Genomic DNA, 251,299 nt, shown 5'->3' with positions numbered 1-251,299 from the left:
AGGGACATATGGAAGGGGTGTCAAGGACACAACAACAGTCAGGGACATATGGAACGGGTGTCAAGGACACAACAACAGTCAGGGACATATGGAACGGGTGTCAAGGACACAACAACAGTCAGGGACATATGGAACGGGTGTCAAGGACACAACAACAGTCAGGGACATATGGAACGGGTGTTAAGGAGACACCAACAGTCAGGGACATATGGAACGGGTGTCAAGGAGACACCAACAGTCAGGGACATATGGAACGGTTGTTAAGGAGACACCAACAGTCAGTGACATATGAAATGGGTGTTAAGGAGACATCCATGGTGTCCATTATAAGATGCTTTATTACGTTTGAGTTGTATGTTACACATGTTTATCCTTCATCCCCTTCACAACTGATATGTCACGTGATAAAATTCCTAGCCTACTTCCTTTCCTACTTTTATTACTATCACTTATTGTTTTTGTTGTCGTCTGTCGTTCTAAACATCAACATGGCCACATGTGAATATACGGAGGTCAAGTCTGGCATGTCTTGATGAGAGGGGTGTCATCATATGAAAATGTCGATAATTTTTTGGTTCGAGTCGTACGAAGTAGAATTTGATGGTAAAAACGAGTGTTAATTGATATGTTGTGAACCTCGTATTGAAGGACATACTCAAGGAAGTTCTTTCCAAGTTCTGCTATTATCTGACTCTATATGGTCGTGTAACCAAGGACTGGTCTCATTTGGTTAGGTTATATCGACGAGGTAGCACTCTAAACAAGACAAACGTCTATTGCAAAATAAACAAACTCGGTCAGGGTTAGGGTTAAAGAGTCTGTCATTGCCATGGCTGCCATTCACGATTGTGTGGCTTTAAATTGATTGAGCATTCGCCTTATTCACCTGATCTCACTCCATCAGACTTTCATCTATTTCCAAAACAGCTATTTCAGGCACCCTTACCCTAACCCTAGCCCTAAAATGCAGTGGATGACTTTCTGAACAGCCAAGCAAAGGAGTTTTATAAAAGTGGCATCGAGGCCCTTAAACATCACTGGTTAAAGTGTTAAGATTTTGAAGGGGATTATGTTGAAAAATAATACAATATGTCCGGCAAACTTCAAAGCTTTCAATATGAGGCTTACACCTTATCAATCAGCCCTCGTAGCCTACTCAAGGAAGTGACATATCGCATAATCATGGCGAAAAACTTTAAAAAAAAAAAAAAAGACCCCCCCCCCCCCCCCCCCCCCCCCCACACACACACACATACAAACCCATCAAGCCCACCCACCCCACATATTAATATCACTATAAACATGATAACATACTTACAGGAAGATTAGCTGTTATGATTGGCTTCGCGATGGCATCTTTAAATATTTGATCGGAGTCATTTAAAGAAGTGTTCTATTGATAAAAACACAAACACAATGCTTGTCATACTAATATTTAACATTGTAACATTACATATTTTACAAATATATTACTATATTCATTAACCTGTAATAAGTTGGCGCGAAGTTATGGGATAAACATGTTCCCCCACGAATAACTGTTATTTAACATGTTTACCTAACTCTCGTTAGTTAATTTTCAAACAGAAAAGAGAATCGCTAAAATAAACTAACTCGACTTAAATATTATAAACAACCACCGCTTGATGGGAAACCTCTATAGAACTAGCGTCAATCTGATAGAGTTTTCGGGGAAACATCCGTCATAGAGTAACAATGGTTAGTTTTACAAAATCAGTTAAAGTAAATGTTTTTTATTTGTTTGTTCGTTGTTGTTGCTTTTTTCTCGTTTGTTTTTGTCAAAATGAATATAAATTCTAAGCATACCACATACGTACACATCTTTGACTCAAACTCGTATTGCCCATGCTACAACTCTTCGACAATGCCTCAATTACGAGGGCTCATTGGTAAGCTGTGAGACTCGTATTTTTTGCCGGACATATTGTATTATGTTTCAACATAATCCCCTTCAGTATCCATACACGTTTGCCATTGGCGTTTATGGGTCTCAATGCCATTTCTATAGAACTCCTTTTCTTGGCTGTTCAGAAAATCATCCACTGCATGCTAGGGTTAGGGTTTGGGTGCCTGAAATAGCTGTTTTCAGTTTTGGAAATAGATGAAAGTCTGATGGAGCCGGATCAGGTGAATAAGGCGGATGCTCAATCAATATAAGCCACAACCGTGAATGGCAGCCATGGCTATGACAGACTCTTTCACCCTAACCCTAACCGATTTTGTCTATGTTGTCTTGTTTACTTTAGAGTGCTACCTCGTCGATATAAACTAACCAAATGAGACCAGTCTTTGAGTACATTGCCCTATATAGTCAGAGAATAATAGGACTTAAAAAGAACATCCTTGGGTACATCCTTCAATACGAGGCTCACAACATATCAATCATCCCTCGTATGTTGCCTAGTTATCCCAAAGAGTTGTTCAACAATGTCCAAAAATATTTGGGACGATCATTCACCACATGCAGTTTGCACCGTTACCATACTGTCCCAAAATTCTTCTGCTGAACTGATTCTAATATCGTCCAAAACATACGCACGTATTGAAATCCAGGCCCTAGTTGTTTATAAGATGAGTAGGCTAATTAAGTTTCGAATTATTGATCAATCAATTCATTTATGATAAATCTAGCTTGACAGTATTCTACAGTCTCTTCCTAACTGTCTATCTTAAGAAACACACAAACACAGGTTTTGCAGTAAAGGGGGAATGAAAGTTTAACTAATCAAGTGATTAAGCTTATCAGATTTTGAACAGCTTGGTCCATATGTAAAACTGTTACGTAAAGTATTAGTTAGTAAGTTACCAATTTACTACCTACATGACTTGGGCTAATGCTTTGATCCAGTGGGATCTTGTTGATCAGAGTGGCAATGAATGTACGAAGGGAAATAACTCTCGCATCGTAGAATTACCTCAAGATTCGCCACAATACGAACCTGCTCTGAAGTACATATTTCGCTTCATCTATGAATATTCACTCTTTCCTTTTATCGATCTAAGTGTTTTCAACAAGCATGTGTACTTACAGTTTTTATCAAAATCGAAACCACAAGGGGTACCATTACCTCGGCGTGGAATGAAATGTTGGCGGCCTAATTCGCTCTTAAAAACATTTATTTTCTTCGGGCTCAAAACTGGACCTCATTGGTATTGACCAAGCTTCTGGAGGTGGTCGCGAATATGTCGACAATACCATCATGCTCCGTTTCATCAGGAATATTATCCCGTTAAGGATACTCGTTTGCTCCTGAAACTCTTCTTCGAGACAACCATTTAGGTAGGGCGATCAAATTATACCTGGTGCCCCCTTTGCATGATTCACTAGAACGTCTAAATTTTAGGATGTTATCTTTTCTCTTCTTTTAAAACAATTTTCTTTTTCCTAATGTCTCCTTCCTGAGGAAGGTTTTGGGTTCTGTCCTCTGGCCTTTAGTTGAGTGTTCGCCTCTTGTGAGGAAGGTTTTGGGTTCTGTCCCCTGGCCTTTAGTTGAGTGTTCGCCCCTTTGAGGAAGGTTTTGGGCTCTGTCCCCTGGCCTTTAGTTGAGTGTTCGCCCCTTGTGAGGAAGGTTTTGGGTTCTGTCCCCTGGCCTTTAGTTGAGTGTTCGCCCCTGTGAGGAAGGTTTTGGGTTCTGTCCCCTAGCCTTTAGTTGAGTGTTCGCCCCTGTGAGGAAGGTTTTGGGCTATGTCCCCTAGCTTTTAGTTGAGTGTTCGCCCCTGTGGGGAAGGTTTTGGGCTCTGTCCCCTGGCCTTTAGTTGAGTGTTCGCCCCTTGTGAGGAAGGTTTTTGGTTCTGTCCCCTGGCCTTTAGTTGAGTGTTCGCCCCTGTGAGGAAGGTTTTGGGTTCTGTCCCCTAGCCTTAAGTTGAGTGTTCGCCCCTTTGAGGAAGGTTTTGGGTTCTGTCCCCTAGCCTTTAGTTGAGTGTTCGCCCCTGTGAGGAAGGTTTTGGGCTATGTCCCCTAGCTTTTAGTTGAGTGTTCGCCCCTGTGGGGGAGGTTTTGGGCTCTGTCCCCTGGCCTTTAGTTGAGTGTTCGCCCCTGTGAGGAAGGTTTTGGGTTCTGTCCCCTGGCCTTAAGTTGAGTGTTCGCCCCTTGTGAGGAAGGTTTTGGGTTCTGTCCCCTGGCCTTAAGTTGAGTGTTCGCCCCTTTGAGGAAGGTTTTGGGTTCTGTCCCCTAGCCTTTAGTTGAGTGTTCGCCCCTGTGAAGAAGGTTTTAGGCTATGTCCCCTAGCCTTTAGTTGAGTGTTCGCCCCTTTGAGGAAGGTTTTGGGCTATGTCCCCTAGCCTTTTGTTGAGTGTTCGCCCCCGTGATGAAGGTTTTGGGTTATGTCACTTGACCAAAACATGTCAGAGTCTATAAACTTGAAGTTATTACTCCAACTTAGCCCTCAGTATTTTGGAAGTGGGACTACTGATTTGCCCATTGTCAGTATAACGGTCGAGGTGTCTTCGGCTGTTTGCTTTAGTTACCGACATCAGTTTCGCGTTATCACAGGGAGACAAACATGAACATCCGCATCCACCCAAAACCAAAAGACATACACTACACTACACACATATATCTCGCATATAGGAGATGTCGCCCTTAAATGGCCGTAACTGTTGATGGGATGTTTAACAATGCCGAAACAAACGACGATGGAGGAAACCGAACTGCCGCCTCTAAAGATTTTTGTGTCATAGAATCTAGTCCAATACGGTTCAGTACATTGTCCTCCTAACAACGCAGATGTTTTTGAGTTCAATACATTCTCCTTTTAACAACGCAGATGTTTTTGAGTTCAGTACATTGTCCTCCTAACAACGCAGATATTTTTGAGTTCAGTACATTGTCCTCCTAACAACGCAGATATTTTTGAGTTCAGTACATTGTCCTCCTAACAGCGCAGATGTTTTTGAGTTCAATACATTCTCCTTTTAACAACGCAGATATTTTTGAGTTCAGTACATTGTCCTCCTAACAACGCAGATATTTTTGAGTTCAGTACATTGTCCTCCTAACAGCGCAGATGTTTTTGAGTTCAATACATTCTCCTTTTAACAACGCAGATATTTTTGAGTTCAGTACATTGTCCTCCTAACAACGTAGATGTTTTTGGGTTCAGTACATTGTCCTCCTAACAACGTAGATGTTTTTGGGTTCAGTACATTGTCCTCCTAACAACGCAGATGTTTTTGGGTTCAGTACATTGTCCTTTTAACAACATGGATGATTTTGAAGGCCAGAGGATCTGTTTCTGTCCTTCAGAACTCACGGTCCAGTTGCATTCGTTTCAAATATTTCTGGTATATCATAACTCTATGGTGGATGTGGTTCCTCTCGGCAGAACTCTCCAAATGTTTCTGCTTTTCAACTTAGTTCTTTCTAAGAAAGAGTGTCCTCATTCACGAATTGACTTTTGGCATTATACCCTTTCCTTATTGATTGACATTTCGTTCTAGTTTAATATTACAGAATGTTGTGTTATTTTACCATAAAAAACTTCACTGTAAAGTTTATATGTATCAGCCTCAGCAGAGAATGTTAATCTGCTTAATGCCATAGGATATTACTCACGCTAGTCAATGACTTGTGTTAGGATCACATTCCTGACATGAAAATAGCATGTCTATTTGATCAGAAATCACAATTTTGTTACTAAATATCATGTATCTCAGTCATGTCAAATTCTATAGTATACCATACTTAATCTTCATAATATTTTTGGACGGAACTCAGCATTTCAAAATTTTATCAATATAAATCAATATCTTTACTGAAATGTGTAATTACTTTCAATATAAATCAGTATTAGCGAAATCAATGTGTCTAAATTTCTAAATATCAAGCGTGTGGTGCTACAAACATGTATCCACATAGAAGCACGGTACAGCTGTAGGATGTCCCTAACATCACTGACGAGTCCTATAAGATGAAACAGCTGTAGGATGTCCCTAACATCACTGACGAGTCCTAGAAAGATGATACGGCTGGACGGTGTCCCTAACATCACTGACGAGTCCTAGAAATACGACACAGCTGTATGATGTCCCTAACATCACTGACGAGTAATAGAAAGACGACACGGCTGTATGATGTCCCTAACATCACTGACGAGTAATAGAAAGACGATACGGCTGTATGATGTCCCTAACATCACTGACGAGTCCTAGAAAGACGACACAGCTGTATGGCGTGCCTAACATCACAGACGAGTCCTAGAAGGACGAAACAGCTGTATGGCGTCCCTAACATCACTGACGAGACCTAGAAGGGTGAAACAGATGTATGATGTCCCTAACATCACTGACGAGTCCTAGAAGGACGACACATCTGTATGATGTCTGTAACATCACTGACGAGTCATAGAAGGACGAAACAGCTGTATGGCGTCCCTAACATCACTGACGAGACCTAGAAGGGTGAAACAGCTGTATGATGTCCCTAACATCACTGACGAGTAATAGAAAGACGATACGGCTGTATGATGTCCCTAACTACACTGACGAGTAATAGAAAGACGATACGGCTGTATGATGTCCCTAACATCACTGACGAGTCCTAGAAAGGACGACACAGCTGTATGATGTCCCTAACATCACTGACGAGTAATAGAAAGACGATACGGCTGTATGATGTCCCTAACATCACTGACGAGTCCTAGAAAGGACGACACAGCTGTATGATGTCCCTAACATCACTGACGAGTAATAGAAAGACGATACGGCTGGACGGTGTCCCTAACATCACTGACGAGTACTAGAAAGACGACACAGCTGTATGATGTCCCTAACTACACTGACGAGTAATAGAAAGACGATACGGCTGGACGGTGTCTCTAATATCAATGACAAGTTCTAAAACGACGATACAGCTGTATGGCATTATCTGTATCATTTGCTACATTTATCCTTTGAGGTTGTTGGTTGTCAAACTGATGGATTATAAATCCCGGATGTTCAACACCTGCCATAGAAAAACAAAGTCAAATCAAATTGATGCAACGTCCCGAAACTGAGAAACGGGTCATTGGCAAATGACTAATACTTTATTTCTTTAATATATAGACTATATATGTATATATTTACCATTGTATGGCACTGCCACTATATAACCCTACCAATTCAGTTGCGAGTTCACCAGCTTATGAGCTGCAAACTGAAATTTGAATTTGAAAATTTCAAAAAAAATCGCACGACAAATAAAAAATCACAGATGGTAAATATAAGCATTGAACGGCTTTCAGTTGGCATTCATAGTCAATATGAATGCCAACTAGACAGAGGCAAATTCCATGAAGCGCACTAGCGCTTCATGTTGAATTTGCCTCTGTCCAGTTGGCATTCATATTGACTATGAATGCCAACTGAAAGCCGTTCAATGCTTAAATATATATTGAAAATAGTAAAAACCGACACAGACACAAATTATCGGTTTCGATCCATCATGGGAGCTCATCAGACTGTTTATATATTATGCAATGCATTGTAACCAATACGTCATTCAGCGTAATGATCGCCACAGAATACCACTTTGTTAGCTATGCAGGATAAATTGATGTTTATAACAAGTGAATATACTACCTAACCTGAAATGGCACACCCATGCAGTGTCAGTTGATGATTTATAAATGAGTAAATGGTTCCATTGTCATGACTCCTATAGGACATGATAATATATATCAACTATCGCGTCGTCTAGTATTGTGGAACATTTATACTCGTCTTCAACATCAGCTACACGGATTGAACACTGCTTAATGATACACAAAGTTACCTCTACTTGTTGATACACGGATTTCACTCTACTTGTTGATACACGGATTTCACTCTACTTGTTGATACACGGATTTCACTCTACTTGTTGATACACGGATTTCACTCTACTTGTTGATACACGGATTTCACTCTTCTTGTTGATAAACGGATTTCACTCTTCTTGTTGATACGCGGATTTCACTCTACTTGTTGTTACGCGGATTTCACTCTACTTGTTGTTACAAGGATTTCACTCTACTTGTTGTTACAAGGATTTCACTCTACTTGTTGTTACAAGGATTTCACTCTACTTGTTGTTACAAGGATTTCACTCTACTTGTTGATACACGGATTTCACTCTACTTGTTGATACATGGATTTCACTCTACTTGTTGATACACGGATTTCACTCTTCTTGTTGATAAACGGATTTCACTCTTCTTGTTGATACGCGGATTTCATTCTACTTGTTGATACACGGATTTCACTCTACTTGTTGATACACAGATTTCACTCTACTTGTTGATACATGGATTTCACTCTTCTTGTTGATACAAGGATTTCACTCTACTTGTTGATACACGGATTTCACTCTTCTTGTTGATAAACGGATTTCACTCTTCTTGTTGATAAACGGATTTCACTCTTCTTGTTGACACACGGATTTCACTCTACTTGTTGACACACGGATTTCACTCTACTTGTTGATACACGGATTTCACTCTACTTGTTGATACACGGATTTCACTCTTCTTGTTGATACGCGGATTTCACTCTTCTTGTTGATACGCGGATTTCACTCTACTTGTTGACACACGGATTTCACTCTACTTGTTGACACACGGATTTCACTCTACTTGTTGACACACGGATTTCACTCTACTTGTTGACACACGGATTTCACTCTACTTGTTGACACACGGATTTCACTCTACTTGTTGATACACGGATTTCACTCTACTTGTTGATACACGGATTTCACTCTACTTGTTGATACACGGATTTCACTCTACTTGTTGACACACGGATTTCACTCTACTTGTTGATACGCGGATTTCACTCTACTTGTTGATACACGGATTTTACTTTACCTGTTGATACACGGATTTCACTCTACTTGTTGACACACGGATTTTACTCTATTTTTTGCTAATACTGATACTGGATCATTACAAAAGATCGTGCGAAAAATTGGTTTGATATCTACTTCCGTTAATCATGAACTTGATCAATAACGTCTCGGATACCTGGAATGTTTCAATTAGCGGAGAAGACAAGAACACTTCTGATACAGTCGTACCTGTGGCAACATTTCTCGGTACATTTATGTTCCATATATACGGAACAATCATCCCAATTGTGGCAATTATTGGGTATGTAGGGAACATTTTGACCGCCATTGTTCTTTGGAGTAAAAAGATGGCATCCTCAACAAATCTGATCCTTCGTGCTTTGGTGGTTTCTGACATCTTACTTATAACTAGTGCGTTACTATTGACACCTGGGCTGATATTGGTTGATAACGAATCAAATGCTATCTGGCCTCAAGGAGTTACACCAGCTAAATTCCTAATGTTGTCGTCACAAATGTTCAATGTCTATATCATTGTATTCGTGACGGTAGAGAGATATATAGCGATTTGCCACCCATTCAGATATACGTACCTTCATAACAGAAAAAAGGTGTTGGTATTCATTTGCATGAACGCCTTGTTTTCAGTGATATACAATATACCCCATCTCTTTGCCACCAAACTTCCTCAGTCCTCGTGTTACGATCTGAATTTAGATGACCATTGTTTCGCATTGTCATGGACGGTGTTTGGAAAAAGTGTTTTCTACCGTGACATATACTCAGTGTGGATGTATGCTGTGATCTATTTTGCAATCCCACTGACTTTATTAGTGTCATTAAATATCTTGATTGGTAGAGAACTCAAAAGGATGAATATTCGTCGTGAGGATATGGGTATAGAAATGAGCGAAAAAATCAATATCACCAAAACCATTAGTTCTCATCGTTGCCGTATTTACATTTGTACAAACTCTTGGATTTATAAATAGCCTCTTCTATCTTATTGATATTTGCAATGAATATATGATAAGTGTCGTAAATTGTTTGTATGTAGTTAACTCCAGCACTAACTTTCTTATATATGTTGTAGTAGGGAGGAAGTTCAGAGAGAATTGTTTGTCTATGTTTTCGAAATGTTTTTGTTAATGTCAGACTTTTTGTTGTGACTAAGATGTATCAAATATTATATTATACAGTTAAAGTATGTGGTTGAGGGATATAGCATGTTTCTGGTGTCCCGAGACCATGTCTATTTCCCCGAGGCGAAGCCGAGAGAAATAGGCATGGTCAAGGGACACCAGAAACTTGCTTTATCACTCAACCACAAACTTTAACCATTTTATTATACCGATACAAACTGGAGGAATTATTTTAGCAGATTTTTTTTTTAATCATAATCTGTGAAACAAGCTTCCATGTGATTGTCCCAGCCACCATTTTGATACACTGTAGCAAATGGGCCAAGTGATAATATGTCCTTTTTTCATTCAAAGCAGGGAACATGATATCAAATATTTCCCATAACAAAACTAATTTTTCATTGGGGTAGCCATCAGCTGCTACATGGGACATATCACCTGAAATTCAGCGTAAAATTTTCTTAACAGCTGATTGCATTCGGCAGACTGACAACTGTCAATCTTCTCAATTGTTTTGTCCCTTACCTCCAAATAATGCACCAACACTGCCACAGAGGCCTTCACTGTTTTCCTAGTGCTTTTAGAATCCCTTCAAGTAGGGACTTCAAATCACTTTCTCTAGCTCCGAAAATCTTGACAGCGCCATTTCAGTTGACCGGTCGTCTGCAAGAAGGCGGCGCGTTCAGTAGCAAGCTCCGCCCACTTGGCTACGCTAGTAACTAACCTCATCTTCGGAAACAAGCTCCGCCCACCTCGTGTCTGATTGGCTCGGCGGAAATATCCGAAGATGGAGGTGTGTGTTAGCTGAGGGGTGTGCTAGTTCTCAAGACTAACGCACAGGACTAGCGCACAGCAAAGCGAGGTTAAACAAAAAGGAGGGAAGAAGTCTATTTAACCAGTTAACTTTTATATAGAGTAAATAAAGAAGAGGTATGATAAATAACATTAACTACAATAGTGCATCTACTACATTTATTAGTACGGAGTCTCATGGGAATACATTGCATGTGTATGCTTCTCAATGAAATACACAGGACATATATGCTTTCCCGTGTTGATTTAAAAGGTCCGGTGCTTTGCATTCCACATTTCAAGTTCATACAAAAGCTGTTGGAGAACAGCATAGCTCGTCTCGCAAATGTTTGTTAATAAATAATTAAAATATATTAATTGGAATGGTTTCGCAAATTGCATTAATAATATTTATATTGTTTACTTGATCAGATTATGTTTTGTGAATTCATGCAATTTTCAAAACCATACCAATTTATATATATATAAATTATTCATTGACAAACATTCGGGAGACAAGCTATACTGTTGTAGTTTAAATGAAGATATTAAATACAAATTTAATTGCTTTTGGACAGATTTCTTAAATTTTTTGACAACATATTATCCTAATGAGAGTTGTCTCCCTTGAAAAAAGTGGACCGGTATAAATTGTCTATTGTGACGTTTTCATATTGTTTTATATTCAGTTTCACACCAAGAAGGGATAGTGTAACTCCATAGGGACTCTTTTACCTAATACCAGCACCCTAGTACAATCATAAAGTGATGTGTTAAATAGCTTTCAACATTTGCACAAAATATTTTTAAAAATGTGTTTTTTCCCCAAAAAATATTTCAGTTTAACTGGGGCAAGGGATAGTTTAACCCCCACAGGGAACCTAATACCATGTATAACTATGCCTTTCAACACTCACAATATAAACTTAAAACAAAGTCCAAAGATTTAAAAACAAAAACAAAAAAAAACAAAAATTTAAAAAGAAAAAATCCAAAAAGTTTTACTCAAGGAAGGGATTGTCTTACTCCAAAGGGACTCTATTACCAATTATCATCACCCTAGTACAATTATAAAGTGATGTATTAATACCTTTCAACACTTGCACCAAAACCTTAACGCAGAAATATTCTAAGTCCAAAAATTTGAAAATTCTGGATTTTTCCCAAAATCTTTTAGTTCAACTCTGGCAGGGGATAGTTTAACCCCAGAGGGACTCTATTACCAACTATCAGCACCCTAGTACAATTATAAAGTGATGTATTAATACCTTTCAACACTTGCACCAAAAACTTAACGCAGAAATATTCTAAGTCCAAAAATTTGAAAATTCTGGTTTTTTCCCAAAAAAATCTTTTAGTTTAACTCTGGCAGGGGATAGTTTAACCCCAGAGGGACTCTATTACCAATTATCAGCACCCTAGTACAATTATAAAGTGATGTATTAATACCTTTCAACACTTGCACCAAAAACTTAACGCAGAAATATTCCAAGTCCAAAAATTTGAAAATTCTGGTTTTTTCCCAAAAAAATCTTTTAGTTTAACTCTGGCAGGGGATAGTTTAACCCCAGAGGGACTCTATTACCAAATATCAGCACCCTACGGTACAATTATAAAGTGATGTATTAATGCCTTTCAACACTTGCACCAAAAACTTAACGCAAAAATTTTCAAAAATCTGTTGTTTTTTCCCAAAAAATCTTTTAGTTTAACTCCGGCAGGGGATAGCTTGGCCTCCAAAGGAACCAGATTACCATAAATTACTATGCCTTTCAACACTTGCACCAAAAATTTAACGTTTGGAAAACCAACGCCGACGCCGACGCCGGAGTGACAACATAAGCTCTCACTCTTCTTCGAAGAGACGAGCTAATAAATGGTAGGATTGGTTAGAAAAAATAGCTAATATCAAAAACCTGCAATCTTTGTTAAACCATGTATTACTGCGCCTTACTTCCAGCATGTAATTGTTCTGGATATTCACATTTTTGTTCCCAGCATCGCTGACTAGTCATAGCCCTGGTTTAATCCCTTAACTTAAAAATGATTTTCTGCAGAAAAGCACTACAGAATTAAAGGAAAGTTTCTTAACTAAGATTACCCTTTTAAATTCAGTTTATGCTTTCCTTTGGAGATTGTGTGTAAGGAACGTTGATAAAACCAGGAACAGCTACATGATGTAAGTGTAGTCAGGATTTATCAATGTTTGCATCTGTCACTGAATCACTAGATATAAAGGTATTGTTTAATTGTTTGTCCTTTATTAAATCTCACTATCCGTTTATTTATCCGGATTTTAAATGTATCCTAGAAAGGAAAAATATTACAAACCGTATTATTTTAAAATAATATTTTTCACACTTTGTGATTGGCGGAAAAGTGTCACGTGATTCACGATAAAAAGTGACATTGACCGGCCCTGCAAAAAACAAAAGTTGGTAAAACATGCAGGTTAACTGAGTGTTTCTAAAAATAGACGAATTAGATGAATTATTACCCTTAGTATTGTCCAACAATGTAAAATACTTTGCACGTTTTTGAAACATGACAAGAAATAACGTTGTTGTTAGAACAACAAATTATAGTAAGAATTAAGAATTCAATGCATTTCAATGTATTAATTCATGTTAGATTGTGTATAGTGTTAGATATTATGAAACATTTACAAATGCTTCACAAATCAGTCTCTATCATTATATGTACAAGTGTTACTTTGCATTATCATCAAAAATCTAAACAGTCATTTTATGATAAAACTACATGTGTTATAGCCTTTTGATTTTGGGAAATACGTGGATTTGTTTATCCTAAAAAATATCAACTTAGGACTTTGTCCTCGGTTGACATTTTTTTCAGGTTAATAAAATTGTGTTGTATGATATTACATATGGTCCATTTTGCCTCTATCCTCATTGGCTAGAACATGGTCACGTGGAAGTTAATGTTTTGAGATATTGAGCTGATGTTTCCAATTTTAGAAACGTCGTGTCAATATTGCGTTTATAACGTTATGACCATTACAATGCCTGAATGTAAATTTCCTGTTATCAAGATAGATATAATGCAATTCCACCGTTTCGGAAACAAGTTTCTTATCTAATATATCAAATAAAGCCCTTTGGTTCGGTCAATATGGTGTAATACCAACCTGATAAAATCTAAAATATTGGCATCAGGCTGCGCCTCCTGTCAATATTTGATTCTTCCAGGTTAGTTTAATACAATATTGACCTCACCAAATGTCCATTATTGATGAATACAAAATGGTACAAAAAGACCTTTATTGTATAAACTGTATTTTATATCATGTAATGACAATATAAATTATTTCAAACAATAAAAAGTGTAAAACAAGTTGTGATTTGGAGTGAGAATTACAACGGATTTTACATGGTTTTCTACTCCGTTTTTGGTTTCAGGAATTCTATTTACTTTAACTAGATTGAATCGAGAAATATCCTTTGTAATTGTTCGAAATTTGTTGGATTGTGTCTGTATTATTTACATCAGTACAGGAATGAAACTGTCGCCCATTACATTCGTTGTCAATATATCATATTATGAATTCTTCAGAAACCATATGGAATATCTGTCTTTCTGGCCATCGACCATTCTTTGTCTATCCTTCCTTGTCCCGGCCAGCTATTGTTAGTTCTACAATTTTGGAAAAACTTTCGTTGACCGGTTGGAAGCATGCAAGTGTTTCTTTCTCGGGGAGGAAACCGGAATGCGGAATACGGATAAAAACTCATCTGGTCCAGAAGGTCACCACCGTAATGTCCATTCACACCTAAGCAAATTACCAATTCACCGTCTCGACACCATTCATTTGTGTAGAGAAGACATTATATTGAGAGGGTTAGAATGAGGTTCAGCATTGTTTAATGCCCTATTAACACTACGGTCACTTAAAGACTCGGGTATGTTTCTGCTAGGGGACATAACCAAAGGACTTCCTCAAAGGGAGACGCTCAATTTGAGGCAGTGTTATTGACAGCAAAATTATTGTTTTATGTATCAAACATCCTTTTGGTTACAGGGTCTCCTTTCAAGATATCATCATGTGTACATGGAATCCATCTGTGTATGACATCATTTTGTGTCGTCCCACTCCTAATGTGTATAACATTGTTGTTTACATGCCATCTTTTGTGTGTATGACATTGTTGTGTACATGACATACTTTGTGAATGACATCATTTTGTGTGTATGACATCGTTTTGTGTCGTCCCACTCCTAATAATGTGTATAACATTGTTGTTTACATGACATCCTGTGTGTGCATGACATTGCTGTGTATACGACAACCTTTCTGTGTATGACATTGCTGTGTACATTACATACTTTGAGAATGACATCATTTTGTGTACATAACATTATCTTGTGTATGACATTTCTTTTACGTAAAACATGATTTTTGTGTAAATGACATCATTTTACGTATGACACCATTTGTGTACATGGCATCCGTTTACATATAAGACATCGTGAGAACATGGCGTCCTTTTTGTATTGAATCATTTTGTTTACATGACATCCTTTCTGAGTATGACGACTTTTGTGTAGAAGACATCCTATGTGTACGCCATTGTTGTGTACACGACATCCTTCGAGTGTATGACATTGTTGTGTATATGACATCCTTTGTGTACGCCATTGTTGTGTACACGACATCCTTCGAGTGTATGACATTGTTGTGTACACGGCATCCTGTTTACATGACATCGTTTTGTGTAAATGACATCCTTTCTGTGTATGACATTGTTGTGTACATGACATCCTTTCTGTATATGACATTGTTGTGTACACATCCTTTGTGTGTATGACATTGTTGTGTACACATCCTTTGTATATGACATTTTTTGTAATGACATAATTTGTGTGTATGACATTGGTGTGTATATATGACATCGTTTTTTGTACATGACATCCTTTGTGTGTATGACATCGTTTTGTAAATGACATCCTTTGTCTGACATTGTTGTGCACATGAAATTCTTGAGTTTGACATTTTTGTGTACATGACATCCTTTTTGTGTATGACATTGCTGTTTAAATGACATCCTTTTTGTGTATGACATTGTTGTGTACATGATATTTAATGGGTATGACATTGTTGTGTACACGTCATCTTTTGAGTATATGACATTGTGTACATGAAATTCTTGAGTTTGACATTTTTGTGTACATGACATCCTTTTTATGTATGACATTGTTGTGTACATGACATCCTTTTTGTGTATGACATTGCTGTTTAAATGACATCATTTTTGTGTATGACATTGTGTAAATGACATCTTTAGTGTATGACATTGTTGTGTATATGACATCCTTTTTGTGTATTACATTGTTGTGTAAATGACATCTTTTTTGTGTATGACATTGTTGTGTAAATGACATCCTTTTTGTGTATGACATTGTGTAAATGACATCTTTAGTGTATGACATTGTTGTGTACATGACATCTTTTTTGTGTATGACATTGTTGTGTAAATGACATCCTTTTTGTGTATGACATTGTGTAAATGACATCTTAAGTGTATGACATTGTTGTGTACATGACATCCTTTTTGTGTATGACATTGTTGTGTAAATGACATCCTTTTTGTGTATGACATTGTGTAAATGACATCTTTTGTGTATGACATTGTTGTGTAAATGACATCTTTGTTTATAACATTGTGTAAATGACATCCTTTGTGTATGACATCGAGTACATGACATCCTGTGTGTATGACATTGTTGTGTACATTACATCCTTTTTGTGTATGACATTGTTGTGTAAATGACATCTTTTGTGTATGACATTGTTGTGTATATGACATCCTTTTTGTGTATGACATTGTTGTGTAAATGACATCCTTTTTGTGTATGACATTGCTGTGTACATGACATCCTTTGTGTGTATGACATTGTTGTGTACATGACATCCTTTTTGTGTATGACATTGTGTAAATGACATCCTTTGTGTGTATGACATTGTTGTGTACATGACATCCTGTGTATATGCCATTTTTATGTAGGCGACACCTTTGTTTATAACATTGTGTAAATGACATCCTTTGTGTATGACATTGAGTACATGACATCCTGTGTGTTTATGACATTGTTGTGTACATGACATCCTTTTTGTGTATGACATTGTTGTGTAAATGACATCTTTTGTGTATGACATTGTTGTGTATATGACATCCTTTTTGTGTATGGCATTGTTGTGTAAATGACATCCTTTTTGTGTATGACATTGTTGTGTAAATGACATCTTTGTTTATAACATTGTGTAAATGACATCTTTGTTTATAACATTGTGTAAATGACATCCTTTGTGTATGACATTGTTGTGTACATTACATCATTTGTGTGTATGACATTGCTGTGTACACGACATCCTGTGTATATGACATTTTTGTGTAGGTGACACCTTTGTTTATAACATTGTGTAAATGACATCATTTGTGTATGACATTGAGTACATGACATCCTGTGTGCTTATGACATTGTTGTGTAAATGACATCTTTTGTGTATGACATTTTTGTGTATATGACATCCTTTTTGTGTATGACATTGTTGTGTACATGACATCCTTTTCTGTATGACATTGTTGTGTACATGACATCCTTTTCTGTATGACATTGTTGTGTATATGACATCCTTTTTGTGTATGACATTGTTGTGTAAATGACATCCTTTTTGTGTATGACATTGTTGTGTAAATGACCTTTGTTTATAACATTGTGTAAATGACATCCTTTGTGTATGACATTGAGTACATGACATCCTGTGTGCTTATGACATTGTTGTGTACATGACATCCTTTTTGTGTATGACATTGTTGTGTATATGACATCCTTTTTGTGTATGACATTGTTGTGTAAATGACATCTTTTTTGTGTATGACATTGTTGTATACATGACATCCTTTTTGTGTATGACATTGTTGTGTACATGACATCATTTGTGTGTATGACATTGCTGTGTACATGACATCTTTTGTGTATGACATTGTTGTGTATATGACATCCTGTGTATATGACACCTTTGTTTATAACATTGTGTAAATGACATCATTTGTGTATGACATTGAGTACATGACATCCTGTGTGTGTATGACATTACTGTGTACATGACATCTTTTGAGTTTGACTTTTTGTGTACATGGCATCCTTTGTGTACATGGCATCCTTTGTGTGTATGACATTGTGTAAATGAAATATTTCTAGATACGACATCTTTTTTGTAGTTGATTTTGTGTACATGACATCCTTTTGTGAGAACATGACATCCTGTTTTTGCATACATGACATATTATTTTTGTGTAAATGGCAAACTATACACATCCAGCAGCATTTTGTAGTGAAATTCATTTGTTGAACGAGACGGTTATAAAACCATTAAGGTAGTTTTCTCTGTTGTAGTGTTTACAACAATAGGTTTGATATCTTACGTAGGATATTTAGTCAGCAGTATGTTTTAAGATTTTTCTGTTTACAGAGGTGCCAGTTTATATAGTTTGGCAGATTTAGGAATATGGAACTTGTGTAAAATCTGTATGCAAACATCTATGATATTATCCAAAGATAAATATCTTGATTATTGAAACATTTATTTGCTGCAAATTTGATTTTGTAGGCTATTATTTGAGAAGACAAATTTGGGGCTTGATTGATTTCAGAAGTTGTACACATCTAGGATGAATATAAAACCATCAGGCTTTTGGAATAGATGAGGTCCAGGTTAGCCAAGTCACACCATACATTTGTATACACTTATTCCCATTTTCCCCTTTACTGATGTGACCAATACAAACATTGACAGAAAATGAAAGACAGATATAAATTAAATAATCCAAATCTTTATTAATATTTTCTCATGAGTTTGGCAACACTTTTATACAGCTTGTACAAGATTTACTGTCGCCATGGCGTTACAGAGATTTACTGTCGCTATGGCGACACAGACTATATATCCAACACTCATGCTCCACTCCTTGTGGCCTGCAACAGTTCCTGATGACCTGTCACCCCTACCAGTGATAATAGACTAGTCTCTTCATTGTTTAGTTCATACCATTCCAAACATCAGGGGTGAGAGGCTATCAAAAATATTATAATAAATGTATATATTTAAATTACAACCATCATATTTATTTAAGTGACGATAGTGAAAAGAAAAAAATCTTTTTAAACTTTCCATTGTCAACAAATCAATCAATTATACAATACAATTGTATGACAAAAAACCCTCAAAATTAAATATAAAATATGATAAGAAAACAACTAGTGCCAAGTCTAGGCAAAATGAGTCGCTCTGGACATGGAAATGGAGAAACATTTCATGACGAATCAGGACACTAGATCTGGTATGTAACAAGAAAGTTTTCGGTATTCATATCGTAATTTTTATAATTGTTTAGATGCCATTGTTACAATCAATTTTCTATTTCCGCACAATAAGTAATATGAGTATGTGTTCAAACACTAATTTGTCGGGAGGCTTCTCCTTTGAATATGTTTCTCCAAAGACATCTCCATGACGATGACAAACCTTTATCAGATGATACAGAGCTTTTTTGAGACATTGATACAACAATGTACTTCCAAAACAGCACTACAAGTACACTCTAACGTCCATAAATAGCTCCTACCTATATCTGTCAGATCCGGTGAGAAAAAGAATGAATCTCTAAATATGCTATGCTAAGCATTGTCACCACTGGTGTCGGTACAATATCTACACCCAGTGTGGAGTCGGTATGATATCTACGCCCAGTGTGGAGTCAGTACGATATCTACACCCAGTGTGGAGTCGGTACCATATCTACACCCAGTGTGGAGTCAATACGATATCTACACCCAGTGTGGAGTTCGTACGATATCTACACCCAGTGTGGTGTCAGTACGATATCTACACCCAGTGTGGTGTCAGTACGATATCTACACTCAGTGTGGTGTCAGTACGATATCTACACCCAGTGTGGTGTCAGTACGATATCTACACCAAGTGTGGAGTCAGTACGATATCTGTACCCAGTGTGGAGATGATGTACGAATGCTTTATCATTCTGTCGACAGGTTACATGAAACAAACAAACAATCACTCCTTGCCCACTATGGTTTTACATATCTACGTTGAAGACCTGTATCATCTGACAAAGAATACATACTTATTGTCGTGTATGACTAAATCACAATGATCTCAGTCCATCAGGAACTTGCCTCAACAAGTTAATCAATTTAAAGAATGCCACAAATGCAAAACATTTCTGTGACTATGATGTCTCAAACACAAACGCACATGTGATCATGAATGAAGTCATAATATGAAATTAAAAGTTTGCACTTCGCCAATCACATACTGAGACACACTCTGAATATGTGGACAGCACAACAATACAACAATTTTCTCAAACTTGTTTTTTTTTTTTTTTTTTTACATCCCTCATGAGTTATAACAATAACAAAAAACGAAAGTAATATGCTGTACCGATTGCTTACAAAAGTATTACTGAACACGTTCATCATCATCTCAACAGCAAAATTACGTCTCTTCATTGTCCTAAGAACTGTATATAGGTGCACTGCCACTCTGTCACTGATATGTATATTGTGTATTCAAAGATCACAGTGGGGCTCCACGCAGGGCTTTATATAAAAACTCAAAACAATAAGATCTTCCAAATGCCAAAAATTACCTCTGCTAAACTAATCTATAATTCATCATTTTTTTTTTTTTTTTTTCAACGAAAAATGCATCTAAATTTACCAAGTGACAATGAATTGTCTCCCTTTGCTAGAGCCCCTGTACGAGTATTTTTATCATAGTATTTTTTTGGCAGGAAATCATACAAAATGTGTGTTAAACCTAACATAACAAATATACTTAAAAGACATATATAAATATTTTGGCTTAATAAATCTGATGAGGTCAAAACCTGGAGAATAAGCGACAAGTATTTTTAAGATAACGAGTCTGACGCTGCTTTTATACTACTTTAAGTAAGAGAATTAGTGCATATGACAAAAATAAAAAAATATTCAAAGATATTCGTAGCTACCTTTATGAACGTTTCAAATATAGACTCATATTGACACTGACCATCATGACCACTTAAGCATTATTAACAGATTTTCCCTACTTAGCACCCTTTGGAATCAAGATGTGAAAAAAATGAAAGAAAAAGAATTTCAATAATAGTTATCATAAAAAAGAAGAGAAAGAATAATGTATGTGTACCTGCAGTTGGAACAAACGAACCATAACAACTTTTACCCTGAGCTTATACCCTTATGTCGGTCATGCCTCACCGAGATGTACAAATTTGGGTTGTGCACAACTTATCCTTTTGCCTGGGAATATGCAAATGAGATCACCTGGTTTAGAAATTAACCAATGAAATTTGGCTTGATCATGTATACAGGAAATTGGCTCTAGATGGAAGATTTGGTTTGCGTAGATGCCCTAACTGAAGTTTACCATTAGGCGATTAAATACCATAGGAACACATTTTAACAGGAACTGTTTTTTTTACCACAAATAACATATCTAAGGCTAAGAACTGCAAACAATTTAAGGTGAATTTGTTGGCACGCCACATTCAGCCATATAAGTATTTACAGGATCAAAGATTGACAGTGGAAGGTGGATTACAAATCTGTCTATAGATGACACATATGTCCAGTGTGTTCGAGGGTAACATCGCTACGATTCAACATCTAAATAGCAGGTTACTGGTATAAATTGACAAACTATCATTATCATGGAATATTGTGGATGTAAAAAAAAAAGTCTTCTATATGACGAAATATTCTATCATCTGTTTTTCCTCTCTTGATATCTTTGATATAGCAATATGCAGATATCACAGTGAAGATAACAAGAAATGACCAAATAATATAAGTAATTAAAGCACAGAGGTTAAACACTTAGTTAGGAATTGTTTTTCCATCACTTTCTCTCTCGCTCTCCAAATATTTACATATGTAGCTATAGGCAATACCAGAAAAAAAAGGTAATTCTAAATTGCAGTATATACTGTGAAATAAATTGCCAATTATGATGGTGGTAGTTAATTTCAGGATATCATAAAATAGTGCTGACAATAACATCAGATTTTTAATAATAAATAAACTATATAGGCCCGCATTAACTTAAAGTGAATGTAACGTAAATTGTTTAACAAGTGAAAGTCTAATTAAGTTTGGTTGAGCTGAATGGAAGTAAAAATAAAACTTTTTGGCAAGAATTATAAATTATCTATTGTGATAAAAAATATATGATGACAATACAATAATATTGAGCATGATGATAAAGCTAATGGAGAAAAAAAAAAAGAGTGGTAATACAAGGGAGACGATCCTGGTATTTATCTGAAAGTGTTCCCAGCGAACCTTGACTAGAATTCTGAGGTATTTCCAGTGTGACTGTACAAGCTATGTGTGATAATGTGATGTAGGGCATGCATAGATCATAACTAAAACAACCCAAGCATTAGTTCCATCACATAGGCAAGAATAGGGGAGGGGTAGGCTTGAGGACCCTATGACTGAACAGGACAGTTACCAGATGGAAGACAAACCTCCAAACCACAATGGTTATTTATCCTTCAAAAGTTCCAAGGAATAATATTATTAAAACACTAGATAAAAACATTAATAGATATCTAAAAATATCTGACCAAGAATGAGGGACTAGATCCTTAGTTTACATATTTAGCTTCCATAGGGGACCAGTAATAGGAGTTGTCACAATTAGTTGTAAATCCTAGACTAAGAAAGGGCTATCCTACAGAGGTGAATCTGCAGCTAAAAGAATATGCATGGATAATGACACACGATATGACAGCAGGTCACAAACAATCCGACAAGTTCACTTCACACTGTAGCTAGCTTTTATATATATAAATATAGTAAAAACACACAGTATATATATCAGAAGCTCAGATAAAAATGAATAGCTTTAGTGTATACATGATCAAACCCTGATGCTACAAGTGCTATTAAAACAGTGTCATATAGAGAGTTCTTCGTGATGTCACATGACCTATGATATCACTTCCTGTTTCTATAGCCAAATATTTTGTGAAAATTACTTCATATCAAATCTAGCAAAGATCATTAGGTGCATTTATTTGCAATTAGAACATAGTAATATTCATATAATAGCACTGTTCTAATGATTATCAGTTTTTTTTTAGTATAATATAATCAAATGATTCTATAAATTATCAAAATAAATATTTACACCACGTTAAAATAAAGTTGTTTATACTGACAAATACACATAGATACATGGAAGTTGTTTCATACTTGATTTGACCACTAGATGACGGAGGTCAAAGGTCACTGCACCAAGGTCACAGAGAACTCTCTATAATGTAGTGATACGGTAGAGCCGTGTTTGATGTTCAATATCACGTTAACATGGTCCTCATAGCACATTCTAGCGAATTCCCAATCCACACATCTCCGTCGTGATCCTAAAAAGTAACGAAGTGGGGAGATAACTCATTAGTAACGGTGTCAAGTGCATGACCGATTTTCTATGAACAATATCTGAGTGGAAAAACAATAAAAAAAAAATTCTTGACAGCATATTAGCAAAGGTCGAAAATTACAAAAGCATACCTGGTATACCCTTCATAGAACTTGCTTGTATCTTTTAAAGGTGATTGAGTGAGTACACAACTTAATTTCAATAGAGAATATTCACAATAAATGAGACAGCATATTCTATGACAAAAATCAAAGAGGAATTTAAAGGTGAAAATATATCAGCATAAGAAACTTGGTAAGTATTAGGGCAAACACAAATGTCAAAACCTCGCATTACTTTCTTACACAATATATAGGCAAAAAATTAACACCGCACATTCATCAAAATTGTAATATTGCAAACTTATCTATATTGCAAAACATAAATTATGCAAATGAGGACTATGATTGTAAAGGATTATAACTATATTTAAAATCATTTCATTTTTAGAGGTATGATCTTCAAGGAACAATTCAAATAGTATCATATATATATATTATATCTATATACTGTATATAATTTCTATATATATACATACACATATTTTCCATGGAAAAAATAAAAATAAAAACAGATTACGAGGGCGATATATATTGCAATCTAGTGATACGGGACCTTAATAACTACGAATGTACACCAACACACTATGGATACACGTATATATATATATGTAAGTATACAGACATGCCAAATGGTGGGATTAAGTCAAAGCTGCCGTCGGAGGCATTCAGTCTTTCGTTTGTTAGCATTCCTAGCCACACCTCACAACAGGAAACACAAACTCTATGGAATCAAAAACCTTTTACAACATACAAAATATTAATTTAGATTGAGAGGCATTTCTTCTGACTTGTTTTAGTTTAAGTTCCATTTTGGAGAAACTTGCAAAACAAGGGTTAATAAATTTCCTTAGAAAATATCCGTAACTATAACACAAAAGTTTTCAGATAAGATTTTTTTTCGAATATATGTATATCTTTTTATCAATAAATGGAAAATTTCAGTTAAGATTAATAAATGAAAGGCAGGATGCCTCCCAGCAGACACGGTTTTGACTCTATAATCCCCCACAAGACAATTCTTGGCAAAAACAGTTTATCTAGAAACAGTACAAGCTTCTAAAGAGCTACGTACCCTGTAAAGACAATTATGGGGGGATGGGAGATATTAAATCGATATGTACTCGGAATGTCATCACATGGGCTATACTAGAAAATTATACATTGACAATTTAGTTGATATCTCCAGAATCATGTTATCAACAAATGTAGCCTTTTTTTCATTTACACAATACTTATCAATTACTCATTGATTACAATAAACTCACTTAGGATACCATAACTGCACCATACTGTAACTATCATATAAATTATCAACGGTAATAATACACCAAATTAATACTGCAAAATATCTATAAAATCTGCTAGACACAGAATTAAAAAAAAACACTACTTAAAGTGATGATATAGTGAACGAATTAACACATATCCTTAACAATAAAAGCGGTTAAGTTCACTCTCAAGTATCATCACTGTGAACTTCTCTTTGGCTCAAAAAATACAGACTACCTCAGTGGAGTTTTCACAACTTCAATAACATTTCACAAAAAAAAAAGAAAAAAAAGAAAAAGAAATGACGAAAAAAATTGTTTTAGGATAAATCATGTTATAAGTCATTCAAATTTTGAATAATTTCTGAACAACAAACATTAAACAATTAAGATACAAATAATCTTTTCAACAATTTATGATCATATAGAATTTCTAAGTACATGTACCTTTCCCGGCAGAAAGTCCATATTGTAGTCACCACAGATGCCAAGGGCAGGGGAATATGTAAGAGGAGATCCTATTGGTTGATATGTCATAGTCGTCCTGACTGGATATATTTTTTTATTTGAAAAAATCTTTTTACAAAAACATGTAGCCATCATACTCTCTGAATGATGAGATAAAAGTGATGTGATATCTGATTGGATATAAACATGTACACTTACAAGAATATTAACTTTAAAAAGAACTTCACAAATTATTATCTTGCATACAAAATGCTTTAGATGTTAAAATATTTCTCTATAAAACCAAAAATCATATCCAATATGAAAAAGGAGAACAAAATTGCACAATTACAAAAATCTGTTTATATAAAATATGATAAAAGCTTGATACTTTTATATTTTGTTTCCTGAAAATTAGAGAATTTCATGAGGAATGATATTAGCAGTGGCTAAATAAACTGTATGCCTCCTCCTAAAAAAAAACATGATTTGTCCATATCACAGTTTGGGAATAGTCCATTGTGAAAATGGGAGTGTGTGATAACTAAACACTGATGGTGCGGGACCTTGGGATAGGTTAAAATACAACATATCAAAACGAAAAAAAAAAAAAAAAAAAAAAAGGTGTGAGAGAAAATTGAGCTGGACTTGGAACTATGACAGTGGTCCACCTCCAACCATTTCTTTGACAATGAGACAGTAGCTGGGATGTTATGGCAGTAGGACTACTACATGGACTTTCCTTGGAGTAAAAATATGACGCGCCGACTCCGAAAACCACAGCCGTATCTGTGTAAGTTATATACACCGAGCTGTTGCTATGGTAACTGCCACTGAGACATGTCAAGATATATATTTATATATATATAAATATTTCTACAGCATCACAAATGATGGTATTCATATTCGGTCACGACATTTTGGTGGCTGGCCAGACAATGATTCCAAGCCATACTTTAAATTATGGCTGGACACTCTAAGGTGCAACACCAAGTTTAACTATTTGAGGTTAGTAAGGAGCGAATTTCATTCGGTCACCCCTCAGAGCATTGGTGGCGACCCCAACCCTCATTTTGGCTGTGAAATTTTTCTGACTTGCAGCAGCTGCCGCAGCAGCAGAGTCCATCATCCCAATGTTTAGTCCGAGTAAAGGCATCGGCTTCATGGCTAGCTGATTCAGCGGAATTGCCAAGGGAGCATGATGGGACTGAACAGAGGTCAAGGTTGCAGAAGATGTAGGGGTCGAGGTTGTCGGGTCAAGGGTCAAATTCTTATGCATTTCCATGCTGCAGAGAAAAAAAAAGGGAGGGAAAAAGTATTAGATTTGGAATTAACAATCCACATACCAGGCAAATAATGTTTCTACGCTGGTAACATAGGCACAGTCAACAAATGTTGGAAACAAGAAACACCGTAGTCATGCAACATCTGTCAACATGCATTCTGGGTTAGGTTTGGAGGGGATGAAAAGGTCACAGGAAAATATCCAAAAAGGGATTTTAAAAAAAATAAAAAAAAAAAAAATATGAATTTTTCAAAAAAAGTATGTTTTTTCGTTTTTTGTCAATTCTGGTTCTAAAAATTTCTGAAAACAATTTTCAAGGTAAGATTAAAAGGTTAAAGGGAAAATAATGGGAAATTGCTTTGAAAATATCTTTTTATTCCTTTTAAGAAATTGTATGCATGCTTTGGTGTTTCTTGCTTAACCCATTTTACATCGTTAGTTAATGCCAAAATTATATTGTACATAACAAGTGTTAAAATATATATTGGTTTGTTGAACATAAATAAAATGTTTGAGGAATACACCTATGATATTGTATATATCAAGTGATGTTGGAGAAAAAAAAACGAATACAACATATATAAGCATCTAATAGGACGAAGTGACTACGCCATTCTGAAAAACAACAGACAGAAAAAGGACAGTAACGAAACACACTGATATAAGAGTTGATCATAAATTGTGTGTGAATGATGGTGAAGTGACATTTGTGAAAAGTGAGGAAATGTGCAGAAAAAAACACTAGAAAATGAAGGGTCTTTGTGAACTGTTGAACTGCGGGCAGATGTGAAGTTCCAAGGTTAGTGTTAATAATCTCTGACCCCATATACAGCACGGTGATTTTAAAAGCGATTGGTTTTATTAGCTGAAGCATACAAGCAGTAATTGTTAGACAAAGAGTCCTCATTCATTACTGATGTGTATCGGTTTATATTCAAAATTTTACCATAGCAGGTATTGAAATAAATACAGAACTTAAGGAAAAAAAAAAAAAAAAAAAAACTAAGTTCACTAAGATAGTAAAATGTCTTGGGTAATACTGTAACCAGAAAAAGAATTTCACCTGTTTAGTATTTAAGATGGAAATACTGATGAAAAGACAAAATGAATGATGAAAAAAGATGATTTTCAAAATGAAAGAATAAAAGAAGAATTCAAGTCATTGCTTAATTGTTTTTATTTAATTCATCCAATTCTCTGTTCACACAAAAACAGTCTGAAAATAAGATAACAAAAAGCATACAACTTATTAATCTGATAGGCAGAAAATATTTATTTATCCACTGAATGTTATTGACCTCATTTATTAGTGCAATGGAAGTAGGATTAGATAGCATGAGACAGGGAAATTGCTAAGCATGAAAAGAAATCAAGCAAGATAGGAGAGGGCTGTGAAAGGGGGGTAACTCCACTGGAATCCTTCTACCCCATGTCTATCTGGAAATCTCCCAATAAGTTGTCTAATTTCTTAATGATTTAAGTGCAGTTATGGTTCCTTTTCAGTTCATTTTAAAATGAGATGGAAGTGACTTTTTGGGTTTAATACTTTGTCATTTTGATAGCTTGCTGGAACAAGAACATATATTTAGGCATCACATGTATCTTGATTAGTTATAAAGTAAATAAACCAACAAAAAGTCACAAAAATGAAAGCCAGTCAAAGATACAATGCTATTTATAAAATCACATTTCAGACAATTCCTTGATTGCTCAAATGCAGCAACACTGCTCTGTGACAAAGATCTAAATACTTGATAATTGCCTCCTTATCTAATTATAAGATGTCCAAAAAAGTGTCAAATGACATTGCATCTTTGATAGAACAGAAAAATAATAGAAAAAGTTAACATTTATTAGAATAAAAAAAAAGATACATTCAGTTCTTAATTATATATATGTTTTTTTTATAAATGAGCAAAATTAGAAAGTATGGTATGTAGAACGTTCCTCTGATGTTAGAAAGAAGGGTATATAGTGTTTCTCTGAATGTTCAATAAGCTTAAAGTGAATGTGATGACATTCTCTGTGATAAAAAAAATTATCCCAAATTTCAGAGGTTCTGAGGACGTTCAACTCTGAATTCAAAGCTTTACTTATCAACTCATATGACAGGCTGACTTCTAAGTGACAGATATCCTCAAATCAACTCATATGACAGGCTGACTTCTAAGTGACAGATATCCTCAAATCAACTCATATGACAGGCTGACTTCTAAGTGACAGATATCCTCAAATCAACTCATATGACAGGCTGACTTCTAAGTGACAGATATCCTCAAATCAACTCATATGACAGGCTGACTTATAAGTGACAGATATCCTCAAATCAACTCATATGACAGGCTGACTTCTAAGTGACAGATATCCTCAAATCAGACAAGTCACACAAGATAATTCATTATTGGAGTTATGGTTGTTTCATTTTTCCTTAGAAAGAATTTGTCCTTTGTGTACAATTGCCAAAAAAAGTCCTTGTGAGTTAATCAAGAGTTTGTTTTTAAAATATGCAAACACAAAGCATTGATATGGAAACCAATAAAAGCCAGAAATGCTTTAATTAAGCAATGCAATGCTATTCCCAGGAAAAAAAAACCTCTTTATATTACAATTTAAAAAGGCAACCCATCCATACTGACCTACCCGATAAGTCTAGATCATTACATACATATATATATATACACGAATTCAAATGTAAAACAGAAGATGTGATAGAAATGTAAAGCACTATAAATCATCCTAAATATGCCCTCAACAGATTATTTCTACCAGTAGACCGCCTACAGGTCGAAAAGTTTTATAAGAATCTTTAGTAGTAACTGTTTATTAAAGATATGAATAAACTTAAACAATACACACACATTCGTCCATCGTCAGAAAGTGTGGAAACTATATCAGCATATCAGAGAGAATTGATTTGGTCATGACCTTACACATTTTCGATTGACTGATTTCTCCAACTTAATTTAGTTTCGTGGATAAAATTATAATGAAACTACAGAATGGAAGCAAAGTTATTGACAGTTACATGGACCGAAGATTAAAAAAAAATGCATTCTAATTTTTATCATTTAATTTCAACCACAACCAAGAGTGTTTATTGCGCCTTGTGAGGCACTTCAGGACATCAGGTGTTTATTGTCTACCAAACGACATCAATAAATAAATTGTAAGTACTTGATTAATATATAGATACACTACCAAGTAAATTATCAATAAGTTATTATACATTATGTTACATTAGATTGAGAGATATTATACGCAATGTTACATTAGCCGGAGAGATATTATACATAATGTTACATTAGCTTGAGAGATATTATATATAATGTTACATTAGCTGCAGAGATATTATACGTAATGTTACATTAGCTTGAGAGATATTATATATAATGTTACATTAGCTTGAGATATTATACGTAATGTTACATTAGCTTGAGAGATATTATATATAATGTTACATTAGCTGCAGAGATATTATACGTAATGTTACATTAACTGGAGAGTTATTATATATAATGTTACATTAGCTTGAGAGATATTATATATAATGTTACATTAGCTTGAGAGATATTATACATAATGTTACATTAGCTTGAGATATTATACGTAATGTTACATTAGCTTGAGAGATATTATATATAATGTTACATTAGCTTGAGAGATATTATACATAATGTTACATTAGCTTGAGAGTTATTATATATAATGTTACATTAGCTTGAGAGTTATTATACATAATGTTACATTAGCTTGAGAGATATTATACGTAATGTTACATTAGCTGGAAGTTCAACTTTTTAGTTAAATATCAATTTTTGTCCTTTTCACATCAAACTTGTAATCATTAGCATAATAACACATATATGAGATTGTTTTAGTCAACAACTGAAGACAACAAAATGCATAGATTTTAAACAACAGAAATGGCCAATTCTGGATTATCACATGCATGAAAATATGTGTAATTTTGATTGCTCCTCTACCTCGGTCTCAAATTCATGAAAAAGTTTTGAGGTCTCAAATTCATGAAAAAGTTTTGATTTTGGTTTAATCAACTCTTTTATTGAGGCACTCAATGATAATGTGCGTAAATAAGGAAATGTACAAACTTGTACAAAGACATCCTACAATTTTTTTTAAATATGACATTACATGTTGTTCAAGTATAGACAAATCATGATGTGTACAAAAACAAAAACTGACTCTGATTTTGCTCATTTTCTTTTCTTTTTTTTTTTTTTAAATGAAATTATCATATATTTTAGAAATTATTCACAAAGATTGGCCCCTGAATACAACGCAGACAAGTCCATTTCAGGGAAAGGCATATTTCTAAATGATTAATTAGGAGTTTAAAAACTTCATATTTGCGAGAAGGAACTTTTGGAAGAAGATTTGCATAAGCAGAATAGTGTTATTTACAATTTGAACCAATATTTTTGCATCCCGGAAACAAATTAGATACGGAAGATAAATAAATAATATTGAATACTGACCGACTTGATCACATGACACACGAGACATATGTGCGAGTTACAATGTATGGGTAAGTGTGTATAATATCAGGATATACATATGTGGAATGATGAACAAGTGAAAAAGGGAAAATGTGTAGGGATATATCACGGCGAGACACATGTGTGTGAGGATTAGTTACAGGAAAGAGTGAGAGATCTATATTATTATGGAGAGAGACGTTGGTGAAATGTTTGAGGAAGAATTACATAAAGAAAAACATGCATGATCATGAATTACATGTGAAGGGTATGCGTGGGGATAGATTAGACAATGGGAGATTAAAGTGAGAGACACATGTGTTGATGAACTATAAAGAAGACACATGTGCACATTAATAACAAGTGAGGACTGAGAGGTAGAGAGACAAGAAAAGCAATGTACGGGGAAAGTTAACCATCAATTAGTAAAATAAAAAAACAAATATTTCTTCTAATTCTACAATTATATAATTTAATTGTTGTTAAAAGACAAAAGAAAATACAGAAAAAAATAACTGTATTAATAAACACTGGTGGCACAAAATGTACAATAACGGCGTTAATGTGACAGCCGCGGCATTACGACCATGCTACATTAGGCAGGCCGCCGATCTCCGGCGGAGTCAGTAGTAAAGCTGGTGCTGTTGTACTTGCTGATGATATACACACCTGGTGTTTATGAGGTACTGAGCCAGGCCGATTGTCTCTGGGGTACCCGTGATTGTCACCTTCCTGTCCGCGGCACCATCTTCTGCATTCGAGATCTTGATAATAGCTCCTGACATTTGTCTAGGGAAAAAAGATGACATAACAATTTAGGTAATAATGATTTTCTCTATAATGAAGATGTCTGCTTATGAGTGATATGGCATGTCCCAATTACCAAAACATCATCAATGCTGAATTGCACTCTAGCTATTCTCCTCAACTAAGATACGTTGCCGCAACACAATATTCTTGCAAGTAGCCTAGAAGTATGGAACTTTTAACTGATATCATCTTTGTTAAGAGGAGTACTCATGACATTTCCCAACAAAAATTAAACAGAATGTAGGACTGGAACAATCAGTGTAAACAAGAGATTATACAATTTTGGTATCTGTACTTATTTCTTTAGATTTTTAATAAATTCCCATTGGAGTTCCGCACAGCTCTCCAGTTTTTAGTCTTATTACTTTCGAGTAAAGCTTTATTGAAATTCGTTTGAGTGAAATGGCTATAACTCTGAAAAAAAAAATTAAATTGATCATAACCAAATCAGAACTCTACCTGCATATTATCATTATGTATATGTACATATACAATGTACCAAATTACGATTCTATATTTGAATCTGTTAAAAGAGTACGAGCAGAACATGAAATTATGATGAAATGGCGAGGCAAAAAGTACATACATACAGCACGCCTTCCTCAAACTGTTCACAAGAGCATACAAGTTAGCTACCAAATGTGTTCATTTTGTCCTACCTGATTTCATTAATCTTCTGTCCACCTCGGCCAATTATACAACCAATCAGGTCGTTTGGAATTGCCATCTCATGTGACTGTTGCTGATGGTGGCTGTTTGGAATGGCCGTGTTGTTTGGTCGCTGATACGCCATCGCTGGAATACCTGGCGCCGTCATGGCGGGTATCATACGGTGATCTATTTATGACATAGATTTGTGTTATACATATCAGAGATCATGACAGTTCCATTAGTAACAGGGCATACCACCATCAATGTTAACAAGTTTATTAAAAGTATTTTATTCAATAGGTTCACAACATATAAAATTACAACTATTTCAGCCTATATTTGATGCCGAGTTTTGGTATTCTATTACAGTTACCTGTGATTGATTTTCCCCATGACATGGGTGTGCTCTTACATTTTATCATAGATGACTTGAAATGGAGATGCTCCAATTTTTTTTTCTGTATTTAAGGGGGACAAATGGAGGTGGAATGTTTCCACTAGGGATATTACGAGGAATGGCTGGAGATGGGACAGTCCAGTTTGTCTCTATGGACGATAAGAGGAATGACAGGGAGATGGGACGGTCCAGTTTGTCTCTATGGACGATAAGGGGATGACTATAGAGATGGTATGTCCCAGTTATGTCTCTATGGATGATAAGAGGGATGATTGGAGATGGGAGAGTCCAGTTTGTCTTGATCTATGGACGATAAGAGGGACGATTTGAGATGGGAAGTGCTTTATTACTGTATGGGAAACCATTACGTACCTGGCAGTATCGTTTGAGACTGTGGAATTAATGGGATGGCCTGACCTAGAGACAGCTGGTGTAGTTTTGACAGCTGTAAATAAGTAAAAAATACATTAGTAAAATGTAAACAAAGGATTAACCAAGAAAAACTTCCAAAAATGTCCAAGTCACATTTAATAAATTATACTTTATTATTTCAGGTACAATAAAACCTCCATTTTAAAGTGGTGAAAATTTGAAAATATAAATTTTGTATATGGAACTTGTTGTGGTTCTCTTAATAACCAAAAAAAAAATCTTATTTATTTTACAATAATTTTTTTTCTAAATCTGCACAAAGTTTAAATCTATTAGATGCATCAATAATAGTAAGCATTCAATGTTACAAGTTGTCACAGAATTTAATACCTACATTAATTGATACTTAAATGAATGATCAGATTATATCAACTGGCTAACCTTACAAAAGCAGCATGCAATATTACCATGCAAACATTCCCCACTACTCAACCTATAATTGTTGTTTAGTTCACAGAAATACAGTGCTCATTAAAAATACCTATTCTGAGATACAAACTTCTAAAGCAATACTTGGGTATGTGATCACCTATATAGCATCTATCAGAAAGGTTCATTTGTCTGTTACCATTTCAGATTCCAGGCTAGCTAAAACAGTTTAAATTTCTCCATGAAAACTCGCGGCTTTTTCTCAGAAGCTCTGATAGAAATAGAAAAAATGTGAATTTTCCTAGAGAATATTGGATTTACTCTGAAGTTGCAGTAATGGACAACATAAAAGTCAATCGAGATCACGAATTAGAGATTCTACTCTATTCAATGATGTCCAATTAGTCAGAGACATATCTGAAGTAATATATCATCGAACTTCAACTGTGACCACTAGAACTTAAAGGTCATCTAACATTTCCTACAGTACATGTACTTCAACAGAGTCCTGCCTTGTCACATCATAAAATGGCACATACTAAAGTCATATTAGTTAGGGTGAAAAAGTAAAAGCTACATGAAATTTCCCACCAAATGGTCCCACAAGGATACTTCCTTTTCGCCATTTAACAGTAAAAACCTTTAATGAGTTCTCCACAACTTAATCTTAGATGGGGTTGGCTAATACCTGAGATTTAATCAGTCATTTATTTTTTACTGATAAGTGCATAACCTTTTGCCAGATAAATTTTTTGTCAACTCGCTGAGAGGGTACCATTTAAGTGCAAATTCCTAAGACAAATTACATCATACTGAAAGTGTATGTTCTTCAAATGTCTTGGGTACGCTTATCAACAGGCAACTTTCAGATTTATACAAATTTTTTTTCACATTGACATATGAAATTCAATCCACTGTTCAAACATGCTTTCCCTATCCTGGTAACTCACACCATATAGTCAAATATTACAGAGAAGAACGGTTAGTGGGGATGGTCTTAAACCACACTTCATAACAATTAACATAATCCATAAACTTCTGGAAACTGTTTAACAGAATGTGATAGCATTGGCTATTATAAAGGTCTAAAAGTAAAATCTGGAGATTAAAGAATGATTTCTTTTTTAAGAAAGATTATAAAATTGTAAGATAGTGAAATAAATTGATTAATACAAAAAAGTTTTGAAGGGTGCATTTTGTCTACTGTAAAAAATCTGAAATAAGTTTTGAAGGGTGCATTTTGTCTACTGTAAAAAATCTGAAATAAAAAGTATTACGAGGAAAAAATTGATATATAAACCATATATCAAAATGAAAAAAGAGAAAGTGCATATCTAGATAATATCGGTATAATATTAACATATCCTGTTGTTAATAGCATGCATGATATGATGATATGTGCTGAGTATAGGATTTAAATTGTGAATAAGACACTACGGTACATACTCTATGGCATAGGGCCTCCAGCGTCTAAGAACAGTCAGGATATTTTTTTTAAATAGGAAAATAATTTCAATGATAATTTAGAGAAAAAAAGCAGACAGCCTTGTTGACCAAAGGGAGGGAACTCAACTAAGAGACTAGGTTCATAGGTTGTTTTCTTTTCAACAAGACAAATATCAAAATTAGATGCAGGAGCAAAGGGAGATAGCACAAGAACAGAAAATTGGAACAACTTCTGTCGATAAAAATTAGGAAATATACACAAGAGTTAAATATGTATCGGGTTGATATAAACGTGTTCAAAAACGCTAATTTACAGCATCTAACAAACAGATATTCACAAAAAGGTTCAAAAGGTCGTGATAAATATGGATTGAAGTATATTTGAGACGGAAATACAAGAAGAAAATTTGGAGAAAGTTGGAGAAGAAATCATTCCAAAAGCAAGCTTTCACTGGAAGACCTTTACCATACAGTTATGATCCTGAAGCCCCCAAACCTGTGTGGGAACAAGCAGAAGATGCAATCATCAGAAGAGTCGGATAAATGTAAAGGACCCAGTCAATCATCGATTCTCTAATGCCAATCAATCAATGCCTAGATCAATGCTAAATATCACCTCAGGAATCTACTTCATGCTGTCAATGTTTAGTATTTTTCCCACCATCCCCAAAATAGTCAAAACAACAGTAGAGATTTTCTATCCCCAAATAAGTAATGTAGAGATTTTCTATCACCAATTATGTAATGTAGAGATTTTCTATCACCAATTAAGTAATGTAGAGATTTTCTATCCCCAATTAAGTAATGTAGAGATTTTCTATCACCAATTAAGTAATGTAGAGATTTTCTATCACCAAATAAGTAATGTAGAGATTTTCTATCCCAAAATAAGTAAAGTAGAGATTTTTATCCCCAAACTTTCAATGCATAAAACATGAGATTTGAGCTTCAAACAGAGCAGTCAAGCTTGATATATGTGAAGGTACCCTCTGTAAGGTTGGAAAACAGCTTTTGATACTAAGTGTTTAAACAATGAAATGTGCAGATACATAAGTTAAGCTGGAGAGTAACATGTGTAGACAAAGAAAAACTGTTTATGTGTAAATTTTATACAAATTACTAAAATTACAAAAATACTTTTAAAATACCTTATTATTCGATTTTCCATGCCTATGTTATACATTTTAATAACAATTATAGAAATTATATGATGATACTTCTTAGGAAGGTATACTTTTGTCTCTTTTTGGGAAGATTTTGGTACCGGGTAATAGGGAAGAAAATTTTGAGGAGGTAACAGCATTTTTTGGAGAATCTGGCTGAAGCTGAAATATTTGATTATTGGCCCCAAAAACCCAGACAAACCCTGATGGTAATAACTTACCATTAACATGAATTGATTATATATCTATATTGAACCTTGTCAGGTCTAACACTCTATGGGATTCAAATAACTCCTTAACTAAGATAAGGTTTTGTAAATGTTTTTTTTATTTGGCAGCTGTCTATGTTATCACAGATATGTGGATTATATGTAATAACACCATCGGTCAGATTAGACAGGATGTCAGAACATCCATAAGGTCAGATTAGACAGGACGTCAGAACATCCATAAGGTCAGATTAGACAGGACGTCAGAACATCCATAAGGTCAGATTAGACAGGACGTCAGAACATCCATAAGGTCAGATTAGACAGGACGTCAGAACATCCATAAGGTCAGATTAGACAGGACGTCAAAACATCCATAAGGTCAGATTAGACAGGATGTCAGAACATCCATAAGGTCAGATTAGACAGGATGTCAGAACATCCATAAGGTCAGATTAGACAGGATGTCAGAACATCCATAAGGTCAGATTAGACAGGACGTCAGAACATCCATAAGGTCAGATTAGACACGATGTCAGAACATCCATAAGGTCAGATTAGACACGATGTCAGAACATCCATAAGGTCAGATTAGACAGGATGTCAGAACATCCATAAGGTCAGATTAGACAGGATGTCAGAACATCCATAAGGTCAGATTAGACAGGACGTCAGAACATCCATAAGGTCAGATTAGACAGGATGTCAGAACATCCATAAGGTCAGATTAGACAGGATGTCAGAACATCCATAAGGTCAGATTAGACAGGACGTCAGAACATTCATAAGGTCAGATTAGACAGGATGTCAGAACATCCATAAGGTCAGATTAGACAGGACGTCAGAACATCCATAAGGTCAGATTAGACACGATGTCAGAACATCCATAAGGTCAGATTAGACAGGATGTCAGAACATCCATAAGGTCAGATTAGACACGATGTCAGAACATCCATAAGGATCATATTAGACAGGACGTCAGAACATCCATAAGGTCAGATTAGACAGGATGTCAGAACATCCATAAGGTCAGATTAGACAGGATGTCAGAACATCCATAAGGTCAGATTAGACAGGACGTCAGAACATCCATAAGGTCAGATTAGACAGGACGTCAGAACATCCATAAGGTCAGATTAGACAGGACGTCAGAACATCCATAAGGTCAGATAAGACAGGATGTCAGAACATCCATAAGGATCATATTAGACATGTTAACATACACATTTAAATCTATAATTCTGATCTATATACAAATCTGATACAGCAAGTTTCATAATTAAGATGATTGTCATGAAATTTTAACAGTACCGTATTTATCCTCAAATAAGCCCCTGTCGGCAAATAAGCTCCCTTCTTCATTTTTGCCGAATCATTTCAAACAATAAGTGGTTCACAAATAAGCACTTCCCAAACTTTATAAAGTTTTGAACCAGTGAAGGGGGGGGGGCTTACTTGAGGATAAATACGGTATAACATCAGTATGTGATTTGTTTGATATTAACAATAGTTTAGTCTCCACATGCACAATGCTTAACAAAGCTGTAGTCCACCTAGTGACCAACGAGATAGAGACACACGCATGCAGGGTTAGTGATTAATATATGGTCAGTACTGTATGTAGAATGGCCACCATCATAACTGACCAATTGTCCTTGACCAATCAAGTTTTAATTAATTCATTTTAAGATCTGATCATGGGTTTCCAAATGAATTAATGTTTAAATGGCAGGAGAATTTCAAAATAACGACTAGGAGACTTTAAAAAAATCATTAAGAAGTCAATGTGGATTTGCCTGATAATGAAAATTCCATGTGTTCCAAAAATGATTTTACAAAGATAGAGGAAGTAGAGAAAAATTACTTTATCTCGCAGGAGAAAACTGTTGCGATCCAAGTACGAGGCAATGGTTGTTAGCTAATTGGATGAACAGATGGAAACTTGATGTTTTGTATATAAAATTTTCTTATCGATACTGTATCAAAATCCTAACTGAAGATATCTTGTGCATACTTAAAGCATCTGTCTTTACTGTTGTACGTCACAATCATGTACATGAAGGTTTTTTTTTGTGGCTAGATCTTCTTTACAAATACCTCCGTTCATAATATATGGCAATCAGATGGGTTGTATACAGCCTGTGGAAGTTATGGCTGAAATTTTACACAATTTGCTTAATTAAAAAAAAAAGATTCCAATATTTGGACTTTTGGAAGAAAGTTTCTAAATTGTGAAACTACTGAATTGGTAAATAAGATCTAATTAACTTCAGGATTACTACGGAATGCTTAAAAATCTCAATTGGAACAAGGTGTGGACTTTGTAGGCCATTATATAATTAGGAGGTGACTGGATATATCTATGGATACACTGATATACATACAATATCTACACAGGAGTATATATATACACTGGAATTTACCTTATTATACTGAGATTGCGGAGTAATCTAAAAGGAAAATTTGTAACATAATGAAATCAAAAGGATACATTACCAGATAAAATCATTGAATATCATTAAACTGATCCACTTCACAACTTTTCTTTGTCAATATTTAAAAAACATTTTTTGGGACTACAGTTTGATTTAAGGGAAATAACTCTTATTTTTTGTAACATTTGTTTATTTATCTTCCAGAACAGTTAAATCAAAGAAAAATAACGGCTTGCTTTTCTCTCAGAATTCACGTGGTCTAATAACAATAATGTGTTACATAAGCGTGTACATTCCTTAATGATTTCAACACTAATCAGGTATATGAAGTTTAGCCAAATCTCAGTTTTCTCCTATAACAACAGGTTAATAATTAGAATGTGGTTATAACTGGGTGCAGGATAAGATGTCTACCAAAAGAGTTTTCGGCTCTGCAGACAACTCTCGGTATGGTTAGTAAAGAAAACTACATTGTTATGAAAGAAAGGAAGAGTGCTCCAAAAGCCTAACAGAGAAAGTCTCCTCAAACAGAAACAAGAAGCTGAGAGGCTACATAACACCTGTACTCCCAGCTAACGAGTTAACAGGTAGGCTACATAACACCTGTACTCCCAGCTAACGAGTTAACAGGTAGAGTAGCATTAGGTAATGCTTGTTATAGAAAATTGTCTGGCAACTTATATTACCTGACTGTGTGACTCTGCGTTTTCAGGAACTGGCCGAAACTATTAAGAAGAAGACGGATTTAAGAAATTTGGACTTTCAAGGTATATACTTTCTTTACTTTCTTACTTTTTTAAAGTTCAATGTTTTGGACTAAAGCTTCATTTCAAAACTCTGAAGATTTGGTTGGAATTTACGGATAAATTTCTTTCCCAAGCAAATTAACATAGTAATACTGCCACGTTCAAATCAAAGTAGCAATGATTAGCTGTCTCCAGTACGTAGAGACAACCAGGGAGCCAAATCAAACATGACGGGAAAAGAAACAGAAAATATATACAATATGAATGATGATAATGTGTTAAAGAGGCTTCATTTGTACAAACATTAACACAAATATGTCATTGTTTCTGCTCATAAAACAACAAACTAGCCTCTTTAACACAGATGATATGAGTTTGATATAGTTTGATATTCTATTTCTCAAAGTTAACGTCAATGAAACAAAGGAAGATTGTCTGCTGTGAAATGTCAAACAATATGATAAATGAATTTTCATGTTAAAACAGTACCTGTTACATTAATCTTATAAATCACAAATCCAGTTTACACCGGAATCAAAATCAAACAGATAATCAATATCATCGTAATGTTTGAGACTGAGGATCATATTTTACTAAAATACACACCACTCCGATCATCCAGTTATTAAGTGATTAATTCAAAATTGGTTTAACTCAAAATACATGCATGGAAATTGACTGGATATTAAAACTATTTCATCCTAATTGTTGAGTTCAAAATTTTCAACCTAAATTAACACACACTCAATATTTAGAATTCGTTAATAATTTCCTATAGAATTCCACGATATTCATAATCATTTATGAGAATTCCCCACTTTGTCTCTGCCAGGGGAAGATAACTCCTCTTCGTGTCATGCTGGTTACAGCTCCTGTAAGCCGTGGACAGATTATCCTTTGTAGGATTGATACCAGCTTCACCTTCATTTGGGATTACAATATACCTCAACAAAAAGCACACCATGGGGGAACTGGATGAAACAGGCCAAAAATGTGAAGAAAATAATTGATGTCAAAGATCATTAAATACAAACTGCAAATAGTCATGCAGTTATTATTTATGATTAAAACTGACATTATATACTTCTTATTTTTGTAATTAATAAATCTCTCTTTTTTTTATTTATTATTTTGTTTCAATAAAATCTTTTAAGATATAGCCAGAAATTAAGGCTTGAGGTATTGGCCTGGTTCTTGAGGGGGTGGAGGTAAGACAAAACAGGATCAAAGACAGGTATACAAGACAATTTCCTCTGTTTTTAGACTTAAAATATTGATTTATCTTCGTAAAAAATATTTTCTTAAAGACACACACACACAATGCTATATGTATAGCTGGTGTGTATTTTCATCTTCATTGACTACATCCCTCCCTACCATAATTATTCAGGTGAAATTGTTTTGATTGCAGGCAGCATTTTTTTTGTTTTTTTGTTTTTTTTTTTAAATCTGATGGTTTTTTCTTTTCTTTTCATACATGAGGAAACTGTCCTGTCATAAAACGCACACGCCACCACAAAACATCACAAAACAAATAAACATAAATAAAACAAGAGTTACATAAGGGGAAGTAACTAGGGTTTGCCCTAGACCTTACCTCTGGCGCTGGTAGTCCGATCTGGCCTTGTTGAACTGTGTATGCCTGACCCCCCGCGAAGATTACCGGAGGGACAACAGGTTTTGGACGGTATTGGATGGTAGCTCCCTTAGGGGGGGACTGTTGAGGAAGAGGATGGAAAATACCAAAGGTTAAAGGTCACATAGACAGGAAGTATGGCTACAGTACTAGTAGATGTCAAGGACAAAAGCAGTAACCATGGAGACAATGGGAGACAGGCATAATTATTTGGTCCTCTGTATGTCGTCTGGAAAATTTGGAAAATTGAGAAATTTAAGTGAAAATCAATGTCTTGTGAGTAAGATATATATAGAAGTTTCAGAACAATGGGGTGTACATATATCGGGTGCATATATATGTGTGGGTGTACACTATACAGACAAAATGGGTTTTCTTGCCAAGTGTGTGTAACTGAAATTTTGAAGCAGTCCAGAAGATATTGTTTGACGCAATAATAACAATGCTTTATTTGAATGAATGTCTATAAGAACAAAATGGAGTCTTACATGGTGACTTTTCTCATTGACAACACTGTGTTTGTCCTATATAAACTCCACTATACTCTCCCCATCCATATTTCCTTGCATCCTTCCTTTCACATAACCTTTCCTTTTACATTTACTAGTACCAAAGAGTACTTTATCAAGTTGTATAGGGTGCTGACGGTTATATTCAATCAGAAATGATCAGTTACAGCACCTGAAGGTTTTCTTCAACATTTACACTTTGGAAGACATAATAAATTAATTTCTATAAATAGTGACAAAATAAAGCAATACATATTCACAGATTTATATATATTCATAACAATGAAAATAGTTCAAGTCTTAATTCATTATCTTGTATCTCAAATATACCAATTATAAACATTTGTGCAGACATAAACCTACCTCCAACATGATATTACAAATATTTCTTATGCACTGTGTTATGGCGTCTGCAGTGCCGGACACTGTCACGGCACGTTCTGTTGAGTTAGGTAACATCTCTGAAGCAACCTGTATAGAAGCACCTGTTGTCTGAAAATAACAAAGGAAAAGTACACATGTATTACCATAGAGAAGTGGCATATAGCAACAAGGAGAAGTGGCATATAGCAACAAGGAGAAGTGGCATATAGCAACAAGGAGAAGTGGCATACATAGTAACATAGTGAAGTGGCATACATAGCAACAAGGAGAAGTGGCATACATAGTAACATAGTGAAGTGGCATACGTAGTAACAAGGAGAAGTGGCATATGTAGTAACAAAGACAAGTGGCATAATTCTTTATGCAGTGAAATTTTAAGAAATCAAATAGAATATATAGCACCTCCAATAATTCTATGGAATGATGTTTATCAAAGAGAAGAAAAGAGCTGATGAGTAGGTAGAGCATTCGTGTGTGTCACAGTATGGTGCCCCTGGTCGACAAACTAAACCATACATCAAAATATTATTGTAATGCTACCTTTCAAAATGAATTATCTCTGCTTTGAAATATGGCAATACAGGCAGCCAGACAGTCTTAATGTTCCTGGTTATCTACCTGGACCGAAGTGGTGGAGTCAATTTGTAAATACACTTGTCTGTTTATACTAAATAGCAGTGGATGGTTTAAATAAGTTAACTGATGTTCAGTTGCATATTTGTGAATCCCAGACTTGCTCTCTGCTAATACTTTTATGATGGAGAAGCAAACATGTCATGGAAAATACATAAACATTCTAATTAATGAAAAATCCTACTAAAAATTTCAGGAGTTGTATCGCTGTTCTGTATCTTAATGACAGTCGATCTAGAGAACACAACTCCAGCATGATAGCACAGAATTTGCACTTTTTCCCTTTTGGCTTTTTAAGCATCATGAAAACAGTTTTTAAATGTTGGATGGAACTCAGCACTATCTTTTTCAAGACAAATGAACATAAGATGTTTGTAGACTTGTGTACTGCTACCTATCTAGCTGGGTTAGATATAGGGCCATGTCTATTCCTCAAACATACAGGTATATGATGTTCCCCGACTTACTCTTCCCTCGGGACCAACTGTCAACAGTACGCCCAAGAAAGGGGCAAACATTCTGCTGCATTAGATTAGATAGGAAATTATGTAACCAAGCATGGTTATGAAATTCACACGGGGAAAAGAAAGTAGATATTGTGTGACAGACTGCCAAATAAACAGACACAAGGTAATAAACTAGTACTTAACAGCCTAAAGGGGCAGATGATCCAGTTAGACGTCTGAATGTACAAAACCCCACTATAGGTCATAGTCCAATATGCTCCAACCTAAAGTCATAACACTCTTATGTATCTCTGAAACAATGTACCCTTACTTACATAACTAATAGTACAATATCTACTTTAAAACACTGACAAGTATCTGTATCATGGACCCACATCAATATCACATCTTGTCTCGATGCCTACAAAAAAGACTTTCTAACTAAATATATCTAAAAAAAAAATTTTTTTTTTTTAATATTTTCACTTACCTCTCTGATTTCCTTGATTTTGGAGCCGCCTTTTCCAATAAGGGATCCGCATTGACTTGCGGGCACAACCAATCGTAATGTAACAGGGGGTTTAGGCACAGTAGGTGTGTTTTGAAGATCCTGGAAAATTATCCATTTGTCACATAAATATTACAGTTTGATTCTGATAAACATCATCCAAGAACATTTAGCAGAAATAATTAATGGAAAAAAAAAAAAAAAAAATATTCAGATTTAAAATACATGCCAAACACAAGCACTCAGGCAGCATCAACAGGTCTTTTAACAATCAATTAATTTGAACTTGGCATTAGTTATAGCTTTTCATGTGAAAATAAAAAGAAATGCAACAGAATCTGTAAATCATTATATAAATCTTGTTAAAATAATTCCTGATAACTCATTATTTTATTTTTCTTCAAAATATTCCTTGTTAAAATAATTTTTGATAACTCATTATTTTCTTTTTCTTCAAAATATTTATTCAATTTGCATATAACATAGATTTACAAAACACAATGATATTCTGACCGTGAAAATTTCTTTCCAAAAACATTTTTTGCTTTTCATTTGCATATTTTTCAGTCTGTAAAAGTCAAACTTGTTATTAAACAAGGCAGTTGTACACACCCTAACACATCTACTATGATCAGTAGGTTTTGTTTCTGAGTATTGATGGAATAATCACCGTTAACATTTTTACAGTATTTTCATGTAAAATAATAAACTCCCTATCACATTAAAAAAGTCTGTGAAGTCGGTCTCTTTTAGCCATATTCTTCACATACAGGGTTATTATTTCTCATGCACATGCTTAAGTGAAAGTAGTTTATTCAATTCTGACTGTTCAAAAGATTTTGGGAAGAAAAAAACTGGGCCATGTAAAAAAGAATAGGATGTTAGCTGCTCTACACAAACAAACATAAAACCAGTATTGTTTTATCTGACTTCTGCACAGAAAGGACTTCATTTTATAGATTATGGAATTAATTTTTACCATGAAATATGCTTAGTTACAAGTTTAAAGATATGAAACATTTTGCAAAATACCCTGCAAGATTTATTGAGATAATTGATTTTGATATGTTTTTCCAACATTAAAATGGAAATCATGCTAAGGGAAGCAACTCATACATCACAGACAATTTAGATCAATCACAGAGCATTTGAGGAGGGACAATTTATTAGGGATTTCCATTACGGATGGAAAACCCTATTCTTTAAATGATTTAGTAAGGGAAAAATCACACAAATTATTTAATTCTACATTTCAAAAAAAAAAAAATTCACATATAGTGCCAATTTCACTTGTTAAATTGGACTGGTAGTAAAAATTAGAATGGTCAACAACTCATACTGTCATGTCTTCAAAATTCAAACATTTTCCAAACATTTTTTTTTAACATTTGTACCAAAGGTACAACTGTTTGACAATGGTTCCAGAAATATCATTGTGTAAAGTAAAAACATGTTTTGTAAGAAGGGTAAGAAAACTGATAACATACTTGATACGGGCCCCCGCTCACCTCTTCGAATTTTTTACAGATCATTGTGAATGCTTTGTGAATGCACTCTGTGGATCCAGTAATTGTAACAATGCGTTCGGGACATGACCCGTCCGATATGTTAATTTTAGCACCACTCTGAAACAACAAAAACAAAGAATTAATATATAAATAATATAAGTTAATAAAGATTTTAAATAGAAAAAATAACTCACTTATTACTTCAGATTATAAATTAACTTGAACTTGATTCATTATGATTAAAAAATTACGAGTATGACAATATGTAAATATATGTATGTTAATACATGTACTGTACGTACATTTCTATGATGTTTACAGTAAAATGTGCAGTTAATCTCTAGGTAAAGAATCAAAATAACCTTTTAAATATATAATTTTATAAAATAAACTTCCAAACTTACATCCTCCCTGAACTTCTTAATATTATCTCCTTTCTGAAAATTGATAAGATTGATGAGAAAAATAAAGCAAAATATATGAAAGCCAACTGTCATTAACATATCTTTATAAATATCCTTTCTTTTGACAAATTGAAAATGTTTGAAATCAACTTGCATCAATGTTTCATTCACAATCAATAACTATATTTCGAATCACATCATATCTTTAATGCTATGAAAACATTAAATTCTCAAAGACATGAAATTACATGTAATTCCAACAGCATCGAAATTTGCAATATATTGCCTGTCATCCGATAATTTTCAGACATACCAGTAAAAATATGTCTTCTATATCACAATTAAGAATACAGAAACCTATTAAAAATATTTCTGATTGGTAGGTTTGATACACAGTTTACAATTTTATTAGATGGTTAAACAATATTCATATATCCATGAACAGTCAAGATAAGAGCAATCCAGATAAAGATACATTTTGTGGCGAACTATTATGTTCTAAGGGAGATAACTCTGAAACAAATTACAGAACAACTGAAAGCCTGGGTTCATTTATCTATAAAGACTCAAGGTGCTGTTCACTTTGTAGGTAATACTCACCTTTCCTATGATACTGCCTACTTCCTGAAATGATAAAACAAGAAAAACATTAATTTGAAATTCTAATAATGTATATTTTATTCAATTGCTATTAAAAAATATCTCTAATGGATAAAAAAAGGAATATTATATCAAATTGTACAGAAAAAAAGTTGATTTATACGAATCTATTTTCACATAAAAATATCACAGAAGAGTATATGAGGTCCATGCATATCAAACTTTAAAATAGATTACAGATTGTACATAACACAATGTCAGATTCTACAGGTTTCCATAATCCAAATGTCAGATTCTACAGGTTTCCGTAACCCAAATATCAGATTCTACAGGTTTCCATAATCCAAATGTCAGATTCTATAGGTTTCCGTAATCCAAATGTCAGATTCTACAGGTTTCCATAACCCAAATGTCAGATTATACAGGTTTCCATTATCCAAATGTCAGATTCTAAAGTCTAAATCATCTAATAAGTTCCAACTTTTGGAATGAGGAAAGTGATATTTCAGTGAAATAAATCAACACTGACAGCATATAGTGTTTTTTTTTTTTAAATATTGAATCTAATATAGCCTACACAGTCATAGAACTTACTGACAAACTGAACACATCGTACAAATTTGATAGGACAAAGAGTTGCTGATCAAATAAATATTTACCACTAACTATGTAAAACCATATGACTAGTGTAATAGGCCCCTGGAATCACATAGCTACGGTGTCACAGGCCCCTGAACCCATATGACTACAGTGTAAAAAAAAAATAAGGCCCCTGAAATCACATGATTACTGTATCACAGGCCCCTGAATTGAATGATTACTGTACCACAGGCCCCTGAAATCATGATTACTGTGTCATCAGCCCCCTCCAAAAGGTCTGAGGGGTATTTCATGGTAAACAGACCAGGATCAGTGAACTATACCATACCCCTGCAACTGAACCAACATGGACCTGACCTTCCAGAGCAGTTATGATAATACTTGTTTTGTCCCTACGGCAGTAAAAAACAGAACGAGAAAAAAATCATGGTAGGACACATAATTACCTACGAGGCATATACAATGAGTTTACTCTCGAAACCCCAGAGGTCAAAATTGGTCCAAAATTAATCAAGAAATACAATAAGCCTAATTGGCTCATTTTTTCTTCATCTTGAGGAAATGTTTGATATTTTTTGGCTGTAAATCTGTTCAATTCCCAGGAGGATATTAATGAAGATGGCTGGAGTGAATTGGCAAATCTATAATGCTTGGATGGTTAAGGGGAGAGAGGGGCTCATCACTGTAATGATTCAGGGCTGTGGTGGAACTCAATCTATATACACCCTTAGTCAGAAACGCATTCCAAGATCCAGAAATCTTCCCTAATTAATCACAATGGACGGATCAATTCCAAGCTCAAACAGATGCTCAGATGGCTAAGGCCAGACCTACTGGCTTTTCTTTCTGCTAATTCCAAGTTCTTTGACAGAGTAATATCAAATATAGATCTCAATGTATACAAGCTGATTTCAACCCAATCCATATACAATGTTAACATCCCAGTTCATCAGAGAACATATTTATGATACTGATCCAGAGTTTTTGAGTTGTAACCCGGTTACTTTCAGACAGCAGGCGTAAATGTCACCAATGTAGGTGAACTGAGTGACATCTCTCAGATAATACATTTATATAGTGTAACAAAACTCACACCAGCTGGGTACGGTTTGGACAATAAAATGACAGATGTTTCTTTACTTCCAGTATTTCTTGAGGAATTTATAAGAAAATAATGCAATTTTCTTTATCACAATATGGTAGAAAAAAAAACCAAAAAACAAAAGCAGGCACACTTTTTCAATAAACTCTTGCTGCTGTTGAATATCAAATTTACTAAAGTGAATTCCCTCACTTAATAAATCAAAATATTGGTGGGTGGCGGATGAACAACATCATTAAAAAAGCCCTCACATGACACATAAAAATCGTTTCCATCCCCTGTAGTTAATTATACCTGTAGGCAAAATAAGGATTACATTGTATAATCTCAAGCTTTAAATCTTATACAACAATTGTCTTCTCAACCAGCAATCACTACAATTTCCGTTCGTTCTAGGTAAATCATTCCTGTTCAAAACACTCAAGGTCTTTTTTTCCTTCTATGAACCCGATGTTGATGGTGCTTATCCATATATAACAATCAGACAAAATCTGGTGTGCTGTGAAACTCATCATTATTTTTCATACAATAAATACAGATTTTTCTTTGTTTATGGCATCAGAGTGTTTCCTACACAATGACTTGCCTGTAAACTGTTTAAAATCGTTCCTAATTTAACAACTTCTGAAGAGTGGTTGAACAAACTCTTAAATAAAATTTTTGTTTCACTTGTGTTCAATATAAATTTTGACTTACTTCTTGTTTCGAATATGGTTTTGAATATTTTTTCATTGAAGATGATTAAAACTGACAACAATAAACAAATGACCTTGTTTCAATAATAAATCTTCACAAAGTGACCTTAATTCAATAATAAATCTTCACAAAGTGACCTTAATTCAATAATAAATCTTCGCAAAGTAACTTTGAGTCAATAATAAATCTTCACAAAATGACCTTGAGTCAATTATAAATCTTCATAAAGTGACCTTGAGTCAATAATAAATCTTCACAAAGTGACCTTGAGTCAATAATAAATCTTCACAAAATGACCTTGAGTCAATAATAAATCTTCACAAAGTAACTTTGAGTCAATTATAAATCGAGTCAATTACAAATCTTCACAAAGTGACCTGGAATCAATAATAAATCTTCACAAGAATCGTAATAATGTAACAGAGCGCATGATAAATTAAATTTAAATCACTGCCTCCGCTAGGGATCGAACCCGGGACCTCTGGCTTACTAGTCTTACGCTCAACCGATTAAGCTAAAGAGAAGATCTCTCTAGCCGAGCGGTATATTGCGGCTAGTATTTACCATGGTTACATGTATTCTCTCTAGCCGAGCGGTATATTGCGGCTAGTATTTACCAGGGTTACAAGAAAGGAAACAATATCAGACTGATTTGAGAATTTCCTTCTGGAAAATTTCAATATTTTTCTTAATGTATTGATTTACAAAATGTATATCATCTCAAAACGTAAATAATGATTGTTATCAATGAATTGCAATCTCACAAGGCAGACATACACTACCGAAAATAAACTTTTTTAATAGTGTACAAAAACCTGTTTTGACTTACTGGTGGAAATAATCAAGTCTACAAAAACAATCGTCTCTCAAGATTTTTTTTTCATCAGAAATTACGTTGCCTTCCCTCTGGTATATATTTCATCGCTGTTGATCTCTAACAATTGACTTATGAAATTTGGAAAGAAGAAAAAAGAGAAACACCTTTCTTGCCAAATTGTTTTTGTTTGAGTATTTATAGGTAGATTTTGTCATAAAATTGGGAACGAGAAGAATACAAGTATTTTTCATCTTAGAAAATCATGTTTGTTCTGACATAATGTAGTAAAGGTAATATAAATCCTCTGGTCCAGGATAGGTTATAAATCAGCCCACATACCTGTATACTTTGTTTTACTTTACCTACTCAGCTTTCACAAACCCTGAATTTTTCAATATATCCTCATTTAACTCTTCTGTATACAATTTTTATTGAAAGACTTTATTCTAATTATTTTCTGAGGAAAGAAAAAAGATAGAAACTGCAGACACTCATGATTAACTCCCATAATGCAATACTGCTCCTTCCATCAATACCTATATGATGTTTACAACACTTCCAAATCTTTGACCCCACATTACACCCACCTAAACCAAGCTACCTCTGATTGGGAAAACTTTTCTGATTTGAACAGGTTTTGTTTTTCCCAGCCTTACACTTGTGTAACATAAACAGTACTCTGTAAACTTGATTTTGCCAGAGAGACACGCGATAATGACCTCTATAAATAGCTTGCTCAGAAAACATGATTGGTTCACATTTATTTTTTTTTCCAAAAAAATAAAAAAATAATTCAGAATAAAACATTCCACACTAGAGAAACTGTCCAATCAATTAAAAGCCATTTTAACGATCTAAATCCACTTTCGTACTTTTTCTTTTCAAAAAATGTTCCAAGCAAATGACATCACATTGTAATTCTGGTAATAAGTTTTAATAATATTGATATTGAATAATTCCTGTAGTGTATAGGACCAGTGAAACACCTGTATTCTGAAGCTCGTATATCCTGATTGGCTGAGAAGCATTGCACTATGTCAGGGATTCCTATGATTGACAGCAGTGTTCAACAGAAATCTAGATAATATGACATTCTCAGACAAGTTACAGGACAGATTTTGGATTCTATGCCAAACTAACTGCCATACAACATAACATCTCTGTCTTATCTGCCTCTCCTCATTAGCTCCTCTGTTACAGTCCCTTCCTCCACTTCTATCATCCTTCCCTCAACTGTTAAAGTCCCTTCCCCTCCCTCCACTCCTATCATCCTCACCCTCCAAGTCCCCTCCCCCCTCCACTGTTAAAGTCCCCTCCCCCTCCCTCCACTCCTATCATCCTCACCCTCCAAGTCCCCCCCTCCACTGTTAAAGTCCCCTCCCCCTCCACTGTTAAAGTCCCTTCCCCTCCCTCCACTCCTATCATCCTCACCCTCCAAGTCCCCTCCCCCTCCACTGTTAAAGTCCCCTCCCCCTCCCTCTACTCCTATCATCCTCACCCTCCAAGTCCCCTCCCCCTCCACTGTTAAAGTCCCTTCCCCTCCCTCCACTCCTATCATCCTCACCCTCCTCCACTGTTAAAGTCCCCCCCCTCCACTGTTAAAGTCCCCCCCCTCCACTGTTAAAGTCCCCCTCTTCCACTGTTAAGTCCCCCCCCCTCCACTGTTAAAGTCCCCCCTCCACTGTTAAAGTCCCCCCCTTCCACTGTTAAAGTCCCCCCCTCCACTGTTAAAGTCCCCCCCCTCCACTGTTAAGTCCCCCCCCTCCACTGTTAAAGTCCCCCCCTCCACTGTTAAAGTCCCCCCCTCCACTGTTAAAGTCCCCCCCTCCACTGTTAAGTCTCCCCCCTCCACTGTTAAAGTCCCCCCCTCCACTGTTAGAGTCCCCCCCCCCCTCCACTGTTAAAGTCCCCCCTCCACTATTAAAGTCCCCCCCTCCACTGTTAAAGTCCCTCCATCCACTGTTAAAGTCCCCCTTCCACTGTTAAAGTCCCCCCCTCCACTGTTAAAGTCCCTCCATCCACTGTTAAAGTCCCCCCTCCACTGTTAAAGTCCCTCCATCCACTGTTAAAGTCCTCCCTCCACTGTTAAAGTCCCCCCTCCACTGTTAAAGTCCCCCCCTCCACTGTTAAAGTTCCCCCCTCCACTGTTAAAGTCCCCCCCCTCCACTGTTAAAGTCCCCCTCCACAGTTAAAGTCCCCCCCTCCACTGTTAAAGTCCCCCCCCTCCACTGTTAAAGTCCCCCCCTCCACTATTAAAGTCCCCCCCCTCCACTGTTAAAGTCCCTCCATCTACTGTTAAAGTCCCTCCATCCACTGTTAAAGTCCCCCCCCTCCACTGTTAAAGTCCCTCCATCCACTGTTAAAGTCCCTTTCCCTCCCTCTACTCCTACCACCCTACCACAATTATCAGCATTTTCAGTGCATGTACTCTCAAATCTCAAATACTCTTAAAGTTAAACTAAATGTCAATTTAACAGGCTAAATTTACAAACTGTAATTTCATTTTTGAGTCTTTCAAAATGTATTTGGTCTTAAATGCTTCTTCTATAAATCAATTGCATTTTATAAAATTTTATTCATTTTCCAGAAACATAAAAATTAACAAGCTGTTGCCATCATTTTCAGGATTGAACATGGATATAGTTGATGTACTTAAAGTTGTACACCACAAAATCATTCAACTGTATAAACTTTTAAATCTTATTACAAAGTTAATCATTCTCCCTGTGACTTTGCTAAAGACTTAATCCATAGATATTATGACTATGTAATATTACGCATTTGATAAAGATTATAATCCTAATACTAGGAGCTTTGGATTAGTATACTTTTTCCCAACATGCATATTAAGTAGATGTCCATCATATACACAGATATTTTTTTTCCCCCAAACTAAATACAAATTATTTCTTTCCTAGGTTAGACAATGAGAATTATTGACTAGCAAAAAATCCCTATCAAAATATCAGGGAAACATGATTTAAAAGTTTTGTGTTGTGTTTAAAAAAAAAAAAAAAAATCAATTACTCACCAACCATGTATCTTTATTTAAATTTTCTGACGATATCTGGACTATTTTTCACATTCTTTGGAGATTTCTACTGCAAGTGTCCAATACTCATGGGATACTTACACCACATTTTAACAGATTCTCTAACAAGAACTGACATATGCTGGCTTGAGCATAAGGAAGTCTGGCTTCTTTCTCAGTAACTCTGTGATGAGTCTTAAGTAAAATTAGCTTACACATCCTCAATATATCAGTAGACATCAGAAGTCCGGACGAAGGAGGAAACACTATATCGAAAGATCAGATTATACTAAAATTTTATTTCTTTATTGAAGACATGAAATACAAAACAGCTGACATATTTATCGGTGATTTTCCTCCTTTTATTTAAAAAATAATATCATTACGCAGAAATAATTCAACCTTTGTATTGTTTTTAAAACTAAAACTGTTGTGATTTGTATATTGGGCTTATCACTCATTGAAAAGCCAGGGTCATTTTGAGGCAGGGTCTCCTTGTAGTAGTTGGTGACTATCTCACTGAACAATATAAGGGAGGCCCGTTGCATGTGATCCAGAACAATTAGGGACAAGGGTTATACCAAAGGAGACAACCATGACAACTAACACAGGTAGGGAGCTCCGAACCATGTACCCAAGATTGTCGCCAGAAGTTACATGGCAGGCACTCTAACCGACTAAGCTATCTCAACCCCTTTTGTATATGTTGACAGTCTGTGGCATGTAGGTGGTAAACCAGTAGCTAACTGACAGCCTCTGTAGATTTTTTTTAGACATTTCAACTGATGTATCCCTACATTTAAGTCATAAGTATAATAACTGTGAAATAGTCCCTCGGACACGGAATCTGTTTTGTTCCTTTCCGTAAGACTACCCAGTGTATTGTAACAGACTGACGCGAGTCTAAATTCCAGCTAAGAGGATCAAGGGTTTTACACAATACATGATTACCATCTGAAATATGTGAATATCTCAAATCTTTTCTATTCATTTCACAATACTGCTAATCGACAAATCAATTAATAGCTTTTCCTTTAAGTCCTACTCAATGTTGAAAAACCCCACCGTAGTTCGATAAAACAGCTATAAAGTATCAGTCAACAGCTGGCCAGCTTACTTTATAAAGATGTTTCTAATAAATTCATTATTGTGTGTCAGAGAAAGTGTGAAGAAATACAGTGTATATAGAAATGAAAAGGAAATGGGGTATTAACAAAATCTGTTACCAGTTGATATTGGAGTTGAGAAGTTGTCCAATGAACTGTTTAACTGAAACATGACTCAGATTTGGGTAAGAGTTTATAGTATAGAAGGAAAAGGTGAAGGCGTTAGATGTTGAAGGTGATTGTTAAGAGTTTTAACCACAAACTGAAGTAGAATCAATACAGGGAGAAACAACTCGGAATAAAACCTTACAATAAATCCAGCATGCCAACTTGATGACACTTGATTCTTCCTGAAAAAGATTCTACCTGAAAAATCACTGAAACCTTAATCTGTATAATTACTGGTTTTAAATCATCGTCCATTGGTTTTTGTAAACAAATCAGTCTAAACTCACTCTATACAAACTGCCAAAACAATTTGTAGTAGCCTTTAAAGATTTTCTTTTAATCAGTTCTATTTTCTGAACTCTGTTTGAATACCTTCTAATTCCTAACATAAACAAGAGATTTTAATCCTTATTTTCAATTTAATCTGTTTTAAGGAAATGCTCAGCTTTAATCTAAACAAACAAAAGACTTGAGTTTATGTTAAACTTGACCTAACTAAAGGACAGATTCCGGAAGTGGTTGACTTTTATGATCTAGATGTATGGACAATATACTTTCCGATGTTAAAATTAGTATCTCATTTTTTCCATCATAAAGACAATGATGTAGGTATTGTTTTATGTTTACCAATACACATCCCATAATGATCCACTTGCCCCTTTCGTAAGATATCTTCTAAACTAACATATCTTCTAACCTAAGATATCTCCTAAACTAAGACATCTCCTAAACTAAGACATCTCGTAAACTAAGATATCTCCTAAACTAAGACATCTCCTAAACTAAGACATCTCCTAAACTAACACATCTCCTAAACTAAGATATCTCATAAACTAAGACATCTCGTAAACTAAGATCTCTCATAAATTAAGATATCTCCTAAACTAAGATATCTCCTAAACTAAGATATCTCCTAACCTAAGATATCTCCTCAACTAAGATATCTCTTAACCTAAGATATCTCATAAACTAAGACATCTCCTAAATTAAGATATCTCGTAAACTAAGACATCTCGTAAACTAAGATATCTCCTAAATTAAGATATCTCCTAAACTAAGATATCTCCTAAACTAAGATATCTCCTAACCTAAGATATCTCCTCAACTAAGATATCTCTTAACCTAAGATATCTCCTAAACTAAGATATCTCCTAAACTAAGACATCTCCTAAACTAAGATATCGCCTAACCTAAGATATCGCCTAAATTAAGATATCTCCTAAACTAAGATATCTCCTAAACTAAGATATCTTTTTAGTTACACTGATTCTACAAAGACAGTGTAGCTTTTTGACATTGTTTCTATTTATAGTTTATTGTATGATAATTCTTCTCCAATTGTGTAGCTATACTTGTGTCCTAAAAATAATTCTCAATATGATTTTGAAAATTCAGTATTACCCATATAATGGTAATGGTTTTTTCTTTGTTAAAATATTTTCGAAAATTTTCAGCTCTGGTAACATCAGTTCTACCTAAAATGGAGAAAAAGCTCAATGATAACCTCTTTTCTACTGAAATCGACACAGCCTCGCACATATAGAAATTAACCTGAATTAACCCACAGTGATGTCCCCGAAGTGTCCAACTTGAACTGATTATGACGATCAATCTGACCATATCTATCCCTAACAGGAGAAAGCGGCCATTATGGGCAGGTGACAATGTGTACAACAGGGAAACAATTCACATCCAATTAAGATGAGTGGCCTTGATGGCGACTTACAAACTGAAATAAATCTTTTGATGTTTTCCTAGAATATACTGAAACAGGGGGAAAAAAAACAATGCAAACATTTTTTAGCCCAATTCAATTTTTTAATTTACATTCATGTAATTAATTTTGAAGCCAAATTCTCATATTTTTGTTCAGAGGAACTTTTTTTTTTCATTTATACATGAAACCTTAAAAGTCGCCTTGTTTATTTTTATAAATTGGAATTGTTAATAAGCCCAGCCCTCCATTTTCTTCTTGAAAGAACCTGTTTTAAGCCAAATTTTCATTAATTACTTTTTCAAATACATTCAAATCAAAATCTGAAACATGCAACTCAAGTAAAGACGACTCTACACTTGAAAATTTAAGCAAATTACTTCAGTTGATAGAAAGCTAGATTGAGCAATTAAAAAAAAGGTGATGAGGAAGTCACAATGTTAAATGTCAAGGTTACCAGTGACAATGAAGTTATCCTTGAACTGTCAAGTCTCCAAAAATGACTGGTGTGAAGAGCAAGTAAAACACCTACAGTGATCCAAGTACCGGGCAAATTGGGAGTATCAGTAAATACATAAAACAAATAACAACGTGAAATTTCATAGAAAGACGGAGGGTAGTTGTCGGAAAATGTGCCGAACAGACGTTGTAAAACACCAAATAACTCAAGTTACAAGCATCTAGGAGACATTGACATTCTGCGTGTAATCCTAGGCATCTCCCGGAGGGGAAATTTGATGCAATCGAGGTCACTACCAACAAGTAGCACAGTCTCGGTTATCTAAGGATAGCCATTTTGGATTGCCAAATAAATAACGGTGATGTGCTTCCCAAGGTAGCCAAGAGCAATGGTCACAAATGCCAGTATGGCTGTGACAAATTCCCAAGTGAATCCCTGAAAAACAGGGATGTGACAAACGTCAAGACAGGATGTGACAACTGTCACCAAACCATATAAAAAAAAATTGAGGTCTGTCACTGAGGTATAAGATAACGAACCACACAGGTTAGCCATCCTGGTCCATTATAACAGGAACACATTTCTGGTATGACTACTGGCAACCTGAATTCTTTTAAAATTCCACAGCAATAGAATGATTCTTTGTTCATATCCTATCATTGTTGAATATGTAAAAGTGGGATGTATAGGTCACCAAACTAGTTTAATTACGCCAGCAGGAATGTTTGCTTTGAGAGAGAGAGGTTGCTATTTCAAGCGCCAGCATTACATATACCTTTAAAATGCAGTTGTCTTTAAAAATGTACATGTGACTTCCAAACTCATTTGTTCAAATTCAGTTGAAATGAAAATGAGGAAAGAACAAAATTCTTTTGCATCCTAATTTGAAGTAATGCCTTAAATTGATGGATACAACATGTTATCCAAGGTACAAGAGCTTTCTGAACAGATCTAGAGGTCTCTTACCAACAAAAACAAATCCATGACATTCTACTGACGTGAAATAATTAGATTGTGAAAAAATAATCAGTATCGGTTCTATCACTATAGTGCTTTTACATTTATCTTCATTAATTTTGAAAACACCACTACTGGCTGGAGAGTTATTCTGATTCCTCTACCGGGAATCCAGTCATTTATGATCAACTCACAAAGAACCACCAATATGATATTGATCTTCGTGTACTCTTCATTCAGATACCAGTACTCGGTTGACACTAGGGGGTGCTGTTCTGCCGCAACTTCTCAAGGGCTAGCGTGGTCTTTTAATTACCTGCCGACGATGCTGGTGTGGTGTGTCACATGACTTTTTTCTGTCATACAGGCAAGCAACACTTCAAAAGACTGCTAGCTGCCTAATTATACTGATTACAACTACCTGTAATGCACTTCTCATGTTACTGCCCTTTAATAGAACTCTCCTGTGATAAAGGTAACTATGTCTACACATTCGATTCGTTTGGTCATCATACTAATTCCACAGCCATGCACGGTCATTCAAATGTAAAGACTAAATGGTGGTGTCAAAATATTGATCAAACACAGAAGGAATTTGTAAATTGGATCACTTTATCAAAGATTCTAATGAACTCTTGTCAGACAGAAATCTAGTAGAGTATACAATTACAACTGTGATACAACAGTCTACACCCAGTAGAGGACTAGAGAGGAAAAATACTGAGAATACAGTGGAAATTTACACCTACAAAAAGAAAAGAAAGTGATTTGGTAGCACATAGTCTCCAATCTGCTAACAAATGGCATATCTCTTGGACAAATGGTTTCAAAAGCCAAGGCCATAAGCCAAATATAGGTCACCTCAACCTAATTTGACATTCATCACACTGTCATCTCCATTAACATAATGGCATGCAAAACTTGTAAATTTCATATAAAAAAGGGTGTAAACAATCTGCTTCCATGTTGGGAAATGGAAGGGAGGACAGAATAGAGATGAAGGAAATGCAAATTTTAGTCCTGTTCAGTGGCACTGGTAGGGAACTAATTAGATAATTACACAAACCAAAAACACAATGTACTTCATCAGAGGACATTCATTGATAAATTGTGTACGATTTCCTATAACATTTCACAAAAGGCAAGAAGGGCCTGTTGTATTTTTACCACTATGAATGGATTTTGCCTGATAATTCATTTAGTTGATCCAATAAATTTTCTGTCAATATTAACAGAATGAATGGATTGTTTTTTTTGTTTTGTTTTGTTTTTTAACATGATAAAACGAGTTTGCAGTCTAATTAGACAGATAGTGTAAAAGCATTAGAGCAATTACCCTTATTTGCATAATTACGCCTGGCTACGTTAATTACAGTAAGGATAATGAGCCCTCCCCATGTTCAATTACAACAAAGATAATTACCCCTCCCTGAAGTAAATTATACCCGCTCAATTAATTTTGTTTGGTTTTGAAAAAAATTACCAGGCATCTAAACTTAGATGTATCATAGTCATCACATAATGTTGGGAAACTTTTCCATCGATTTTTGTTATAGATAAAGTCAAACAAAAACTTACCTTTCATGTGATTCAATATAGATGACTCTCCTCCCATACATAAATCTAATCCTTATAAAGTTGTATCATTTAGATTTTTCATTAAATAATTAACCTAGATAATTATATCATATCACAAATGTGATAAGATAATTGGTTCTGAAGTCCCTGGAATAGCAGATAAATTAATTAGGATCAGCTGTTACTATAATTAGTGTCAGATATGATGTGATAAGGGACAGAATATTTCCAGGGTGTGACTTACTCCATCATTACATTATAATCTGCATTTGTTTTCAATCAACACCTTTTCAGCAAGATATCTGTTCAGAACTATAATACTGTATAATACATGTTAAGTATATAATTAGGAACTGTGGAGTGATAATATTGGACCCCCCTCTGGGGTGTTAAATATCTGGACTATGGAGGCCCTCTCCATACCCATATCAATATCCCTGTGTAATTAGTGACTGGCCCCTAGCTGTCAGGGCTGGCCCTAATAGGGTTCATTAGGGCACAAAACATTGTATTACATGACATGTATGTCACACTTTCAGAATATCAAGTTACAAAAATAATCCTGGTAATGAGGTGGTATACTCAGGCCCAGAATGACCTATGGTCTGAACTGGCTGACCAGGCTTCAATCTTATAAATACCAAGTTTACAGCAAAGCTTACAACCCATCAAAATTGTCCTGTTGTACTGACATATACCTGAACAAAAGCAATACAACAGTTACTTTCATGAATCAAAACCTGATGAGAAGTGGTGGAAAAGTGTATGGACAAAGTCCAAATCAGAGCACCCATCATTATCACTAACATGGTCGTTGGGGCTCAAATTGTGTGTAGTTGGTCGAGATGTAGGAGTGTTTTTAAGGACTCTTGAGTACAGAAGTAGTTTGTTGTTCGGTAAAATGACAGAGAGAAAAAAAAGCCAAGATTCTGGCACATATTCCAAGTGGATACTATTACACTGCCAGGGGACTTGGGCTGGGCTGGAGCCTCTACAGTAGTGTGTTTCAGTAGCTTTGGCAATTACACTAGGAAATAGGAAATTGTCATGAGAGGAAAATCTCAGCTTAAAGTATGACAATACTTTCTTCATTATATTTCCAATTGTAAATTAACCTCATAAAAATAAAGTTCTTGTCCCTTATGTTGAGTAAAGCCATACAATAAAGCGACATCTGTATCCAACATCAACCAATCCTAATTAGTGGACATCATACACTAAACTAGAGATGTCATACCAGTATTTCTCTTTTAGTAACAATACAGTATATATATCCATTTCTTCTCTTCTCCATCATAATATATATTGTAAGTAAAGACACCTACATCCTACTGTTCAATACCTATGTTCTGTGTAATCCAACATAAATCATCAGAAATATTTGGTAGAGTCCAACATACCCTGTACAATCTGACAACCCCTGTGTACACAGCTTGATGTACACTGTATCAATTGACATACCCTGTATAATCTGACATACCCTTATAATCTTGACATACCCTGTATAATCTGACATACCCTGTGTAATCTGACATACCCTGTGTAATCTGACATCCCCTGTACAATCTGACATCCCCTGTACAATCTGACATACCCTGTATAATCTGACATCCCCTGTATAATCTTGACATACCCTGTATAATCTGACATACCCTGTACAATCTGACATACCCTGTATAATCTGACATACCCTGTACAGTCTGACATACCCTGTATAATCTGACATCCCCTGTATAATCTGACATAACCTTATAATCTCACATACATGTGGATACAGTTTCTTCGTTTTATCTTGAAGATTGAAAAGTTGACATGCATTATAACAGTTTAAGCTGGACATGACATAGTGGTGACTTACCTTTCCCTGCATGATCATGCGTACTGTTAGCATTGTGGTGGGTGTCGTTTCTGTCTGCACCATTGTTTTATCTGTTGCCATGTCACGTATACCAATACAAAAAGGACCGTGTTTTCACACGTCAAGGGTTGGTGTGGAGGGGGGTGTCTACGGGACTACTACGGGAGTCCGGGCCTTCAGGCCTTTGTAGGGTATACACTGGGGTGTCTACAGTCTGTTAATCCTCCTGGAAAATATCAAAAAGAGGCAAAAATTAGTAAAATAACATACAGACAGATTTCAAGATAATAATTCGTAAAATTATTAAACAATTGTGCAAGGGTTTCAATTACACAATTTTCCAAACTTAAATTAACTTAAAAGTGAAAATTTAAATTCAGAGAAGCCAAGCCCAGGTTTTTAGTGTCATATACTGCAACTGTAAAGATTGATAATTAATACATTAATCTCGCGATAACCAAGTTATACTGATGATTCATCAGGAGGGTGTCAGTCTCGGTACCTTAGGTGAAATCTCTGGAAACGGTTGTTAATTAAACACCAAATTAATGGGGAATAAAATAACAAAAACAAAAAGAAATTTTAGAAAAGGTTCAAATAAACTTGTGGAGAAACCAAGACACTTCCAATACTTTCAAAATTACTACAGAAATCCCATTCAACTTGTATAGGCAATATTAAATACTTTCTATCTGTGCCGTGGCAGTCCCACACTGTGAATGAGGTACTAATGCCAACACCACAATAAAGGTTAATATAAAGTCAGGAACAGGCCAAAAATTCCTCACAAATTCAAGCCCTGCACAAGCACATGGTGACAAGTCTCCCTAGCATAGATTCTCCAAGTGCCAATCTGGCTTTGATTACGGTGCTCAACCAGGCCTTGGCTAACCTCAAACACAAAGTCACCACATGGCACAGCGTGACTTTCTCAACCACAAGCTCTGATACACAAGATTTCTATAAATCTTGGTTCAACAAATCAGAAATAAATGTTCTCTTCATAAAGAAGTATTCATATTCCAGCATCACATCAGATAATATGTATTTATCATCATCATTTCAGATTATATAATTGATCAATTAACTTAATGTATTATCTTATAAGCATTTTATACAGGGGTCCGATATCCAACCATCACAATGCAAAAAGTGCACAGTTCTAATTTTAAAAAGATATCATAATAAAGATTTAATCTTCCATCAAGTGGAGATGTCCTCTTATAAGCATACATTATATTTTTTGAAATAAGAGTAATATATTCCAACTTAAGAACTTGTCCACATCATATATGCAGATCGACCTGTTGTCAATTATTCAATAGAAATAAACTCACCAGTACCATAACACAGGAGTTGAATAACTTATAATCCAAAAATAAAAACTAACGTCTCAGCACAACATGTTTCTCCTGGTCGCCTACACACCAACATCAAAGTCTACAAGATTACACTGAGAGAAAGTCTAGGTAAAAAGTCCTTTACCTAACCAACACTAACGCCTGTGTCTCTCTTTGTAGGTGTATGCTGAAATGTCGCCACAATGAGCCATCGAGGGAATCCAGAGCAGCAACATCTGTTACAGTTACCAAGTCACCACATGCGTGTCCCCTCCCCCCCCTCCTCCACAGAAGTGTCCTCCCCCTCCTCCACAGAAGTGCCCCCCCCCCCCCTCCACGGGAGTAAGTGTATTTTGTGTGTGATATGAGATATCCCTACAACTTGTCAGTATATTATACCCTGTTTTCATCATACGGCATCAATCCCCATGACGACATGCCAAATAGCACACGTTAATATGTTGCTATTTTCTATCAACATTCTCCATTGAGCAATGTTAAAGTCTGCAGTCCTTTGGTGTATCTGTCATAACGTACACATTGCTGTAACACACTACAAATTAACATATGTCCTCCCATTACACTGTCCTTCTTTCTCCATTTTCTTACCTTTCTTAATTTTCCAGCTGTTCACTAAAAGATTTCTCTTTTCTCCTGGTCTGATTTTACAACAGGATTAAAATTTTCATTACATTTCCTTCATATTGTCATAAAACTCTTCGATATCTACTTAAAAATTTTGTTCAGTAAAAATTGGCGACGTAACCGACAAAGAATTTTAAAAAAAAATCTAAATTCACCCCCCCCCCCCTCCCCATTTTAAACAAAAATATAATATTTGTTTTATCAAATTCTAGATTGTTGTTGTATACTGTATATAATCACTAGTCCCTAATGTACCCATCCCCATCAGTCCCCTCTCCCACTGACCATAATACCCTGACCTGACCCACAATCTCAAACTGTCCTCTGTAAACAAATCACGATATTTCATGATCTTCTTCATGATTGGCTTGAGTAATTGACAAATCTCAATGACTCTCGTAGCTGGACGCACATTTCCCTTGGCATTTCTTTCTTCTACAAATAACACACAAGAAATCCATACATGTTTGTTGACCTGTCCAGTATTCCCAAACTTCTCACAAACATCATTACGATGAAAAGTACCCATGGTCAAATTTTTCTATATGAATTTTTACATGAAACATTAAATTTAATATCTATCTTTTAAATGTTACTTTAGTAATTCTCTAGGCTTGTAAATTGTGTGACCTTGAAATTATTTAGACAGTTTTAAAATCGTAACCGAATCGGAATTGTCCGCAATTAGAAAGCTCGTTGCGTGTCGACACGGCTACAAATCACACAAGGTCATTTCAATTTCTTCCCATTTCTAAACTCTCACAGTTAAGTTGTTCACAGCATCCTCATGTTTAAAGGCACTTGTGAGAAAATGGAAGATTTCACTTTTTACAGCTTAATTTCAGCAATTATATTTCTGTGATTAATTCTCCAGAGTAACAGTCTTTCAAAAGCTTTGTTTTTAATTTCAAACAATACTGAAAATTTTTCTTTTCTAAGTCGTTAGCAAAAATATGGCTGCTGTCACTCAAACTCAAGATGCCCCTAGGACATTAATTCTAGAATTTATAGCCCAATTCCATGTGACAATTTCTCATAATAGTGGTAACATCAGTATTAGAGACTAAAATTTAGGGTTATTCACCAAAATTCAACCTTCAAATTCATTCAACTCCATACATATTTTGAGTAACAAATATAGTTTTTAATTAATTAAACAACATCCTACTTATATTATTTATTTAATTAAGCAGAATTACAAAATTATGTAAAATTTTATTTTCAAATAAAAGAAGTCTAAATACATTGTATAATGAAATTATCTCCCTTGGAGTAAGTGACACTTTGTTGGTTGAATCTTTCTGTTTTCTTAGTTTTTTTGTTTGCTACATTTTGTACTTTTCTTTGGCTCATTGTTTTAAATTGAATACAAATTATTTGATAACAATTTACTACTGTTAAGCTGTCAATGGGATGATAAAAATATTGTATGTTTTTGATAAAACGGAAAATTTGAATGTTTGACAGAAAAGAGAATGAAATACACATAAATTATTGGCCTTGTTTAAGAAATAATATAGACTATATATTAAATAGAAGTTACAAGAAAACATGTTTGAAAATGATAGGTAAGGAAAACACAGGACGTGACTAATTGAGACACGGACATGATAATTTTATAACAGGACACTATATATAAACATACATTTTTTATCAGTTGTGTATCCCTGGACAGTCATATCTCCATGTACCCAGGAATAAACTTGTCTAGTACCTGATGATGTGGGTGGTTACATAGCTTCTGTACAGACACATTTTACAATGTCAACTCCTAATGTAAACTGACAGCCTTGTAACACTATCCTCATAGGCCTGTTACACTGTTGTATCTCTTAATGTCAACAAATAAAATTAATTAGCTACAGCAGTTTGTTGTCATTAACCTTAAATCCAGAATATCAAATCAGGTTTGAGTACAATAGATAGATAAATTATCTCTATCTTTGTGACATGGATACTCGATATAACAAAATGTCAACTATTAACCTAACAAACATAAACTGGTAAAACCTAATTATCTGTTATAACACAATACCAATTCCAGGTTTTTTTTTTATATCTGTTTGAAATAGATTAAAATCTTTGCTCTGTAGATTTCTGTGGGCATAAAAATGTCCCCACTCATCTTCAAACACATTCTATCTTTCAAATTTGTACTAAATTGATCTTGACTTTATACCTGGATTATACTGACCAGTGACTTACAATACTATACCAGGTTTATACTGACAGTGACTTACAATATTATACCTGGATTATACTGACCAGTGACTTACAATATTATACCAGATTTATACTGACAGTGACTTACAATATTATACCAGGTTTATACTGACCAGTGACTTACAATATTATACCAGGTTTATACTGACCAGTGACTTACAATATTATACCTGGATTATACTGACCAGTGACTTACAATATTATACCTGGATTATACTGACCAGTGACTTACAATCTAAGCATGTACCACTGGACACCCGACCCCAACAGAATGAAATCTTGATATAATCCTTCTGTACTATGTAATCCTGTTCATCCAGAGCCGATACTTGACCCCTGACACAGCCACCTACATGAGCTGTGATTCCTTTCTAATCGATAGATAAACCAGGACATTAATTAAGTATTCACAGCAACTTCACATACAATCATCAATATCTATATATCTGCTGTACAACTGGGAGCAGTCAGCTGATCTGTCCAGCTTTTCATCACCAATGATCCAGCCATACCTAATATACCAGTAAGTCATTAGACAGCTGTGTGGGGAGATGATGCAGTGTCACATTAAACTCAATTCAATGTGAGAAGCCAATTATCACCAGGGAAATTCTGATAAAATACAATCAAAGAACATGTACCACTCACCTGTTCTGCGGAGTAGACCTGAACAACAAGCTCTCCATCATGGATATATACCTGATGTACCTACCCCACTATCTACATCCACTGACTGATCGCCGACTACAATTACTGTCACCATCTGATCAATACTAACATTGAACAGCTCTGACTGGATCAATACCGTGTAACCATACTCCCATTCTCATAATCAATCTCTGTCATGTACAATTATGAGCAGTTGTTTTTACACACAGTAAAAATATTTATCTGAAATAATGATTCCATATGACAAATATTTCATCTGCAATTGTAATCATACATAACCACATACAGCCATACGGCCGTGTAGAAGCAGTTTGTTGACAAATCTGTTTTAAGATATAAGACAATGTTTGATGGATTGACTATCAAAATCTCTAACTCATAGGTAAATGTTTTTTCTACAGAACTATACCGAAAGTTTGACCATCACACTTTGATGGTCACATAAGAACAATATGTTCCTTCTGTTGGACTGAACATTTGGCCTTCACACACCCTTACCATTGTAGACTACACGTTTTCACTGACTAGAAAATATTATTCTTCCACTGTGTCAATACATAAGCAGAGTTGGGTATTTCAGCGTGAAAAACCTTCCAGAAGCAGTTCTCCATGAATGGACAGATGCTGACTGATCTTGTAGGGATATGGTGAGGAGAATTCCAATGCTACCTGCTGTCAAGAGCCAGTATTGGACCAAGCCTAGTCTGGTAGTGATTTAGGAAAAATTCCTTTGGCCAATCACTGTCAGCACTGGGCTATAGGGGCGGACATGTGTTCTATGGGAATCTGTAGTAAACATTCTACGATTCAGCTGACCCATTATTGGTATCATTTTAAGATCATCTGCAGTTTTTGCTGTGAAATAAGCCAACTGCCATTGGCAGAAATTGATTCTTTTAATTAATCTTGAAAATCCAAAACAAAAATAGATTAATACTAATTACCATAAATTCCATACAAGTTTTAAATAACACAAATTTAACAATCAAAATACTTATTAGAACAGTAAGTTAACTTGTAAAGAAATATACTTACATAGTACAGTGCAACTTCCGAAAACCGAACCTTCTAAAAACCGAACACCTCTGAATACCGAACGAATTGTCATTGTACGGAATTGGTCCTTCTTTATTACAGTATTAAAAAACTTCCAAATACCGATCCCTCTGAATTCCGAACACCGAACTGATTTTGTGTCCGGTTCCTGTTAAAATATACCAAAAATTACTTCTGAAAACCGGCCTTACCTGGGCGATTATGACACGAGGTCAGGCCAGTCAACCGTGAAACAACAACTGTGACGGGTATTGTGTGAAGCCTTATTGTCTCGGGACCTACGTAGGTGATTTGTACAGGTATCCAATATATACCCCAAGGGGGCATTATGACGGAAAGCCTAGTGTATAATCAACACGACAATTATGAAACAATGCCACACTTCATTGAAGCGCGTCGGTTCGTTTATCTTCTCAATGCAAGTAGAGCTAGAAGCCTGAGTTTCGCATTTAATTTAAATGAGGCCCAAAAGGGGTTGTTTTCGTAAAGAAGCCCGTGATGTTTTTTTTAGACAACAGCGATGTCAGAAATACGACCAGTATCATCTGATCAATTGTAATTGATATTGAAACAAAACATCTTCACACCCTTTAATATTATTTGATGTGTAAAATATTCTGTATCGGACTATTGGCCCCATCCACATGACGAGGCTTCACCGGATGTAACAAAATGTAGGCCGATCATAAAGTGTAGTTGTACATGTGAAAATACTGTTTAAAACTATTGTTATAGTCATTTGCCTTTCTTATATATTCTGCAATATAAACATCGATTAACTTTCATAATATGCATATTATTCAGAAAATCCAAATTGTCTAAGTATGTACGTGCCGTTTTGGAATCGGGTGCATTCTAATAAAACATCGTCCAACCAATTATATCCGGAATTTGACCGGTCATTTTTCGATCAACTTCTCCAAACCGAACCCTCCATAAACCGAACAAATAGTCATGTCCCATGCATGTTCGGTTTATAGAGGTTCCACTGTATATTGATACTTTGACATCAAATCTTTGTTATATTTTGCTTTTGTTTAATTTGGTTCAATTAACAATATTTCATCAACTGAAAGGATATTTACCACACTAAGATCCTCAATTATCTCTCCCCATCACTGACATCCATACTACAATACATCTCGCACAGATCCAATTAATTAGTGACAGATTTCTTTTTTATTTCTCTTCAGGCTGCATTTGCCTTTTCCAACCTTGCACCATGCAAACTCCCAATAAAGCTAACACTGATCACAGAAAGAAGTGTACAATTGGGTACAGGACAATCTGTTACACGTCCCCACACGAGTCCCCACACGAGATGTACCAATAGATATCATACATCATCACATGTACAGTGAGAGTTGATCAGTTAAAGTTAACAACAAAGTATGTCACCAAATCTTATAAAACGACAGATGATGCCCTCGTTAGGCAGGTGACAAACTTGCAGAAAGACAATCATAAATGTTGGTTGATCAAAAAGGTATTTCTGCTCATTATCAGGTTAGGGAAAATATATTACACCTGATTACATTTATATAAATACGTACCCTTTTTTAATTAGTTATTGTGTCGTGTCCAAAGATCAGTTTTGACCTTTTGACTTTGATGAATGTAATGTGTGAAATTTTTACCTTACACAGATTCTGGATAGGTAAAATATAGTGATGGATATAATGCTAACATACATTGTAGACTTAAAGTTCCAGTCCAAAATTATGTCATTATCAATCAGTAACCTACAGGTATAGTATAAAGAATTCAATATACCAAATCTGTTTTTCACAGGTAGGAGATTTCCGTCAAGTATATGCAACAGGTACAAATACTACAAATACCAATCGGAAGTAAATCCTTGGTTTTGTTAGAACTGAATACTAAGACGGTAATCTGACGGTAGAATCTGACTTTAGTTGACGTGTTGGGATTAAGATGTGGCCAAATCAATGAAATAAACAAGCTTAGTTTCTCCAACAAAGGAAGTTTCTCCATACAGATTATAACTAGAAATCTCGACTCTAATCCACTAACGAAACATTTCAACCTGTTTTCATCAGAATCAATCAACTGGCAACAATCTACAGCCAAATATTTTCTAGACCAGAAAACAGACTATGACTGATCAGTGCGTGCTTAATTTAGGTGATCTGTTTATACAAATTACAAATCAAAAGTTAAACAATGCATTACCAAACCAAATGACACTTCTTTCTTCTGATACAGGATTTATAATGGACACATATTTATTTCTTAAATTACACATATTCATTTGTTCTAAGATTCTATAAGATGAATTATTGAAAAAATATTCTAGTATGAACAAATATCTTACAGATTTATCATCCTTGTAAAAATAAACATCATATAGCCTGGATTGAACACTGTTTTTATTGCGATTACTGTGATATGAACGCAATGGGATACAGAAATATTCTATTTCGCGCGTAAGATAAGACTTAATTCTTTAACAACAAAACCAGAGAAATGATCAGCTGTTGACAAGCATTATTAGGTACCTACAATATGTTATGGATTTTGTCATCATATTAAACAGAACCCTTCTTTACCGCTTCACAAGAAAGATAATTTGAAGTTCCTCCATAATCACCGATTTAACGACTAAATATGGATTTTGCTGTACTTTCCTCATAGAATCAATATATTGTATGATTATCCCTTTCTTACTTACAAACTTGACATTTAGAAAGTTCATTATATCATTTGGGAATGAGACATTTTATCCAATACAAATTTTATAGATAATGAAGATTAAATATTCAAGAAGTATTATGAGTATACAATATACGTTATTTATACACATATTCTTGACCAAAATAGTCCTTTCAAGGACCATATACCAATTAAACTTCTTGTAGAAATTATATACAAGGCATAGAAATATTTCTTCATTGACAAACTTATGAGTTACTAGTGTCAATCTTGTAAGAGTGTTCTCTTTTCCAGTTAACCTCCATTGTCAATGAAAAAGCTGATCAACATTCATTAAAAACTAGAATAATCAACTCTCATAAAAGATATAAATGTTATACTGATAGTTTTTTTGTATGATTTCAGACCAACTTTCACTTACAGCTGGAAGTATTAACTCTCATAAAAGATATAAATGTTATACTGATAGTTTTTTTTGTATGATTTCAGACCAACTTTCACTTATAGCTGGAAGTATAAACTCTCATAAAAAGATATAAATGTTAAAATACTGTTTGTTTTCTTCTATAACTTTAAAAACATGTATCATTTTAACGAGAAAATCCTTCCCTTTTTATGGTAAAATTTTGACAACTAATGCTTTTCACATGAAATTTCATCAATTTTGCCAGATTTTGTCAGATGTTTTTTTTTTAATTCAAACTAGTTCAAGTGTCAGGGATAGTCATCATAACTGTGTCAGATATACATTATTTACCGTCCAGAAGAGTTAGTTATCACAAACACCTGGAGGTGCTAAGTAACATTTAAGAATGAGAATACTTTACTATAGAAACAGATATACAATATCTGTGGATCAGCTCATCAATTACATGTTGTATTATTTTTGGAAGAGGTCCTTATATATATAGTCTTACTGAACACAAGTTACCAAACCAACTGGCATACACCAGACACAATCATTTTTATATGGATAACACAAGATTGTGTTTTGCAAAAGAATTTCAAGAAATATACAAACCTGTTTACAGTGAAATGTGGTCATCATTATCTATATATACATTTATCTACTGAATGATAAACAAGTCCTTACCTATCTCTACAGCTGGTGGCCCTTCATATGACAGGAAACGCTTGGTGACTGACCACTCTGCTTAGATTCTACATTTGACCAGTCCAGATATAACTGACCAACACAGCAGGGGGATTATCAACACCTCACTAGGGTGTTATAGCCTCTCTGGACAACCCTACTGGACTAATGAACTCACCCTAAGACAGAGCTGACCAAATCAATAGAGATAATTTGGGGGGAGGGAAGGTAGGCACTGCAGGTGTGTCTCACCTGGATAGTGTCAGCTGTATAATACACAGCCTCTGTAACAGGAACTCTTAACTCTCAATGATTTCAAATACCAGACTATAATGTGTCAAAACTTGCATGTCATATGGATATCTATAATCAGGAGAAGCTTGATTTAAATTCACTCATTATTTGTTTCTTTTTTGTTTCTTTTTTTTTTTCAAAAATAAACATCAAGACTTTCTCTAATATCAAAACAACAACTTCATAGGTGTATATTTCTTACCTTAGCAGCCAAGGTTTAAGTTATTTTTTAACAGTCTCCATCATCTAAATTCAAAAATCTTTTTGAATTCTTTTTATTCCTCAACCTTGCACCAATGCAGTGGTTAAATTTAAAAGCAATATTGTACTGTTTTTTTCCTACTAGTAAGGACTATATGAAAGTTTGAAGAATATGGCAATTTTTTTTATGGACTTTCTATTCCATTTATTCAAACTTCAGTATTAGTATTATTTGATAACATGTCATAGAAAACGGACATGTATTTTTTCAGGGATTAAGCTGAGAACATGTCTATACAGGCTAGTGTCAATATAACAAATACCCCAATTATATGCCTTCCACTTAATTACTTATCATTAACTTGAACTCTGACCCTGACCTACCTGACCAGTTTACCTGTATATTAACGTTCACCTTGATCCTTGACCTACCTGTGGTGACCCTATAGATTGTATGTGGCTATTTTTAGTTCTTCCATATAAAAGTGTTAACCAATAGTTCCATATTCATTTTGAGTAAATGATTAATTACATATTGGTGTGTGTTAAAATAAATATGAAATATGTGTAAGGCTTATACCAGAGGATGTCATAATATTTGGCGCTGAATTGGGGAAAAAAGTTCACAATATACTGTTAAAAAGTCATTGAGAATTTACATCTGAATTCTCGCATATTATATATATATATCTCACAATAATTTGTAATTGATTTTCCTGCATTTTTAATATGGAATCATTTTAAAAGTATAGGTGATGCTAATTCATCTTTTAAAATAAATTTAGACCATATATTTGCAAATTCTGATTTTTTCTGAAAATCAATTTCCATATTTGAATTTTTTTTTTTCATCAAGAAGATAAAGATTCTAAAACAGAGTATGGTTCTATCGGTGCAAAAGGAAAATATTGACAGCCTTTTGTGGTGTTTTGTGTACCATTCCAAGACTAGGGTAGCCTCAATATAGCTAACATTGAATATCCTTCACAGCTCTTAGGTTAGCTCTGGGACCAGTGTGTCTAAATCAGAGAGAGACCATCGACATAAAACTGTCCCAGCAGTCGGTCCAAGTCAGGTATACCAGTGATTATGGGGACAGGGAACAATTACAGCCGGCTCTGGCTGTTACAGCGCAGTCACTAATGGTAGTTATTCCTGTAAAGCCTGTATATACAGCCCCCAGTCCACCCTAGGCCACACAGAATATCCCCCTCACCACTAACAACTTTACACTAAAAAGTCTCAAAGTGTCAAGTAGCTGTAATTATCTGGGTTTAGTCTGAACTCTATGTGCAAATAGTGCTACCAACCTGCAGTGATCAAATTTCTGGTCATAGCCATTTTGAATCGAGGATGAATGGTGGTTTAATGGGCCACCAAGTAAATAAGTCTTATAATCAAATTTATTGGGCAGTTACTGTTAACCAACAGCAAGGATACTAAACCTAAGGGTGACAATTCTAGGACTTCACAGCCCAATATACCAACCATTATATGATGCTGTTTTATTGTCTCTCACCAACGTGTACATCGAGATACAGTGTAACATTGAGCAGAGCCTCGATCATCACTCTTCTTTTTAAACCTGGTACCTATGACCTCATCTCAGGCCGCTAAGACAAATTAACTTATGATGCAATTTGATGTCCTGGCAGAAACTGTCTACCAGTCGCAGTGTGGTACGTTCCCTTCCATCGGGATGGCACACAGTGTTTCTAAATTGTCCTGTTTTACAATAATACTAAAACAAGACTACCATACAGGTAAAGGTTCGTCTGACCCAACAAACTGATGAATACAGCCTGTATATGGGTGGTGATCACCTTGTCAAAAACTAACACTGGTGGCGAATTTCAATTTCCCTGTTTGGTTCTAAAATCTAAAATGTAGTACACCACAGATACAACTGTTTTGTGGTATTCACCGGTACTACTATATATTATATACCTACATCTATTCTGTTGCTGATTGAACTGTGACATACAATAATCAAATATAATTTTTACATACAGTATAAATTACAGTATATAGATGCTGGGACTTCTGGAACAAGATGTTTAATCAGGGCCTTATATATTTCAAAATTCAAATTTTGCTGTAATATGAAAGATGTGTATGTTGCCTTCAAATGGTAATGTCATGATATAATTGAACATTTCCATTATCCCCTCCCCTGATACATATGCCCAGGTTTGAGCCATCCAATTATCACTTTCTAAATTGAATTGTCAAACATTCCTACAATCCATTACATTAATAAGAACATTTGTTCATTTATAAAACTACACAACAGTTACCATGATAACCTCAGGCAATGCAACCTTTGACCTGGAGATAAGTTCCGAGATAATGGCCAAGGTGATTATTGATTGGACGGTGGTTTATTGTTTCGGTGTGATGCTGGAGATGATGTAGGTACCTGTTCGTAATTGCGCTATTTCCTGTCTTGACAGAAAGCGACCATTTTCCTCAACTGATATTGGACAATTACAGGAAATTGGATCGTTACCTGGTAAGGAAATCATTAAATTCAATTTCTTGGTAGATCAAATGATGACTAATGGTTGGTCATGTTGTCTTTGTCTACTGCCTTCCTCAGCAAATTCAGCAGCTTCATTAACGAGGGGACATTTGACATGAGAGAATATGGATGCATCTTGTAATGTTTACAACCGCACAGCGGCTGCATCTCCAGCACACCAGTTTTAGTATCTAGTGCATATCTTGATGAGAGACAAGAACCCGTAATACTTGTGAAGTAACACAACAATCTACTTGTATAAATACTTGGCTATACCTTCTGGGGTTATAACAATACGGAGAGCATTTGGAGAGCATTTACGTGGTGATGTACCTGCATAACACTAAGAATATGGCACATGTGTTCAGTACTGAATGTTTATAGTCAGTCATTGGAGGAAATTAAAGCAAGAACTCTTGTATGACTGTTGGTATTGTAATGCTAACAGGAAAACATTTACATACTTGTACTAGTAATTCTATGCAAAAAACATTTCTGAGTTTAGTAACAGGTTTATTACTAAATTGCAAAAACTCTGTTATTTTTTTCAATATTTGTTATCTAATAAAGAAATTTTTGAGTATCAGAAAATGAAGTAAGGTTTAAAATTCAATAAACATGAAATCACTGGCAAGTTTTAATTGAACATATATAATTATGAAAATTATCTAACCCAAAGAAATTTTTACGAAAGCCTTTAATTATGTTGTAAATAAGGTAAATTATCATTATGATTCTGTACTAATGACTTTATCACAGAAGACTGTCAGGAATAAAGGTCCTATAACCACAATTATTTGGATGTGAGGTTGCATCTAATTGGCAGAAAATGGTCTAAACATGATGTGACAGAGCCTGTCATTGGCTGATAAGACCACCATCAGTTATGTATATAGGAATATGCACAGACATGAGGTATCCATTGGTTTTACTCTGGGCAGAACATTTTCCTTGGCACACACCCATCCTAATAAATCACGCCATAGATCACTGTACACAGAAATCAAAATGTCTGTGTCCCAGGACATCAGGATGATATCAAGTATAAGTCAAACGAATATTTGTTGTCTATAGACTATTGACAATTTAAGTTATTTTAATCCAAAGGATTTTTGGGATAGCCTAAAATATGGGATAGCCTAAAGTTAATTATGCTGTAAATAAGGTAAAATTATCTATTAATTTTACTTGGGGCTCCCAACCCTGGTAAGCTCCAACCCTGGTATTTCTCAAATAATGCTGGAGGATTAAAAATAATTTTGTTAAAAAAAGAGAGAGTGAAAGTTAACTAGATCAAAATATTCTGACTAATTACAATCCAATATATTTACTTGATTGCCATGCAGTGTAGATTTTCTACATATGATAAGGGGTGTGAATTCATAACTAAAATTTCTGGACGAGAAAAGATTTTTTCCCCTACTTGACAATAAAAGACATTACATATTATCTAGATACTGATTAGATGCAATAATTCACACATTTTGTTCAATAGATTTCAGTCCGATCTTGCGTGCCATATTCAAGTATCATGCGTACAGAGTTTCTGCTGAAGGAGATTGCCCACACTAGAACGAGTTGTAACAATTATGTCAATTGATTTTATCCAAGATTGTGAAAGCAATCTTCTAATCCAATCCCAGCCTGTTGCCTCTGATCTGTTGATTTTCTAAATTTTATCATAAGCTGCTGAAACTATTTAGGCCTTTTTTATCCGGATTTTCCCTTCGATCTATCCAGTGGCAATAATACTCAACTTTCCTGATAGAATATATTATTATTCTTTCTAAGTATTGGCCTCGTCAGTAACATTATCACACATTTTTGCAGTCTTTAGGTTTGTTTGTTTATAAGTACAATCCTACGAAATCTGATATTAAGTGTCCAGCTGTTGTACTGACTTATCAAGAAGCTTTAGGTGTGGCCAGTTGTTGTCAATACAACAACTTTCCTCGGTCTCCATTGTGTTTGAATTGAATGTAAAACAACTTGACTGTGAGTTTTCCCATTTTCCTCTCCTGTTAGTTATTCACAATGTTGCAGTCAGACACAGAAATCAAAGGCCAATAAGATGGTTTTTATGAATCATCAGAAAAAAGTCATAATGCAATTTTTGATAGCAACATCTATTTTCTTGATTTTCTTGAAAAACAGTTTCATGACTTTAAAACATTACCGGGGTATGTACAACCCCCGTAATCAAAGCACACATATCTGGATCATGTCATTTTTACAATGTATTTTTATCAAAAAATAAAAAATAACTTTTCACCACATGCAATGTAAATCTGTATAACAATGATAAACGGTAGAATACCTACATCACACCAATCTGTCAGTGTACTGGTCCCCGAGGCAGGGTATCTCATCCTAATCTGATAAAGAGCATTATCTGGCAACTAAACACACACAACTGAGGAGAACTGATTGTGAACAAGCATAGCACCAGACAATGTAGCATCTCGACAAGTCGTGTTACAGATAACCTAAAACAATATAATGTCAGACCCACATGCTAATGTAATACATGTTTTACAAATGTCCTAAGCTCACCCTCAACAACATCTACATGTAGTTGATGCCTCAAGGAATTTTTTTAGGGGACCCCATACATGTTGCCCTGAATTACAACTGCTCCAATCTAATCAAAACCCTTGGGTGGTCATGTAGCGCATTGGTAACTCACATCTATCATCAAGACACCCAGGGTTACTTTGATTCCCCGATCAGACATGAAAAGGTACGGGGTTATACCTGTCTGACCACGTGGGTTTCTCTGGGTATAATCCAGTTTCCTCTCATCACAAGACCAATTGCAAGCTTCCATTGGGGCCAAAAAACCTGATTAATTTCAGTTGATAAACTGGCTTCAAAATTATTGTAATATCAATTCAGTTTATAGTTTAACCTAACCCTTACAACTTCAGACCTTTAAATATGTTTAAAAATTAGACCCACCATTAGGGACTGCTGAACAGGAAGATCAGAAACTACAAGTTCCTTTTTATCCTATTTCAGAGAACAATATCTGAACATTTTCCAAAATGTATATTTGTATGCCATGATGTCATAGCAAAACAGCTTCTGGGATGTGATACACTTACTCACTATATAGTGAAGATATATGTATGTACATAGATGTATGTACTGTTGTTATAAGTGTATTACAGCAGCAAACAAAACAGTGATAAGACAGTCAACAATCATTCCTATTGTTACAATTTCCAGGTAAAATAATTGTTTAGAATATACTCCAAAATGTTCATGCTCAGTTATATATTATAACTTTACATTACAAATTGTGTTATCTCTAACATACAAGACAGGAAGGAATTCTAACCTGAATGTTATAACTAAAGTCCAGTCAGTCTTGATCAAGGTACATCCAGATACTCCTTCAGTCCAAAGTTGTATGACCAGCTGAACAGGGGAAAGCCAGATTGGTTAGGAAGCCATGGGGAGTCAGAGTTACAATGAGGCCAGAGTAATGTAGTCACAGGGGGAAGGAAGGGACAGAGTGGTCCCTACAAGGGTCATTATCTAATCATGCTGCTTGATGGCTATCTGGAGAGGATGATACCCCTATGTGATGGACACTGTTATACCATAAACACATTGAACTCTGACCCTCTCTGATATCATACTGTGAGGAAGGCAGACAGGACAAGATATTCTGACCTGCTTTTTATACTTTGTCTTACACTGTCAATTTACCTCACGAGTCACTCATGGAGTCACTTATACCTCACGAGTCACTTATACCTCACAGAGTCACTATACCTTATTGAGAGGCAAGCAATGTACCTCACGAGTCACTCACAGAGTCACTTATACCTCACAGAGTCACTATACCTCATGAGTCACTCACAGAGTCACTTACACCTCACGAGTCACTCACAGAGTCACTATACCTCCCCGAGAGGCAAGCACTGTACCTAACAGAAAGGCAAACATTATTCCTCATGAGTCACTCACAGAGTAACTTATACCTCACATTGTAAGTATACCTCATTGAGTCAATAACCTCACAGGGTCGCTTACCAACCTGAGGCCACTCCTACACATTTCCCATTGTGTTCTATATCCCCTACAGTGACATACTTATTATACAGTAATAATAATAACAACTTTATATATACCAGGTAATCTATCAGTACCTCTACTTCATAATCATATAATACATAACACAACTTATACCTACCCAATCAGTTTACTCCTGTGTCTTAACCAAAACCTGCAGATACTGTGTTGGTGTCACCGATTGGTTAATTAAGGAAGCTAGACACTGTCTCCATGTCACTGATTGGCTAATTAGTGAAGCGTGATGGATTAGGAAGCTATCCCTGAGAGGATTTCTCCCTAGTTGCAGCCATTTATTATCATTAAGGTATAACCCAATGCTCTTAGATCCAGGGTAGAAATCCTTTTCAAATTCTTCAATGATAAATGGTACCTGAAACTTTCCTGCTTATTCGATGTACTACAAATGCTGTTTGTCACAAATATAAATATGACTTGAAAAATAATATAAAAAAAATTGAATAATTTTGATTCATTTTGTATTTTCTTTGTTCGAATTTATTTTAAATGATTTATATCTTTTCTTTGTTTAAATTTACATGTTCAGTACAGAAACATTTATTTTTCCAAAGCTCTAGGTATAAGTCTTTGAGCATACAAAGCTTTAAAGTTGTGTAAATAAATCTTTAATTTCAAGAAATTTCAAATGGAAACTGATACATTGGACAAAATCTATTTACCATAATTTTCATATTGGCACCACAAATTAAGATATTTACCTGAATTCACAAACCCTTTCAATAGATTGATATCCACAAACTTTGGAAAAATCATCTTCAAAGACAGCATCATATCACTATATGTATTTAATTATGTTTAATTCTGGTACTTTTCATCAAAAATAAAAATGAACAGATGTCAAAATGGAATCAATTCTAATGAATGAAAATTGAAAAATGCCTTTAATTTACATAAGGGGACTGAATGAAAGCTTGCAAAATCAAATTTTGATAACAACAAAATAAATATTTACAGGTACCAAAATTCAGCAGCATTATCTTCATCTGGAACTTCCTTAGATTTACCACAAGTTTGGCCACTTGGTAATAATAAGTCTGATTCCAAACCATCTGTTCTGGGATTATTTATGTTTATAAGACACTAACATCCAGAAAGAATTTGAGACAAGAAAAATAACAGACATCCTCGTCCCTCCCATCTGTTGTAGGACAATACATTAGTCCATCATCAAATTAAATATTAAAAAAAAAAGGTTTACTACATTTCATTTGGAAATTTCAAAATTGTGCATTTCTTTCTTAAAATATAATAACCTGATCTTGATTCCTTATGCAGAAAAAAAGTAGAATTTCATGTACATTTGTATATCGGAATTGTAAGAACCACACAAGACTTAATTGATATTCAAGCATTTTTTATACACAAGGATTTCCATGTAAGTTACATCTAAAACCAATCAATATCTAAAATCTAATACTATTTTATCTTCGACTTAACCAATTAATATAATGACTGTTGATATATATATATCAACCCTGATGAAAGTGATATCTAAATCATTTTTGCACAGGGCAGATTTCACAATTTTTCAAAACATGAATGAATATTGGCTTTTGTCATACTAAAAAAAAATCAATATGTGGTACATCAATCGTAAACATTTTCCAGCTTAACCAGCATCATTATAGTACATTTTTATATAACATGAAGACCCATTTTGAAAGATATTCTAATTGAAAAATGTCAACATGGGAACCAGACGAAACCTTTGTATGATAGTGGGGTTAACTGTAATTAGTGTTAATTACAAAGGGTTATTTAAGGTAGCTGGCATGGATGGAATAGGAGCTTGGGGACCAACAGGAAATTAGGATCAGGTATAAGAAGGTTATTTTCTACAGGAAATGACTACAGTGTAATGAGGACTCAGAGTGTGGACCTGAAAGCCATCAGATAATATTTCGAAAAAGATCACGGTGAACTGTTAATTGGCAAAAGTCATCTAACTATCAAAGAGGCCCTACTTGTCATAAAACACAGCTAAATGACCTTCAGCAGAGGATAGCATCAGATGCCTTGTTTGTCAGTAAAGAGGTCAGACAAAACCCAAGTACATCATTATAATTCTATGTCTTTGTTCAAAGATATATACACAACATGGACACATTTTTGCAGCCTCCTACCATTTTCCTTTGATTTTCCAGATATTCTCTCCTATTCCAAGAAGGAAAATGGCAGTACACCCAGCAAAGCATGCTTTATTAAAATTGTACCTGGATGTGCTGTGACAATACCTGAAAGGTTAAGCTTTGTGTAAACAATGATATGGCTTCGTCATACAGTACAAGTACTCACATGATCTGCCTGTATCATCCTCCAAAGATTTAACAGATTAAAAACATCAGAAAATTGTCCTCCTACAAGACATCGTCATTAAAAAAAAAAAAAAAAAAAAAACATCTTTTTTGGGTCACAGTGTCCCAAGTTAGTGACCTACTTAATTTTTAGGTCATACTGTCCTAGGTTACAGATATGGAAATTAATATTTTAGGTACACTGACCCAGAAGATTTATTAACAGCCTATTTGCATTAATTCTCCTGAACAATGAACCTCTTTCATCTGTGTTATATTAGTTTAATGACAATCAAGGCATATTCTGCAACATGTAGCCTATTTTCTTCAGTTCATAGAAAAATCCTAACAAGCTTGTCTCCCAATCTATATCATATTTCACTCTAAATTGATGGGAATCTTGCAAAGGAGGACCAGACTGAAAAACAAAAGACTGAAGACGGCACATCCCAAATTTTAGTATTCAAAGACATTGCTTGCCTTCAGAGAAACTGTTGTCTGATGGCTACCAACACCAGTCGTTTGATGTGTCCGTTATGTCATGTAATGAGGAGGAACTGCTCAATGTCAAAGGACCTCCACCATATTAATTGTGGAGAGGAGTTGAAACAGCACATGGCAAGGAGTTGACGAAGGAAACAACTATTCCATACCTCAAGTTAAAAGCTAATCATCACAGAAAGATTTCCTGGGTATAAAAACAATGGACCCAACCTCTGTATGTCATCCTCAGGTTATAGGCCATGGTTATTAGGGTAACTTCAAATCAATTAATCAATGTGTGTATATAATATGTTCATTAGGATAAGATATCAGTAAATAGTGTGTGTAATAGTATACAAATCTTGGCCACATAGTTAAAGAGGTACCGACACCATGCTCCACAACTCTCCAATGTAACATGTCAGCTTTACTGAGTTCACATACACGTAAAGATAGTTTTTCGAGGATATTATAGAATTGAGAAAAAAAGACACCTTGAGTCTGTTTCACATTTTTCACAAAAAATTTTTTTTTCTTACTTTACACCCTTTTTGCTTTTAATGTTTATTAAAACCACAAAAATTTCAACCACTGACAAAGAAGGCCAACTTTGCAGATTTCCTCATAGAATCTACATCAAATAATGGAAAACATCAAACAATAATGGCAAGAATATTTACAAAATAAGATTCTTTTATCTAATTCTATCAACAAACTTCAGACCCATCACAGATCACCTTCCTACCAACATGATCACTGTCATAAACAATATCTGATAGGAATATTTTGTTGTCTTGTCAGACTCCTTCTCCAAATGAAACAAAAGTGGAGTTTTAGCACTCTAATGAGACAATTTTTATGAGTGGAAGAGGTACATTTTATGGAGACTAATTTCTCAGTACCCATGTTCGACAGAGGAGGGAGGGAACACCATGGCTAATGGGCATCAATTTTTGATGATAGCCTGGACCATTACACTGTCCTCCCTGCTGGTAACTAGGAGGACAAATCAATGTGTCAGGTTTAGATCTGGGGTAGGACGCTTCAGGTCTTATGTCTGGACTACATCTCTCATACAGAGCTAGCCATTTCATAATTCCTTGTATTATGATCCGTTAGTCTTAATATAAGTTTATACTGACTACTAATCTTAAATGTGATTTATGGAAAACTGTAGAACAGTTTTAAAAGTCCTTAAATCCAACTGAAAAAAATTGTATGCAGATGGACTCTCAGGCACAGTTATTTTTCATTTTCAACAAATTGATTTCTTATGGAAACTTAGACATGTTTCCCATAAGAAATTTATTTGTTGAACATAAAAAATAAATAATAATTGATACCTGAGAATCCATCCATCTGCATACAATTTTTAAACTTTAGTGAATATAGCCATGATAAGGTGCTAACCAATGTGTATTTTTTATACATGGGGAGAGTGGGGTGGGGGGGGGAGAGAAGTTCCTGGGTGGGGTGGTGTGGTGGTGTCACCAGGGGAGATGTTTGTGTGTGTATGTAGGGAGAAGGGGGGGTCTTCCTCTGTCTGCTGTAATCCCTATATATGTTACACATTTATGTAAATCCTAGTGCTGCACCAGGATGCCCTGTTGGGTGTATCTCTAACACTACACTGATAGCTTGTTAATTAGTGTAACCTCCATGCTCTCCTTTTCTCCCCCTACATCAACACTGCTGAGGAAAACAGTCCTTACCATCTGTTTCTGTGGATAAACACCCTGTTATCAGCATGGAATCTGTGTGGACAGATGATTTTTGTGTTTTCAGTATGAAATCATTCTTAAAATATTAACAGCTATATTTAACAACCAATATGACGGTTTTTGCACTTTACTTCTCAAATGAAATAAATAGATATATCATATATGCATGTCTTAGCCACGGTGTGCTGTATACATTAATGGTATTTAAATGACTGTTATTTAAGTTTGAATGTGGTAAAGGGGACTGCTTTGTCCTCATCAATTTCTTTCTACTCAAACTTAATTGAATCTATAGATTTATGTCCAAGGTTAATAATATCAAACTCCCTATTCCCCTATCCCTTATATCTTGGCCTTGAGACACGAGAAGAATGCCACTTATTCACAAATGTATGTAATGTATCTTTGCAGAGACAGCCCACACAGATTGTTCCTAAATACAAATTAAGCAAGCTTGTTTGTCAATACAAATACGTATATCAATCTACATGATGTACTGGAGTTAATCAAGACACCATGTGAAAAGCTTAGGTTGTCTTCAGTTTCAAATCAAACATTGAAATACATTTCACATACGATGCATGAACAATGACAATATTTGGGGTCAAATTTAAGATAAATTCAATTAACACATTAATTAGATTAACTCATTAAAAAAAATTATCAAATAATTTACACCTACATAATGTAAAACAGTAACCAAATCATACATTTTTATCTCAATCTGGTCTTGAACCAATTTACTTTAACACACACATATCAAAGCCTAAAACATAAGATGAAGTGTTGAACAGATTATGTATAATTTGCTAGGAAAGATAAAATTTGAAAGTGATTCCTTGTATGGAATAAGCTGTCAGAACCAGACAAGATGTTGACATGATGTTAGTGTCGTGTCCTGCTGCCTGACACACTTCTCAGAGATCAATATACATTTCACAAGTAATTATAACACACACTTGGCTGTCATGATCCTCCTAATCCAAACAGTTTTGGTGTCTTTGTCTCCCTAGGGGTCCCTTCCCCTACCCCAGGGGACCTATAGGTATAAAGTATGGTTGGGTAGGTGGCAGATCATTGGAATTTCACATCAACGGGTCACACAGCTGAAAAGGAAGGACTGAAGGGGTGCCCATCTGACAGCAGAGTAACATCTTAATATCTCAACATATGTTGAAAGTCCCCTGGGCAGTAATAATGGGGATCAGGTTTCTTTTAGGTGTAAAGGAACCCTACCATTTACAGTCAAACCAGGTACCCTCCCCTAAGGAGCTATCCTGGTATGTTACTTTGACATTTATGTTAATGAACAACTCCTGTACCCTTAACCCCTAAGCCCTCCCCCCCCCCCCCTCCTCTACTAGCACTGTTTCAGAAACACCCCTGGTAATAAAACTTGCTAATTAGGACCTCCTATTGTTAGTTCCATGTTAGTTTGAACCTCCCCTCCTGTGTCCTGTCTCTGTAGTTTGACTCTCTAAGTTAGACATGTGTCCCTCCCATTCAGTCCCTCATTTGTCCGGTCTCTGTAGTTAAACTCTCTACTTTAGACATGTGTCACTCCCATTCAGCCCCTCACCTGTATCAGGTCTCTGTAGTTATGACTCTCTATTTTCCCTCCTGTATGTGTTCCGTCTCTGGAGTTTGACTCTCTAAGTTAGACATGTGTCACTCCCATTCAGCCCCTCACCTGTATCAGGTCTCTGTAGTTATGACTCTCTATTTTCCCTCCTGTATGTGTTCCGTCTCTGGAGTTTGACTCTCTAAGTTAGACATGTGTCACTCCCATTCAGCCCCTCACCTGTATCAGGTCTCTGTAGTTATGACTCTCTATTTTCCCTCCTGTATGTGTTCCGTCTCTGGAGTTTGACTCTCTAAGTTAGACATGTGTCTCTCCCATTCAGCCCCTCACCTGTATCAGGTCTCTGTAGTTATGACTCTCTATTTTCCCTCCTGTATGTGTTCCGTCTCTGGAGTTTGACTCTCTAAGTTAGACATGTGTCCCTCCCATTCAGCCCCTCCCCTCATTTGTCCGGTCTCTGTAGTTAAACTCTCTATTTTAGACATGTGTCTCTCCCATTTAGCCCCTCTCCTCCTGTGTCCTGTCTCTGTAGTTAAACTCTCTATTTTAGACATGTGTCCCTCCCATTCAGTCCCTCATTTGTCCGGTTTCTGTAGTTAAACTCTCTATTTTAGACATGTGTCCCTCCCATTCAGCCCCTCCCCTCATTTGTCCGGTCTCTGTAGTTAAACTCTCTATTTTAGACATGTGTCCCTCCCATTCAGCCCCTCCCCTCCTGTGTCCCGTCTCTGGAGTTTGACTCTCTAAGTTAGACATGTGTCTTTCTCATTCAGCCCCTCATTTGTCCAGTCTCTGGAGTTTTACTCTCTATTTTAGACATGTGTCCCTCCCATTCAGCCCCTCCTTTTGTCCAGTAACTTGGATTTACTGGCCCCCACTAAATAAGTACATACATTACCAGCTCTTTAATCTGCCAAACTTGATAAAAAAAATCTATAGTGATGTCATTGAATCTTAACAAATTTCATAATCAGAAACGATTTGATTTATGAAGATATTAATCATAGTAGTACTGAAAAGGCAGGGTTAAAAATAGTTTAAAAAGAGGCCGAATCTGTCAACACGATCCTGTCATGTTTCCCAGTTAAGTGACCTCTCAAAGTGACTTCCTGTAGGTAATTATGAGAGAAAGGAAGTGAGACAATGACCAGTCCACTTGGAACGAACCTCAACATCAAATTCAAACCACTAACAAGCTTATCCAATGACTTCTGTATATCTAAGGCGTCAAAAACCTTTAACTGTCTACAGCGTATAGGGTCTTACAGAACTAGAATTTTTTACTTTATTAAACAACATAACTCTTATTTTGATGTAGCTTCTTTCCAATTTTCCTTAGAGACAAAAATCAGAAGCTGTTCCATAATACATCAGGTTTCAAAAACAAAATATGCCACAAAATTTGAAAAACTCACTTGACATTTTACAAGATTTCACAATAAAAACAATTGAGGCCAAGACTCATTAGGGACCAGAAGAGCTTATGGAAGCACTTGACAGCCTAAGATTAATTGGTGAGTAACAACCAGTGCAAGATCTTATGTGCAAAATTGTGTTAATTGAACATTTCATCCTCCATCACCCTCCGTGGGGATAAAAGTTGAGATAAACTGTAACTTAAGTCACACAAATCAGATACACTCCTTGAAAACTAAATGATATTGACGGATGCTAGCAATCAGCAGCAGATTTTAAATCTAAATATAGTGAAATTTAACAGTTGGCTTAGCATAAATTCTCTTTCTATTCCTATATGCCTAAAAATCAATATATATTTCCCTCGAGTTATTCTTTCTCCATCCATTCTCATTTAAACATCAACCTTCTAGAAGACAGAAATTTAATAATTCGATATATTAAATTTACATTAAGACTTGATCAAAGTACAATAACTTGATGTCTGCCATGACCAATTTCATACCAATTTTATTTTGTGAGACTATTTTGTAAAATGATAGCCAAATATACAATCTTCATCTTCTTAAATATAGTACAGTGAAGGACCTATCGGTGGATATTCATCCAGTTGTATTTGTTAGAGTTCATCTCCCAACACTTACCACAATAATAAACACATATGAGAATATGTTTAGCTTATCTATGAATTTATCAATATTTGTGACCTTGATAAATATTGGTCTCTTTTATATCTCTGATTTCTCCTGCACATCACATGTTAGACATATGTAGTCTATTACAATCCTGGAATCAAAGGTAAAGGCGAATATTGAAGAATATCAGATGAAAATGTACGGTTAAACAAATACTACAGAAAATTCAGCAAAGGTCAGGGGTCATATACCAATACTTACTGCTTTACAACTAGCCAACTGACTGCTTGAAATTAGCAGAGAAATATCCAGAGACATTCCTTACAAGAACTAGATACAGATGCTGGATGATGATTTGAATGTGATATTTAAGACAATTTTTATCATTCAAATATTACAGGTGTTCTAAGTAGTAATTATATTCACAATACTAAACAAGAGGAAATTTCAAACACCACTACTTATCTTGAAAAGTATAGAAGCATTATTTACATACAGGTAAATGCCTCTTGTGCACAGATAAACTTGAAGTTGAACTTTGAGCTTGGTATCACATACAGGCATATACTGTGTGACAGGTAAATCACAATTACATACAGGTTGTGACAGGTAAATCACAATTACATACAGGTAAATATGTTGTGACATGTAAATTACCATCACAATCTCCTCCAGCATGTGAATCACTTAAGGAATTGAGATTTATTGTTATACACGTGGAGGTAAAGATCTTTTCGCAAAGTTGACTTGGCAGGTAGAAATACACCAAAGTATAAGGTAGAGCTGCAACTCCTTATAACTATTATCATATATAACTTCTTATGACATAGTGAATACAAAAAGTTAAAAGACCATTTTATATAGACAGGTAATATTTCTTTGACAAATACCTTTTAAGGTGAAAATTTCACAATTTATAAATGTAATTTTTAATGTAATTTAGCTAATATTGATTAGAGTATAGTGTCATACGAAGTTAAAATGTGTATGGTAAAGGACCTACCTAAAACTATAACGCTGCTGTCACGTGCCTGCTGGTGGTGTAAACCTGTGCTGATATTTGTCTCACTATACAACCCACTGTAGCATTATAGTAATCCTCAAAGTGTTCACACTCTCACATGTCAGTGCAGCCACACAATATGATGATACCTCTGTCCACTGCTAGTTCCCTCCCACACCACCAGGCGGTGTTCCAAATGCAGTAAGGCCAGATGGGATACATTACCTAATCGACCAATCAGGGCACCTCCTTTATTAACGAGCAGTTGTCATAATGACATTAGAAGAAAGGTCCCCACCAAGGTACTCTTGTCATTACCACCATAAAAAATCAATCCTGTCTAGATATACATAGCCATTATCATTGTTAGATGGCACAGCATCAAAGCTAAGTTATTACAGCAACATCTAACAATCACGGACACTTTAACTCTTCATGAGGTCTATCATATAACTACCCGATTTTAATGCCTGGTTCATGTACTAATTCTACATGACCTGGGTATTACCTACATATTTATGTCAATGTTTTGTTCATAACCTGTTGATCACCTAGCTGATATTCATATTAATGCTTGGTTCATGACCTTTTATCACCAAGTTGCAATTCATAAATGCGTGGTTCATGACTTTTTATCACCTAGTTGTACCTTATATAAATGTTCAGATCATGGCCTGTTTATCACCTAGCTGCAAATGCTTCAAGTGGTTCATGACATGTTAATCACCGCTAGTTGTGCCAAACATTAAGATTTGGTTCCGACCCGATTAATACCTAGTTGTGCCTGACATTAAGATTTTGTTTCCGACCCGATTATCACCTAGTTGTGCCTGATATTAAGATCTGGATCCTGACCCGATTAACACCTAGTTGTGCCTGATATTAAGATCTGGATCCCGACCCGATTATCACCTAGTTGTGCCTGACATTAAGATTTGGTTCCTGACCCGATTATCGCCTAGTTGCACCTTATACGTTTTCTTGGACAATACATAAATTAATGCTTCACAACCTGTTTATTCATTACATACATATCTGTCAACAAGTTCATGCCTTTAATATTAATCCATGTCCATTGTGATTCAGTGACAATGCTAATAAATGTTAATCTTCATTGTCCTGCAATAAGCCTTTCCTTATTTCTAATTTTTTTTAGATTTGACAGGTTGGCCCCAGATCTGACTTTGTTACAGAATGAATGTGGCGGCTTCCAAATAGTCAGGTTTGGTTGCACTTACCTTATAGTTTACAAAACCTGACTCCAGCCAATATGCTTCCATCCATAAGAAATGCAATGAGCAGATTTTCATCAAATATGTGTTGCTTGGATCTAAAATTAAGTTTTTGGGTCAAGTTTCCCAAATCTATTGCAAGAATTCTATCAAAGATAAAACAACACCAGCTAATCTCTGAAGATCTAAGACAGAAATCTATAGAATCAAACTGCCTTCATATTGTTTGTAAGTACAGATTATAGTTAGGGAACATGAGCCGTAGATGATGCTCTATACCAACAAACAATGTCCCAAAAAACTCTGTTGAATGTCTACTAGATCCCTCCATGGATCAGCTTTGTGTAGGATTTCATAATCTAGAATTTCAATCTTGTATATGGTAACTATGGACAACCACAAGTAAGCCCGTTTGGAGGCACATACTTAGTTCCTGTGGTACACATAGCTTCAATATGTACACATTTTACTTCATATTCTTGGATGAAGATTATAACTTCAATCTCTATGCATCGTATACCCTTAGGGTAAAACTGGCTGATATCAATTTTTTTCAGAAACCCAACCCATTATCATAAACATTGTACAAAATCTCTTCTGATCATTTCCTAATTTGACTTTAAAAAACCAAGACCCTTGTAAATTTGCAGTTGAAAATTATATATATTTCTTGAGGAGATTTTGAAATTTTCTACTCAGCAGAACTGAAATTAAATTAATACTTATGGAAATGAAATTAAGCAAACTGACTGTAATTTTCTATATAATTTAAAGATGCAATCGCTGGGGAGAGTTAAATATTTTAATAAAAACTGAAAAATACTGTCAATAAGATTCTATTTTGAGACCTTATGATGATGCTCTAATTACACTCGGCGGTAATGAAGATAACAGACGGTAAACAAATATGGAAAAAGTTTCTAGGATATCATTTATTACAGTATGGTGGTTGAATTATGTTAAAAAAATTCAAGGCAGTGTCTTTAATGATATAGAAACTATCTCATCAGTTTTATCTTTTCTTTTTTTTTCTAAACTCTGAAATGGTTCCCTCCATTTATTTTTTCAATTTGAAAATTGCTTTCTTAACAATATGATAAATCTTCAGAATTTTCAAAAGAATGTTGACATTTACATGAGGAATATATGTGTTTCACTCTGTTCTGACAGTCTAGGAAAGATATTGGGAGTCCAAGGACATGGGAAGTGAGTTGTCAGGTGTCAGGGGACCGAATGTGATTGGAGGCCAGCAACGCTGGGGAATTTCTTACAGCTAATAAGGTCATCTGCGTTACGATTGCTGTCCTTTCCTATTACAACAGTTTCCTACAACTTTTCTGCGTAAAATATGTGGTAAAGATAGGTTCTGACATATACTTGTGATAAAACGCTGCTGGTTTTGTCCATAAAATCAGAAAGTCTTTATATGGTCATCGTAAAAAGACCCCTATAATAGGAAATGTCAGCTGGAGCGCTCTTATACAATTTCTGTTGATTGGGTCAGCATACCCAGCTGTACACAGAGGTACCAGCACCATCTGGGAAGTAAAAATCGGGAAATCTGACTCCTATTCAAACAATGCTGGCGTAGACAAAACAAAAGAATTGTTCATTCATAGAATATAAACTGTACAAGAGAGTATTCGGTATATCTATAGTGTAGAAACATACAAGCATCGTATAGCAGCAGTTCTGACATTATAACTGTCAAGAGACAGAACCATTTTAAGACATTTCCAGAAATCTCAAGATTTCTGCTTTTACAGCCTATCAGGAGTAATACAGATAAAAAATCAAGTCCTTCTTGATATGGCTCGGAACATTGCTTCTTATTTGGCTTGGAGTATTGCTGTTTGTACATCACTAAGACTTTTTTTCAACAAGAATCCACTTCAGTCTGGTTGTACCCATCCCATTTGGTTCAATATATAAATACACCTGCCGGAGCAGATAATATAAGTCAACTGCCGTCTGCTTTCCAAATTGGTGACGTCAGCATGCTCATTACGAAGAGGATCATGTCTATGCAAGATTACAGGAAATAGCAGAAACTACTCAGTATATTATAACTCTACCACTAATCAATATCTTCGTCAAATCATTATACCCTTGATTAATTTCCATTTTGTACTTTAATGTTTTGGCTCTGTTTCCTGTATATGTATAGTACTGGTGTTCTCCGGAAGGTTTTAAACATACACGAAATATAAACAAACAAACTGCCTACCGATATGATGGAGTTAGTATGCATGTAATTGAGTAATATAAACAAAGAATGTGCTCACCAGATTTTGTTTTTTTTAATCTTTACACAGAAACACGAAAAACACATTACAAGCCTTAAACTTACCTGTTTATCTCTCGTGTAAAGTTTCACATTTAAAATGTCAATAGTTTCACTCAAAATTTTGCATGTCTGACTGTCTGTTACAGGGATAAAATAACTAGTTTGGTCCTACTAAAACCCTAAGTTGTCCAAAAATAAAATTGATAAATCTCAAAATCAGATCTGCTTAAGGATTGAAATGAATCAGACGGTTTTGTTATATGCATGAAGCTCAGATTAAAATCTACATAAACAAAATACTTGTTGAAATCCTACAGACCATTTCTTTTGTTTTTATGATTTCCTATTTTGTTAAAGAGTTTGCATTTAAATTACATCTTTTATTTCAAGATGGTGTACTTTGAAATTGACTATATAATTCTTTGATTTTAGGATGGTGTAGTTTGAAATTGACAATATAATTATACAATGTAGCTAAACCCAGCAACCAAAGGTTGATGGAAGAACCAGGATAGACTCTAAACACCACAGGACCCAGTGGTAATGAATCTAGACGGGGACTGACAGGTTTTCCGATTCCCCATCATCCACACCTTGCACCAATATCCTGATCCGTCGACAGACTTACTCGATAAAGGATGACTCGACTGGCGGAGAGGATCAGCCTCAAAACCACACTGACTGACCAACAATTTTTCTCCCAACATTTCACCTCAGTGTTTGCTCAAAAGCCAAGAAAACTTATTATGGTAGTCATTATAATTCTTGGTGACAACATATTTGCAATTTGTAGTTAAAAACAATGAAACATTCTAATGTTTAATATCTTAACATGATCAATGATATATTGGAACGACCTTTTATATTCATATTTAATCGTCATGTATTTTATACAAAATGTCAAAATTAAACGGGACCAAATTTTTTCATTAATCTTACGAAAATAAAATCAAGCTTGATGTCTTTCCTTGGAAATCATTTTGAATATGTATGTATTTATCTATGATAATAAAACAATTAAAAGATTCAGATGAAAAAAAAAAAGAGAAAAAGAAAATAGAGCGAATTTTGTTGTCACAAATGCTACTAACCACCATGACAATCCAGATTTTAGAATTAAGCACACACATATTATATATATGGGAGGCTGGGGAAAATCCGCAGAATACATTTATTGACAATTTAATTACATGGGGGTTTCTAGGGTGATAGTTTAACTGTCTTGGTGTGTTGGGAATGGTGAGATAGCAACATGATGGGTTTGTCAGACCTGTCCCTGACAATATATCCTCAAAACCAAAGTTTTTCTTGATCTGCCAAATTGGATTTGTTGGCATATGTCAGTACCAGTTATTCATTGTCAAGCTCAGTCGATCTCCAACATATATAAATCTACTTCTTAAAACTAGTCCATTTTAAACTGAAACTAGCTAGCACACCTTAAATCAGACCTTGAAGGAATTGGCAGAAAATCATCATTGTGGCATCGTCATGGAAACCTAGCTGTCAGATAATCCTAAAGCATAATTGTCTCTGTTCTAGGTAGGTAATTAGGAAGAGCTAGGAATTATCACACCCAACGAACAGTGAGTAAATTGACTAATGTTTCATATAGTCACATACAGCTAGAATTAACAGTCCACATTAATGTCATATAATATAGGTACAATTATATAGTCAATGTAAAGGCTGAAGTAAGAAGCTAGATAAATGTGACAACAAGAGATCCCAGAGGGATCTTGGCGCCCACCATTGAATGATCTTTATAGGTTCCATGTCAGATTGATCTTTTCTCTACTTTTCCCTTCCTCTAAGTCTTACTAATCTGTGTAAATTCAGAAACAGCCCTCTAGTACTTTTAAAACAAGGGAAACCTATATATAAAATTTAAGATTTAGCGATAATGGCTGTCTGTCGGCCATGTTGTTTTCGGATTGGTCCCAAAATGCAACACCAGGGACCAAGGGGAACCTACATATGAAATTTGAGAAAGATCCCTTCAGTACCTTCTGTAAAATAGCGATAACAAACTTCAATTGTCAAAATACAAGATGGCTGCCTGTCGGCCATGTTATTTTCCGTTTGGTCTCAAAATGCAATATGCATAACTAGGCACCAAGGGGAGCCTATATATGAAATTTGAGAAAGATCTCTTCAGTACATTCTGAGAAATAGTGATAACAAACTTCAATTGTCAAAATCCAAGATGGCTGCCTGTCGGCCATGTTGTTTTCCAATAGGTCTCAAAATGCTTTATGCATAACTAGGCACCAAGGGAAACATACATATGAAATTTGAGAAAGATCTCTTCAGTACATTCTGAGAAATAGCGATAACAAACTTCAATTGTCAAAATCCAAGATGGCTGCCTGTCGGCCATGTTGTTTTGCGATTGGTCTCAAAATGCAACATGCATAACTTGGTACCAAGGGGAACCTACATATGAAATTTGAGAAAGATCCCTTCAGTACTTTCTGAGAAATAGCAATAACAAACTTCAATTGTCAAAATCCAAGATGGCTGCCTGTCGGCCATGTTGTTTTCCGATTGGTCCCAAAATGCAATATGCATAACTAGGCACCAAGGGGATGCTACATATGAAATGTGAGAAAGATCTCGACAGTGCATTCTGAGAAATAGCGATAACAAACTTCAATTGTCAAAATCCAAGATGGCTGCCTGTTGGCCATGTTGTTTTTTTGATTGGTCTCAAAATGCAATATGCATAACTTGGTACCAAGGGGAACCTACATATGAAATTTGAGAAAGATCCCTTCAGTACTTTCTGAGAAATAGCAATAACAAACTTCAATTGTCAAAATCCAAGATGGCTGCCTGTCGGCCATGTTGTTTTCCGATTGGTCTCAAAATGCAATATGCATAACTAGGCACCAAGGGGATGCTACATATGAAATGTGAGAAAGATCTCGTCAGTGCATTCTGAGAAATAGCGATAACAAACTAAAATTGTCAAAATCCAAGATGGCTGCCTGTCGGCCATGTTGTTTTTTTGATTGGTCTCAAAATGCAATATGCATAAATTGGTACCAAGGGGAACCTACATATGAAATTTGAGAAAGATCCCTTCAGTACTTTCTGAGAAATAGCAATAACAAACTTCAATTGTCAAAATCCAAGATGGCTGCCTGTCGGCCATGTTGTTTTCCGATAGGTCTCAAAATGCGATATGCATAACTAGGTACCAAGGGGAACCTACATATGAAATTTGAGAAAGATCCCTTCAGCACTTTCTGAGAAATAGCGATAACAAGAATTGTTTACGGACGGACGGACGGACGGACGGAGGGACGGACGGACGGACGACGGACCACGGACGCAGGGCGATTTGAATAGCCCACCATCTGATGATGGTGGGCTAAAAAACTGAGGTACCGTATCCTCAGATAAACCTCCTCTTCAAGTGTAAAAGTTTGATATTAGAGTTTTGGGTGGGCTTATTTGTGAACCTCTATTTGATTACTATTTTAAAATTGATGATTCTGCAAAAATTAAGAAGGTAGCTTATTTTGAAAAATACTGTAATTTGAAATCACACAAGCTGAATGTCATCTTTAGATGTGAATAATGTACTGGATCTGCCAAATTAACAAGCATGCTGGGTAAAGTATGGCATGTCCCCTACCTGCCCAGCTAAAAATAGTAACAGTGACCTTGAACGGTTTCATCGGTGGGGGACTAATAAATAGAATACATGTAAACATCTGTAGGGATGTCTATATACTCCCACACAAATGATATACCTAATATAGTAGTCAAATCATCACCATTATTGTATGTTTCCTTTATGTAATATTTATTTAATCTTTTCAGAAATCTTTCTTTAACCTTAAAATACTCCTTGATTGTAAACATTTTTATGCGACTCTCTTTTTTTCTTTATAGATTGGATTCAACATATGTTCAAATTTCTTTTCATTAAATTAGATTAATACTTCAATTATGTACATATCCACAAAAAACCAAAAACAAACAAAATACTGTAAATCCATTGAATAAACTTATGTATATTTACTACAGAAGCACAAGAAATCCCAAAATATGCCATAATGAATACGTCACTGATATCGGTTCATTTTTTTCCCTCATCACTAGTAAGTGATCATTTTAATTTTTATCATGTTGCCTGATTGAGTCTGAAACCATAATGTCATTAGATTTACAGAGGTAGAAATATCTGCCAATTTAATTTCATTACGAAGCCTGCTAGTCAGATAGCATCTGTACACTCGAGAGTTGTCTGCCCATTGGAAGCTGAATTTTGAAGCACCGTCAGATTGTCAATTCTGCTTTACACATTAGTTTTGAATAAAAAAAACTATGTAAAATTCAAAATAAAACATTTATTAAACAGCTGCTAGACAGCTTCACTAACATATGAAAAAAAAATTCTGGAACCCCCGCCCCAAAAATCCTTGAACAAAAATAAATTATTAATTCATTAAGCTGAGAAAGAACGCCAACTTGTACTGTGCACCCACACTGGAATGATCCAGGAGATACCATATGCTTTTGATACATTAAACACAGGTATTTTTTTCAAGTGATTTCATGTGTAGGAAAGTAATTAAAATGAGCTTGGTTGAATTCTCAGCTCATCATAACAGGTACTATTTTTTAAAAGCATGCACAACATCCTGATGCAGTGTGACTGCGTACACTTGATACCTTTAGGCCTAACAGATAAACATGCATTTTCACTATTAAAACAAACTCCTAGCATTTTATTACAGCTCATTATTGTATCATCACAACCTCTGGCACAAGTCTCTATAATGATTTTCTCATCTTTTTTAAGGTAGTATCAATTCATTTTATACAAATCTTGATTGTGTACTAATATAGCTGTTGTATGGTCATATTTGCTAATTTGCGCTATCATTTTTTGTTTATTTCTTTGTCTTTTTTCATTTTAATTTGGCATTTTGTTTTTTATTTTCATTGTAATTTTGCTCTTTTGTTTTGTTTTCACTGTAATTTTTTTAATCTATATCACATTGTAATTTTACACTTTTGTTATATTTTATTGTGGCCATGCACTCTTTTTTTCACTATCATTGTAATTTTGTTCTTTTGTTATATTTCATTGTGACTTGGTTCTTATCTTATTTTTTCTTTTGTTGTATTTTGTCATTTTGTTCTTGTTATTTTTTTTTTTGTAAGTTTTTTTGTAATTTTTACCCTTTGTTATTTTTCATTGCGATTTCTTCATTTTTATCTTTTGTTACTTTTCATGTGATAATTTTTGATAGTTGTGAGATAAATATACTTAAATACTACTAATTTAAAGAGAGAATTGATCTTCAGAAAGTGATAGAGTAATTTTATTATTTTCTTTCTAAAGTTACTGATATTCACGTTAAGACCAAATGCTGAAATCAGTAAAGGTCAGCAAGTCAAGAAGCATATTGCATGTTACCCACGCCATTTGTAGTCAACTTTCAAAGCGTCAAGTGTGGGTGATTTTTTTTTTATGTGTGTAACAAAACACCATAAAAAAGACTAGACTGATAATAAAAGATTACATAACACTTGGTTAATGTTATCATTTGATAGTTCACTAAATACCAATTTTCATGCCCTGTGTGAAAATGTCAATAAGAGATGGACAAAAGGTAAAACGAGTCTTAGGTGTACAATTAAAGGCATTATTAGCTGGATTTTTCATTGACTGTGCTTTAAAATCGACAAACAAAAGTACAGTTTTTATTGGAAAAAGATCCATTCGGTACCTTATGAAAAACTGCATCTTAATTCAAAATGGCTGCCTGTCGGCCATTTTGTTTTCTGATCAGCACAACAGCACAGTTGATCGTACTTGCTTTGGTTAGTGAGATATTCCTTTTAGGGAATGAGAGGCTGCTAGTCACTCCCATATTTCTTTACTCATTTCTATTTTCCTTAAACATGACAGAAACATGTTGCACTACCATGTAGTCCAATTGGAGGCCACTGGAGAAACGTCATGCTCTCCTATATTGTGTTTGGTAAGCCATGCCAGGTGTTTTCCATATAAAGACAGTTGCGTCTAAAGACATTCTAGTATAATCAGGATGAAAGTTACTCTCAAAATCTCAACATATCTCACGCTGACACTTACCCAGTTTTATGTTTTTGATCTCAAGGATGTGGAGAATACATGACTTAATGAATGGCTATGGATGTCCCCCATTCCTTCTCCAAGTAGGCACTCCTGACCAAATCACTTTGATCTATTACATGACCTGTCCCCTATGTTAGCTCTCATGGCATAACATGGTAGATTTCCAACATTACTGAACTTATTACAATGTAATGTTAGCAAATTGTGACGACCTCATTGACTCCTAGTCGCAACTTTTTAGTGTTGTGTGGTCCCCCCATCACAGACCAATATTGTATCTTCAGTCCTGTGATGTTTGTATGATAATGTTACATCAGTCTGCTTACTAAGGTATTATCACTCTTCACATTTCAACTGTCAACTCAGTAATTTAACACTCGTAAAAGTTCAATCACATATCAATTTAAATAATTACAAAAATATCAATATATCAACGAAAATCTATAGGTACAAGCAAAAACATTGCTGAACATTACTACAAAAATCTATAAGTTGTATCACTTTCACTCTAACAATTTATAATTTGAATAATAAAAGCCAGTGTTGGAAAAAATCATTCTGGCCTTCAAAATGCTAGTCTATTTATAGCATCAACAGAAGGTTCCAATTGGCCATGTCCAATCTAACCACATTGTTGGCAGCTGTATGTGGGCCTGACAGCTTGACATACACCAAGGTCTCTCCAACAACTTAGCATTTCTATCATCTTTATTTTACTCATGTGTGAAATTACACTAAAAGCAATGTCCTTCCATTATAGAACTCCAAAGACCCAACCCAAAGTAACTTTCATAGCCCCACCCCACAGAACCCTCCGAAACCACATGTCCTCAACCCATAGAAACCTCCAAAGCCTCATGTCCTTAACCCATAGAAACCTCCAAAGCCTCATGTCCTCAACCCATAGAAACCTCCAAAGCCTCATGTCCTCAACCCATAGAAATCTCCAAAGCCTCATGTCCTTAACCCATAGAAACCTCCAAAGCCACATGTCCTCAACCCATAGAAACCTCCAAAGCCTCATGTCCTTAACCCATAGAAACCTCCAAAGCCTCATGTCCTCAACCCATAGAAACCTCCAAAGCCTCATGTCCTCAACCCATAGAAACCTCCAAAGCCTCATGTCCTTAACCCATAGAAACCTCCAAAGCCTCATGTCTTTAACCCATAGAAACCTCCAAAGCCTCATGTCCTCACCCCATAGAAATCTCCAAAGCCTCATGTCCTCAACCCATAGAAACCTCCAATGCCTCATGTCTTTAACCCATAGAAACCTCCAAAGCCTCATGTCCTCACCCCATAGAAACCTCCAAAGCCTCATGTCCTCAACCCATAGAAACCTCTGTAGTTCTACCCTTTAGAAACCTCCATAGTCCCACCCTTTAGAAACCTCTGTAGCCCCACCCCATAGAAACCTTCTTATTTCTACCCCACAGAAACAGAGGGTTCCAGGCATGTTCCAGTGTAATGAAATTTTGGGTAAGATTTTGTCAAAATGTAAGAGAACTTTCTTCAGAAATGCAGGAAATTTAAAATCATTCCATCACACAGTTCACAATACAGGAGTGCATATAAACCTGTCATATTCAGAATCTTTCGTATGTAAGGATACAGTTATGTTTAATCAACTGATAGTGGCTTATCCAACACAATTGGAACAAAACCTCATTTTTGTATATATTTACTATATACTGGAGTTTTCATTTCACCACTCCTTGTATTATCATAGCATGCACTGTAAGAGTTCACAGATATTTGCTAATTTCAATGAAACCTATGAACTAACAGGAAAACAGACAGGGAGAAGGAGAGAAATTGTCCATCTGACAGCAGTTACAGAAATGATAACAGATGTCTATACATAAACCAATTCTTGGTCCAACACAATCTCCGAATCTACTTGAACCCATAAAGACAGGCTTTAAACCTATGAAGAAAATTGACACCAATATAATCCAGTATTTTGTGTGTAAATATTGTATTTGGCATGCACTTAGAGCTGGTGTGGGGGTGTGGGTATTAAGGGTAACTAAAAATCTCAATGGGAAGGGGAGGTAACTTGATCGCTGCTTTCTTTTCTGGTAAAAAAAATTATAGGTGGGCAAAGGTTTTCAGAGCAGCATAATCACCCATAATGTTTGTTAATTAGTATCACCTGGCCTGGATAGCATCTCACCTCCAGTTTATCTGGCCTGGTGATTTGAGTGAAAGGAGAGCTGGAGGATAGATAATGATGGAAGGTAGAATGTAGAAAGTCAAAGATGAGACGGAGGACATGTGTAAAGAATTAAATGCCCACCTCCAGAACCAAGTCAACCAATGTGCATTCCAACAGCTTTACAAACATGTATGTGATGCCAAAACAGCCATTTTTGCCAGAGACAGAACTGCTGTGGTAGTACAGGTAACCAAAGATGTCTATCACAGGTTGTAGGTATTAAGAGGGGGGTAGGGGGGGGGGGGGGGGGGGGGGGGGGGGGGGGGTGGGGGGAGGGGAGATCAACCGATGATATTGGCAGCATAACAACTATTAAGGCACATGGGATAGATGGTCTTCAGGAAAAAGATGATCAGGTCCCAATGAGAAGACCTCATAATCTCCCAAGACTGTTATTCTTATTATTTGTCCCATCAACCACCTTACAGGGTTTTAATCCTCACCAACTTGTCAGGCACACATTTGAACTAAAAAGTATTGCTGACTCTTAAGGGTTGTCAGGATTACACCAATGACCAGTATAAATCATTATGGTCAACCCTGGAGACTAATGATGTTGGCCAATTGTGATTTTCCCTTTTTGTACATCCCAAAGCCTCGTTTCAATCATTAAGTTGCACCTTCTCATGCTCTCAGTACACTACACAAACAAAAATCATTCAACTACAGAAGTGCATCTCACCTATACTAAATATCTCCATTTAATCAAAAGGTACAAAACCTCTCACTGCCCCCTGTAATCACATGTCCACCGAGACCCATATTTACCCTAAACCAGTGGCGCCTAGAGATCATCCATTCTAACACTAGATTATAGATCAACCCCAGGCTTCATGATCACCACCTCATCTCACAAAGCTCTGAAACACAAGTTTACTTCACACAACAACGCGTTTGTCTTCAGTTGTAGCCAGGTTATCCTTTTATAGCATGGCCATACAAATCTAATGGCTAAGTGTAGGGCTTCCTGTAAGTTAAATCAGCCATGGATTTAATACAACATAGACAATATGCTTTAATATACTTCCTTGAATTTTAATAATCTAAGGACACCTCACCTTGTAAAATACATTACAATGACTACTCAAAAATCATTCCTGGTCTTTCATCATATTTTACAGCAATTCTCGCATACTATCACGGGGAGTATGGAATTTTCATACAGGATTTTAGCAACGTAAAATGAATATTAACACAAGATCTTGGTGAAGTAGTGAATTTTCATACAGGATTGTTGCAATGTAAGATGAATATTCACACAAGATCATGGAAAGGCAGTGAATTTTCATACAGGATTGTAGCAATGTAAAATAAATATTCACACAATGATGTACTGTGAATTGACTGAGAACACATTTTACAGTGAAAAAAAAGACAAGAAGATAAGAAGAGAACAAGGTTTATGAGTGGTTTTGTTTCTAAATGATGCCAGGGATAGTATGCACAAAATAAAGAATAGCAAATGAAATGGAAAGTTTCCAGGCTGATAAGTGAACAATGTCAAGAGAAAACATCTGTCCACTTGTGGAAACAGGCAGCAAACTTGTGTGCATACATTTATGTGTTGTTGCAGGCCCTCTAACTGAGGGTCAGTAGCAATAAACAGTAGCATAGCGCCAACATATCTGTCATCTCCCAGAGTCGTAAGAGTCTAGGTATATTCACCCTAAATAACAGCAGTTTTTAACCTGTCTCACACCCCTTTAACATGACAGTATTCATATATCAATGATATTATGTGAAACAGCTGATATTTTCAATGGAGACACTTTTGTGACCCATGGATAGTACCGATTCTGTGATTACAAATTCAGAACAAGGGGAGATAACCAAGTCAACTGTACTTCAGTGATGTTAAGACTTCTAGTCCCTATAGCATCACTTAGGAGTCAAAGTGGGATGAAACAGCTTTAGGATGGAGTACTATATTACTCACTATAATTACAGGTATTAATTACTTTATACTATGGTGGTCGGGTGGTACTGTGGTAACACAATCACCTTTCACCATCCCAGCCAACAAGTGCCATTAAATAATGTTGGTATAGCTTGTTCTGCAATTGTTGTAAAATAATTAACAGTTTTTATTTACAATTATTGACTTCATACTTAAAGGTCCTATTCACTTTGGTGTCCGTTGTACGATCCTTGACATGCCTTTAAAAACAGGGGAGATAAAACCAATCATCATATTCACTTCAAAGTTTATTTCATGACAATTGAATCAAGCTAAGTTGGATTCTATCAATCACTCCTGTGACCAGGATGGAAGTGTACTGGGGGTTTGAAGGAGGAAAATGGAGTACCTGAAGGAAACCAACGTGACCAAGCATGTGACATTCAAACTAAATTATGTCGTACTAGGATTTGAACCCTAGTTGCTTTGTTGAAAAGCAAATGCTCTTTTCACTGAGCTGTCAAAGCAAACCTAAATCACTGATGTTAAGACAGGACAAGGGCAGACAACTCAAGATTTACCTAGGGAAAGAGGAGAAAATTGTGTCATATATTATACCACAAAGAGCAAATCCAAGCTATACACCATGAAAATCTTAATAAAAATATTAAACTTAAAGAATAAAGAAATGTTTCCATCATAAAATATTTTATCTGTCTCAAAGGAAATCACAAAGCTACTGAATTTCTGTACTGACAAAATGGCTATTCTTACTTTTTTGGTAAATGTCTAACCGGTTCAGACAACCACAGCTAACATCACCAGAACACCACAGTTCAAGTGATCCTTAGAGAACAGTTAGATATGTACTACACCATGAATGTCACATCTGCTGTCTCCGAGCTGCATTATATATAAATTGATAGAGAAGCAATATGGCGAAAAAGTATAAAGAAAATTCACTATACATAAATATGCAGTATCGAGAAGCTTTTAGTAAAATTCTCCATACCAAACAGAATTGTATTGTTTTTGTGTTATATATTATCAATGAGCTGTTAATTAACTTTAATTAACTATCCCCCACACAGGTATATCTAATTGTTCTACTGTTTTATAAATTGTTTAAGTGCCAAGTGTTTTCTGTGAACAAATTGTGATCCTCTGATATATGGTATAAGTGAAATCAGAAGACTTGGAGTGATGGAAAAAGATGGAACTATGCCAAGATAAAATAATACAACTATGCCAAGATGGAAATTTCCAAAAATGGTCTTAGAGAGGGAACAAGATTGGAATACTCTGAGAGAGATTAAGTTTGGAGAAATGCTATCGGGGAAAAAAAGTCCTCAAGGATTTTATCCTTCAAGCTCTGTGAACTATTTATTCTTCACAGACATATCTTACACAGGGTCCAAAGCATTAATGATGAATACCAACTGGAACATATGACCTGATGGCCACTTAATAGGACAAACAAAGTTAATTGGTGTACCTATGGCAGTTATTTACAAAATAAAACAAAGGAAGCACTGGTAAGTGGATCCTATTAAATGTTATGTTGGTGGGCCTAGCTAATGAAGGGGTCAGCACATTATTCTCATTAGCTAGAAACTCCCAGGGGAGAGACACCAAGGGAATGAGGGGAACATCATTATAACACCATCTCCCTTCTGTGTCAATATCAGTACATTCCTGGCACAAGAGTTTCAATAAAGGGAGACAACTCAAACATGATAAAAAGATAAAGATCCCAGGTACATTTCACCAATTAATGGATTATTTGGATTTACTTCTATTAGAAATTACAACTTGAAAAAAAAAAAAAAAAAAAGAAATTACACATGGAAAAAATTAACACTTCAGAGTGATATGGTTGCTCAAATGTAGATTTTTAAAGTTGCACCAGCAGACAAACTCCACAAACATTTCTATTTATTTTACAAAGAATATTTCTTCTAAAAAAAACTTTCAAACATCACTTCCTTGCTCAGAGAAAAACTGCAAACCAGAGGTTGTTAAACCAAATCACATAAAAATACTTGTTACTCAATATTTGACTTTCTAACAAAGAATATATGAGGCCGACTTTATAGAGTATTTATGACTGATGGGTAACACTATCAGACAATATTATCAAAATGAGACTTTGATTGAGAGGAACAGACACACTAAATCATTGGTACTGGTTTTCCCTACACTTTTAATGTTAGCTGTTACACCACGAAACACTTGAGCCGTAAATCTGGGTAAATCTACTGGTTATCTTGCCTTCAGGTCTAAGTTGGTGTTCTGAAGGAATGTTGTTTTGAAATCAATTAATATCAAAAAAAAAGAAAAGTACAAATATTAACATGTATAAATAGAGACCAAACGCATATATTCATTTTTGCAAAATTACCAAAAGAAAAAGTATTCAGATTCATGATTTAACTTTCTCAAGCAGTCCATCACAGCTAGAGAAGAATTCTCAAGTAAAACCAGATGGAGTCTATGATAGAGTCTATAACTAACTCTGAATTGGAAGTTTATCAACCCTCTCAAACTTGTCTTTGATAACAGTGACTAGTTAACACCTCATATACCATGATAAAAACCCAGTAAAACCAGGCAAAATACACATCCCCTTATCATCAGGTAATCCCGACAAATTGGACGGAGAAAAAAACATTCTGGTGTACATCGACCACCACACATACATGATCATGTGGGGATCATGCAAAACCATGCATGACCTATCACGGAAAAACAAGAATTTGTAAAAGCATTTATAGTCATTATGCCATGACATTTCTAGTCCTGCATGACCACAAATAAAGATAAAATCTTGTTCGAAAGTGCATCTTTACATGCGTATTTGCAGAAGAAATGCATGACCTATTGGGGAAAAGCAAGAATTTTTAAAATCATTTATAGTCATTATGACATGACATTTCTAGTCCTGCATGACCAAAGATAAAAGCTTGTTTGAAAATTCAATGAAAACAAACTTGTACTCGTGAATCTTTAAAGAAGAAAATCAAAATGATCTGAAGAAAAGGATGTTTTAGAGAATGGATTATCACGTGAAGAGGACAAAACAAAGATGAGAAAAATGATAAAATGTTAACTTACATCAACATGGGTTCTGGAGTTCTCAACTCTGTGGGCGTCCTTGTACAGTGCGTGGACCTGGAAATGAGATGAAATCAAAGTTAGTCCTTATCCCCACCAGTAACCTTATACATTAAACTAAATCTAGTAATATATTCATGGGTTCACACCAACGATAAAACAACCCAATGCATAAACAGATGGTCTTTCACACAAGTATGGCTAATATATTTTATAATCGACTATGAATTGTCTCCCTTCACTGTGCAAGATCTCTGAAGAGAAACTGTTGGTAAAAAAGCCAATTCTGTATACATTCACAACAAATAATTTTTCAGGTGTATTTAAAATGTATCTGTTAAATATCTTCCATCAATTTTCTAGAGTTGTGGCCATTGATGAATATTTCCTAATGTATCAAAATGAACCATACACTCGAAATCTAAAGATAGGAATCATTATAGAAGTATTATATCATACTCAGAAATTTCATCGAGATCAGTACTTTTCTTCATCCACCTTATGTAAATATTAAAATTCTTCACAAAATGCACGACAAAAACATGAGGAAATTTGAAAAAATAAAACTATGTATAACTCTTGCTGAATCTTCACTCAACAAATACTACGTGAATATTTCTCCTTACATAAATCATTAACCTAAAGATTTAATGATAGATATGTTGTCTTTCAACCACAGCGAAATGTACATATATCATCTAAATATTGGCCAGACACAAGTTAAAGAAGAAGGGGGATGGAAAACAACTAATTTCAAATCTCTGGATTCATTTATGATCAAAGACTTTAAGTATCATTGAGGCACATAGGGGGTAATTATAACACCCTGCAATACATGTTTTATTGCCATATGCTAGCTAGCTGGTTCCTAAATACAAATACCAGTCATACTGCTTTCCTAAAAGAATCCCTCCTTTTGATTTTCACTGCTTCAAGGTATCTTAAAATTTGATTTCACAGTGGGGATTCCTCAAGCTTTTCAAGATATTCACTTCAATGATCTTATATCTTGCATGACTTTCCTAAGAAAATCATTATCTCTAAACAACAGGTCCTCTGTCATTAATTCCGCTATAACTAATTAACTTTAAGGAAGTGTGCTCTAGTAATTATCTCCCTTTGGCGAGAGTTTTACGGAGAGAAATATTATTTACATTATTGTATGTATCATTTGTTTTCAGTTTCTCATAACAAATGTCACAGACAAGGAATCATATCTACAAGCAAAATAAACTAGATGAAAGAAAAACATTACTTTAAGCATAATATTAATGAATTATTTTATCATATGATGAGATCATAGGGTGGTGAAAAGAATGGGTTTACTTAAGCATGTACAGGTGTGACGACAATGCAGACTGTGAAAACCATCAGCTAATGCAAACTTCACTCCCACATAAAAGAGTTCCAAATCAAGATCACAGAGGTAGAGCTCTCATCCACTTTATCAGTGTTCGGAAAATTAAACATATTTTCTCTGGAGTATTTGTTTGATTCCTCCATCTTTCCTTGTTTAATTATCTGCATTAAAAGGAAATACCTAAGACAATACATAACTCTCATTGTAAGTGAAGAAAAAATAATACAGCAAAAATGTTGAATACCTGGTCAATATCCAAAAACCATGACAGAAACTGATATATTTATCTATACAAGATGGGGGACTAGTACGTGTTACCAAAAACCATGACAGAAACTGATATATTTATCTATACAAGATGGGGGACTAGTACGTGTTACCAAAAACCATGACAGAAACTGATATATTTATCTATACAAGATGGGGGACTAGTACGTGTTACCAAAAACCATGACAGAAACTGATATATTTATCTATACAAGATGGGGGACTAGTACGTGTTACCAAAAACCAGAAACTGATATATTTATCTATACAAGATGGGGGACTAGTACGTGTTACCAAAAACCATGACAGAAACTGATATATTTATCTATACAAGATGGGGGACTAGTACGTGTTACCAAAAACCATGACAGAAACTGATATATTTATCTATACAAGATGGGGGACTAGTACGTGTTACCAAAAACCATGACAGAAACTGATATATTTATCTATACAAGATGGGGGACTAGTACGTGTTACCAAAAACCATGACAGAAACTGATATATTTATCTATACAAGATGGGGGACTAGTACGTGTTACCAAAAACCATGACAGAAACTGATATATTTATCTATACAAGATGGGGGACTAGTACGTGTTACCAAAAACCATGACAGAAACTGATATATTTATCTATACAAGATGGGGGACTAGTACGTGTTACCAAAAACCATGACAGAAACTGATATATTTATCTATACAAGATGGGGGACTAGTACGTGTTACCAAAAACCATGACAGAAACTGATATATTTATCTATACAAGATGGGGGACTAGTACGTGTTACCAAAAACCATGACAGAAACTGATATATTTATCTATACAAGATGGGGGACTAGTACGTGTTACCAAAAACCATGACAGAAACTGATATATTTATCTATACAAGATGGGGGACTAGTACGTGTTACCAAAAACCATGACAGAAACTGATATATTTATCTATACAAGATGGGGGACTAGTACGTGTTACCAAAAACCACTGACAGAAACTGATATATTTATCTATACAAGATGGGGGACTAGTACGTGTTACCAAAAACCATGACAGAAACTGATATATTTATCTATACAAGATGGGGGACTAGTACGTGTTACCAAAAACCATGACAGAAACTGATATATTTATCTATACAAGATGGGGGACTAGTACGTGTTACCAAAAACCATGACAGAAACTGATATATTTATCTATACAAGATGGGGGACTAGTACGTGTTACCTGCAAACCTTACATTAACTTAAAGCATTCAATTGTATAGCAAGTATTGAAGCAGAGTGTTAAATAACTTTTTTCACCATTTAATCCTACACTATATTACAAAACACTCAATTCTCACTTGGGCCTCTTTAAACTCTAAAGGCTTTTTGAAATCCATTACAACCAATTTTGAAAGCTCTAGGGGGAAATTTCTCTTCACCATCATACCCAGATAGAGAACAGGATTGACAGATAAGAAAAGAGACAATTCCTTAGCTGTCCTTTATGCCAATGTGATTTACTGGCCGCTGTTGTAGTTGTGCAGTCTATAGATGGCAGAATCCGTCTGTAATTCTCTCTCCTCTAATTCCATTCTTCTAACAGCCTTTTTATTTTGCCTCCTTTGACAACTCAAATGCAGATTTCTAGATTACAACATGCACTTTTATAGGAATGATGCAGGGCCTACACAATCCCTGTGACGAATTACCACAACTACACTGAGTTATAGCAAGTGGAAATTCAGATATGGGAAGGTGATTTTTTTTTCAAAGCATAAAGCCTTTTGTATGCTATATCTTGTGGTTGACCAAAATGTATCTAGTATATTTAAACAAGAGGGCCATGGCCCAGAACAGTCATCTGACAATTGAACCATTATGTATAGAGGATCTAACACAAGTGTCCAAGTGACAAAGACGGACGAAGACGATTGCTATATCACAAAAAATTCTTTTCCATATGAAATCCATAAAAAAATTGACATGAGCTTAAATGTTTTTCATTAAATACTAAGCCTCTGGTGACCACACTTATATGTATGTGAAGAATTTGTAATGATTGTAGATTATCACACAATCAAGATTTGCTGCAAATATTCATGCAAAAAAGATTATTCTACCTCAAATTCTAAAATATGTCTTTATTTTCTCTCTCAAAAGCATCAGAGCAACCTTGACCCTCACCAACACCATTAGGGTAACCTTGACCCTTACCAACACCATTAGAGCAACCTTGACCCTTATCAACACCAGTATGGTAAACTTGACCCTAATTACAATAAGAAGATAACATTGAAACTAAAACAATTCAAAGAATCAATCAAACATTTACGCTTGCAATCATGGTTTTATTCAAAATTTGATTCAGACTATCAATCAGTATTTCTGCCAAAATCAGATCTTCTAGGAAAAGAGGCACAAAGCTAATTAAGATCACCTTTTGCTGAGGGTAAAACACATAGAGTTTCTTTCACAAGGTTTTGGCTACAAGACCAATTGTGAAGACAAAGGTGGACAGTACACTAGGCTTACTGATTTGCTGTGTGCAGCTGTTTCTTGTTTGTGCACATGGTGTTTCCAAGTTGTCTTTCTAACCTACACGATTCCCAAAATTTTCGGTAGAGAAACTCTTCAAACATTGATTAAAGCTAGCAGCCAAATTTCCTCCATGATTTGAAATATTTACATTACCAGGGAAGGCACATGGTCTACAGAAGACTATATTACAAATTACGCAATATATCCTCATCAATTTTTCATAATTAGGTCTTGCAATGACCAGTAAGAAGACATTGGGGCCCCTTCTAAAAGACCTGTATGTCAAAGGTTTGCCTTATCATGGCAAAGTACATGTAGTCGGTTGGAGGTGGTGTAAATCTTCACATGAATTCTTTCAAATTTCACTTCGCAGAAAGTCAAGGCCTTCTGAACCCTTGGTCTGCCATTGGCTCCAACACAATAATTTAACTTTAATATGTACAACTCATCAAAATTTCCATCCAACATTTTTACACACAGATAACCTTTATGTTCAAATTCCATGATTTTGATTCATTTCAACCTTGAAAGCAGGGGGTGAAGGCCTTTGTGTCGATATGAAGTCAGACGTAATCGATACTAGGTGATATGTCTGGTAGTTCCATTGTCAACACACTAGTTCTCATTTTGAGAATTTGATTAATGCTGGATTTGACCTAGAATCTGTATGGCAAGTGTCGTCCTTGAAGCAGAAGATGCTTACTCTTCTGGAACACCTGGTCTTATTCTCCTTGTACTTTTTCAGGGATCTCTGTGTGAATCTATACTTTGTTCATATTTTGCCCTCGTTTTATAAATTTTGAGTTGGAATTGTGGTTTTGTTATTATGTTGGTATTCTTCGTTGTTTTTGAAATATTGCCAATGGCTTACAACCTCAACATTTTAAGTAATACTGAATTTGATATTATAAAACATTCTAATGATATCTAGGATTTACATCTGATAACTAAGAAGCTTTTCATTAATTTGTGAGCTATACATTCGCTTCCACAATATTATGTAATATGTGTTACATTTATTTAAGAACCTTGGTAATTTGTAAAACAGTTATCTCCCTTACTTTATTGAGTAACCTCCCTTTAATACACAGTTTAATCATATCTTACCATTTATCTGCTATGTATTAATGAGCCATTCCTCAAATATTGCACTTGTCTTTTAAGTGCAAGATTTATTTTGGAAAGAAAATAGCTTCAACATAGTGACAAAATGTTTTTAAAGTGGCACTGATATTGTGGCAAGAGAGTATTCGTTTGTTTTCTTATCACTGAAAATAGCCAGTAGACCTGCTGTCTATAGAGACACAGAGCACATGCTGTATGGTCTTAAGTACATTGCACTTACTACAATCTCAACAACCCCAATATTAAGTTATACAAACAACAAAATTATATTTCCCATCCAGAAATTGTTGCATTCAAGTTTTCAAAATTTCAAAGTATTTCGTCTAAACCTCAATCACACCATTGAGTTAAAATAATCCAATTATACTGGTTCACCTTCTCCTTACTTCTTGCCTCAGTTACACACTCAATGTAATGTATTAGTGAATCTTGTTAATCTTCCAATATGTAATGAATCATTCAAAAATGTTGTATCTGATACATTTCAAATGATAAACATTTCTTTTTCTTAGATTTGAATCCTCTCCTTCTATACAAAATCAGTATGAGAAAAATGGTTGAATATAACAAAGGTAACTGTATTGCTTTATTGGTCTGTGTCTACAGAAGACCAAATCAACCTTGTGTGCTGATAACTACTATCTGGAGATACTTTTATTGATTGGCTCACCCTTAAAACTGTCAAAATCCTTCATTCAATCATCTTATTTTATGAGAGCGGTGCTAGGTAGGGATAATACAAAGTTTCCTTTTTTTTTTATCATCTGGAACCTGGGATTAAACTAGCTTGATGGGTCATTTCTATTTTTTTTTCTTTTTAGAGAGTATATTTGGTAAAACAAAACTTTCATATCTTTTCAAACAAAACCAAATATCTATACAACTACTATTCTTTGTCACTGCAGTAGGAGATTATAAATCACAATTATATTTATAAAAAAAATGCTGTTTATATCAAATGAATAGTAAGGACGTTATGTTAAGCAATACAATTCCATTGCCACTTTATGGCCCTGTCCCTCGGCTCCCTGGGAGGTCAGCCCAGGCACCAATTTTGAATCCACAGCATCTAGGGATGCTTCCAGACAATTTAATTAAGTTCTAATCAGTAGTTATGACGAAGTCATTTGAAGGAATTGTTGACATACAGATGCAACAGTGTGGCATAAGCTCACCTAGGTTCTTTCGAGTAGGTGAGACAACAATGCATGTAATAAAACAGACTAGATAGAAAATGTCTGTAAGACATAAATGCCCCCGCTGCCACTTGACACCCTAAAACATCAGCAGATCCTAAGATTAGCTAAGAAAATCATCCGTGTATTTTCAAATATAACTAGTGTTAACTTAGCATTATGATTATTTACTTGTGACTGGACATCTCTTAATTATTGCCAATCAAGGTATTACCTGAAAACCTGCGACCTCACGCTAGGTAAGCAGGCCACGCGAGGTGTCGCTTGCGGTAAAGTTGAAAGGATCGGCAACACGGTCGTGCTGAGTGATGGATAATTTTGCAGGTATCAAATATGTTTGGTAGATAATCATAATTATCGCAAAATGAAGAACGTTAAACGATCAATTAAAATTGAATTAAATAAAACATTATCATCTTACTTATTTATAAATGTGCCATTGTTCAGACCGCCGTTGTTACGTATCAGATTTAAGATGGATGTTTTTGTGTCTCTGCCGTGATTTTCGCCGATATCGGATTGGATAGTTCGAACTCGCGCTTATTTTCTGAAGCATAATTTCGAATAAATCAAACAGGTTCGTCAATACTTAATTAATTTTGTTTGAACTAACCGGAGGTTTACTGTAGTTACATTGCATTGGGACAGGACGGACATGTGTAACACTATATGCCCCCAATTTCATGGCTGGGTCAAAAGTAATATGAACTGGATACTGCATTTGCTGCTTTTTTGGTATCTACCAAATTTATCCTCATCCTCAAGTAATTCTTCAAATGTAAAAGTTTAGTACTTAAGTTTGGGAATGGCTTATTTTTGAACCACTTTTAGCTTACCATTTTAAAATTGATTCTACAAAATGTAAAATTGGAAGGATACATAACTTCAGTGACACTCATGAAACTCTCTCAAATGACATGTAGACTTGTTTCCTTCTGTCATAGCGTTTAAACTGTAACAGGCCTATTCTCTTATGTAATATGGTTATGTCACAGAAACATTGTAAATCTAAGGTTGTGGTCCCATGTTCACTGAAGGAGGAAAATAGCTGTACAAATCTGGAAAAGATTTAAGGACTAAGTAAGAAAAAAATCAAAATATCAACTGCCCCATAAGGTGTAGAATTTCCTAGAAATCAGTTTTCAATTTTGTAAAACCATACACAATATGTTCCTTGTATGCAATTTTTAGGATAATTCGTATCAATTAACAACTCAGAAAGTTTAGCCAACTTGAAAGACAAAATTGTTGGGTGCTGCTGGGACCAGGAGAATAGTGTTAGGGTTATTTGTAAGTCAAAGGACCAATACTGAAATGTCAAGTTTCACCCCAAGCAGACCACATACAGCAACATTACAATACAAACCATGTAAATCAAAAACTTTAAAAGATTTCTTTCAAAAAAAAAACCACCATAAAATCTGAACAGTTTTATTTTGTTACTATTCTTTGAAGTATACCATGCTTTAATAAGATGGCACAGTTGGAATTCATTTAATGGCCATACAATCATTCACTGGTTGTGTTTTAGAAGTTTTTTTGAGAGTTTTGCCAGCTTTTATCACCGTCTAACACTGTATGAGCCTATAAACCCACTACAACTCACAGACCTTGTGTTATTGGTGTAACACAAGGGTTTTGTGTGTGTTAATTGTCTCCCCCACGCAACAACAAGTCAAATATATGGCTAAGAGCAAAGTTGGATAATTTTGGTAATCATATCAGATAGGATATTTTACCATTTCCAGTGCTGTACCAAAGTGAGGTAACATGACGTTAACTTCATGTATCGGCGGGAAAGTCTGGACTTACATAAACCAAAAAACTTAAAAGTATAACAATTTTACAATGCAATCCAATACTACAAAGAAATAAGAGCACCCAACTGATGAAATGAAAAATTACTTTTCTTAATCCCCTCTTATGATTATGAACCTATTCAGATAGCAAAAAGAAAATGTCAAGAGAAATCTTTTTTTTTCGTAAATCCAATCTCAGTTCAATATTGCAGGAGAACGTCAAATGTTCGTCAGAGTAATACAATTCAGCCGAAGGCCATTACATTACATTATCATAATTAACTCAATATATCATGTAGCATTTTTTTTCTCGTCAATGAAACATCAGACTTGTAATAGAATTAGCTCCCCCTGGCTGGCGTATCATTATCCAATTGTCTTCCACATAAACGAACCAAACTAGATGACACGTTATAAAACGGTCCGCAACATTTTATGTAAACCCGCGACATTCGGTAAATGTTAAGACCTGATCTTTAAGTTAATAGCAGAACACTTTATGTTGCTCCATAGACAATACAGAGAAGGACAGGGCCAGAGGATAATTTTTTCGTTGTCACATGACGGGTAAATGAAACAAGACAAGCTCACCTCCGGGATGGTTAAAACTTCATTATTTCCTTTAAGTCTGTAATTGTATCAGCCATGCCATTGCAAAGTTTTCTGAGCTCAAGAGAGAAGTGAAACATATTTATGATCTTTGATCTAATTTTGGCCTGATGCTGTCACAAAACAGAGAACTGGTGTGAGCAACCAGCACAGAGGTTCACTAAAAATTCTAAAATTATTGATAATCAATCCATCATTTGAGGTCATCAAGTGTCAAAAAACATTAAGGAATGAAAATAAATAACCTACCTTTATAGAAATTTCTTGATATCAAACAGCTGATCCACTCAAGTGATTTGTGAGAAATGTTCAAAATCCAAAATCAAAAACCTTTATTGGTTAAATTATTAACGAAGTTGATAAATAAATGCAGACACCAAGTCTTAGAACAATTATAGCAACATGTACAGATGTCAACAAACCATAAATAGAGTCCTTTATCACTTGAACGTTTATTTACCTCCACAGCTTAAAGAGTTCCAAAAGGGAGATAAATAGTCCTTTGGTGATGTTTGAGTTAACCAAGTACAAGGTGTTTTCGCTGAGATGTGGTACAGGAGTCCTATGAATGGTAGCCAGTAACTGAAGGTATTCTGAGCAACAACAATGTGGATCCAATTTAGTCTTGTGTCAAGTGATGGAGACTTTTGGAGCAATTCAACACACAAGGCATGGTGCTTAATGGTTAATCAAAATGGCTGGCAGACATGTGTAATGGGGAGGACACACACATACACACTGGAACATATGTGTCGGGTATGCTGAACGGAGGAGTTCTCCGCTCTGTACACATACCAGCATTTCCACTTTATAGACAACATGTGGACCCAACCATCAACTGTACCCCAGCCCTGAGAACTGAGGAACCCCATCAGAACTGCTGGCGATGGTACTGCACAGCTGATGAGAAAATTTCAGAATTACTACAGAAAATTACAGCACTTTTAAATACCAACCAGTGTACTGCAAGCTTGGAAAATATCAATCCTACCAAACACTTGTCAATCAACAATGAAAATTCAACTTAAACAGTACATCACTTTCATACCGCTTCCAAACAACTTCACCAAATTGCAAAGTATTCCGAATTTTATAACAACTTGACCTTTCTTTACTTTTGTGATGTACCTTATCCTACTTTACATTGCTACTAACAATTACAGTGATGTATCAACCCCTACATATTTTAACCATGCAAAATTCTTCCAGGAGGATGTAATTACATTTGAGCCAGAAGTTAAATTTACCAAACTAAAAAGTTCTGTGTTACCACAAAAATACAAGGGAGCACCATTTTTTTTTTTTTTTTTTTCAGATCAAGTCTCAACTCACCTTATATAATCCCCACATTCAACAGAAAATCTGATTTCTGATTTGTTTTCAACAATTTTCAAAATGGTAGATTTGCATAGGTTTCAGATTGTTAATTTTCAACTGTTAAAAATCTATACCTATATAATTATAAATATGAATTTTTTGTTTTGTTTTGTTTTCGAGGATACGAATTAAGAAAAAGGAACTGCACCTTCCTAAAATGCTTGTGCCAGTTCAAAGTAATTAGTAAGAATATTCTTGCATGCAATTGCTTTACAATTCCACCTCCAAGTACAGTTTGACAATTTTGTACCTACATGATGTGGTAGTATGGTATATACTGAAAAAATACAATTTATCTATCGCCAAAATCTAAAAGTTTTCTGTTAGACCTTTGAAGACAATGATAATTCAGCAGCAAAAGCAAGAGCATTAGAGATTTAGATCAAAATTTGGAGACTACATCAACAACTCCGGTATACAGTACTACAGTGCTGGCCAAGGTTTTCTTGACCTTTGCTCTAACACCTGAACATGATTTGCAGGTCTTTAATACAGACAAACAGCTACCGAGTCTGTCAAAACAAGAAATCAGGCAGGAAGTTTGTGTTTATTGTAGTAAGACCGTTTTACTGTTGCCCATTCTGGCTCAAAGCTCCTTAACAGCAGGTCATGGGGTAGGTCTGTCGGAAACCTTTACAATGTACAACTTTTCAAACATTTTTATGTCTCCTGGACTTTTCCTTACAATCTGAAACTTACACATACAATTTAAAATGGAACAAGCATATGTGGTTATTGCTAAAACAATAAAGGTCCCCAACTGGCCCCTGCTAAGAAACAGTGACCTTGCTAGAGTGCTGACAATCTTTGACGACATTATGTACGTACAAATGTACAAGAAGGGCAGAGAGGAAACCCATTAAGCCCTCCCCCCCCTGGTTTCACTGGTAGGGGACTAAAATGTTGAAACAACAGCTGGTATGTTTTTTGCAATCAAAATTGTATCATACGTAAGATTTTTTTTCAGAAACCAACAGTCAGTGAGAAAATCAAGTCCATGTCGAGTAAAATCAAGTAAGACAAAACAACTTGCGATAAAAATCAAGTTTTCTTTTATGTATATACAATAGAATCAACACATCGTGAGCTTTTTGTTTTGATTTAGAAATGCTTGACAATGATAAACACTTTATAAAAAATCATAGACTTCATATTGCTGGCAAGTGTTCTAACAGAAACCTGCTGTTGGAGAATACAATAAAACACATCACATCTGTCTATATAATCTGCTATACATATAAACTAGTTTACACTCCATTTTTACAAAATTTCAGTTTTTGCGCAGGTCATTATTTCTATTTATAGAAAAAATTAATATCTTACCGATATCGGGGTGTTGTAAATAAGATTTGTAAGATGTCTAACGAACTAACCGGAAAGCAAACAAACTTATTTACTTTAATATTTGACTTTCAGGGATGTTGAACTTTGCAGACTTGCAAGTGCAAAAAAGTTGTCAATTGTAATGACCAAAAGAAACCTTCATTTGACTTTCTGGAAAGCATCACTTCCAAAGCTTGCTAGTGCGAAGTAGTTGTCAATGAAAACAAACTATACCCAGGTAATAAAATGTGAAGTACATTTCTTTCCACCATGTTTGATGTCTCCAAGGCCCCTTAGTACACAACGGCACTGGCTTAGTTCGGAGTACTTAGTATACCTAAATTTACAAATGCTCATTTTAACTGAATTTTTGCCTTCACAGTAATCATAGCAAGACTACTCGAGCTTTATCACACAATCTAACATTACAGACATGGGATTACTACAATGTGTTGTTCCTCGTACATCAGTCGTCAAATACTTTGTTTTCTGTGGAAAACCAAGGAAAACATCAGTAACCATGGTAACCATCTAACATAACATTAAATAATCCTGTAAAATTCACGGCAGTGTTTACTTTACTCATTACCTGAATCCTAGAGAATTACTTCAGTAATTGGTCTAGCATATAATACATTTGAAGCAGTGTTTGATTTCAATGCAAGTAAAATATATTTCTTAACATTCGAGGATGTAATTCAATGATGGTTTACTGTGGTAATGCATTGTAATTTTTAAGAATTTTGCTTCAATAAATATGTCAAGCTTTGATGACTTTTTATAACCATTTCAAAAGGTTAATCTCTGCAATTGTAAACAATTGTACTGCATTTAATCTTCATGTATCTCTAAAAATGTATTACCAATTCTTGTTTTCTTTATATTTCAAAGAATTAAAAATGGCATATATTCTAAAAAAAAAAATTCATACAGCGAAGCAGAGCAAACAAGAAAAGAGAAAAAAAAGTGAACAATTTTTCAACAAGTCATGTCAGGGGATACAAATCCCCTTGCTCTTCAACATTGACCAATACGCAACAAAATATGGTGATTAAAGAAATGTCTAATCACAATGTTGCTCAGGAAAACACAACTTAGTATCACCACAAGAGATAATAGTAGAGTTTGAAGAAACAGACCTATAGTATTATAGGAAACACTGGATGGATAGCTTTAATGAATTATATCCAGTTTTGGAAACAGTATGATCCTATTCAAGCAATTAAAGAACAAAGCTAAGAATAATGGCTTAACCTTCTCATTTTACATCAGAATTACAAACTAGACGATGATATATCAAAAGTCATATGATGATCCTTAAAAGATGTAGATACTGACCTTTGAACATCAAGCCTTTTTTTCTTTTATTAAAAAAGATAATATTGCTATTTAGAAGGAATGGACTTTGATAAGGTTATATATAGTTATTTCAATGTATATCATATTGTAGGCCCAGATATGGATAAAAGCAAGAGAGGTTTTAACTGTGGGTGGAAACCAGATTACACAGAGAAAACCCAGGTAATGATCAAGGCATGAGACCACCACACCTTGTCCAATCAGGACGTCACAGACATGTGACCACCACACCTTGTCCAATCAGGACATCACAGAAAGGTGACCACCACACCTTGTCCAATCAGGATTTCACAGACAGGTGACAACCACACCTTGTCCAATCAGGACATCACAGACAGGTGACCACCACACCTTGTCCAATCAGGACATCACAGACAGATGACCACCACACCTTGTCCAATCAGGACATCACAGACATGTGACCACCACACCTTGTCCAATCAGGACATCAGACATGAGACCACCACACCTTGTCCAATCAGGACATCACAGACAGGTGACCACCACACCTTGTCCAATCAGGACATCACAGACAGGTGACCACCACACCTTGTCCAATCAGGACATCAGACATGAGACCACCACACCTTGTCCAATCAGGACATCACAGACAGGTGACCACCACACCTTGTCCAATCAGGACATCACAGACAGATGACCACCACACCTTGTCCAATCAGGACATCACAGACAGGTGACCATCACACCTTGTCCAATCAGGACATCAGAGACAGGTGACCATCACACCTTGTCCAATCAGGACATCACATACAGAAAAAGGCTTAAACAAACCTGATTAAATCTATTATATTTTGAATGAAATTCATTATCAGCATTATTGAACAATTTTAGAGTCAGCTTTGATTTAAGATAAAGGGTATGGCTGCATCATCAGAAATATTCATTCAAGAAAATTCTAATGGAACTTTGCAATATTATCATAATACAATGAGCCAATTTTTCTACCAAGATCTACACACTATAAATATGTATGCATACAGTTACTGGCAGTAAGCCTGCAATGATCTGGCATTACGCTACAAAATGGAAGACTAGAAAATTTATCGTCATGTATCCTTTGGGAAAGGTTAAACTCACTCACATTTGAAAACCTTTTCTCATTTTATTGTATACAAAAGTCTTCCTTTCCTTCTTGGAATAATAGGCAAGGCAATTTAAAAGATATAGTAAGTACTGAGATGTGTAAAACAAATACGGTAGAGACAAGGATGGGCAAGGGTAAAGTCCTCACCTCTCACTGTGTCACAATTAATGCATTGGCTTGGCAAGAATTTTCCCGCTGGTTCTGGAGTACCAGTGCTGGTACGAGAGAGGGTTTCAGCGGCTGATTTCAGTACTTGTGCCCTGGGTGGACATATAGAACTCAATATACCAATGTGTACCCTAGGCACAACGCACAGCATGCAACTGCACGTGATCTACATAAACTTGACATCAGCAGGACTCCCGTATCAGACAAGGTCGATTTCAAACTCTCAGATCTAAATTCAGATTTTCAATAAAAACATAATTTAAAACTATTTTGTTGCATTACACCAGCAGATATTAATCATTCTACTGCTGATCTCGATTTGCAGCATGTTGAACGTCGGGGAATACTAGCCATCTAAACACAATTTAATGCTATTAAATTATCAATGAGGTTTTTTTTTAAAGTCTTTGGAAAGAGACCATGAAGTTATCTAGAAAATTTAGATTTTTTTTTTACAAATTTTCTAGTGATAACCTGATGTTTTTGCCTGGCATCAGAACATAAATCATAGCTATGCGACTACTATTCAGATTCTTGTGAAATCTCTAGTCATTACATCGCGGTATGCTCTCATCCTGTTTTCTGAACCATGTGCAGCTCAGTGAGGGATTTCCTACAAGTCTTGTACACACTCCACAATGGCAGACGTCCCATAGATTCGGTACAGTTATGTGCAGTGAACTTTTCTACACAAAGTGTAGCCAATCAGATATTAGTAGTATCTAAGTACACAGTTACCAAAATTTTACTTCTAATTCCCTCCAAAAATCAGTGAGGTAAGTGTAACAGATATGTTTATCTGTGCAAATTTTAAAAATAAAATTGCCACATTTGTTAAACTCAATTGGTGGGTGATCATTAAATGCCATGTTGGAACAACACCGGTTTCAGCATAATAGTTTACTTAAATTGACTGATCGAAGTGTATCTTTGTCATATTTCTGTTCTATCCATTTATACTTAATTTTAGCGGGGTAAATTTTAGGCATATCACTTAAAACAAGTTTTCAAGGTTTCAAGAATCACAAAGCCAAAGAAGACGTTTCACTCGTCACGAATCCCCCAAAATTTCGGACAATTATTTTCACTTTGAGTATTCTTTTAAGAAATGACCCATTTCAATAATTACCATAAATTTACGCAGAAAATCAAATGGCAAATTAATGTCATCTAGCAACATAGGTCTTACTGGGCAACTATATCATGTTTATGTAACCAGGTCGTCGACTGGTGATATCAGACAATCACCGCTGAGCATCGACCAATCATGTACGACTTTAGATGTGTTGGACGGCTAGTGGGTATTAGCCGATAACCACAATTTACTGGTCGGCCACCTGATACATTGGACATGGGTCTAATGAAAACAGATGAACCATGCTGGATTAGGAAAAGGAAAATTTGGTACGTCTGCTATCTGTCTTCTCTAGACTGGCCTGGTGACAATTTGGAAGCCTGCTTTTAGATTCAGTAACTGCGACATCCCCACCGTTAGACTGGTGTGTTACGAAGCCAGTATTGTCAGTGTGACAGTGGTTATAAATCCAAGTGGAGAAAGACCTTGTGAGTGAGCGAGCCGCAGGTTTTACTACACATTTAAGTCTTGTCTACATGAGATTCCACGGGTGGTCCCAGGAGACAAGCGACGCTGACCTGCTGTTTCACAAGGACAAGTTGTTTTTGATATTCAGTCTATGTTTTACACCATATTTTGTGTAAAACAACCTAAAACTATTTTTCTCTTTTTCCGATGCTATAGATCTGCTTTATGATCATTGACCTCTTTCCGTTCCTATGGACACAAAATTATGTCATATACATAATTAAAAAAAATGTATATACTTGTAGTTCTATATTTTTCTTCAAACATGATTTTAGACAAGTAATAGGATACCCTTATCTAACACCACATATTGTGAATCAAAGAGCGGGGCTGCGGTGGTGGAGTGGTTAAGGTGTCTGGACACTTTATCACTAGCCCTTCACCTCTGGGTCGCGAGTTCGAAACCCACTTCGGGCAGTTGCCTGGTAATAACCATAAGGTCGGTGGTTTTTCTTGGTTACTCCGGCTTTCCTTCACCTCCAAAACCCACAATGTCCTTATATAACTCTAGCTGTTCATAGGACATTAAACAAAATAAACAAAACCTTCAGAGAGGGAAATGAAGCCATTGATAACCTTGATGGCCATATTTTACAGGACCTGGTCAGGAATCACACCCTTGATACATGTACACAATGCATTTCGGCATCACAGTGTACATAGGATTCCGAAAACAGTACATACGGTTAAACTTAACAAGGCAGAACTATTCGAATATATTTGGCACATTTTCCTCTTCCTAATGCTTCGATATAGATTCCAATCAGACTTGTTAGGATTTTAATTCGGAAGTTTCAAAATAAATCTTAATTGAACCTGTTAGCATTTTCGACAATCTATTGTAAGCATTAAGCACTTAAGTTTTTTGTATTATACAAGTTACATTACATCGTTTATTCTCCGACATCTATGTAAACATGTTTTGTAGGAAAGGTTAAAATGGAACTGTGCTTCTTACTCCATTATGGAGTAAGTGCTTTTTCATTAAAAAAAAAGTGCATGTTTTTTACCTTAGCATTAGAGAAAATGTGTCTTTCACTGCAGAGAAAGGTCTCGCGAACACATCCATTTTTCTGCTTGCGTTCTAATGACAGATCTTAGTCAGTAAAAGGTTTATTGTCATTTCAGCAGTATTGGGAGTATACCAGAACTTTGACTATATCAAGGGTGTTTTATTTCGATTCGCTCTATTAAGAAATTATTTACGTTTCCACAGGGTACTTTAAGTCAGTTTTTCACCCAAAAGAAAATGATGAATGAAGAGTACAAGACAACTCATCTAAGACCAACTGGTCCTTTAATGGCTCAAAAGGTCAGTCTACTACAGGGACATAATACCAAAAAATTACACAAGCTTTCCAAATAGGATAGGTAGTCGGTAGTTACCTCCCTTTATTTTGGTAAAAATAGCTTAGCGTTTTATAGATCATTAATATCAATATTCAGTAGTTCAGTGGTATTTTAGTTCCCAGAAAATGTTAACATCTCTCTCTAACTTTACAATTTCGTTGTCCAGACCATTAGGTAAATGTAAGAAAGATCTTTTAACAAAATTGTGAATTTAACTAACTTTTCAAGAAGCATGCCTGCTTTTAAGCCCAGCTAATAAAGCAGTATTTTTTTTTTATCTATTTATTATTTCCATGATTTGTTTGCTGTCTTTTATATATATCTCTTCCTTATATAATAACTACATTTGTATTAGAATAAACCAATACTGATAAAATATTAAAAAAAAAAAATAAAATTATTAACATGTTTGTGCAACATGAATGCTTTTGTTCTCCACCTCATTTCCACCCACACAAATGACCTAAAAAAAAATTCTAAAAATCTTAAACCCATATTGCAAGTGGATAGACAGACCGACAGAAGTACCAACGGACGGATGGAATCAGGGTGAAACAGTATGTCATACAGGGCTTAAAAACCTATGGCCTTTAATCTGTTAATTGCAATATCTAAGAAAATGACAGTCATACCTAAATCCATATTTCAATGATTGTTGTATCAACTTCACTCCAATTGGAGGCAATAGTTCATGTGTGACATGAAGGACTTTCATATGACAACATCAATGTATAAGGTCCACGATAACCCTGTCATATGCTTCATAAATCAGTTATGCAGTCAAATTTGTCAGGTTACACACGCCTCCACAAAACAAATCATTTATCAATATTTTGCTGTGTTCGCAATATTATGAAGCTAACAAAAATTTGAACATATCATGGTTGTTTTTGCATCCTTAATGGTCACTTCCGTATAAATCACGAACATAAAAAGCCATCATGAAACCCAATAATTGAGGAGTCGAGGATATAAACACTTTGTAACCGCAGATTTCGTGTTGCTTAACTCCAATCTGATCGTTGGCCTCTGATTGGATCAGATGGTTGGCCTAACAGCTATTAATGATTTCCTATCATATGACCTATGATGGACATACGGAAAAGCAAGTTGATTGAATCTTAAACACATGATACATTATCCAAATTACCCTATATATGACACTGGGTTCTACCCTGACTTTATCAATCTCTAGATTTCATCATCTTGAATTTGAACACTAGTTCTGCAAAAAGCGTAATTGCAACAGAAGTCCCTATGCTGGTCCTAGATAATTTTTTATAACAACACAAAGCATGAGACTTAAATGTCTACAAAAATAATTATTTAAGTTTACAATGATTTTGTTTATTTCATGGACATTTTTTCTATTGCTAGGTCTGAATCTCAAAAGTATATGTAACTGACACTAAAATATTTTCCCTCCAGTTTGTGCTATTTCCTTATGATCTCTTGAAATACCATTGTCTACTATGGTTTTTCTTTTAGTAATGAATTTGTGACAGTGCTAGACAAAGAATGTTGTGAAAGCTACATGTAGGTTATATACGAAGCAATCATCATTTGACATCAGTGGCGACTAATTAGTATCGGTGGTATGGTTTGGTGGTATAATACAGATTATGAAATATTGTACAACCAATTGAGACTTATTGATTTTATGTGACAATGCACTTACAGAATTTCAAATTCTGGTTTGCTAGATTAAAAATAACTGCAATTGCTCTGGTGATTCCCTTTCACATGTTGTCAATTTTGTAATTAGAACATCCAAATCAGTGGTATATTTGTAACATCCCATTGAAAGGTCTTAAAGGACTTTGATTGTAAGCATTTACAACAAGAGTACTGCAGGTCGAGTAATAAGGCCTTCCGATGCCAAAATAACAAGGAGTCTTCTATCAAAATATTAAGAATCTATGGTATCATAATTCATGATTACAGAAGATTTCAGGATAAGCTTGATATGCTGAAATAAGCAAAGGGCAATAAATCTTTCAAAAATTGTCAAATCAAATTGTCACAGGAATATAATGACATGCATAAAGCCTTCGAAGGTTCAAAGAAATAAGTTAAAATATATACATAGGCAACATATTAATTACATTATATTATATTAATTAATTACAAAGGGCAATAACTCTATAAAAATGTTGAATCAAAATGCTGCTACATATCATGACAATAAAAGGAGATCTGTTGAAAACAGAAAGAGGGAATTTCAGGACAAACAAAATTTGAATGGCCAGAAAAAAAAGTTCTTTTTCATCAAATTTTGTGGAACATATCGAAATTTAATATGAATACAAAAAAAAAACAAAAACAAAAAATAAGAAAAAAATAAGAAAAAAATAAGATAAGAGTAATATGAAGAAAACAGTGAATTAGTGAATAAATGTATGATCCATTTCCGGAGCTAGCAACCACAATGCTGACAAGTTGTTCTGGAGGATGCATTTCAGCTCCTACTGCATATTCCTTGAATACCAATGACCTTGCTTAGTTTGTCTCTGAACTCTTAACATCAGAAAACCCTGGAGCCTGCATAGCAATATCACTGTTATCATGAGTGCAAAAGTAGATTTCTCAATTGAAACAATGACACTTGTCAAAATGATGTTGGTTTGTGTCTCCTTTAGATTTTGTTGAGAAATGTTAAGAAACAAATCATTGTATAACTTGCAAGTAATCAAGCTGAATCACACAACCCCCTCCCCCTCTACAAAAAATAAATATATAAAAGGTATCAGAAATTAACAAAAGGCAATATAGTGAGAGCAAACACAGGATTTCTAGAATAATGCACTTCACCATTCCAACAGATATTCATATTCTCCTATACAAAATTTAGAGATCAATGATGAGTAAACTTGATAAGCCTCTGACAATGTTGTAATTCTGGAACAAACGGCTGTAACTCTGAACAAGAGGCTTAAGGGCCTTAACGGTCATCTGACTCTAAATTAAAGACCCTTATACTATTGTAGTATATATTCTCTGTAGCAGGTATAGTGGCACTGTGGGCCATGGTGGCCATCTTGGATTTCTGACCGACCTGAAAAATAACAACACTTGGTCAGGACCATCTCAGGATCATTTCTGGCAAGTTAGAGCTGAATCCCACTGGTGGAATTTGAGGAGAAGTTTGAGATAGGTGTTGTTCAGGACAACCATGATTGCGCAATCATGTTACAAAATGGCCGCCGTGGCTGCCATGTCAAAGTTTTTACGAAGCCGAAAAATAACAACACTTTGTTGGCTCTCCTTCCTTAAGATCCTCACCAAATTCCAGCTCAATGGCACTTGTGGAACTCGAGAAGAAGTTTCAAATGTGTTTTCAAAATGGCGGCTGTGGCGGCCATCTTGGATTTCAGACTGACCCGAAAAATAACAACACTTGGTCAGGACCATCCCAGTATCATTTCAGGCAAGTTTCAGCTCAATCCCACTGGTGGAACTTGAGAAGAAGTTTGAAATGTGAAAAGTTTACGCACGGCTGACGGCGGGCGGTGCACGACATATGAAATCAGGCTGGAAGCTAGCTTTATAAAGATTGCTGATGTCACAAACCTCACCAACATCCCTGGGGATGTATCAGGTCAAAGGTCAGGTCTATGTTCTATCTGGAATAGTATTATCTAATATTTTGATATCACAAGCAAATAATGTTATCTATGTTACGGTTAGTATCTTAACTATCAAATTAATTCCTAATATTATCAAAATTTGAATTCCCATGGCTAACACTTTGCAGTGTAATTACACTGACTCTATCCGCAAGGACACATCTTGTAGAGAGGTTTGGTCTCATATTCGATAATTGGTTGTATTACCGACATAATGTTACCCTCTAGATAGTAACGGGTCCTATAATTTAGTGTGTTTTGTCTGCTAACATTCTGACCCGACTTGTACCTGCCATATATTTGTCTGATGGCTTCTGAATATTATAGTGAATTCATGGGATCGAAAAAATCCACATAAGGAAAGATTTTATCTTGAGAATTTTCCTCAGAATGAAAAATATTTGATTAATTAAGAGATTTACATAGAATCAACATACATAAAATTTTAGACAGTTTTCAGAAACATTGGATATCTTTAACTTGTCAGTAACATTACTGAAAGCTGACCTGATAATGATGATTTTAGGAATCCTGAATTAGATCTAAAATCTGCCTGGTAGAAAATTGATCCATTAGAAAAAGATCCACATACACCATCAAAACAAATTGTGCCATGAATACACCAATATACCAAATTAACAAAATATGACATTACCTTAATCTCAAACAATTCAAAGGCACCAAACTTCAACCAATCAGAAGCCACTAATTTCGATCAATCGAAAGACTTTAACTTTAACCAATCAGCAGGCACTAATCTTGACCAATCAGAAGCCACTCCATTAGCTATTTTGTTCAATCAGAAGACAGGAGTTTGTAGTGTCACCTACATACCACATTAGATTGAAATGTAAGATAAAAGTCATTTTCTGTTTGAAACCTTTCCACAACTCAGCCCCTGCAAGATGATATTCATGAGTTCATGAATGTTCATGAATCATTCATGAACTTTCAAGAATACTGTAAGTTTTTGATTCATGAAAAAATGTTCATGAATATTCATCAAATACCTCTCATGAACTCTTCATGAACTTTTATGAATAATTTTACAAATTCATTAAGATTCATGATAGTTCATCATATGTGATTATGAACTATTCATGAACTTTCATGCATAGATGATATTCATTAAAATTCATCAAAATGAATGAAATAGTAAGAACAGTTGATAATGAATTTTGAAGAACTTTAATGAATGAGAATATTATGTGATTATGAACTATTCATGAATTTTCATGCATTGATGATATTCATGAAAATTCATCAAAATGAATAAAATAGTAATGAATTTTGAAGAACTTTAATGAATGAGAATTTGACCTTAAAATTGAACATTTTCTTGAATAAAAAAATACCTTACATTTTAAATTGAATAACAAACTTAATATCTAAAAAGTTTTAAATTTAATTCCATGTCTATATTACAATTTTGATGTTGGCTTAAAGAAGAATAAGGAAACAATAAGAAAACTTCAAATTTCCCGCCAAATTTTCCCGCCAAATTTTTCCCGCCCAAAAACTTCTAGCAGGAGAGTTCCAATACATGGCAGCCATGAGGCTCTTCTCACAGAGATGAATAACATGTTATTTTACAAATGAAGGCAAGTATTTATCTTTCATACCTGTTTCATGATCAATACAACACTACCAGGAAATGAAATATTCAACTCTGGAAATATGTCAACCTGTTTATAGGTAAGAATTAACTTTAAATCAATCACCATGCATGTGACCTAAATTTACATAGTGCACATAATATTCAAATAGCTTTGGCATTTCTTAAATTGCATTGCCCATTTAACTAAATTGTTCAAACACACATCATATGTGCAATGAGAATTAATGCAATAATGAAAATAAATCACTCTTATCTGAAGAATATTAAAAGGATTTTCCATCCAAATGATTGTGTAAATATACTCATTTCAAGCAGTTATGAATTTTGAAACAAGTGATGGATCCATTTGAATGCAATTTTTAATGGAAGGACTACAAGGATATTGTCAAACATGCATAGTGATACAGTTCATGACAAACTTTGATGAAATTAAGTGGTAAAATGCATGCAAATTCATTTTCTAAATAAGTTCATAACTCATGAATTAATCATGAATTATCATGAATAGAATAGTTCATGAATATTCATGAAACATGATGATTTTATGAATGAAAATCTTGATTTCAGGATTAATGAATGTTCATGAAATATTTCATGCATGAACATTCATCATAGTTTTAAGTTCATGAATATTCATGAAGGGTTCATGAATGTTCATGAATATTTCATTCATGAGTATTCATCATAGTTTTAAGTTCATGAATATTCATGAAGGGTTCATGAATGTTCATGAATATTTCATTCATGAGTATTCATCATAGTTTTAAGTTCATGAATATTCATGAAGGGTTCATGAATGTTCATGAATATTTCATTCATGAGTATTCATCATAGTTTTAAGTTCATGAATATTCATGAAGGGTTCATGAATGTTCATGAATATTTCATTCATGAGTATTCATCATATTTTTAAGTTCATGAATATTCATGAAGGATTCATGAATTATCATGTATGGAAATGTTCATGAACATTCATGAACTATGATGATTTCATGAATCCAAAACTTTTTGATATAATTCATGAATGTTCATGAACATAATTTCAAAAAAATATTCATGAAGTTTTAAGTTCATGAATTTCATGAAAATGTTCATGAACAAATCAAGAATATTCATGAACTAAGTTCATGAATAATTCATGAACTATTCATGAATGTTCATGAATTATTCATAATCGTTTCGCAGGGGCTGGTATCTGTGCAGTAGCAGGTGCATCACTGACATAGAGACAACAGGTCCTCAATATTGCCTGATGTATTGTATATTAAAGCATCTAAAACTCAGTTGACCTGTAGTGCTTTGTACTAATGCAGCTAAGAAATACTATGAGTGGAAAAGAAATAAAAGAAACACTTTTAAAGTCTCAAACAATTAAAAATGATTTTATTCAGATTCCTTAACCTGAAACTCTAAAATATATCTTTGTGTATTTGTCTGAAAGGTTAAAATTCTCATTTCTTGAATAACATTTGTGTGAGATCTAGCAAGCGAGTCATAATCATGATCGTTTCTAAAATAAACGATGACATACAATTGGGTTTACCTTGTTATTGCTCACTGCTATACCTTTAATACGTTTTGGATGGCAGATGTTTTATGATGTTGAAGACAATTCAGCATTTTAAGGAGAATGCCATGACCTCAGAGCTCAGTGGAATTACAACAGCAGTTTGCAGATGAACCAATAGAAAGATGATTTTATGTCTTCCAAGATATTCAGCATTTTTACAGCTGTACAATAAAGATGGGACTTGAACACTTCAGTGACAGAAACCAATATTTTTGTGAAATTTAGGTCACGTTTTACTTGGGGAGTCTGGAAAAATAAGGTTAGAGTTGTTTTCTGACAACTAGCACCTGTTATGTTCCCAGCAGTCTACAGATTACACCTCTATGGTTAGCAACACTTGGAGACATTGAATTCCTGTGGTAATTATTTTCTGCAGTTTTTCTCAGAGCCTAACAATAGCATTTCCCAACACAATACAAAATTCAGACCAGTTCTATGGTTGCTATATTCAAGGGAGAATATCAAAAGTGTTATCATAACAATGATAGACCAAGCAGGAAGTGCTAAATTATACCCTAGTCCACGATTAAACATTTTCATTGGGTCTATAATGTAAAATGCTTTTGTAATAAACCAACATTCTCACCTAAATGGCTTTACAGTAGTGTCAGCTATTTTCTGTAGAAAAAACTTCTATGTAGAAGTGACTTACCTCATTCTTGAGTTTCTTTGTTTAAATTTTCAAAAGAATTTGTTTGTATACAATGATGTTACTTGTAACTTGCTTTTTTAATTGAGGTTTGTATGCAAAGATGTAATTGGGTAGGTTTCTATACAAAGTTTAATATTGGTTTAGTTTGTATGTAATGATGTATTTGAACAGGTCTCTATACAAATCTTAATTGGTAAACTTTGTATGCAATGATGTAGTTGAGTAGGCCTCTATACAAAGTTTAATTGGTTAATGGCTGAGTTTATATGCAAAGATGTAACTTGCTTTTTAAATTAAGTAAATTTATATGCAAAGATGTAACTTGTAGAAATGTCTTATTTAATGAGTTGGTTTGTATATTACTGACTTTATTTAACTAAGCAGGTTTATATTTGGTGACTTATTTAATGAGTTGGTTTGTATATTACTGACTTTATTTAACTGAGCAGGTCTATATTTGGTGACTTATTTAATGAGTTGGTTTGTATATTACTGACTTTATTTAACTGAGCAGGTCTATATTTGGTGACTTATTTAATGAGTTGGTTTGTATATTACTGACTTTATTTAACTGAGCAGGTTTATATTCAGTGACTTATTTAATGAGTTGGTTTGTATATTACTGACTTTATTTAACTGAGCAGGTTTATATTTGGTGACTTATTTAATGAGTTGGTTTGTATATTACTGACTTTATTTAACTGAGCAGGTCTACATTTGGTGACTTATTTAATGAGTTGGTTTGTATATTACTGACTTTATTTAACTGAGCAGGTCTACATTTGGTGACTTATTTAATGAGTTGGTTTGTATATTACTGACTTTATTTAACTGAGCAGGTTTATATTTGGTGACTTATTTAATGAGTTGGTTTGTATATTACTGACTTTATTTAACTGAGCAGGTCTACATTTGGTGACTTATTTAATGAGTTGGTTTGTATATTACTGACTTTATTTAACTGAGCAGGTCTACATTTGGTGACTTATTTAATGAGTTGGTTTGTATATTACTGACTTTATTTAACTGAGCAGGTTTATATTTGGTGACTTATTTAATGAGTTGGTTTGTATATTACTGACTTTATTTAACTGAGCAGGTTTATATTTGGTGACTTATTTAATGAGTTGGTATTGATGACTTTGACCTTGATGATCTTGATGACCTTGATGAGTTTGTGCTGAAGGTGTGTTTTATGATGTACATACAACTTACCTTATTTTAAAAGTGTCACAGTTGGGATAGTTTGGCACTGAAGGACAAACTGACTAGGTGGTGCTTCGTATCCATCTGGACATGGTCGTGTGAAAGGAGGTCAAGGTCAAAAGTCAATCGATGGGGCTGCAACACACAAAATGGAAACAAATTCAGTGAAGGCAATTCTAAATGGATATATAATATCTTTGTACCTTTTAATAATGGCTGTATGGCTAATTAACAAGTCCAATTTCATGTGTCCATAATCTATGACCTTGACCTTTGAAGAAAGGAAATCCGGGATCAATATCATGACACATATTTGGGTTTGGTGTTTTATATGGCACAGCCACAAAAGAACAAAGGTTTGTTTTGTTTGTTTAAACCTCTATTTTACATGGTCAATAATCTTCATCTTAAAGATACGACCTTGGGTTAGACTTGTGACACCGTGGAGTCACGGGAAAAGAGTTGTTAAATGTAATCAGGATTGATTAAAGATGGTATAGAATTATGGACCACAAATCACACAGGAAAATTCTAGTACAGTACAAATCAGTGACACTAAAATACAATAGATTTTAAAGGACAACACGAAGTTGTTGAGAGGGTAGGGGTGTCATGTATACTGGTCATCACTAGAGAAGATTTGTAGGATCACATATCAAAATGATTTCAATTCATGATACTGTATTACACACAAGATTTGGTGGTTGCAATGGAACCACACATATAAATACAACAAATATTATTGCATGTGGTGTTATATTTGCATGGGATAACCATGAATGATTTCACAAGCAAAATAATTTGAAAGCTCCAAACCATGAAAGAAAGTGTCACGAATATTTCATGTTATACAGTAGGATATGAATTCAATTTTCTACGATCTTATAACAATTGGTCCAGCGTTATTCACTCATTTCTCTATATGACAATGTACAGGGTTTCACTAAACGATTATGTACAGGGTTTCACTTAAGCATTGATGTCATTTTTTTTTAGTTCCATCGGGGTATGAAACAAATTTTGTTTGCAAACAAAATTTGTTTCATACCCCAATGAAACTAAAAAAAAATGACATCAATGCTTAAGTGAAACCCTGTACATAATCGTTTAGTGAAACCCTGTACATTGCCATTCTCGGAATATCTTTCATAGAAGAATGAAAAGAATTTTTCGACCAATCACATTTGAGTATTTACCATGAAAACAAAGAAAAATTAATTATTATATGATAATGTACAGGGTTTCACTATACGATAATGTACAGGGTAACTGATATAGCCTTAGCCAGATTACATTTGTAAACAGAGTCAATAATACTTGTACAGCTGATACATTAACTAGACTCAGAACATCAAAATAATTACAATCTGTTTCTACCTTATCAACAAGCATCATTGTTGATCTATGGAAACTGTTTCAGATTAGCAGCATAAGCACCACCTCCCCCTGGGGCCACATACTTTCCTATACTAATACTGCTATGTTAATGAGGTAAGCATGTGGGCTATTTCTAGTCATTATCTATGTCCAGATGTCACCCTGTCCTTATAGCTGATATGTCCATTTTGAAGCATTCTCATACAGACAGTCATTCTTTTATATAAAAAAGAATCCCTCGTATATAACTCATGTATTTCTATGGTTCTCCATATGGCTAATATAACTTGATAACTTGATTCAACTCACTGCACAAAGAAAAACTTCGAGTAACTTGTAAAAAAATTCCTCACATCAATATTTAATCAAAATCACTCTCATATGTATAATGTCCAAAGGAATTGATTCAATATATATGATATTGACTAATGAGGTAAGCATACAAAAAGTTTGCACCAAATGCCAACACAGAAGTTTATTTTCAGACTCTAAAGACTCTACAGAATATCTGTTTCTACTCATCAATCAGTTTACATAGCCAGTTTGGCAGAAAATACTGTAATATGCTAACTAGCTAAAAGATATTTGATACTATCTTCAATGATGACAAATATATCAAGAGTTGCTGATTTTTGGTATCTTTTCAGATGAGCTACATGTATGACATTTGTCGAAAATTCTTTGAAAAAAGTATTTTTCATGAATGGTAGATTGTATCTTGATTTGTGCTGTGTTTTTTTCATTGTTGTTCAGCTGTTAAAGTTATCTTTAATTGTAGAGAAAAACATCAATTTCTTTTCATTTCACTAGTAAAATTTTAATGTATGAAATTTAAACTGGTTCATGCCATTGACCTTTAACAATAGATGGTCTATGACAATTTTCCACCACTTTTGAATAGCAACTTCTGGCCTACCTTTTGATTTCTGAAGTGCTAGAACAACCTAGAACAACCTAGAACAACTTAGAACAACCAAGAACAATGTAGAACAACCTAGAACAACGTAGAACGTAGAACAACGTAGAACAATGTAGAACAAGGTAGAACAAGGTAGAACAACCTAGAACAATGTAGAAGAAGGTAGAACAACGTAGAACAAGGTAGAACAACCTAGAGCAACGTAGAACAACCTAGAACAATGTAGAACAACGTAGAACAAGGTAGAACAAGGTAGAACAACCTAGAGCAACGTAGAACAACGTAGAACAACCTAGAACGACGTAGAACAACCTAGAACAATGTAGAAGAAGGTAGAACAACCTAGAACAATGTAGAAGAAGGTAGAACAAGGTAGAACAAGGTAGAACAACCTAGAGCAACGTAGAACAACGTAGAACAACCTAGAACGACGTAGAACAACCTAGAACAATGTAGAAGAAGGTAGAACAATGTAGAACAAGGTAGAACAATGTAGAACAAGGTAGAACAACCTAGAGCAACGTAGAACAACGTAGAACAACCTAGAACGACGTAGAACAACCTAGAACAATGTAGAAGATTGTAGAACAATGTAGAACAAGGTAGAACAATGTAGAACAATGTAGAACAACGTAGAACAACGTAGAACAGCATTTGACCTCTAATTAATGTGCTTGAACAGTCTTTGGGCTATATTGCTAGAACTTTGCCCTCTTGTCCTTGAAAGACTTTTCACCTCTAGCACTGGAGAGCCTATGGCCTATATTGCTATTGCTAACTTTTGAGGTCTGATGCAAGAACAGCCTTTGGTCTATATTTCTAAAACTTTGCCCTCTTGTACGTGAAAGACTTTTGACATCTAATGATAGAACAGCCTTTGACCTATATTGCCAGAACAACTTTTGACCTACTGTGCTCAAACGACGTTTCACACCTAGATCTGCTAGACATTATAATTATCTTTATTATGATCACAAAACCAGTTGACCTTTATTTTATAGTATGTAATATTTGTTATGAAATTCATTACCTTCCATCAAGCTCCAGTTACTATACCGAAATCTTATATGGAATCATGACTAATTTGAAGCATGTCTATACAAAATACTGTCTTTCACCGAGATAACACATGGTGACCTCTTCTGTTATTGTCACAAACAAAACATGAATTCTTTAAACCTAGATGATATTTCCAATTAGCGGGGTATAAATCTATTTATCTGGTGAACACAAGCATCATTCATTAAATCTCCTTTGGTAGAATGCTGAATATTACAGGCAGGCAGTCATACAGGTACAAGTGCAGCAGACCTGCTATCAAAATCCAAGAAGCTATTAAGTGGTAATTATGATAGACATTTCAGTGGGCAAGAGATACTAGGGGAGCATTCATTACCAAAGGGAGCATTCATTAACTGAAATTATGGACTAGAAAATGCCATGTCAAGTATGAGGTAGCAATTTTTTTTTTAATATTTTGGACTTTTATGAAAACCAATAAAGAGTCATGAGTGTACTATTAGTCACCATATTGGTCAGACATACTGAAGCATTGTCCACAATAAGCTTGTCTGTATGGAGAAATGGGAAGGAAAAAAACAAGAATTCCACAGAAATGGATGCGTCGCCTGTGCAGAAAGATTGTTGATTACAAGAGTTATTTCATGGAAACAGATTTTCTGTTTTTAGTAACAGTGACCTTGACCTTTGACCTTCGGACCTGGAAAGCAATCCCATGCAAGCACTTGTAGTAAGGTAGACCTGCATGAAGTTTGAGTTCAATCCATCCAAGGGAATTGAGTTATCACACGGGGGGTTTATCACACGGAAAACCCTGTTTAAGGCTGCCGACACACTGACGTGACTACCAACGTTGACATAGTGATATATCTATATGTTGTCTGCTTTTTGCAGGTGGCACAAAAACAGAGGAAATACCAATAAAATATGTGCAAAAGTAAAAAATATAGACAGAAATAAATTACAAATGAAATTATAAAGATATAAGAAAAATTCTCTGTTTACGGGAATGTTACAAATGATAGATATATGAAAAACAAATCATGAAAACACCCCCAGATATGCTAAAAAATATGATGTATTCAATGACAATTCATTTAATTCATTGTAATACAGTGTAAGCTACAGGGTTAACATTTTTTACACTGTTCAAGAAGTCACCTGTGCTGAGAGACCAGCAAAGTAAGAGACCATATATGATAAATGATCACACATGCTGTACAAAGAGACCACCACTGGAGATTACCTGTGACAAGAGACCACCACTGGAGACTACCTGTGACAAGAGACCACCACTGGAGACTACCTGTGATAAGAGACCACCACTGGAGACTACCTGTGATAAGAGACCACCACTGGAGACTACATGTGACAAGAGACAACCACTGGAGACTACCTGTGGCAAGAGACCATCACTGGAGACTACCTGTGACAAGAGGCCACCACAGGAGACTACATGTGATAAGAGACCACCACTGGAGACTACCTGTGGCAAGAGACCACCACTGGAGACTACATGTGACAAGAGACCACCACTGGAGACTACATGTGATAAGAGACCATCACTGGAGACTACATGTGATAAGAGACCACCACTGGAGACTACCTGTGACAAGAGACCACCACTGGAGACTACCTGTGACAAGAGACCACCACTGGAGACTACCTGTGATAAGAGACCATCACTGGAGACTACATGTGACAAGAGACCACCACTGGAGACTACATGTGACAAGAGACCACCACTGGAGACTACATGTGACAAGAGACAACCACTGGAGACTACCTGTGACAAGAGACCACCACTGGAGACTACATGTGACAAGAGACCACCACTGGAGACTACCTGTGATAAGAGACCACCACTGGAGACTACCTGTGACAAGAGAAAACCACTGAAGACTACATGTGACAAGAAACCACCACTGGAGACTACATGTGACAAGAGACCACCACTGGAGACTACCTGTGACAAGAGATCACCACTGGAGACTACCTGTGACAAGAGACAACCACTGGAGACTACATGTGATAAGAGACCACCACTGGAGACTACCTGTGATAAGAGACCACCACTGGAGACTACATGTGATAAGAGACCACCACTGGAGACTACCTGTGACAAGATACCACCACTGGAGACTACATGTGATAAGAGACTACCACTGGAGACTACCTGTGGCAAGAGACCACCACTGGAGACTACCTGTGATAAGAGACCACCACTGGAGACTACCTGTGACAAGAGACCACCACTGGAGACTACATGTGATAAGAGACCACCACTGGAGACTACCTGTGATAAGAGACCACCACTGGAGACTACATGTGACAAGAGACAACCACTGGAGACTACCTGTGGCAAGAGACCACCACTGGAGACTACCTGTGGCAAGAGACCACCACTGGAGACTACCTGTGACAAGAGGCCACCACAGGAGACTACATGTGATAAGAGACCACCACTGGAGACTACCTGTGATAAGAGACCACCACTGGAGACTACATGTGGCAAGAGACCACCACTGGAGACTACCTGTGGCAAGAGACCACCACTGGAGACAACCTGTGACAAGAGACCATCACTGGAGACTACCTGTGATAAGAGACCGCCTTTATCTATTAAGAGACCATTAAGAGACCCCTTATAATAAGAAATCATCTATATTAATGTATAACTGTATTAAGATCACCCATACATAGAGACCACCTCTTTAAGGAGATTCCCTGTACAAAGAGAATGCATGTATCAAATGAATGCAGTTTTGTTAAGGACATAATGCTGACATAAGAATTTATCAATTATTTTGGGTACATAAGCCACGAACTGACTACAATAAGTTAAGAAACTTCTACAAGGGATTAAAAGTACTTCAAGGTAAGCCAGCCCCATCCTTTGTTTGGTGTAGGAAAATTAGTTGCAACAGATAAGAATTTCATTTTCTGTTTGGGGAGCATTCTGAGATCAGGGTCTTATAAAGCCTGTATGACCCGTATGATAACAGTATCCCAAGGGAGACATTCCATGCTTTCAATACCTACCCATATTGGAGTGTACTTCATTTAAAGACTGCACTCTATGACCTTGATTTCTGAACTGTTCAAGCAATGTGGTGATTGTTGGAGATCAGAGATAAAAAAAAAGCTTTTAAACAAATTACAAGATGTGATTTTTATTGATACTATAATGAAGGAAATCTTGTCAATTTGAATTGCATGTTGAAGCATATATTTGTACGAGAGCTAATTTAGCGAGTATATTTTTAATCAGAGAAAATTGACTGAAAGACTTTGCTGATTGGCGATACTAGATATATATCAGGATGACTTTTCCTATCGGTGATTTCACCCTGATCAATGCAGGATCATAAATAGAGCTGAACCATTCACTTCGTATGTCTCCTGACACATCCTGCAATGTGACCCACAATGTGACATTCAGCTTGGTCTCAGATCATTGGTTAACTCAAGATCAAAGGGTTAGAAGTTCTCAAAGCAGTTCTGATAGAATCTGTGCTCAATTGGTCATGAAAAATACTAGACAAGAAAACAAATCTGTGCTCAATTGGTCATGAAAAATACTAGACAAGAAAACAATGATAAAATTCTTGAATTTGGATTTTTTTTTTTAAATTTTGAACAAGTGATTTTGTATCATTTTCAATACTGTAGTAAAATACGAAAGAGGAAAAATTCTACATAAAAAAACCAACATTTTATTTAACTTTTTTTGGAAAAATGAAAGCAGCTTCAACATCAAAGAACTTCATTAAGAAATGATAATTAAACACAGTGTTTGGTCAGACCAAAACCCCAAAATGTCCAAAGGATACTTAAGAAAGTGGCCAATGGTATACCAGGGAGAGAAGTAGGATATAAGATCAAGGTCATTTATGACATAATTCTCTGTCCAAGGTTGGTAAACAAGGGGCATTTTATTATATACCTACTAACCACTAATTACATAGCTGGTTTTGATCAGCTCCAGGAATGATGATTGGCTAGCTAAATACTCTGACAATGTGTAATGGTCATTGTACTAATGGAGGTATGATATGGGGTATTAGTAATTAACATTTTTCTAACCCCTAACCCTACCACACCCCACCATGTACCCACTCACAACAAAAACATTGAATTCACTACACTATTTACAAATGTATATTTGTTTAGTGTGTTATTTGCAAATATATATTTTTCTTGTTGCAATCATTTCAACAAGCCAAATTAGAAACTTCTTGGGTGCTTTTTTCCCACTCAAGAGAGTAATTTCAAGCATGTCTGGTATAGACTGGTTCTAGGACAAGTCCCTTTTAAAGGCCCCAGAGAGAGCATTTCTTACAACAATTCCATATGAGAGGCCCCATTCACTTATCTATTATACTAGTATGTATAGAACTATGTCACTCATTACCCAGCAGTCATTGGATAATATACCACAAAGTCTCGAGTACATTATTACTTGCTCTGTTTACCTACCCCACATTTTACCCCTTACCCCCTCCTACTCCCCATATCAACTTTTACCTTGTTTACCATTGTGACAAAGACAATGAACATTGTTGGTTCTCCTCTCTAACACTCTCTACACTGCTAATGTTGGGGATGGCATTGTGCCAAATTTTTGCATCAAGTCACCATTCCAGACAATAATATAATACCATATGATTATTTATATTGTGTACTGATTGAATGCACATGGTGCACCAGGTCAGCTAAAGTGGGCGGAGCCTTCTAAGGGATGCTAAGACAGAAATCAGTCAAATTGACAGTGAAGATAATTAACACAGGGCAGGGGAGATAACTAACACAGGAGAGGGGAGATAACTCACACCGGGCAGGGGAGATAATTAAAACAGGACAAGCAAGATAACTATATACAAGACAGAGAGATAGGAGTTTTATTAACCTTAAGAAAACATCTTTAACAAGAATTATGATTTTTTTTAGCTGAATAAATGTATGATTTTGTTCACCACATAACGGGAGATATTCCTATGATATGAAATCTAAAATGGTCACAAGTGGTCAAAACATAATTTATGTTATGATCCAGTGTTCTATGAAAAATTCATATTTAAACAATATCCCCAAAGAAAACTTAAAAATACTACAATAGATAGTGTTAACCATTGTTTTCAATTAGTTCTACACCACTTGATATAATGAAAAGGTTTTTTTTGAACAGAAAATGATTGAAACTAGCTCAAAGTCTGTTATTTGGCAGAAAAGTCACAAAATACTTGCCATGAACCTAGGTATGAGAAATAAACTAAGTGACAGGGTCTCTTCAATCACATTATCACTGAATTCCTAAGCTTTATTTTTGTAGATGTCATTTCCATGAAGAAACTTTTTCTTGGCACCCGCATATGTTCCACATCCATCAGATGTAATGATAATGGACTGTTTTGTCACTAATGCTACAGATTAGGTGTAATGGGAAAAATATGGGTGTGTACTAAACTCCCTCAATGTCACTGCAAAGGGAGGATCATACCCGATGTTTTAATTCTGCTGGGCTCTGAAGAAACATTTACCTCTATTTACTCACAAGGACATTCCTTTCATTAATCACGGCTCCAATCAGTTTTTTTCTTTCTTTGTCGCCGAGAACTACTTTGTATTAACAGCACTAACAAGAAAACAGTTTTACGGAAATTTACAGATGAGGACATTTATACTTCGCAATTTCAGAACTTTTTTTCTCACTGATATTTCTTCACAATCAGATGACTTTTCTTTCTACACTTAACTTTTTTTTTATCCTCTTAGCATATTTTTCTTGTTTATTTACAATGTGCATTTTTCTGAAAGGGTTGTACATATCCACCATATGGAAATATTTTTTCCATCAGTGATACCAGTCAAGACCTGTGTCTGCTGTAATTATGGAGTATATTTTTGAGGGCGATATACACAGATCTATATTGTATATAACAGTACACACGAACTCCATATTTATTAGTCTAGTATGATCCACTAATAGAATTTCGAAAAAAACATCAAATGACAACCGACACTTTCATTCTTTACCTCTCTCCATCATTTTTATTTCTAACACCAGACTCGACAATTCCTTTAGAATGTGTTATATATCCTAACAATCTTCATTGTATAGTCCCCAAAAAATAATCTTCTCCCCAAAGCCAGCATACACGCGTAATAATCACCATGCGGACTGATAATTAGGTGTATGAACTAAGAATCTGTACCGAGGTAATCCCAATATCAGACCATATCATACACTGTTCTTCTGAAACAGCAAATCACTTTCATATGTTCAATAATCACCAAGCATAAATAAATCTATGGAAAAAACATGGTACAATCATTGGCACCATTTCTTGCCAGATCTTACTCAAATGAAAATAAATCGCTTCTACCCGAGCATTAGGGGCCATCTATAGGAAGGTCTTGAATACACCTAGAAATATGATTATATACAATTCACATGGTGAACAAAGCAACATAGATACATGTATCAAAAACATCTATGTTTATTACTTATATAATCAATTCATCTTTACTCTCTCCCCTCCCCCCTCCCCCCCCCCCCCCCAGCCCCACCCCAAACACACACACCCAAATAACATGCTCTGTTTGATATGTTACTTGATAAACTACCAAGACATGTGCACAAATCTTCTATGTAGAACCATTCTCCGATGATCAAATCAATCGTTCTCTGATGTCAGCCCCGCCACTGTCCCTTAATAGATTTTGTCCCTATGTCCAAATCTTCTCCCCAACACTCCTCCCCCATCAACCACAGCCGTCCCTCCCCCATCAACCACAGCCGTCCCATGTGATTCTGATTAGCCACGATGTGGCACTTATCATTGCGATTATAAAGGCAAAAAGACTGTTGATGAAATGTAAATAACCTCCCTTAGCGTATCCATAGCTCTGCCTCGAAAATATGACATTCCAGACAGTATTACATATGGCCGATCTGAACAGACAGACCTATAGAGTGATTGGAGGTATTCTGTCCTGGCTGGGTTTGATTAAACCCAAGCCACAGAAAAATTTACTGCATCTACATTGATATTTGTCGGCATTGCTTGTGACAGTGGAAAGATTTGAACCTGTATCCATGGTAACCAAGGCATAACACATAATTATGTGAGGTCATCACACTATCGTATTGTATTTTCATTATTGTTTACTAGATATATACATCAACAATCCTTACCAATCTGTGCATTGAATACAATAGATCTTTTTATGAACATAATGTCATATGAGTAAATATAAGTTAAGTGAATCTTGATTTACTTTTCGAACATAAATCTCTCATGAACAAAGTACAATTAATTTGTGGCAAAATGCCTTTCAAATTACATTCATCCATTTATCCTCGTCATCAGTTTTAGTTGAATTGGTTTACAGGAATACTTCATCATACTTTTTATTTTTGAATTTTAGACAATTTTACCAATGTATTTAAAATTTGCTACTTTCATTGTAAATTCTGAAGTGCCTATTTATTAAAACATTCTATCTGAGATATACCAGTATTCCATTATATCAGTAAATAATGTATAAAATCAACTCATATGACAACACTTATCATCCAAAATACATCAATTAAATTTTCGATGAAAAACAGAAATTCATATTTCAATTTAGCACTATTTTAAGCTTCCATATCTAGATCACCTCTGATAAAAGAAATCAAAGCTGAAATGATATTTTTATCTTGCATTAAAATAAGAGAAATGTGTCAGAAACATACTGAATCTGACAGAGAAATAATTTCTTAAAATTACTTTGTGAAATTATGTAAGAAAACACCAATTCAGAGTGGTAAATCATGAAATTTAATTTAGCATTGATAATATGAATTCTACTTCCTCAGATTCCTGACAGAAACTGAACATTGATTTGCAGGTAAATTTTATTCATTCCCTTCCATTCTATATATTCCATGGCTATATATATTGCAATCTGTAACAAGTCCTAACCTCGGTAACACAGGTTATAAAGATACCTATCAGTGGCCTTACACCTTTGCATCAATGAAGTTACACCAAGGAAATGGATGATTATCAGTAAATGAAATCTCGCACAACTTCATGCTACAAAGTGAGACTTTACCATAATGCTCCATTTCATGTTCCATTTCAATTGATTGACGATGGAAGGATTAGACTAAATTCTAATTTACATACATGTGAGATTGAAAATATGATATTCCTCACATTGAAACAGATATTTGTTTTCTTTTTGTTTCCTTTTTTTTCTGCCCTTTTGTTTCTGTCTTTAAAGATTAAACTCATCAAACAGACAATGGAAATTTATATAAACCAAAATATCTGTGTTTTGAACTGAACCTATGCTCAAAAAACAATCAAAATCAAATCAAATGCAGAGGTTTTCACAACATGAAATTTACACAGAGGACAGGTGTGAACTTTGAACTCTAAAAATGTGGTGACCTCTAACCTATGACCTGTTGTACCACTATGTCTAATTGTTAAGTGCGTTGACTCTAATCCTAATTACGTCATTTTGTAAATATTACTGGTAAGCCAGTAGATCATGTCAAGTCTCGGAAGCTTATGCAATATATCTTTCGGTACAGGTGATTACAGTCCCAGCATGCTCTGGTGTAGGTGGTGGGTTTAGGATTTTTCGCAGATATCTACTGTAATTTGTAACAGATCTTGTAGATACATCACAGTAAATCTGTAGCACTTCAGTTGCCTGCCATCAAAATGTCTCTCCGAATTCTGGGAGATGTTGTAAGAATATCTTTTACCTAAACAGAGCCAAATGTGTATTAACATCTTACTGCTTCTGCTTAAGTGGAGATCAAACGAAGGGTGGAAAATGGTCGCCTGTCTTGTCATAACAGTAATCAGGTTATCTTCTGAACGATAGTCGGTGAGCATCAAGGAATATCACAAATTTTACCTCAGGCCTGTACCTTTATGAAACTGATAGCCATATCTACATCGAAAGCAATATCACTTGAGCTCCAGTGTGTGTAATGCACATGCATGGATCCATAATCATTGTAGACAGACAATGTGCGATACTCCAGCATGCTTTTGACAGCAGGCGACAGCCATTGCCAATTTTAGTCAGTGTCTTAACATTGAGCAGCACAATCTGTGTCAAAGAACGGCACATCAGACTGCATGCTGTTTGTGTAAGTAAATTAAGAGCACATTTTTGGGTGCAATTATTTTTCTGCATGACGACCCAAATCAAAAGAAACAGCTGGAGCCTGCAAAAAACGAGTGCCCCTTGTCACCAGTTGCACAATGGGAAAGACGTCCTGAAAGATCTATAGGCAGCCATCATAACAATACCAATCATACGACAATGACACACATACATTTAAACAAATGGTAACATCACTGGTTCCTATTACATGTAATGCTCATAAGATCTGTCAGTCACTCAGGTAATAGTTAGTCACACAGGTAATAATCAGTCACTCAGGTAATAGTTAGTCACACTGGTAATAGTTAGTCACACAGGTGATAGTCAGTCACACAGGTAATAGTTAGTCACACAGGTTATAATCAGTCACACAGATAATAGTCAGTCACACAGGTAATAGTCAGTCACTCAGGTAATAGTCAGTCACACAGGTAATAGTTAGTCACACAGGTAATAGTTAGTCACACAGGTTATAGTCAGTCACTCAGGTAATAGTCAGTCACACAGGTAATAGTTAGTCACACAGGTAATAGTCAGTCACACAGGTAATAGTTAGTCACACAGGTAATAGTCAGTCACACAGGTAATAGTCAGTCACTCAGGTAATAGTTAGTCACACAGGTAATAGTTAGTCACTCAGGTAATAGTTAGTCACACAGGTAATAGTCAGTCACACAATCACAGGTTTAAAACAGTCACACAGTTACAGGTATGATGTCAGTCACAGGTATGATGTTGGTCATACAGGTAGAACTTGTACAGGTATAATGTCAGTCACAGGTATGATGTTAGTCGTACAAAATCACTATCAAAATTCACCTTAACATGTTATTTTATATTTTATCCCAAAATTGCTCATTATGAAAAGTGAGAGGAAAATACATCTGATTTAATAAAGAATTCACTACAATTTGGCTATAAACTAATTTGTAAATCAATTTGAGAAGCAAAAAAAGTTGTATATCAATTTCTCAAACTCTATGTTTTTCAACCCAAAAAATACAGCAAAAAAATTAGAATTCATTTAATCTGTAAGGCGAGCTGAGATGTCCATACTACAATACAACTATATCTATATATTTATGTTTCGTTTTGAGAAACTGAGCTATACACAAAACTTCCCAGCATCCCTAAAATCAAAAGTTGCTGGACCATAAATTTTGGATGATATTCCATAAATTAAAGCCAAGTTGAGATGTCCGTTTTGTGATCCCACTACAAATGTATCTTGTAGGATCTAAATGTTAGACTTTAAAGTTAAATGTTGCCAATGATGCCATCTCCATCAGAAAAGTTACTTCGCAAGCGAGATAAAAACAGTCTGACAGACACTGTGTATCCTACAGAGACACTCACACTCCTTGAATGTTGAACACTTATAAATTCTACACTTTTTGTACAATAAAATAAAATCCCAGCCTAGTGCATTAAGGAAATCACTTCATGATAGACTGGGTATGACAAACTACCGTGAAGTTACGTTTTAACAATAGATTTATGCTCAAGAAATATTAAGAAAGTCAAATTAATTATTCAAGATTGAAAATAAATCAATAGAACCGTCAAACAAATTCCTGAAAGGGAGCAATATGTTCCATAGATTAAAGAAGGGAAATGAAATTTCTACCTATATATTCAGGGAAATATTACCAACAAGCAATATCATCACTACCCATATCAAGTGTCCAATTTTTATTCACTTTTTCAAAAGGCTTGTTTGATTTAGCTGTTGGAAGACCTTTATGGAACGAAGACCACTAAAATAGCTGTTTTTAAACTTCCTTGTTCCTGTAATATAGCTTCATTAACTAATATTTCCCATGGGTGTCTCTGAAACAAGTATTGGCATTTTTATAATCTGTACGAAAACAAAAGTGAGCACAATGCCCTCATTATTATTACCTTGGACATCATTGAAAAGATTGAAAAGATTTGATTCCTTATATTTTTCATGATTTTTGTTTTCCTTTTTTATTTTTTAAAGATTCAATGTGTGTTCTTCCTAAATATTTTTCTCTCTCTCTCTTCCTCTTTTTTTGTATTTGTCTATCTGGGTTTGAAGTCTCCAGGTTGGCAGGTAACTTTCCAACATATACTCATGTGTGTCTTCCATTTTTTATCATTCTTCTCGTTTATCCAGTTTCATACATTTTATCTATACATTAATACAAATACTGTAAACATCTCTATTATTTCTGATTTACTGGCATTTTTCCTCTAATGGAATAATTTAACAGTCACTCTAAAGACATCTGCAACATTGAAATGTCAAATACATCACTTCTCCTTTTTCATTTTTAATTAGATATTCTCCCTACAGTTCCATAAGATTGTATTGTCATTACATCACTTGTATAAGAATGTGATCCCTGCAATTTATCTTATTATGCTATGAAATTTTCCAGCTGCTATTTGTCCATGCCTAATCTCATATTTTGAGATACATTAATACAAGCAAACCAGAGTTATTTCCCTTGTCCTAATTCTCCTGAGACATGAACACATCATTGATGATCATGCTTTTATGATGAAAACAACAAATGTTAAGATCTGCATAAATGTTCTAACCCGACATTTCCAACATGGCAGTAGATCAGATACATGATCAGGACACTATTTTACATTTTTTACTTATCTATTTTTCAAATTGATAATCATGGGAGTTCTTAGATAAAACAACTAAAAGCGCACATAACTATCATCTATCACAAAGAAAACTTTCAGATTAAGGAACAGAGGTGAGATTAGATCTAAGACAGCTGATCTAACAAGCTAACAATTCAGTACACGACACCAAACCAATTAACTGTCCAAATCTACCTTGAAATTAAATGAGTGACTAGAATTTGCCCATCCTAATCATACTACATAGGAAGCACTGATGAAATTTTGAACATGGCAATTTACAATTTACCGGAGAGGATAAACATTAATCAGAGGTCATGGCCAAAATAGGTTATACAGTTGAGAAATGGATCATCAGACTTTTTAATTCAAATAGGTGTTTAATATGGAGAAGATACCAGGATGGTACCTTGGTAAAATTTATAAATTTTCTCTTGGAGAAAAACAAAAAACAAGTCAGTTCATCAGTCTCTATCTTCTCAACAACATATCCATGAGTGCACTCCTCATTATGTTGACAAAAGTACAAACATATTCAAAGGCAGCATCAATGTAGAAGTTAATTAAGGAACCTCTTCCCTTTCACAGTTATAACCAGCAGTATCTCTTCAAATTCTCACAATACAGTTATGCAGCTTTATGGAAATATTTCGATGAATCAGTTAAACTTGGACAAATGTTCAGAACTACATGTATTATAAACAATGATAAAGGCGTTTAGGGTTTTTAATTAAGTTTGTCAGCCACAACGATGCAATGATAACACTTACTACAGAATATATTACTTATAATCTACAAATGTAACAAGAGATTTTGTGAACAAAACCTTATGTCTCCCCTTCTAACCTTATTTATTGAAAGCTTTGAATTCATGTGACCATCAATTGACCTTCAATTGTAGGATGAAGGTTGCAGTGATTACACTATTACAGTACATAGTAACTGTGAGTGAAGCATATAATTATGTTTTAAGTTTCATGAAGTTTTCAAAATTAGGTCCTGGACAAAATTGTATGGAAAATATTGCACTAAATTAACTCAATAGATTATCTAACGGACATGGCCCACCTGATAGACTATCTTAAAGACATCTCACATAATATCTTATAGACATAGCACATCTTATAGATTATCTTATAGACATAACACATCTCATAGATTATCTTATAGACATAACACATCTCATAGATGATCTTATAGACATAACACATCTCATAGATTATCTTATAGACATAGCACATCTCATAGATTATCTTATAGACATAGCAGATCTCATACATCTCATAGATTATCTTATAGACATAACACATCTTATAAATTATCTAATAGACATAACACATCTCATAGATTATCTTATAGACATAACACATCTCATAGATTATCTTATAGACATATCTCATAGATTATATTATAGACATAACACATCTCATAGATTATCTTATAGACATAACACATCTCATAGATTATCTTATAGACACAACACATCTCATAGATTATCTTATAGACATAACACATCTCATAGATTATCTTATAGACATAACACATCTCATAGATTATCTTATAGACACAACACATCTCATAGATTATCTTATAGACATAACACATCTCATAGATTATCTTATAGACATAGCACATCTCATATATTATCTTATAGACATAGCAGATCTCATACATCTCATAGATTATCTTATAGACATAGCACATCTCATAGATTATCTTATAGACACAACACATCTCATAGATTATCTTATGGACACAACACATCTCATAGATTATCTTATAGACATAACACATCTCATAGATTATCTTATAGACATAACACATCTCATAGATTATCTTATAGACATAGCACATCTCATAGATTATCTTATAGACATAGCAGATCTCATACATCTCATAGATTATCTTATAGACATAGCACATCTCATAGATTATCTTATATACATAACACATCTCATAGATTATCTTATAGACATAGCACATCTCATATATTATCTTATAGACATAACACATCTCATAGATTATCTTATAAGACAACACATCTCATAGATTATCTTATAAGACAACACATCTCATAGATTATCTTATAGACATAACACATCTCATAGATTATCTTATAGACATAACACATCTCATAGATTATCTTATAGACATAACACATCTAATAGATTATCTTATAGAAATAACACATCTCATAGATTATCTTATAGACATAGCAGATCTCATATATCTTATAGACAACACATCTCATAGATTATCTTATAGACGTAACACATCTCATAGATTATCTTATAGACATAACACATCTAACACATTATCTAATAGACATAACACATTTCACAGATTATCTAACGGACATGGCCCCACTCATGGATAATCTTATAGACATAACACATCTCATAGATTATCTTAAAGACATAACAAAACTTATAGATTATCTAATAGACATACAACAGATAATCCACTTGACATGACACATCTTACAGATTAGCTCATGTTCTTTACACAGATATCAACTAGACAAACTTATTTTTCACATCATTAGGTTCTGTTGTGTTAATATTACACTTTGTCCACTTGCTAATTGTATGGCAGCTGTATCATCTCGTAACAAAAGCTCATATATTCCCAAAATATCTAAAGCCTTTGCAAAAAAATTACCCTAAAATGACACCAGAAAGGTTTGTTATAGCTTGAATCCTTTGAAGTTCTGATATTCAATATTCAGGAACTTGATGAAATCATTGCAGACATATCTTGGAGCAACTCTGTAAATGATACAAGGATATCTGCCTAGGGGAGTAGTGTCAACACTGCCTGACATTGAGATGGACACAACAGGGGGCCACATGTGTAACAGACAACTCAACATGCAAAAGCTGTCGCACAGCTAAACATAATTATAACATAAATGAAACTATGCAGATTCAATTTTCATTGCTCAACCATCTCATCAAAATAAGTCCCAAACCTGATTCCATTCCTCAACAACTTGAAGCTCCAAGCTAGATTCAAATTCTCAGCAATGTAAGTATCCAAGCTCGATTCCATTTCTCAGTAATGTAAGTCTCTAAGCTTGATTCCATTTCTCAGCAATGTAAGTATCCAAGCTTGATTCCATTTCTCAGTAATGTAAGTATCCAAGCTAGATTCCATTTCTCAGCAATGTAAGTCTCTAAGCTTGATTCCATTTCTCAGTAATGTAAGTCTCTAAGCTTGATTCCATTTCTCAGCAATGCTAAGTCTCTAAGCTTGATTCCATTTCTCAGTAATGTAAGTCTCTAAGCTTGATTCCATTTCTCAGCAATGTAAGGCTCCAAGCTTGATTCCATTTCTCAGCAATGTAAGTATCCAAGCTTGATTCCATTTCTCAGCAATGCTAAGTCTCTAAGCTTGATTCCATTTCTCAGCAATGTAAGTCTCCAAGCTTGATTCCATTTCTCAGCAATGCTAGGCTCCAAGCTTGATTCCATTTCTCAGCAATGCTAGGCTCTAAGCTTGATTCCATTTCTCAGTAATGTAAGTCTCTAAGCTTGATTCCATTTCTCAGCAATGTAAGTATCCAAGCTTGATTCCATTTCTCAGTAATGTAAGTCTCTAAGCTTGATTCCATTTCTCAGCAATGCTAGGCTCTAAGCTTGATTCCATTTCTCAGTAATGTAAGTCTCTAAGCTTGATTCCATTTCTCAGCAATGTAAGTCTCTAAGCTTGATTCCATTTCTCAGCAATGTAAGTATCCAAGCTTGATTCCATTTCTCAGCAATGTAAGGCTCTAAGCTTGATTCCATTTCTCAGCAATGTAAGTCTCTAAGCTTGATTCCATTTCTCAGAATGTAAGTCTCTAAGCTTGATTCCATTTCTCAGCAATGTAAGTCTCTAAGCTTGATTCCATTTCTCAGTAATGTAAGTCTCTAAGCTTGATTCCATTTCTCAGCAATGTAAGTCTCTAAGCTTGATTCCATTTCTCAGTAATGTAAGTCTCTAAGCTTGATTCCATTTCTCAGTAATGTAAGTCTCTAAGCTTGATTCCATTTCTCAGTAATGTAAGTCTCTAAGCTTGATTCCATTTCTCAGCAATGCTAGGCTCTAAGCTTGATTCCATTTCTCAGTAATGTAAGTCTCTAAGCTTGATTCCATTTCTCAGCAATGTAAGTCTCTAAGCTTGATTCCATTTCTCAGCAATGCTAAGTCTCTAAGCTTGATTCCATTTCTCAGCAATGTAAGTATCCAAGCTTGATTCCATTTCTCAGCAATGTAAGTATCCAAGCTTGATTCCATTCCTCAGCAACTTTTGGCTCTAAGCTTGATTCAATTTCTCAACAAAATGCAACTTTTAAATCTTATGAAAGATAGCCTGTCAACATGCTTCCTTGTCTTATCAAAAGAACTCAATTCCAAATTTTAAATGAATGAGACTTTACAATTATAATTTCATAACTTCAAATCTCACAAGTGGTCTTATTCCTTTTCTTCATGGTGAGATTTCAAAACTACCAAAGTATTTTTAATTTAATTTTAATAGTGTTATCAACATATAACTTGAAATTGTCATAAACGACTGCTCACTCAAACATCATTATCAGTGACCTGTCATACATCCATATTTCAAATCCTATAAGTTTGAATACAAAAATTCTGAAAGCTAAAATGTTTCAACATCACCTAGAAATGGATATAATTGTATTCCTTTAAAGTTTTAATAAAAAATAATTAGATAAGCCACTGGTGTGATTTTGGGACTCTAAGTGATAGCAACTGTTTAAAATTATATAATCAGTTCTTAAACAGAAGCACACTGGTAAAGTATCTAGATACTAGAATGGCAGTTATAAAAAAGGCATTGTAGGGGGGGGGGTCAGTGTTCAGGTGCAGAAATCATCCATTTCATTAAAAAAAACTTTTCAGCAAGAAACTGGTGGTAAACTCTTATAAATATATCATGGGATTAATTCAATTCAAGATTTCAGCTCCGTATAATATTTTTTATCCATATACGTAGAAGAGGATTACACCATATCAGCAGATTTCATATTTCGATCTTGCCCCGGCAGAATTAAGGCTTTATATGCCAAGTATGGAAGGAATGGATGTTATGTTTTTAAAGTTTTCTTTTGAAAAGCATCAATCAATATATACACATATGGATAAGTTGCAATATTTGATATTAGGGTGATTTTACTGACCTGTTTTCAGTGAAATAAACGTCATTTCACCTCACACTTTATAAACAAAACAAATCAAACTTTAATGATTCATAAAAAAAATGTTACGAAAAAGTGTGACCATCTAATACTGTTTTTTTAATTTACAAAAATTCAAAATCAGGATTATTGTGAGTGTACGACACCCTGTTAATAGCTATACAACAATAATTGTCATTATTGTATACCTCGTTGATACTGTATACATGGGGGTTATAATTAACACATGACAACTGAGACATCACTTACCTATTAGGGAAAACAAACTACTGGTCAGTCGGACTCTCCACGATTCTCTCTGGTATCTCGGATGTATTGTTAGCGTTACTACGGCAACCGCTTGTTTGTTTGTCCGTCCGTAGTAGCTTCTGCTGCATTTATACTTCACCAATCTACAAAGATGGTAGCAAGAATATCTTAATATATGCTGTCAACTGTTGGGGAGGCTGTAGCACGCTGACAGGGCGGGATCAATAGCGTTAAAGCAAGGTATGGCCTGGTCTGTCTCCCACGACCAACTTGCTCCATGCTCAACGTCCTTTTTTATGGTCGCAAATGTACTTAAATTCTCCTTTAGAACATGGAAGAAAATGATTGGTCCAATTTAGCACCAAAGTGTTGACAAATTTTGAGGCTGTGAATTTGTTAATTAGAGATTATTGACATTGAGGAATATTCGTGAACGGCTCCATCTCTCCCCACGGGGTTTAACCATGTAATAGGGCACACTGTATAGACCTACTCATTCGTTTTCCAATTTAATGTAGAAATCTCTGCTTTGATGACCATAAACTGTTCCCAATGATGTGCCTTACTGAAACTTTTGATAAAATTATAGCTCACCAAAAATCTAATTTGGCCAAGCCTGTTGGCGGGCTCTGTCACGGTGACATTTCACATTAAGGTCTTTCAAGGGGATGAAAAAAAATCTCCTACTAGTACATATGATGCTTCATCCTCATCGGCATCTACCTGAAGTTATCATAATGATAATGTTTCTGTCCAAAACATTTCAGAATGCTTACACACAAAAAACCGATTCCAAAAATAAACCTTCTTCAAGTTTCCATAAGACATTTTTATTTTTTTATTTAAACCCATTGAACTAACATGATTTTAATAAGATATTTACAACGTAAAAAATAATTTCAATTGGGTGATTATCAGAAGCTTTCATTTTTGCTAATGAGAAATATAAGATTGGATTTAGAACTACCAAATCCACTGCATCAGTTGGTTGTAAGCTTTCCATAGTAACGAAGACAAATTCACAGAGAATTGGTTTAAATCGCACTCCACTTCATTTTTTTGCTCCGTTAAAAGCAGCCAAATCACTTGTCCCTAATGACTTATCATCACCCTAGTTTGCTAAAGTGCATGCTGGGATGGGATTATCTAACTGCTGTTGTTATGTTTTGTTGAAATATTTCGTGCCGATCTTTCATTATCTAAGGGAGGAGCCGAATTTGGCAATTTTTGTTTGTCATGGCACCATCCTTCTACGAGTGTTACAGCTTACCTTCTTACTTAGCCTACATAATACATTGCTGGCAACTCTCTTAATCTCATTACCCCCGTACAACATGTTTAAATTAAGGCAAATGAAATCAGCAAGCTACCACGGATAAATCCTCAGAATGAATAATTCCCAGAATACCTGTAAAAGTACTAAGGTACAATTTTCTAACCCCGAAACAAAACGATCTGGGTACTGTTATTTGTTAATCTAATATCTGTCACAAATGTTCATTTTTATCTAACTAAAAGATTTTTAAAAAATATCACCTTATTTTATGATATTGCAGAACCATTTCTCATGTTCTATCTAAGAACATCATATTCCCTTGGACCTTTCTTTAACTAAATTGAAATTAAATTAACAAATGTGTTAATATTATATATATAGAGCTCACATTTTGTTAATTTTTAATTTCATTCATTTTCAGAAATGATATGCTAGGCTATGTCTCTCTTGTTGTTCTATCATATTCAACATGATGTAACAATTCTTCAGCTCCATGAATCTTTGATGCGATTTTTTTAAAACCTGGCGCTAATGTTCCTCCTTTATATGAACAGGGTCTGCTTTTATGAGGCCATAACTGTGACAAACTTGTACTTTCCTTTGTACCCCGAAGATCATAATGAGGGAAATGTCTGTTAAAGCTCGCAATGTTTGGAGCATGTCTAGCAGCCAAAGCATTATTTGAAGACGGTTCCCAGAAATGAGATACAATTCATTGTTATGTTTCAGGCAAAGACTGTTTTTTTTTTTTTTATCATTATTCAAAATGTATCCTTTATAAAAAGGTTTATTCAACTCCCAAACTTTTACCCTAATTTTTAGATATGGTTTTTCATTTCTAAAACCGTACCTCAACATTTATCAATTGAAATTGAAGACAAGGTGTGTCTTCAAATTGATAGATAACAACATGGAAAATATTAGGCTATGATCATGAGTCGGAGGCTGGCTCTAACATTTGGTTTCCCTACAACTAATTTTGATCAAAAAGTTGTCATTCATTTGTGAATTCTTGAGAATCTAAAACGATTACGAATGTTTTGTTCTGCTACTTGAATAAATATATTTCTAAACATTTTAGAAAATGTGCCAAAGAAAATATGTCATTACCTTGGGTTTTATTTGTAACCTTTCAGAAACTCAATAAAATGTTTTGATATCATGGGTCAGCATTGCAGAGAAAGGTGATTCTAGGGTAGATCAGAAAGCCGCGGGAAGTAGCAAACAAAGCTAACTATTTATCACATTACGAAAGTTGAAAGAAACCACGAGTTTTACCATTGATCATAAAACCTGTGAATAGAAGCTATTTCAGTAAGCCTTATTTGGACGTTGATGGTTGAATTTTGTCTACCAATCAGAGAATGGGTGGTTATTGTTGTTTTGACAAGTAGATATATTTCAACGAATCAAAAGCAAAAGCAGACATCCTGAAACTTTTAATCAATTTGAAAAAACAGAAAACAGATCATCAGATGAAGAAGATATGATTTTATCCCATTTCCCCTCGGAAACCAGTCTACTGTATAACCTAGGGCAGCAGCAATTTTGGTAAAAAAATCATCAATATAAAAATGAGGAGTTGTCTTCAATTATTAATCTCAATTTCTCCCATAGGTTTGCCATTCTGCCTCTTGAATTCTGTCTCTTGGTAGTGATAGGAAGGAGGCAAACAAACACATGCTCTATCTAAGAACATCATATTCCCCTGGACAAGTTCTTGGACAAGCACATGTTCAATTTAAAGAACATCATATTCCCTTGGACAAGTTCTTGGACAAGCACATGTTCAATTTAAAGAACATCATATTCCCTTGGACAAGCACATTGTTCTATTCAAAGAACATCATATTCCCTTTGACAAGCAGATGTTCTATTTAAAGAACATCATATTCCCTTTGACAAGCAGATGTTCTATTTAAAGAACATCATATTCCCTTGGACAAGCACATATTCTATTTAAAGAACATCATATTCCCTTGGACAAGCACATGTTCAATTTAAAGAACATCCAATTCCCTTGGACAAGCAGATGTTCAATTTAAAGAACATCATATTCCCTTGGACAAGTAGATGTTCTATTTAAAGAACATCATATTCCCTTGGACAAGCACATGTTCAATTTAAAGAACATCATATTCCCTTGGACAAGCACATGTTCAATTTAAAGAACATCCAATTCCCTTGGACAAGCACATGTTCAATTTAAAGAACATCATATTCCCTTTGACAAGCAGATGTTCAATTTAAGGAACATCATATTCCCTTTGACAAGCACTTTTCAATTTAAAGAACATCATATTCCCTTGGACAAGCACTTTTCAATTTAAAGAACATCCAATTCCCTTGGACAAGTTCTTGGACAGACAGATGTTCAATTTAAAGAACATCATATTCCCTTGGACAAGCAGATGTTCAATTTAAAGAACATCATATTCCCTTGGACAAGTAGATGTTCTATTTAAAGAACATCATATTCCCTTGGACAAGCAGATGTTCAATTTAAAGAACATCATATTCCCTTGGACAAGTAGATGTTCTATTTAAAGAACATCTAATTCCTTCGCTGTGTGGGTATTTCCTTTAGATTTTTAAAGAATACATTTCAGAATAAATAGATACACGAAAGGCACTGCACCAGTGTCTTACCAGAATGCTAACTACAAAATTTATTGAAACCATATTTTTCATCCAAGCTACCACATAAACTTTTATTTCAATAAAATTATTGTATGATATCATTCTATATATGTTAGGTGTAAATACACCAAAATTCAATTACAGGAATTGTTTCATTTTGACAAATAACTTATTATTAAGTTTATTGGAGAATTAATAACAGGTTTTACCCATTTCTCAAAATCGATGTTTTAATTCCAAATGACAAGGCTGTATTATTTTAAAGTGCGACAATAACTACTTACCTCCCTTAGATCATAGGTAAATCCACAAACCACTTTACCAACAAAGATCATTTTGTGTTTGTCAAAAACTTAACTAATGGAGTATATATAGGACGACAGGATGAGCTAATGGCTTGAAATGTAAATATTTGATAATAACACTCATTTCACAAAAGCATAATTTTGGATTAACAAGTTACAGATCAAGCGATTAACAAACTCTTGAGTATTTAAGGGGATTTGTAACAGTCAGAAAGTAATCAAATGATTGTCGTGAAAATTGACACGAGTCACTTTTGTATCACCATTTGCTTTGTTGCAAAAAGTAACCTTGCTTTTCCATGGCAAGTTACTCAAAATTAGCCTTTTGGGGAGAAAACAGGCAATTTATTGTGGAAAAATAGATAAAAACATTACCTTACCATGAAAATGAAAATAACACATCTAGATTAAAATTAGAACATTTAGATTAAAATAACAGCGTGCACAGCGAGAAGAACTTTGACAAGCTGTACTCAAACAACATAGATCTCTCTTGTTTGAAAGGAAATATATTTTTCTAAAGAAACCATCTTATGTTTATCACATTAGAAAAACTGTTGAAGGTTTCAAACACTCAGGAGTTTCATTAAAGTGACACGAGATATATTAGACAATTAATAACTAATGGCTGTATTTCAGACTCAGAAACTCTTGGCTTGCATTTAAATATTTCTAAGAAGGGTAGCTTTGGAATAGAAAATTTCATGTCGAGTGAATGAGTATATGATGAAGTCTTTCTATAATATGACAGATATATTGCAGTGTAGTCGTACACACTTGTCTAAATAATTATGGTCAACTTAATAGCACTTCACACAGCATTTCTTTATTTACTTCCTCACAGTTGTTTCCATTCAGAAAATTGTCATTCTAAATGTGTGTACTATATAACTTCATACTCTCCCATTTTCCTTCCATCAAAAGAAAAAAAAAATCTTTGTAACAGTTTCTTTTCTTTGTATGGTGCCAAGGACTTGTGACCCGTGCTTTTTAAATTCAACCATATTCCAATTTTTTATATTGTGGATCTCAAGTGAACAACACTTAAAATCAATTATCATGCTTTAAATGTCATTCACAGCTCCTATACCAACCATAAACAATCACCCATAATCTAACATGACTATTCAAACGGTTTTTTTTCTTGTGCTTTCAGATAAAAAACTTCCAGAAACAAGATTCTGATGTTAAGGCATGAGAAGTTATTTCCCTTGAACCTTAGCTGCAGCCCCTTGTGGAACTGGTGACAATTTAATGGTTTCCTCCCTTGTGACATGTATGTGAATCTAACACAGCTGATGTTAACCTTTCTAGGGAAGAAATGCAGAAAATTTAATTCCAAATGTTAAATTAGTTTGACCTTACAAAAACATACAGCCGATATATATCTGTTTTTCAAATCTTTTACCTATTTGTGTAACCAAAGCACATGCTTCCCTTCTATGTAAATCATGAGACCAAGATTGACACTCAGCTAACCGATTTTGACCCTGGAGGGTTATAACTGGTGTTGAGGTTGAAGAGTGAGGCTCTCTCTCTTGACTCCTAACAATATAAACTATCTATCCTAATCATCACCTTTGGGGACCCCAGAGACCCATCACATGCAATCAATACACAAAGATGTTCAATCTCAGCCAGCCAATGTTTGAGGCTCCCATGAGGGGAATCATAAAATGTTTTGCAATCTTTGCACCGAGTGACATGTAAAGCATGCAGGTTGGATTCACTAAATGATGTGCAGTTAAATTGGATTTTATGTCCTCTGATCTGATGTTATCATTCCATATCCAAATCCATTGCAGCATTTACATAACAGCACAAGCAGTTTGATATGATCATGAGGAGTGCCCAACTGACATGTCAAGGGCTCCAACAACTGTGGACATTGACCTCAGCTGTTGGAGAATGAATGACCTTTAACCTGAACAAGATTGTTTTTCAACAAGGCTTATTCTTATGAAATTTCCGACATCTAATTACATTGATTTCATTTTCCATATATGTATATTTTTATAAGAGATCCTCAAATTGATGATAATCATTCAGGAAATATAATAATCTACAACCCTCTCTCCGGAAAATATGTTAAATGTAGGAGTAATCTCCCTTTGATAAGGATATTTAGGTTAAGATGCATCTGTAATTATCACAACTTCATATCTGAAGGTGTTTTTCCCTACTGCAGTCTCCCTGTAAACACCCAGGGGCCCATATTCATGAAACTGTACTCATGCCCAAATAAATATTTTGTGCAGAGACTCGAAAACTTTTGGTGGCAAATCTGATATTTTAATCAATATTTGTTCAATGATTTAAATGAATTTCTGAAAGACTTCAAGTGAGATATAATTTTCATTTACATGCTTGAGTATGAGAATGATTTCATGAATAAGGCCTAGAAACGGAACAGTTTTTTCTGGCTTAACTTCACTGGTACCAAAATATTCAGTTTCAATAATTCTGATGGTGCTTATTTATAATTACTTGCAGCATTCCTATAGCAATTGAATATTACTTAATGATATGCTACAAAAATTATGGCTATTATGCCTTTGAGAAATATTACAAACAATGCATTCGAACCTCTGGAGTCATGGTACTTTATAGATGTCATAAGGTTCATGGATATAATGAAGGATTGTTTAAAACATGAATTTCCATGTTCATAAGACTTAATAAGATGTTCTTAAGTCATTGCCAAGCTAACAAAACTTAAGGATCCTAGCCCCAATGTGTAGGGGTTAACAACATTAAAGTGTCAAACCCCATTATTTGTCTCCATTTATCAAGCCAAGGATTTTACCAATTGATTGCTACTTTCTTTCCTTAATTAATACTATTCTATTTCAATATGTGATATGTCTTTTCCCCAAAGGGAATCCAAAGTGATTTAAAACAGTTTCAATGAATCGCAGTGACAATTTAACACAACAAGATGGGGGGCATAAACTGCACAAACCTGGCCACAAATTACAAGCCAACCAATTTACATTCGTGAATTTTTAAACATTATTTTTTAAGATTGCCTGGTGTTAAACTACTTGGTTATATTCTAACTTGATTAGGAAGTGTAGCCATTTTTTCTATTCTTTTTTAATGAATGATTTATCATTAGAATTTAAGGTTTCAAGATTATTCAAGAGTTCCATTAAGTCAAGATAAAAGCTTCAAAGAAGAAACCATTTTTTGGGAGTGAATCTGAACTTCCCCACAAAAGGCACAAATGGCATAATCTCTTCCAGTGGCGATCTAGGCAGGTATTTAGGTAAAAGACAATTGCTATTCAAACAATCATAAAAGCATATTTTTTGGCTCATTCCTGTAAATTTCACCAGTCCAAACCTACATTAATGTATATTTCTGGAATGTATCTAGATTTTCTCATGTAAGGAGTACTTGGAAATACACTTTTGTCACAGGTTAGAAACCTTTTGTAGACAGACATTTAAAAGCATTAATCAGATGCAGCATATTAAAAAAGAAAAAAAAAGAAAAGATTGAGTGGGGCTTGATACAACTGTATGTACCAACAGTGTATATGACAACATACATAACTAGATGTCATAGAGATGGAAACCAACCCTAAGGACCCTGCCATCACATATCTTCATGCCCTTTGTTGAATTCTGTCAAACAGTTTTGAAGGAGATGCAGATTAACAAAGTAGAAGAGTGACGACAGATGATGTCGACAGAGTGATCTTACCAGTAAGACAACACTGACGACAGACAACAAATAGTGATCTTACCAGTAAGACAACACTGACGACAGACGACAGATAGTGATCTTACCAGTAAGACAACACTGACGACAGACGACAGATAGTGATCTTACAAGTGAGACAACACTGACGACAGACGACAGATAGTGATCTTACCAGTAAGACAACACTGACGACAGACGACAGATAGTGATCTTACCAGTAAGACAACACTGACGACAGACAACAACAATAGTGATCTTACCAGTAAGACAACACTGACGACAGACAACAACAGATAGTGATCTTACCAGTAAGACAACACTGACGACAGACGACAGATAGTGATCTTACCAGTAAGACAACACTGACAACAGACAACAAATAGTGATCTTACCAGTAAGACAACACTGACGACAGACGACAGATAGTGATCTTACAAGTGAGACAACACTGACGACAGACGACAGATAGTGATCTTACAAGTGAGACAACACTGACGACAGACAACAACAAATAGTGATCTTACCAGTAAGACAACACTGACGACAGACGACAGATAGTGATCTTACAAGTGAGACAACACTGACGACAGACGACAAATAGTGATCTTACCAGTAAGACAACACTGCCGACAGACGACACATAGTGATCTTACAAGTGAGACAACACTGATGACAGACGACAGATAGTGATCTTACAAGTGAGACAACACTGACGACAGACGACAAATAGTGATCTTACCAGTAAGACAACACTGCCGACAGACGACACATAGTGATCTTACAAGTGAGACAACACTGCCGACAGACGACAAATAGTGATCTTACCAGTAAGACAACACTGACGACAGACGACAGATAGTGATCTTACAAGTGAGACAACACTGCCGACAGACGACAAATAGTGATCTTACCAGTAAGACAACACTGACGACAGACGACAGATAGTGATCTTACAAGTGAGACAACACTGACGACAGACAACAACAAATAGTGATCTTACCAGTAAGACAACACTGACGACAGATGACAGATAGTGATCTTACAAGTGAGACAACACTGACGACAGACAACAGATAGTGATCTTACCAGTAAGACAACACTGACGACAGACAACAACAAATAGTGATCTTACAAGTGAGACAACACTGCCGACAGACGACACATAGTGATCTTACAAGTGAGACAACACTGACGACAGACGACAGATAGTGATCTTACAAGTGAGACAACACTGACGACAGACAACAAATAGTGATCTTACCAGTAAGACAACACTGACGACAGACGACAGATAGTGATCTTACCAGTAAGACAACACTGACGACAGACGACAGATAGTGATCTTACAAGTGAGACAACACTGACGACAGACGACAGATAGTGATCTTACCAGTAAGACAACACTGACGACAGACGACAGATAGTGATCTTACCAGTAAGACAACACTGACGACAGACAACAACAAATAGTGATCTTACCAGTAAGACAACACTGACGACAGACAACAACAAATAGTGATCTTACCAGTAAGACAACACTGCCGACAGACGACAAATAGTGATCTTACCAGTAAGACAACACTGACGACAGACGACAGATAGTGATCTTACAAGTGAGACAACACTGACGACAGACGACAGATAGTGATCTTACCAGTAAGACAACACTGACGACAGACGACAGATAGTGATCTTACAAGTGAGACAACACTGACGACAGACAACAACAAATAGTGATCTTACCAGTAAGACAACACTGACGACAGATGACAGATAGTGATCTTACAAGTGAGACAACACTGACGACAGACGACAGATAGTGATCTTACAAGTGAGACAACACTGACGACAGACGACAAATAGTGATCTTACCAGTAAGACAACACTGACGACAGACAACAACAAATAGTGATCTTACAAGTGAGACAACACTGACGACAGACGACAGATAGTGATCTTACCAGTAAGACAACACTGCCGACAGACGACACATAGTGATCTTACCAGTGAGACAACACTGACGACAGACGACAGATAGTGATCTTACAAGTGAGACAACACTGACGACAGACGACAAATAGTGATCTTACCAGTAAGACAACACTGACGACAGACGACAGATAGTGATCTTACAAGTGAGACGACACTGCCGACAGACGACAAATAGTGATCTTACCAGTAAGACAACACTGACGACAGACGACAGATAGTGATCTTACAAGTGAGACAACACTGACGACAGACGACAGATAGTGATCTTACAAGTGAGACAACACTGACGACAGACGACAAATAGTGATCTTACCTAGTTAGACAACACTGACGACAGACGACAGATAGTGATCTTACAAGTGAGACAACACTGCCGACAGACGACAAATAGTGATCTTACCAGTAAGACAACACTGACGACAGATAGTGATCTTACAAGTGAGACAACACTGCCGACAGACGACACATAGTGATCTTACAAGTGAGACAACACTGACGACAGACGACAAATAGTGATCTTACAAGTGAGACAACACTGACGACAGACAACAACAAATAGTGATCTTACAAGTGAGACAACACTGACGACAGACAACAACAAATAGTGATCTTACCAGTAAGACAACACTGACGACAGACGACAGAAAGTGATCTTACCAGTAAGACAACACTGACGACAGATGACACATAGTGATCTTACCAGTAAGACAACACTGACGACAGACAACAACAAATAGTGATCTTACCAGTAAGACAACACTGACGACAGACAACAACAAATAGTGATCTTACAAGTGAGACAACACTGACGACAGACGACAGATAGTGATCTTACAAGTGAGACAACACTGACGACAGACGACACATAGTGATCTTACCAGTAAGACAACACTGACGACAGATGACACATAGTGATCTTACCAGTAAGACAACACTGACGACAGACAACAACAAATAGTGATCTTACCAGTAAGACAACACTGACGACAGACAACAACAAATAGTGATCTTACCAGTAAGACAACACTGACGACAGACAACAAATAGTGATCTTACCAGTAAGACAACACTGACGACAGACAACAACAAACAGTGATCTTACCAGTAAGACAACACTGACAACAGACAACAACAAATAGTTATCTTACCAGTAAGACAACACTGACGACAGACAACAACAAATAGTGATCTTACCAGTAAGACAACACTGACGACAGACAACAACAATAGTCATCTTACCAGTAAGACAACAATGACGACAGACGACAGATAGTGATCTTACAAGTGAGACAACACTGACGACAGACGACAGATAGTGATCTTACAAGTGAGACAACACTGACGACAGACAACAACAAATAGTGATCTTACCAGTAAGACAACACTGACGACAGACGATGACAGATAGTGATCTTACCAGTTAGAAGTTAGTACAAAGAGACATGGCTGGTAATGGCAAGACTTAACCAATTGCAGAATTATGGAGTGGACACAACATTCTGTAGTTCATCATATAGGGTGAAATGGGAATATGAATCAGTTCAAGTCCTTGATCTTTGAAGGAGAAAGCAAATCTGACTATTCCTTGAATTACAGTCCCATCACCAGCTGTTTAAATTATATGCCATGAATGCAAGATGTTCACAAACTGACTGCAATTATACAGGCCAAAGGTTATACAGGTCAATTGTTATACAGGCCAAAGGTTATATAGGTCGATTGTTATAAAGGCCAAAGGTTATATAGGTCAATGATTACACAGGCCAAAGGTTATACAGGTCAACGCTTACACAGGTCAATGCTTAAACAGGCCAAAGGTTAAATAGGTCAACACTTACACAGGCCAAAGATTACAAGGTTACACAAGTCAGTGGTTACACAGGCCAAAGGTTACACAGGTCAGTGGTTACACAGGCCAAAGGTTACACAAGTCAGTGGTTACACAGGCCAAAGGTTACACAGGTCAGTGGTTACACAGGCCAAAGGTTACACAAGTCAGTGGTTACACAGGCCAAAGGTTACACAAGTCAGTGGTTACACAGGCCAAAGGTTACACAAGTCAGTGGTTACACAGGCAAAGGTTACACAGATAAAACATTACACAAGCCAAAGGAAAAACAGGTCAGCGAGTACACATACCACAGTTTACACCTACCATTATTTACATATATACATCAGCTTGAATAATGTTCTATTTCTAGGCATGAACTTGAGAACATCTTCCATAATTGACAATTATGCTGATTAACTTTAGAACCATGTCAGCCATTTTGATCATAAAACAAATGTGCAGTGAGAATGGAAGCCTAACACTGGCAGGGGTAAGATATTATAAAACGTATTACTAGTCAATAATCCACACAGTTAGCTTCAAGTGTCACATTAAATAAGCCATTTTATCATCATCTTGGGTAACATGACCTCGGTATTATATCCTGATAGGTGTTCCACCAGACTTTATCATTTTCTCCAAGAATACTTTATAGTCACTGGTTTAACAGAAGACAGAAATTGTTCCTCAGGGGCCTGCTAAAAGTGTCAGCACTTTGAATGGTGTATATATCTTATACAGAGGAAGGTCTCTATGGTTACCTCTATAGTGACTTGTGTACGTGTTTACCTGTATAGTGACTTGTGTACATGGTTACCTGTATAGTGACTTGTGTACATGTTTACCTGTATAGTGACTTGTGTACATGTTTACCTGTATAGTGACTTGTGTACGTGTTTACCTGTATAGTGACTTGTGTACATGTTTACCTCTATAGTGACTTGTGTACATGTTTACCTGTATAGTGACTTGTGTACATGTTTACCTCTATAGTGACTTGTGTACATGTTAACCTCTATAGTGACTTGTGTACGTGTTTACCTCTATAGTGACTTGTGTACGTGTTTACCTCTATAGTGACTTGTGTACATGTTTACCTCTATAGTGACTTGTGTACGTGTTTACCTCTATAGTGACTTGTGTTTACCTCTATAGTGACTTGTGTTTACCTGTATAGTGACTTGTGCACATGTTTACCTGTATAGTGACTTGTGTACGTGTTAACCTCTATAGTGACTTGTGTACATGTTTACCTGTATAGTGACTTGTGTATATGTTTACCTCTATAGTGACTTGTGTACATGTTTACCTCTATAGTGACTTGTGTACATGTTTACCTCTATAGTGACTTGTGTACATGTTTACCTCTATAGTGACTTGTGTACGTGTTAACCTCTATAGTGACTTGTGTACGTGTTTACCTCTATAGTGACTTGTGTTTACCTGTATAGTGACTTGTGTACATGTTTACCTGTATAGTGACTTGTGTACGTGTTTACCTGTATAGTGACTTGTGTACATGTTTACCGGTATAGTGACTTGTGTACATGTTTACCTGTATAGTGACTTGTGTACATGTTACCTGTATAGTGACTTGTGTACATGTTTACCTGTATAGTGACTTGTGTACATGTTTACCTGTATAGTGACTTGTGTTTACCTGTATAGTGACTTGTGTACATGTTTACCTGTATAGTGACTTGTGTACATGTTTACCTGTATAGTGACTTGTGTACATGTTTACCTGTATAGTGACTTGTGTACATGTTTACCTGTATAGTGACTTGTGTACATGTTTACCTCTATAGTGACTTGTGTACATGTTTACCTGTATAGTGACTTGTGTACATGTTTACCTCTATAGTGACTTGTGTACATGTTTACCTCTATAGTGACTTGTGTACGTGTTTACCTGTATAGTGACTTGTGTACGTTTACCTGTATAGTGACTTGTGTACGTGTTTACCTCTATAGTGACTTGTGTACATGTTTACCTCTATAGTGACTTGTGTATGGGTTTACCTCTATAGTGACTTGTGTACATGTTTACCTGTATAGTGACTTGTGTACATGTTTACCTCTATAGTGACTTGTGTACATTAATCCTCTATAATGACTTTACAGATTTATTACCCTTGGGTAAAATCTTGCAAGCAACATGATGTTATTTTCAGTGGTACCTGTTATGTAGAACATCAAGTATACATTCAGCCATATCATGTTATGTTTTGTAGAGATATATGAAAACTTCCGACATGCATGAGCTTTTTTTTCCCACATGTCACTGAATTTGGGGAATTACTTGAAGAAAGACATCAATATGAAAGATTTATTACATTTTTATTTCATTTGGATTTTAATTTTTTTTCTTTTTTGCTTTTTGTTTTGTTTTTGGTTTTTGTTTATTTGTTGGTTCTTGTTTGTATTATATTTTACTATTTCCTTTGATTACATTTGATTACATTTCTTACTTACGACACCTCATACAAATAGTCTTATACTAGAGACATTACTGTTTGATTACCACAGGGCTCTTAGTAACCATGTGATAAAATTATCTTCTTAATATGCTCTTTGTTAAGGAATTTAAAAGTGCATTTCCTACAAGGACTGGGGATGTTTTCTGACCTGACTTAACAAGAACAGAGAACAGCACTTCAATGTATGTTGTGACACTAGTATCTCACTTGAAATTGAATTACCTCCCTTCCTCCTAGTGTGACATCAACACAAAACCCACAATCATGGACAACAAAAACTGTTCCTATGTCACTGTACCTTTACACAATAACATGGCACACAGCAATTACTTAAACAACAATACACTAGATTTTAATACCAGTCTCAATTTAACTTGGATGTCATGTCCATTCTCCAAACTCGCTCTCATTGCCACCTCACAAGATTGGCTAATTATTTTAGGTAGATGTGAAGACAATTAACAGGTGCTTCAGACCAAATATAGACATACTCTCTACAGCAGCCTTTCATTCTACCTATAGTCCCAACACCTAGCTAATCAGTTAACTTAGATAAGAGAGTACATCAGTAGAGCTACCGAAGTGCAAAATCACCTAATAGCTAGCCAACAAAATTACTTTATCTTAAAAGTTAATTTTGTTTCTGGTGCAGGACTGTTTAGTCCTCTATACCAGACTCTTAACAAATGTAATTAAATTAATACATAATTAAAAAAATAAAACCACTTTACTTTGTCAAATTTATTATCTAAAATTTGAAACGACAGAATAAAAACCTCAACTTGGATATGGTTGTAAGAATCTCATTTCTTCCTTGGTTGAAGGTTTGATTTTTTTTTATTTAAAATATTCTGCCTTGCAGAAATAAAGTAATGAGATTTTTTAAATTAATATATATTTTTTTATTATCCATGATGCACTAATATAATATACCATAGCATTCTATTTCACTGTTATATATGTATCTTCTCCCATGATTATCAATATATACGAGGGTGAATAAACCTATAACTACAATTACTTAACAATGATAGCAAGATATGCAGCAGGTCTTACAAATTCTTTGGGAATTGGACGAGATAAGGTTTCCTAGTAATGGAGAATTATACGAGGATTGCATCAGGATGGTGGTAACAAGCCTTCCCTGTGGACTGTGTGTACCTTCCACAGGATATTGGGTCGGTGAGATGTCAATTACACTTCTATTGAACAGCACATAAACCTATCACAATTCTCTCAAGCTCAACAAACATCTCCGCCATCCAACTCACTAGTTTTTTTTCTCATTTCTCCCCCTCGATTGAAAAGCTTGGCGCTCCATTATATCCTAGACCAATCCCATTACACACTTGGTGATTATATGTTATTCAAATCTGCGATTTATTTCAAATTATGCCATTTTGAGTTACGCATCATGTGCTATGAAAACCATATGTAGGGTATCGCTTTCTTAGGAGTCTAGCACTAGTCTAGGAGGAAATATCAATTGTCAGTAAGTCACTAGGGTGTTATCCATAGGAAGTGTAAAACATGAAACATTATGGTTAATAAAGTAAATTAGAGTTATCTCCCCTGGATCGATCTTGGTGAGTGACCCCTGTAACCTCTGGTGTTGGGATCATTGGATGTGATTGATTTATCATGAATGACTTATATAACTCACTAGGATACTGTACACACAATTCATATTTACAGGAGCAAGGCATGGAAAGAGAATGTTTGTTGATATAGCTCCATCATTTTAGTGAGATGAAACCTAGCACGCATCAAAAAGAAGAGGAACACCTCCAGAACCCAGATTTCCATTCAGTATATTTTCTTAATAAAATTTTCCCTGCTGGCATTTATATGCTATTAAACTTGTTATTCATGGTGATTGATGTAAATTTGCCTTTCTGCACTTTCTATGGGTGGTCGGGTGGCACAGTGGTAACACATTTGCCTTTCACCTATGTGACTTGGGTTTGATTCCCTATCTGAAATGGAAAGGTATTGGGTCACCTGCCTCACCATGTGGTTTTTTTCTCTGGGTATTCTGGTTTCCTTCCACACTATGACTCAACATTTTCTTTCATCCAGGTTAAAAGCATGATTAATATAAGTTGATAAAACTTGTTTCGTAATTGATGCAAATAAAGTTTACATTGGTCCTTTCTCTCTCAGCTAATGTCTCATGAACACATGTTCTCATACGATCCTAGCTGTTGTAATGATGTTGATATAGGTTCTATTCATTTTTCTATTCCATTACATTAGTTTCATTTTCGAGGTACCTATTTTTTGCAATGTATTCTTTCCTAGAAAATAGCTAAAAAGAACCATATGAAAATTTGAACCATCCAGTATAACAGATTACAAAATAACATACAGACGATAACAGCTGTTCAAATATAACAGTTTCTCCCAATCATTACAGGAGGTGGAGCTGTTGTTCTAAGATCTGAACAAAAATATGAGTAAAGAGGTCTGAAAGGCTCTATACCTTTGGGGCTCAAACAGATAAGCTTAAAAAATATACATGATAGATGAGTAACATGCCACTGGTCCTCACTGTAATAGGAAAGACTTGTGATCAGCTAAGTAGATAAATATGATGTACACAGTTGCTTATTGATGAAATAATGTAATCATTTTAACACCTGTCGACATCTCATGTTGTGCTCCTCTATACCTTCCTATTGTACCGAATCACATCTGGACACGGTCCAGACATTTTCTTTATGCACAATAAATGGATAGATTTCCCTAAGGAAGTCTAAATGTTCGGTGGGGACCTGTATCGCCTTGGTACTGGAAACCAAGATAAAATGTTAGTATAATTTACTGGGTAAAGTAATATAATATAAATTAATGTGGAACTCCATCAGAAGTAAAGACAAGTATTTCTTGTATGGGTATACTGTATGTTGTATGTGTGGAAGTACGGTGTATAGGGGTGTATGGTATATGTAGGGTGTACAGTGTATGTGGGGTGTATGGTGTATGTGGGGTATATGTGGGGTATATGTGGGGTGTATGGTGTATGTGGGGTGTATGTGGGGTATATGTGGGGTGTATGGTGTATGTGGGGTGTATGGTGTATGTGGGGTGTATGGTGTATGTGGGGTGTATGGTGTATGTATGGTGTACAGTGTATGTGGGGTGTATGGTATATGTAGGGTGTACAGTGTATGTGGGGTGTATGTGGGGTGTATGGTGTATGTATGGTGTACAGTATATGTGGGGTGTATGTGGAGGTGAATGGTGTAAGCCAGGTGTATGGTGTATGTGGGGTGTATGGTGTATTGGGGTGTTGTGAGGTGTATGTGGAGGTGAATGGTGTATGCAGGATGTATGGTGTATGTGGGGTGTATGTGGGGTGGATGCAGGATGTATGATGTATTTGAGGTATAAGTGGAGGTGAATGGTGTATGCAGGATGTATGGTGTATGTGGGGTGTATGGTGTATGTGGGGTGTATGGTGTATGTGGGATGTATGGTGTATGTGGGATGTATGGTGTATGTGGGGTGTATGGTGTATGGTGTATGTGGGATGTATGGTGTATGTGGGGTGTATGTGGGGTGTATGGTGTATGTGGGGTATATGTGGGGTGTATGGTATATGTAGGGTGTACAGTGTATGTGGGGTGTATGTGGAGGTGTATGGTGTATGTGGGGTGTATGGTGTATGTGGGGTGTACAGTGTATGTGGGGTGTATGTGGGGTGTATGTGGGGTGTATGGTGTATGTATGGTGTACAGTATATGTGGGGTGTATGTGGGGTATATGTGGGGTGTATGGTGTATGTGGGGTGTATGTGGGGTATATGTGGGGTGTATGGTGTATGTGGGGTGTATGGTGTATGTGGGGTGTATGGTGTATGTGGGGTGTATGGTGTATGTATGGTGTACAGTGTATGTGGGGTGTATGGTATATGTAGGGTGTACAGTGTATGTGGGGTGTATGTGGGGTGTATGGTGTATGTATGGTGTACAGTATATGTGGGGTGTATGTGGAGGTGAATGGTGTAAGCCAGGTGTATGGTGTATGTGGGGTGTATGGTGTATTGGGGTGTTGTGAGGTGTATGTGGAGGTGAATGGTGTATGCAGGATGTATGGTGTATGTGGGGTGTATGTGGGGTGGATGCAGGATGTATGATGTATTTGAGGTATAAGTGGAGGTGAATGGTGTATGCAGGATGTATGGTGTATGTGGGGTGTATGGTGTATGTGGGGTGTATGGTGTATGTGGGATGTATGGTGTATGTGGGATGTATGGTGTATGTGGGGTGTATGGTGTATGGTGTATGTGGGATGTATGGTGTATGTGGGGTGTATGTGGGGTGTATGGTGTATGTGGGGTATATGTGGGGTGTATGGTATATGTAGGGTGTACAGTGTATGTGGGGTGTATGTGGAGGTGTATGGTGTATGTGGGGTGTATGGTGTATGTGGGGTGTACAGTGTATGTGGGGTGTATGTGGGGTGTATGGTGTATGTATGGTGTACAGTATATGTGGGGTGTATGTGGGGTGTATGTGGGGTGTATGGTGTATGTATGGTGTACAGTATATGTGGGGTGTATGTGGAGGTGAATGGTGAATGCCGGGTGTATGGTGTATGTGGGGTGTTGTGCGGTGCATGTGGAGGTGAATGGTGTATGTGGGGTGTATGTGGGGTGTATGTGGGGTGTATGTGGGGTGGATGCAGGATGTATGATGTATTTGAGGTATATGTGGAGGTGAATGGTGTATGCAGGATGTATGGTGTATGTGGGGTGTATGGTGTATGCAGGGTGTATGTGGGGTGTATGGTGTATGTGGGGTGTATGGTGTATGTGGGGTATATGTGGGGTGTATGGTGTATGTGGGGTATATGTGGGGTGTATGTGGGGTATATGTGGGGTGTATGGTGTATGTGGGGTGTATGGTGTATGTGGGGTGTATGGTGTATGTATGGTGTACAGTGTATGTGGGGTGTATGGTATATGTAGGGTGTACAGTGTATGTGGGGTGTATGTGGGGTGTATGGTGTATGTATGGTGTACAGTATATGTGGGGTGTATGTGGAGGTGAATGGTGTAAGCCAGGTGTATGGTGTATGTGGGGTGTATGGTGTATTGGGGTGTTGTGAGGTGTATGTGGAGGTGAATGGTGTATGCAGGATGTATGGTGTATGTGGGGTGTATGTGGGGTGGATGCAGGATGTATGATGTATTTGAGGTATAAGTGGAGGTGAATGGTGTATGCAGGATGTATGGTGTATGTGGGGTGTATGGTGTATGTGGGATGTATGGTGTATGTGGGATGTATGGTGTATGTGGGGTGTATGGTGTATGGTGTATGTGGGATGTATGGTGTATGTGGGGTGTATGTGGGGTGTATGGTGTATGTGGGGTATATGTGGGGTGTATGGTATATGTAGGGTGTACAGTGTATGTGGGGTGTATGTGGAGGTGTATGGTGTATGTGGGGTGTATGGTGTATGTGGGGTGTACAGTGTATATGGGGTGTATGTGGGGTGTATGTGGGGTGTATGGTGTATGTATGGTGTACAGTATATGTGGGGTGTATGTGGGGTGTATGTGGGGTGTATGGTGTATGTATGGTGTACAGTATATGTGGGGTGTATGTGGAGGTGAATGGTGAATGCCGGGTGTATGGTGTATGTGGGGTGTATGTGGGGTATATGTGGGGTGTATGGTGTATGTGGGGTGTATGGTGTATGTGGGGTGTATGGTGTATGTGGGGTGTATGGTGTATGTATGGTGTACAGTGTATGTGGGGTGTATGGTATATGTAGGGTGTACAGTGTATGTGGGGTGTATGTGGGGTGTATGGTGTATGTATGGTGTACAGTATATGTGGGGTGTATGTGGAGGTGAATGGTGTAAGCCAGGTGTATGGTGTATGTGGGGTGTATGGTGTATTGGGGTGTTGTGAGGTGTATGTGGAGGTGAATGGTGTATGCAGAATGTATGGTGTATGTGGGGTGTATGTGGGGTGGATGCAGGATGTATGATGTATTTGAGGTATAAGTGGAGGTGAATGGTGTATGCAGGATGTATGGTGTATGTGGGGTGTATGGTGTATGTGGGGTGTATGGTGTATGTGGGATGTATGGTGTATGTGGGATGTATGGTGTATGTGGGGTGTATGGTGTATGGTGTATGTGGGATGTATGGTGTATGTGGGGTGTATGTGGGGTGTATGGTGTATGTGGGGTATATGTGGGGTGTATGGTATATGTAGGGTGTACAGTGTATGTGGGGTGTATGTGGAGGTGTATGGTGTATGTGGGGTGTATGGTGTATGTGGGGTGTACAGTGTATGTGGGGTGTATGTGGGGTGTATGGTGTATGTATGGTGTACAGTATATGTGGGGTGTATGTGGGGTGTATGTGGGGGTGTATGGTGTATGTATGGTGTACAGTATATGTGGGGTGTATGTGGAGGTGAATGGTGAATGCCGGGTGTATGGTGTATGTGGGGTGTTGTGCGGTGCATGTGGAGGTGAATGGTGTATGTGGGGTGTATGTGGGGTGTATGTGGGGTGTATGTGGGGTGGATGCAGGATGTATGATGTATTTGAGGTATATGTGGAGGTGAATGGTGTATGCAGGATGTATGGTGTATGTGGGGTGTATGGTGTATGCAGGGTGTATGTGGGGTGTATGGTGTATGTGGGGTGTATGGTGTATGTGGGGTATATGTGGGGTGTATGGTGTATGTGGGGTATATGTGGGGTGTATGTGGGGTATATGTGGGGTGTATGGTGTATGTGGGGTGTATGGTGTATGTGGGGTGTATGGTGTATGTATGGTGTACAGTGTATGTGGGGTGTATGGTATATGTAGGGTGTACAGTGTATGTGGGGTGTATGTGGGGGTGTATGGTGTATGTATGGTGTACAGTATATGTGGGGTGTATGTGGAGGTGAATGGTGTAAGCCAGGTGTATGGTGTATGTGGGGTGTATGGTGTATTGGGGTGTTGTGAGGTGTATGTGGAGGTGAATGGTGTATGCAGGATGTATGGTGTATGTGGGGTGTATGTGGGGTGGATGCAGGATGTATGATGTATTTGAGGTATAAGTGGAGGTGAATGGTGTATGCAGGATGTATGGTGTATGTGGGGTGTATGGTGTATGTGGGATGTATGGTGTATGTGGGATGTATGGTGTATGTGGGGTGTATGGTGTATGGTGTATGTGGGATGTATGGTGTATGTGGGGTGTATGTGGGGTGTATGGTGTATGTGGGTATATGTGGGGTGTATGGTATATGTAGGGTGTACAGTGTATGTGGGGTGTATGTGGAGGTGTATGGTGTATGTGGGGTGTATGGTGTATGTGGGGTGTACAGTGTATGTGGGGTGTATGTGGGGTGTATGTGGGGTGTATGGTGTATGTATGGTGTACAGTATATGTGGGGTGTATGTGGGGTGTATGTGGGGTGTATGGTGTATGTATGGTGTACAGTATATGTGGGGTGTATGTGGAGGTGAATGGTGAATGCCGGGTGTATGGTGTATGTGGGGTGTTGTGCGGTGCATGTGGAGGTGAATGGTGTATGTGGGGTGTATGTGGGGTGTATGTGGGGTGTATGTGGGGTGGATGCAGGATGTATGATGTATTTGAGGTATATGTGGAGGTGAATGGTGTATGCAGGATGTATGGTGTATGTGGGGTGTATGGTGTATGCAGGGTGTATGTGGGGTGTATGGTGTATGTGGGGTGTATGTGGGGTGTATGGTGTATGTGGGGTATATGTGGGGTGTATGGTGTATGTGGGGTATATGTGGGGTGTATGTGGGGTATATGTGGGGTGTATGGTGTATGTGGGGTGTATGGTGTATGTTGGGTGTATGTGGGGTGTATGGTGTATGTGGGGTATATGTGGGGTGTGGGGTGTATGTGGGGTATATGTGGGGTATATGTGGGGTGTATGGTGTATGTGGGGTGTATGTGGGGTGTATGTGGGGTGTATGGTGTATGTGGGGTGTATGGTGTATGTGGGGTGTATGGTGCATGTGGGGTGTATGTGGGTGTATGGTGTATGTGGGGTGTATGTGGGGTGTATGGTGTATGTGGGGTGTATGGTGTATGTGGGGTGTATGGTGTATGTGGGGTGTATGGTGTATGTGGGGTATATGTGGGGTGTGGGGTATATGTGGGGTGTATGGTGTATGTGGGGTATATGTGGGGTGTATGTGGGGTGTATGGTGTATGTGGGGTGTATGGCATATGTGGGGTATATGTGGGGTGTATGGTGTATGTGGGGTATATGTGGGGTGTATGGTGTATGTGGGGTATATGTGGGGTGTATGGTGTATGTGGGTATATGTGGGGTATATGTGGGGTGTATGTGGGGTGTATGGTGTATGTGGGGTGTATGGTGTATGTGGGGTGTATGGTGTATGTGGGGTATATGTGGGGTATATGTGGGGTATATGTGGGGTGTATGGTGCATGTGGGGTATATGTGGGGTATATTTAGGGTGTATGGTGTATGTGGGGTGTATGTGGGGTGTATGGTGTATGTGGGGTGTATGGTGTATGTGGGGTGTATGGTGTATGTGGGGTGTATGGTGTATGTGGGTGTATGTGGGGTATATGTGGGGTGTATGGTGTATGCAGGGTATATGTGGGTGTATGGTGTATGTGGGGTATATGTGGGGTATATGTGGGGTGTATGGTGTATGTGGGGTGTATGGTGTATGGTATATGTGGGGTATATGTGGGGTGTATGGTGTATGGTGTACAGTGTATATATATGATTGAACACTGGAGGTTGGCCTCTCTATCACATCTACAAACAGCTACACAGCCGAGGCCTGACAGTACACCCACTGAGTTCCAGACACGATGACCAATCCTACTGCTTTTCCCCATCAAACAGAAATAAACCCCTGATGGATTTTTCAGTCTGGCTAATTCTTTTGTCCAAGGATTTTTTTTAAGTCTTGCAAGAATTACCATAGCTTGGGATCATCTAAGTAAATATTTCCTGCCAATGAGAACTTTTTGATAATGTGGGTATACACAATTCCTACAGATAATTCATCATTAATTAAAGATTTAAAAATCAATCATTTTACTATCTAGTGCAACAGAAACTACTCTTTTGATCAACTCTTTTATCATTAGTTTTGCCTAACCATGCTTCAATTTCTTTCTTTGTTTTAATTCAAAAGAATAATACCCATTCAGGGAATTTAAATGAGAATTCCAGGAACATCCGTTTCTGTGACAGAAGTTTCTAGACGTGAAGCTTGTAACAGTCTGGGATTAATGTATAAGAGAGCAGGAATCTTAATAGGTCATTTGTTACCAGGGGAGACAACCAATGATAAACGAGCAAAGCTGACATTTAGAAGCACACATTATTTCACCAATAAGAAATATAGAAGCCTAAGGAGGATTATGCTGAGGTTGTTTATAACCAGTATCCCAAAACATATTTTCACAAAAGGAATATTAATTTTGTCTTCAAAGGGCCAGGGATAATTCATATCTAGTGGAAATTCAAACAAAATACAAATACATCGTACTAGAATCCACGTTCAAATTCCAATTCAATAATGATGAACACTTCTACAATTAATAAGGTCACATCAGTGAGATGTAAGAAAAATGGTGTTACCATGGAAACAGTGAGTGGTGATGGGTGTTACCATGGAAACAGTGAGTGGTGATGGGTGTTACCATGGAAACAGTGAGTGGTGATGGGTGTTACCATGGAAACAACCAGTGCTGACAAGGCCTGAAGTTGTTACCATGAAAACAACCAGTGCTGACAATTAAGGCCTGAAGTTGTTACCATGGAAGCAACCGATGCTGACAGGAACTGAAAGTGTTACCATGGAAACAAGCAATGCTGACATACTGAAAGTATTACCATGGAAACAACCAATTCTGACAGGAACTGAAAGTGTTACCATGGAAACAACCAATGCTGACAGGAACTGAAGATGTTACCATGGAAACAACCAGTGTTAACAGGGGCTTAAGACACTGACCAATTGACCAAGATATTTCATAGTGACTGGTCCAAATCCCATCTAGGACTATCCAATCAGATAATTAGTGCTGGCAGGTAGACAAAAAAGATCCAAACGAATAAAGCACAGGCACTTTATGAACATACTTAGATCTGTTTCTAATGGTTCCTTTGAGTACATCAGAATCTTTTTTCAGTAACAACAATTATGACTTAATCCAAATTAATAATTAAGTTAATAAGACATAAGCAGATATTCCTATAAAAACATTTTGGAATGTTGATATGATTTTGGAACATTTTTTCTTTGTCAGCAAAAATAATCTTTTTTTGATTAAAAGTACATCCTCTACTCTTGTGGTTTCAACAGATTAATTAACCAAAATCAGCATTCTAGTATCCCGTTTCCAGCTGAGAAGACATCTATATAAGCCCATGTAGATGGTGTGAGGTAGGATCTGGAACACTGTTTCCATAGGCCAGTCCACCTCCTTATTCCCAAACTAGAATCAGGACAGTGTGTATATATCAACCAGGTGTTAGATAAAAACTCTTCTAAATCTCCACGCTAATAAATAATTACAAAAGTAATTAGTTTTGTTCTAATTGATAAATATTCATTGCTTTTCCATGAAATCAAATACATCTTAAATCTGGAAAGTCTGACAATGAGAAAGTGCTGTCTTTGATGTAGGAACAGCCGTGTTGTGGTACTAATGAAATTAGATCAGACTTTGATGCCAATTTATGGACTTTATATGAAAGTGATTGATCATTATTTAAAGCAACACATGGACTTCTGTGAGAATATAAATGTATTTGTGATCTCCGTGTCTATATAACATGTATAAGTTTATAACATACAAGTTTTATGAAAAAGTACAATAAGTAATCATTTTACGTGGTAAGTTGCGATTCTTTCGGGAAGAGAATTTGTATATATATTTGCAGAATATTTTCTCTGACTTTTTCTGAAAAATGAAGTTGTTTTTTTTAGGGTATATGCAAGCCAATCTTTAACCCAGTTTGATTTTCAGAATATGTCATTCTTTATTTAGCCTGGTCCGACTCTAGGGGGCCATGGTGGCTGAGATGTCCCGACACTTTATCACTAGCTCTCCACCTCTGGGTTACGAGTTCAAAACCCATGTGGGGCAGTTGTCTGGTACTGACCATAGGGCGGTGGTTTTTCTCCGAGTACTCCGGCTTTCCTCCACCTCCAAAACCAGGCATGTCCTTATATGACCCTGGCTGTTAATAGGACGTTATATAAAATAACCTAACCAAAAGTCTGACTTTCTTGCAAATCGCTTTAGAGTCAATCCTAATTTTTTTTTAATTCAAAAAAAGTAGGAAACCTATCTTTATCAGATTATGTCTATCACCTTTGTTTTTAAGCCCCAATGGACACACACCGGAGTAAAAACCACATGTTTGAACAGCCAATCCCATGCCTTTTCACAAAAACCCACATGATTGAACAGCCAATCCCATGCCTTTTTACATCCAATCAGGAAGTGAAACCCAACCCATCTCAGTGGAAGGTACGGTGCTTTCTTCACAACAAGTTTTGGCCATGTCCCCCTTTTGGTAATTCCCCAGTGTTGGATCTGTCCCGTAAAAGCAATTTGAAATGGTGTTTGATTCATTGACCTACAGACTGGTTGTAACAGAAGTATTAGATGTAATGTGCCACACAGGCCTGACCTTGGTGCCTGACCTTGGTGACCCATATGACCAAGCTGACCAACTAACTTGGTGTAAATCAGCTGTGATTAAGGCATGATTTCCGGCCCAGACTAATATAAGAGAAATTCTCTGCACCCCTTATAAATGAATAAAACTTGGGATTATTTCTGATTTGGTTGTATCGAGAGGTGAAGAGACTGATCAGTGTAGTCCATAGGGAAAGAGATATTGGTGTAACAGCCTCATTACTCCAGCCAAATAACACTAATGAAAAAATACAGAAATCTACCTCTTCACTCCGAAGGACCTGTACTAGATTATATCTCTTTGGTGAGCAGGGAATCAACAACCTCCTTCCCTCCCTTTACCTCCTTCATTTCCCCCACTGCTTGTCCTCAATACAGAATCTGCTTTAAAATGCAGTTAAACTGTCTTATTTCAACATAAAATCCAAAGCAAAAATGGTTGATAATAGGGCAGAGCCCATGATGGACATGACTGCCCAATTATAGGAAACTGAAAAAGAGTAGTATGCAATGGGGATTTGTCCATGAGACCATCTGCATTGTTAACAAGATGGACCCCAACCCCTATCCCCAGCTTGACCCCTGATCTACAGTTCCACTATACACCTCTTTCCCTAGCTTGGTCTGACCATCAAGAGTCCAACTCTAAACCCAAATACATAGCTTGGTCCCAATCTCCCAGCAAATCCCAAGCTTTTAAGACAAATGACTGAACATAAAGCTTAATATGCCCATATCAAAGTTCTGTCCACAACATAACATTTATTACTTATTACATTGGTAACAACAAGAAATGGAAAATACAAGGTATATCGACAGTTTATAAATAAATGATTGTTTACTTAATCTTAAATGGCCATTATGTAATTTTGTTATTGTATGAAAATCAAAATCTTTGCAGGTAAAAGTGCCTAACAATACCAGTTTCAGATTTCATCCCCCAGCTTGGTCCCTAGTCTCACTGTACATCCGATTTCCTGCTTGATCTTGTTAAAGTCCCACTATATACTCTATCCCTAGCTTGGTCCCCGATCTAGAGTCCCACTGTATACCCTATCCCTAGCTTGGTCCCTGATCTAGAGTCCCACTGTATACCTTATCCCTAGCTTGGTCCCTGATCTAGAGTCCCACTGTATACCCTATCCCTAGCTTGGTCCCTGATCTAGAGTCCCACTGTATACCCTATCCCTAGTTTGGTCCCTGATCTAGAGTCCCACTGTATACCCTATCCCTAGCTTGGTCCCTGATCTAGAGTCCCACTGTATACTCTATCCCTTGCTTGGTCCCTGATCTAGAGTCCCACTGTATACCCTATCCCTAGCTTGGTCCCTGATCTAGAGTCCTACTGTATACCCTATCCCTAGCTTGGTCCCTGATCTAGAGTCCCACTGTATACTCTATCCCTTGCTTGGTCCCTGATCTAGAGTCCCACTGTATACCCTATCCCTAGCTTGGTCCCTGATCTAGAGTCCCACTGTATACCCTATCCCTAGCTTGGTCCCTGATCTAGAGTCCCACTGTATACCTTATCCCTAGCTTGGTCCCTGATCTAGAGTCCCACTGTATACCCTATCTCTAGCTTGGTCCCTGATCTAGAGTCCCACTGTATACCCTATCCCTAGCTTGGTCCCTGATCTAGAGTCCTACTGTATACCCTATCCCTAGCTTGGTCCCTGATCTAGAGTCCCACTGTATACCCTATCCTTAGCTTGGTCCCTGATCTAGAGTCCCACTGTATACCCTATCCCTAGCTTGGTCCCTGATCTAGAGTCCCACTGTATACCTTATCCCTAGCTTGGTCCCTGATCTAGAGTCCCACTGTATACCTTATCCCTAGCTTGGTCCCTGATCTAGAGTCCTACTGTATACCTTATCCCTAGCTTGGTCCCTGATCTAGAGTCCCACTGTATACCCTATCCCTAGCTTGGTCCCTGATCTAGAGTCCCACTGTATACCCTATCCCTAGCTTGGTCCCTGATCTAGAGTCCCACTGTATACCTTATCCCTAGCTTGGTCCCTGATCTAGAGTCCTACTGTATACCTTATCCCTAGCTTGGTCCCTGATCTAGAGTCCTACTGTATACCCTATCCCTAGCTTGGTCCCTGATCTAGAGTCCCACTATACATCTTTATCCTTGGTGGTGATGAATGTGATCCAAGAGTGATACATTAGCTGTACCTGGTCCGTAGTCCTGTTCCCAGTTGACCCATCACTCAGGTTGGCCCTCCATTAGACTGGCCACGCTCTGCCTGAACCCACTGCCCATTACAGAGGAGCCACTGCAACAACCACTTATCTCACGGGCCATCTATCACAGGGCCGCCATCACAATGGTAATCACGCCATCATCCTGCTGCCCTAGAGACCAATCTCTGATCTTCTTGTCAAGATGGTGTTACAGAACTCTACATTATTTCCCAAAGTTTACAGGGTTTGCTGTTTCAAAGCTCAATATGAAACCCCTTGGAATTTGTCTGTAGTATACTGGTATATGTAGTTGTTTTTTTTCTATCATAGCAGACACCATGGAACTTACTATGTACTGAAAGTGTTAAAGCACTTACTATATACAACTTGAACAAAAACTAGTGCAACACTGTTTGATCACATATACATATAATATGAAAATAAAGTTATTGTTATTACAGTCATTTTCCTGTCTAAACATTTGGGTCCAAATACTGGCCCAATTGTGTAAACTGTTCCAGTAAGTTTAATTTTACACTTTCCCATAAATTTCCCAATATCTGTCAGGTGGCTATTTCCTAAAATGACCAGGAAAAAAACATTGTAAATGAGATTTTGTTAGGGGCTATATGAGATCCTACCAATCTGATCTTTAATATGACATTATTAACTTCACATAATAACCTCACCAAAGTAAATATTCTCTTGTTATGACTATTGCAGTTGTAAAGATGTCAACAACTTCATTTTATTATATTGGATAAGATGGTATTTGGTCTTAATTTCAATGAAGATGCTAAAAGTCTTCTAAACATTTTCTCAATAATTTGAAAATTAGATCTGCCAGTCTGTATCAATCTCTTCACTACAGATATCTACATCCTCTCTTCACAACAGATATCTACATCCTCTCTTCACAACAGATATCTACATCATCTCTTCACTACAGATATCTACACCATCTCTTCACTACAGATATCTACACCCTCTCTTCACTACAGATATATATACCCTCTCTTCACAACGGATATCTACATCCTCTCTTACTACAGATATCTATACCCTCTCTTCACAACAGATATCTACATCCTCTCTTCACTACAGATATCTACATCCTCTCTTCACAACAGATATCTACATCCTCTCTTCACTACAGATACTAACACCCTCTCTTCACAACAGATATCTACACCCTCTCTTCTCTACAGATATCTACATCCTCTCTTCACTACAGCTATCTACACCATCTCTTCACTACAGATATCTATACCCTCTCTTCACAACAGATATCTACATCCTCTCTTCACTACAGATATCTATACCCTCTCTTCACAACAGATATCTATATCCTCTCTTCACTACAGATATCTACATCCTCTCTTCACAACATATATCTACATCCTCTCTTCACTACAGATATCTACATCCTCTCTTCACTACAGATATCTACACCCTCTCTTCACTACAGATATCTATACACTCTCTTCACAACAGATATCTACATCCTCTCTTCACTACAGATATCTACATCCTCTCTTCACAACAGATATCTACATCCTCTCTTCACAACAGATATCTACATCCTCTCTTCACAACATATATCTACATCCTCTCTTCACAACATATATCTACATCCTCTCTTCATAACAGATATCTACATCCTCTCTTCACAACAGATATCTACATCCTCTCTTCACAACAGATATCTATACCATCTCTTCACAACAGATATCTACACCATCTCTTCACAACATATATCTACATCCTCTCTTCACAACAGATATCTATACCCTCTCTTCACAACAGATATCTACATCCTCTCTTCAGAACATATATCTACACCCTCTCTTCACTTCAGATATCTACACCATCTCTTCACTACATATATCTACATCCTCTCTTCACTACAGATATCTACACCCTCTCTTCACTACAGATATCTACATCCTCTCTTCACTACAGATATCTACATCCTCTCTTCACAACAGATATCTACACCCTCTCTTCACTACAGATATCTACACCATCTCTTCACTACAGATATCTACATCCTCTCTTCACTACATATATCTACATCCTCTCTTCACTACAGATATCTACACCATCTCTTCACTACAGATATCTAAACCCTCTCTTCACTACAGATATCTACATCCTCTCTTCACAACAGATATCTACACCATCTCTTCACAACAGATATCTGCATCCTCTCTTCACAACAGATATCTATACCCTCTCTTCACAAAATATATCTACATCCTCTCTTCACTACAGATATCTACATCCTCTCTTCACTACAGATATCCACAGCCACCCTAAAACACTGGATATCTACATCCTCTTTTCACAACTGATACCACCTGCCTGCCTAAACATTGGATATCATAGCCAACAGATACAAAGTGTTAAGTGGTGCCTATATGATCAGACCAGCATTACTTACGACTATAAGTTATATTTATACTCCTGTTAGTTACTGTCCGGCTGTAATGGATTCTAGTCGTCCTTCCATAGAAACTGTGTTTGAAGCAAGCATGTCATTGGGTATCTGATGTGGCAGTGCTTTGATGCCTAGTCCAATGGAAGCCACCATTAGTCAAGCTGTTGGGCACACTCGGTATCACATACTGGTTCAAATAATGATGCTATGATCAATGGCTCGTACATGTCACTTTGATAGACTTCATCTAAACTAGTGTCTATAACATATTGTCAGAAGGAATATACAACATTTCACTATTGTTAACTATTCAGCTGAGGGATAGGATTGGTCAGCTGGTCAGAGGTAAAACAGACAAGTGAAGTCTGTGAAGTGCATGGCAAACCCTTTAACTGTAACTCAACTTAACTTAAGTCTGGTACCAGCCCCAAGTGTCGTGTACTAGATTATCTCCTCTTGATTTTTTTCATTCAAATTTCAATATTCTTAATCAAGCAGGTCCCCTTATTTACAGGAAGCAGCCATAACAGAAGAAGGACTGGTCATTCATACAGAGTAATTATATTAACTGAGTTAGGCTGGTAAATGTAAATGTAAGCTTTATTTATTTTACAACATTGGAAGACAAGTTCTATCAACTTATATAAATCACACTTGTCGGCCCAGATGGAAACGCATAAGGGGTCGTACTACGGGAGGAAACTGAAGTACCCGGAGAAATCTCACAGAGAAATCTCATGTGGTTGGGCAGATGACCCAATACCTTTTCATGTCTGAGTCAGATCGAGGCTTTGAATTATCATTGCCTGGGAGTTACTATAATGCATGTTCAAGACTTGTCTTTGTGTAACAAATGAAGCCATCTACAAATTTGGCTCATAGAACATATTCAGACTAGCTTGGGGGGAAAAACTAAAGCCAATTTGTCCCATATCTATTGCATTGAGTATAGACAGCAGTAGACACAAAAAAAAATGTATTAGTCTTGTTTCAATATCTGACGTAGTGGTGTGTGGAAGTGTAAATTAGAATTGTCACTACCACCCCTGGCACCAGTTCCAATGGACACGTCCTGTCACCAGGCCAGAGGCTTATAAGAAATTCATCTCACCATATTGATAATTGGCCATTTCCAGGACAAATTGCTTCCAATAGTTGAGTCAACATTTTGACACCATTTCTTTTTTTTCTACCAGACAATGTATACTGAGAGGAGAGTGGACAATATTTACCAGACAATGTATACTGAGAGGAGAGTGGACAATATTAACCCCACAGAGAAATGGAGAAAAAGGTGGACAAAGTGTCAGACCATTGGCCAGTGTTCAAACATTGGTACTCTTAGGGCTGACTATTTGGTAATATATTACAACAGTTTACATCATTTTACTCCTAATTAAACACACTTGCTTGGATTACTTTGAAAGGGGCATTTTTTGGGAAATGAAATTGCAAATTGGGTTATAATTGTCAATACAAATCAGGTCAGACAAAACACCTTAATAGACTGAGACACTGGAGATTTGATTTTTTTTTCTTTCAGGATACTCAATGGCTGTTGGTTTGTTGGAATAAAAATGGGTGGAGCTTGTTGATGAGATTTGAGAGAGATATATCAGGAAGGTATGGGGCATGTAACTATCTATTAAGATACTCATTAAGGGTTTAGTGAGACTTTAATGAACATTCTCCCTCCTTGTAATCTAACAATTTATATTTTGATGAAAACTTGAATCAGTAAGCACCTGTGGTGATGGCAGTGTCTCCCTACAGTTATCTATAGGAGGCTCTTAAAAGTAATTCAGATCGAGGCACAAATGTGTCTAGAGTCTCCCGTAAAGCCAGGAAAATCGGTCCGTCTCCACTTGTGCTATGTGCACACCGCTGCCAGAGATGGCACTTTATTCAATCAAAATAGCTTCCTCAGCTGATCTGAAAAACAAACACCTGCACCATCTTTAGATTTCAAACCTTAGGAAATCCTTTGAAATACACCACGTACCTACTAACCTACAATGTAGATATTAGTACACGTAACCTTGACCTGATTAATATCAGCCAATCACAACACAAAAACTTCAAAATTCATTACAGAATCAGTACAGTTCATTAAGAATTCGAACAATTCAAGCTTGAACATTTCTGTTGTAAAACTGCAAACTCTTTTAATTGTTTGTTTGGGTTTAACCACCCATCGACACTGTGATCATTTCGGGTCATTGGTTATTCATTTACTACCTTATTTTAACATTTATTTAGATCATTAAAATACAAAGGGAGTTATAATAATACAAGAGATAATGAACAGATGATGTCGACTGTGATATGTTTAATGTCAAAGGAAGTACGACTGTAAAATGAGCGTCACATACATGGCATGTTGGTGGATCTTCCTGTTTTAAAGTGGAATGAATGAGTAGGATATGTGTGTCCGGTACGGAGCCGAGAGAGGACAACTTTCTCTTTATGATCATTTCGACTAGGAATGGAAGTTTTATGATTATTTCGACTAGGAATGGAAGTTTTAAGTTTCGACTGTACTTTAAAATGTTTGATGCTCGTCTTGCGAGATTTACATTGCTACCATTTCCTTTAACGGCTGTATCAATAACAGGTTTAACATGTGTATATGGTAGTTTGCTATTTGTTTGTTGGGGATTTAAAGCATTTTTTGTTTCCCTGTCAACTTTGTTGCCTTTAATTCAGACATGGCTCGGAATCTAAAGTAAAGTTATTTTGCATTTCTTTAAGATATGAGGTATTCGAAAAACAAGGTTTTGTACGCGAGTGTTTTTAGAATCTTGTAACCTGTAAACTTTGAAGGACAAACAGAGAGTCAGAACAAATGATTTTTAATGCAGAATTCATCCATATGGTCGAGGGCCAAACCAATTGCACATGCTTCGGCAAATAAAAGATGGCGGTGCCAGCTAAGTCTGTTTACCTGTACCCGATTTTACTCAGAAAGACAACATGTAAGCATTTCTTCATGAATAACTAGTTACTTATAATTTCCAAGAAAAACAATATGAAATCCGCCAAATAATCAATAAAACCATTCCTTTAAGTTTCACTGAATCCTAATATAATCTCAAATATCATACTAATGTCTGCAATTATTTCCTAACGAAATAATTACACCTGTCATGCTTGTGTAAAATCAAACCAGGTGTAAATGCCGTATCTACAATACCTGGCAAGATGAGCTGTCACTCCTACAACTATTATGTCTGATAGTGCTATTTGGAGCTAGTTTTCCCATTTACTTACAGAAGACCTCTAATTGATCGAGACTCGCCCGTCGACCAAGAACAACTCCGGGCTTATGGGATAAAATACTGATAGGCGACCATTGATTTAATGAGAAGAAAATGTGAGTTGTACAAAAATTGACATCAATCATAGGCTAACTACCATAGTCTATGGCCATTATGAGTTTAGTTTTTAATGGGCAAGAAATACATGAAGGCTCTGTTCAACATAATTGTGATTTATTTGGCTTTTGGCAAGCCCCTGACCTGGACTTAGTTCAATGATAAGGGGAGGGTGGATTTAAAATGGCAGGCAGTAAACGAGGTAATGAAGGAACAACTGAAAAGGGGAAAAAATATCACAAATTCATTGGGTATTTTTTCTCTTGCTAATAAAAATCAGTTGCCAAAAATTAATGTCTTCAATGACACTGCTAAAACTTAACTTTATTAATTTTACAACAACTGGGAAACATGTTCTACCAACTTATATGAATCGTTCTGGTTTACCTGGATGGAAGTGTGTGAGGGGTATTTCTGTAGGAGGAGAGCCTAGAGAAAACTCACATGGTCGTGCAGGTGACCATACTTTTCACATCCGATCAGGGAATCGAATCCAAGCCTCGTTACGAAAGTAAAAGGCAATTACGAGTGCTACCACTACCATCCAACCACCCACCCAAAATAATAACCGCAAGTACAGCAGCTGGAATCTCTTTAGAATTAAACATATTATATATGTAAGTAATTTCCTGTATCAGTAGATATGACCTTTTCCAAATGCCATTTCCAAAATCACATTGCGTGTACCCTGTGAAGAAATACATAACATGTAACTCTGTCCATTCAATGTAGAATTACATCCTCAAAAGCACACTTACCAGCTGTTGGTACATAGCAATTTAATCTAGACCAGTAGCGAAAAAAGCGAGGGAATGAAAGAAAAAAATAATGTCCGGAGGTTTTTTGAAGGCATTAATATATCATTCATGGACAATCCTCTAAATCTGAATTTACAATTCTAAACAAATGTTATCTATGGGATTTTGGTTCCCCATGCCACTTTCCCTGTCAATATTAAATTGTTACTCTTCAATGCTGGAGGTTGTTTTATGGACATCCTGTGACAGTATTATGGGTAATGTCCGAGAAATCAGAGCAATGTGGCAAACTTTGGCACCAAAACCACGATACATAGGCTCCTATGAGACCAGTACATTGCTCAGTGCCTATCCATGGTAAAATTAGATGGTTTACAAAACTACAAATGATGGCATTACCAAACCACACCACCTTCAAACAACAATTTCCTTAATCTACAAAAGATAGAGATGATTTATGACATCATCCAGATTATAATTCTGTATTAACAATGAGGGGGGCCACAATAGCTTAGTCAGTTAAAGTGCAAATCATGTAACCTTCACCAACCTTCGGTGAAGATCCGAAGTGCATATGGTTGATGCTCCGTATCGGTGGCAATTTGTGTTTCTCGGGAATCAAAGAAACAGGCTGTGCTGTGCTGTGGTGATAATTCGGTAATGATCAAAGGCTGTACGTGTTAAGATGTCCACTATGGGATCTAACAATATACCAAATTTGGTTAATGTTGGAATTAAATTGTTTTATGCAATGGATCTAATCCCCAAACATTTTAACTGAAATGTTGACAATGCTGCCATTGCCAACAGAAAAGTAACATCATAGTCTCCCTTATATGACTTTACATCGCAGGTGAGACAAAAACTACTCCATCGTAAATGATCTACATCCTTTTCTATATGAGAAACATCTGAAACAGATCAATCACAGTCCATCTTCTGTATATAATTGACAGGTTCAGGAAGGCAGTAGTAGGTACAATGATGTACATCATATTTTACCTTGAAAAAGTATATGTTGATTTCGTCTGAAATCAAATTCATGTTGTCTGTGATGAAGTTTGATGTATTTCTCTGTATTCCCAGTGCCCAATATCCTCAAAATTGTTGCACAAAGCCTTGCATTTTTGTTTTTGGTTTAGCAGGAACCAATTTTCCAAATATTTAAGACGATGAGACCTTGAAGTTAGGTTGACAGAATATCAAATGATTCTTAACCACCATATTAAGCTGGCTACGCAGTGACCTTTCTGTCTCATCCATTGTGTAAAAAGTGTGTCATTCATCCATAAACATCCCACCCAGTCAAGGTTTGAAGTAAGCTTGATATGAAAACGACCATCCAGGGATTCCGAATCAGTGAAACACTTGAAAGGCTAAAACCAAGAGTCGTCTTTCAGGATCTGCCGTCACTAGATGGCATTTACAAAAATAAACTCACACAATCCCCCACCTAAAAAATCTCATGTCAAAACTACAACCTTCAAGTTTCCTACCATTGGTTTATGACCTTGAAAAATTCAAAGAACAACCAGAATTGCTTTAACCACTCACTCTGGTTCTTCTAATATGACTTGTTTTACCTTGGATAGAAGCAATACAAATCAAGCATGGCTGTTTCACCTTAGAAAGACTATAAATTAAGCATGACTTATTCTCCCTGGCCAGAAAGTGTTACTACCCAGGGATGGTGTACTTCTAGCTGAAAGTGTTACTACCCAGGGATGACTTACTTAAGCTGAAAGTCTAGCTGAAAGTATCCCTAGTTGTAAGTAGCACTACCATGGAGTGGTTACTCCCTAGCAGTATAAGTAGTACTACCAAGGAGTGGTTTATCCCTAGATGTAAGTAGTACTACTAAGGAGTGGTTTATCCCTAGCAGTATTAGTAGTACTACCAAGGAGTGGTTTATCCCTAGCAGTATAAGCAGTACTACCAAGGAGTGGTTACTCTCTAGGTGTAAGTAGTACTACCAAGGAGTGGTTTATCCCTAGCTGTAAGTAGTACTACCAAGGAGTGGTTTATCCCTAGCAGTATAAGTAGTATACTACCAAGGAGTGTTTTTTTCCTAGCTGGAAGTAGTACTACCAAGGAGTGGTTACTCTCTAGATGTAAGTAGTACTTCCAAGGAGTGGTTTATACCTAGCTGTAAGTAGTACTACCAAGGAGTGGTTTATCCCTAGCAGTATAAGTAGCACTACCAAGGAGTGGTTTATCCTTAGCAGTATAAGTAGTATACTACCAAGGAGTGTTTTTTTCCTAGCTGGAAGTAGTACTACCAAGGAGTGGTTTATCCCTAGCAGTATTAGTAATACTACCAAGGAGTGGTTTATCCCTAGCAGTATAAGTAGTACTACCAAGGAGTGGTTTATCCCCAGCAGTATAAGTAGTACTACCAAGGAGTGGTTTCTCCCTAGCTGTAAGTAGCACTACTAAGGAGTGGTTTCTCCCTAGCTGTAAGTAGCATTACTAAGGAGCGGTTTCTCCCTAGCAGTATAAGTACTTCTCCCAAGCCATAACTATTAGGGAGCTGGTTTCATCCCAGCTATAAGCAATATTACCCAAATCTCAATGGGGATTCATTTCTGCGGTTGTCTATGAAGCTGGTTTCACCTTTGATTGCGGCCAGTCCTTCAGTAGACTGATAACACCATTGTTGGAGATAGGACAACTTGAACTAAGTCTGCCTGGTAAGATAATTACTCATACACCACGATGAATGCCCATACAGTGAATATTCTTTCAAACATTCATTGAAAATATGTTATTTTTAAATAATTTCAATCACACTAAAATTCAAAATTTTGATGGTCTGTTATTAACAAATGTAGAATTGTTTCTTAATTGGTCTAGAAGTGGCCATGTTATCGTACACCTCTCCAAGGTCCATACATCAATCTATTAGAATCAGATACACAAAGGAGATGGCAGAATATTAATGAGAACATCAATTGTCAGAAGCCATGTAGTAATTTGTAGTGTAAATCCCTCAACATCATAGTTTATCAGTTAAGTATCACCGATCAACATCTCCCCACAAGAGAAAGATGAAAAATTAATTCAAATGTCCATTGTAGATGTTGTGGCATGAATGTTTTAACACCAAATATCGCTTTTCTATCGAACACAAGTGGAAGCAATCAGAACAAGCATGGTTGATGGCCTGGATGTATGCTGTTTTAATCTTCTCACCGAGAGCTCACACACACATATCTGGCCTATCAGTTTAAGCTATAGTAAATAATAAATCACTCTAATCCGACTCCTCTGATAGATTCAATCAAAGAAATCTCAACATAACAACAAATCTCCAAAACACATGTTTATATTATTTATTAAAGGCCATTAAAACCAGCTTTCAATTTCCTGAAACCATTTATTAAAAGCTATTAAAACAAGCTTTCAATTTCTTCAAAACATTTATGCCAGTCAGGTAACAATCACAAAAACTTTGTAATTTAGAAGTACTAAACTGACCTGGTTTTGAATTTAAAATTATCATTCATTTCCAAAAGTAACTGAAAAACTTCAAAATGACATTTTCCTATCAAACATTTATCATTTCACAAAACGCTGTGTATGCCCTTTCACAAAACCACCATATCCCCTTTCACAAAAACCCTATATCCCATTTCACAAAACCTCTATGTACCCTTTGACAGAACTCCCATATCCCCTTTCACAAAAACACCATATCCCCTTTCACAGAACTCCCATATCCCCTTTCACAAAAGGCCCAATAATCCCTTTCACAAAACCTTTGTGTACCCTTTCACAGAAATCCCATATCCCCTTTCATAAAAACCCCATATACCCTTTCACATAAAACCCATATCACCTTTCTCAAAACTCCCATATACCCTTTCATAAAACCTGCATGTCCCTTTTACTAATGTAGAGAGCACTAGTTGACAAACTGCAGGTACATTTACACCCTCTCAGTAAAGTTCTTGTGAGATTCAACATTCCCCAGTCCTCATCTAATCTGTGAAAAAAACAGTGAAATATGAAGAACCCCCAATACGCCTAATTAGTACACAACCCTGTGGGTAATTGAGAAAGCCAAGACCAGTTGCCGTGAACATCTATGTTTACTAAAAGATTTCTGTTCCAATGTAAGTATCCAGCTGGCAGCTTGCTTTACTTTCCATCATTAAACAAGCTACACTTATTTAACTCCCATCTGTGAAAACGAGAGAATCGATACCACATTCACAACCTGACATTTTTTTATACCAGATTCCAAATGAACTGTAAAACGGCAGTTCATTACAAGTTATTTGGATTCGCTTTGATCAGATGTCAAACTTAGATTACCCCTTCTTGTCAAACATACATCTAATGCGGATCTTCTCTGCCATAAGTTCTGTACTTTTATTTTCAAGCATGTAACCAATCATGACCAATCTAACTGCGGTAGGTATTTTCATAAGTACACTTCATTTAAAGATATCAATGAATTTTGTAGTTAAGAAGGGCAATTAATCAGAATTAAAACTTATTGATGGTTAATTTAAATGTGGTCATGAAATTGATTTTTTTTAAAAGATTTATTTTGCAAAGAAACAGTTATGGATTCCTTGAGGTATCTGGGCCTCTTGGTTATTGAAAAGAAGTTGTTCAAAGATTTCAGCTTATTTGACCCATGTGACCTTGAATGTAGGTGAAGGTCATTATATTGAACAAACTTGGTAGCCCTTCACCCCAGCATGTTACAGACCTAATATCATTTCCCAGGGAGTCTTGATTTTGAGAAGAATTTTAAAGGAAAAAGTTGACGCCAGACGGATGGAATAAGCTCACTTGCCCTTAATTAAGGCAGGTGAGCTGATAAATATTTTCAAAATTTCAATATCAGGTAATTTTATAAATGTACACAACATAAATAGTTTGATATTCGAACCTATTTAGGGAATTCCTAAAATGTTTTTTAAAAGCATTTTATTCTATTTAAGCTCAAAGAAGAACCAGTTCCGACACACAGTGCAAGCTATAAGTATTGGGAAAGTAATTAAACACAACTAAAAAATGATCTCTCCTGGGAAATTATATTGTTTATAAATGTAATCATGTAGAGAGGGCCTGAAGCTGTTAAAGTGTTAGAACCTTCTTGTCGTAGCCTTCAACAGATTGATATTGATAGAGACATGCTTACATAAACCTAAGTTTAACAGAAACAAAAACCGTAGATCATCTTACTGTGATGTATTGATATGGAGACACCATAGGCCTCCAACCTCCTTTACTTGTTAAGTTTATTTCCCCCTAAGGCATAAAGCTTAGACTTATTATATACAATATATTTTTTCTTAGCTATTAAAGCAGCAATTGCCTTAGATTTCGTAATTTTTACTTCTATACTCAATATCTATCAATATATATATACATTCCTTTAAAATATTGAGAAATACATGTCTCTGTCCACTGTAGTAGCAATGATTGATGTATTGTTTAACTCTGACACACAGATGTGACGTTTCTATGTTGACATTTCACGCCTACATTAAATACCCTACAGAAATCGGGTTTAAAACCATCACAGATCCGATACAAATCAACTGAACCGCTATTTTCATTTTGAATTGAATTTTTTTCATGACAATTAAAACATTTCATTCTGACAATGTTTAGCAGTGAATGGTAAGATTCATTTGAATTTCTATAATTGACTTGTGTTTTCATTTCCAATAAAAACAAATAACCATTTGAAAAGCTAACAGGACTGAAGCGTTGGCTAGACATATGAACACTAACGGTGTAAAGTGACTTCAATGACAATCGCAACATTTTACCATTTAAAAGCTAATGGAATCCTGACAACAATTTGACACAGTATATTACATACAGTTATTTTATTTTAATTCATTTCTGTTTCAATTATGCATCGAGACATTGTCATTCCAATAATACCTGTCACGGGCACCATTAGACAGCGTCTCCCTCACAGGAGAAACAAAGTAATCCTGATTTACACAGAATTGATATGTCTATCATTGTGGTAAGTGTAGTACTTTTATTCTAAAAGCATTTAATACAGCGAATGAAGAAAAATCAACATTTATTTGACACAATGTGAAAGGGAATATTGAAGATGCTATATACAGTTTAATTGATCAGGAGGGCCTCAATAGCTCAGTCAGTTAGAGCGTCAGCCTATGTAACCTGTGGTGTGTGGTTCGACACTCCCTACCAGTACCAGTTTGTTTTTCTCAGGAAGCTGAAAAAGAGACCATGTCTGCTGTCCTGGTTGTGTCCTTGTGCAAGACACTTTAAGCTAATTGCTCTGGTTGACATGCGATTGGTCTCCCATATATTGTTCTGTGAGGTAGTCACCAGCTACAACCAGGGACCTCCCCCCCCCCCCCCCCCCCCCCCCATCTCAAAATGACCCTGGCTATTCAAGGGGTAATAAGTCCAACAAACAAACAATCAACAATACAGTCAGTGGCCATAAGTATTGTCGCACAATGGCGACAGTCATTGTGCAAAATAAATGAGGTATTTACGTTTTCGGTTGTAACTTCGTTCCAAGACCATGCTTTTGCATAAGATTAAGGCCGGAACAAATTATAATGTCATGTATTCAGGTAGTCACGTAACTAGAGTTATTCCCCTTCCACTGTGTTATTGTCGTCTGCTCTGTCAATGGCTATCAGAGGCGGCGAATTGTCAAGCGTACAAAAAGAAGATATCGTAAAATTATTCCAGAGTGGACTTTCCAGGAGAAAAGTTGCTGATTTGTTAAGTTTAAATCGGAGAACAGTTCAGCATTTTTTAAAGCGATTCCGTGAGAGGGGTGACATTGAAAATCGTCCTCGAAGTGGGAGGCCCCGGAAAACGTGTGGACGTTGTGAACGTCATCTAATCGTGTTGTTAAAGAGAACAGAAGAGGGACTTTAAATGATACTACAGCAATATATAACAATGGTGCAGTAGCAAATCTTTCTTCCAGAAGTGTTAGAAGAAGATTGTTTGACTCTGGATTTAAACGGAGATCTGTTTCTAAGAAAATTACCATAGGACCAGTGAATCGTGAGCGACGACTCCGGTTTTGTAGGACAAAACTTCAATGGACCGTGCCAAATCAATGGTCAACTGTGATATTCAGTGACGAGACCAAAATAGAAATAGGTGCAGATAGAAAAGTGTTTGTTTGGCGTCAAAACAACGAGCGGTTACACCCCGATTGTGTGGGAGTAGTTAAAAACCCAGCTAGAAATGTTCGGTTTTCTGTTATGTTTTGGGGCTGTATTACCTACTTTGGTGTTGGTACAATAATTCCCGTTGATGGAAACATAAATAGTCGGAAGTACATTTCTATTCTTGATGAAAATCTTTGGCCTGTGATTGTCCGACACTTTCCAAATACTCCTTGGATTTTACAAGAAGACAACGCCCCCTCTCATGTGTCACGGGAAACCACTGAGTGGAAGAATAACAATAACATCAGAACACTTCCTTGGCCATCTCAAAGTCCAGATTTAAATGTAATAGAAAATGTATGGAAAACTATTAAAACCCAGCTTTCAAGACGTTTAAATGAAATCCAAAACCGAGGGGACTTAATCCGCATCGTAAATGAGATTTGGGCCGGCTTGCCAGTTTACTATATTCAGACCCTTTACAACTCGTTACCACAGAGATTACGAAGTGTAATGAGAGTAAGAGGACAGATAACAAAATATTGAAAATTTCAGGTATGTACCTCTTTTAATTTTTGAGATATACAGATTTCTAAATGTTCATAATTCACAAAATGTCACAATGACGTCGCCATTATGCGACAATACTTATGGCCACTGACTGTACAATGCTGTAGAAAGCCACCAATCAACAATTATAATGTTGTAGTAATCCAACATTCAACAATTATAATGTTGTAGTAATCCACCAATCAACAATTATAATGCTGTAGAAAGCCACCAATCAACAATTATAATGTTGCAGTAATCCACCAATCAACAATTATAATGCTGTAGAAAGCCACCAATCAACAATTATAATGCTGTAGTAATCCACCAATCAACAATTATAATGTTGTAGCAATCCACCAATCAAAAAATTATAATGTTGTAGTAATCCACCAATCAACAATTATAATGTTGTAGTAATCCACCAATCAACAATTATAATGTTGTAGCAATCCACCAATCAACAATTATAATGTTGTAGCAATCCACCAATCAACAATTATAATGTTGTAGCAATCCACCAATCAACAATTAAAATGGTGTGTCAATCTAAATCTGAATTTCCGTTATGGACAGATACTGTGGTTATACGGGTAAGTACAGAAGGACAGATGAAGTTAACTTCCCAGTGTTTACAGTAGCTTGATGTCTAGCTGATTAGACTACATCAAGACTTTATATGTTAAGGATTTTGGACTTACCTTTGTGTTTAAATCAGCCCAAATATCTATAGTAATGCCATCAACCCTGAAAAACAAAGAGAAACATGTTTAATTACATGTACACAGCAACAAACCAATCAAAAGCAACAAGAATGTATGCAACCAATCAGAAAACAAATTTAAATGGATACATAGAAATTTTCAGTAACATTATTAAGATGTTGTTGGTGAGATTTTCCTTCAAAGAAAATCTCAACGACCAAAGAAACAACCAATAATTATATCACAAATCAATACAGAGAGATCTTCTGTGTATCACACCTACCCCCGCCCCAAAACCTTAAACACCACCCTCATACCCACCGGGCACCCCAACCTCCTAACCATGGCCATCACCCTCATCTATAACCCAATCCTCAAACTAATATCACAAGCATTTTTCTCCATGAAAAACAATTAAATTTGCTTAAGGATTTAGCTAGCTCTTAGCTACTTTAAGTTTTAAGATTACTACATGTGTTGTCAAAAATTAAATCGAAAGTAAACTTCTGAGTCATAGTAAACCTTAAAAATTCACTTCTACCAATTACTGATAATGTCTCCTGCAGGGCATTCAAAAGCTGCTCTAATTCGTGGACATTTTTAAAGATATCTTAAGAAATATTGCTTGCCTGCACAGGAAGAAACAGAAAGTAGAAGCCTTAGGCCACTTCCTCAACGGAAGCAAATCTCCATACTGCCTTTAAGAAAATAACCATTTTTATTTTCTAAAACATTACATTGAACACTCGGTCTGCGAAGCATCCGTCTAGTAACCATTCTATATATGGTACAAGTTCCGTTTCATTTCAGGGAGAATTTTCAAACATGCTATTTGGAATCTGGTCTGACTAGACGGGGGGTGCTTTTAAGCAATATATTTATTAGGAAATGCTGTCATGTACGACTAGAGTGAGAGCCGTCACCTAGACAGGCGGGAAATCAATGTCAGCTGAGGAAGCAAAGGAGTTAGTAAACATTGCATGGACTTCCTCATACATCAGAATTACGCTGCGATGGGCGAGAAGCATTTCTTAGAATTCCTCCCGTTGGCTCACTGGTCCCATATTATACAGACAAGTTGACAATTACAAGCTAGGAAATAAGCTCCTTACAACATTGAAAATAACAAGCCTCTTATAATGAAAAAAGGGAGAATCCAAAGTATAAATGCTGTGGACTATTTATGTGCTTGTGGCCATCATAATGAGAAAACTCTCTTAATTAGTTACTATACTGGAAGTGTGGCCTGGCCTAATGGAGCTAACAGGCCTTCTGGCCAAATGTAATGTGGTACTCGATATCCTTGTCCATAATTACCATCTTATCAAAGAATGATGACCTTTTTTCGGTTTCATTATCAAATTTCCTTAAAGAATGTTAGCTTTGCTAAGTATTTTATCCTTATAGTCTATACGGAGACTGTTATTGACAATCCTTTATAGTCTATACGAAGACTGTTATTGACAAAGAGATGTCTGCTGATGATTTCAGCCATAATGAATCAGTTTCATTTTTATAAAATTATCATTCTACAAAATCCACAGATACATGACACTACAAATGTATTTCACAGAAAGAAAATAAAAAAATTGTTTGGATAGCACTGCAGGTATAATGTAACGTGTTGGAAAGTGTGTGGGAGCTTGAATTTACACGTAACGCTATCACCAGAGCTGTTGGAACAGCAATGATCCACAGCCTTCAGTCTGTGTAGTACACGACCAACATGGTGTGATATCACAAAATCGTCCATCTCCATTTCACACTGATTGGAGTGTTCTCTAACAAATGGAGAGCTGCCATGCACATTATGCGGTAGTTTGCTGAAGATGTATCACCCCAAGATTTTGTCATAAATCCTATTGACAGATTTAACTATGCAGACTTTTCTTGCCAATCTATTCAAGATTTCGCTGGGATTCTTTTCTATTTTGTCTGTAATTCAAATGTCATCTGACCACAATTTACAGATCTGTTTATATGTAGGGGATCTGTTGACAGGGTAATCCCTTCAGTTTCTGTAACTATTCCCTGGATATAACACATACTGGTGCAAAATAACACACAAAATAACATCTACTGGTGCAAAATAACATCAGTAGTTTCTATGACAATGTTTTGTGTAAAATGACATCACCAGTTGCTGTTACAAATCTTGCTGTAAAATGAAACCCTTGTCGGTACAACAACCCCTGATGCTGTGACAACTCTAGTTGTTATAACAATAACCCCTGATGCTGTGACAACTCTAGTTGTTATAACAATAACCCCTGATGCTGTGACAACCTCTAGTTGCCTATAACAAACCCCCCCTGATGGTTGACAAATCTATTTGCTATAACAACCCCTGATGCTGGTGCCAACTCTAGTTGCTATAACAACCCCTGATCTGTGGACAAACTCTAAGTGCTATAACAACCCCCTGATGCTGTGACAACTCTAGTTGCTATAACCCCCTGATGCTGTGATAACTCAGTTGCTATAACAAACCCCTGATGCTGTGGATAACTCTAGTTGCCTATAACAACCCCTATGCTGTGATAACTCTAGTTGCTTATAACAACCCCTGATGCGTGATAACTCCTATTTTCTATAAACAACCCCCTGATGCTGTGATTAAACTCTAGTTGCTATAACAATAAAATAACCCTGATGCTTGACAACCTAGTTGCTATAACAACCCTGATGCGTGACAACTCAGTTGCTATAACATACCCTGATGCTGTATAACTCTAGTTGCTATAGACAACCCTGATGCTGTGAGAACTCTAGTTGCCTATAACACCCCTGATGGTATGACAACTCTCTAGTTGCTATAAACAACCCCTGATGGTTATGGACAACTCTAGTTTGCTATAACCCCCCTATCTGTGACAACTCTAAGTTGCTATAAGAACACCTGATGCCTGTGACAACTCTAGTTGCTATAACAACCCCTGATGCTGTGACAACTCTAGTTGCTATAACAACCCCTGATGCTGTGACAACTCTAGTTGCTATAACAACCCCTGATGCTGTGACAACTCTAGTTGCTATAACAACCCCTGATGCTGTGACAACTCTAGTTGCTATAACAACCCCTGATGCTGTGACAACTCTAGTTGCTATAACAACCCCTGATGCTGTGACAACTCTAGTTGCTATAACAACCCCTGATGCTGTGATAACTCTAGTTGCTATAACAACCCCTGATGCTGTGATAACTCTAGTTGCTATAACAACCCCTGATGCTGTGACAACTCTAGTTGCTATAACAACCCCTGATGCTGTGACAACTCTAGTTGCTATAACAACCCCTGATGCTGTGACAACTCTAGTTGCTATAACAACCCCTGATGGTATGACAACTCTAGTTGCTATAACAACCCCTGATGCTGTGACAACTCTAGCTGTTATAACTTTATCTCAGTATAAACAACTAATGTATCATATAATTTCACTTCTTTCACACTTGTGGTGTGGAATTTTATGAGTATACAAAAACTCATAAAATATGAAAATTCTGTTCAGAACACAAGTCTTGGGTAAACACCTAGGTATGTATAAGAGATTACCTGCTATTTTATAGGATGTTAAGTATTTTATAAAATTCCGACGATATCTTAGTTGCTGTCTCTGTACACCTCGATTTGTACAGAAGTACTTGGGGAACTGCACTCAAAATAACAAATATGTTCTTCATACTTGCAAGACAGCCAAGATATTTAATATCCTATGATGCCTCCAGCTCTCAGGTATTTAGGTTAAAGACATTGGATTGGTTTCTGACTTGCTATTTTGCAAAAATCAAAAACACATACAAATTTGACCTAAATTATTTATAGAAACTCTTTTGAGAATTTATTTTGTTTCTATTTAAGAAATTCTTTGATAAATAAAATTTAATCCTGAATTTCCACCTGACATCTTTCTAAATACCTGTTGATAGTTTCCTGTCATTTTCACAGATAAAGAAATAACATCAGATATTTGCAACAGTTTTACATCATCTCCATATCTTTCATTTCAACACGACCTTGGCGCATTTCAAAGTATTCCCATATAACAAACAATCTTCTGACTGAACATGAAGTCAGTTAATATCTTTCAACAGATGAAGCTTTTCAAACGTTAAGTGTTGTGTTCCTATCAATGAATTTCATCATGATATTTTTATAATCCCACCTAGACTTAACCCTTGTGTATAGTGAAGGGTGTACACATCAAACATCAGTGTATCTAAAGCAATAAACTGGAGTCCTTTACAAGAGTTTTAATGTTATTTAATCCCTAGTGAACCCTTAGTACACAAATCAATCTTTATTGAAAATATAAAGCCTGGAGTCTATCTTTGAGAAAGAAACCATGTAAGTAGAGAGGGTAGACCACCATACCAATGCAATGTCATGTGAAGATCCAAGGTGTCTGGTTCAATTCCTACTTGACTCATATTTAAATTTTGGATAAAAAAGCTGGGATCAGGGGCAATCTATGGTGTTAGTTGCATCCATGAGCAACACACTTTACTCCAATTGTCATAGATAGCACATGAATGGCCTCTCATGTAATGTTCAGTGTTGGTAGCCACCAGCTACTACAAGGAAAGCCCTGCCTCTAAATGCCCATGGCTGTTCACAGAGGGTAATATGTTATTTTCTTTTTATACAACAGTTGCAAAACAATGTGTAAAAACAGTTAGTCTTTGAACATACAAATAATTTATTTTGATTAATAAACCTTTCATACTAACTCACTTCAATCAGCGATTGTGCTGAAAATTTTCAAAGAATAATTAACAAAATACTTTTTTGTACATTCTGAACTGTAAGTAACATTAGAGGGTTTTTATAACATAAATCCAGTCTTTTCAAGGATAGATACAGATATTATAAATAATTATGAATACTGTATCTGACCTTTCCTAGATTGGATATATTGGACTCCTCCTCTGGATAATCCAGATCAATATATTTCAGACACAGGATGGTATGAAAACTGCACATTAAAAGAATTTAAATGTCTTGCCATTTACAATATAAGTTCAGTGTTCATCATTTAAAAGAGAATCCCCAATTGCTATCTTCAATTTTATCACTTTTTTCAAGAGGTTATAGAATCTTCAACTTGATTTGAGTATTAAGCATCCTATCATTGTAAATTGAAATATTTGAGAGGTGTTTAAAAGATAATTTTGCGATTAGACTTGATGGGAGGGCTGTTGGTTACATCGTTGCTATCAGTAAGGGGCTGACTGTGCATGTTTTCTGCCTAACTCACAACAGGAAGGTGCATTTTACAGCGGTTATCTTCCAACAAATGGTCCTGATATGCTTTTTATATCTTTGGTAATACTACTGTACAAGAATCTTTCTCTTGGGACTATTGCAAAGTGCATGAAAGTAGAACTTACAGATATTGCTTACACAATAAAGACATCCCTAGTGGTATATAGATCAAAGCTACTTCTCTAAAAACTAACAAACTGTTACATTTTATGATAATACAATTATATATCACTTGCAGCCATGTGGGAAGATTTCTTAAAATCACAAGCTTAAACAATATGATTTGTCATAGTTTCTATAACTGTACACAAGGAACAAGTGTGGTTTTTTTTTTCAAAGTAATCAAGTATTTTTTCACAACAAATAAATGTTATCCAAAGGATTTTTTAAAAGGTTTCTTCAAATTGGCAGCCTTAATAACCTATCTTTCCTTTTGACATTCAAAGCCAATATGAACACCAATTGAAGGACAAAGATAAATTCTAGATGGAAAACTAAAGTGTTTCTGTACCTGCTAGTTTCTCAGCTAGCTGGTATTCACATTTCACAATTTTCAAATGATTTATGCAAAGTTAAAGCAAGCCACCAACATATAACCAGCTAGATTTTCCAGTCAATAATTACTACAGAGCTTGTTCTTTTTAAAACTTCGTATATAATTGTTGGGTTACATGTTTTTACATTTCCAATCAAGCACCTGCTTAATGTAAACTTAAAGAGTTTATTAATTAAACACCAAACTTCTACATTATCATTAAACCAAAGCTCATTAGCCATTAGTAACAGTTAAAAACAAAAAATCCAAATACACGTTCTTCTAGATTGATGTCAAAATTGTTTAAATGTCCATGAAAAAAAAATCAAGTTTTATATGGAGTTTACTCCATCAAGTTAATTTGAGTTTGTTAATCAAAATTAACCTGATTTTTGCCAGGTTGAACTTTCATTTCTAAATCAATTAGATGTAAGTAAATTTGAATCCATTATTTTTTTAGTAAATAATGGAAATTATCAGAAAAAGATTGGCAAACTTTTATTACATTTACCAAGAATTTTAGAAAAAGAACATTAAGGTTAGAAACATTTTTTTGACAGTCAACTTTATTTGCCAAGCAAACGTAGAAGGATATAACGGTCAAGGAACTATTTGATATGTATCAACATTGTAACCTATCCCCTGGATTAGTAGGATAAAATCTGCCAATATTGCTGTATACATGCCTGAAGTTAGTGAAGAATGGAGTATAATGTATCCTTTTATATTTATTGTATATATCTTGCTGTCAAAGCATGTAAAAAATCAAAGTAAACAATTATTGTCATGGGTGCACCTGATCTGGACTTGCAGTGTAAAATGTATAACAAGGCTGCACAAATGACAATCATTGCCATATCTATCTGGTAATAAACCTATGCCTGGTGATAAGTTTGTGTTTGGTAATAAGCATCATGTCTGGTAATAAGCCTAATGTCTGGAATTAAGCCCATGGATGGTAATAAGCCAATGACTTATAATAAACCCTTGTCTGATAATAAATCTATGTACAGTAATAAGCCCATGTCTGGTAATAAGTCTGTGTCGGGTAATAGTACATCCATGTCTGGTAATAAGTCCATGTCTGATGATAAGTAGCATATCTGGTAATAAGTCCATGTCTCGTAATAAGCCTAGTGTCTGGTGATAAGCCTATGCCAAGAAATACACCCATGTCTGGTAATAAGCTACACCAATGTCTGGTAATAAGCTACACCCATGTCTGGTAATAAGCTACACCAATGTCTAGTAATAAGCTATACCAATGTCTGGTAATAAGCTACACCAATGTCTGGTAATAAGATACACCAATGTCTAGTAATAAGCTACACCAACATCTAGTAATAAGCTACACTCATGTCTGGTAATGAGCTACACCCATATCTGGTAATAAGCTACAATAATGTCTGGTAATAAGCTACACCTATGTCTGTTAATAAGTTACAATAATGTCTAGTAATAAGCTACACCAACATCTAGTATTAAGCTACACTCATGTCTGGTAATGAGCTACACCCATATATGGTAATAAGCTACAATAATGTCTAGTAATAAGCTACACCAACGTCTAGTAATAAGATACACCAATGTCTGGTAATAAGCTACACCCATGTCTATTAATGAGCTACACCCATATATGGTAATAAGCTACAATAATGTCTAGTAATAAGCTACACCCATGTCTGGTAATAAGCTACACCCATGTCTGGTAATAAGCTTCACCAATGTCTGGTAATAAGCTACACCCATGTCTGGTAATAAGCTTCACCAATGTCTGGTAATAAGCTACACACATGTCTAGTAATAAGATACACCAATGTCTAGTAATAAGCTATACCCATGTCTAGTAATAAGCTACACCCATGTCTGGTAATAAGCTTCACCAATGTCTGTTAATAAGCTACACCAACATCTAGTAATAAGCTACACCCATGTCTGGTAATAAGCTTCACCAATGTCTGTTAATAAGCTACACCAACATCTAGTAATAAGCTACACCCATGTCTGGTAATAAGCTTCACCAATGTCTGTTAATAAGCTACACCAACATCTAGTAATAAGCTACACCCATGTCTAGTAATAAGCTACACCCATGTCTGTTAATAAGCTACACCCATGTCTAGTAATAAGCCCATGACTCATGATAAACCTTTGTCTGATTTTAAGTTGTGTCTGGTAATAAGCTTGTGTCTGACATTAGGCTGATAAGCTTATGTCAGTGAAATAATTATTAATCCCTTGGTTGAATAAATGCTTATACATTGACAGCCCGTGACGCCACCCCACCCAACCCCACCCCTTCCCATGGACTTATTACAGGATAGTTAGGACATTTCAACAACCCAAAAACACTTTGTAGTTGGTGGCTGTTTTTGTTTCCACTGACTATAAAACTACATCACTTTTTAGAATCCTTTTCTTGTTTTTTATACAGAACTCTGTAAGGACATCTGTTAGAACATAAAACATCTTACAACAATATCATGTCAGTACACAATCTGTCTTCCTTACAAAAATCAGTGTTTTGTTCCCGAAATTCCCCACTCATCAGATTGTGGTATTGTACTGGAGCAACAGAAGATTCTAACAGATCTCTCGAGTTTTATCTACTTAAGTCTTCATGGGGCTTCCTGCATCGAAAATACCTCCTACATACAACGTCTTTAAAACCGATTTACTATCAACCTTTTTGTCAGCAAAGTGTAGCAAATTATAAAGATAAAACTATAAAACTCATTTTGTAGAAGAATTTCAAGATTAAAATTGCATTTAGCGAAATCAATAAATTGATCAATAAAATGGAGCTCTGCTGTTTTCGAAGATTAGGAGAGTTGGTGTACTTCCCTGGGGTAATATCTGGGCTGAGGAGAGCTGTTGGAAGAAGCCCATCTGTTGAGCGTGAGCCACCAATATCTATGTTTATGTATGATTAATGATATAAAGTACAAGGCACAGAACAGATTGTGGAGAGGAGTTAACACAAAATTGCATAGAAATATCTACTTCGCTGAGGGTAAAATAACTTTTGCTAATGCCAGAATAATTTGCTATGATTCATTCAAAGCAAAATATGTCACAAGAAGATTGAGATTTTATAGTCACTTATGTTACAAAATTATTTACCCCACCTTATATAATAAATATTTAATGATTATATATTTATATATATATATATATATAATAAAACTGCTAAGTATGATTCCTACACAAGAAGTAATACATAAAGAAAAAGATAAACTTGACAACACGTCTTAAGGACTTTCATCGCATGTTGGCGATTTTTCAGACTATAAATGATTACATATTAAGTAAAAAATAACTTGAAAACAAATATTGCATAGAAATATTATATATAGACTCTTAATATCTATATAGGCATTCATTCACATCATCTCTTTATGATGTCACAACTGGTCCCGACCAAAACCATTTAAGACATACACACACAGATTCCACTAACATTATTGGACTCTATATCAGAACGTAGAAAATTGAATGTGAAGACGCTGAAGTAGATCTCATCCTCCAACTGATAAGACTTTATGGAATTGTAATGAGAAAATTGTAAACCTCCTTTCAAACTAGGACTGTGTACACTTACGACATTATATACAGAGTCTGTGTAACGGACCGAGGCACCGTAATGCTGAATTATGGGTCGGCCTGAAACTCAATAAGAACTGGTATACATAAATTGGGAACGGAGAAAACAACACTGGCGACTGATGAAGACATATTTACTTCTTTTACATTAAATAAGCGTGTTTTCACCACGTTACTGTCCCGGAACGGACGACTATTTATATTGCCCGTGACCTCGATGACAGGCACTGCGAAGCTCCCGTTCAAGTCAGCAGGGCTTAATTCCTCGATAATTCCAGGGTGTATTGTCAGAGTAAGGAGATTAGCGGCTCTGTATCATTGATTTTTTATGTCGTCTCGTGCACGAAATTTCATTAAGATGACCACATGCGATCAAATAACGGCTGAGGCGCTGCTGTCAATAAGGCTGGCTGTCGTTGTGAGATGTATATATACCATTCCACACTCCGTTCTCCCGATGAAATAGATTTGTGTGTTTGATGTGGGTACCCACCAACATCCACCTTGGGAGATTATCGTTTTTTTTCCCCTTCAGAAGACATAATCGGCAATGGTGTTTATGTTGTATATACATATTATTTATGTTTGAACCGTACTATTGAATAAGTTGTTCTAAAAAATCTTACACAAGGATGTTTCATTTAGACATTGTTTTTTTGAGAAATTGTGAGAAATGTAGATTTATATATTTGTCCATTCATATTTTATCTTAGAGTATCCCAGCAAATAAATCTATAGTGAACAATGCTAAGAAATCCAGATTCATATAGAATATACCATATTTAGCAACATATATTTTTAGCCCCCTAAACTTCATATTTGCAAAAGCATCAATTTTAGAATGGTAAGGTTAAAATGGTTCACAAGTATTCCCTCTAAAAACTTTAATATTCGACTTTTACACTAGGGGAGGTGGCTTGTTTTAGGATGAATACTGTAGGACTGTATTTACAACATCACAATAATGTATTCTTATAAAATTTGTCTATTAGCAAAAACCATTTCCAGTAAAACACTGGTAAAACTGAGAGATGTGATGTTTACCGTCATAAATCAGTGGAGTTTGGGAATGTATGGAGATTATCCTGGCACTAGACTACCTTACACATCCATTCCATCAAACACTTAAAGTCGTAAATGGCTGCAACAGTCGATTACCTCGAAAACCTGCTAGAGACATATATTTGCATGTTGCATCAAGCCACCTTATCATACTATTTCCATATCAATTGCGTATAGGAGGACCGCACTACATGTCTGGAAATTTAAATATCTTTTTTTTAAATTTCATATTTCGACAGTGATTTACATGCCCAATAGCCTTTTGTCTGGTCTGGGCTTTTGATTGAAGGGGCTTCTCGATTGATGTACACGGACAATCCACTGGTCACTTACAGTACAAAGCTCGGTTAGTACTAGCTGACCAATATTTCATTTGGTTTAGTGATACAGTACTGCTATCTTTCTTCTTATCGAATCAATTTTTATTAATCTATTTCAATTGAAGACCAATAAATTTGATTTTCAAATTGATATAAAAGTAAAACTGACTTTACCCTTCACTTTAAATTTCACATTTGTTTAATTTCAACGTGGAAACAACTGATGAATGTTCTCCCTAAATTAAGAAACTGACAACAATTCTTGAAAACATATACATGAAGTTCTTCATATTTTAAAATCTTTCGTAAAAGTACACTTGTCAAACTCTCCTGAACACTTCTGTGTTCAACTGGACAAACAACATCTGTGTCAATTTGTGTGTTGACAATATAGTTAAACAGAATAAAAATTGAAGAGAATGTTTTTAAGAAACTGAAAAGAAATATACTTACAATGGCAAGTAAATTCTAGAGTGACCTGTGAGAACATGTTACCACCCTTTAGAAAGTATAAATGGTATTCGGTCTGTCTCTGTTGACTAGTTTGTGTTAAACTTCCTTAACCCTTTGCCACATGCAGGTTATAACACTTCAGCACTCTGTGCCAATAGTGCAAAGATACATTGTTGCAATGCAACATTATTGCGCTGACTGAAATATACATACACCATCTCAATGGCGGTTTTTGAGAAATTAAGCTTTGTTTTGATTAATTTTTCTAAACCTAATTTTGAAAGTGAAATAGTTGTTTTAGACATTTTTAGTAAGTTACAATTATGTTCAGAATTTCTTAAATTTTAATTCTGTGCTATTTTCTTTATAAAACCAACAACACATAACCACGAAATCAGCTGTATACAAACAGAACAGAAAAATTTCAAAATATTTTGACAATGTAATTTATAATTCATTGAATTCCTGTACATGAAATGATTCAACATTAACTCCCAAATGAAACAAACTGAATTTTCAAAGTTTTCACAAGAATATTTCAACAGTTCAGGCTTAAGCCTAGAATATATTATATCCGATGTCGCGACGAAGGAATGTGTATCCGACCATTTTGGGTCAAATCTACCTTCGTTTTTCAAATGCCGGCGAGCGTAGTTATTAGTGTGTCGAGCTATGGTGGAAACTGATTCTCATTGAAGAAAAGGTAGAAATAATCAATGGGACTTGCAGTATCAACATCAAAAGTTTCTGGAAGTTCTGGCCCCGTTTCCCTAACAAAATCATTTACTGTGATCGGCAAAAAATCTCTGTCAACATTACCTAATGGCGGCAGTACAACTAGTCGCCGTTCGTCCTCATTTTCGGACTCGTTATCTGTTGACAGTTCATTTAGAACATCGTTAAGATCAATATCTGACTCAATGTATTCAGGTCCAAAGCCATCGAACTCTAAATTATCATCATCGTCGTCAAAAATGTCGCGCAAAATCGTAGCCACAGCCGCCATCACGCCTCGTTGTTGTCACACTTTTCTACACTCATGACTCACACTTTCTAGGTTAATTTATTCAAAAACTTCCGTATGAATGACGTGTACAAATCTGATTGGTCGATGCATTGATATCTTCTTAAAATAGTATCAGGGATTTCCAGATAGGTGTCGCTCTCAATCACGGGATTTTCCATGTCTAAGTTTACCGAACCGGCATGGCGTCGAGAGGCGCTTACATTGAGATAACGTAGAGGCGTCGAGAAGCGCTTACATGGAGATAATGCAGAGGCGTCGAGAAGCGCTTACATGTGGCAAGGGGTAAAGGCGTCCAGAGGCGCTTACATGTGGCAAAGGGTTATACTGGCAAAATCGTCCAACCAGGCATTATAAAAGGGTTTCGTGATATACACTGAGAAAGATGAATTAATTTTTTTTAGTTTTTTTGGTTTGGTTTATTTTGTTCAACATCGTATTAACAGCCAGGGGCATTTAAGGACGTGCCAGGTTTTGGAGGTGGAGGAAAGCCGGAGTACCTGGAGAAAAACCACTGGCCTACGGTCAGCTACCAGGCATCTGCCCCACATGGGTTTCGAACTCGCAACCTGGAGGTGGAGGGCTATAGTGATAAAGTGTCGGGAGAGATTATTTAAATTTAAATAAGAATTTCAGTGGAAATAATATATATCCTCTTCATAGCCAATGGTATCATCAAAAGATATACACAGGTCATATCTAATATAAAATATTTCTATAAAATGCATTTTCATCACAATTTTTTGTATAACTTTTAAAATAATCCTATGATTTTATCATCTATATATATAATTAAAGCTGCCACAATCCCAGCTATATAGCTACTTCAGGTGGCCGTATTGAGTTCCATATCAGAAACCGTCCATCACTGTCGGTAAATTTTAATTAATATTTCAACATAAATGTTTTTATGTCTTCAGATAACATAATCACACCAGCATCGACACAATACAAAACTTAACATTTCAATCATTGCATGATAGAAGAAATCCCCCTGGACAATGATTAAATATATCAAAATGGCAGGCCTGCTCAGACAAACTGTAACATGCTATCACAGGGATCTATTTCTCTGGATTTTGATACTTTAAAGTGCAGCTGGGAGGTTGTGCTGTTGTGTCTAATTCCTACATGTAGTCAACAACTGCCTTTTCTTTTGCATGTCGATCTAACAGAGTAGACACCAGTAAAAATGCACATACACTGTAGGAGGGGTGGGAATATATAAAACCGCAGCTGATAATTCCGACAAAGTTTTCGTCATGCAACTTTTTACTTTCAAGTTTTCAGATCCAACCTATGCGATGAAATGATAAATAGTGGAGTATCCACGCGGTTATTTTGTGCCTTTAATCATTTTTATCTTTCTTATGTTTTATGATCAATGTGAAGATCCAAACTTTTTTTCCCCACAGACCCCTGACATACAACAATTTCCACGCTTTGTATCAAGTGTTCACTATCTTATATCCCCAAACAGGCCCGCCGCTACACATCAACCATCAAACTCTATCATACTGGAAAATCCACCCAAACAGGCCCGCCGCTACACACCAACCATCAAACTCTATCATACTGGAAAATCCACCCAAACAGGCCAGCCGCTACACTTCAACCATCAAACTCTATCATACTGGAAAATCCACCCAAACAGGCCAGCCGCTACACATCAACCATCAAACTCTATCATACTGGAAAATCCACCCAAACAGGCCCGCCGCTACACATCAACCATCAAACTCTATCATACTGGAAAATCCACCCAAACAGGCCAGCCGCTACACATCAACCATCAAACTCTATCATACTGGAAAATTCACCCAAACAGGCCAGCCGCTACACTTCAACCATCAAAATCTATCATACTGGAAAATCCACCCAAACAGGCCCGCCGCCACCCACCATACAGATCTTAAAACTCTATCGTACTGGAAAATCTACTCAACAGGCCGGCCGCTACATACCAACCTTAAAACTCAAAACAGGCCCGCCACAATAGCACCGTCACAATTTACACTCATAGCACTGTCAACACTTACCCTCATAGCATTGTCAACACTTACCCTCATAGCACTGTCAACACTTACCCTCATAGCATTGTCAACACTTACCCTCATAGCATTGTCAACACTTACCCTCATAGCACTGTCAACACTTACCCTCATAGCATTACTTACCCTCATAACACTGTCAACACTTACCCTCATAGCATTGTCAACACTTACCCTCATAACACTGTCAATACTTACCCTCATAACATTGTCAAGACTTACCCTCATAGCACTGTCAAGACTTACCCTCATAGCACTGTCAAAACATATCATAGCACTGTCAAGACCTACCCTCATTGCACTGCCAAAACATATCCTCATAGCACTGTCGTAATTTATCCTCATAACACTGTCAAAACATATCCTCATAGTACTGTCAAAACTTACCCTCACAGCACTGTCAAGACTTACCCTCATAACACTGTCAAGACTTACCCTCATAGCACTGTCAAAACTTACCCTCATAGCACTGTCAAGACTTACCCTCATAGCACTGCCAAAACTCATCTTCATAGCACTGTCGTAATTTATCCTCATAGCACTGTCAAAACATATCCTCATAGTACTGTCAAAACTTACCCTCACAGCACTGTCAAGACTTACCCTCATAGCACTGTCAAAAAATATCCTCATAACACTGTCATAACTACCTCATAGCACTGTCAAAACTCACATGTAGCACTGTCAAAATTTACATGTGGAAGCCAAAGCTTATTCGTTTGTTTTTGTTTTTGTTTTAGCGTCCTATTAACAGCCAGGGTCATTTAAGGACGTGCCAAGTTTTGGAGGTGGAGGAAAGCCGGAGTACCCAGAGAAAAACCACCGGCCTACAGTCAGCACCTGGCAACTGCCCCACGTAGGTTTCGAACTCGCAACCCAGTGGTGGAGGGCTAGTGTTAAAGTGTCGGGACACCTTAACCACTCGTAACACTGCCAAAGCAGACATATACCACTGTCATAAAGTAAATGTGGAAATGTCCAAACACTAATCACTGGAAAAACTAACATATGGAACTGTTAAAACCAAAATTGACTGACCTATCTCTGATTCCAGCATACCCACAACTTTCACTCTGGACCCAATCCCTTCAGAATGCATTCGTTCATATTTTACAATTACACAAATGTTCTTTCTCACTCGAAACAATGATGTAGCTTGATGGTAAAGGCAGGATTCTGCTTGTCAACATCACACAGAGAAGACCTATATTATAGACCTATACCAGCGCAAAGAGGACACTGCATGGTTTGTGTCAGATGAAGATACACAATTAAATATATAATAAGACAAGCCAATGATACTTATTGGACATGATCTGTATGAATCAGAAAACTCCGATACAGTATTTTAATGACATAACAACCATTGGACACTTACTTAACTGTTAGACATTTTTGGCTGGTGTACACTATTTGTAGCATTTTATTAATTGAAGATCAAAGCATTTTGGCTAGTGTACACTATTTGTAGTATTTTATTAATCGAATATAAAAGCACCATGCGCTGAGAAATAATGGAAATAAAATCAAGAAATGTGAAATTGTTCCAATTAATAGATAGAACAGTGATAAGGATATCTAATTATTGAAAACCAGTTGGCAAAGCATCCTTGAGAGAAAAACTTCATTTGTACACCTCCATTCAAAATTAATTATATTATCAGATATATGATATAATAAAGTTATTAAGGTATCTGTGGTTAAACAATCACAACCGGTGAGGAGGCTTGGTTCATCAATTCATCGTTAGTCGACCAGTTTTGCCCTACTTTGGGTTTCTTCCTCAAGGAAGCCAGAAGAAGGGCAAAATTGTTCAAGTAATGAAGCTCTAGTTGACTAACCAGTAATATCATTGTCAATAGTCTACAATAGCTGTAATATCATTGTCAATTGTCTATAATAGCTGTATTATCATTGTCAATAGTCTACAATAGCTGTATTATCATTGTCAATAGTCTACAATAGCTGTAATATCATTGTCAATAGTCTACAATAGCTGTAATATCATTGTCAAGTCTACAATAGCTGTAATATCATTGTCAAGTCTACAATAGCTGTAATATCATTGTCAATAGTCTACAATAGCTGTATTATCATTGTCAATAGTCTACAATAGCTGTAATATCATTGCCAATAGTCTACAATAGCTGTATTATCATTGTCAATAGTCTACAATAGCTGTAATATCATTGTCAATAGTCTACAATAGCTGTAATATCATTGTCAATAGTCTACAATAGCTGTAATATCATTGTCAATAGTCTACAATAGCTGTAATATCATTGTCTATTTTGTCCTACTTAATGCCTCATTGTTATAGCAACCAGCTACTGTATAGAGTTCTACCCTAATATTTTCAGAAGTTCAGCAGGTACAGGCCAAAAAGGTGCTATTGTATACACTATACAAGTAGAATGGTCTATATCTCCACGTTACAAAAACCAGTCGAGATATTTTGTCAGTCTCACAAAACCATTGTGGCTTCTAGGTTCATTGGCAGAGACACTAGTGATGCCTGATATTAGATTCGGGGCCAAGGCCTTGCCTTATAACTTCATTATAACTATTACAACATCTTAACATAATCTCAGCTCTCAATCTTACATATGTGCCATTCTTCAGAAGGCGTAGTATGCTTGTTGTATTAAGTGGTGGGAATTCCTCTATAGTGCAACAGCTCAGTCTATGTGCACCAACAACCCAACACAATGATATCATAATGTAACACAAACGTTCTAAAAAGAAAAATCTGATTTGTACTCATTTCACATGTCTGCTGTATGAGTATATACTTAACTACAGGGAATGATATCTTTGTGGGTCTCTCTTACCATATTTACAGAGAATCGAGTCTCACACTATCGAGAGAGTACTACAGAAAATGGACCAGAGCTATTGATTGTGCGAGTACTACAGAAAATGGTCTAGAGCTATTTATCGAGTCCGTACTACAGAAAATGGTCTAGAACTATTTATTGAGTCAGTACTACAGAAAATGGTCTAGAACTATTTATCGAGTCAGTACTACAGAAAATGGTCTAGAGCTATTTATCGAGTCCGTACTACAGAAAATGGTCTAGAACTATTTATCGAGTCCGTACTACAGAAAATGGTCCAGAACTATTTATCGAGTCAGTACTACAGAAAATGGTCTAGAACTATTTATCGAGTCCGTACTACAGAAAATGGTACAGAACTATTTATCGAGTCAGTACTACAGAAAATGGTCCAGAACTATTTATCGAGTCAGTACTACAGAAAATGGTCTAGAGCTATTTATCGAGTCCGTACTACAGAAAATGGTCTAGAACTATTTATCGAGTCCGTACTACAGAAAATGGTCCAGAACTATTTATCGAGTCCGTACTACAGAAAATGGTCTAGAACTATTTATCGAGTCCGTACTACAGAAAATGGTCCAGAACTATTTATCGAGTCCGTACTATAGAAAATGGTCCAGAACTATTTATCGAGTCAGTACTACAGAAAATGGTCTAGAACTATTTATCGAGTCCGTACTATAGAAAATAGTCCAGAACTATTTATCGAGTCAGTACTACAGAAAATGGTCTAGAACTATTTATCGAGTCCGTACTATAGAAAATGGTCCAGAACTATTTATCGAGTCAGTACTACAGAAAATGGTCTAGAACTATTTATCGAGTCAGTACTACAGAAAATGGTCTAGAACTATTTATCGAGTCAGTACTACAGAAAATGGTCCAGAACTATTTATCGAGTCAGTACTACAGAAAATGGTCTAGAGCTATTGACTGAAAGAGTATTACAGAAAATGGTCTAGAACTTTTGATTGTGTGAGTATTACAGAAAATGGCCCAGAGCTATTGAGCAAGGACTTCAGAAAATGGTCGAGGGCTATTAAGCAAATATTCCAAGTCTGTTTTACAGAGAATGGTCCAGAGCTTACTGAGCGAGTGCCCCAGATCTATTTTATAGAGGTTGATTCAAGCATATATATTGAGGGATTGAGAGAATGGTCCAGGACTACTAAATAAATATAAGTGAGTATGGTCCAGGGCTTACTGAGCGAGTGCCCCAGATCTGTTTAGCAAGTCAGAGAATGGTCTAGGGGTACTGAGCAAGTATGCCATATCTGTTTTACAGAGAATGTTCAGAGCCCGGATTCTAAGTCAGCTGCCATCCATTTTACAGAAATTCCATATTTAATCTATCCCTTTGTTTTGTAATATATGTAAAATGATATTAGAAATTGATTGTTGGTACAAAATTTCTTTCAAAGTATATAAATCATATTGCAATATATTACATTAAAGTATTGCATCAATATTCATTTTATCTGGGGACTGTTTCTGAAATACAACGACCAAACAAACTTGATGACACCATGTTCAAATCAAATTAACAACCATCCTAACATGATCTGATTCTGTAGTGCTTTGAAGTATAGGTAGTTGTTCAAGTAAGCTCAAACATCACATTCTACATCCAATGCCAATGTTACATTTTATCATCATACAAAGGAACCACTGTTTATTAAATCAAAAGAATATTCCCTAAAACCCCCAAATGGACCTGGACTTACATTTGTTATGGGTTGTTCTATGTTAGTTAGAAGGGGGGATGCGAGACTTGTCATCAATAGCCTGATATACATCTCAGCCTGTGCAGTAGGTTGCTTTCCAAGTAAAACAAGTTTCAATCACCATTAACGAGTCGTTATATCAAATAGTGTTTTAAATCCTTCAGTCTGCGGCGAAACCATCAATATCAATAGAAGGTCACGCAGACTGAAAATTTCCTAAAGAAAATCCTTGAATTTTTTTATTTCGTCCTTAAACAAACTTCCAAATGGTTAAGATGTTGTCTTTTACTAGATTAGGAGAGCTTACTCAATAATTGGAATTTGTAAATTTGCTTCAGTAATGTGATAAAGGCCTGGAAATCAATTACAGTCATTACATATGTTATACATTGGCCGAGAAACAGGTAACATCAATAATATTATCACAGAAATCTATCGCCTGGCTAAGTCCACATCTTACCAAGGTTAAAGATGACCATGATACAAACCGATCAGTTTCCCAGAAAAGCTTAGAATGTTCTGCTATGTGTGAGAAAAGGTGATAAGCTCTTACTTTACAAGGTCCTTATTCACAAGGGAGCCTGAAGTATCTGACGTTTGCCTGATTAGAGGTTATTTCATGATTTCTGATCTGAATGCTGGAACAATAACACAGGAAATGAAAGAGTATTAGGCTTGGGCCTTCAAAACGCAATAGAGACTATGAAGCCATTAGACCTAACTAATCCACTGTTCACAATGAAAACGTTTTGTGACTTGATGTCAGATACAACAGTCAGCAGCGAGGACTTTCTCTGCCTATAAAAACTGGTTTCTTGTGATAAAGATTTCCTTCAGGATCAAAGGGCATTATGAAGCGAGAGACTTGGAAAACATAAAATGAAACTCAAACACCAAAAACTTTCCACAAATTACATTTTCAGACAAATCATTCCATGATTCATAGATGAGTTTTAGTGAAAGAAAAATAATCATGAAGTAGCAAGAAGATGGCTAAAGTTGAAATTTCAGTGATAAAATTTCATAATACAGTATATATATAACTTATTTTCAAGTTTGAGGGGAAACACAGGAAAATCTGATATATATTCTATAATGTTTCTTAGTGGTAAGGTATGGGAACATCACTACATTAATGGGATACTATGAATAAAAACCTTAATTATCCACTGCAGAAAAAACTGCATTTCTTGTCCGTGTTCCGACTGTACAACATCTGAGACCTCCCTGTTTTACCCATCTACTCTTTCCATTCATTGGTGTTGTACTTGACATCTTGGCTTAGCTAATTGTCAAAAAAATGTAACCAAATCATGATACTCCTTCAGCCTCTGTGAGATTTTAATAGGGTGTCAATTAATAATCTTATTTCTGCCCATATCATTAGAGAACTTATTACAACAAATATGAAACAAGTTCCTAATTTTTCTGTTAATCACTTTTGTGGACAATGAAAGCTAGCTGGCAAATCCCGTAAACTTCTAAATGGTTTGTCTAGATTGGTGACCAAATAGTTCTTTTTCTTGTATGAAAGAAGATTCATACCTAACCTGTGTCTGTAATACTGGGTAGGTAAGTGTGCTAACCGATGTGCCACCAACCCTCAAGTCCCAATGGAATATATATTTACTTATAATTCAAAGCTAAGAAAAGAGGTGTCAGTATTCTACATTAGTGATAGTGGAATGATCCGAAAACTGGAGGAGGGCACAAACACAAAGACACACATGGAGGGTATGATTGATTGGAAACACCAAGATCCTGGAGATTCTGCTTGTGGCGAAGCTCTAGAAACACATTTGGCAAGAAGGCGTCCTATTAGTATAGTCCTGGCCATATATTCCACTTTTCTGCCACAGCTCACATTAATATACATTAACAGCTAGGAATGAAATTCACTGAATAGTCTGAATTATAGTAAAATTACTGGCAAGGAACGTAAAAAACAACAGGAAACAATTGAAGTCGTTGATACCCCCATTCCCAGCAATTATTTTGGGTTTCGCAGAAATGTGTTTCACAGAGGGATAATCAAATTGGACGAGACATATGACGAGAGATGCTGGTTAGTCCACAACAGCATGAGGGGCCTCAAAACAATCGCACACACGAGGGCCTTATTGAATAACATATGTGACCTTCCTTATCATCACCGGGTACATTTAAAAATTTGAAAAATCAAATGGAGTTTCCACAAACAACAACAAAAAGGGCCAATTTAAAGTTGCCATGGCAACAAAGAATTAATATTCATCACTATACAGATCTTACTTCGGGAAAAGCAATAAATTTCTACTTCTTCCTGAATTCATAATTGTCTACATGTACCTTGAGGCAATTCCATGGGAACAGTTGCCATAGCAACACAATCTCATTGCAGACCAATTTGAAATTGATTTCTTATAAAAAGATTTCAAAATCTAAACAAATATTTCTGCATAACAAGTAATTGCACATTATAAACAATCAATTCAAAGATTTTGTTGAATAGTTTTTCATATATCACATTAAGTATTTGAATTTCATTTTAAATCACTTGTTCTTTTGACAATCAACTAAAAAATATTCTGAAAGATTCCATTTATTTAAGCACATATTCAAATTGGTTTAATTTATTCTGAATCTATAAAATAACAACATAACTCAACATTTATTTTGTTATGAACTGATGTCTCCAGCGGAACCTGACATAAAACTGCATAAATAGTCTGGATATAAATTAAAGACTGCTCCAATGATGAAGAGAAATCCTTCATCATGGAACTAATAATGAATTCCAAGAGTCGGCCACAGCAGGAGCCATAGCATAACACAAGGACAAATATGAAATATCAAAATTACTCTAGAATCGACTTTGACAATACTGAGAAGATCAAAGCAACATATACTGGACAATGATAAATATATAAATTGAATACTCCCAGTAACTTATCCTTTATTTACAAATCCATCAATAAGATATTGTTATAATATCCTATTAACAGCCATGGTCATGTAATGATTGGCAATTTTTTGGTAGTGGAGGGAAGATGGAGTACCCAGAGAAAAACCATCGGCCTACAGTCAGTACCTGGCAACTGCCCCACATGGGTTTCGAGGTAGAGGACCTGTGATTAATTGTCGGGACACCTTAACCACTTGGACACTGTGGCCTCTATTTGTCATGAAGACCATCCACATCTATTTTAGATCAGTAAAAATGTTGAATGTTATTTTAAAATTGTCCTTCAGTATAAGTGAAACCCTCGTTGGGAGGATAAGTAGTATCTAAAGACAAGAAACAAATATCATTCAGGTCCAATTTGTTATCAAATGACAGCATTAAAGGTTTTTATTCATGCATCCAATAGCTACATCTATAAGTTTGCAGAAAAAAAAAGAAAAAAAAAGACATAATTTTGGCAAAGAACACATGAAAAACATAATTTGACAAACTTTGTATAAAAATATATGATAAGTAACTACAACTTTACACCGACATGCTCAAAAGTGTTTTTTCTTTTTAAATATATATAGAAATATTACATAATGAGAAAATGCTTCGTACTTATGCGTACGTCTTTTTCAAAATGCATGTTGATTAATATCAATAACATGTTAGAATAAGTCTCGATCAACATTAGTCAAAGCCTACCTGTCAACATAAAAACTCTTTGAAGTTTGTATTGAACACAAAAATGAGAAATTGCACGAGGTTATATGCACATAAAATAGATCAGAAAGCATTTTAGATATCTTTTTTCCAGCGGAAAATTGATGACCCCTGTTAGGTGAGTATCTAAATCAGAGCACACAGCACACAAGGAATTAACGCTCGTCTGTGGAATTTACGCTTGTAAGGTTTGTCAGTGTTAACCCGCTGTGAAATGCGCTGATCAATAGTCAGTACCACTGTGGTGTACAGCCAAGACTTCGTTGGTTACCACCGGCCACCATTTCAATAAAATCTCCTTCGTCACAATCAATTTAAGCTACCAGAAATATTACAGTAAAACGGGTTAGGATTTCTGTGAATTCTACCCGACAACCAAAATTATTGTAGTAACTGATTTTAAGTTGTGAGAGTCTTAAATGATATTTTACAAATGGTATTATTCCGCGCCTCAAATGGACAATATCAAATTACTCAAGACAGATATCTTAAACTTTTCATTCAGTATTTGCATAACAAATTATGATCAGTGATAAAATTAATGATGTTTGTTATTTAAGTATAAGCTAATGAAACTACAAAAAATCATACAATATTTTCATTTTCTTCTGAATATGCATGATGTTTTGTTCTCTGTACAATAGAAATATTACAGAAAAAAACAATGCCATTGTCGTTTCATTATAAATGAAATTTGCTGAAAAAAATAGTTTTTATCATGACAACTATGACGTTTCCTGATGTATGCACACAAGGAGGACACTGAACCACCTGGAGCAAACTAAAGTGTTCAGGCTGATCACAATAATCATTTATACTTCCTCAAGTTATCAACAAAGTCTAGCCTTATCATAGCATACCAACATAGGTTCATCTCAAAAATGTCCTACTGATAACAACAGACCGCTTTTTAAATGTTTAAGCTCACTGTAAATAATAGATTCTCCCTGTTGTCAATGGTACATGGATGCCTGCTAATAAATAACAACCTAAATCTGATATTGAGTCCTCTATTTAAAAAGACGCTGCTTGTACATGTCCTACTGTATACCATTTTCTATACTGTATTAGTTAGTGAAAATAAATTCATTGTCACTGTTAACAAAATCAAGTTATCATAAAACATAGGCTAATTTTTTATTCTGCAACAAATGTATACACTTTAATAAATCTTTCTTTTTCAATGCAAGAAAATTCTGGGTGAAAACTCCACAAAGAGAATGTTTCACCAGAAATTGTGATTTTTTCTGTTGTCATAGAAACAGGTGTGTAGTGTCCTGTGATGAGATAGCTGCAGTATTCCATTGCTCCTAACTGGTAAAGTTACCAATCTAATCAGCCCTAGTGAGACTGAATCATACAGATTTCCAAAACAGCTCCAGTCTCCAATAAATCAATTTGGCCTGCCAATAAATAGCCTTGTTTTACTGCTAAATTAAAATTGTGGGCTTTAAGCGTGAAAATTAATTTTTCTGGAACAGAAGGCAATGATGTGGAAGTAAGGATATCATTGCTGTGGAGTCTTGCATGGTAGGAAAGAAGTCACATTACTGGGGACATGACTTTATAGGGAAGGTGTAATTAATAGCTCATTATACAAAGGATATAATTATACCAGGAACACTGAGGGTATGACATTATAGAGAAGGTGAAATTACATCAGGAACATTGAGGGTATGACATTATAGAGAGGGTGAAATTACATAAGGATCATTGAGGGTATGGCATTATAGAGAGGGTGAAATTACACAGGAACATTGAGGGTATGACATTATAGAGTGGGTGAAATTACATCAGGAACATTGAGGGTATGACATTATAGAGAGGGTGAAATTACATCAGGAACATTGAGGGTATGACATTATAGAGAAGGTGAAATCACATCAGGAACATTGAGGGTATGACATTATAGAGAGGGTGAAATTACATAAGGATCATTGAGGGTATGACATTATAGAGAAGGTGAAATTACATCAGGAACATTGAGGGTATGACATTATAGAGAGGGTGAAATTACATAAGGATCATTGAGGGTATGGCATTATAGAGAGGGTAAAATTACACAGGAACATTGAGGGTATGACATTATAGAGAGGGTGAAATTACATCAGGAACATTGAGGGTATGACATTATAGAGAGGGTGAAATTACATCAGGAACATTGAGGGTATGACATTATAGAGAGGGTGAAATTACATCAGGAACATTGAGGGTATGACATTATAGAGAAGGTGAAATCACATCAGGAACATTGAGGGTATGACATTATAGAGAGGGTGAAATTACATAAGGATCATTGAGGGTATGACATTATAGAGAAGGTGAAATTACATCAGGAACATTGAGGGTATGACATTATAGAGAGGGTGAAATTACATAAGGATCATTGAGGGTATGGCATTATAGAGAGGGTGAAATTACACAGGAACATTGAGGGTATGACATTATAGAGAGGGTGAAATTACATCAGGAACATTGAGGGTATGACATTATAGAGAGGGTGAAATTACATCAGGAACATTGAGGGTATGACATTATAGAGAAGGTGAAATCACATCAGGAACATTGAGGGTATGCCGTTATAGAGAGGGTGTAATTATACCAGGAATATTGAGGGTATGACATTATAGGGATGGTGTAATTATACCAGGAATATTGAGGGTATGACATTATAGGGATGGTGTAATTATACCACGATCAATGATGGTATGACATTATAGAGAGGGTTTAATTACCAGGAATAATGAAGGTATGGCATTATAGAGAGGGTGTAATTATACCAGGAACATTAGGGGTATGACATTATAGGGAGGGTTTAATTACCAGGAATAATGAAGGTATAGCATTATAGAGAGGGTTTAATTACATCAGGAACATTGAGGGTATGGCATTATAGAGAAGGTTTAATTACATCAGGAACAATGAGGGCATGGCATTATAAGGAGGTTATGTAAATGTAATCTGTGCTCTGTGGTTGTAGATGAAGCTGAAGCATGATGTTTCTGTTTTGTTAGTGGATTGGTTTAGTAGAACATGACAATATTCCATCAGAAGTCCAGGAAGCACGTCATCATTATTGAAGGGAGATTATTGTTATTAGGTGCAAGATAGAATTTTTCCTTCGCCTCGGCCAGACGCTTGTTCCAATATATTCCACCCTAACGTTGGCATTTGTACTTTCTCCTGGAAATTTTCTGCGCCTGTACTCGGTCAATACCGACACCCAATCAAGGCTCTACAAGTCAGAATTGATTGAAAACTAACAAATGCATCCAAAGTGTGAGTGACTGGATAGTCTTTCTTGGTAAACTTTGAAACGTGACCGCATGCACCCTTAAGTAAAACAACTGGATCAACACAAACAGGTACAATAATCCTTATAAAATAATTCTGTATCTTTGGGGGCACGATAACAATTGGTCATGGTCAATGTGACTCTGGGTAGTCTATCATCATAGGTATGATGGCTCTAACAAGGAGCCCTCATCTATTATCCACATTAGTCTGGTCAGTTTGATTAAACACACTGACTGACCAAGGTCAAATCAATCTATATCTGCCATTGTCTCTTCAGTGTTATTTTCAACAGACTCAAATGGCAGAAAAAAAGCAAATATAACAAACTATCAATGAAATTTACCCCTGTTATCGAAAAGACTGGAATGAATATCTTGCATAATTCACAATCAACCATCTCAGTGATCTGCAAACTGTCATCAAATTCAGTCATTTCTTCATATCTAATAGCTAAGGGGAGACAACTCCAATCAGTCATGGTTAAATTGGTTTTTACAGATAAGGCATTAGTAATGCCAAATTATACCATGCCTGAATTACTACCCAGCATCCTCTATCGGGATAGACCATTAACAAAGTCTTTGGAGCGTTAATAAAGCAAAGGAGAGTTAATTCTGGTAAAACGGATTTGTGACAGGGTAGATAAAAGGAGTTTATTTCTGAGTTAATTCAAGTAAAACTGATTTGTGACAGGGTAGATAAAAGGAGTTTATTTCTGAGTTAATTCAAGTAAAACTGATTTGTGACTGCGCAGATAAAAGGAGTTTATTTCTATGTGAATACAGCAAGTGTCTTTGAAGCCTACACCATGCTGTTTGATAAGTATTCCCAATGGTAGCTATGTTTTTATTCCATCAGGTTGGTGACAATTACGATAAAACTTATTAATTTGACAGCGACACAGAGAGATGTCATGTCTGCTTGTAATTTAGGTGGCTGAGTCGCATTCATCAAAGACGCATGTCAATATGTACCTCCGGCCACAAGAGAGTTCGCCTCACCTGAGGGCATTAACAACCATCAATCTGAGCCTGGTTGAACGGTCCAGTCATTAGGACCAGGAATTCACGTCAGAGGACGACTGAATGGCCATGTCACAAGGACACCATGCACATTGTGAGATGTATTGATTTTAAAGGTAGGGGACAAGTCTTGTGTGTCACCATGTTCACCAAGTCGTGCCCAGTCTAATTTATAAACAGGTTCTCCAGTTGTATCAAAAGCATCAACTTGTTGTTACATCACGGCGGGGAGGAAGGACGAGGGAATCAATACCCTGTGACTCAGCAAGAAGCTGCTGCTGCTGTTGCTGATGCCATATCCTGCAGCACACATTATACCTGAGCTTTACAATAATTCTCCTCTGTATAGAAGATTGTTGACTAATTATGATCTCAAGCGGCTCGTTAGCAAAGGTAATAATCCCAGGTAAAAATCTCCATGAATGGACAATATAATCAACTGATGTATCATCTCCCAAACACAATCATACTGTATTAATTCTGTACACACACGAGCTCGCACAACAAATCTCAACCTATTGATCGACTGTCTAACCTGGTATCAAATAATTTATTTGTACGTAGGAGGCAAACTATTTAACCAGTAGCGTCGTTTTTAATGGATTAATCAATTATTGATGTGTAAAAAGGTAAATTAATTCAAAATAGAATGCATTTTTACACTACAGTTTAGATAATGTTTCATTTCACCTTTTATGCTGTTGATGACTGTTATTAGTTTCTAGATAACATAAATATAATGGGCCCATAGAAACCCTGGTGTGATGTATTTTCATGCTATATTACATATTTTATAAAATATTCATGATGTATTCATAGAAATCACTTTAACTAACCTTTTTTCATCAATCTTTTTTAATTATTCATTATTTAAATGGTGAGGGATGATTTAACTCAGTCGGTAATGTACTGGGCCAAGTTGTACTGTCAGTATAGGAAGTCTATTAGGCCGAGTTGTATACCGTCAGTATAGGAAGTCTATTAGGCCGAGTTGTATACCGTCAGTATAGGAAGTCTACTAGGCCGAGTTGTATACTGTCAGTATAGGGAGTCTACTGGGCCGAGTTGTATACTGTCAGTATAGGAAGTCTATTAGGCCGAGTTGTATACTGTCAGTATAGGAAGTCTACTTGGCCGAGTTGTATACTGTCAGTATAGGAAGTCTACTAGGCCGAGTTGTATACTGTCAGTATAGGAAGTCTACTAGGCCGAGTTGTATACTGTCAGTATAGGAAGTCTACTAGGCCGAGTTGTATACCGTCAGTATAGGAAGTCTACTAGGCCGAGTTGTATACTGTCAGTATAGGAAGTCTACTAGGCCGAGTTGTATACTGTCAGTATAGGAAGTCTACTAGGCCGAGTTGTATACTGTCAGTATAGGAAGTCTACTAGGCCGAGTTGTATACTGTCAGTATAGGAAGTCTACTAGGCCGAGTTGTATACCGTCAGTATAGGAAGTCTACTAGGCCGAGTTGTATACCGTCAGTATAGGAAGTCTACTTGGCCAAGTTTTATACTGTCAGTATATAGGAAGTACAATCACAGATTACAAAACGACTAAGAAACATATTACCATTGACTTACAAAATATTTCAAGGAAACAATCCCTATCAAATCAATTCTGCCCAAAACTCTTTAAATTAAAACAAAAGTTTTATATTTCAATTTATTATTAACATTAACTTAACTGCAGATATATATAATTTGCCTATTCAATTTTGATTAAATTTTTTCTTGATTTGAAAATATTTTTAACCCAGGGGTATAACAATGTACATAAAACCCTGTAGCTTTTTATATGGCACTTTACACCTGTTGTATATTACAGAAAGCCCCCTACACAGGTAATGCTATAACTGCCACCACACTTCTACAACGTACATAGCCCATCAGGTGATTGTCAATGTTTACAATGTATTTGCCTGACTTAATCATCTTCAGTTATTTTCGATTGAAATATTCCATCAGTTTAGACATCTAACGGGACCTGATACACTATAATGAGTATCAGATTTGGTGACGTATCGTGTGACGAGACGCGAGTCGTGACCCATCTTTGTAGCAGCCAGATCGCTCCCTCACCACTATTTCATTAGCCGAGCCGCACAAAAGGACGTTTAATATTCCATGCATATTGTATGCATTATTAATTAAATCACTTTAATACGGGACAACAGATTTGCAATATAACCCTGATATAAATGTTTCTTGATGGAACCTGCCGTTGGCATTCTTCAATGCTACATACGGATGCCAGAACATGTTTACGGAAGCCAATGCTTCAAGCCTTACAAAGTCTCCTCATTAGCTAGTCTACCTAACATGTTCGACCGTTCCTGTTTTAGCATGCACAGTTGTTTATTATTAGCCTTCTATAAATAATATAATGACCAATGTATTCGGTATTGAGAGAACGACACCTTGAGGTAAATAGCACCTGATAATCTATTGTTCTGTAAATCAAATCCCTCAATGATTGGTTACTAATCAGGTACGTCAACTTTTATTACAAATAACACGAAATCACCAATATTAAGAATATTATATGAGAGTTTAAGTGATACATTTATTCAGAAGTAAAAAGGCAATGGTGTTTCAAATAAAACTGATTATTTCTGTCATAGATTATGGATATATTTTATCAAACATTTTCTGATGCTCTTTATGTTAAATGACTGAACTGTGAACTTGCATTATAAACAGCACATAAATCACTGAATCAATTGCTCTAATGACAGTGATAGCTAGGGTGCTATCTTTTTCACTTCCGAACATGATATTGCAATAACTTAACTTTACCAATGCAACCATTTGATGATTTTTTTTTCTCAGAAGTAAAAAAAATGTCCTTGCATCAGAAACAACATATTAGTACGTACAAAATAAAAGGGTTCCCAAGAAAAATGTGTCCTTATAAACTACTGTGTGCCTTCAAAAAAGATCTTTACGGAACATAAATCCTATTATATCAATGCAATGAGGCTTATAATTTTCCTATGTACCTCTTTCACTTGACCTTTGCATGGCCAGGCCATCCCGTGTCTTCTACACTTAGCCTTCTAAGGAGCTTGCTCAAAACCTCGGTCTAGCAGGATATTGGATGTGAAGTCATGCATAACTATACAGCTATCGAGGTGTAGGAGAAGAAAGGGATACATGTTGGTTTTTTAATTAACACCTTTCCCCTCCCAACATCCCTGATAAGTACTATCTGGCCGTGTGTGGTGTAGTTATATGGAAGAAAGCTATATATGGAATTGATTTTCACCTCAAAATTCTCCTACACATTTAAGCAGATCACTGAACATGAAATAGAATATGCATACAAATATATTTTCTCTTTTTATCAACAGTAATCATCTTATTTCCCCCTTTTTTCTCTACTCAAACCAAATATCCGAGACCCCAGTACCATTTCTGCTATTCATGATACAGTACATATTCACTTACCTTAAAGAAATTAATGCACACAAACAAATATATCATATATTCCCATTCCGTATTTTACAAATTTCAAGTATGATTTTTATTTCATTACAAAATTAAAACCAGCATGTTGTGATTTCTCCACTGCAATCACTAAGTGTCTAAGATTATATTTATCCATGTGAAAACAAATTAGATGTACGTATTTATATTTATGTTTCTGAATTGCAGCCCGAAACATTAGTATAATGGCCTCCACCATCAGATTTCTAAGGACTACATGATTGACAGCAGGGTGGCAATATGAGTAAATAGAAAATGAAATAAGAATAATCTGGCATCAAATTAAAGGATATGTAAATATATATATAGATATAGATATCTGTACTAGAATCATCTCACTGCCAAACAGGTCAGTCAGTCCCCGAGATATACTGAGGTACCAATCAGCATTGTTAGCTTGCAGCGATATATTCCCCTTTTTCTGAATTCAAATACAATATTTTTGTGATGATCTAATCTTTACAGGTTCAAAGAATCCCCCTAAATTCTGACAGCATAAAATACAATTTGCTGAATTCCTGTAATATTTTCTATGGTAAGTGTACAATGTAGGTGGTCAATTCATCAAACATACATCAAACTTTCTTAACAAAAATTAAAATTTGTCAAAATAGCTACTCAACCAATTTACTGTATATAAATATAAGGTATGTAGGTATACTATCTATAATGCATTTCCCCCCACCCCAGTTCAACATTTCAGTTCCTGGTATATAAACACTAAACTCGTTTGAACTATAATACAACATGGACTTGATACACTATAAGCTGACTTATAGTTGTATTCAAACTGGCAGGTTTAATGAAGCCATCTGGCACGAAAAATCCTTCCCCCAATTCATATAGGAACACTTTTCACGAGGTTAAAACCCTATAGCTAGACCATTCATCTTAACATGTGTTTTCCATGCAACATCAACCTCAAGTGAGCGAAGAATGCTCGACTCGCGGAACAAGGTTGCGGAACAGGGTTGCACTTTGGCCTAGTCATAAGGTCAGTCATTACATATTTATATAAGAGGCACGCTCTAGATAGTGTTATCTTTTGGTTTTCGTTGTTAAAACCTAGTTATAATGATCAAAATTGTGGGGAGAAATATTTTAAGTGCTGATGTATATATTCTTCATTACTGATAGATTAATTCAGATCTATAATTTTCTTACAAATAAAGTTTTAATGTCTACAAAAAATGTTTTTTTTCATGAAAAATAATACTTTGATTGCTTTAATCTTTTACTAATCTAACTAAGATGTAAAATATCAATACAGTAGTGTTATGATTTACATAAAAAAAAATATGCCTTTCTACATTTTTTCAAAGCATATCTGCACAACAATTAAATGTGCATGCACCTTTAGAGCAAAAATACATTAAAGCTATAACATGTCCTTATACTAAAACCCTTCCCCGCACACTTTCCATATACTGAGCCTGCTTTCCCTGTCTTACAAGCATCTAAAAGACAAAGCTCCTTAGTGATAGCTACAGGATATCAACAAAATGGAAAATAAGTACAATATTACCCGATGTTGTAAATATTTTATTAAGATTGTATACTTAACCCACCAGGAATTTCCCCGCTTATTCCCCATTCTCCATCAATCATTTAGCTCTTGTCGAATCCCACATCATCTTGTATAAATATTTCATCAACCAGATTTAGCCAAGTGTCTTTAGTGGAGTTGGATGCTACTTTTAACGCTCCGATCTCCAATAACCAAAGCATAGATCACATAGACAAATCTGTCAGGGTACAAGACTTCAATTTGCCAGAAAGAGCTGGAAAGATGTATCAACATATTCTTTTATGAGCTTTGTGATATCTTCAGATTTAAGACAAATATTGATTTTAAAAAGTGCACATAAAAAAACATTTCTTTTCTTTTGAATTTCCATGCAACAAAATAAAATTGATATCTGGTATCTTGAAACAAAAGTTCACATAACCACAAACAGACAGTTCCTCAGAGATCCAGATCTGACAAGTGTATATTCAACACAGATCACGAGTCTACAAGAGTTCATAAGACCTAGACCAAAGCAACCAAACACAGCTGTGAGTTCTATATAGACAAAAAAGCACAAACAACTGAAAACTGAACTAGACCACATCAACTTATCGTTGTAATAACAACATCCACACATCAAATCAAAAATTCTTTAAATAAATGAATCCCTTGTAACTTAAAAAGGATATTTTCTCAGATCAACATACTGCTTCATATCTACCTCATTTCCTCTGAAAAAATTACACAAAATGATAAGTAATCATCAGTTTATCATCAACCTGTGTTGAACACAGAAGAAACAAAAACATATCACCAACACTCAAGGACAAAACAAATGTTTCCAGATTTAAAGTCAATATGAAAAGTACAAAAGCACAGCAGTGGAGATATTGAAGGAGAAGTATGAGCTTACGAATTAAAAGAAGATGAATCTCCGTGTGTTCCAAACAGCACCCAGTAGGATGCCTCTTGTCAAATGACGGAAGTTCCATATGTCACCAATGATTTCAGACTAATCTCCAAGACACTTTTAATCTCATAGATGGAATTCAGGTGATGATGAAAAGTCGCTCCACTATAAATCAATGTTTATATATCTGGCATAAAAAGGAGATTTGTTAATTCATCTGTCAACAAGATGGAGAAATGGAGACAAGATCTGTCTGTTTTCATCATGCTGGTAATCACATTCACATCCTCATTTGTGCAATAAAGTCTTCAAATAATAAAACATCCACGAGAGTACTACAAACCTGAGTAATGAAACCAGACAGATTTTACACTTAACGTAAAATGCTGCGATTCATATCAAACATAGCATTGATTTAAATTAAATATCTTGCAAGATTTTCACTCTCGTTTAAATTTTCCTTTGCCAATCTATCAGCATAGCTTTTCACGCTCAAGCACATTGGTTAAATAAAAGCGACACCTCTGGCATGGGTCTGATGGAGATCATTTACCTATACAAGGTCTAATAATGTTTTATTCTGTTTTTATTGTTTCTAAAGACACAGAAAAAAAAAATGTATAAACTGAGCAAACACTTACTCCTCTGACCTTCAGGCGAATCACATTTCTACAACACACTGGCATGCATTTATATACAATGTTTACGAGTATATCGGGATTATCCTTGACTATCTCTTGTCCATATACCTGCCAGGAAAAAAAAAAGAACTAAGGTTCCGATCCTAAGCAGCTGTACGGTTTTATAGTATTCAACAGATGTGTTGCTGTGTTGTTCTACACAGCGTGGTTAGCAAAACCGTAGCAAGAAACATTACAATCTTAATCTCCGGAATCATTTCAACTACATCACCTAAAAACAATGACAATAAGAAATATACCCGATGACGTTTGAAAGACATTTGTAAATTTATATAGAAATACCAGCTGGCAAATCATCAAAAGTCGAGAGGTTCATCTGTTACGTATATATCTGAAGAGTTACAGAAACCCACAAATTTGTTTGCAATTATGCCATGCAGTAAAATGCCAAACAAACGTGGGTGGAGAGTAAGACCTACTGGTGAGACGAGGCTCTTACATTTACTGTCAGCAGACTGCTACACTTCTACGATTTCTTAACACAAATATTTCTTTCATCTAAACACAACTAACATATGCTACAAAGCTTGTTGGCAGTAAAAATCATAGCAATCTTTTGCATTAGTTGTTCCAAGTTTTTGTCCACAAAACAAATGATCACCAGTTTTAAGGCAGCCAGGGTTTTTTTTTCTTTTGTAATCGAGTTTTCACTTAAAATGTTCCTCTTATCTTTTATTCCTCAATAGAGAAGTTAAATACCTCTCTTACAGTTTAAAACCAAAACATATAAACTTAACATAAGATTTCGTTAGACATTGCCCTATAGATTGTTCATTACAAAAACATCTGGAGGTATTGAATATTGCATTATCTTCGCATCTGGTTTTCATGCCAAAACATTGAAAACCTTTCAGCTATCTAATTGTTCTTAAACTGAAAACTAAAATTACAAAAAAACTTGATCAAGGAAAACAAATCTAATATTGGTTTAAATTATTTAATTGAAAAGTCATGTAGCACACATTGAAAATAATATCGCAGGCATTTCAAGGTCCTGGTGCAATCTGAAAGGATTCATTTCATTTCAGCAGGAAGTCAATCATTGTCGATATTGATTCCTCTTGTTTTTGTCAATACCTTAGAATTCTTGATCACAGGTGAAAAAGTAAATCAACATTTATTCCAAGGTCAAACATATAGTTTATTAAGATAAATTTGATGGACAGGTACATATATCATTATGTATCAATCACCTATGCATCTAACTTCAATCTGCAGGTACCTGAGGAAAATTGAATGTTTTGCATCTGTTGTTATCACTTGTTAGTCAGAGTTTAAATAACATACTATGACACGAATCAAAATGTCAGGAGCTGTTGGATTTCAAAATAGCCTTTATCAATTAAGTGTAAATCTGTTTCAGTTTTTTTCTCTCATTTATCACCTTTTTCATTTTGATATTAAGTCCTTGGATCAGAGCAGCAGCTGAAGCACCTGGAATAGGAATGATTACTACACCCTCCTGCCAAAATACTCAAAAAATGTTCATGTTGTGTGATTTATTACATAACCATCAGCTAAGGATTACTCAATAGATGGGGAAACCTTCAACCCTGTGTCCTAACCTCTACCCCTTCTTCCCCTGCTGACATTTATGGTAAAAAAAAAAGCCTAACTATTATGTAACCAACTTTATCCTGGAGGGTTATGCAGCCAAATTACTTCTCTTTTTTTATCTTAATTACAAATCCAGATTCCAGAGCGAAGTTCAGTGTGCTTATCGTGTCATTGACCTTGACCTCTAAGGGCTTCAAGTACATGGAACATGATCTTCAATAAGTACGACTATTAGGGCAAACTAAATGAAAAAGTGGCAAGGTTGAAAATCAGGTATAGATCATTTTCCTGAAAAATCTTAACAGAAAACAAGTTATATCACTCTCTTCCAAAACATACTGCAATCTTGAAACTTAAACATCAATTACCTATATATCAACCAATACAAAAACTTTTTTTTCTTGATCAAGATGCTGCCTTCAATTTAGAACCTCCCAAGAATTTCTAAGAACCTCAGACAGCATGAAAAGATCTGTGTGGGACTGGATAAGGACTTCATAATTTACACAAAGATAAAACCTTACAGCTGTTCTATGTATATCTAGTTAGTTTTTTCCATGATCCCAAAAAAAATAATCCCTCAGGGGTGTCACAGATGGCCTTCCCATTGCCTGTTTGCCTTGTCATTCCTGCACCTTCACTTCTAGAGTTCAACAGAGCCACCATAGTCATACCAGCTAGGAGGCAGGCTGAGAAGAGATCTCCACACACAGATGTGCACCTTCTCATAGTTACTATGCTTCATTTCTTTGCCTAATGAAATACTGAATTTGTTTCAACTCTTCCAGAAACAAAAAACACTGGAATGTTAAAACGTAATGCAACAGTCTTACATAATGACATCTAACACTCCTAGTCAAGGTTGTGTAATAATAGCATCTGATGCGAAGGTCAAATCGGTTGGTTTCAAAATACTAACAAAACGTAAGACCATGTATCTAGGGTAACTTCTGGTAGTAAATCTTGTGTACCGATCTCACAGGTAGTTATAACAATGCAAGGGAAACAAATACTCAATTCAATTAAATCCAAATTAGTTTAACTTTCACATGTAAATGTTAATTATTACAAACTTTAAAACAAGTCTGTCAACCCACCCTAACATCCAGTCTAATATTAGACTTATGAGACACTCGCTCTTCCCCTGTCCTCTCACCCACCCTTACATCCAGTCTACTATTAGACTTATGAGACACTCGCTCTTCCCCTGTCCTCTCACCCACCCTTACATCCAGTCTACTATTAGACTTATGAGACACTCGCTCTTCCCCAGTCCTCTCATCCACCCTTACATCCAGTCTACTATTAGACTTACGAGACACTCGCTCTTCCCCTGTCCTCTCATCCACCCTTACATCCAGTCTACTATTAGACTTATGAGACACTAGCTCTTCCCCTGTCCTCTCACCCACCCTTACATCCAGTCTGCTATTAGACTTACGAGACACTAGCTCTTCCCCTGTCCTCTCACCCACCCTTACATCCAGTCTACTATTAGACTTAACAGACACTCGCTCTTCCCCTGTCCTCTCACCCACCCTTACATCCAGTCTACTATTAGACTTACGAGACACTAGCTCTTCCCCTGTCCTCTCACCCACCCTTATATCCAGTCTACTATTAGACTTACGAGACACTCGCTCTTCCCTTGTCCTCTCACCCACCCTTACATCCAGTCTACTATTAGACGTATGAGACTCGCTCTTCCCCAGTCCTCTCATCCACCCTTACATCCAGTCTACTATTAGACTTATGAGACTCGCTCTTCCCCTGTCCTCTCACCCACCCTTACATCCAGTCTACTATTAGACTTACGAGACACTCGCTCTTCCCCTGTCCTCTCACCCACCCTTACATCCAGTCTACTATTAGACGTATGAGACTCGCTCTTCCCCAGTCCTCTCATCCACCCTTACATCCAGTCTACTATTAGACTTATGAGACTCGCTCTTCCCCAGTCCTCTCATCCAACCTTACATCCAGTCTACTATTAGACTTATGAGACACTCGCTCTTCCCCTGTCCTCTCATCCACCCTTACATCCAGTCTACTATTAGACTTATGAGACACTCACTCTTCCCCTGTCCTCTCATCCACCCTTACATCCAGTCTACTATTAGACTTACGAGACACTCGCTCTTCCCCTGTCCTCTCACCCACCCTTACATCCAGTCTACTATTAGACTTATGAGACACTCACTCTTCCCCAGTCCTCTCACCCACTCTTACATCCAGTCTACTATTAGACTTATGAGACACTCGCTCTTCCCCAGTCCTCTCACCCACCCTTACATCCAGTCTACTATTAGACTTATGAGACACTCGCTCTTCCCCTGTCCTCTCACCCACCCTTACATCCAGTCTACTATTAGACTTATGAGACACTCACTCTTCCCCAGTCCTCTCACCCACTCTTACATCCAGTCTACTATTAGACTTATGAGACACTCACTCTTCCCCAGTCCTCTCACCCACCCTTACATCCAGTCTAATATTAGACTTACGAGACACTCGCTCTTCCCCTGTACTCTCACCCACCCTTACATCCAGTCTAATATTAGACTTACGAGACACTCACTCTTCCCCAGTCCTCTCACCCACCCAAACTGTAATTATTATTGGCAATAGTTTTACTCCCCAACCCTTGTTTTACACTGTCTCCTCCCAAAATATTAAGGATGCTTACTCCAGACTTCACAAGATGTATTTTGATAAATGCATGGAAATTTAAAGGTGATAATTTATGAATGAGAGGAAGTGGATTATATTTCTACTCAGTTCCACATTCTCATTACTATACTGGGTAATCAAATATATATTTTCTAAACATTCTAAAGTGCCAGACATTTATTTATTTCTTGCAAAGCTGATGGTTACACTGGATACTAGAGTATGGTTATAGATTATATCTAAACATATGATTATATAGGACCTACCTTTTAAAAGTCTTGTCACCCTAACAGTTTAGGGAAAACTGCATCTTTATATACAAACAAAAATATTCTAAATTTCAAAGGAAATTTAAATACATAAAAATTTGCCATCTGCAGAAAAAAAAATTGGAATTTTTTAAAATTACTTTTTGAATATTTGTTACGTCTACCAATTAAGCTTGTCATGCATTGAATAACAGCTAGGGATATTTAGATATTTAGAACGGAATCAAGCATGGCTTACATACAACAGGAAGTGATCAACCAACATCTGCAGTGCTGCTGACATTTCTTCATGCATATAATTTTAATGATTGAAGCTTACTTACGTAAGGAGTTCATCACAGACAGGAAGATATCAAAAACTTCAGCACAGGAAATTTATTTTTATAAATTTGAATTTATTGAAATAAAAGTATTTAATGGCATTGGTCACAGATGTAAGTTCTAGGTAATGATGCATTGTGTCAATCACATATTCCTTAACTTAACTTTTCCATCAGAAAGAATTACAAAATTTAAGGAAGGTTCTTCAACTAAGATATTTTCCTTTAATTCTGTAATGATTTCCTACAGAATTTTTTTAGCTAAAAAATTTCCTTAACTTAATGAACAATGATAAAACCAGGGCCAGCTTATCATAATGTATATCTACTATGAACATATATAACTAATTAGTTATCATGCATTTCAATGTCACAGATATTCATATCAACACGTTTTCCTTCAATTGTGTTCTATAGAAACGCCGGCTCAAGATCACCAAAGATCTGATTACCTAGAGTAAAATGTGGTTTAAATCTTCCATAAAAATATAAAATTTTCTACCTAAAAATATCAATTTCAATGGCGATAGTTTATGCAATTTCTGAGAGAGCTCAACATGTCTGCCTGATTGCTGCTGTGTGACAATGCCTGGAACAGACAATAGTGGTCTGACATACTGTTTTTGTCATCAAGAAGAAAGAAACCTGATTAATAGAAGTAAACAGTAATGTGTTTCTACAGCCATCATCAGAAATCTTCCTATTATGAAGAAACCTTTGGTAACAGATGAAACACGAATCTTGTTTGAATGCAACACTGTACATTATCATTTATGGTCCTAGAGATGCTTCAAGCCTAAAATAATTATCAAACTTCTGAGGGACATAGTCAATTCAAGTCTATAAAATCAAGATCTGCTTCTTCCATGATTTACCTTTTTTCTGGATGTATGTTAATGTAAAGAAATAAAAAGAATCAAACATATATGTCTTATAAACAGTCTGGCAGCGTCAAACAGATGGCTATGGCGACCTAAGGAATGAAAATTACTGCCTACAGAGGAAAAAAACTTCCAAGCCTAAATTGCCAGCTGGAAAATTTTGTATCTTGTACATAAACAATAATTTTGAAAATAATATGTAGCTCATCAACGAAGCTGGTGTTGCAGCCATTCGTCCAGATACAGGATGAGTTCTGATATGACGTAAACACTTCCTGGCGACGGAAAACCAACATGGCTGCCTCGAGAGCCAGACATCCTCCTCTGGGATCGCATCACTCAGATGGCTGAATATGGCCTGTGTCACCCTGTGCCACTAGCTACATACCCTCAGACAAGTCTCGACTATTCAATACGCTATAATCTTGCTCTTCGTATACTGCAAGCATGATAGGTTTAGCACAGCGGTAGTCTAAAAACACCTTTCAGAAATTCTAATTACATTAAGATAACTTGTAGACATCAGTTTAGACATGGTTTAGGTTGAAAGAAAATCACAACATCTTAAAATATAGTGGTACTCCAAATTTGAGCGAATCAAAATGGAAAAGCATAAGTCCGAAACTTAAATATCCGAGTCCCAAAAATCAGTGATCCAGAACAAAATCTAGTTAACATCTTATGATAAACAGGGCTAGAAACGCCAGCATCACCCTAGAACATTTTGTTTTGTGAAAGCACACAATATCTGTTTAACAAAGTTGTGAAAACCATTTTTGGATCTCCTGGCATTCTTCTGACAACTATATCTATCCTCAAACCAGCCCCCTCCCCTGTGTAATAGTATTAAAGTTTGGGCTGGTCTATTTGTGAACCAAATTTAGCTTTCTATTTTAAAATTTATTGTTGATTCTGCCAAAATGAAGAAGAGGTATTTTTTTGTGGAAATAAGGTAATACAGGACCGACAGAATAGTAGCTGTTTGATTGGCTAACAGGTAATACAAGACCGACAGAATAGTAGCTGTTTAATTGGCTAATAATACAAGACCGACAGAATAGTAGCTGTTTGATTGGCTAATAATACAAGACTGACAGAATAGTAGCTATATATATATATATAGCTGTTTAATTGGCTAATAATACAAGACCGACAGAATTGTAGCTGTTTGATTGGCTTATAATACAAGACAGACAGAATAGTAGCTGTTTGATTGGACCGACAGAATAGTAGCTGTTTGATTGGCTAACGATGTGATTCATATTTAGAATGCAAAATATTTTTCAGATGGAAAATTCAGCCGTTCTTTGTCACAACTATTTCCTTACATATTGCACATCTTCAGCTGAGTCTCTGTATAGAATTCCAAAGATCCTACATACGATAGATCTATTCATTGCTCATACTGCTCTAATAAATGTTTTTGTTATAGTATAACTTGAAAACTTGAGCATTTATCATTCTATGAATTTTAAACCAATCAAAGACTTTAAACAATATTGAAAACTTGTTTTCCATAACTCATAATCCATAAACTCTTAATGCCAGCTGTATTTTGCAGTGCCAATTATTATGTGGTGCCAATTTTAAATTGACAATCAGAATGCCATATGGATCAGAACCCGTCAGTCCGCAGTCTCACCTTCCCAACTACACCTGAATTACAAGTGTATATAGCTATCATAGCTAAGTAGCTCTACTCATCATGTGTAGTAAAACTATCATCTAATGCATACAAATCAACCTATAAAACAGTCTCACCTGACAACAGAGGCCAGTTCAGGTGTATCTTTGGAGTTTATAGACCAATCAGAACTAACAGTCTGGCATTTTGACCAATCAGAGAATAGGGATTCACACTATTCAGGTAAAATTACTTTCTGAACCAATTCTTTTGAAGGCAATGGCCAACATATGATTGTATGTCACATGAAAAGAACACTTCTATTCATTCATATTCAATGATTTGTGAGGACATTTACTAACTAGCCAATCATGATTATGGTAATCTTAGCTCAGAACCGATCTTGAATGCTGCACCAAATGCCGAAGCTGACATAAAACCTTGTAATCCCATGTACACCAAACCTGTAGGTGCATATTAGTCGGCAATTCGGACTCGTCCCTGTCTCTAGATACATATTTATACATACAATCTAGCATAACATTTTTTGTCTGAATGATATGTCCTAAGAGAGACTGGTGGGTGGCCCGGCTATCCAGAGTATCTCCTACTAAACTGTTTACTGACTGGTCATGTAGCTGAGAATCCACATAAGTCAGAAACAACTCCCTAATTATTACACAAGCACCTGACCAATTATCACCTGTCCTAACCTGGTTACTAGTGCTAAAATGTCATCGTAACTGACCACATTTACCACACTGACCATTGATAGACTGACCATTCCTGCTTCCAATCAAAGGCCAGTCCATTATCACTTGTTAATGATAGCAGTTAACTCAATAATGCTTTGGTCCGACTCCATCCATCCATCCCCATTATCAGATTATCAGCTCCGCCACCATTCACCACTGGTTTGGCAGGTTCGGAGCTAGAACTGGTCAATGGGGATTTGGCAACAGACATCTTCTCCATATCATCTGACCAGTACATATCTTATACACTACGCCATATCAGAAGACACCTGGCTATACACTCTCGTAAGCCATGATACCTTCCATTCCCAGGATCAGGAGATGCACTGACCTGGCCCCTCCAATATACTGGGTATCATACAAGCCCTTCATTACAACAGAAAAGCCCTTTCATTACAAGCCCTCCATTAGAATACACAAGGCTTATACAAGCCTTCTATTGCAACAGAAATTACACAATCTCCTCTCATTACACTGGCCTTCGATCTGAGACAAGCTTTGATCGGAGACATTTTAGGCCCTAAGCTGCTACACTGAGCCCTACAGGAGCCTTCAATGCTAACCCTTTATGCTACACTGAGCCCTACAGGAGCCTTCAATGCTAACCCTTTATGCTACACTGTGCCCTACAGGAGCCTTCAATGCTAACCCTTTATGCTACACTGAGACCTACAGGAGCCTTCAATGTTAACCCTTTATGCTACACTGTGCCCTACAGGAGCCTTCAATGCTAACCCTTTATGCTACACTGTGCCCTACAGGAGCCTTCAATGCTAACCCTTTATGCTACACTGTGCCCTACAGGAGCCTTCAATGCTAACCCTTTATGCTACACTGAGACCTACAGGAGCCTGCGATGCTAACCCTTTATGCTACACTGTGCCCTACAGGAGCCTTCAATGCTAACCCTTTATGCTACACTGAGCCCTACAGGAGCCTTCAATGCTAACCCTTTATGCTACACTGAGCCCTACAGGAGCCTTCAATGCTAACCCTTTATGCTACACTGAGCCCTACAGGAGCCTTCAATGCTAACCCTTTATGCTACACTGTGCCCTATACCAATCCTGTAACACTGGGTCCCTGTGACCTTGAGAGACAACTCTACACCAGACAGGATCCACAGTGCCAGTTTGTCCTGACAAACAGCATACTAGAATGTAAATAAAAATTCTGCCTCACTTTCTGATGTTTTGAACTATAACAAAAGGCGATTGCTTAACTGAGACTTCATTTTCATAAAGTTAACAAAGCTAATTATGTACCAAAATTAAAGAGCTAAACAAGGGATTTAAGTAGACCAGACAGCAATTGATAAAATCATCAAATTCAGTTACTTACAAAATTCTATCTTTATACTTACAAGGTTCTATCTTCCAACACCTTTTAGCACACAGAACTATAAATTTCCAGGATTTTGTTTCCAATTTCAATATTGTGCAAAATGAAAGAACTTTGTCTTTGATGCAAGTAACCCTGAGTTTCTCTCATAACTTAAGTTCTTAAATTCTTTCATCATTTTCCCAGTCAGGACTGTAATTATGAAATTTTCAATTATATGATTTGTCAATGTAGTTGCTGATCATTTCCGTCATGCAACTTTTCAATTTCATCACAACCCAAACTTTTAATGAAAATGACTTATCTAATTACCCACCTGGTGATTTAAAACATGTAATTCTACCTTATTTACCCTGGATTCCAATATCAACTCTTCCCATCCTTTGAAGTATTGATGGCGCATTATATTTCAAGGGAGAAAAGGAGCTAATGAATTTCTTAGACCATGAAACAATATTGTCGCTAACACAGTATTACATATGGTCCTAAGATTGTACAGACTTTTTCTCGGGTTTAATACCTGTGATTCAGTTTTCATTAACAGTTTTTGTGTTAAGGATATTTTTCCAATCTTAAATGTCTTCCGCTAATTCAAGTTTATATCTGAGACATCCTACTATATTTTCTTTTTGCTATTTAATTGGTTATGAAACTGAATAAAACACATTCTATTATATTCACGAGATTTATTTACTATGGTCTCTCAACCATCCATTTTACATTTGTTCACACAAGGCCCTAGGGTAAAAAACAGACAATTCAAACCCTCAGATACGGTATAATGTATTGGCTTTTGGTCAAAGGTGGGAAAAACTGCCAGACATCTAAACATCTGTTATAAAACCAACGTACAAGTCCTTCATATTACACTGAACACTCCCTAGACCGATTCATCCAGTGTGACACCCTTCTCTTGGTATATGGTTGATTATTGTATTGTTAAAAGGGACCTCTGTTATATATAGTTCCGCCCTCCTCCTCATTGATTACTGTATTGTCAAAGGGACCTCTGTACATACAGTTCCGCCCTCCTCCTTGTTGATTATTGTATTGTTCAAAGGGACCTCTGTACATAGAGTTCCGCCCTCCTCCTCGTTGATTATTGTATTGTTAAAAGGGACCTGTTACATATAGTTCCGCCCTCCTCCTCGTTGATTATTGTATTGTCAAAGGGACCTGTTACATATAGTTCCGCCCTCCTCCTTGTTGATTATTGTATTGTCAAAGGGACCTCTGTACATAGAGTTCCGCCCTCCTCCTCGTTGATTATTGTATTGTTAAAAGGGACCTGTTACATATAGTTCCGCCCTCCTCCTCGTTGATTATTGTATTGTTCAAAGGGACCTGTTACATATAGTTCCGCCCTCCTCCTCGTTGATTATTGTATTGTCAAAGGGACCTGTTACATATAGTTCCGCCCTCCTCCTCGTTGATTATTGTATTGTTCAAAGGGACCTGTTACATATAGTTCCGCCCTCCTCCTCGTTGATTATTGTATTGTCAAAGGGACCTGTTACATATAGTTCCGCCCTCCTCCTCGTTGATTATTGTATTGTTCAAAGGGACCTGTTACATATAGTTCCACCCTCCTCCTCGTTGATTATTGTATTGTCAAAGGGACCTGTTACATATAGTTCCACCCTCCTCCTCGTTGATTATTGTATTGTCAATGGGACCTGTTACATATAGTTCCACCCTCCTCCTCGTTGATTATTGTATTGTCAAAGGGACCTGTTACATATAGTTCCACCCTCCTCTTGTTATCCATGATTATTGTATTGTCAAAGGGACCTCTGTTACATACAGTTCCGCCCTCCTCCTCGTTGATTATTGTATTGTTAAAAGGGACCTCTGTTATATATAGTTCCGCCCTCCTCCTCATTGATTATTGTATTGTTAAAAGGGACCTCTGTACATATAGTTCCGCCCTCCTCCTCGTTGATTATTGTACTGTTAAAAGGAACCTTTGTTACATATAGTTCTACCCTCCTCTTGGTATGATTGATTATTACATTGTTAAAAGGAACTAGGAAAAACTTGACTCACAGAAACATTTTTAAGGATAAATTAAATGGAAACAGTTTCATTTTATAAAATCTGAGATCTACGAAGTATATTACCATGTCATTACAGAATGTAAATTACCATATCATTACAGATTGTAAATTACCATATCATTACAGAATGTACATTACCATATCATTACAGAATGTATATTACCATATCATTACAGAATGTACATTATCGTATCATTACAGAATGTACATTACCATATCATTACAGAATGACATTATCGTATCATTACAGAATGTATATTACCATATCATTACAGAATGTACAATCAGAAGTTCTCTATAACCCTGACATAAAGTGAAACTAATGTACTCCATCCTAAATAAGTGTCTGGCAGGTTTCTTCTGCATGAATAAACTTCACCTCCTTGTCCCCTGTGATTTTTTTCTGTATTTACCATGGCACTAGGTTTTTATAATGCTTTTTATATGGTAATCGCGTTAAACCTGGCTCTAATACGTACGACGAACGGAAATATTGGACATGGTAACATGTGTATAAACATTCACACATCAATATTGAATTAACTTTTTTCAAAGAATTCAATCTCAAAATCTGTGAAAAATCTTTAAAAATACGGAACATTCTAATCTTATTTGGCTGGCCAAGAGGTATTTCAATCCAATGCCGAGTAAAACCCATTTGGGGCTAGACGTTTGACTGTGCAAATAGTGATGTATCTATATCAGAACTCGTCCGCGCCTCAGGGAGATCGGGACGCATTGTTTATCAAATAAGGAGACAAATGTGTTGTAGGGACAGTGCCTTGGGAGGGGTCTGGGGAAGGAGGGGGACGCCGTGTGATTATCGTCTATACAGAATAGATGCCGTTCCCCGATTTCGATCTCACAACATTACTAATTCATTAGAGGTAGAAGTATGGCTTGCAGAAGCCACTGTGCAACACGATTTGTAGACAGCTGTATCAAGGAACGGGAAGGAATTTGAAATTGTGCTACATTTTCTAGTGATTACACAAAATAGTCCAGAGTTAACTAATGACTGTCTGATTACAGTTGACAGTAGGAAACAACACCAATGGTAATCAGTCTGGTGTGTAATAATATCTGTATATATCAGGGTTTTCTTGTGTCATCTCTCAAAAATTTTTAATTTGCTTTACTAGAATCTGTGTACATATAAAATTATTTTTTGTCAGATTTATCTCCAATGAATATTTTTTCTTTGGCATTAAAATTACAATTAAAAAAAATACCACATGAATTAAAACATTCCTGTGAACCTATATTAGTCCACATAAACTATAGTAATTAAAACTTTTTGTCATAATTATACTTTTTATAAATATTGACCCAAATTTTCTTTCCCAAGGAAGATCCTGGGAGGTAAATTGTAACCTGTAATCAATTCACAGAAGTTTAACAAGTTTATACAATACTGTAATTTGTTTAGAGACAACTAAGCAGAGTGCAAGTATCATTATTTCCAACCATTGTGGGATCGAAATGGGCAACATGAACAAATCATAGTAATGACCTTGGAACTCCTATCTCCCTCTGTTTTAAGAGAGTTCCACTTCCTGTCAACGTATGGTCATGGTTCAGCTGCAGTATGTGAACTTCTATCAAAAAGCTGATGCCAAGGCAGCACAATGGAAAACCAGGACTGGTCTTGAAAATATCTTTGATGCACCTAATAGACCTTATCAGTAGCACAACAGCAATTTGTTTTCCAACAGGAAAGATAATATTGGATATGTAAGTGGACAGAGAACAGCAATATTTATTACGAATTTGACAAAGCTATAGCCATCATTTATTTTATCATTAAATGACAACGTCATGAAAATTTCCGTTATTTATAATATGGATGTAAGTAAACTGTCGGATGTTAGTAAACTGTCTAGTCACAATGTAAACTTTTATCATCATATGGAACTTCTCATGAGCTTTATTAGCTAAGCTATAAATTATATAACTTTGGTGAGGAAAACATTGCCAGGTGTTTGCTTCAGTATTCTAAACCAGACAGGTTATCTGACAATAAGCCTGTCCAGTGGTGCTTCAGTTCTCTTCAACACATCTCTTATTTTCACAGTTCATGGCAAACAATGTACTCACTAAATTAACAAATAACAAGCGAATAATCATTCAAGATTCCATTTTTTTCATTTACTTACTTCTGTTCAAATTGAGATATCATTGGAACTTCAGGAAATAGTGTTGTTTGTTTAAACCATTATTTGTTTCAGAATCCATATCTAATTTCCGGAGATTCACAAAAGTTTGAAGCCAACTGGATTTTTGTGGAAAATCTGAACAGGGGTATGATTTTCTCTATGGATTTTATTGAGAATTTCTTTTTTACCTCAATACTCAAGAAAGTTTGAAGCAAAATTGATTTTTTCAAAGAAATATTCAACAGGAATATAAATGATATCTAGTTTTTTTTAAATTTTCCTCTCTCCTGGAGAATAGCAAAAAACAGATAGAGCTCCCCGAGAGCAACCCTTACAGCACTTTCTTAAAAGGTGATCACAATTCTCGTGTCAAAAACAATTCATTTTCAGATATTATTTAACAAAGTATAATTTGTCTATATCCCTAACCTGAGTCCATGTTGTGTTTCAAAGACTGTAATTTCACAAATATTGCAATCCTCTTCCAATCAAAATTATCTGTATTAATGTGTGAAATTTGATGGTTTTCTGATATTTTATGTCTTTATTCATGAGCAGTGATCATGCACCTTAAGAAGACACTCTGTTTGAAAAACTCACGGAGATACAAAAACAGAAAAAGTTAATAACACCCTCTCTTCTTTATTCTTCCTCACAAACACACACCCAAAATTCTAAATAAAGAGGGAAACACATAAAATAAAATTCATATCACACAGATGGTTTGAGGTGGCTATACTTGAAGGAAACAGCTAAAGTCCCTGGCAGAAAATTATAAATTACACCGACTAGTGGAGTTAATGTAAATCCACATCTGGTTACTATTAGCCAGCCTCCTCTATAATGTGGGTCCTATGTATGTATGTACTGTTGGCTCCATATAGCAGTGTCTCATTACAAAGAAACCACCACTAAACACACGGTGTTCAATAGTCCACAATCCAGCCGTAAAAAATCTGGAAGAAACTAAGTTTTTCATTTGCACATTTTTATGGCTGGTTTATACACTTATTTTTTAAATTTATTTTCTTTAACTAAAATCTATTTGAAAGTTAACTTCAATAAACTTCAATTAAATGTGAAATCTGTGTAATTATATTTTGGTATTTATTGTGCTTTGAATCCGATACATTTATCCAAAAATCTTTTCAAGATACCTTTATTATGATGATGATGTTGAAGAACGTTTTGAAGTTTGTGAAGGAAGCAGCAGCATACCAGTAAATACTGAAGCCTTATCAATTTGCGCTTATCAAATTAAAAAAAAAACTGTTCCATTTCAAACCAATTAAGCAAGCCAACTGAAACCTAGTCTCAGCACTCCAACCACAGAAGATTTATCAAAACATTCCATATGAAGATTGGTATATAGACAGATTTCATATCAGACCCTCTCAAATTAGCGAATTAGCACTGGCTCAGGTCACTGAAATCTGTGCTGGAACCTGACCCTGCTGATAGTCTATGATAAACCACAAGCTTCATGTTATGTGTTAGTCTGATAAACAACCATAAAACCTTGTACAAATTGCCAGGTTTGTTAAAAACACACACAGACCAAAAAGTAACTCATTGTAACATTGTGTAATGATCATCATCTTGGAATCTTTCGTGTTTTCTTTCAAATAAAAAATCCAGCAATCTAACTTCCTTCTCCTCAGAGCCATCCTTCTATACAGATTTCTGTCCTCATTTCATTCTTTCCAATCTTGAATTATCTTTGATGCCCTCCATTATATGATCTATATACCTGGTCGTGGCACCAAATTTAACAGGAAGCCACAGTTGTTTGCCTCCACAGGAGAAACCTGTAGCCATTTCCAAAGAGGATCAAATTCACAACCACATCAGATTCCCAGTCAGTTGTCCCTCTACTGATTCGGTGGGAAGGAAATGAATGTAAACCTATATACAAGTAAAACCTGGCCACAATGAAAAGCCTACACTTTGGGAATCTTGCTTTATTTCTCACTCCAACATTGTGAAAATGTGATCATAAATGTTTGGAAAAAAAACTTCAAAATTCTGCATTAAATATGGTCATTTTCTTGAATCTAAAATTTTGCATTAAATATTATCATTTCTTAAATCTATCATTCCAATCAGATATGTCATTTCTTAAATCTATCATTCCAATCAGATTTGTCATTTCTTAAATCTATCATTCCAATCAGATTTGTCATTTCCTAAATCTATCATTCCAATCAGAAATGCTTATCATTAAATCAATTTTCAAACATGATTTAAATCTCTGGAAAATGTTTACAAATTGGACCAACCATGATTGATGCATACAAATCTGATCGGAGCACCACTCGGAGCACCATTCCGTGCACCACCCGGAGCACCATTCGGAGCACCACTCGGAGCACCACTCGGAGCACCACTCAGAGCACCACTGGTTTACCACTGGTTTACCACCTTTATCACTCTCTAGAACATAGTAACTGTAGCTAGTGGGGACCCCATCTGTCTTCTACATACTGGGACAGTATAATCTCTATGGACCGCCACCCCCTGGGGACATCTTATCATGCAATTATACAATAAAGATAGGCTCGGCCTGAGATAGGTTGAACCTCCTGTCTACAGTTACTCCTCCCAAAATCACTGCCTGTTGCATCTAACAAAATTTAGTAGTATGTATTTCATAAAAAAAAAATGTTAGATGGAGTTCTAATTGAACATGGACAGAATCAAATCTCAGCCTTAATACTTACATTGGCAGTTTATAGCTTACCTACAAGATTTATTTCTAGGACTTTTCTTTAGGAAGGCTAGTAATCTTACCAAGTAAGGTTACCACAATCTGTGACCTATGACCTTGTGATCAAATTGGGTATACGACATTATGACTTTGTGATCAAACCTTTGACCTTGTGATCCCATTAAATAAATGACCTTTAATTGACCATGTGATCAAATTGACATTGTGATCAAATTGGGTATATGACATATGACCTTGTGATAATGTTGGGTAAAACACTTTTGACCTCGTGATTACAGTAGATCAAATCTCCGACATTGTGATCAAGGTCAATAAAGGTCATTCAACTTACATCTATAATGACCCCTCTAAATTAGGACACTGCTATCATTGGTATTTATAATCTGGTCTTATATAGGTGTAATCAAAGAATGATGAACTTAATTTTTAGTTATAACAGAGTTAGACAAGTGCAATCAATGATTGTGAAGCTCACCGGCAGCAGCAATCACACTATGCACTCATTTTTATGTATGTATAAGCATGTCATTTTGAAATTGTATGTCACATAACATCACTCCTAGACCTCTAATGGATGAATACACCAAATTAGAAGGGTGTGAGGTGTATACTTTTGGACTTACAAGCTTTCCAAAAACTTACCCCAAAAACTTTAAAGTGGATTTTGGTGCCAAATAAATTAGTCAATAAAATGGTAAAATGCGAAAAATCACAATTTTTTTCTGCATGATTTTGCCATAACATCACTCCTAGACCTGTAATGAATGTATAAACCAAATTAGAAGGGTGTGAGGTAAATATTTTTGGACTTAAAAGCTTTCCAAAAACTTACCCCAAAAACTTTAAAGTCCTGGGGTGGGACACCGACTCCAATGCGGAAACGGACGCGGACGCGGGGTACAGTATTAGCTCACGGTTACTCGTAACCAGTGAGCTAATAATAGATCACAAATGTTAACATTATAGTTTATGCAATGAATAGTTAGAGTGTTTAAATACCTCTCAGATTTTCAAACCATGAATCTCCCCTGGAATTGAAACTGCATCAAACCTCCTTTTCAGATAGCAGTCAAATCTGCTCCATGATACAAAATACGGTTACATTATCAGAAAATCATTCCCAACATTTTTATTTCAATTTTCCATAAGCCTTGCTCAGCAGAGCGTTAAGTAACATCCTGTGAATCGGAGGCGAAAATTTCCATTAAATGAGTCTCTGCGGAACTCTTCAGGGCGTAAAAGTAGGGTTTGATTACTCTGGTCCCCACCAATCAGACACCCCAGTGTACATTTCTGTGGGACACAATTGCCAATGTTATTCATTTTGCAAAATATACAGGAATTTATTGCACATCTTGCCGCATCGATGTCAATGTTGTGAAATGGCTTTGTGAAAAAGCGTTCACTTGTTCAGCTTGTCATTATCGGTGAAATATCTTACACTTATTGCTACAGTTGATATCAAATGAGAAATATTAGGACGGGATTTCAGACTCATTGAATAAAAAATCACAGTTGGTTGCAGGATAGTGACAAACAAGTAATAGCATATCTTCGTCAATAAAAACTCTACAGTGTTATACCGTCCATCAGTAAAAAAGGAAGTGCAATTTTCATGAATTTACGAAAAAGAAGTATTTCTGTGTTTCTGTAGAGAAAATCAATATCCTGTCCATTATAAACAATTTAATCTTTTCGTCTTGGTCTGGACTCCTCGTGTCTCCCAGTACCAGATAAAGAGTCCGATACCCTGCACGACAGCTTGACAGCTTTTGTTTTTACTTAGCTGTATGTACACGTGTTCACAGCGTTGGGGATGCCAAAGGCACTCCATGTCACCTACAGAATCTGATACCACACAACATTAGGGGGTTCCAAAGAGTTCTGACAAATCAAAGTTGTCCAACATGATATACAAATCTCCGAAGTCCTACCACTAATTTCAATGGAGAATGGACTGTTGAGTTTGTGGATCGCTGCACTTAATGCACCCAAACATTACAAGGACTCCAGTGTCATTCAGTGTGTACATGGAACTTGTTGATTGGTTTATATGATGAGCATTGCTTGTTACAGCAGCATTACTGCACTGGAATAGATTATTAAACATCCTTAATTCTACCTCGAAAATTTTGAAATTCTTTGTCCAAAATGTTATTAACCATGCAATGCTAATTATCACAACTTTCCTTGTTAATCTTATACGTGTCCCTACTTTATCCTCATTTTATACGTATCCCTACTTTATCCTCATTTTATACCTATCCCTACTTTATCCTCATTTTATACCTATCCCTACTTTATCCTCATTGTATATACGTTTCACTACTTTATCCTCATTTTATCTGTATCCCTAATTTACATTGTATGCGTATCATTACTTATGAAATTTCTGAAATGAAATGAATTATTCCTAGTTTTTTCGGGTATCATTTTAAAATTGATTAGCTTTCCTGATTAAATCCAAGATAATCCTACCCTTTCGTCTCCTAAAAACCAAACCTTGATTTCAGAGACATGTGTATCAGATTTTATTTGTTTATATACATTTGTATGTGTACCAATAAGACAATATGCAGCACAGAATGATTTTTTACAGACGGAAGATGTTCATTGTGATATCAAGATTAAAGGATTTGTAGTTCGCAGCAAATTGGCAAAAAGAAGAAAAAAAGAGCTACAAAATCTGCCATGGAGTTAACGCCCAGATTGTGACAGGTTCCTATGTAATGGCCGTTATCAGTAGCAGAACACAACTAGTTTTAATGATACCCACCCACCCCTTCAGATATTACAGCCAATTCTGTATCAGTCACCTAGAGCTCGACTGTAATTTATCAGGAAACTACTGGTAAGAATTGTATCAAGTTCACCCCTGATACGTTTGCACAGGCGATTTTGATTGCTCTTGAATTGATATACAATCGAGTGGCACCATGGTTTATCAAGAAATAATGGCCAGTGAGTAAATCCTTCAAGTCTGTCACAGAGAGATAGGACGTTTTTATACCAGCTTAAAATATACTACAAACCAGACTTTAATTGTGATGATGATTTTCCTATAGAGAAGGGGAGACAAACACACATCACACCAAGCAACGTCACCTCCGGAATCGGGATATTATCTCCGTTCCGGATAGGAATCCATAGAAAAATGTTGACAGAGGACCCTCCAGTCACAATATCTCCTTCTTCAAATATTGACATATGACGAATCAGCAAATACAAAACAAGCGTAAAATGTACACAGAAGCGTTTCGAGGACTTTTGACTCTGTAAATGTCGAAATAGCAAATAGACCGCTGATGTAAAATTTAGATAAAGTGCTTTTCAATATTATGACCGCGATTAGTGAAGCTTGCATCTACTGGTGCGCGTTTCTAATTGACAGGACAAGGCACCGCCATCACGACACAGAAGTGACCAGTATTTGCTGATAATAACACTACATGTATTGACAATTGGATAACAATGGTCTCACTGTAGCTATGATGATATGAATTATTCAACTGCCATGGTACAATCATTAGTTCAGGCTAAATCAACACACAGCTTTGATTTTCAATTTCTACTGCAATTTGAGACAATGCAAACCAAGTCACAGCTATACAAATGTTAGCCATTCAAAGGCTTCAAATGAATCAACATATTTATTGATTAAAATACTAAGTACCTGTAATACAGTACATACAGATTACAGTCAGCGAAAAAAATTTCAGGTAAATTAACCCTGGAAGGCTATATACATCTTGCTGGCCAGGGTAAAAAAAATGTATTCCAAAAAAAAACAAAAAACGTATTAGTATGGATTTCATAATAAACAGACATTTATCTTAAAGAATGCAGTACTGGTGGCATTAATATGACTGACATGACAAACAGAATTTCAATCTCTACTTTGACAGATTGAACATAAATAGTACAGGTATCTTATATGCATTATTTTCTGGCTATAAACTTTTTCTTGCATCTCTATATCAATCATCAATACCTTCCCAAGGAAGAAAGTGTGAAGGAAGAAAGTGTGGTTCACTTCACTTTCTCTGTAGAGGGGCTAATTAATGCATGACCAGCTAACCTCCTGTTTTTCAAATGGAACTATAGAAATACTCTCAGTACAGAAAGTTCATACAATCCTAAAGTTCCCTTACTAGTTAAGTTTTCCATTATAAGCTGTATACCTTCTTAGAGCTGGTCTACTACTTATGTATGGACAAGGGGTGCCGATTTACTTGTCTCTTCAAACATACCCTTAACCTTTGTGAATGTAACGTTCATTCACTGTTTGGAGGAACGAATCTGCTCCTTAATTTAAATAAGAAATTGAAATCTTACCTGAAGTTCCCAAATCACTGCCTCCTTGATCCTATACAAAACCAGGAGGATACAGAGCTGTAATATAAAGACAACACTTAATCAGATCCCTGGTAAATCTACACTTGGTTTATAGCATGTGCATGTTATATCTCAATTGGTTTTTCATTTCATATGAGAGAATTATGAAATGATTATAAAAATCTTTCATTTTAGCGATTATGTGGTCTAAAATCAAGATAAAAAGTGACAAGCTTATCAATCTCATATAAACCGGAAAGAAACATTTGAAGATCTTTTGTATCATAGCAAACTGCATGTAAAATAAATATTGCGTAAGATCCATCTTGAAGTCATCATGGCTGCATGAACATATAATTGTCTCCATTGTGAAGTAAAGCAAGCATCAAAATCCATTATTCTTTTTTCATTTATTTACATTTTTTTCAAAAAATTCCAAAATTTCGAGTAAACAAGCATACTTGGTTTTGCTAAAGCACTATATGTCTCCTGCTAAAATAGTAACAGTATGACCTTGACATTGACTCAAAATCCCTGAAATTCAAACGTGTACAAGATATTATGATCCTTTATTATTGTATTATTTTTTATTAAATTCCCTCAAGGAATAAAAATAAAACCACTAGAGTGCTGAAAATCTCTGACATTACGTACATTCATATAAGACGGAGAGAGGAAATCTCTGACATTACGTACATTCATATAAGACGGAGAGAGGAAATCTTACAATAGTCCCGCAACCCCCATAGTTTCATCGGTAGGGGACTAATTATTTACACCAAAAAACACCCTAAATCAGTTGTTCTGATGTTCAATTTTTTTTTTAAATGTATAACAAGAGACACTGCAAATTTTTCAAAATCACTTATTCTCAAGATTAATCTGAACTTGACATTTTTTACTACAAAATATCACTGTTTGTGATAATTCACTAAGACGAAAGACCCTGAGTATTTTACAGTACTTGTTCTAATATGACTTATCTTATATTCAAGTGAATTGGAAAAGCTATAAGGACCAATTTCTCCACACTTAGACTTTAAACCTAAAAAACAAATGATAGCTGTTATGTTTTACATGTTCACTCTGTGTGCTCACTATATATATCGTTCGGTTGGAACTTGACTTGCACTTTGAGCAAAGGGTTTAAATGCAAGACTTTAAAGTGAAATGTTGACAAAAAGGTTTAAATGCAAGACTTTAAAGTGAAATGTTGACAATGACACTGCCATCATTTAAAAAGTAACACCCTAGTGTCGCGTTTCTAACTTTTCGTTGTAGGGGAGACAATCATGTATATAAAAATACAGAGGATCAATAAATTCACGAAAGCCTACTCTGAAATAAACAGTGATTATACAATTCCATTATCACTTTGTTTAGAGGTGTTAAAAAAACTATTACTCTTGATGCTGTGAATTGAATTCAAGCCTACCAGCTCCGGGGTTCAAGTGCTATATACAACTGTCTGCCAACTAACCCAGAAAACTTTATATTAATTCCACAAGAGACCATTAAAAATCTCAAATTCCACTTATGATCAAGAAAAAACTTAACCCAAGATGACACATTTTTTTTGCTTTGGGAAATTAGAAACGTTATATTTTATTCATTGCAAATTCAGTAAAACAGAAAATCAAATCATGTGAACATGAAAATAATCCGAGAACATTTCGTTCAGCTTGCCAGCAGGATCGATAGATGAAATTAGAGGTATGACGAAAACTAGAAAAAAAACAACTTTGGATTGCGATGAAATTGAGAGCTCTATACTAATAATTTTGTTTCATAATTTATTATATATATTGCTTAAGACAAATAAAACTTAATTTGCAAGTGTAAATTGTACAAATAACTATTACCGACCGATTTTCAACATACAAGAATTGTATTTCTCATGTAATATTCAAGGCAAAAGAAAGTTTCATACATTTTTCCATTACATATTATAAGTTATATCCAACACATGATGTTTTTTAATTAAAGGGTAAGGATAACCATAACAATGTCGTGAAATTAGTCAACTATGTGATTAAAGCTGATCCACCAAGCATGACCTTGTTATGGTCATCTTTACCCTAACTTCTCAACTTCACCACCGAACTCTTGTATTCCTTGTTGGATCCGTCAGCTGGGTAGCACAGACCATACCCAACTTTGTACACCGACATTGGATCTCCCACCTCCCTTACATGATGTTTTTGTGAGGAAATATTACAGAGCAAATGCATTTAAGTGTTAACATTCAAATTAGCACTGCAAACTGCTAAAATCACAACATTAGCAATAGGAGATTAAGTCCAAAACAGAAAAGACTGGTGCTGTTTATTTAGGAAAATGTTTTGTTTTGAGTAGACTAAAATAAAGCTGAGTTGTTTAATCTTTATCAACATGGGTTGTATCCTATTATGTCTACTAAGCCCTGGGGAGGATGTAAAGGATTACAAAATTAACCGACAGGTTAAAAAAAATACAAAATGGTAGGGCAAATTTCCCTTTAATCAATAAGAAACGCTGTCTTATTTCCTATTACATGCTGTACAAGCTAGCATGTGCTAATTGGGATTTTGAATACCAAGTAGGAAGCTTCACTCTAGCCAGGAATAGCTCTCTCCCCTGGCTCAGGGGCAGCCACAAGCCAAGCAGCATCTCCAAACATGTGCACTCTTAAAAGCTAATCTAACATGACATTTGAGCCTGTCGTTGTTGCTCCTTTCCTAACACTGTTGCCAGATCGAGTTTGTAAAGGAATGCTTCGTCAGTCACCACGAAACATGTGCCCAGACCTATGTTACTTACACATGACCCATCTGTTCATACTTTCACTAACACTCTTGTTTTTTTTTATCTCCATGCCATACAGAATGCCTTGCTTGTTTCTCTACTCCTAGCAATCATTTGTTTTAATTCATTTTTATAATCTTTTGTTCTAAATTTTACTCACGAAAGTTATCCTGCCAACCATCAAATGTGTTGGTGGTAACTTGTCAATTTTTTTTAACAGACTGTCAGTTCTGATATTCTGTATAGTTCTGTAATTTCCTCCCCAATCGGCCATTACAAAGAACTTAATGTTTTATCAGATTCATTTCCATCATTCACATTAAGTTTAATTTCGAACCTCCACATCCATATTTTTTTTACATATCCTTACAAACTGCCAACAATTTATCATTCAATAACGACCATCACAACACCTTAATAAACTGGACATCTGAATTATTATCAAAAGCCTCTGTAATCTTGACATTTTTACTGTTATCTGAAGCCTGACGTACAACCCAAACCTTTTTTACAATCTAAACCTTTTCTTTCAGCATGAATTTTGTATAGGAAAACACTTCATGGCTGTTGATGAACGAAAGGTTTTGTTTTTCATCAAAGACAATGAATAGATACAACAAATTCAGTTAAATGGTTGGCTGTTGTTTGTGAGATACGTGATTTGCACGAATGTTTGTACCACCAAACCATCTAAACAGCTTTAAACTACAGAAAAAAAAGAAAAAAAAATTCCAAAATTTTGTGTTAAACATGAAGTTTGTTAACAATAATATGGACATTTTGCTACATCTTCTCTCTTCAATACTGAAAACAATCTAAATCATACAAGACTTCCTTGTTTACACCCTTGAACATACTGATGTTGTTTATGCTCAAAATATATTGACATTTGGTGTCGGACGACTGCTATGATTTGCATTCCCAATTATTTTTAATCTGCCAGGAAATTGTATTCTTTCAAACATTTCCAACACTCCATGTCATTCCAGCACTTCACTGGATAATGGACCAAAAAATCAATTAAACTTTACAAAGATTTATCAACAAAGAGTCCAAAAAGATTACAAAGACACAACAAAAATTGTTTGGGTAGAAACAAAGCTAATTTGTCCAAAATGACTTTCTGACTTTTTTATACGGAAGCACTAATCAGTCATCAGCAATTTGTTTCACCTCCACGATGTTCTAATTCGTTTCTTGGATACATGCCGCGGCACTCATCACAAAATTATCCACCACTCTGACACTGGGCTTGCTAACAGATGAGCAAGACTAAGATTCAAATTGTATTTCGCACAGTTCTGCCAAAAAAACATTTTTTAAGAGAGGACATCTTATAAATATCTTGAAGTGCTTAAAAAAAGTCATACGGCTAACAGTCAAGTACTGGTGGGTCTGCAGCTAAATTACATCAGAAAACAATATCGGCAAAGACGAAAAACAATGCTGGCCAATTTGTCGAGGAATAAATTGATGTCCTCAATCCTCTGGCAGTAATTACAGTTCTCATAAAGAGTCAGAATGAAACAAATAATTCTTAGCAGACTCTCAATTAAAATAATTAAAGAAGACTTGTTGTTACAATGACCTTGGAGATGGAAATTAAAGGTTTTACATCAAATTTCTATCCGGTCCTGTTTTAAAGAACCTACCACAGCTATGATAAATATGTGCAGTTTGTGAAATTAACTAATTCCATACTTCATCTTTACTTCTGTTTCATGTCTGGAACAGGCTCTATTTTAACAGAAATGTCTTTCTTCTTACAATTAACTCTGCCAACAAAAGAACATTTACATTAAATGCTCGTCAAGTTGTAAAAATATTCAGTCATTGGAC

At 35.9% G+C, this 251,299-nt stretch overlaps 2 protein-coding genes across 22 annotated transcripts; one reads left to right on the top strand and one right to left on the bottom strand.

Moving 5' to 3' along the window:
* Nucleotides 1-18,594: 18,594 nt before the first annotated feature.
* On the bottom strand, nucleotides 18,595-246,716 carry LOC117321771 (poly(rC)-binding protein 3-like). Of its 21 annotated transcripts, none has more exons than XM_033876310.1 (19): nucleotides 246,677-246,716; nucleotides 192,524-192,569; nucleotides 149,448-149,590; nucleotides 128,889-129,014; nucleotides 103,044-103,100; nucleotides 60,225-60,450; nucleotides 46,138-46,161; nucleotides 45,538-45,570; nucleotides 45,134-45,250; nucleotides 43,608-43,727; nucleotides 42,018-42,146; nucleotides 41,107-41,226; nucleotides 39,450-39,488; nucleotides 38,752-38,778; nucleotides 35,423-35,452; nucleotides 33,082-33,154; nucleotides 32,321-32,498; nucleotides 31,521-31,640; nucleotides 18,595-26,356 (listed from the first exon to the last, which is right to left on the bottom strand). In XM_033876310.1, the coding sequence occupies exons 6-19, from the start codon at nucleotides 60,303-60,305 to the stop codon at nucleotides 26,080-26,082; spliced, it is 1,368 nt and encodes a 455-aa protein (XP_033732201.1). In that variant the 5' UTR covers nucleotides 60,306-60,450; nucleotides 103,044-103,100; nucleotides 128,889-129,014; nucleotides 149,448-149,590; nucleotides 192,524-192,569; nucleotides 246,677-246,716; the 3' UTR covers nucleotides 18,595-26,079. The 21 variants fall into 21 exon arrangements, with proteins under 21 accessions (XP_033732201.1, XP_033732189.1, XP_033732210.1 ...); XM_033876298.1 differs by having other exon boundaries at nucleotides 45,113-45,250; nucleotides 246,677-246,714; XM_033876319.1 differs by lacking the exons at nucleotides 35,423-35,452; nucleotides 38,752-38,778; nucleotides 39,450-39,488 and having other exon boundaries at nucleotides 246,677-246,713.
* On the top strand, nucleotides 133,392-134,846 carry LOC117342399 (repetitive proline-rich cell wall protein 2-like). The gene has a single exon (XM_033904562.1). The coding sequence runs from the start codon at nucleotides 133,392-133,394 to the stop codon at nucleotides 134,844-134,846; it is 1,455 nt and encodes a 484-aa protein (XP_033760453.1).
* Nucleotides 246,717-251,299: the final 4,583 nt, after the last annotated feature.

This window comes from Pecten maximus, chromosome 2 (genome assembly GCF_902652985.1).
Source record: "Pecten maximus chromosome 2, xPecMax1.1, whole genome shotgun sequence".
In the NCBI taxonomy this organism is placed as follows: Eukaryota; Metazoa; Mollusca; class Bivalvia; order Pectinida; family Pectinidae; genus Pecten; species Pecten maximus.
Note: the sequence above shows the minus strand (reverse complement) of the source record. Positions and strands in the feature narration are given on the sequence as shown.

Excerpts from the sequence above, each read along its gene's own strand:
- LOC117321771 (XM_033876298.1), bottom strand. The coding sequence starts at position 60,305 with ATGGCAACAGATAAAACAATGGTGCAGACAGAAACGACACCCACCACA. Across the intron at positions 45,571-46,137 it reads TAGGCAGTATCATAGGAAAG|AAAGGAGATAATATTAAGAA; the intron begins GTGAGTATTACC and ends ATCAATTTTCAG. Across the intron at positions 42,147-43,607 it reads AAATCAAGGAAATCAGAGAG|ACAACAGGTGCTTCTATACA; the intron begins GTAAGTGAAAAT and ends TGTTATTTTCAG.
- LOC117342399 (XM_033904562.1), top strand. The coding sequence starts at position 133,392 with ATGATAAATGATCACACATGCTGTACAAAGAGACCACCACTGGAGATT.